A 288,358-nucleotide genomic window follows, 5' to 3' on the forward strand; every position below is an offset into this window, starting at 1 on the left:
CCCATCTGAAGCTGGGAGCCAGGACCTTCTTCCGAGTCTCCCACATGGGTGCAGGGACTTGAGCCAAGGACTTGAGCCATCCTCTGCTGCTTTCCCAGGCAATAAGCAGAGAGCTGGATCAGAACCCCCCCAAACGAAACAAAACAAGATAGTCAAAGTCAAAGGGACAGAGGGAGAAAGACTGAAAAACATGCACAATTACAAAAATCTTCCATCCCCTGAGTCCCTCCCAAATTTCTGAAAACACTGCTGCTGGGCCAAGCTGAAGGCAACTGCTGGGGGCTTAGTCCAGGTTTTTCACATGTGGGGTAGAAACAAGATTGGTATTGTAATTGCTTGCTGCCTCCCACAGGGTATACAGACAGGAAAGTGGATTGGAAACAAAGCCTGGACAGGAGCCGAGTCACTCCAGTGTGGGAACTGGGCATCACAGCAATTACTGGATTTGCACCAAGTGCTCATCTCTAGCTTTTAATGTTCAATTTTCAATTGGGGAAGTTTGTGCACTAGGTCACAAGTAAGTTGCAGCCTGAAATACCAGCATCACAGATATGCATGTGTTCCAGTACTGGCTATACAATTCTGCTATAGTACCCTGCTAATGCATTGGAAATGTAGGAGAAGATGATGGCACAAGCACTTTGTTCCCTGCCACTCAAAGAGCAGACCAGGATGGAGATAATGGGAATCCAGGCTTTGGCCTGGTACAGCTGTAACTGTTGGGACCATTTTGGGGGTGACCCAGCAGATGAATCGTCTGTGTCTCTTCATTATTCCCTGTCACCTTGCTGTCAGAGAAAGAAGGCAAATCCTGAGGAAAAAAATAACAAGCAGACACAAAGGGACACACACAGAGACAAACTACAGATGATGCAAATTGCTTATCTGCTATTTCTCCCCAAAACTTGAATCACTAGTGCTTGACCCAGCCAGAAGCCAGGGCTCATGAGCTTAATGCAGGTCTCTCTGGTCTGTGAGAGGATCATAGGTGGTAGACCCATCACCTGTTGCCACCCTCAGAGAGCTGGAATTACCAACAATGCCTGAATTCGAATCTAGGCTCTGGGGTGTGACTTTTGAGCATCCTAAAAACATCATAGTTACTGCAACAAATGCTCATCTCACAGCTTTACATTTTAAAAATAAATGTTATTTATTTCAAAGGCAACACAGTGAGCTACAGAGGGAGTGAGTGAAAGAGAGACTGATATCCTATTAACTGGATCGGTCTAAAACTCCCTGAAATAGCCAATGCTGCCAACAGTATGTTAAAGCTTAAGGTAAATCATAATACATAAAATAGTCAATTAATTAGTGAAAGAAAAACCTGGGGAATGTAACAAAATTGTGTTCCAGAAAGCTTAGCTGTTGCTTCCAACTCTAACTGCATGGTAGAGCCAGGTTTTGATTTTCAGGTGTTCTGGTTCAGATCCAGCTCCCTACTAATGTTCCTGGGAAGGCATCAGAAGGTGGCCCAAGTCCTAGGGCCCTTCCCAACCATACAGCTGATCTGAATGGAATTCTGGATTCAGCCTTTGGAAATTGTTGTATTCCTGTACTGTATGCCATTTTAGAGTGTGAGCCAGAGGAAGAAAAATGTCTTTCTTGCTCTCTCTCCTCTCATGATACTGTGCTGTCATACAAATAAAATATATTTGACAATCAGTACATAAAAAGCAGAGATCCTGAAGGGGAGAGACAGAAGGACAAGCAGACTGTCAGAAATCTCTGATCTGTTGATGCCATTGCTAAATTTCTGAGAACATTATTGCTGGGCAGGCTCAGGCAGGTTCAAGGAGTTTTATCTAGTCTCTCAGATAAAACAGAGATAGACTTGGTCTTGGTACCACCTGCTGCCTTCCACACAGTTATTCACAGAGAAGTGGAAGGGGAGCAGAGCTTGCACTTGAACTCAGAACATAAAACCTTAGGACCTTGCACCCGCATGGGAGACCCGCAGGAGGCTCCTGGCTCCTGGTTTCAGATTGGCTCAGCCCTGGCCATTGTGGCTGCTTGGGGAGTGAATCAGTGAATGGAAGATCTTCCTCTCTGTCTCTTCTCCTCTCTGTATATCTGATTTTCCAATAAAAATAAATAAATCTTTAAAAAAAGAAAAAACATCCCTAGTTCCTAGGCTCCTCCCATCTAGGCAGTAGTCCTGAATGGAGTACTGGGATCTTCATTTTAGAGTGGCCCTCATTTAGCCCTTGAGGCCTTTTGAACTGTCAGCTTTCTCTCTGTCTCTCCTTCTTTCTGTGTTACTATGTTTTCAAGAAAATAAAATATCTTTTTAAAATGCAGGAAAGGCAGAGAGAGAGTGCGTGTATGGAGGGGGGAAGGGGGCATGGTAGCGTACAGAAAGGCAAGATAGAAGTTTCCCATGTGCTGCTTGCTTCCCAAAATTTACGAAAATGCTAGTGCTTGATCAGGCTGAATTCTTGCTAGGAGCTTAATACAGGCGTCTCACATGGAGGTCAGAGACAGTGTTTGAGCTGCCATTACCTGCTGCCTCCCACTTTGTGTATGGACTAGAAACTGGAATGAGATTAGAACCTGGACTCAGACCCAGGAACTCCTCTTTGAGATGTTGGCATCAGTTCAAAAACCTGACCTGTGGCCTCAAATATGCATTTTTAAAACCTAATTTTGGAAGCATGTTGTGGCACAAGGGATTATTGGTCTGCCTGCATTGTTGGCATCTTAAATAAGAATAGTTTGCTGTCCTGACTGCTCCACTTCTTATAATAGAGTTCTGTGCTAATGTTCCTGGGTAGGCAAAGGTACTTGGGCCCCTGCCACCCAGGTGGGAAACCTGGATGGTGTTCCAAGCTCCTGGCTTGGGCTGTGCCCAACCAGGGCTGTTGGTGCCATTTGGAGAGTGAATCAGCAAATCGAAGGTGTCTCTCTTTTTCTCTCTCTTTTTAGCTATAACTCTGCCTTTCAAATAAATAAAGTAGATCTTTTTTTTTTCAAAGATTTATTCATTTTATTACAGCCAGATATACACAGAGGAGAGACAGAGAGGAAGATCTTCCGTCCGATGATTCACTCCCCAAGTGAGCCGCAATGGGCCGATGCGCGCCGATCCAAAGCCGGGAACCTGGAACCTCTTCCGGGTCTCCCACGCGGGTGCAGTGTCCCAATGCATTGGGCCGTCCTCAACTGCTTTCCCAGGCCACAAGCAGGGAGCTGGATGGGAAGTGGAGCTGCCAGGACTAGAACCGGCGCCCATATGGGATCCCGGGGCGTTCAAGGTGAGGACTTTAGCCGCTAGGCCACGCCGCCGGGCCCAATAAAGCAGATCTTTAAGACATTGAATAAAGGTACAGGGAAGCCCCACTCCACATGTGTATGCATTTGTATGCATTTCACTCCATTTATAGGGACCCTACTTGTAAATCTACACCATTCTGCTGACAACAGATGCCAGTGAGCAGAAAACTGAATCAAGTCCTGAGAGTAGAAAATGGGCAAGTGACAGAGTCAGATTAATTTTAACTTATGTGTGTATATATGTCTTTGTCTTCAGGAACAAGCTATATTGATTAAAATGTGAACAATGAGATACTTTAAAACATTAATTATAGTGGTGTACATGCATATTGATTAATTTGAGAAAGTATTTATTAAATAGTGAAATGAAAGATAACAGTTGAATTCTCTCTCTTTCTCTGTGTTTCCTCAAGTCTAGTACACCAAATCTACATTCTCAGATGATGTTCAATTCAATTCACTTGGAATCAGTCTCAGTTTTAGATAGCCCAGAAAGCAATAGATACAAAGATTGCTACTGTTTGGTGAATAACGCCAGAACACTGGCTGACATATTTGGAATATGTCAGCACTAACTCTGTCTCACTTCTGTTTCTGCAGAAGTTTTAGAGAATGTCAGAGCTACAATCATCTATATAATAACATTCATCTCCATTTTTGTTTGCCTTCTATAATAATCTATCTTACACAGAGTCCCATATGTCTTGAAGTGGTTTTGTCTACTCTGATGACAGTTCTGTTTGGCACATGAACATGAAATGAGTTCCACTTGCTGTTGATCCCAAATCAATATCATATTCAGTGATTTGCCCCTTCTCTTGTCTGTGGGTTGAGGTCTCCATACCACCCAGGTCCCTCCCAGAAGGCAGGATGTTCACTCTCCAGTGTTCCAATCCCATACAGGCTTCCTAGATCTTTCTCCACTGCCTCTCAGTCACCCTTTAACATGGCAGAATGGACATAGGTTCCCAGGTCCCGCCCAAGAGCTCATGTGCTCCCTGTCACTTCCTGCCCTGTGTGGTCCTATGCCAGTGCCACAGTGACAGTCCAGGCACAGCAAAGTTCCTTGGCATTTCATCTTATCAGTGCTTAGGAGGATAAAGACTTATTTTACATTTGTAAGGGTTTTTTTTCACATAGATTAATTTTTGTACTTAGGTTCACAGACTGGGTTTTTAAGAGCGAGTGTTGCATCATTTTTCCCCTTGCATATTTTTTGTAGAGCTGTTTCATAATGGAGCTATGCTGCTGGCGACACCGTGTGACAGAAGCATGAACTGCAGCTAGAATTTCATGAAGTGGAAGGTGGGTCGGAGAGGCAGGGTTCAATCCCTTCAGAGGAGATTTTAGGAAGTCTGAGTGGAAAGAGGGAAGTTTCTAATGTTCAGGGAGTACTGATGGCCTCTAGATAGAAAGTTCAGCCTTTTACTGTGCTGAAGACAAAACTGTATATAACAGGAACAAAGGAATCATTTTTTATTTTTATGCTTGAAACCTCTGACTATAAATACCTAGAGACCCATATAAGCCAAAAACGTATGCAGATCACTTGTGACTTTATAAACTACTTTTGTCTTTACTATAACTATATTTCCGTGTAATTTTTTTCCATTATAACATTTTAAATTATTTTATAGCAATTTTCTCACAACACATTACTGGGTATTACATCCTATGAATACCCTCAATTTTGGCAGTATCCAAGAGATGAAATATCATTTCTTTTACAAAATGTGGCACTAAAGTTCTTGCTGCTTCATATGAAACTAACACTCTAAGCATTTTAGTAATAACTATTATTAAATATAATATGTTGTTTTAAATAAGCTTATATTATTCATATAGTGATAATCTTATTTCAAAATTGTAAACTCTATAAAATTTTGTTAGCATGACATCTCAAGAAACTATTGCTGATGTGCACTTCTAATAATAAAATATGAGTTTTTTTCCACACAGTGAAAGTAATGTAAATCATTGCTATTATGAAGGAAAATAGGTCACCGTGCATCACTATCTTTACCATAACTTGTTTTAATTCTCACCTAAAAATACATCCTGTGAGTGTAACATAATCAGTATTGAAAATCTCATGTTATTCAGAGCGTTCTGCTATTTCCTCTTAGCCACAACGTGTACAAGGCATTGTGTCAGTCTGTACACTGCTAAAGGACAGAATTCACGTAGCTGTTGATCCTGATGAATCAAGTGTTCCAGGTATATAGTGAAACAAGGGAATTATGAAGCCTGGTATGATAGCTTAGTGGCTAAATCCTCACCTTACACACTCTGGGATTCCATATGGGCAATGGTTCGTGTCTTGGCTGCTCTACTTCTCATCCAGCTTCCTGCTTGTGGCCTGGGAAGGCAGTGCAGGATGGCCCAAGAAGAAGCTCCTGGCTCTGGCTTCAATTTGGCTCATCTCCAGCTGTTGTGGCCACTTGGAGAGCGAACCAGTGGCTGGAAGATCTTTCTCTGTTTCTGCTCTCTGTAGTTCTGCCTTTCCAATAAAAATAAATAACTCTTTAAAAAGAAGGGAATTACAAGGATAACAGTTCTCAAGCCAGTCCTATTAATATTCTTCACTGTGTCTTGAAGTTTAACTAAAAGGAAATATTTTTTTCTGGGCAAGTTGATGAAATTATTTAGCATTCATGTAGCAGTTTCACTATTCATATACTTCATGTGCTTCAATTTAGCTAAACAAAACTTTGGGGAGTGCCAGAACCTGTTGAATATATACAGATAAATTTTGCTGCACCATCATAGGCTACTTACGGGTTAATATCAGTCGGCTTTGATGTCAGTCCTGTTTAAAGCCTTGCCCCCTGCCTCCTACTAGCTATATGACCCTTAACCTGTTTCCTAACCTCTCTGTGCCTTCAATTTTTGATCCACAATGATTAAAACTTTGAGAGGTGTTGTGAAGATCAAATATGTTAATGCCATAGAGGCGTGATGCGGTATCTCACCTGGAATTGGCTACAGTAGCCTCAGCTCTTCTTGTTCAGTTAGGCACAGGCCACATCCTCGGGACTGAAAGTTACTTTAATTCAAGGAGCCATGATCATTGTGAAAGACTGATGATGAATATGGTATCTTCACATATTAATAAAGACCAATAAGCGATGGAGTGGGTGAGGCATCAATGTTGAGATTGAAAAACTGACAGCATTTGAAAGAGAAAGCATAAGAGCAATGATGGCAGCATCACCATTTAAAGAGAAATAATAATGACAGTAGGTGTTCTGTTTCAATCCCCAGCTCTCTCCAGACCGGTGGCATGTTTATGTGCAATTTTTTTAAATGCCACTATGTTAAAAATTATTTATTTTTATTGGAGGCAGATTTATAGAGAGAAGGAGAGACACAGGTATCTTTCATTCATTGGCTCTCTCCAAATCGCCACAAATGGTTGGAACTGAGCTGATGAAAAGCCAGGAGGCAGGACCTTCTTCCTGGTCTCCCACATGGGTTCAGGGTTGTATGTACTTGGGCCATTCTCCGCTGCTTTCCTGGGCCATAAGTATAGATCTGGATGGAAAGTGGAATAGCTGGGACAGGAATCAGTGCCCATATGGGATCCTAGCACTTGAAGGAGGAGGATTAGCCAATTGACCCATTGTACCGGGCCCCACAACTATATTTTAGAGAAATTTTTTTTTCTTGATATGCTAGAATAAGGCTATGTGACTTAATCAAAACAGAAAAGACAGGGTTTCTAAACCAAAAGGGTCACCTGAGAGTTTTGTTTTCTGAAATGATTGATTTTGACATTCCCATATTAATTTCAAAAAATTAAAATGTTTTATTTTTAGGCCACTTTTCTTTTTTAAAATAAATTTTATAATGATTACATGGTTGGTTGGGATGGGAAGGATTGAAGTTTAGGGAAAACTGGGTGAATGCATTGCTTCCATATTTGCTATTTCTCTTCTTGTTGTTTCTGGTGGAAGGGGAGAGAAAGAGGGAGAAGCCAATGATGACTTTCCACACGTCTCAGTACCCAGGAACGAGGAACCACCACCTCATATCAACCCAGAGTTTAAATAGTATTTGGAAATGGTATTGGTGTTGAACCACTTTAATGAAGAATCAAATAAATATTTATTTGTTTGAAAAGCAGAATAACAGAGAGGAAGACACACAGACACAGACACACACACATACAGAGAGAGAGAGGGAGAGAGAGAGGGAGGGAGAGAGAGAGGGAGGGAGAGAGAGAGGAATCTTCCTGAAATGGCTGCAATGGCCAGAGCTGGGCCAATCCAAATCAAAGAGCCATGAGCTTCTTTCACGTTTCCCAAGTGAGTACAGGGGCCTAAGCACTTAGATTATTTTCTGCTAGTTTTCTAGGCACACTAGCAGGGAGCTGGATAAGAAGTGGAGCAGCCATGACTTGAACCAACCAACAGGCATTCATGTGGGAGCTGGTTTCTGTTCCAGCTATTCCTCTTTTGATCCAGCTCCCTGCTTATGGTCTGGAAAAGTATCATAGGAGGGGGCAAGTCCTTGGGTCCCTGACTCTACGTAGACAACCTGGGAGAAGCTCCTGTCTTCTGCCTTCAGATTGGCTCAGCTCCGACTGTTGTGGCCATTTGTAGACTGAACCAGCAGACGAAGGATCTTTTTTTTTTTTTCTAAAGATTTATTTATTCTTATTACAAAGTCAGATATACAGAGAGGAGGAGAGACAGAGAGGAAGATCTTCCGTCTGATGATTCACTCCCCAAGTGAGTGCAACGGCTGGTGCTGTGCCGACCCGAAGCTGGGAACCAGGAACCTCTTCCGGGTCTCCCAAGTGGGTGCAGGATCCCAAGGCTTTGGGCTGTCCTTGACTGCTTTCCCAGGCCACAAACAGGGAGCTGGATGGGAAGTGGAGGTGCCGGGATTAGAACCGGCGCCCATGTGGGAACCCCAGGGCGTTCAAGGCGAGGACTTTAGCCACCAGGCCACTGTGCCGGGCCCTCCATTGAATTTTTAATTTGCTCTATTGTCTCCTTCACTTCCAATAATTCCAGCAGACGAAGGATCTTTCTGTGTCCCCTTCTTTCTATAAATACCTCCAAGTGAGGCTCAAGATGGAAATGAAACCACTCAATTGCCTTCCACAGCCTTTTGTTTCCTATGCATCCAGGTCCCGAATGCAATAGATGCATCATGGAAAGGGGGATGGTTTTGCTTGACTAGTTGGGTATATGGAATGGGAGGCAGCAATTTGTGACTTCCAGCAGCATAGAACTAACTACTGGCCTATTTATCTGGCTTCCAGCCCTAATTAGCAGCCGGATTTCCCACATCACTAGTGCTTGATTCCACACCATTTTGGTTAATGGGATCTGTTTACAGTTTCCCCATTTGTCTCTTGCATTTAGAACCTTTCTCTCTTGTCACTGTCTTCCTGCTTCATTATTCTCACTGATGCGAAATCATGAAAAAATCTGCTTCATGATAAAATTATCTTCCCTTGGTTCACATCACTTTCCAGCTACCATCTTTCCGCTTCACTCTACAGGAAAACTCCATGACAGACTTTTTAAACTCATTGACCTCCCTTGGTTTTCTATTTCTTCAAATGCCTACTCATTCTTCCAAAATTGTTTTAAATTGAGAGAGAAAGAAAGAGAAAGAGAGATTTTATCTGCTAGTTCACTCTCCAAATGACCACAAGAGCCAGCTGAAACCAGGAGACTATGTTTTCTTTTTTAAATTTTGTTTCTGAATTTTAATTTCTTAATTTTTTCCTTTCTTTATTATTATCATTATTATTATTATCATTTTATTATACGTGTTGATTAAGAATTAAAACAAGGTGGCCTGTTGCTGTAGCCTAGTGTCTAAAGTCCTTGTTTTGCCTGCTCTGGGATCACAGTTCCTGTCCTGGCTGCCCCACTTCCCATCCAGCTCCCTGCTTGTGACCTGGGAAAGCAGTCGAGGACGGCCCAAAACCTTGGGACCCTACACCTGTGTGTGAGACCCAGAAGAGCTCCTGGTTCCTGGCATCAGATCAGCTCAGCTCTGGCCGTTATGACCACTTTGGGAGTGAATTAGCAGATGGAAGATCTTTCTATATCTCCTTCTCTCTGTGAATCAGACTTTCCAACAAATAAATAAATCTTTTTAAAAAGGAAAGAAACAAAAGCTAAAAAAATTCAAACTTAATAGTTGCTCCCAGAGCAATAATTATTGAGGCCCATCTTGAAGATGCTTAAGTATGTCATACAGTAATGAATTAATTGTTCATCTGGCTGAGGAACTTAACATGGCTGAGGCATTTAACATGTGTTTGCAATAAATTTGCATTTGTGTTTCTAACTATGTAAATATTAGGCAGCAATTTTCACATATCTCTCACATAAGCATTGAAATATGCAATTGGCTAAAATATTTTCATATCTTGTTGGTAAAGTTGCTATGCACATGTGTGAATATAACTTTTTATGGAAATATGTTTTCTTTCTCTAGGGTAAATAATAAAGACTGCAATAGGAAAAGCAAGGGTAGATTTAAGATTTACCATTGTAGGAAATAGCCAAACTGCTTCCAAAGTGGTTGCAGTGCTTTTATTGTTATCAAAAGTGTATGAGATATTCATCCTCTACAACCTTGCCAGTGTTTGGTGTGTTCAGTGTCTAATTTTTATCATTCTCCTGATATATAATAGCATCTAATTATTAGTTCCATTAGCCATGGAGATGCTGAGTTCTTTTCCATGTGCTTATTATATCTATATATAAAATTTTATGTATGTATCATATATATTTCATTGAACTCATTGGCTCATTAATTTACTGAAGTATGTGGGGTTTTTTTCTGATTTTTCTGAGTTCTTCATTATTTTAGATATAAATCCCTTACTGAATATGTGATTTTTCAATATTTTCTTCCAGTCAGTATTGTCTTTTAATTTTGTCAATAATATCTTTGAAGGAGTGGAAGTTTTTAACTTTGAGGAAGTCCAATTTGTTGATGTATTTACTTATGGATTGTAGTTTTGATATTTCATTTACAAAATCTTCTAATGACTATCACAAGACTTTTCTCTAGTATTTTACACTAAAATCTTGAAATTTTTGGTCTTATGCTTACATATGTATATATGCGATCCATTTAAGTTCACTATTTAAAGATTTTCATTTATGAAAAGGGTACAAATTTTGTGTATTTCATATATACAATTTTAAGGGCGTAATGATACTTCTCACCTATGATCCTCCATTCACTCCCACACTCCCACCTTTCCTCCTCCTTTTCTGATTTTTCTTTTAACTTTTGCAATGAAATACTTTCACTGTTCTTCATAATTGAAAGTTTTACTCTCCACTAATGAGGAGTACTGGCTTCTCTGCTTAAGTTCACTTTTATATATGATTTGAAACACAGTTAATATTTGCGAATATTGATAGTTATATTTCCCAGCATATTTTGTTGAAAAAATGAAAGCCCTTCTTCACTGAATTAATTGCCTTTGCATCCTAGCGTAATAACATAATAGCTAAAGTCCTCATCTTGCACGCGCCAGGATCCCATATGGGCGCCGGTTCTAATCCCAGCAGCCCTGCTTCCCTTCCAGCTCCCTGCTTGTGGCCTGGGAAAGCAGTGGAGGATGTCCCAATGCCTTGGGACCCTGCACCTGCGTGGGAAACCCTGAAGAGGTTCCTGGCTCCTGGCTTCAGATCGGCTCAGCCCTGGCCGTTACGGCCACTTGGGGGATGGAAGATCTTCCTCTCCGTCTTTCCTCCTCTCTGCATATCTGGCTTTCTAATATAAATAAATAAATCTTTAAATTTTTTAAAGAAATGAGTTTTGCATAGATGCATGAGTTTACCTCTGTAATAATTGTTAAGTTTTTTTGATCTTGTATTTTTGTGCCTTCATTCTAATACTGCACTGTCTTGATTACTCTAGATTTATCAAGAATCTTGAAATTAGGGTGTGTTTGTCTTCTGTTGTTTGCAAAGTTCGTTTTCACATGAACTTTAAACAACTTCTTTTAAAAAATGTCTGTTGGGATTCATGTTCGGATCACAGTGACTGTGTGGATCAAATCATGGAGAATTGATATGGTATACAATCTTTGCATTTCTGTGAATTATTTCTGAATAGTTTTTCTTTCTTGCTATTATAAATGGCATTTAGAAAATCTAATTGCTAGTTGGGGCTGGCTTCATGGCTCAAAAGGCAAATCCTCCACCTTCAACCTCCGATTCCCATATAGGCACTGTGTCCCAGCTGTTCTTTTTCCAATACAGTTCCCTGGTTATGGTCTGAGAAAGCAGCACAGGATGGCCCAAAGCCTTGGGTTTCTGTACCCACGTGGGAGACCCAAAAGAACCTACTGGCTTCTGTCTTCAGAATAGCTCAGTTCTGGCCATAAGTGGTTATTTTGGGACTGAACTAGCAGATGGAAGATCTTTCCATCTCTTTCTCTCCTTATATCTGTAAATCTGTCTTTTCAATAAAAAAATAAATTTTTATATATGTATAATTGCTAATTAAGGTATTTTTCTGAACTGCTATTGATAAAATATTTTGCAATAATAAGACATATTTTTGTTGAAAACACAGGATATTCTAGGACAGAAGAGTATTTGATGCATAATATGTCTGTGTTAGCTTTCAGAGAATATTGGTGGTATTTTGAAACTGTGCATGAAATTATTCCAGAAATGATTCTACAGATCACTTCCAGAAAAAAAATCTATCATCAAAAGAACATAGTTTAGTGGCTTCTAATTTTATATGTGTGGTCAGAGTTGAATCAGCTGCATTTAGGGATTTTTTCCTTTTTAATTCCCCAACAATATATGCAATGACAGTGACAGAGCATTTATGTAGGTGGGGATGCATCTATGGATTTGTGTATGTAGGTATATGTTTCTGCAATTTCAGGAATATTTATGGTCAAGAATCTCTAACCTGATTGGAGGCAGTTGTTTCATCCACTTTCCCCCATTCTCAACACTCCCCACCCTAAATCGGTTATCTGCATGGGCATGCACCCCTCTCAACTATATAAACATCATCAAAAATAAAATGAATTTATTATTAAACAAAAGAATCTCTGAGCTTAATTGCTGTAATAGTGCCAGTCTTATTCAGTTCTTGGCATATATTAAGAGATAATTTATCAGTTGTTTGTTCTACGCTTTCCTTGGCTAGCCAGTTACCATGGTGACTTAGCAATTACTGTGGTGTTCAGCACACACTGAACATCCATTTATGATTTTGCCTGAATTGTTTATTATCATGGTATTGTTGTGTACTGTTTTTTCAATTCAAGTGTTCCATCTGAAATCTTAAATAGGCATTTGATAATATGGTAGTTTTATCTCTTCATTTATCATAGATTTTTAAAATATGTATTGGTATGAGACAGGGATTTCTGTTTATTCCTCTGTTAATATCATTATACATTTTGGTGCTCTCACAGTCTCAGAACTGGCCAGTGGAAGGCCTTTCAAGTTGATGCTAGTGTCCATTTGACACCGACTTAGGGTACCTTGAATGTGCATATTGTTCTCTGAGTCTGGATATCTGATCATGTATAGAAAGTAAATAAACGTTGTGTTATTCACAAGAGGACCTCAAAATATTTGTGGAAATTGGTCAACTACCCCAGAGAAGCGTTCCAGAAAATTTCTGGAGAAATGGAGACTCTGGATGCTCCACATCAGGTAACCTGGGTTAACATTGGGTGGCCATTCCGCATTCCTGGGTACTGAGGCTTTTGGAAGGCTGGGTGTGGCTTCCCGACTCGTGACCTTCTCCCCCCAGATAGAGAAGAAGATAAGCGAGAAGTGGAACTAGTGATTTCACTTGCTTTCCTCTAGTCCTCGACCTGTTCCACCTTACCAACTGTGTAAGCATTATCAAAAACAAGCTAAAAAATGTTTGTGGAAGTTAAAGATGCTGATTTTGATGCAAAAATGTTGAAATTTATGCAGTTTCTTCATAATATGTGTTTTCCATGAATTCTCTGAAGTCTTTTACTTAAGTTCTTTTTAGGGAAGGTTGAAAAGCTTAAATTGTTTTGTTTTGTTTCCTTTTTCTGCTTATTCAAGTGAAACATTCCAAGGGCTCTTTTGGAAGGCATATGTTTTACTGGAATAGCTCATGAGTATTTCTGAGAAGAGCAGGAGAGAGGCGGGTTACCTCTCCCCACCTTGCCGCATCTTCCATTCTTCAGCTCTTGTGTCCTGCTTGTTGGTGCTGTTGGCCCAAACCTGCTCTGAATCATTGGTTTCCACCTTCAACAGGGCATGCATCAACTGATTTCCTTTCTTTCTCCTTTTCTTTCCTTGCTATGTAGTAATTCCCTTCCCTACTTGAAGAAATGAACTTGCCATCTTGCACCAAGACTTCTTAAACAAATACATAGATTAGAATCATACATAGACAACTTGCAAACCATTGTTAGAATGCTATTCTTCTTTTAATAATATTCCTCATTGTTAATTAACTTGATTTTACATATAAAAATTAGTGAAATTTATTTTCCCATTTGATTATTACTTTATAAAGTTAGAACGTATTTGCAGTAGCATTGAAAAGAACATGTCGAGAGCAGTTTTCAAAACCAGGTACACAAATTGCTTCTCTGGGCCTGAAGTAATGGCTCAATTGGCTAATCCTCCCTTTGCAAGCACAAGGATCCCGTATGCGTGTTGGTTTGTGTCCCAGCTGTTCTTCACTTCCCACCCAGTTCCCTGTTTGTGGCCTGGGAAAGCAGTGGAGTATGCCCAAAGGTTTGGGACTCTGCTCTCACACAGGAGACCAGGGAAAAGTTCCCAGCTCCTGGCTTTGGATCAACTCAGCTCTGGCATTGCAGTCATTTGTGATATGAACCAGCAGGTGGAAGATCTTTCCCTCTTTCTCTACTTCTCTCCGTATATCTGTCTTTCCAGTAAAAATAAAATTGAAAGCAGCAGCAACAACAACAGCAAATTGTTCCTCTGGATACCTCAGGCAATGTTTTAACAAAAGATTTATTTCTTTCTATTTGGAAGGATAGATCTAGGGTGAGAAGGAGAGACAGAAAGATCTTCCATCCACTGGTTCACTCTCAAAATAGCCACAATTGGCCAGACCTCAGCCAATCTGAAGCCAAGAGCCAGGAGCTTCCTCTGGATCTACCATTTGAGTGCAGAGTCTCAAGGACATGAACCATCCTCCACTGCCGTCCCAGGCCACAAGCAAAGAGCTTGAATGTAAAAGGCACAGTAGGGAAACTAACTGGCACCCATATGAGATGCTGGCACTAGAAGTTGGAGGATCAGTTTACCTGCCGAGCTGTGGCATCAGTCCCAACCTCAGACAATTCTTACAATCACACAAGTTAGGGAAATTCTAATCTGGGACAGACATAAAAATGATTACTTGTTGGTCTGCCTAATAAACATTTTTAATACTTCATCATACACAGCATTTGTCTTAATATTATTTTATTGCTATTACCTTTATTAGTTGCTTTTAAATTTTCACTCATTTCTATGTTTTTGTTTGAAAGGGAGAGAGAGCTGAGATAATCTTACATCCATCTACTAGTTCTTTTCTCAAATGCCTGCAGCAGCTAAGGCAGGGGCCAACCAAAGCCAGGAGTTTGAAACCCATACTATCTCCAGTGTCAGTTCCAGGGACTCAAGTACTTCATCTGTCAACTATTGCTTACCAAGATGTGTGTTATCAGAAAGTTATATAAGGCAGTGGAGCTGGGATTCAAACCCAGGCACTGTGATAACAGGATGCAGGTGTTTGCAGCAGTGATTTTTTTTTTTAAAAAAGATTTTTTTATTGGAAAGTCAAATATATAAAGAGGAGGAGAGACAGAGAAGATCTTCCATCCATTGATTCACTCCTCAAGTGATGTGACGGCTGGAGTTGTGCCGATCCAAAGCCGGCAACCAGGAACTTCCTTAGATCTCCCACGCGGGTGCAGGGTCCGAAGGCTTTGCGCCTTCCTTGACTGCTTTCCCAGTCACAAGCAGGAGCTGGAAGGGAACTGGGACTGCTAGGATTAGAACCGGCACCCATATGGGATCTCAGCATGTGTGAGATGAAGACTTTAGCCACTAGGCTACCACGCTGGGCTGCCAAGCAGTGCTTTAAACCTCTGCACCAAACATCCGTCCTTCAGTTGATTAAAACCTCCACACCAATATCATAATGTAGAAAGTAGAACAGTTTATTGTGTGACTTTATTTTTCTATGTGTATTTCAAAGCACACATGTATTTTATATTTTAGTTAAATAACACAATTTGTGATTTTCTTTGCTTTTTTCACTTAAAATATGTGATTTATATGTGTATATATACACATATGTTTATGGATATATATTTACATAAAATTCTTAGTTCAAGTGACAATTATTATTTCCTAACTTAATCACTCTTTGGGCTAGATCAATATTTCAGGGTCATAAAATAATTTTTATTTCAAATAAAAATAGTTTAAAGTAAAACAAAAGCATGTGAGAGATTTTTCTTAAGTCTTAAATACAGTGTTAAAGAATATTTCCCTGGGCCCGGCGGCGTGGCCTGGTGGCTAAAGTCCTCGCCTTGAACGCCCCGGGATCCCACATGGGTGCCGGTTCTAATCCCGGCAGCTCCACTTCCCATCCAGCTCCCTGCCTGTGGCCTGGGAAAGCAGTCGAGGACGGCCCAAAGCTTTGGGACCCTGCACCCGCGTGGGAGACCCGGAAGAGGTTCCAGGTTCCCGGCATCGGATTGGCGCGCACCGGCCCATTGCGGCTCACTTGGGGAGTGAATCATGGGACGGAAGATCTTCCTCTCTGTCTCTCCTCCTCTCTGTATATCTGACTTTGTAATAAAATAAATAAATCTTTAAAAAAAATAAATAAAAAAATTTAAAAAAGAATATTTCCCTTATTAACATCCCATCACTCATATTGCCACACAAATTACATATGTATGTATGCATACATTCATACATATGTAAATAGAAGAATCTCATTCCTTTTAATGGCTTCATAGTCTTGGGGAGATTCCTTCCAGAAGACCCAGAGGCCACTGAGGGATGAGGTGACGGCGTTCTTCAGCCATAGGAGTCTCTCGGAAAAGTCTGGTGGGCAATGTCTGTTTATTGTAAAGCGAGTACAAACTTATATAAAGGGCCCGGCGGCGTGGCCTAGCGGCTAAAGTCCTCGCCTTGAACACCTCGGGATCCCATATGGGCGCCGGTTCTAATCCCGGCAGCTCCACTTCCCATCCAGCTCCCTGCCTGTGGCCTGGGAAAGCAGTCGAGGACGGCCCAAAGCTTTGGGACCCTGCACCCGCGTGAGAGACCTGGAGGAGGTTCCTGGTTCCTGGCTTCGGATCTGCGCAGCACCGGCCGTTGCAGCTCACTTGGGGAGTGAACCATCGGACGGAAGATCTTCCTCTCTGTCTCTCCTCTCTGTATATCTGACTTTGTCATAAAATAAATAAATCTTTAAAAAAAATAACTTATATAGATTAGGCAAAAGGGCAGTACCTGACAGTCCTCGCACCCAACAATGACATTCTAATTTGCTAGAAGGTACGTCTACCCATTTAGACCCTCCAGTCATGTCACACGTCATGTTCAGCATGCATGGCTAGAAGCTGTGCCTCAGGTAGGCAAAACCATGAGCCATGTCCACCAGGTAGCAGGCAGAGATCCAGGGGCAGTCTCCCACCTCATAGTTTTATCTTTTTGCCATTTTCATCTTTTTCATAGAAGCAGCCTATACTCTTGCAACACTTGGTTACCTGTGCATACTGTCCTATACCATACAACAACATTGGTATGCCCCCTCGAGAATTTTCCTTATCTGTTAAGCCTTTACTTATCTTTTCTCAGCTTACATTCACCCACGTGGGAGATCTGTAGGAGGCTCTTGGCTCCTGGCTTCGGATTGGCTCAGCACCTACCTTTGCGGTCCCTTGGGGAGTGAATCATTCCTCTCTGTCTCTTCTCCTCTCAGTATATCTGACTTTGCAATAAAAATAAATCTTTTAAAAATGAATAGAGTCTGTTTCTCCTCTTAAATCCATTAATACTTATTAGCTAGGTGCCCTGGCATTTGGTACATACACATGTATTATGGTCTTGCTTTTTCATGAATGTATACTTTGATAATTATGTGGTGTCCTTCATCTATTTTAATATTTTCACAGCAATGTCTATATTATTTTATATAAGAATGGTTGTATCAGCTCATTTTCCTCTCCATTATCTTGGAAGATATTTTTCCATCCTTTCACTTTCAGATTCTGCCTATCTTTGTTGGCGAGATGTGCCTCCAGTCTACTAATCTCTGCCCTTTGTTTGATGAGTTTAATTCATTTACATTCAGGGTTAATATGAATAGGTGGTAATACAGTCCTGTCATTTTATCAATGGGTTGTTCATTGCCTGATTTAATCTTTTGTTTTGTTTTGTTTTTCTGGGATGTTCGCCACATTTGCCTTTGGTTTTGGTGAGTGTTATTTCTTTTCTCTGTCAAGAGAACATCTTGAAGTATCATTTGTAGAGCTGGTCTGGAAGAGGCAAATTCTTTGAGCTTTTCTTTACTGTGGAAGCATTTATTTCATTTTCGAAGACAAGGAAAGCTTTGCTGGGTAAATTATTCTGGGCTGACCCTTTTTTTTCCTTCTAGAATCTGGACTATGTCACTCCATTCTTTTCTGACCTATAGAGTTTCCACTGAGAGGCCATCTGTGTGTCTGATTGAAGTTTCTCTACATGTCAATTGATTTTTTTTTTTCACATGCGCATTTAAGGATCCTTTCCTTTTGTTTAACTGAAGAGAGCTTGATTACAATCTGTCGTGGTGAAGATCACTTTTCATTAGCTTTACTGGGAGCTTACTTCTTAAACCATGTTTAGGTCTACAAAACAGATGCTTGCTTTTAGACTTAGGATCCAGATTTGAATGAATTTAGAAGTCCTATCTAATGTGCTCACGAAACTATGCCAAAGATGCAAGCCATTAACACCTATAAACTTTTACTCCATTCATACTGTAAAAACCCTTCGTTAAACCCCATATCTCTCAGATGCTTGGTGTACTAGGGGTAAATACATCTTGAATGCATCAGCATTAATTTTTATGAATGCAACTGCTGTGGTTTTTTATATGATTTGGCATATGCCCCCAAAGATTTGTATGCAGTGTGGTGATGTTGAGAAGTGGTAGAACCTTCAAGAGGCTTGGGCTAGTAGAACGTGGTTAAATTATTGGATGAATTATTCTCTGAAGAGATCAGTGTATATCTCAGTGATCCCCAGTTTCTGCACCAGAGAGTCATTTTAAAAAATAAAATAAGACTAAGTTTGATCCCTGGATCTCTCTTGCTTCCCACCTTGGCATGTGACCCCTCTCCCTCTCACAGGTTTTCCCAATATGATGTCATCTCTCATTTCAGGATGTAGCCAGGGAGCTCAACCAGAGGCTGGACAGATGGGTCCACACAGTGTTAGACATATAGACGTCAAAAATGAGTTAAATAAAGGTTTTTACCCAGCTTCACATATTTTGTTACAGCAACAGAAAGCAGACTAATATTGCCACTGATACAATGACTCCCTAGTGGGTCCTAATTTTTATCAACACTGCCTCCATGCAGTTCACTCCTATTCTCCTGTTAACATAGATTATCTTTGCCTCGTGTTCATCACAAAATAAGTGTCATACAAGAAGTCCATGAGAACAGTACTCTGCACCAACTTTCTGGTAAAACATGAGGTCTGTAGTGCTTCATAAAGTGGACTGATATGTTTCCTGTTGGGAACAAAGAGTGTCACTGTAATTGCTTTCAAAACTACCTTTGCACATCATAGCAGATGCACTCACTTTGGTATACTACTAAAAGTGACTCTCCCTTTAAATATAGTAGCAATTGAAAAATAAAAGGGAACTTTGATCATTATAACTATCAGTTATCTAAACTTTAATTTGTTTCATTTGAATTTCAATATTTTCTAGAATTTAAAAATGCTTCAAAGCCAAAGACAATTTCAATTGCTATGATCAAATTTATATCTTATTTGGTGTATAGACTTATTTCCATAATTCAAGTTTAAAATATGACACATTTTTACTGCACTGTAGTAGTATTTGTGCTAAGCCCTTTTCTGATTGGTGCCAATTGGAAAAAGCTGCTTAGCTAATGTTTCTGTCATTCTAGAGTGGAGAAGAAGGCATCTAGTGCTGTGAAACACCCTAGTAGTCAATGAGCTTTGCAGTGACTCTCAGTTAAATCTGCACTCTTCTTGGTTTGCAAAGGAAAGTTAGGGCTTAACATGTTTTCCTGAAATTCTATAATTGAATTTCCAAAATCATGCTTCTTAAAATTGTCCTTACAAACGAGAAAAATGAGAATATTTAATGTTATCTCAGGTTTCCCAATGCCCATTAGGTGAGTCAGGAAGGCTACAGAAAGACAGAATTGGTTATTTCCCTTCCCTCATCTAGAAAGAAAGGTTTAAAGTTGATCATTTCCCTTTCTTCAATTCAGTTTATGTATCTGGAAAGAAGACCTACTGAAAAAGAGTATAATTTTCTGAGTATTTATCAGAATGCTGCTTTTGTCCTCCCCTTCCTAGAAAGTAGGAGATTTCTTTCTCTTTTCTCTTTCTTTTTTCTTTCTTTCTTTCTTCCTTTCTTTCTTTCTTTCTCTTTTTTCTTTCTTTTCTTTCTTTCTTTCTTTCTTTCTTTCTTTCTTTCTTTCTTTCTTTCTTTCTTTCTTTCTTTCTTTCTTTCTTTCTTTCTTTCTCCTTCCTTCCTTCCTTCCTTCCTTCCTTCCTTCCTTCCTTCCTTCCTTCCTTCCTTCCTTCCTCCCTCTCTCCCTCCCTCCCTTTCTTCCTTGGCTCATCTAGAGTTTTTAATTCTTAATTTGAACACTTGAGTGTCTGACAGTGTGAGATTTGAAGCTGTAACTATTTGTGATTTAGAATTTTAAGTATCCCTATCTGGCATTGACTACAATGCATTTCTGCTCTTAGGGGTCTGCTGAAGCCATCTCTGATCCTCTTATTTTTTCCAAGTCTGGAGGATAAGAGTTTGCCTGTGACTTAAATTTTTGATTTTCATTTTATTGGCATGCTTTGTTGCTATTGCTGTGAAAATGAGAATGATTACTTCCAAATGGTTTACATGCCGGACTGGAAAGCAAACATTGAAAAGCACAAAACAAACAAAAAAGCAGAAATGTTAACAAGAGTAAAGCAGTATATTTTTTGGTACAAGATGTATTAAGTGAGTGATACTTCTGTTTGAGTTATACATAGATAGGAAAAAAAAAGACTGTGGAAGGTTATATTCTGATGTGTTTCCTTGACAGGTATCCCCATAAAGCAATCTGTTCATTCTTTCATTTACTGTGTATTTATGTGGTATTTATTGTGCAATAAAAACTGGTAGTCAAATTAGTACCTCAGCACTAGTGGTGGTTCCAATATTTGAATTAAGATTTGCCTAGGGCCTGGTGCGATAGCTCAACTGGCTAATCCTTCACCTCTAAGCACCAGGATCCAATATGGGTGCCGGTTCGTGTCCTGGCTAGCTCACTTCATATCCGGCTCCCTGCTTGTGACCTGGGAAAGCAATAGAGGATGGGCCAAAGCAGACGAAGCTCCTGGCTCTTGGCTTTGGATCAGCTCAGCTCTGGCTGTTGTGGCCTTTTGGGGAATGAACTAGCATATGGAATATCTTTGTCTCTGTCTCTCCTTCTATCAGTAAATCTACTTTTCCAATACAAATAAATAAATATAAAAAACAGTTTGCCTAATTTCAAAGTATATGATTCACCAAAAACCAGTTCAGACTGCCTAGGCATATCCATGTGTATGGAATCGGCATCTGCCCCTTTCTTCTTCTCTTTTGCTTTCCCACTGTCCCCCTCTCCTCTTCCTCTTTTCTTCTCTCTCCTCTAGTCCCATTTACTTACAAAACTACAGCATACATTAAGATTGTCTGTTTGGGGGCTCTTTTTTCTTTCATCTTTCCTCCTTTATACACTCATTCTATATCTCCTTTAGAACTTTTTTTTTCCTTCCTTTGATTTTATTTTATATTTTCCTTGCATGGTATTGTCCCTATTTTAATCATCATGTTGGGAGAAATATCTAATACAATGATGGATTCTCAGCAGCTGATTACACATGTCTCAGCTCTACAAATTGTGACATCATCTTGGAAACTGGAAATCAAGCTTAGTAAGAATATCTACACTGTGAAATAGGCTAACACGACAAGTAATTCACTGGATAGTAAATGATTAGACATTTACCAGGAGACAGTCATTTGGTGTACTGGTTAGGATGCCACTTGAAAATTATGCATTCAAAATTGAAGTACCTCGTTTTGAATCCATGCTCCAATTCTGATCCAGCTTTCTGCTAATTCAGATTCCTGGAAGCAACAGATGATCCCACACAGAGACCTGGATTGGCTTCAGTTTGGATGTTTGTGGATCTTTGAAGAGTGAAACAGCAGATGCAAGCATTCTTATCTGTCTCTGTGCCATTCTCCTCTTCCCTCCCTCTCTTCCATTCAGATAAATACTATAAAACTTTTATCAGTGTACCACTTCTTTGTGACAGTTAAGGTATCTGGATTTTCTGTTAGAGGATAGTTGTAAATTGTTTAAAAGCTTGTCTTTATATTTGTTCATCTGCATTTTCTTTTGGTGCTGTAAATATTTTATTTAAGAACCTAAGCTTTTATACTAACTCCTTCAGTAGATTGCAGTGATCTATAATGTGTGTGATGAATACTACATTGACTTTCACAATTTTATTTTCCATTTCTGTTAGAACCTTACTATAAATTCCTTCCCCTAACTGAAAACTAGTTTTTATTTTCCTTTTTAAAACCTGTTATAGGGCCCGCTGTGGTGGCCTAGTGGCTAGTGTCCTTGCCTTGCATGCGCTGGGATTCCTCATGGGTGCTGATTCTAATCCCGGCAGCCCCACTTCCCATCCAGCTCCCTGCTTGTGGCCTGGGAAAATAGTCAAGGAAGGCCCAAAGCTTTGGGATCCTGCACCCACCCGGGGAGTGGGGTGGGGGGAAACCTTGAAGAGGCTTCAAGCTCCTGGCTTTGAATCGGCTCAGCTCTGGCCATTGAGGCCACTTAGGGAGTGAATCAACGACAGAAGATCTTCCTCTTTGTCTCTCCTCCTCTTTGTATATCTGACTTTGCAATAAAAATGAATAAATCTTTAACAAAAAATGTAAAACCTGTTACAAAAGATTCAGTGTTCGTGCATTAACACTGTTCTGAATATAGCTGAATATGATGATCAGAACCCCTTCAGTTCATTCTGTACTATTTTGTGCTCTGTTTTTGCATCCTTCTCCTTATACCACTTTTTATCCCCAACCCGCTCTTCCATGATACATTTTTTTTAAAGATTTATTTTATTTTTATTACAAAGTCAGATATACTGAGAGGAGGAGCGATAGAGAGAGGAAGTGGAGCTGCCGGGATTAGAACCAGCAGCCATATGGGATCAAGGCGAGGACCTTAGCCACTAGGCCACGCTGCTGAGCCCCCCTGATACATTTTTAAATTTTGTTCCTGGTCTTCTACATCTGTTTTAACACCATGCCACTCAAGGGGTTTCTAAGACCCTTCTTCTGTAGGTGTATTATTATTATTATTATTATTATTATTATTATTATTTCTTCCTGGGGCAGTTTTATGACCCTGTCTTCCTGTGTTACTTCCATGTGACATCTATTGAAATATCAAATGTTCTCAAACCTTTCAGCATTATATTTAGAGAATTTCTTGCCTTATTCACAGAGATAGAAAATTATGTCCATTGGCTTTTAGATTTACCAATTTATACTTCTTCTGAAATATTCATATTACTGGTATTTGAGTACTTGAAGACCTGCACTTATATTAATCCCCTAAATCTTGTGCTTCTGAAAAAAAATGGCTCCTTTTGTGACATATTCTATGCCTTAGTGAATGAAACTGAATAATGCAATGGTTGCTTATGTCTGATGGTTCACCCTGTTGTGTCAACCCCACATTTCCTCTAGTAGAATTGAAATGTGATTTCACATTTCAGATATTTACTCAAATACAAGGATGATTGGTAATCTTACAATTTATGCCTTCATTTCCAAATTTTTTGGTATAGAAGCCACTTTTTCTAGTGGATTTTTTTTTCTAATAAACAGGCTATTTTGACACATCTGATTAAGCATAATTGTTTTCCTCAGAGCTCTGCAAAACGAAGGTGTAAGAACACCAAATGACTGGTTTAGCTTACCCGGTTATATATGTGATGTTTCTCCTTGAACTCAGCTTTAGACTTCATTTCATATAACCACCTTTTCTGTGAGAGTTTGCTAGACTTTCAGAGTCTGTAGACATAGGCCTATGTGGCATCTGATGCTGTTTTTCAAATATGTACACTTTTGCCAGTTTCTCAGTCTAAAGTTTTGCACTAACTTGTTTCTGTCATTTTGAATTTTCAGGCAACTAATTTATATTGTGTTAATTTATATAGTTTTCCTCTTATTATTATTATTATTATCATTATATGATATAGTTCAATAGGCCTTGCCATTTCACTTACCTCCTTCCCAATCTTCCCTCACTGAGTTCCCCTATATCATTACTATAGTATCGTTCTTCATAAACGGTCATATGTCCATCATGGCGAGCATGGACAATGGCAGAGATTCCAGCACCTTATTGTTAAGATATATGTAAACATTTTTATTGGGAGTCCATTTTTGTCTGGAAGTAGAGATGCATACTGCATTGTATCTTCACATCTGGATATGATAGTATCAATTATACAGTTACTATGCACCTCCTTAAATGAAAAATCACGAAACAAAATCAATAACAGGAAGGAAAAAAAGAAATTAACAATGCCATGAAGTTAAATAACATGTTCATGAATGACTAATGTGTCACTTAAGAAATGAGAAAGAAAATTAAGAGCCTTCTTGAAGAAAATGATGTTACTGTACAATCTATAAGTCATTGAAAAATTTAATGAGAAAGTGTTTTGAAGAGATGAAACTTTAAAGAAAAGTCAAAATCCGTGAGATATAGTTTCTACTGATCTATGTTGGTGAGATATGTCTATAGTTTAGAGTTGACATTATGACACAAAGGGGAATTTGAACACTGGACACATCCATTTTGATATAACAGTGCTGTGATTGTGTTTTTAAAATGGCATTATCTTTTAGGGATACATATTGTATTAGTTATCTATTACTATGTTACAAATTACTGCAAAATTCAGCAGCTTAAAACAATGCACATTTATTTCCCAATGACTCAGAAGTGTGAGTGTGGGTTATCTGTACCTCAAGGTCTTTCACAAAGCTACATTCAAGATCCTTTCTAGGGCCAGGGTCTTTTTTGAAGACACAGAAGGATCTTTTTCCAATTTCATTTTTGTGGTTTGGCAGGATTCAGTTCCCCTAAAAGCAATTGGACTGAGGATCTAATTCCCACCAGCTGTTGTCTGGAAGACTCTCTCAGTTCCTTGCTATATGGGCCTTTTTAACAAGGTAGCTACTTTCATAACAGCTAGAAGAAAACAGTGACAGGATGAGGAGAAGGAGAGACAGTGGGTGCTAAAGAGTTGAAAGTAGAAATTGCCTGCAACATCCCCTAACTTTTGCTGCCTTATGATGGGTAGCAGCAAGATCCAGTGATTTTACTTGCACTCTAATAGCAAGATAATTACATCAGGGTCTGCACAACATATCCTAGGGTAACATGAAATAAATTAAACAAGGTAAAATGTCTACATTGTGTTTAGAATCTGAGGGGTTCCTTGGCTGGGGATCTGTTGTCAGCTTGCATTTCTCTTTTGCACAAATAATTATTTTTTAAAAGAAAGATGTGATTGAATACAAATGAGAAAATCACTCAATATCCCCTAAACAATATCTACTTATAACTTCTTAGGGTACACACTTTAAACTTTTATGCATCAAACCTTAAGGTCTTTTTAGTGTTCTTATCCTGTACACTTTAATGTTCTCACAACTGAAATCAGACATTCACCTTTATCATCTTCTAGTTATCATGGCTCCTATTTAAGTACTGAGATCATAGTAAATTCATGCTAGTAGCCCTTTAACGTTAATGCACATCAGGATCACTATGGAAGCTTGGTAAAAATGAAATTTTGGCAACCATCTTAAGATTTAGCTTGAGGTTCTGCCTGTGTATGAATCCACATCTGCAAGGAAAACCTCCGTGAATAGTGGCAGATTAGTATACTTCAATTCCACAACGAAGTTAATTGTGGCTGACGGTATGTTGGAGCTTTTAATTAATCGGAATGATACTCTGCTGGTTCTGCCCTCAGACAAGACAGGGTCTCCCTAAGAAGCCGAGGAACTTGACTGGACTATAAGATGCTGGACTCTATGTTTGGTATATGCTTGCAATGGGGGAATCTCAACTGAACTTGAACTGTGGTTATGCAACAAGGTGGAGTAAGCCACCATGGGGCGAGGGTGTGGGGTGGAGGTGGGGAGAATCCCAGTACCTATGAAACTGTGTCACATAATACAATGTAATTAATGAATTAAAAAAAAACACTGGGACTTTAAAAATGAATCCAGTATTCCTTTAAGAACTGAAAGCAATCTTTTTAGGGAAATGAAGTGATACATACAAGGCTATTTAGTTATTCAAGAACTGAGCTGAGACAAACACTAAAGAGTTTTCTGACTCAGTCATCCTCTTTACTTTTATTAAGGACCTGCCTCTGGTCAGGCAGAAAGCACAGCAGAATCACAGCAGTCTGAAGGGGAATAGCGAGGTTTGTGAGACTGGTGAAACCAAATCTGAATATTTTTGAAAATATTTGAAGGAATAACCTGAAAGTGGGGTTCTAGAACTATAGGTGAGAATGGGAGAAAATATACGCACATTACACACTTGTGTGAAAGAAATGTCATCTGCAACTTACATTTTAAAAATCCCATCAATTCACCAGCCAAAATACTGAAATTCAGTAAACAAATATTTATTTGTTTCTACTGCCTTCATAATGTCATTAAAAACTTTTTCTCAAGGCTAGTGCAGAGACTTAACGGACTGATCTTGGACCTTGCAGTGCTGCCTTTCCATATGGGTGCCAGTTCGTGTCCCGAATGTTCCACTTCTGAACTGGCTCCATGCTTATGGCCTGGGAAAGCAGTGGAGGACAACCCAAGGCCTTGGGACCCTACATCCATGTGGGAGACCTGGAAAAAAGCTTCTGGCTTGAGAATGGTGCAGCTCTAGCTATTGTGGCCATTTGGGGAGAAAAGCAGTGGATGAAAGATATTTGTTCAGTGTTAATCTGCTTTTCAAATAAAAAAAAAAAATCTTAAAAAAAGTTTTTCTCAAACTACATAAAACCCATCAACCCATACACAGAAATGAGTCCCTATACTGATATTTTGGTATATTTTATTTAATTTACAGTTCCTTTGTATTAATTTTAGCAGTTTTTGTCTATTAAATATTAAGATTTTCAAAAAAAAACCAAACACAGTGACTGCTTTTTTAAACTGCTTTATTAACCTCACAATATATATATATTAACCTCACAATATATAACATCTTTCCATGCAATAGGCAAAATTCTTCCGCAAATGAAGTCTTACAGACTGGGTCAAAAATACACCATTTAATTAGAAGCTAATAAGAGGGAACCGAAGGGAATGGGTAACTTCAAAACGTTTACATCAACAATACATCACAAATGCATAAAGTTGGGAATCAGAGGTCTCCCGGTGTACTTGAGGGAAAGCATCAGGTTTCAGGGCATAAGGCAGAATTCATCATGATGGTCATGGTGAGGGGGGTCAGTGCTAACAGCCCGCAGACTATGACTCAACTGCTTCTCCCTCAGTTTCTGCATCAGGTGCCTCATCTCTTCCCCAATGCGTTCGACATTTTCTTCTCCCATTCTTGCCTGTGGCTCTCCAAGCCTATGCATCATATCCCATCTGTAGTGCACAATGGGCTGCCTAGCACGGAACCGTCTACGGTTTCCTCTAGGTGCCAGGTACTCGCCAGCTTCAAAACGGAGGGCCACCGGCTCCTCTTTATTAGCAACTGGCGCCTTTTCTGCCTTTTCCTTCTGGACAAGCTCCATGTTGGTATTTTTGAATGTCTGTTCCTCTTTGGACTCCATAGCTCCTAGGAGACAAAAGACAAGAGAAGGGAATTGATTTTGGGTTGATGGTTCAGCACCGAGGACAGAGGCACCAATTCTTCACTAACCAGAGTTCTGGGTACCAGCTTATTCTTGTTTTCCTAATTTCCGTTTTTTTCCAGCTTAAAAACCATGCGCCCTCTAGGGAACCTGGATTCCAAGTTCCCTCTCACCCCCGTTGGTCCTCTCTTCCGCCCCCTCAGGCCTACCATTTTCCCCACAGATTGCATTTCCAGATTTCTGCAGGAATCAAAATGGAAAATAGGGAATGGGGTGGGGAAGCTGGGAGGCGTCTTAGACTGGATGGGCACTCCCAACACCCCCTCCACCACCGACCCTGTGCCGCACCGACCTGGGCCTATCCTTGTCGTCTGCTCCTCCTCCTCCCGATTCTCGCCGCCGCTGCAACACTCAGCACCTCGGACCTGCGGATGGCGAGACGTGGGAGAGGGGGCTGCTGCAACCGAGCGCTCAACACCGCCCCGTCGCCCCCTTCCCCTCCTCCCTGGCCCCGCGCTCGGTCCCTCGGCCGCCCGGATGCTCCAGTCGCTCCCCCTCCCCCTTGTTCTCCCGCCGGATTCACCGTTTTCCCGCAGCGACTAGGGGGAGTTTCCTTTAGGTGGAACTTGCTCTGCTGCTCTGCCCGCCAGCACCCCAGCTGCCCTGGAACCCCCACCCCAGGGGCCACTGTGCAAACCCAGGGCTGCGGTGTGGAGAGAGCCGCGGGTGCAGCTGCGCCGCTGTGCGCCCGCGAGCGGCTACCGCCCTGGCCGCCGGGGCCCTCACCTGCTCTGCTTTCCCCGGGCCCGATGCCAGCCCGCCGTGCGCAGGACAGCGGGGAGCTGGTAGTCAGACGCGAGTGACGACTGCACCCGAGGCTGCGTCCCTCTGCAGCTCGGGGTCACGTGACGGCCGCGCGTCACCGCCGCTCGCCCCCCTCCCTGGCCCCGCTGGCCAGCCGACGGTCAACAGGATCCCCCCTCCCCGCGCACCGCCGCCCCCGCTTCCGTCCTGCCCGGGCGCCACGCACCGCCCTGTCACTCATCTGCAGCCTCTCCAATCTGAGGGCCCACAAGTGGCATCACCGCCTTGCGGTTGGAGTATGCCTTGTCCTGGTTACTAGGGAAGGTCTACACCAGCTCCCCTCCCCTCTTCCTTTTCATCCAGCATCTGCCTCCCCTGGTCTTAGCTTTGATCTTTTCTGCTGCCCAATAATTCATCCTTTAGTTTTAAAAGTCAGCATGATTCAAGAAATTGAAAATGTTTGAAAGAGCAGATTCAATCTGTAGATGTAGGTAAACAAGGCCAAAATCATTGTTTCTGTTCATCTGTACTAGAATGAAAATGATTTCCTTGAACTCCTCACACTATAATTTTTAGAGCTCTTGTTTTTCAACCAGCCCAGGTAGAAGCTCCTCTGGAACCCTTTGGTTATCATCCACCTGGATTTGAACATGCAGATTGCTGGGATCTTTATTCCTAGATTGATGATCTCTCCTCCTGATCCCCTGTAGTTTTGCCATAGGATCATGATCTGCCAGTTCATTCCTACTCCAATTATCGTTAATTCCAGAACCTGAGAACACTCTCCATTGATTCTCCAGGGTAAACGTGGAGATAAAAGGAGAAGCTCCACCCAGTCTACCACATATCCCAGGGTCCCTGATGTAGGGCATTCTCCAGGGCCACTGCTCAAGTGGTTTTGATAGTTCAACAGTTCTGAGTTGTTGCCAGTCTTTCTATGGCAAGCACGATGAAATCTCTCCAGAATCCACTGGCTGACATAGTTTACCTTAGAGTCTCCATTAGCCCATAGTTTCACTGCCAACACATGGCTGGAGTGGTTGATCCGTTTGTTCTGTCCTCCATCCTCTGTTGTGGTACCAGGTGTCCTCTGCATGTTCCATGGACTGTTATACCCTCCATGTGTAGCTGGATTTGCTGTCACTCTTCCATCTGAGCCTCCTCCTCTGAGGAGGCTCAGCTTTGACACATGCACTCCTTGGTCAGACCATGGGACATGCACTTCTCTTCATGATTGGGGTTCTGAGATCAGCAGTTCAGTTGGATGGATCCCCAAAGAACCTTCGTCTGAGGTGATCCCAGGCCTGATTCCTATGTGTGCTTGCCAGTACAGGGTCTGGCACAGCCTGTCACCCCAATCAGCTTATGCATATGTTGGTGGTTGCAATTGCTGGGTCAGTTCTGTTTCCAGCCCTATCTTCCACATGAACCAATGGGTGTTGCAGTCCAGCCTGATTCTGCCCATCTCATACCAGGCCCTCACGCAAGCCAGTGGGAGCTGCAGCCTAGTCAGAGCGACCTACAATAACCCCCCACCAGGCCTGCCCTCCTATCCTGGTTCATGTGCTTGCCAGTATGTAAAGCTTACTAGTCCAGTCTGTTCCATATCCCATTCAGCTCTCTTACATGTCAACGGATATTGAAGCCTATTTCAACCCAACCAATCCCACTATCCAGCCCACACATGTGCTGGTGGGTGCCAATTTGTCTACCCATGCCTGCACCAGTCCTGGTTCTCATGCTCACCAGTGGGAATGGTAACCCAAGAGGGATGCCCACTATTTCCCTACTGGGCCCACTCCCACTCCTGCATCCTGCACTCTCCAGGTGGTTCTGCAGTTTAACTTGGCAGAATTAGCCCCCAGTGCCAGCCTCTGCCAGCTGATGCTGCGGCAAAGCTCAACCAACCCTCACCCACTCTGATTTATGCTTGCACCAGTCGGAACAGTCAGCCCAGCCTGACTTTTCCCTGATCTAGCTCACATGAGGCCCACTAACAATTATTTTTAACTGTAGGCACAGTAAGCATATATGTTAGCTTATTTGCTACTTCAGATCAATTTTAGGGGTTCAGTTCCATGATCAGTTGTCCTCATTAATTTGGTGTCTAATGAGGGTAAAAGATAGCAATGGTGGAGAGCATTTACAGAAACGATCACACAGTAAACCAGGATGTAGTTTTATAGGTATTTTTAGTTAGTTAAGGCAGTTCCCTTTCCAGTTTACTGAATTTTTTGTTATAAATGGATGTTAGATTTCATGAAATGCTTTTTATTCATTTTAAAATTAATACATCTGGATGTAGCTTGGGGTGGTGCGGCAAATTTATACTGCTTGCTATTTGCTGAAATTCCTGGATCTGCAACATGGTGTGTGATATTTTCTCAAGGAAATTCTCAGTGGTTAGCATTTCAGATTTGTTATCTGTTCCTTTCCGTCTTTTAATCATCCTGTTATTCCTATTATATGTATTTTTATCTTTAACTGTTGCTCTATACTTCGTGGATCTCTATGCTTTGTGGATATTCTGTTCTGTTTTTATCTGTTTTCATTCTCCTCTTTTCTAGTTGGGAGGCCTATATTGTTGCATTCTCAAGATAAGAAATACTTTTCCGTGGCTTTTGAAACTTAATATGCCCATAAAATATTCTTTATTTCTGTGACAACATTAGCTTTTCTTTTACGACCTTTATGAGCATATCCATATCTAACCCAACGTGGCTCCCCCTGTCTTTAATGCTATTTGTCAATCAGAGCTCTTATGTTAGTCATTATGTTTTTTTTATGTTAGTCATTATGTTATAAAAAATACTAGTCTATGTGCATCTACAACCAACTTATTTTTGACAAATGAGTTAAAATCATTCTCTGGAGAAAGGACAATTATTTCACAAATGGTGTTGGGAAAACTGGATTTCTACACCAGAAGTATGAAACAAGATTTTCTTATCTTTCATACTACACAAAAATCAAATCACAATGAATCAAGAATTTAAATCTATGATCTGATATCATATTACTACAGGAAATCATGGGAGAAACACTGAAAGACACTGACATAGGCAATGACTCCTTAAATAATATCCCAGAAGCACATGCAGTAAAAGCAGAAATAGACAAAACGGATTTTATCAAGTTAAGAAGCATCTGTACAGCAAAGGAAACACTCAGCAAACTGAAAAGGCAGTGAACAAAATGGGAGAGAATATTTGCAAAATGAACATCTGGTGAAGAGTTAATGATAACAATATTTAAGGAGCTCAAGAAACTCAACAACACCAAAAATCCAACTAATTTGTCACAAGATAAGAACAGGCATTTCTCGAGGGATTATGGGAAAATGGCTAAAAGACACAAGAAAAATGCTCAGGATTACTAGATATCATGTACATTATGTGAATAAAAACCACAATGAGGTTTAACACCATTTAGAGCAGTTACTGTCCAAAAATAAAAAAAAAAAAACAAATGTTCATGAAGATATGTGGAATAAAGTCTCCAAACAGTTGGTGGGAACATAAACTAGTGTAGCAATTATAGAGGACAATATAGAAATTCATCAGAAATCTGAAAACAGATCAGCTGTACGATCTAGGCTTCCCACTCATAGGCATACATTCAAAAAAAAATCTGATTATGAAAACGTTATCTGTATCTTCATGTTTACTGAACCTCAGCTCATAATAACTAAGGTATGGGATCAACCCAAATGCCTATCAACAGATAATTTGGTTAAAAAAAAAGAAAAGTTCGGGCTTGGCGGCGTGGCCTAGTGGCTGAGGTCCTCGCCTTGATCCCATATGGCCGCTGGTTCTAATCCCGGCAGCTCCACTTCCTCTCTATCTCTCCTCCTCTCAGTGTATCTGACTTTGTAATAAAAATAAAATAAATTAAAAAAAAAAAAGAAAAGTTGATATGTATACACTGTAGAATACTACTCAGTCATGAAAAAGAATGAAGTCCTATCTTTTGCAATAAAATGGTTGCAACTAGTATGATTTCTCTCTGATATTGTAACAAATATATAGAGTACAAAAAATGTGATGGAAATTAGATTATTTTTATTTGATTGTTTATATATTACGTATATATATTCCTGTGGAACAGTTTTTTTTCCTGCTTTTTAGTGTAGGATTCTTTATTTAGGGTAGTATCAAGCCTGCCATTATAAAGTAAACTGCAACTATGCTATCACAAAGAATTCAAATAAAAGAAAGGAAATAGGAGATAGGGATAAAGTACCAATTCTATTCTTAGATTTTTTTTCAATGAAGTGCATGAAATCTTTTATCTTGTTTTTGACGAAAAAGTTTTAAAAATAAATGTGATAAAAGCAGCTCAAAAAGAAGTTTGCAATTCTTACATATGAATATATGTATGTAAAACTTCAAAAATATACCTTTAGTGACATGGCAACAAAGTAGAGGTAGCGAGAATTGAGGCATCATCTCAATCATTGTGATTAAGTCAGAAATTTTAAAAAATTTCTTTTGGTTGACAGACCACAGAAACATGGGTTTTAGTTGAAACCCCATATCCTATGATATAAGCATGATCTGGCATTGTGGCTTTGGTGGTCACAGAACTAGGCATCAGAGCCTATCCTGGTCTGAGTAAGAGGCCTGAAGGAATACACCACCCTTTTGAATGCTTCCCAAGTTAATTTCCAACTGCAAATTTGGAACTATTCCGATTTTGGTCATCTCCTAGGGCCAAAACAGCATCAAGATGCCAATAGGGAACATGAGACAAACCTCAACTTATGACATCATGTAGTGTTAAATTAGCATAACAGTTCACAGAATCATAACAGATAAGCAGACTTCTTAGAATTTTAGAATGAGTACTCACAAATAAAGGCAGATGATGACAATGAGCTCAAATCGGCTATTTCTTTTCTCACAAATAAACTAGAACTCACTGGAGTTATGTTGCTTCATTTTCTTAGAACAGAGAAATACAAAGTATTGTCAAAAATTATTATGAACAGTTGTATGGCAAGAAAATTTACACACAATAAGAAAGGAACAAATTCGTATAAATGTATACCTTACTCATCTGAACCATGAAAAAATAGATCTCCTTAATAGACCAATGAGGAATAGTGAAATGGAATCAATAATGAAAGTCTCTCCTAAAAGCCTGGTATCAGGTAGTTTAAATACTAAGTTCAATCACACATTTAAATATAATTCATGACAATTATTCTTAAATTCTTCCAGGAAGTAAGAGATAATTCTTCCAAACTGATTATGTAAAGCCAGCAGTATCTTGATGCATAACCTAGACAAAGATAAAAGCAAAAGGAACATAGATTCCAAAACCTTCAACAAAATATTAGAAAATTGAACCCAGCAGCACATTGGAAAGATCATCCATCGTAATCAAGTGGGATTCATCTAAGAGATACAAGAATGGATCAATGTATGCAAATGAATAATTGTAATACACTACATTAACAAAATGATGCTCATCTTTACGAGTGCATAAAAGGTATGTGACAACAGCCAACATTTCTTAATCGTTAAGAGGCTGAATAAATTAATCATAAAAGGAATATACTTCCACAGAAGAAAGGTCATATATAATAAGTCAACAGTTAATTAATTTCATATTGAATGGGGATAAGTTGAAGGCCTTCTAAGGTTTGGGACAAGAAACAATATCCAATTTCACCACTTTTATTCGATACAAAACTGAAAGATCGGGCCCGGCGGCGTGGCCTAGCGGCTAAAGTCCTCGCCTTGAAAGCCCCGGGATCCCATATGGGCGCCGGTTCTAATCCCGGCAGCTCTACTTCCCATCCAGCTCCCTGCTTGTGGCCTGGGAAAGCAGTTGAGGACGGCCCAATGCATTGGGACCCTGCACCCGCATGGGAGACCCGGAAGAGGTTCCAGGTTCCCGGCTTCAGATTGGCACGCATCGGCCCGTTGCGGCTCACTTGCGGAGTGAACCATCGGATGGAAGATCTTCCTCTCTGTCTCTCCTCCTCTGTGTATATCTGGCTGTAATAAAAATGAATAAAATCTTTAAAAAAAGAAAAAAAACCTGAAAGATCTAAGCAAGAGAAGAAATAAAGGTCATTGAAAAAAGCAAAGAGGAGTGGAGGGTCAAATTGTCACTGTAGATGACATGAATTTAGATATGTAAATCCTCAATGAGTCCATCAAAATTAAAAAGAACAAGCAAATTCAGCAAGGTTTTAGGTTGTAAAGTCAATATAAAAAATTGTTGTGCATTGAGCCTTTTGTATTGTCTCAGTGGCTAAAGCCTCAGCTTACATGCTCCCATATCGGCACCAGTTCATATTCTGGTTGTTCCACTTCCCACCCAGCTCCCTGCTTGTGGCCTGGGAAAGCAGTGGAGGACGGCCCAAAGCCTTGGCACCCTGCACCCGTGTGTGTGATATAGAGAGGAGGATCCTGGTTCCTGGCCTTTGATCAGCTTAGCTCTGGCCTTTATGACTATTTGGGGGAATGAACCAACAGATAGAAGATCTTTCTCTCTCTCTCTTTTCTCTGTAAATCTGATCTGCCCTTTCAAGAAAAATAAATTAATATTTAAAAAATCCAAAATTGTCATACACAACACAGAATTGTAATACACAGCCTTCTGGTTAGTACTATGCTAAAACTGCAGAACTAGCACTGTTCTGGACTTTATGATAATGTTGGTTGGTAGAGTATACACAAAAAATAGAGTAACTGCTGTAGACTGTGAATATTTGGGTGAACTTTTAAAAAATAAATCCAATGTATTTTGTCTTAAAATTTTGTGCAGTATGTAAAAAAAATGTTGTTATGCGCCGGTAGTGAATTATATGAAAAAGAAAATAAAGTAAGCTCATTTTTATATGTACAAAGATATATAAAATATATAAGAAGTTTTAATCTAAAATGTGAAAGATTTTTGAAAATGTAAAGTACAAAACATTGATAAAAGAAATCGAAGAAAACAAAAAAATTGAAAAACATGTTTTCATGCATCCCTATCATTGCAGTGTGTATTCTCCAAGAAATCATAGCATCAGTAAAACTTTTATCAAAATACCAATGATGTTTTTCACAAAACTAGAAATTTTTGTGGAAATACAAAAGACCCCAAATAGCCAAAATAATGGAGTAACATGTTTTCTAACATGTGTCATCTTTCAAGAGAAAGAAAGAATGACAAGAACTTAGCTAGAGATAGAAAGGCAGAGGCCAGAGAGAGCAGTTCTAAACTTACCTGGGACCAGTAACCCTTTTAATATTTTCATGTACTCCCTTTCATAATTGGAATGCGTATCTTATGCTTATCCCATCAATAGTTTTTGATAAATGACACGTTGTGCCATTAGAAATCCTAAGAGAAGTTTTGGCCCCATATGGATCGTAATTAGAGTCTTACCTAATTAAAGTGCAGGTAATTTAAATGATGAAATTTGAGCCTTTTCTCGTTGTTAATATTAGACAGGATATTTGATTTAGAGTAGATACTGGAAATCATTAGCTTTCAAAGTTGATGGAATGGGGAGAGTGCATTTTTTACATGCAATGGGTAAACATTTTCTGGGACACACAGTGTAAAGAGCTGAAAAATGGCCATCAAAATATATGTTATCCTGGAACTTCAGACTATGATGTTATTTGAAATAAGACATTTGCACATTATCATGTAGGGATCTTGAGATGACATTCTAGGTTAGGATGAACACTGCATCTGGTAATGGATTATATTGAAAAAGAAAAGGGAAAGACAAATGGCATGAGTAAAATTCTGTTAGGATGCAGACAGAAATTTAGTTATGCAGCCATGAGTCAAGAAAATCAGCAGCATCCAGAAGTTGGAAAATACTAGGAAGACTCATTCTCAGAAATTTTGGAAGGAACATGGCCCTGTTACGTTCCTTGATTTCTATTTCAGACTTCTATAACTTTGAGAAAATGAACTTATGCAGACTTAAATCGTCTAGCTTGAGGTGTTTTATTATGGCAGCTTTAAGTAACTAATACATCAAAACAGAGGTACATATCTGCACACACACGTGCAGGCATACAAATTAATGTTATTTTTTGTTAAAATAGTGATATTTAGTTTTCTAAATTAATAGCTTTTCTTAACATTTACAGTTAGGTTAGTAGCTTTTATAGCTAAATAAGTTTTCATAGATTTATCATGCATTACTCTTGCTTTTAAAAATAATTCAAGGCTAATATCAATTTCCATTCTCTACTGATTTTATCTATTGCTGATTTAATTATATGCAATTCTATATATTAAGCATATTAATTATATGTCAGTCACATATGTGGACAGCTTCTCTTCCCAGGTTTCCATATGTTCTTTAGTATTGTTTGTTCCCCCCCACCACCAATGGGTTGTTTCCACATTTAATTATTTGTACTGTTCCCTGTACTAGATTTGAGTCTCGGCTGCACTCTTTCCTAGGAATCTTTTTTCCTCTGTGGAACAGAGATAGAATCTGTCTCCAGTGCATTTTTGCAGGAACTTAACAGGCAATCACTCTTTACTATGAAAAGAAACAAACATCCTGGAAATGGAAGAGCAAATATGGAGGCAGTTTAAAAAGCTTGTGGAAATATGGAATTAAAATATAAGTTTGGAAGCAGAGCAGGCATTGTTACTCTGTGGCTTGTGAAACTGGTTTTCTGTATTAGAGCATTGGTTTAAATTCCAGCTACTCTATTTGCAATCCATCTTTCCACAATATAAGATGACTGAAGTACTTCAGTCCTTGTCTCTCATGTGGATGGAGTTTTGGGCTATAGCTCTGGCATGGCGCAGTCCAAGTACTTAGGGCATTTCAAGAATGAACTAGCAGATGGAAGAGTCTCACTCTCTAGCTCTGTCACTCTTCCTTTCAAATAAGTAAACAACAAATTTTTTTTTAAAAATCTTGGCATAATATACATATATATTATATAATATATACATATTATATAAATTATATATATATATATAATGAGTTTTTCCACAAACTTTTTGAAGTACCCACATGCACAAGACAACTGGCCCTTTGAATGGATGAAGATCAGTTCTAAAAGATAGTCTTTGGCTTCTTGGCCTCAACCAGACCTCTTGGTTCTACGACAGGCAAATATCTATGAGCACAGAAAAAACAAAGATGGAAGATGATGATGATGACACCCAGGTACTTCTTTGGGCTTTAATCTCAGGATCTTAGGTTGGTCTATTTGAAAGTCTTCGCTGGGATCTTGCGTCTTCCCTGGAATAAATAAATATGAGAGATGGAAAACTATCAGAGCCAAGGCCTTGGCTCCATGCTCAGGCCACTCTGACTTTGTTTCCTTCAGTTACTGTACCTCACCTTGTGCAGGCTGAGAAACTGAACAGCTCTGGTATAGTCCCAGTTGTTATCCTGGAGACATCTGGAGTGAGGAAAAGACAAATGGGATCAGTTAGAACCCAGTGGAGACACTCTGCAAAAGCATTCCCATTTCTTAACCTATGTAACACTAACATGCCTCCTGATTGGTCTCAACGTACACAGTAGACTGAACACTTGTAGCACAATGTGTTGTGACAAAAAATCCTAAAAGACAGATGATTCCCAATAAAGAAATAGGTTTCAAGAAATTCATAAGGTCCCATATCCTTGTTCAAAATAACCAAGTAGTTCAATATGTACTGAGAAATGTTCAGTGAGACAATGAGTGAGATAAAGAAGCAAAATCATTTAGCTGTGAAATCCCATTATTTATTCTCTCCACCCCTCTCAGCTTATATCCTTGGTAGTGCGCACTCAGCACTCACTTCTGAGACCACTCGGAGTTCATCCCAAATTGCATGGACAAAGCGCGCACCATTTCTTGCTGTGCCGGAGAGAGGATCGGCATGGAGCTAGAGCAGGGAATGGGCACTGAGGTGGAAAAGGCGCTCTGAGTTCCCTGGATGCTAGTGTTCTGCACAAACAGCTTGTCATTCACGACGCACAGACTGGAAGGCAGATGAGCTGTCAGATAACTGAATGAATGGACAATCCCACACCTCCCAACAATGCTGATACCATCGTTCAATTGCCAGTCCCTTTCCATACCATTAATCTAATTCCCTGTCATATTTCTAACCCTAGCCCTTATACTTCCTAACCAATCCCCAACAGGGTCTACCTTTGGAAAGATTGTCTATATGCTTTACTAGAATAACTTAGAGATGTGTGTGTGTGTGTGTGTACATTTAAATTCACCATTTACAACACTCCAAGGGCAAGAACAGAGTAATAATCATTTTCAGAGGAAAACACTGAGGTACAGAGGCCACATGACTTGACCAAACACTGAGTACTGCATTATGAAAGAATTCATATTTATTCCAAAGCTCATGCTCCTAACCATTAATACAAGCTTCTTGTAAAAGAATTATGCAAAGCAATCCAGAGAAACATCTGCTGAGAGTTCTTATCTTGTTGACTAGGTCGATATGATTTCAGTAATGTGCACCATTGTATTTATCTTCATGTTAGCCACCTGCAACAATACTGAAAGATCGCTGATCCTTTATATGTACAGTTACTTTCATATCTATTCCCAGAAATATCCTTACTGAAATTTATTAGTAGCCTTCTTTCCAAGATACACAGTCCCTGAAAATGTTTGTAAAAAAGCATGCCCAAAAAGTATGGCCTGTCCTTGACCTAAAAGAAATTTTCTCCCATTTAACTAAAGTATTTTGCAAACCAAGTCAATTTATGCTTAAAATTAAATGACAAATGAAAAATCTACTGTTCTAAAGTGTATAGCACTGTGGCTCTCAATAGGCTAAATACCCAACTCCAGGCCCCGGGGTCCCATGTGGGTGCCAGTTCATGTCCCAACTGCTCTACTTCCTATCCAGACTCCTGCTTGTGGCCTGGATAAGCAGAGGATGGACCCAGTCCTTGGGATCCTGCACACCTATGTGGGAGACCTGGAAGCGTCTCCTGGCTCCTGGCTTCAGACTGGCTCAGCTCCAGTCATTGCAGTTATTTAGGGAGTGAAACAGCCATTTGGATCAATCTTGCATTATTTATTTATTCTTTATCTATACAATCCTTTTTAATATTAAAAACTTTTAATTAATCAATAATTTATTTTTAAAAATTTTAATGATTTTTTAATTATTGTTTTGTGATACAGTTTATTTGGTACTAGAGTCTCTCTTCCCCCTCCCCTCCAGTCTTACAATGGATGTCTGTCATGAATATGAATTCCCAGAAATGTCTTTCTTAAAAATAATGAGTAGTTTTCTTATAACATATCCTATCTCTAAAGAAGTTTGTAACCAATTATATGCCAAAAATAATAATAAAAACTATAAGGTATTTACCCCACTTACCTAAAGCTTACTATATGGTACTTGCATTACAATGAAGGAAATGTTGCTGTCATGGAATATATGAATTTCAAGTAAATTTTGACACATCTGGAAAATTTCCAGGATTCTTTCAAAGTTGTTGGATTTGCATCGCCTAGGCCAAAGTCACTCATACTCTTCCTTGAATAAACCTTAGATTAACCTTTTTGTAGAGCCTAATTATTTTTGTCAACAGCTACTAGCCTACACAATTTGTTTTTGACTATACTGAGAATGCTCTGAGGGGCTTGACTGCCATATCTCCACACTGATATGCTCAGCAAGAAAAGGTGTTCTGGTGTAATACCCGCAACACAGCACTTACCCAAAATCACTGGTAGGGATAGTGATGAAGGTCCTAGTGAAAGCACAAACTGATCCCTGAGGCTCTCCTATTCAAAGACAACAGATAATACCCCCTTACAGCTGTGCATGCTCTACCCACTCATACAGCATTCCTACTAAGGGTCTTACACTAAAGGGGTTCAAACTGAGGTGGTTGTTTATTTGGCATCAGGACATCAAGGCAGGAAAGGGAAGTGCAGCAATATGAATTCACTACTGGGGATAGAGCTCCCATGTGACAAATATCTGATAACTTCACTTGACCCCAAGAGATGGCTGGTGAAGGCCAATTTTGCATATGAAGAAAATGAAGAGAGAAATAACCCAGGAACACAGAGCAAACACCTGAGTTGTCCTATCAAACTCCACAACCTGTATCCCTGATGCACGAATTGTGCAGGAAAGTCGGGTATGAATTTAGGATCGATGGGGATGTTCTATGAGTAGAAAAGTATGAGATGAAGACTGGGAAGAAGGGGAACAGACTATAGAAGTCCGGGTGGGTTCTAAGGGGGAGCCCAGTCCAAGGAAGGGTGCAGTCAGGATTCTGAGATGACTCGGCAGACACTCACCTCCCTTGAACACGCCTTTGACAGAAAAGCCGAGCATCATTTCCTGAAAAGGAAGAACTCAGGTACTCAAGCGCTTCCTTCATCTCCCACCCAGCCCCAACTTCCTGAGGCCTGCCACTGGGAGGATGCATGTGCTCACCGTGTGGACCCACACATCTACTGAGAAGGAGGCAAAGTCATGTTCAGTTTTAGGCAACCTGTTGAGGGTGTCCACAATGACATGGTTGGTGTGCTTCAGCAATTGCCTCCTCAGGTCTGCTCGGGAGAGGGAGAGACAATTTGTGCTTCCATACCCAGGCCCTTGGACATTACAACCATCCCTGTTCTACACCCTCACCTAAACCTCCCCATCACATGCTTACGGAGATTCTTGATATACTTCATATTCCTGTTGTTCTTGAAGTACTCACACAGGCCTTTCCTATGGGAAAGCAAAGAATACTAAGCAGTGTTCTGGCGGTAGGGGTGTTTGTAGGAGTTGATGTATACCTGCCTGGGAGGTACATTGCCCCAGACAAAGTCTGAATTGCAGTACTCACAGGACTGGGCTCACGGAGTTAATGGGGATGGTCAGGGAAAAACAGGCCTTATCATGGTAAGCACCAAGGAGACTCCGGCGATCCCCATAGTCATAGATCAGGTAATACCTGTAAGGGGAGCAATGAGATAGGCTACCTTTGTGGCTGGGTTCCAAATGAAAGATGAAAAACACCATCAGTATCTGTCCTTGAGTTGCCCAGCCTGTCCCAGGTCTCCTCTTCCTCATGATCCCAGAGGTACTTACTGCTGTAGAAATTGCAGGATCACATTCTTCAACAACTCAGATCCAAAGAAGCTTCCCTGGAACAAAAAGAATGTTCAGGAACAACCATTGTTACCCCTCTCCCTGGCACCAGCTAAAGTCTTACCTGATCTTTCCTTACCTTGCAGGATGGTAACATCTTGTGTGTTTCAGTACCATAGACAGTTGATATAGGAGGCTTTGGGTCATTCTGGGGAATGTAAGAGGGGATCAGTAATGCACAATATGGAGAGAATCCTGGGTAATTAAGTAAATAAATGGAGGGCACAGTCCAATGTGAGTTCACAGGGCAGTGGTAGACATACTTTGGAATACTGCTAGGGTTGTCATGTATATTCTTTGTGTGAAGAAACTATAGCTTATGTCAAGTTGGCACAAGAGTCTGTTCTTGGCCTATGAGCACTCACCTGTTTTAATGATCAAATCCAGAAACTTAATCCAGAAAATTAATCCAAAAGGTTTTCTGGAAAATCAGAGGCAGCATTGTTGCCAATCAGAAGCATCAATAATCAAGTAACACACTTACCAGGTTCAGTATCTTGGGGAACAATTCTAGGATAGAGCTGCCAGAAATCAAAACAAGACAAACATAAGTAAAACTAGAGAGTAGACCTGCCTCATTGGAGCAAGCACATTTACACCAGGGATGCAGCCAAGTGTGCTCCACCTAGATTCCACTGCCTCACTCAGGCGATGTCCTGAACTGCTCCCTCTGCACTGACCCAAAGGGAAAAAAATCAGTCTCTCTCTCTCTCTCTCTCTCTCTCTCTCTCTCTCTCTCTCTCTCTCTCTCTCATTTTCCCTATTCATCTTTGCCCCCCCACCTCTCCCTTTCCTACCTCTTGTGTATCTCTCACCTATACTTCCCTGAATCCCTTCTCCAGGGCCACAGGAAGTACAACTGGGAACCCAGGCTTCCTGCCCCTCACTGTCTCCATTACCTTTCTCCAAGTCCCTTCAGAAGGCTCCACAGGAAGTAGGGAATGGGATGGGAACCCTGAATTTGCTACTTTTCTGAATGTTCAGCATTCTGCCTGGCCTGAACACGACCAGCTCCTCCCCCAGGAAAGGCCCAGGAGAATGGGTCAGGGAGTGGAGTGAGGCAGGGCTCTGGTGGCATGGAGAGAGAGGCATGGTGATGATGAGAGACAGGGTGTGAAGACAGACCAGGGAGAAGTAGGGGAGTCAAGGAGAGTAGAACAAAGGAGAGGAAATAAAGGGAAGGGGAAGAGACTGGGCCATGGAGGTGAGAGTCATGGTGGGAGAGCAAGAAGTGATTCCCCTGCTGCAGCCCTCTCCTTCAGGAGTTCCTGGCCAGGTCTGAGGCCCAAGGTAGGCAGGAAACAGCCACTATTGCGCTGGAGCACCTGGAGACAGAATGAGCCTTTGTCACCTGTTTGAGCTCAGTCTTGTTGAGCATGGCCAGTGGAGCAGCCTCAGGGGCAGGAGACTTTCCTCACAATAAGGGAGGGGTCAGGCATCAGCTCAACATGAGGTGAGGGTCTGGGACCCCTCTTAGTATCACTACATGCTCTCTTCAAAATCTCCACTCAGCTGTGTCTGAGTTATTGGTGTCTTACCCGAGGAATCAGACACATCACAGGCTCCCAGGGATCCTCTGAAGGATGTGGTGAGGAGGAAAGAACACGGGCTTCCCTTTACAGGACTGCCGCTCAATATCTTCAAGCTCTTCTGCCATTGACCTTCCACTCTTGCCTTGACAAGCCCTCTCTCACTGCAGGTAGCCAGCCTCTGACACCTTGCCTCAGGGAACCTGGGTTTCTCCTGAAGGATGGCCCGCTTCCCAGCATTGTGGCAGAACAGACGGCATGATGGCAGCCACCCAGGGCCTCAGCCCTCAGTGTCAGGAAGGAAAGCTCCCATGTCGTCCCGGGACTGGTAGGGGGTTCTTTCGGGCACAATGGAAAGGGGCCCCTCTCAGAACAGGGACAGGAAGAGGTGAATCAGCTAGAAACCCTGGGCTGGAAGACCCACTTCAGTTCTATCACCAGGATCTGGGTCAAGGCTGAACTTTCTATCCCGGGTCAGAGCAGGGAGCCCTGCTTCCTGAAACACACCTATGGGAGGGTGTGCTGGAGGAGGCCAGTATAGAGAGGGAAAAAGCATATTCCCAACCAGGTGGAAAAGGGAGAAGCTCAGAAGAAGGAAAAGAGACTTCTAAGTAGAGTTGAGGGGCAGAGAGTGTGGGGCCATGGTCTTCCCAGAGGGCTGCTTCCTCCTGCAGGTGGCACTGTCAGGGGCAGCTCAAGCAATCAGGGGAAAGACAAGGGATACAACTGACCTCATGCTGCTGGACTTATCTGGGCAGGTGGCACCCTGAAGATTTCTGTTGGCACACATCTCTTCAAGTTCCAGCGCTTTCTCCTCGTCTGTCTTCCCCACAGATTTCACCTGTAATTATGGGGCGAGATCACGTGTGTGAGAAAATAAACAGGCAGTGGGCCCTGCACCCTCAGTACCCACTTCTCTGTCTCTTGTCACCATTCTGATGAGCCCCTCCTTTTCCCTCATAGGGTAATCTGAAAAACCTCACTTTATTTTTTGAGAAATTTGGTTTTCCCCTGTTTGTGGGCTTTTGTACAGTGCCAGGCAGGCCAACCAGCAGATGGGTTTGACTGTCCAAATTCAGTATCTATAATGAAAGATTAGAATGAAGTCCTCAAAACAATATTCCCAAGACAAATCCAAATTTCCAACTAATTTTATGCATCATCACCCTCAATCTCACTACCACATCAAAGCCTCACCTTGGGCATGTTCCCTTCGCAGGCTCTCAGGCAGGGAGCCTTGCACTTTCTAGCATTTGGTGCCATTTGGATTTTATGGTCCATCACATCTCCAGAAAGAATAGAAAAGTGAGTCAAAAGGCTAAGAAAGTCCCACCTGGTACACTGGTAGCATCAAACACTCTCCAAGTTATCATCCCTAAGTTTCCCTCCCAAGCAGACCACTCTGTGCTCATTTGCCCTGAACTCACTACATTCAGCCATGCCTGTTTCAGTGTTGGGTCTTTTGACATCAGCAGATTGCTCAGAAGCATCACCTTGTTTGCTCACTTCTAGCTGCAGAGTTAGAATGCACAGTTAGAGATTCAGTAGCTCTGAAGGTGAAGTGGCAAGGTCGGGGTAGTGAGGTGGGGGAAAGAGGTTGGTCTGGCTGTGGGTGCACAACTTGTCTTGAGTCTTCATTACCTTTATTTGTTCCACTTTTCCCACCTTCAGCTCCTCCTGCACAGAGCGGGGTACCTCAGAAGGAATAGCAAAGATTGATATCTGCAGAAAACACAAAGGGAGCTGAGTATGAACCAGAAACCCTGTGCTTCAAGATCAAGCAACACCTTGATCAATCAACATCTTGCCATTGTCTTGCCCTCTTTTCCTTAACCAGTCCTATTCATACCCTTGTTGCATACCCTTTCATTATCCACATCACAGATCTTCCCACTGATACTCTTCAATGCAGAAGCAACACTAGCATTCTGGACAAAGAAGTGGGCTTGCATTTTATCATAGTGAAACTACAAGAAAAGGGTAAAAGAAATGGAACATGAGGCTAGAGGCACCGCTCATATGGTCCTTCTGCATCCTATTTCTTCTCATCCACCTCTCTGTTTTCTGTTACCTCAACCGGTGTGAATGGGATACTACACTGGCTCTGAAACAAATCCAACAGCCACTTTTCATCATATTTTATTCCAAATGGAATCTAGAAGCAAAAGAATGGGGGAAGACACAGACATAATGGAATTAAAGTTCAAAATGAGACCCAAACATGTATTCTAAGACTTCATACTGAATTCCAAACATGACATTATAACATCATTATTTCTAATTTTCATGATATTACACATGGATAGTTCCTAAATACCTTTTTAAAAATTTAATTTCCTTCAACTAATCAACTTTATATTTTTAACATGAACTCACTATTGTAAAGTCCCAAGAGATCTTACTCAAGGCAAATCTGGCATGTTCTTTTTAGAGGGATCACAGATAATCTCCACTCCGCCCCCCCCCCTCCAAAATGCACACTCACAGTTTGAGCCAAAGTGAAGTATCACCATTATCTTGCTTTTACTTTATCCTTGCATTATCCCTTTCCATGATCCCTTCAGTCAGCCTGTTCTCTTTAAATCATCCTTCAAAATATGTCTAAGATGTTAATTTGTGATAATAGCAATAACAGATTACCAACTCATCTACACCCAGGAAAGTTCCTTGTACCCAAGTCCAACACAACTCCTCCTACTTTCCCTTTTCCGAACATTTGATCCATTTTGCCAGCACACTCACTGTGATCTTGAACCAGTTGTTTGAAATCCTAGTCTGTGTATTCTCCACTCTTCTCTCTGGAGGATTTTGTTCTCTCTCCATCCTAATACGAGTTTGGAATTGTTGGTAAATACCACCTCTCAGATGAGAATGATAATGATGATATGGAATGGCATAGGGAGAACTATGGGTAAGTGGAGAAAAGAAAGTATTCATATATGTTCAGAAAGTCTTCTACGCACATATGCCCCACAGATTCCAGGGCTATAATAAAATGTGCCCCATCATTAATATGATTCTATTAGGCACTTGCCAAGTTGGAGAGAAGAATGATTCATTTAACTACAGGCTTGTGCATTTTACTGATGACCACATTCCAGTCACGCTGCGTAGTCACTTACTATCGTATTTGTGGGTCCACCTGGGCCTCACTTATTGCTGGATCTTCATCTTGTTGCCGTTGGGGTGAAAGATACATGCCAGAGGGCTCAGACCAACTAGGTGATCTGCTGTGGTAAATGTTCTCCCATCTTGGTCTTCTTTGATGGGAATTGGCTTGGTTACTGTATCCTTAAATTAACAAAAATATATACCAAGTACCAGATGATGCATGGGTGCAATTGGACAACAGGGTAACATAATGTTCTATGGCACATTAAGGTAACTGTAGTTGGCAAAAATTTATATATTTCAAAGCAGCTGGTAGACGGTAGCACAATATTTTCAACATAAAGAGATGGCAGACACATTAATCACCAGAATCTGATCATTACACGCTGTATACATGTACTGAAACATCACAAAAGAATCTCGCAAACATTTATAATGACTATGTTTCATTTCAAAATTTTTTTTAAAAAGATTTATTTATTTTATTACAAAGTCAGATATACAGAGAGGAGGAGAGACAGAGAGGAAGATCTTCCATCCGATGATTCACTACCCAAGTGAGCCACAACGGCCAGTGCGCGCTGATCCAAAGCCGGGAACCAGGAACCTCCTCCGGGTCTCCCACACGGGTGCAGGGTCCCAATGCATTGGGCCGTCCTTGACTGCTTTCCCAGGCCACAAGCAGGGAGCTGGATGGGAAGTGGAGCTGCCGGGACTAGAACCGGCGCCCATATGGGATCCCGGGGCTTTCAAGGCAAGGACTTTAGCCGCTAGGCCACGCCGCCGGGCCCAATTTCAAAATGTTCTTAAAGATTTTTTTTGTAAAGGCAGATTTACAGAGAGTAGGGGAAACAGAGAGAGAAAGATTGTCCATCCTCTGATTCACTTCTCAAATGGCCACAGTGCTTGGAGCTGTACTGCTCTGAAGCCAGGAGCCAAGAACTTCCTCCAGGTCTTCCACATGAGTACAGGGTCTCAGTGCTTTAGGCCACCCCCCACTACTTTTGCAGGCCATAATCAGGGAGCTGGATCAAGAGTGGAGCAGTCAGGACATGAAGTGCAGGACACCAGTACTGCATGGTGAAGGATTAGCCAGTTGAGCCATCATATAGGCCCTTCAGTTCAAAATGTTTTAAAATGTGGAGTTGGCACTGTGGCGTAACAGTTTAAGCCATCACCTGTGAAGCTGACATCCCCTATGGATACTGGTTGGTCTTACAGTGACTAAACTTCCAATTCAGCTCCCTTGACAGCTTTGAAAAGAAGCAGAAGATGACTTAAGACCCCTGCCATTTAGATGGGAGACCAGGTTCCTTGCTCATGGCCTCACCCTGGTCATTGTAGCCGTCTGAGTTGTGAACTAGTGGATGGAAATCTGCCCCCATAACCCTCTCTTTCTCACCCTGTTTTTCAAATAAATAAATAAATCTTAAAAAAAAAAAAAAAAAACATTTTAAAATGGGCCCAGCGTAGTAGCCTAGTGGTTGAAGTCCTCGTCTTGGATGCACCAGGATCCTGTATGGGCACCAGTTCTAATCCTAGCAGCCCCACTTCCCATCCAGCTCCCTGCTTGTGACCTGGGAAAGCAGTCAAGGATGGCCCAAAGCCTTGGGACCCTGCAGCCACGGAGGCGGGGAGGGAAATCTGGAAGAGGCTCCTGGCTCCTGGCTTCGGATTGGCTCAGCTCTGGCCATTGTGGCCACTTGGGGAGTGAACAATTGAATGGAAGATCTTCCTCTCTGTATCTCCTCCTGTCTGTATATCTGCCTTTCCAATAAAAATAAATAAATCTTTAAGAAAAAAATTTAAAATGAAATGTCAAAATCTATACTATACACTATTAAGAGAAAAATATGTTTTAAAGAAAAATTGACTAATGAAGTCATAAAGATAAAATGTTAAAAAGATTCTAGGATAACAATTCTAAATTTGTGTATGTATTTTAATATGCATTCAAATATACAAAACCAAAACTGGGTTAAGAAAATGGAGAATTAGACAAATTCATAGTCACTGTGGAAAGCATTAGTACAAATTCCGAGTAACAGGTAAAACTGACAGACAAAACTCAGCTACAGAGAAGATTTAAATATGTTAGTAACAAATTTACTTATAGAAGACTACATTTGGAAGATTCCAGAATAGGTCATTTGCTGAATCATAAAGCATGCCTGAAGGAATTTCTGTAGGAGTCATCAATCTATCCTGAATGGTTGGCATGAAGATTCAAGAATATTAGTAGTTTTGCACTCCCTGTCACATCTCAATTATGAATAAAACCCGTTAATTTCTAGCAACTCTTGCCCCAGGTAACCTCCCTGTACCTCAAACCCTGGATCTGAGAATTGCGCATCATCCAGTTTTCTCTCCTCAACCAGGGGAAAATTCCACCTGAATCACACCATAACAGGAGATGTTTTCCATAAGCAATCATTACAGTCTAGGAGCCCATTTGGGCTTTATCATGTAAGGAATGGAGAACAATCAGAATGGGATCTTACCATTCCCCCTGTCATCTCAAGAGAGCTAAGCTGTGTGTCCTGTGGCATGGGGTCTCCTGAATCCCTGCTGTATATCTTAGACCTGAGGCTAAAGTCTCATGTTAACCAACTTACCCATTGCGTGTCCTGAAGACAGTGGTCTGTCACCAACGTCCGCACAGGCTCAGTTGAGGAGACTGCGTGCTCTGGAGCTGAAGGTTTGGAGAAGCTTAAGAAGCACTGCTAAGGAACCCGAGTGCAGGTTCCTAATCACTTTGTCAGCACCAGGCAAGCAAAATGGAGTTGTTACAGGAAATTGCGTCCCCAAGGACACAAGAGGAGAGTCTTTGGGAGGGTAAAGGAAATGTAACTTTTTGCTCTTACTCCTCCAAGTTTGCTACCATTCTAACACTGACAGCCCTTTGTAACTTAGCCACACCTGCAAAAGAAGCGAATTAGAAGGCTAGAAACCCAAATATGTTTTGCTACAAATATAGAGAAGGAACGTTGTGTCCCAGCATCTGTGTTGATTATATTACATTGTATTTCTTCATTCTGTCAGCAAGAAGAACTCAGAATGCCTGCTGTGATCCAGGTTCAATCCTTTTTACATTGCATATTTTCTTCAGTATTCCTCAGGGGTACTCACATTCCATGATTAACAGATACCAGAAGTCTCTGAGGTCTGAAGAGGTGTAGGGACTTGTCTGGAGTCAATGAAATGCTACCTGAAGAATTATGGGCACTGAAGTAATTACTTCATGCACAGTTTTACTAAAATATTGCAGCATGTGGTGTTTTCTTAGTTTAGGGCAAGGTGAAAGAATGCTCAAAAAATGGAATTTAACTCCAGCCCTCCCAAAGACAGAACAGAAAATCCAGACCTCGAATATGTAAAAGAAATAGACAAGATGTTTTGGATCACTGATTTATGGGAGTAGGGAAAAACCCGCACATCCCTTTCATTAAAAAAGAACAATGCAAATACATGTCTCTACAGGTTAGAGTAAAAAAAAGTTGTGGCCAAAGTATCAGCACAGAGAGATCTACAAAATACAGAAAAATGAGATGTGTTTACTTTTTGCTCTTAAATTTCCTATACCCCAAATGCTTACATATTCTCATGTGCAAATTTCTCTTTGCTCACTCAGAAGGTAGATCTCATTTACCAGGACATACCCAGAATGGATTAGAAAGAACGATTAGTTGGATTTTATATTATTTAACTGTGTTTCTGAAATTAACAAGTGCTTCTTATGTGGTATTTATTTTTAAGGAAATCCATACCAATTTTAGAAAATTAGAAAACTTCCTATAAAGCAACCCCAAATTGGTCTTACTCACATGGATTAAGCCAATCACTGACACTGGCCTGGTGGAAATGTAAGTTACTGATAAGGGCAGAGAAGGGAATCTGACAACTATTGCTCAGTTTCTGAACTACCCCAAGGAGTAAAGGCAGTGAATCTTTCAGTTCAAAGTTGGAGATGAGCAGCGTGGATCAGCTCATGTGTGGGTTTCTGGTTGGTTCATAGTGTGCATATCCTTCCTTAGATTGATAAGTAATACTGGCTGTCTTGTTTCCTTTAGAATAGCAAAAGGTGGGCACCCATCTGTCTGGGTTTATGGGTAGACTGGATATAACTTACTTTCATCAAGATATGAAGTTCCTAGAGTTTTTTTCAATTTAAATCTAGTATTAAGATGTCAGCTACAAGGGTGATTAATGAATTATAAGGTCTTCAAAAAGGAGTTCTGTTTGGGAGTTCTTCAGAGGCTAACATTGAGATGCTAGCTATGTAAGTCATAAAGACAGTTGTGCTACTTTAACTCAGTGAGTCAAGTTTTATATAGAAATTGCAAACTAAAAACGCAAAATAGGAAAGATATGGTGGCACCCGATAAATCTGCATCAAAAATTGCTAGGGGGCCCGGCATGATAGCTTAGCAGCTAAATACTCCCTTTCACATGCTGGGATCTCATATGGGCACTGAATCATGTCCTGACTGCTCCATTTCCCTTCCAGTATCCTGCTTGTGGCCTGGGAAAACAGTAGAGGATGATACAAGTCCTTGGGGTATTGCACCAGCCTAGGAGACCCAGAAGAAGCTCCTGGCCCCTGGCTTCGAATTGGCTCAGCTCCAGCTTTTACAGTCACTTGGGGAGTGAATCAGCAGATGGAAGATCTTTCTGTCTCTATCTCTTCTTCTCTCTGTAAATCTGCCTTTCCAATAAAAATAAAAATTCTTTAAAAAAATTAAAAAACAAGGTGCTAGTGTTATAAGCTCAAAAATAATTTCAAAAACATGATGAGAATCTCATCATGTACCAAAGTAAGTCCCTATCCATTGTAATGACAGACCAGTGGAACCACATGAATGGGATAGGCTCTTAGTATGGCAGCAGAGCTGAGGTAGAAGTAGAGATTTCGCTTTTATAGGACACCTGAGGTAAAATGATGGTCTTTTATGGAATAACTAGGTTGCCTGTTTTCTTCTTCAACACAGCAACTATATTCCGCATGATAGTGACTCCAATATTCAGATTATCATAGGCCTAACTTGAAATAACTGCTTTATAAACTCCTGTATAAGTGAATTTTACCCTAAAGATCTTTCCAGGGTCCTCAATCCTCAGGGTCCTGAGAGCTCATGGGTCCTGACATATAATGCTCCCTAGGATATTGCACAATTTCCATCATAACACAATATTATGGAAACTTTGTAGCACTTTCCAGGGATGGATATATGACACAATTTGATACCTTTTAGGATGCCCATATCCAATATCTATCTGAATGCCAGCGATCAAGTGTTAGCTCTTTTGATTTCAGCTTTTACTGATGCACACAGGGAGGCAGCAGCAGATGGCAAAGTAATTGACTGCCTTCATATGTATCAGAGACTTACACTAAGTTCTAAACTCCTGTTTACAGCATGGCATACACTGGCTATTGTGGACACTTTATTGTGTTTTACTCCCTTCCTTTTTCTTACCCTCTTCTCTCTTCCTTCTTTCCTTCCTCTATTTTTCTGTCTCTCTATATTTCAAAAAAAAAAAAAGAGAGAAATACTTGAAACTACCAAATTCACTTGAATACACCTTGGATAACAATTTAAATGAACAATACTAAAACAAAAAACAGGTTAAGATAAATACGTGGTTACAATTTAGATGAATCTGGGAATTTGTGAATGTGTATATGTGAGTTAGTATTCTATCTGTGAATAAACACACTCAGAAAATATCTGCTGATAGAGGCACTCTCTGCTTCAGCAAATGAAAATCATGATAGCCAGGAATTAGAAGATAATTTCACTTCATAAGTACATGCCCATTATTGTTTAAATTGTTTTAAGTCAGAAAAATTTTCAAAATAATAGTAAGGCAGGCAAGATGGTGGTATAGGGTGAGGAAAGGTTTAAAATGATGGAGAATAATTAGTGTAAAGCAGGGAGAACAGATTCAGGAAACAGGAGATGACAGGCTGATGGCAGAGAGGCACCTGGAGACCTGTGGACACGGAGAAGCAGCAAAGAGAATGGAGTGGCGTTGCAGTGAGTAGATAGCCCAGCAGTAGTCAGATGTCTGTGATCTGTAATCAGAGCTCTACTGACGACCATGTGGGAAGGGGCATTCACCAGAGGATGAGGAGGTGAACCAAAACAGAGAACTACCCATCCTGCTGATTTATTTGATCTGACCACAAGCAGACATAAGCGGCAGACAGACTTCAAGCGGCAGGTGCAGTAACAGGGTGGATTTCACACCCCAGACACACATCAGTGCCACATTGGGTGCTATTTCATGCACTATGGCAGTGGTTGTAGGGCCACAGGGACAAAAATAAGCTCCACATCTGCTAAAGCTATGAAGAAAACCAATTCTGGCTCAGCATATTGCATTGGTCCCACAGGGAAATCGATACTCACTTGGCATCCTATTGATTCCAACCAAAATAGGTCTGGGTGGACCCAGAGCTTAGGGCCAGCAGATCCAACACCTGACCAGTATCACATCAAGCATGACCTTGGACACTGTGGCAAAGGCTGAAGGACCAGAGCGAAAACAGTGAGTTGCACATGTGGTAAACCAGGAATGCAATTAATTCTGAATTAGCACACTGCATTGGTCCCACAGAGTAATCATTACTTATTTGGTATCCTGTGGGTTCCAACCGAAATAGGTCTGGGTGGCCCTCATACGTAAAGGCCAGCAGGTCCCAGCAAGACCAGGACCCAGTGATTTAGGACAGCCAGCATCTCCCTAATCTACGGCATTGCTGGAGCCAGGAGTGGGAAAAAGGCTGTTCAGACAAGAGTGTGGCCACAGCACAGGATCACAGGGTTTGAAGAGTGCTGAGCTAGGGGCTGGGACTATGGAGACAGTGGTAGAAGCCTAGCACAAGAGTCCAGACCTGAAACTCGCTGGAAGGGGGGCGGGGAGTGGCACAAGTAACTACAAATGAAGAACTGGGTAGCAAACACAATCAATAAAAGTGACCTGTAGACCAGTAGGCAATACAGCTTAGAAACCTGACCTAAGGAGAAGAATCTGCTAACTGAATGCAATGACCAAGAGCAAAAGAAGAGACAGAGGCCCAGTGAATATTACTAAAGACTTTCCTGTAAAGGGACAAAAGCCTTTGCCAATCTCAGAGTTAACTGAGGAAGACATCCAGGAAATGGGGAATATAGAATTCAGAAAACTCATTATAAAGATTTTTTTTTTTAACCAACAAAGACAAGCACATACAGGACTTCAAGGAATTTAAGGAATATGTTATAGGAAATAGCAACAATTAATCAAGGGAAAGCTGATTGTTAGAATTTAAGAATGTGGGCCTGGCACAGTAGCCTAGCGGCTAAAGTTCTCATCTTGGAACCGCCAGGATCCCATATGGGTGCCGGTTCAAATCCTGGCAGCCATGCTTTCCCTCCAGCTCCCTGCTTGTGACCTGGGAAAGCAGTTGAGGACAGCCCAAAGCCTTGGGACCCTGCACCTTAGTGGGAGACCCGGAAGAAGTTTCTGGCTCCTGGCTTCAGATTGGCTCAGCTCCAGCCATTGTGGCTGCTTGGGGAGTGAACAATTGGATGGAAGATCTTCCTCTTTGTCTCTCCTTTCTGTTTATCTGCCTTTCCAATAAAAATAAATAATAATAATAATAATAAAATAATTTAAGAATGCAATGGATCAATTTAAAAATTCAGTGGAAAGCATCAAAATAGAATGAATAGGGAGGAAGAAGAATATCAGAATTGGAAGATATTTTTGCCAAAATGGGGAAACAAAAATCTGGATATGGATCTGACTCAAGTCAAGAAGTTTTCAAGAATTGAGGGACACAACCTAAAGGTCAAATATGAGTCATGGGAATTCCAGAAGGTGCAGAAATAAAATGTGTGTTTAAAGATGCATTCAATGAAATATCAAATGAAAAGTTCATTAATATGCAGAAACAATGGGGAAATAAGACACAGAATGGGCACAGAACTCCCGATAGATTTGACCAAAAGTGATCTTTGCCATGGCACATGATAATCAAGCTCTCTTCAGTCAAACATAAGGAAAAGATCCTTAACTATTCACATAAAAAATCAATTAATATATTAGAAGAAGCTAAACAGACTCACAGCTGACCTCTCAGAGGAACTCTACAGACAGGAAGAGAATGGAGTAACATTTCTAGACTCTAAAAGGAAAAAGAAAATCATCATCCCAGAATAACTTATCCAGCAAAGCTTTCCTTTGTCTTTGAAAATGAAATAAAATTCTTCCATAGTAAAGAAAAGCTCAAAGAACTTGCCTCTTGCAGACTTGCCCTACAAATGGGGTTTAAAATGTATTCTTGACAGAGAAAAGAAACAACACCTACCAAGATCAAATGAAACGTGGAAAACATTCCAGTAAATGGACAACACAATACCAAATCAAACGATGAACAACCCATTGCTAAAATGACATGACCAAATAATCACCTATCCATATTAATCCTGAATGTAAATGGATGAAACTCATCAATCAAGCATCATGGATTAGCAGACTGGATCAAAACACAAAACCCATCTATCTGTTGCCTACAAGAGATACATCTCACCAACAGAAATAGGTTGAAATAGAAAGTGAAGGGCTGGAAACAGATGTTCCAGCCTAATAGAAAGGAAAAATGAGCTGGTTTAGCCATCCTTACATAAGATAATACAAACTTTGAAGTGAAAAACATTAAAATCAATGAGAAAGGACACCACATAATAACCAGAAGGATCTATTTAGCAGGAAGGTATCACAGTAATAAATGTATACACACCAAATGCCAGGGTACATAGCTATGTGAAACAAATATTAATGGATATAAGAGGAGAGATAGACTTCAATACAATAATGGTTGGGAACTCTAATATCCCATTCACATCAATGGACAGGACAATTGCACAGAAATTCAGCAAGGAAACAACAAAACTCAACCTGAACGATAGAGCAAATGGACTTAATTGAAATCTACAGAATCCTTCATTGTACAGATCGAGAATTTACTTTTTTTTTCCATCAGTACATCTCCAGGATTGACCACGTCATAGGTCACAAACCAAGCTTCAGCAAATTAAAAAAAAATACATCAAAATTATACCATGCATTTTCTCAGATCATCATGAAGTGAAATTGAGGACCAACATATCAAAATATCCTAGAAGACATGTTAATGACTGGAGACTGAATAATGTGCTGCTAAATGGACTACATCAAACTGAAAAGCTCCTGTAGAGCAAAGAAGATGATCAGCAAAGTGAAGAAGCAACCAACAAAATGGGAGAATATTTTTGCACACTACACAGCAGATGGTTTATATATCCTGGTAATATCCAGGTTTTACAAAGATCTTCAGAATCTCAGCGACAACAAAACAAAAAACCCTGTGAAGAAAAGGATAAAGGACACGAGCAGATATTTTTCAAAAGAACAAATTCAACTGGCTAATAGACATATGAAAAAAACATTCTCAGGCTCCCTAGATGTCAGGGAAATACAATGAAAACCACCTTGTGGTTCTACCTAACTCCAGTGGGATTGGCCTATATTCAGAACTCTACCAACAGCATCTGCTGATGTGGATGTGGGGAGAAAGGTACCCTCTTTCATTATTGGTGGGGGTGTAGGCTATTGCCATATGACCCAGCTGTCTCACATCTGGGTTTATATCCAAAGGAATTGTTTTTCGTCCACTCAATCGACAGTAGTAGTACTGAGACATTAAAATGAGTGAAATTCTACCATTTGCAGCAAAATGGTCTTGATTAGCGACCATTATGCTCAGTGAAACAAGTTAATCTTAAAAGGAAAATATCACATTTTCTGTCTGGTATAAGGCAACCTTCATGCAATATATGAGATCAATAGCCCTTTAAATACTGTTTTTGCTACATCTCAGGTGGTTTGATATTTTTGTTTTTATTTTCATTCATTCAAAAAAAGATTTTTTTCTTATTAATTTCCACATGGACTCATGAGTCATACAACAGCATCATTTGTTTTGGAAGATCTTTCATTTTCTCTTTCATTTTTTCAGCAACATTGGTCATTCAGTAGCATGTTATTTAACCTCATATTGTTGTAAATTTTCTATTTTTCTCTCTGTTGGTGATTTTGTTTTATGACTTTTTTTCTGGATATTTTGTAACTTGTAGTAGAGACTGTAACATACAAATATGAAGATACAATGCAGTGTGCATCTCTAATTTCAAATCAAAGATGGGCTCCCAATGAAACTGTTGAATAAATCTTGGCAATAGGATGCTGGGCTCTTTGCCAATGTCCATGCCTACAATGTCAGGATACACTTAAATAGAGGAGAAATGGACTTATGACTAATTGTGAGGGAGTATACTATTGTAAAAACAGGGGAGAAATTATTAAGGGGTGAGGATTTGGGGAGAGAGGAAGGGAAATCCCAGAGCCCATAGAAATATATCAAGGAATAGGAAAATGAATAAATACTTTTAAAAAAGAGAGAAAAAGTACTAATAAGGATAAAATAAATTTGCTAATGAATTGACAGAGAAATAGGCATGTGTAAGAGAGAAACAGAGCTAGGCACTAGTTAAAGGAAGGGAAAATGCATTTCACTCAATGCTACTTTGCTGGTAGTGAAAAGACACTTCAGTATAGAAGTTCTAATAAAACAAAGACAACTGTAGAAATTCAGTCAAGGGCAAAACAGAGGGTGTCAGTGGGTGGAAAACTTCTAAGAGTAAAAAAAAAAAAAAAAAAAAAAAAAAAAAAGTAAAGTAAAGGTATTCTTACCAAGTTGATTTAACAGGATTTTTGCTCAAAGCAGGTATTGATTCGCAGTATGAAGGATGAGGGCTGAGTAACTGAATCTGTTAGTAAGGATGATCAGATATCAATGTGGGGGAGGTTTCTTCAGCAAGGGTGTGGGTTAAGAATGGCATCAGACCGGCCTTGACCGATTGCCTAGCGGCTATAGTCCTTGCCTTGCATGTGCTGGGATCCTATCTCTGTCTCTTCTCTATGTGTATCTGACTTTTCATATAAATTAAATACATCTTTAAAAAAAAGAATGGCTTTAGGAGGCCAAAGATAGGATCCAAAAAGAAAACACTGATCATAAAGAGGGTCATTAGAATTTGCCTAAAGCTGATCACCAACAGTCTTTGTCACACACACACACACACACACACACACAAACACTTGGATTTTTAAGTATGTAGAAAATACAGTTTGGGGTGGAGGGCTTCTATACTTGCTCAGGCATAGGCATGTGTGTGATCTTGTCTTATATGTCTGTATTACTATGACTGAAACACAACAACCTTATTTGTACACACACTCACACACACACACATGCAAAAGGCCACAAGGGCAGCCTTCTCTGCACTTCAGAGCAGGCTTGGGCTTCCTGTATGGGGCTTAGAGATGCCGGAAGTGCTGACTAGAGGGATACAATGAGTGGGAAACTCCAGATGGCTGTGTCTAAATAATTAAGCCCAGGACCCAATGTCCTCCCTACCGCTCTTGCAGGGTCCTCATCTGAGATTCTTGAATTAGAACCCTGATGCAACCAGAAATGGAACATCTTTCTCCATTTTGTTTCTGGTTCTTTCTTACTAAAACTAGAAAACTAATTTTCAAATGAGAAAACAGATGTTTTTATTCAGAGTAGATCATGAAACAGTTGGGGGAGTGTTTTTCAACTCTGGAAAATTCCTGTTTACAGTAAATGCCTAACATGAGTATCTTAATCACCCACATTTTGTTGACTGATCCTCCCCCTCATCCCCCCTTCTCTCTTCAGTGTAGGCTGACATGCTCCTTCAGTGTGGGCTGACACGTCCCTGCAGTGTGGGCTGACACGTCCACACTGAAGAGCAGCCCGTTCAAACCCTGTACTCTCAGACCTGCAGGGCTTCCAAACTGCCTCCCAACCTGCTCTGTCATCCCCTCTCCAGGTTGCTATGGACACAGCTGCCCAGACCACTTTCCCCTGAATCAAGCTCTGAGCTCAGAGGCAGGCTGTTGCTCGGCAACCAAGGCACAGAGCCAAAGATAGCCCCTGGAAGGAACACTGAGTCCCAGGTAATGACAGTGTTATTGAAAAGCTAATAGAAATCCTATCTGCAAAACACCCTCCAAAGTAGCCCACCTCATCTTCCCTCAGTGAACCCCCACCATGTGGACCCAGCTTACCCAGCTTTTACAGATCCAACCCAGTGGGCCAAGCATTCTGTGGTCTGCACAAGCTACACCTTTGCCTCACATCTCCAGTTTGCAATCCTCCCAGGGCCTCAGGAACAGGAAGGGGTTCTAGACAAGAAATGTGTGATCGACTCACATAGGTAGCATTCTACCCTCAGGACCCCTGTGATGGAATGGTGCCAATACCCACTTTGGGAGAAAGTGCCTGCTAGTCGCTAGGCATCAGGCCTTCCTTCCTTCCTTTTGAAAAGGCAGCTTGAGTAACTCATGAGGAACACACAGAGCTGGTGTTCATCAGGCCTGGATTCTAGTGCCAGTTTATGAAAGCCTGAAAATGTTCTAAACTCCCCAGGTTGGGCCATGAGCTGTGGCATGTGCTTATGCCAATGGTTGGGAGCCCACATCCCCCATCACTGTGCCTGGGGTTGGGTCCCTGTTCCACTTGCCATCCAAATTTCTGCTAATGTGTGCCATGCGAGGCAACAGGTGATGATGAATCAATACATGAGGCAACAAGTCAATACAGATCAATACATGGGTTTGTCATCTGTGATGGAGACCTGGGTGGAAATCCTGGATGATGGCTTCATCCTGGCCCAGCCCTGACTATAATTGACATACTTCTTGTGACAAAAAAAAAAAAAGAGAGAAAAAAAAAACACCAGAAAATGTTTGAACCATAATATATGAATCATAATGTTAAAATTATTATGGTTAACTTCCTGTATATTCTAACTCCATCATTCACTGAAATGACCTGAACATTTATTTCTTGGATAACTTGGATCTGAATAATCAGGAAATTACATATGTATATATATATAACATATATAAATAAAACATTGTGTGTGTTCATGCCTGTTAAACTTTGTGCTTATTTTTGTCACATGATATATCTACAGATGATGAAAACAAGGAATCAAAGTACATTATTCATTCATTATTTTTATTTTATATAGCATATCCTACCTACCACAAGCATAATATTCAAAGTTCAGAATGTTTTTATCTGTAATACATCTTCCAGGTGTTTTCGGACACAAGTATCAATATACTCAGTATGTGTGCATTTGTATGTTGACACACAAGAACTGAGATTCCATAATTACATGTAGCATTGCCAGCTCCATATATCACTGTAGCAATTTGGGTTGAATTATGCTACCTGAAAGGTATTTCTAAATCCTAACCTACCACCACTTAATTTTGAATGTGAACTTATTCAGAAATAAATTCTCTGAGAATAGTCTGATGAGCACAATGAGTTGCTGTATTGATGCCAACTATCCCAGGAGCACGCTGAGTGAGTTAACTGGCAAAGATGCTACTATAGTATTATGATTAAAAAATCATTAGAAGATTTATTTATTTATTTAGTTAGTTAGTTAGTTAGTTAGTTAGTTATTCATTTAAAGGGAGAGTTAACGAGAAAAGAGAGAGGGGTGGGAGGGAAAGAGAAAGATTCTCCTCCATTTGCTGCTTAACTCCCCAAATGGAACTTGGAGCTAGGCCAGGCTAAAACCAGGAGCCTAGAATTGCATTCTGTTCTCCCAAGTGGGTGGAAGGGGCCCATGTACTTGGGCCATCTTCCATTGCTTTCTCAGATGCATTAGCAGGGACCTAGATTAGTAGTAGACCAGCCAGAACTGAAACTGCATGCTCATTTAGGATGCCGATGTTACAGGTGTTAGATGAATTTATTGCACCAGTGTTAATGCCAATTGATACTCATTGTGGGGAATTGAATTTGGTCTGCTTTGGTCGTATGAGCTATCAAGAAATTCAAAAGATAGAGAAGTTGTTGTGCGACATTTAACAGTAAAGGGCAATTTTTTTTCATAATAAAATCATTTTTTTATTATTAATTACATTGCATTATGTGATGCAGTTTTATAGGTACTGGGATTCCCCCAACCCCTCCCCAAACCCTTTCCCCATGGTGGATTCCTCCACCTTGTTGCATTACCACAGTTCAAGTTCAGTTGAGATTCTTATATTGCAAGCATATACCAAGCATAGAGTCCAGCATCTTGCTGTCCTGATAAGTTCAACGGCTTGTTGGGGTGACCCTGTCTGGTCTGAAGGTAGAGCCGGCAGAGTATCATCCCGATCAATTAAAAGCCCCAACATAACATCAGCAACAATTTATAATGTTATGGAATTAACTGACATAGTATTGAGTAACCAATATGTTAAAAAAAAAAAAATGCAAGTTTTTAACCACATCCTGTGACTTCTTCATTGACATTTCAATTTTAGTTTATATACAACCAGGTTCTATACACCCTAAAATGACTATAGATTACTATTCAACTGTCTCGTGTCTATTTTCATTAAAGTATTTAGCATTTTATAGCGTTGAAGCATAATTTTGCTGAACTTGGCTTTTTTCGGGTAGTCTAGACTGGCTTATAACTCTAACAAGACATATGTCAACAATTTAGGTGCAGAACAGTTTTAGGAGGGGTGTGCAGAGAAATCTTCAATACCCCAGTGAAGAGTAACTAATCTTTGAGTTCCACCCAGTAAGGTATAAGTGAATCCACGTTGACCGTTTCCTGTTTGATTCTGAGCTTTCCTTGTTGTTCTCTATCTATTCTAGATTGTTTGTTTGTTTGTTTGTTTTGAGCGGTTTCCGGAGTGACCCTGATGGTCAGAGAGGGTGGTGACCCAAAGTTTGAACCAACCGAGGACCAGAGAAAGCTCCCCTCCCTAGTCCCGAAGGAAGTTTGTTGTTCTTCTGTTTCTGCGGACTGCTCAGGGTTCTTGGCTGTTTTTAAATTCATTTTTTAAAATTTTGTTTTTATTTTTTCCACAATACATTTTTGTAGGTATAAGGATTCATACCTCTCCTTATCCTTCCTCCCTCTCCATTTTCTCCTCCCACCATTTACCCCTATATTATCACAACAGAAACTGATCATGGGTAATTATTATGGACTGATCATGCTCCCCCAGATTTCACATGTTGAATCCCTAATACTTAACTATTACATTTGGGTGTGGAGTCTTTGCTAGGTGATCAAGGTTAGATGTGACAATGATGTGACAATGAATACAGAATACACAAAAAAATGTATAGGCATGAAATGATCACTTTGGAATACGACTGTCGTTTTTAGCTCATGTTTATACTCCATTAAAGTGTGGTAAGAGGAGACTCGCAAGATGGCCGACATAGGAGGAAGACTGTGAGAGAGCTCACAGACAGAGAGGGCTAGAACGCGACAAAAGCGTAAGTGGAGCAGCATAGAACTACAGGGAGAAGAACGTGAAGTTCCCTGGACAGTGTGGAGCCAAAAAAATCCACACAACTCGAAAGAGCAACCAGGGAAAAACAAAGCAAAGGACAGGGAAGACGACTTTCTGCTCCTGACCTGCTGAGTCACCTCTGAGTGCAGACGCTGAAAGCCGCCGAACCCACCCAAAGACCGACCTGCAGACGCTGTGGCCGTGAGGACCGGCGGTGATTGGGACCCGCTGGCATCTGCTCACCCTGGTCACCAGGACTCGCCAGGACCTGCCCCGCTGCGGACACCAGGACCCTGAATCACCGGGACCCGCCGGCATCTGCCCACCCTGGTCGCCAACCCCCGGGACCTGCACCAGCCGCAGCCTCCAGGCTCCATCGCGACCCGCTCGGAGACCAGCCAAGGACGCAGCAGTCGGGAGACGCACTGGCGGCCAGGATTCCCACCAGAGGAAGAGGCAGACTGCAAGAACCTGAGGTTTGAGTGAGTTGGGTGGGGACAGTGGTGGGTTGGAGGCTTCGGGAGTTGGCCCCCCAGGGGCACGGACAGAGCCTGAACACAATTGGTCTCCCCGCCCCTCCCCCCCCAGGCTCCAGCCTCTAGAGACACAGGGCGAGTGCCTTGAGACTGCCAAAACTGTGTCTGGGAGAAAGGCAAAAGGCACACTGGATACTCCCCTGTGCCTTTGCGGTCTGGCACTCAGCTGGGCGGTGCTATCCCACAGGAACCCAAGCACGCCTCTGGGCTGGGAAGTTCCCTGCTAGCGCCGGGGCGGTCGGTTCCCTGCAAGTGCTGGGGTGGGCGGACCTGCGCAGGAGGCGTTTCCAGAGAGCACCTGGAACACCCCACGCCCTATAGTCCCTTGCTCCGAGCCCTGTGATCCAGTAAACAGGGTGCGCGCACAGAGAGTGCCTTCACTCCCCCACGCCCTGTGGTAGCATACCTGTAGGGGACGAGCTGAGAGTGCGCTTTGAATCCTCTGGGCCCTGGAAGAGGCGCCCTGAGGTCCAGTGTTCTGGAGACGCACCAAAAGTGCCTTGAAAATTCCCACACCCTGCTACTCCACGCCTGCAGACTCCGATCTCTACAGGATAGTGCTTGGAGACCCCTCAGCACACTGGTGCCTAGGTCTCTCAAAAAAGAAACACTAACACAATGGGAAGAAATACCAGAAAAGGTAATGATCCAGATGAGAGTGCCAACACCCTACCAATAAAGGATCGAAAGCCAATGTCTATTTCGGAGATGCGAGATGAAGACATAGAAGATCTACCAGACAAGGAATTCAAAAAAATAATGTTAAAATATGTCAGAGACAATGAGAAGAATTGGGAGGACTTCAAGGAATTCAAGAACCACATAGCCTCAGAAATACAACAAATGAAAAGTAAAATCCTTGACTTAGAGCACAAAATTGAGAGCCTAACCAACAGAACAAATACAGCAGAAGAGAGGATCTCTGAAACGGAAGACACACAAAACGAACACACCCAGTTCATGAAACAGCTGGAGACAAGTCTGAACAAAGCCAATAAGACCATACAAGAAATGAAAGACAACCTCAGAAAATCAAATATTAGGATTATTGGCCTTCCTGAAGGAGCGGAAAAAGAATCAGGAATGCAAATGGTGCTCGACGAAATTATACAGGAAAACTTTCAAAACACTTGGAACATGAATCCAGCTCAAATCCAGGACGGTCAGAGGACTCCCAGCAGATATGACCCAAAGCGATCTTCACCCAGACATATGGTGCTCAAGTTCCACTCCAACGAAGACAAAGAAAGAATCCTGAGACAAGTACGAAGCAGAGAAAAGATCACATACCGGGGAAAACCAATCAGGATCACGGCTGACTTTTCTGAAGAGACCTTACAAGCAAGAAGAGAATGGACAAAGATCTTCCAAATCCTGAATCAGAACAACTGTCAACCAAGACTATTGTACCCAGCAAAGATCTCATTCGTATTTGAGAACGAAATCAAATACTTCCACAGCAAAGAGAAATTAGAAGAATATGCCAGCACAAAACCAGCTCTACAAAATCTCCTTAGAAATGCACTAATTCCAGAAAAAAAGGAGGTGAATCATAAGCAAAGATGGCAAACAGGAAGGTCTCCCCACTAAAGTCCACACAAGGAAGGGCAATAACACAGATATCAACACCCACAAAAACAAGTATGGCAGGGCAAAATCACAACCTCTCAATTTTAACTCTCAACACAAATGGCCTGAACTCACCAATCAAAAGACATAGATTAACAGAATGGATTATCAAACAGCACCCAACTATCTGTTGCCTACAAGAGACACATCTAACCAGAAGAGATTCAAAGAAGCTGAAAGTGAAAGGTTGGAAACAGATATTTCATGCCAATGGACGAGAAAAAAAGGCTGGGGTAGCTGTCTTAATTTCAGATGATGTGGACTTCAATCTGACACACATCAAAAAAGACAGGGAAGGACATTATATATTGGTGAAGGGACTGATCCATCAGGAAGTAATTACTATTGTGAACATATATGCACCAAATTCAAATGCACCTAGCTACGTGAAACAATTACTCACGGACTTAAGGGGAGACATAGATATGCACACAATAATAGTGGGTGATCTTAACACCCCACTAACAACAATAGACAGATCAACAAAACAAAAACTCAACAAAGAAACAACAGAACTCATACAAACAATAGAACAACTGGACTTGGTTGACATTTATAGAATTTTTTACCCTAAGGCCACAGATTATACATTTTTTTCAGCAGTGCATGGCACCTTCTCCAGGATCGACCACATGATAGGACACAAAGCAAACCTAAATAACTTCAAAAAGATAGGAATCATACCATGTACCCTCTCAGACCACCACGGAATGAAGCTGGAAATCAGCAATTCAAAATGCCCCAGGAAATACAGAAACTCTTGGAGGCTGAACAATATGCTACTAAACGAACAATGGATCAGAGAAGAAATTAAAGATGAGATCAAAAAATTTATGGAAACCAATGAAAACTCTGACACAACATTCCAAAATTTGTGGGACACTGCCAAAGCAGTGCTACGGGGTAAACTCATCGCAATTGGAGCTCATGTCAAGGCCCAAGAGAGGCGCCAAATACAGGAACTAAACACACACCTCCAGGAACTGGAAAAACAACAGCAGAAGAGCCCCACACACAATAGGAAACAAGAAATCATCAAAACAAGGGAGGAAATCAACCAGATAGAAATAAAAAAAACCATACACAAAATCAATGAATCAAAAAGCTGGTTTTTTGAGAAGATAAACAAGATAGACACTCCACTGGCCCGACTGACAAAGAAAAAACAAGAGAAGGCAAGAATTAACAGCATCAAAGATGAAAAAGGCAACATAACAACAGACACCGCATCCATTAAGGCCATAATCAGAAATTACTACAAAGCACTGTACTCCAACAAATCAGAAGATCACCAAGAAATGGAAAAGTTCTTAGACTTCTACCACTTGCCAAAACTTAGCCCAGAGGCAACAAACGACCTGAACAAACCCATAACTGAAGTAGAGATTGAATCAGTGATTAAAGACCTCCCAACAAGGAAAAGCCCAGGCCCAGACGGCTTCACTCCAGAATTCTACAAAACATTCCGAACAGAGCTGACCCCAATCCTCTACAAACTCTTCAAAACAATAGAAAAAGAGGCAACCCTTCCAAACTCATTCTATGAAGCCAACATTACCTTAATCCCAAAACCAGACAGAGAACTAACAGAGAAGGAAAACTACAGACCTATCTCTTTGATGAACATTGATGCTAAGATTCTCAACAAAATCCTAGCCAACAGAATTCAAAAACACATCAGACAGATCATTCATCCAGATCAAGTAGGATTCATCCCTGGAATGCAGGGATGGTTCAACATTCGAAAATCTATAAATGTGATACACCACATCCAAAAACTGAAAAACAAGAATCACATGATAGTATCAATAGATGCGGAAAAAGCTTTCGACAAAATCCAACATCACTTCCTACTAAAAACCCTAACCAAGGTAGGCATAGATGGAAAAATCCACAACATAATTAAAGCAATATATGAAAAACCCAACGCCAGCATCATACTGAATGGAGAAAAGCTGGAACCCTTCCCACTGAGATCTGGAACAAGACAGGGATGTCCACTTTCTCCACTACTATTCAACATAGTCCTAGAGGTACTCGCTGAGGCCATAAGACGAGAAAAAGAAATCAGAGGAATCCAAATGGGAAACGAAGAAGTCAAGCTCTCACTATACGCAGATGATATGATTCTTTATGTAGAAGAGCCAAGAGACTCAATACAGAGACTGCTAGAACTTGTATGAGAGTTTGGTAGAGTGGCAGGGTACAAAATTAATGAACAAAAATCAACAGCCATAGTGTATGCGAACAGCCCCAAGATGGAAAAAGACTTAACCAGCAAAATACCATTCAAAATAACAGAGAAAAGTATGAAATATCTGGGAATAAATCTAACCAAAAATGTAGAAGACTTATTTGAAGAAAACTACAATCTGCTTAAAAAAGAAATTGAACAAGACCTCAAAAGATGGAGTAATATCCCATGCTCCTGGATAGGTAAAATCAATATCATTAAAATGTCTATACTGCCAAAAGCAATATATACATTCAACGCAATCCCAATCAAATTGCCCAAAATATTCTTCATGGAACTGGAAACAATGATCCAAAGGTTCATCTGGAAGCACAAAAAACCACGGATAGCTAGAACTATCCTGAAGAACAGGAAGTTAGCAGGGGGAATCACAGTTCCGGACCTCTGGACATACTATAGGGCAGTGGTTATCAAAACAGCGTGGTACTGGCACAAAGATAGAGAGGAAGATCAATGGAGCAGAATAGAAACGCCAGAAGGAAACCCACACAGATACAGCCAAATAATCTTTGACAAAAAGACAAACAACAATCCAAGCAAATGGGAAGGTCTGTTCAATAAATGCTGCTGGGACAACTGGTTGATAGCCTACAGAAACAAAAAAATAGATCCACATCTCTCACCATACACTAAGATCAGATCTAAATGGATAACAGATCTAAACCTACATCCAGAAACCTTCAAACTTTTGGAAGAAAATGTTGGAAACACACTGGAACACTTAGGGGTAGGCCCTCACTTCCTAAAAAAGACTCCAGATGCAGTAGAAATCAAGACCAAAATAAACAATTGGGACCTCATCAAACTAAGAAGCTTCTGTACAGCTAGAGAAACAATCAACAAAGTAAAAAGGCAACCCACAGAATGGGAGAAGATCTTCGCACACGACATAGGTGATAGAGGGCTAATATCCAGAATATACAAAGAGCTACAAAACAACCAAAATGTCAAAACAAACAACCCACTCAAGAAATGGGCATGGGAAATGGGCAGACACTTCACAAAGGAACAAACCCAAATGGCAAATAAACATATGAAAAAATGCTCAAGTTCCCTGGCAATAAGGGAAATCCAAATTAAAACATCAATGAGGTACCACCTAACGCCAGTAAGACTGGCCCACATGAATAAAAGCACCAACAACACTTGTTGGCGAGGTTGCGGGGAAAAGGGAACCCTACTCCACTGCTGGTGGGGCTGCAGGCTGGTACAGCCTCTATGGAAATCAGTATGGAGAATATTCAAACAACTCAAATTCAACATACCGTATGATCCAGCAATAGCACTCCTAGGAATATATCCAGAACACTTGTTCTATGAGAAACCAACATGTACTCCTATGTTCATAGCAGCACAATCAGTAATTGCAAAAACATGGAAACAACCAAACTGCCCATCAAAAGAGGATTGGATAAGAAAGCTATGGTTCATCTACTCCATGGAATACTACTCAGCTATTAAAAAAAACAAAATGCAGTTCTTTGTGGCCAAATGGGCCAAACTGGAAACCATAATGCTAAGGGAAATGAGCCAATCCCAAAAGGTTAAATACCACATGTTTGCCTTAATTTAAGATGATATGATGTTATGTATAACATGTTATGTTTTGAATGTTACATGTTGTGTATAAACTAAATTGAAGTATAGGTGAGGTGGTCACAGAAGGTGGCTGGGAACCCGCATTTACTTTTAACATATTGGTTACTCATTACTATGTCAATTAATTCCATAATGATGTAAATTTTTGCTGATGGTATGTTGGAGCTTTCAATTGACTGGGATGATACTCTGCTGGCTCTGTCATCAGACCAGAGAGGGTATACCTAAGAAGCCGTTGAACTTGACGGGACAATAAGATGCTGGACTCTATGTTTGGTATACGCTTGCAATGGGGAAATCTCAACTGAACTTGAGCTGTGGTTATGCAATAAGGTGGAGGAATCCACCATGGTGGGAGGGTTTGGGGAGGGGTGGGGAGAACCCAAGTATCTATGTAACTGTGTCACATAATACAATGTAATTACTGAAGTTAAATAATAAATAATTTAAAAAAAAAAAGTGTGGTAAGCCTACTTTTCGCTTGTTGAAATTATGATTACTGATGAATTAACTCTTTGAATATTAAGTGGATTAAGGGGTTATTAAGGGAGTGGGTAAGTCAGAAGTGCAGGAATTGTGGTTGTCTTTTTGGAGCTGTACCTATGGAATGTATAAAATCTTTTCTCTTTATATTAGTAAAAAATTAAAAAATTAAAAAGAAGTGATCATGAAGCTGAGAGTCTTAAGATGGGATTAATGCACTTCTAAGAAAATATACTAGAGAAGTTGACATGACTGCAAGCAAAGAAACCACATGTGTGCACAATGAGATGGTGGTTGCCTCCAAGCCAGGAGGAAAGCCCCCACCACAAAGTGCATATGCTAATACCCTAATAGAGACCTTCCATTCTCTGGAGCTGTGAGCAAGTTGATTTCTGTTTTGTAAGCAACATGGTAGATGGTATTTAGCTATGGCTGTCCTATACGATTAACATTTTTATACTTAGTATTCCTATTTTTTGGTATTATATTTCTTTGAAAACTAAGCACCTTAAATCAACTGTTGTTGCAACTCCCGCTTCTAATTTTTCTCTCTAAAGGTCTAAAGGTTATCAATGTTACCGCATGTTTTACTGTTTAGTACTATGCTTGGCTAAAACTGTGAGTGCTCTTTAGTCATATATAGAAGATGATGTATATTTTACTTGTGTATAGTTGTGTGTGTATGTTTACTCAGTTTTGTTCTTGCTTCTATTTATATGGATGTGTTGTCAAGGATATCTCTTGATTCTATGTTGTTTGATGGTCAATTTGGGATTGGTAGGACTGTTTCCTTTGGCAACTCCAGACAGTGAGGCTTCCATACATAGTATCTGTGTGTTTGGGGGCAATTCAGACTTTGGGGCCTTCTACATGTTCATGAAACTGTAGTTCATGTTCATATTTCAATAAGAAATATGCTTACTAGGAAAAGTATTACACCTCCCTATTAACCTACTTCAGGGATAATTTCACATAAAATTCCCCAAATGAAGACCTTTTTGAGTGTCTGTAAAAACCTCTTGTTTCTAACAGTATGCTCTTTCTATAAAACTGGGGAATGAAGTACTATTGCATGGAGAAAAGACTCCAGTTAAATATCACAGAATCAAATTGTTCTTCCAAAAATACAGTAACTTTTAAAAGCACAAATATTGTGCTTTTATGGCATCAGTACATTTTGCTATCAAAGATATACGTGGCATTACAATTGTTTGTGGGGTCAAGAATTAGTCCCCTTGATGGCTATAAGCAGAAATTCTACCCTCTATTGTATAACCAACTTTTTCCATTATTTTTTTAAAGATTTATTTATTTTATTACAGTCAGATATACAGAGAGGAGGAGAGACAGAGAGGAAGATCTTCCGTCCGATGATTCACTCCCCAAGTGAGCCACAACGGCCGGTGCGTGCCAATCCAAAGCTGGAACCAGGAACCTCTTCTGGGTCTCCCACGCAGGTGCAGGATTCCAGTGCTCTGGGCCATCCTCAACTGCCTTCCCAGGCCACAAGCAGGGAGCTGGATGGGAAGTGGAGCTGCCGGGATTAGAACCGGCACCCATATGGGATCCCGGGGCTTTCAAGGCGAGGACTTTAGCCGCTAGGCCACGCCGCTGGGCCCATCTTTTTCCATTATTGAACACTGATGTCCTGGGTTCCCCTCTGAGCCAAGCTAGAAGGAAAAGCAGTTTGTGGTCTTGGATTTGGAAGGTATATTTTTCAGTGCCATAGCTGCTGCCTACCTTATTTCTTAGTGATGTCTCAGGGTGCAAATCCAGCAGTAGTAAAATCCATGTAGCTCTAGCATCCTACTGAACAAGAGCTAATTCAAGTCCCTATTGAACTACATGTGCTGTAGAAATGGAGGATTTATTGGTAAAATGCACATATCCCCACATCTTTGAGTTCTATTAAGAAAGACTTATGACTCTGCCTACTTAACATGTTAGCTGGAGATCAAAATGTAAAATAATCAGTGCACTGAAAATTAAGACTACAACAAGAAATATTACACTGTGTACATGGTCAGATTTCATACATAACTTTATTGATTTTTTATAAATGCAAGCATTATTTCTGTAGTTCTTGAACTACATAAAATGTGACTTACTGTGCATATAAATGGAAACTGTTTTCCATTGGCAAGTATCACCATTTAAAATGGATACAATTTGCGGCTGGAGCCAAGGCACAGTAAGCTAGGCCTACGCCTGCATCTTGAGCATCTCATGTGGGTGATGGCTTGTGTCCTCTTTGATCAGCTTCCAATGCAGTTCCCTGCTTATGGCTTGGAAAATCAGTGGAGGATAGCTCATGTCCTGTGTCCCTGAAACCATGTGGGAGCCTGGAGGCAGGCTCCTCAGACAAGGTCTATCAGGCTGTGTAGAGAGTGAATCAGAAGATGGAAGATCTATCCGTTCCCTCTGTAGCTCTGCCTTTCAAATAAAAAGAAATCTTTAAAATAAATGGTTACAATTTAAAGTGGAAACAGAGTACTGCTCTGCTTTCAAGGACTCTTCCATTAGAACAACACGTCTATTTTTCTGACTGATATTAAATTAGACACAAAATTATATTATAACCAGTATCTGTTAGCTCTGGTTTTGATACTGAGGATCTGTCTAAGGGAATAGTGGATATATTTTATCATCACTGCTTTTTATATTCTCACTGAAACATTAAAACCCAAGGAAATACCAAATATTTTTCAAAATGAAATTATGCAGTAATTCTGGTAGACAGATTCTTCTGTTTAGGGTAGGTTTCTAATCTGTGTCACCCACAGGTCCTACAATTCAATTTTACTTATTGCAATTGGTAGTCGACTTTGCAGTCACTTGTGCCACTCCCTCCAGAGAGTTCCAGGTCTGAGCTCTTGTGTTAGATTTATACCATGGTCTCCGAAACTCTAGCTCCTGGTTCATCACTCTCTACCTCCTATGATCCTGCGCTGTGGCTGCACTGTGGTCTGTACAACCTTTCTTCCAGTTTGTGTTCGAGCAGGTCCCAGGATTAGGGAGACACCAGGTATCCTAAATAACTAGGTTGTTGATGATGCTGGTCCTGCCAGAACCTGCTGGCTGTTAGGTCTAAGGGCCACACAGACCTGTAGGATTCCAAAGTTGGTATTATTTTCCCTGTGTGACAAGTTCAATACTCTGAACAGAAAGTGAGTTTGCTCCTAGTTCAGCACATGCTCACTTCACTGTTGTCCCTCCAGTTTCACAGTCTTTGCCACACTGCACAAAATGATGGTTGATGTGCCACTGGTGGCATTCCGGATTTGCTGCTCATTAGGTCTTGTGTCTACCCAGATTTATTTTGGGTGGAACTTGTAGGATGTATATCAGTACAATGCACCGAGCCAGAAATGATTTAACTCTCAGCTTAGAGCATGCACAGTCCCGTTCCACTTTCTTTGCCTCCTTACACAAGATGGCATCTGATGTGGCTCAGGTGGGGGTCTGAGCTGTGAAATTCATCCTGTTCCTGCACCGCCTATTTGGGGTCTGCTGCCCTGTCTCTGCTTTTGGTCGAATCAAACAAATCAGCAGGATGGGATGATCTTTGGGTACACTTCCTGAGCTTCCCATGAACTCCTCTTCCCACCTGGCTGCTGATGGAGCTCCAGCTGCCAGTGCAGCTCAGATTGCTCCTCACTGATTGCCACTGGGGTATCTGGTCACTGCAACACCGCACCGTTTTCTCTGCTGCCTTTCTGTGTCCAACAGTCTCCAGGTGCACTTTTGCTGTCAATCTGTCCTCTCCTATTTCCTGGAATGTGTCCTCTCTGCTTCACCATGATCCTCCATCTGCTTAAATGTGTCTTTACCCTATTCTGCCATCTTGATTATTCAAATAATTTTCTATACTCAGTTAATATCCTTCTTGATCTCCTCCACCCCAGTCCTTATTCTTCACTTAATGGGGACTTTACAATGGTTGCACAACTCCATGACTTTACAAGAAAATTATCATATTCCATGCTTTTAGGCTGTGTGAATGTTACTGGAATTTGGTCTGTAATTGTACCAAATGAACCTGTTTATAATAGAATGTTGGTCCAACCTTCTGTTGTAGCAGAATAATGAATTATTTCCATACAAAGATTTGATGCATGTGTATTATATAAATATGAATTTATATAAAAAATTATGTACAGCACAGCCCTGCTCATTCTATATTCTGTATAACTGCAAGTAATGATTTCCCTCACCAGATACTATTTCAGATTGTATTTATCAGGAAAATTAACTTACATCTTATCATTACCATGGTGTGACAATGGCTTGAGAGCAGATCCACAGGATGAAATTCTAAAAGGCATCAAACCGAGTTATAATGAAAATGAGGAGCTATGATTTCCTGCCTGCCAGATTCACAAACATTCTTTTCTTTTAAAAATTTTCAAATTATTGTTTTATGATACAGTTCCATAGGCTCTGGGATTTCCTGTTCCTTTTTACCAAGTTCCCTCCCTCTCCATTAATTTCCCCTCTAGTATTACAATGGGTGATTCTTCATGAGCAGTCATAAATCATTACATCATGCCACTATTGAAGTGTTTCCCAAAATTGTGGGAATGAACAATGTTGGAGAATCCAGCATCCTAGTGTCAGGATGTAATCAACTGTCTCCCTGGGAGTCCATCTTTGGATCTGAATGCAGACAGACATATGTATAGTAGAAGTGTAGCGGAGACTGAGATGTTCAGATGTAGAGACATAGTTTAGATATGTCTCTCAGCAATCATTTTTATTTTCTCTAATGTGTGGAGGAACAAGAACTTTTTTTAATCAAACATACTGGATATAATATGTTAATATAAAGTTTGATATTCAGCTGTTTCAAAACCCAAATCTTCTATGCTTATCTTGCTTAAGGTTTTTAGCATGAAGTGGTGTTGAATTTTATCAAATATCTTCTCTGCATCCATTGAAATGATCATATGTTTTTTATTTATCAGTTTGTTGATGTGATGTATCATGTTATTGAATTGCAAATGTTAAATAATCCCTGCATGCCAGGGATGAATTGCTGCACGATTGTGGGGAGAAAGGTACCCTCCTTCACTGCTGGTGGGAGTGTAGGCTAGTACAACCACTGTAGAAGTGAGTATGGAGAATGCTTAGAGAACTGGAAATTGTCCTTCCATATGTCCCAGCTATCCCACTGCTGGGAATATATCCACAGGAAATGAAGTCAGCATATCACAAACAGATCCATAATCCTATATTTACAGCAGCACAATCTACAATAGCAAAGACATGGAAGCAGCCCAGATGCCCATCAGAAGAGGAGTGGATAAAGAAACTGTGGTGCATCTACTCCATGGAATACTACTCAGCCATTAAAAAGAATGAAATTCTACCATTTGCAACAAAATGATCCTAACTAGAGACCATTATGCTCAGTGAAATAAGTCAATCCCAAAAGGACAAATACCATATCTTTTCTCTAATATAAGGCAATCTTAATGTAAATTGTAAGATCAGTAACCATTTCAATATTGTTTTTGCTGCAACCCATGGGTTTTGATCTTTTTTTATTTCTGTTTCTTCAAAATAGTTTTTTTTCCTTATTAAATTCTTCACCGACTCATAGATCACACAGTATCATCATTTTCTCCGAGGAGCTTTTGTGTTTCTTTTTCATTTCTTCATCAACACAATGGTTATTCAGTAGCATGTTACTTAACTACATAGTGTTTATAAATTTTGTTTGACGTTATTCCTGTTGTTGATTTTGTTTTATGACTTCTCATTTAAGGGAATGCATAGTAACTGTGTAATAGAGACTATCATATCCAGATTTGAAGATACAATGCAGTTTGCATCTCTACATTCAAATCATAGATGGATTCCCAATGAAACTGTTGGACATATCTTCACAATAGGATGCTGGACTATCTGCCGTTGTCTGTACCAGCAATGTCAGGACACATTTAAATTACATAATAATGGACTTGTGACTGCTTATGAAGGACTATACTATTGTAATAATATGGGGGAAATCTATGTGGGGTTTGGGGAGGAGGGAGTAAGGGAAATCTTACAGTTATGGAATTGTATCATAAAATCAAAAATAAAATAGAAGGAAATAATAAAACTAAAATCTTAATTAATGTAGAAATTCTTACAATGGAGTTAAATATACTATTATTTGTAATAGAAAACACACTAAAAGAGCTATATTTTAGTCATGACAATGATGAAAAATTAAGAGCTCCCATAAAATAAAACAAATTTGGCTTTAAAAAATTTTTAAGATGTATTTATTTTCATTGGGCAGGCAAATTTACAGAGAGATTGAGAGACAAGAGATCTTCTATGTACTGGTTCACTCCTCAGAAGGCCACAATAGTTGGAGCTAAGCTGATCTGAAACCAGGAGCCAGGAGTTTCTTCCAGGTCTCTCATGTGGGTGCAGGATTCCAAGGCTTTGGTCCATCTTCTACTGCTTTCCCAGGCCACAGGCAAGGGGCTGGATGGGAAGTAGAGCAGAAGAGATATGTACTGGTGCCCAAAAGAAGGTTCTGGTGCTAAGGCAGAGAATTGGCAGGTTGAGCCGTCACAATGGCCTCCAAAACTGAAGTGTATTTTTAATTTGTTTGAAATACTATGTATGTACCAATATTGTGGTACAGTTGAGTTGGACCATTGCATCCCATATGAGCAGCAGTTCTATTGCCAGCTGTTCCAGTTCCCATTCAGTTCACAGCTAATAATCCTGGGAAGACAGAAGAAAATTTGGGCCCCTGTCACCTGTGTGGCAAATCTGGATGGAACTCTGGCATCATTTAGTCTACCCCAAACCTGGCCATTTCAGCAATATGGGGAATGAACCAGGGATGGAGGATCTCTTTCTTTCACTCTCCCTCTCTTTCTGTTGTTCTGCCTTCCAAATAAAATAGGTAAATATATATTTTAAATAGACTTATTTGCATGGAAAGATAACAGTAAGTGCAAATACAATATACAAACCTCAAATGGCACAGATTAATTTTTGCTAAAATTGCTATTTAACCAGCAAAAGCAAAAGTCCTTTATAATACTTTTGTTTCTCTCACATAGGTCTTTCTCAGCATAAGGAAAAGCTGCACCTCTTCTCTGGAGGCCATCTGTATCCCTGGACATTGAGAATGCCTCCTTTTCCTAGCAGACTTATAGAAAGCCATTGGGTGGATTTGGGCCACAGTGTCCTGCCACACACATCACTTCCTTCTTTATGAATACTCATTCATGTTACAGTTTACGCTTAGGAGAAAAGGCAACACAGGGAAGAAGCAGAAGACTGAATTCCTTGATGGTATGTGCACAGATTCTGTTTCCAATAAGGTTGTATTCAAGTTACAGGGGCCTAAGGCTTGGATAGATTTTATTTAGCGACCAAATTCAACCTAATTTGGTAATAAAAGCAATTGGAAATAATGAGATCGGTCTTGTGTAGACATATAAAAGCACATCTATAATGCATAAATATTTCTATAGGAGAATTTGTGGAAATATTTAATACAAATGAAAGCATTACAAACACTTCTCTTTGGACATTATGTTTGAGTATTGCTATTGTATTTCCTGTCTTTGTGTACATGTATTCTTCTCATAAATATACAAAATAATAAGGTCACCAAGAAGCAGAATCAGTATCAGCCTGGGCCGCAGGAGAGGCACCTATTTTTTTTTTTAAGATTTATTTTATTTTTATTACAAAGTCAGATATACTGAGAGGAGGAGAGATAGAGAGGGAGTGGAGCTGCCGGGATTAGAACCAGCGACCATATGGGATCAAGGTGAGGACCTTAGCCACTAGGCCACGCTGCCAAGCCCGAGGCACCTATTTTGTAAGGGAAACATCCATGAGACACAGGAAGGGAGATACAAAGCAGGCAGTCCCTTCTACAATTTTACAGGAGACATTTCCACAACTTCCAAGCAGCAATTTTTTTCACCAATATTTTCAGTCTCTGACTAACCAACTGGGAAAAATCATGCTATCTCAGTTTCATTTCTTTTACTTTTCCCTGATGAGCAGTGAGGATGAAGGCGATATCCCGAGGGGCTATGGCATACATGGGGGAGATGTATCTCCTTACCAGTCAGGCAGCTGCATTGGTGGCATTCAACGTTTGCCACTTACCAGCCCTAACCACACCACACCACAGTTTCCCTGCTTGTAATCAAGTCACAGTATCTTCTCACATGTTATAGAGGATTAAATGGGCACGAAAAAATTGCTGTAAGCATTAACCATTTTGTCATTACTTTATCTCTTTTTTTAAAAAAAAAAATTGTTTTTATTGGAAAGTTAGTAGGAGAGACAAAGAGAAAGATCTTTCATCCACTGGTTCACTCCCCATATAGCTTCAATTGCCAGAGCTGAACCAATCTGAAGTCAGGATCCAGGAGATTCTTCTGGGTCTCTCATGTGGGTGCAGGGTCTTGAGGTGTTGGACCATCCTCTACTTCTTTCCCAGGCCACAGACAGGGAGCTGAATAGGAACTGGAGCAGCCAGGACATGAACCAGTGCCCATACGGGATCCTGGTAGTTGCAAGATGAGGATTTAGCCACTAGGCTATTGCGCTGGGCCCTTGTCATTACTTGCATAGCTAAGTTGACTATTACTGGTTCTATTGATATTTTTGTGATTATAAAGGTTTCCATTAGTTGATATTTATTAATCTTTATGATTATTGAAAAAATTTACAAAACTATAATCAAGATACCATCTCATTGCTCACAACTTTTGAAAATATTCAGCTGTTAATAGCATTTACCCATGAGTATTACACTTTTAGTAGTTTGTATTTTCCTATCCTCATCTTCCATTTTTATTACAATTACAGTGTCTTGATATTGGAAGTGGAAAAAAATAGCATAAATAAAGAAATATTTCCAGTCCTACCCACAGTAAGTGGCTTAGTATATTAATGGAAACATCTCTAAGGCAAAGAAGTTAGGTACTGGGGTGACTCAGCCCTAACTTAAATTTCTATTCACATGGAATCTCCAGTGTGTCAGCTTCTGGGGAGTTATATAGACACCTAGGAGAGGAGCAAACACATGTCCTGAGTAAACCTGACATTCTGCAATCAAAACATGTCTGCATGTCCCAGATAGTGGCAAGATACACAATGAGTGCAGTATCACAGCATATTTCTCTCTAGTCCCATCCACATAAAGCCTAAGGTGACAGTAGGCTCTTTGCTTACCTAACTGCTCAGGGAAGCAGTGAAGTCAAAGGGTAGGGAATGGTTGAAAGAATACGTGAAATGGCCAGTGCTCAGTATGTCAGTTTCCAGAGGGAGAGAATCCTGATGTTGCAGCATACAGAGTTCTCGAACCAGAGTCTCATTAAACAGAGGGCTCTAGGAACAATTAAATATGTTCAAAATGCAGGCTTTTTGGCATAGTGCTTAAGACACAACTTGGAACATCCACATTCAGTATCAGAGTGCCTGAATTTGGTGGCTCTTCTTCCTGATTTCAGCTCTCTGTTGATGCACACGCTGAAAGTGGCAAACAATGGTTCAGTTACTTAGCTGGATTCCTGTCCCTTTCAGAGACACAAACTGAGTTGCTGGCTCCTAACTTTCAGTTGGTCCAATCCTGGCTGTTGAAGGGCATTTTGGCAGTGGGTATACTAGAGACTGGGCATTTCTCTCTGTGTCTCCCTCCTCCCCCACCTCCCTCTTTCTCTTTTTCCTTCCCTTTAAAATAAATCAATGATTTTTGTAAAACATCATTGAAAGACCTTTGTACAACTAGAAAATATTGAAAAGGGAAGGAAAGTATACAAACACTTAGCATTTGCAATTCAATATCAGATCAAGTTCTAAACAGGATGTATCCCTAATCCAACAAAGAGCGTTAGGAAACAGTTTGGATGCATTAAAAAAATATTCCCAGAACACTGTTCCTTTTCACTAGGATGTCCTAGATTAGTTTCTAGATGCACAGCATAGTGCTAGAAGAGTTACTGTGTGAATGGAAGGAACTTACTTCCTGACATGTGAAAAGAATGTTTCACATTTAAGATAAACTGAGATATTATTTTGACCTAGTTTATCATGAGGAAAGTTATAAGATTAGAAACCAAAAAAAAAAAAAAAAAAAAGGATTTTCATAAAGTAACAGACAAAACACCTGCTTATTCAGTTACTTCTCCCTACAGCCTAGAATTTGGAAATGAATGGGTCCCTTTCAGAAGCACCAAAAAAGAATTTATAAAGCAGACATGTGTGGTGCTAAAATGTGTCTGTATCTCTTACTTCCTCCACATAAACAAGAATACCGTATTTCACTATAACATGTACAGCTTAAAGGGAATGCACAGCTTAAAGGGAATGACTGTACCAAAATATAGCGGTTTAAAGAATTAAATATCTAAATGCTAGACACTATTTACTACGTAATAAAAAGAGGTTAATACAAAAAGAGAAGCTTCAAAGTGAGTATCAAATGGGTATGCAATGGCTTACTTCCTACCATGGGTATATGAAACTTTGTTATTTTATGCACTTTAGAAGTTTTATCTGGGTTGGTGTGATGGCTCAACTGGCTGATCCTCTGCCTGTAAGCACCAGCATCCCATTTGGGCTTTGGTTTATGTTCCAGCTACTCCACTTTCCAGCCAGTTCCCTGCTTGTGGCCTGGGAAAGCAGTAGAGGATGGTCCAAAGCCTTGGGACCCTGCACCTGTGTGGGAGATCTGGAAGAAGCTCCTGGCTTCTGGCTTCTGGCTTCAGATCAGCTCAGCTCTGGTAATTGAGGCTATTTGGGGAGTGAACTAGCGGATGAATGATCTTCCTCTCTGCTTCCCCTCTCTTTGTAAATCTGCCTTTGCAATAAAAAATAAATATATCTTTTAAAATTATGCATAACTGTTTATTACTGTAGTTTCATAGTAAATAAATTTTTGAAATTAAAAAATAAGCTTTTAAAAATGGATATAAATACTCATAAAAATAAAGGTGGTTTCAGAATGAGTCACATGACAAAGTCCATTGTAGGCTCTAAATAAAAAATACACGTATATCCAAACAGTAAGATTTCAAAATTTTGGAAGTAAGTATACACCAGGGAAATACAAAGGCAAAGAAATCAGACAGGTATATTAATATCATAGAGTGGGGAAAGAGATACATATAATTATATAAGGAGTAAAATTCAGTGAAAACAATATCTATAAATATATATATAGCTAATGAACATGACATCCATATTTTCATATACATTTATTTATTAAATTTCCACATATGAGAGAATACATGTAGTATTTGTCATTTTGTATCTGGTTTAGTTCACTCGGCACATTGATCTCCAATTCTGTCCTCTTTGTTGCAAATAAGAGGATTTCATTTTTTATAACTGGTAAATAATCCATTATGTATTTTATTATATTTTCTTGTTTGTGGTAATTATTTCTGGACATCTAAATTGATTCTGAATCTTTTCCAATGTAAATAGTGCTACAACAAGCATGATAGTTCAGGCATACCTTTAATATTCTGACTTAATCTACTTAAAATATATTTCCAGCAGTGGAATAGTTTGGTCATAAGGTGGACTTATTTTTAGTGTTTTCAGTAACTTCCATACTGTTTCCCATAATGTCTGTACTAATTTGTACCACACCAATGGTGTATTAGAGTTCTCTTTTCTCCATATCTTCTTCATTAGCATTTGTTTTATTACTTTTTGATAGTAGTCATTCTAAACTGAGTAAGATGCTAACTCCTTGTGACTTTTATTTATATTGCCCTATGGCTAGTGAGTGTGAATAATTTTAATTTGCTTGTCAGCCATTTGTATTTCTTCTTTTGAAAATGTTTATTCAGCTTCTTTGTCCATTTCTTCACTGGGTTGTTTTGCTATCCTTGAAAGTTTTGAGTTCCTCAGATTGTTACTGAAAACTTAGTCCCTGTCCCCAGAGCCAATCAAAATAATGAAGACAAGGTTTTCAGGAAAGGAAAGAACATTTAATCTGTAGACAGATAAGAGCATAAAAGACTTTCTATTCTCAAGAACTCTGCTGGATGAGGGTGTTTGGGAGTTTATAAAAGGGGCTACAGAAAGTAGGTGTTGTTATGGTGAAAACACAAAATAACTACTAATCTCTAATGTCCGGTGCCACAGTTTGTCATCACATGAATGGCCATATGCATTCCTTCTCTATTTCATCATAGTGGTCCTTGAAGTCCACATGTGGTGAGATTGGATGTCGCCTAATCAGGTTCCTGTGCTGTAGAAAAACAAAGTAATTTATGTCTTAAGGTATGGGTAGGGACCACCGAAAATATCATAGGTTTTTAATGAATTTAGCTGAGTTTCTTATCAAATTTATTTGGCAGGACAAAGAGAAACACTTACCAATAAACCTTGTAAGAGAAGTAATGGGAGGGCATGGCAGTAATTTCTAGTAGTTACTAAAATGTGACAACATATATGTAATCTAAGAGTGTAGTACTGGCTCATTAATAGAAAGAATCATGAAAAACCATAGAAAATATTACATAAACAAGGTTATATTTGCAAAATTAGAATATAATTAAGGCAGTGAAATTTAACTGCATAAAAATTACAGTAAACAATTCTGAATAATGTAAAAGCATGCCATCTAAATTTTAAAAATCACTGAAAAATATGTTGAGCTACTCTAACAAAATGTTGATACTCTTTTTTAAAAAAAACTTATTTATATGCACATGAGGGGAATAAGGGGTAGCACAAGCCTGACTCGGAAAGGAGCAAGGAAGTGTCCCTTTTTCCCAGCGTCTACTTGGCACAGTTCTGAGATCACACACACAAGTGGGGGTGGGCTGGGAAGCAGAGTAAGAGAGGACAGAGGCAAGGAGTAAGAGGCAGGGGCTTGCAGGAGTGTCAGTCGGCACCCTCCGACACAGATTCATTCAGTGTGAAGTCCCAGTAATGTACAGCACATGCTTTTTGAATTGCTCAGAAGCCATAGTTTCTGTAGGGTACTGTTTGAACTTCATCTCTCCAAAGTTCTGGTCTTCGGTAGTACCCTCCCAGACTAGCACACAGGTTGTTGGTTTTCTTCACAGCTTCTTCATCAAATTTCTCATCATTATCTTCCTTCATGTTAGATGTCTGCTCATCCCACTTTATCCACTTCAGCATAAGATGGTTTGCGTTGGTGGCATAGTGGTGAACATAGCTGCCTTCCACTTCAGCATAAGACACTTAAATTTCTTCTGGGCCTTGGAGCCCCCTTCCACTACTACCACATTGACATCATTGTGCAGTGTCACCACCCCTGTCAAGTACAGTTGCGCAGCGTTGGTCTCAGTCTTGAACTTCTTGGCTGGGTTGCTCAAATTAATTTCAAAACCCCGTATACAGATATGTATACCCCCTGTGAAGTATCTTCTTTAAGTTTTTTTTTAACTTTCTTGACCTTTTTCTGTTGTGCTAAGTTTTCAGCCAATGTTGGCTTCTTCATGTGCTTTCTGTCTTTTTGCTATCTGAGCTCTGACATGGGCTTCTACTTTTGTGGGATCTTAAACAGTTTCTGTTCCTAACATTCATGTCATATTAGAAATTCTGACACTTTGGGTTCTGAAGGTGGCATCAGGTCCCATCTTTTCCTTGCTTCTGTCTTCATTTGTCTTCTAAGTTTCTTTTGCTCCTTCTTTGTAAGATATACCCCTAGAGTACTGGTGTGTCATTGTCAGTTGGAGGATTGAGCTGGGCTGGATGTTCAACAAGATTTGTGATTTCAAAATAATCTTCACTTTTGGGATTTTCCATTGTAAGGCTGAAGACATTGGGGATGATATAAAAGTTCCACCACTTAATTTCATGGATGTCTTCTTCCTTTAGCTCCTTCCTAATAGCGATGAGAACAAGCCTAGTTGAAGTATGAATTTCGAGCTGCCTGTGAGAGCTCTGGTTGAAGCTTCTCCAGTTGAGCCTTTATGCATAATCGCTGAGCAATCTTGTCAAATTTATCTTTGTCATTGAATTTAAATGTACATCTCTGGCCCTGGGAAGGGGAAATTAAGACTTGAGGATCGAGGAAGGTATTGCATTCCATGTCTTCTAATGGCTTTTCTTTCAGGTATTATTTGAATTGTTCCCTCTTTGTGGCATGAATATTGGCTTTCAGAGTAGGCCTGCAGTGTGTTAACTCAATTTCCTTGTCTGTGGCATCCACAGTGTGAACTTGCTCATTTAGAACAAGTGTTGTTGGTTTAGTTTGATCTTTTAACTCTACTTTTGGGGGAGAAATGCCCATGGCATAGAGATTGGCCAGGCCCACCCTATTAGTATTGCCAATGAGACCTGGCTTCAGGGCCAGCTGGGCTTGGATGCAAGCTTGAAACTGAGCTGCTTCCCTTGCCTTCTCAATGGTGTCATTTATGGACGTGGTAGCCTGGGAGGGTTGAATAGTGTTGCCAGTTAAAAGTTGCTGAGGTTGGAAGGAAGAAGGAGTCTTTACTGAGGTGTAGGGTGGGTGATAAAGCTCAGCTGTTTTTTCCTTTCTTTGCTTTGCCTTGTTGCTGCCTCCATCATCTGTTTTATCTACAGCTTAGTCAGTATGCCAGGGCTTTCTGATAGAGGCCCAGGGATCAACTCGGCTCCTCTTCCACTTCTTCAAAATGCGGTATTCAACACTTCTTACTCCTTTTGTATATAAATTTTACTTCTTTTTATTATTATTATCATTTTATGATACAGTTCCATAGACCCTGGGATTTCTCTTATCCCCTCCCCAATTCCCTCCCCCTCACTGAGGGGACTGTATCATTACTAAAGTGTAGTTATTCATATACCGTCATATGCCCATCATTGTGGGAATGAACAATAGCAGAGAGTCCAGTATCCTATTGTCAAGATAATAGTAAAAAGTTTCATTGTGAGTCCGTATTTGTCTGGAAGTAGAGATGCATACTACATTGTATCCTCACATCTGGATATGTCAGTCTCCACTTCACAGTTACTGTACATCCCTTAAATGAAAAGTCACAATACAAAAACAAAAGGAAAAAAAATAAAAATTTACAATGCCATGCAATTAAATTACATGCTGCTAGATATGATAATCTCCATTACACAGTTACTATACATCCCCTTAAATGAAAAGCCACAAAACAAAATCAACAGGAAAAAAAATAAATTAACAACACCATGAAGTTAAATAGCATGCTACTGAATGATTGATGTATCGCTGAAGAAATGAAAAAGAAAATCAAGAACGTTCTTGAACAAACTGATGCTACTGTATGATCTATGAGTCATTAAAGAATTTAATCAGAAGAAAGTGTTTTGAAGAGATGAAGCTAACAAAAAAAAAATCAAAATCCATGAGATAGAGTTCCCACTGATCTTTATTGGTGCGATATCTTCTGTAGGCAACAAATAGATGGGTTTTGCTTTTTAATCCAGTCTACTAATCTATGACATTTGATTGATGAGTTTAAGACATTTATACTCAGGGTTAATACAAATAGGTGGTAATTTGATTCTGTCACTTTAGGAATGGGCTGTTCATTGATTTAGTCTTCTGTTGCTATTTTACTGGGATGTTCTTCACATTTGCCTTAGGTTTTGATGGACACTACTGCTTTTCTCTGTCAAGAGAACATCTTGAAGTATCCTTTGTAGGGCAGGTTTGGAAGAGGCATATTTTAACTTTTCTTTGCTGTGGAAGAATTTTATCTCATTTCCAATGACAAAAGAAAGCATTGCTGGATATGTTATCCTAGGACTACAATTTTTTTCTTTTAGAATCTGGAATATGTCACGCCATTCTCTTCTTGCCTGTAGAGTTTCCTGTGAGAGATCTCCTGTGAGTTTAATTGGCATTCTTTTATATGTCAATTGATTTTTTTCACGTGCACATTGAAGGATCTTTTCCTTATGTTTGGTTGAGGAGAGCTTGATAATCATGTGTCATGGTGAAGATCGCTTTTTGTCAAGATTGTTGGGAGTTCTGTGCCCCTCCTGGATCTTGCTTCCCAATTCTTTCTCTAGATTAGGGAAATTTTCCCTTTTTATTTTATTAAATACATTTGTAAACCCAGCTTCTCTTTCTGCACCTTTTAGGATTCCCATAACTCTTATATTTGGCCTTTTAATAGTGTCTTTCAATTCTTGAATACGTTTTTTGGCCTGGTCCAACTCTGCTTCCTGCTTTTTGTTTGTTTCCCCCTGGTGACAGGAAATATCTTCTAATTTTGAGACTCTTTTTTCTGCCTCCTTCATTCTATTTTGGAGGCTGTACTTTTAATTTGCTCCATTGTATTCATTTCTGACAGATCAGGTTTCATTTGATTCATTTCCAGTGTGACATATTCCTTAAATTCCTTGAATGCCTGCTCAAAGTGCTTCTCATTGTTGATAAGATTTACAACAAGTGTTTTGAATTCTGTATACCCCATTTTCTCGATGTCTTCCTCAGTTAACTCTGAGGTTGGCATAGGGTTTTGCTTCTTTGTAGGGGAGTCTTCAGTAAAATTCATTGTGCCTCTGTCTCTTCTTTTGCTCTTGGTCATTGTACTTCTGGTTATCAGAGTATTCTCCTTGAGGCACGTTTCTAAGCTGTGTCACTCACAGATGTACAGTTCTATTTTACTTATTGCAGTTGGTACACGGCTCTTTGTTTGCAGTCACTTGTAACACTCCCTCCAGTGAGTTCCAGGTATGGATTCTTATGTTAGATTTCCATCATGGTCTCCGTAGCCACAGCACCTGCCTCAACACTCTCCACCTCCCCTGATACCATGCTGAGGATGCACTGTTGTCTGTACAACCTTTCTCCCTCTTCTGGTTTGAGTCCAGGATTAGGGAGACACCAGGTGTCCTATATAGTTAGGTTGTTTTTGATGTTGATCTTGCTGGAACCTGTTGGACTTTAGGTCTGAGGGCCACATGGACCTATTTTGATCTGTATAATGCCATAGCCAGTATATTTTCCTGTGTGACCAGTGCAATACACTGAGCTGAGTGAATTCTCAATGAGCTCAGTGCATGCACAGCTCACTGTTGTCCCCTGCAGTCTTAAATTCTTTGCGCACTGTAAGAAATGATACCTGATATGCCACTACTAGAGTTCTTGATTTGCTGGTCGTCAGGTCTGAGGGCTACCCGAACCTGTCTTGGGTGGAACCTGTAGGATGTCACGTTGTTGCAGTTTGCTGAGCCAGAAATGAGTTCACTCTCAGCTTCGTGCATGCACAGTCCTGCCCCATAGCTCTTGCCTCTTTAAACAAAACGGCACCTAATTTGGCTCTAGGGGGCTGACTTGGCTTTGAAATCCACCCTGTTCCCACACTGCCTGTCTGGGACCTGCCACTCTGTCTCTGCTCCTGGTCAAATCAAACAGACCAGCAGAATGAACAGTTCTTTATCTGGGTTCACCTCTGGAGCTCCCGGCAAACACCCCTTCTCTCCTGGTTGCTGGTATAGTTCTGGCTGCAGGTGCAATTTGGATTGCCACTCGCTGAATGCCACTGGGTTATCAGTCACTGCAACACCACACTGTTGTGTCTGCTGCTTTCCTGTGCCTGTCAGTCTCCAGGTACCCCTCTGCTGTTCTGTCCTCTTCTATTTCCTGAAATGTGCCCTTTCTGCTTCACACTGGCTAATATTTCTCCGTCTGTTTAAACATGTCGTTACCCTATTCTGCCATCTTGATTCCTTTGGATTTTACTTCTGATGATTCTTTGGAGATTCCGAGTCTTCACCAAACACCTCCTTTTGTTCTCATTTTCTACCCCTGTCACTGCTAGACATAGAATGCCTAGAGTTTCTGCTTTTCCCCATAGCCTCAATTTGTTCACCATCGAAGAGTACAATAATCGAGAAAGGGTTTTAGATAGTTAGATGTCTTCTTTTTGTCCATGCCTTTCCCCACACAGTTCAACACTGCTATGGCCACTGTCTGAGAAACCCAATACACTCTTCACTGTCTTCTCTATCCAGAGTTCATCTAGCTCCCTCTTCGACAGTGCCATTGTTTGGGAAAGGAGGAACTCAATACTACACAAACTTCAGTACCTCAATATTCTTTATTTTTAAAACCTAGTAAATTTAGAGACATTTAAAACAGCACTTTCACCAAAGACATAGAAGAAATATATGATCAGTTAATAAAAAAAAACTGCAAATGTGCTCAAACTTGGCTTAAGAGACATATAATTAAACATATAATAAGATAACTTTCCTTACTATTGCAAAATATTGAAAACATTTGTCAATATATAAGTGAAAAAATACATTTTCAGACTGCTCCCAAACGTACAAACTGGTCTGTTCAACATAGTGGGCTTAATATTGACCGCAAGGATACAAGACTTCAGTGCCTGGGAACTGATAAATATTACTTGCAAGGAAGAAATGTCTTTGCATACATGATTAAATCAAGAATCTTGAAATTCAGAGATGACACTGCACTGTCCAGATGGCTCCTAAATGCAGTCCAAGTGTCTCTCTAGTAAATAGGAAGATATGTAATTGACAGAGACAGAATGGGAGAATGCAAGATGATCAAAGAGTTAAAGACTGGGGTAGTGAAGCACCAAGCCAGGGAAAACTAGAAGTTACCAAAAAGATAAGGAACGGATGCTCCCTTGCAGCCTCTGGAAAAAGCATACTCTTACTAACACTTTTCTATTTTCCGAGCTAAACGAATTTTGAACTTCAGTCATTCAAAAGCATGGAACGGAAGAATAAATTTATGTTATTTGTAGACAAAAGTTTTGTGGCAATTTATTATATTATACATTGGAACCTCACAAAACCACTATGGAGAAAAAAAATGATACCTAGCACAATTATTTATTCTCTTATGCTTTGATTCATAAATCCCATTTCCAGAATCACAAATACACACACACACACACGCACACACATATAAAGTTATGTGTAAATTAACACAAAAAGTGTAGATTCACATGACATCTCTGTGACTGGGAAATGGAAGCAAACTCATCATTGTGTCATGAAGAAATAAAACATTTCACAACTGCACAATGATTTGAATTCAGTTAAAATGGAAAGAGGAGTGATAAAAACATCTACTTGGCACAATAGAGGGATTTCCAGGGTTTAATTTTAAGTGAAAATGTCAGTGTACATGAAGATGAATAACTTGATGCTTTTTGTTAAAAAAGAGTGATACCAATATATAAATTTTACTTATATTAGAAATAAAACAGAGAGTTTCTGTTTTGGAATCCAGAAATACATATTCTTCTTCATATTTCTGCTAGGTACAGCTAAAATCTTTGGGTATTATAAGTAAAACAATAGTAAAAAGAATGTAATAGTCTATCTCTACACAAAATACAAGAAACAGGACATCTGGTAAGAAAGAAAGATTTCAGCACATGACTTCCCTGGTCCAGCCAAGCACCATGGAGCAAAACACAGCTGCACTCCCAGCATGCCAGCAAAAGCTGAGTGTGGAGCATGAATTCAACACTCACGTGACTCTAATCGGCCTTGCCTCCTATTACTTTGGAGTGATTTCGGAAAAGACAACTTGTGGAAACTGAACTTTCTTTTTTTTTTTTTTTCTTTAATATTCATTTATTCATTAATTACATTGCATTACATGACACAATTTCATAGGTACTGGGATTCCCCCCCCTTCACCCCAAACCCTTCCCCCATCATGAATTCCTTCACCTTGATGCATAACCACAGCTCAAGTTCCGTTGAGATTCCCTAATTAAAAGTTTACACCATACAGAGTCCAGCATCCCACTTGTCCAGTTCAAGTTCAACGGCCTCTTAGGGAGGCCCTCTCAGGTTTGTAGGCAGAGCCAGCAGAGCGTCACCTCGATCAATTAGAAGCTCCAACATATCATCAGCAACAGTCCAGGTATGATGAGGCTGGTGCAGAGTCCACTGATTGACATAGTCCGTCTTAGGGTTTCCCCTTGTCCAGTTTTCCGCTGCAAGCATAAAGCTGAGGTGGTTGATTCATCTACTCCATTTTCCATCTTTTTTTGATTAATGCTTTGATTCCTCCATTTTGTTCAGGGGAATCCCCCTAAAAAAAACTTTGAGGCATTCCCAGTCCAGGCTCCTACATGTACTACTAGTAAGCACAGTGCCCGCCACCGTCCATCACTCCGATCAGCTGATGGTTGTAACCCCTGGGTTGGTTCTCTTCTGAGCCCCGACCTCTATTGGAACCAATGAGTATCGCATCTCTCCCCGACTCTGCCCATCACACTCTCGTCCCTCACCTAAACCAGTGGGAGGAGTGCTGGTCGGGTGTTGCATTCCCTACTAGCACAGGCCATTTCACCTTGGCATTTTGTGTTTTGTACTGTTTTTTTTTTTTTATCGCAACCAAACCCGGCCAGGCCCCCACACAGTTTCAGCACTTGGGCTTGCCAGTGGATGACGTGAACCGACTCAGCCTGGTCTGCCCCAACCCGAGCCAAGTGTATTCCAGTGGGTCACATTCCAAAGCCTCTTCTGGGTTATTTACCTCCATGCTTCTTGCGTTTATTTGTAGAGTCAGTGTCCTGTCAGACTTCACAACCACCTGGCTGCTATGAGATAACCTCCTTTCTTCACTGGAACAGTATTGCAGAAGATTGCAGAAACCTGTGATTTAATTAAAATCTGGAGTCTCACTGTCAAATTTCCTGGTTACAATTTTTTAAATCCATTGTATAAGGAAAGAAGGGAATATCATTATGTTCTTAGAATTATATCTACAAATTACATTAAATCTGTAAAACCTAATTAAAATTGTTAAAAGAAAAAAAGAAAAATCCATTTTTTTATCCAAAATCTGGAATATCTTCCTTAAAAATTTTTAATTACTAGGTGCCAGAAACATCTTAAACTGAATCACTAAAGACAATTGAAGATGTCATACTTGTTGGAATTACTTAGCAAGTATTTTTAAAAGTTATCTTAAAAATTAATGTACTCGGGGCGGCAAGATTGTGCAATTGACTAAACCTCAGCCTACAACCACTGACATCCCATATGAATCCCAATTCATATCCTGGCTGCTCCACTTCCCAACCAGCTTATGGCCCAGAAAAGCAGTGGAGGATGGCTCAAGTCCTTGGTACCCTGCACCCACATGGGAGACCTGGAAGAAATTCCTGACTATTGGTTTCAGAGCGACTCAGCTCCAGCCATTGTGCCCATTTGGAAAGTGGGCACCAGCAGAAGGAAGATCTTTCTGCCTCTCCGTCTCTCTGTAAATATGACTTTCCAATAGAAATAAATACACCTTTAAAAGAGAAAAAAGAAAGTGAATGTACTTTCGTCTAGCATGAATGCTCATGAAAGCGTAGCTCAACAGAGAAGGACGCTGAGGAGCAGATGGCTTTCATGACTTGTCTTTCCCCAGCCACAACAGCAAGCAGCAGATACCAAATCCTGATTCTCAAATACAGTACCATTCTCCAGGGTAAACAGCCAATAGTAGGTAGATTACATTGTTTCACTTCATTCACGGTAGAGGCAGAATTTGTTCTTACTGAAGTTTGTTTTACTTGAACACTCAGAATCTGAATTTGCCTGCCCTGTGCAGAATGCATCTGCTAAAACTACCATCTGTGAACTTATGGAATGCCTTGTCCACTGTCACGGTACAGTGCTTTTGATCAAGGAACTTACCTCACAGCAAATTAAATGTGAAATGTCAATGTGCTGGCTGGCTTGGTAAGCCAACACCTGGGGGCTGGCATTGTGACACAGTAAGTCACAATTTTAAGTCACAGAATAAGTCTCCGTTTTTAATGCCAACATCTCATATCTGAGTGCAACAAATGTAAGTACTTGTTGCTCTACTTCTGATTTAGCTCCCTGGTAATGCAACTGGGAAGGCAGCTTTATTACAGATTATTCGGAAACGTATGAGACTCTAAAACATGTCAGAAGAACTCAGAAATCAAGTGGAAGTAGCTTCCAGTAGGCAAACATGGGACACTAAGTATAAAATAAGACTACAATGGGTTAAAAGACATGGCACATACATCTATGAAGTCCAGATGAGTTTCTAAAGAAGAAACAAAACAAACTGGTCAGTTTTGGAAGATCCTTGGAAAACAAATCACTATTATGTAAAGTTAAAATACTACAAAATAGGTAAACATTCACTCTATCTTTCCATAAATAATCCTGTTCTCAACATAACCTAATGAATGATGAAAGGTTTTTATCATAAAAGATTCTAGCTAATTAATAAGGAAGGAACTATTGGATCATAACATAAAATCTTTTGAAAACCTTAAGGAAGTGCAGTTCTGGTAATGATCTGTGAAGAATGTAAGAAGCATGAGGGTGAACGACATATGAAATTTTCGTGGGTAATGAAGGTGCCAACACCTGAACCCAGCAATGAGTCTCAACAGAGACAGTAAGACATGTTGTGACACCTGTAGCAACACCAAAGGAAGAACAGGTCTCTGACACTGGATTAGCTTATCTGCAGCAGTGCTGGGACACCTCCCCACTCCCTCAATACTAAAGCCAACCAGACTCCTGACAACAGGATATGCTTTGTTCTCACTACCTGGGCAGAGTTCCTCCAGTGGCCTGCCTCCCAGCCTACTTTCTCTAATTACTTCCTCAGGTGGCCTAAGAGTGAAGCTGTTTGCTTTCACATAAAGGCCCTGCAGTCATTTCCGCTGTGCAGGACCAGACTGCCTCATGGTTGCCGTGGAAACCTGACGTTGTGAGAAGCTTGTTGACCAGGATGGCATTTCCTGCCTTTTCTGTTGTTGTTTTAAAACATTTCAAATAATACAGGAAGGCATAAAGGGTTCAATTAGGATACAGCAATGTAAAATTTTTAACATTTTGCTGTGTTCAATTCATATGTCAAATAATGTATAAACATATACATACTACTATATTTCTTGGAAAAGGAATATTAACATCACATCATGTGGAATGTGTGACAAGGATCATAAAATGAGGAAAGAAGTTTAATTCATAATATATACCTATGAACCAAATAATGTGGCATCGTGAGTCTGGTTGGCTTTAGTATTGAGGGAGTGGGGAGGTGTCCCAGCACTGCTGCAGATAAGCTAATCCAGTGTCAGAGACCTGTACTTCCTTTGGTGTTGCTACAGGTGTCACAACATGTCTTACTGTCTCTGCTGAGACTCATTGCTGGGTTCAGGTGTTGGCATCTTCATCGGCCCGTTAGAAAATGAACCCATTTAAAGTCAGATTTACTTATTAATGTATTTACGAAATATAGGTAGTTCTCATAACCAAAATGTAATTTTAGTCCTTGGTGAGAGTGCATTCATTGCCATGCTAGGGACAGAATCAGTGGGATAAACCGTGAGAAATGAAAGAGGAGTGTTAATAAGGGATGTACAAAACACTTCGTTGTAGCTTTGCCTTTTAAAATATCTAATTGTTGTTTGAAGTGCAGAGTTACAGAGAAGGAGAGACAGAGGGGGTATTTTTCATTTACTGTTTCACTCCCCATAACAGTTGAGACCAGGAGCCAGCGGGTTCATCTGGGTTTCAGAGTCTAAACATTTAAGCTGTGTGTGTGCAGAGTCTAAACATTTGATTCTGTGTGTTTTCAGAGTCTAAACATTTGAGCTGTTCTCTGTTGCTTGCCCAGGCATATTAACAAGGAAGTGAATTGGAAGTGGGATTAGCCAGGATTTGAACTGCTGCTCTTCTGAGATGTTGGCAAAAAAACAGGCAGAGGTTTAAGCTGGTATGCCACAACACTAGTCCCTCTAATGTTTTACTTTATGAGAGAAGACAGAGACACAAAGAAAGCATGGTATATGGAGAGAAGTCCAAGGAAGATGTATATACATATTTAAGTCTTCAATCTCTTGAAATTGGAAAATATTCAAAGTTGATATTAAGACTTTATATCTTGAATTTAACTCTTGTACTTAGCCAGATACTAATTATCTGGTTCATTATCCTTTTGTTTCCACTCATTACCCTTTTATTTCCACATTAGAGCAAATGAGACACCTCCCACTACTAATCATTTATCAGTACTGATAGCTACTGATAAATGTAGAGATGGTTAATTCAGTGTCAGTGAATGCTGGTAATGTTTGGATTTTGACCTTTCCACTGGCATCAGGTTGCTGATATGGTGTGATGTGGCCACAGTGCATGAACCAAGGACCCAGCACTGAAAACTGCATTGAACAGTGCAGGTGCAGTCCCTGGGGACACTGCCCTGGCTTCTCTATGGATCATGGAGCTCACCAGGTGAGTTCACACTTACACAGAGAGATACAGGTATATAAACACACACACGTGTACACACAGACCTGTGATCCCAGTCCTGGGGTTTGGATTTGGGTTTGTTCACAGGTGAGAGGGTAAACAGACGTTATGAGATTAGGAAATATCCAACAATGTGGATACCTTCCCATCTTTCAAACTTTGCATCCAGGGCCCATCACTGAGGTATTTGCCTCCCTCATCCAGCACGTGTGCTCCCATCAAGGAAATGGAGAGAAATGGTGCCCTCAGTACCTGCCTTTGTCCTGGGCTCAGACAGGCCCTCCTGCTGTATCGCCACATAGAAAGGAACAGGGGAAGCCCCATTGCATGCCCTGTGCTCTGCCCAGGTTCCTCACTTAGGCCTGGAACCGCTCTGTCAGGCTGTGAGTTCAGTCCCACTTCACAGATGACTTGGCTCAGGCTCACAGCACCTTGGTCTCCCATGCAGGCAGGTGGATGCAGAAGTGGAATGAGGTTTATCCTCCACCCTCTCCAGAGGCCCCTGAGTGGTTTTCCTTTGAGAAGAAGAGGCTTGAGATGTGCTCAGAGGATTCCCTGCTAGCGTGGCCCCATCCCTCCCCGCACAGCTCTCTGGGTGATGGATGATGGAGGAGGAGCATGCCTACGAGCTGGGTTCCTAATGATCTAAATTTCCTGGGGCTTCTCCATCACCCCGGGACATTCAGTTTTTAAAATATGATCTGTGAGAATAAAATAATCTGTAAATATGTTATCACACATTGATAGGAAAACAAAAGAAAGGAAGGAAAGAGGAGAAAGGGACAGTGAGAGGAAAGGGGGGAAGAAGGGAAGTGTCATTGCATCCCTCGAGTTAAGTCTATGAGATCCATGAAATCTGTTGTTCTCTGTGTATCAATAAACTCAAAAGCTACAGTCAAGAAAGTATGACCTATAAGGTATTTTAGTACCAAAATATGAAAAAATAAAAAATTCCGAATTAAAGCTTAATACCAAGGTTTGTATGAAAACTTTGGAGAAAACATTAGAAAACTATACCTCAGATAGTTGGATAAATTCTATGATTTGCAAAATACAATTAAAAAAATTGACACGTTTTCAAGCTAGAACGTAAACATACTCAAAGAATAAACATGTTAAATAGGTCAAAATTATAAAATCTAATGAAATTCAAGTATGTACATGCTTGAGAATTTACGCTAGGTAGAAAAGACATTTTTGCATTTACATAATATTTTCAAAGATTTTAAAAAGAGAAGACAAATTCTTAAGGAATATTAGTATGATAATTATATTCTTTAAAACATTGTGAGTGTGTGTGTGTGTGTGTGTGCGCGCGCCATCACCTACTGGGACCCATCCAGGGTTGGAGTCAGGGCAGGGAGAGATACAGATTAATTTCCAATCCACAAATATGCAGTTATGTCTTGTTTGAATGTTTATATTCGCGAAAAAGTATGTAGATAAAGTATTTAAAAGAGAAAATACTTGAGAATTGATTGAAAGAATAAGCTACTCGGACTGGTGGCATAATAGGTTAATCTACCACCTGTGGCAGCAGCATCTCTTATGGGTGCCAGTCGTAGTCCCCACTGCTCTACTCAGATCAACTCCAGGACTGTGGCCTGGGAAAGCAGCAGAGGAAAGCCCAAAACCCTGGGCCCCTGCACCCAGGTGGGAGGCCAAAAAATGCTCCTGCCTGCTGGATTTGGATCTGCTCAGCTTGGTCTATTACAGGCATTTGGGAAATAAACCAGCAGATAGAAGATTTTTCTCTGTGTGTCTTTCTCCCTACTCTCCACTCAGCGTGACTGGGGCTGGAGCAGGACACAAAGCAAGTCATGAAAAATGAGTTGACTGTGTTTCTATCTCCTCTGTCTCAACCTCAAGTACTGGACACAGCTGCAGCCTTGTGGATGCCTCGGGCCACGCCTGGACCTCCAATCTTCCCTTTAGAGATCCTGCAGAAATGTTTATTTATTCACAATCCAGAAAATGGTGAGATACAGGATATCTCTTCAGGTATATGTAAAATCCCAGAAATATACGGTTGATCCATTGAGTCAAGTTTGCAAACACCATGGGCCCCTCCCCTGAGCTGTGATCCTGGCTCTGGCTACCAGCTAGCATCACAGTAATTTCCATGTTCACTTAAAACAAAAGATAAATTAAGAAATGAAACACATGTTGCAAGACATAACAAATAGTCTTGACGGGTCTATTTGCTGTGATGCCTGTTCTGCTGAGAAAATTCCTATGCACAGTACACGGTACTCTTTGCTGTTGATCCTAATCTAAAACGCGTTCATTGCGTTATTTCTTCTCTCCTTATGGAGACTGAGGTGTCCACTAGAGAGTGTTGGCGCCTAGAGAGCAGGGGTGCACCCTGTTATCTTTGCAGGATTCACAGACCTTCTCCCATCTGCCCTCAGTCGTGTCCCCGCAGGACACCGTGGACACAGCTTCCCTGACCCAAGAGTGCCCCCATCTTTCTGCCCACACTGCCATATGGCTGCCTGCAACAGCCAAACACGATAGAGCTCTCTGTTGTAGCGTATGGAAGACTTGGAACACAGGTTTTACGGTTGTTCTTACACCTGTCGTCCACGTCCAACCCGCCCCCGCCCCTTTCCCTGCACCATAAGAGTAAAGAATCTGGAACTGGGCTTTCAGGGAAGCATTTATTCTCTCCCAGGTGTCATTTGGAGAAGTATGACAACAGTGGTTTCTTGGTGCCATCTGGCAACACACGTCTGAACTGCAGTTTGAGCGTCACTGAGTTGGATGGTAGAAAGTAGATACACTCAGAATACAGTCTACTGAATTGGTGGTATTTAGGAAAAAGGGTTCCGCTTCTCTATATGCTATATGAGTGCAGGTACTCTTACGCTATGAGAACTCTGGATAAACTGGCAGCAACCTGCATAAGCATAAGTGACGGAGTAAAGATTAATCTGTGCCATTTATGTTCATTGTACCCATTTTCTCACGATCACATTTCTAGGTAAATGTATATGGTAACATTTTAATTACTTTACAAAATTTCATTTTTTATTATATTGACCCAGCGCTTCACTGTATAGAGGCCCTAAAGTTTACAAGTATTTTGCTTCTACTCAAATGATTTACTATTTATAGGCCAATTATCAAATTTCTCATTATAAAAATATTATACATAACATAATTGTTCATATTCCAGAAATTCCCTAGTAAGCATTTCTTTACAGTAAGATCCTTGATGTGTCATTTCAAAACTCTGGAAATTAAAACATTATGTAATAACACAATGAAATTTCTTCACTATCTAGATTTAAAAATTAAAACAAAAACTAAATTTTTTATTTAAAAAAAATTACAAGGATGGAGGCAGGTGCCCTAGAATACTAGACTAAGTTTCAGGCTTACCATGGTGGTGGGTTCAAATCCCAGCTGTTCCTCGTCCCATTCAGCTCTCTGCTAATAGTCTGGGAAAGCAGCAGAGGACGGCCCAAAGCCTTTAGACCCTTCATCCATGTGGGAGACCCAGAAAAAGCTCCTGGTTCCTGGGTTTGGGTCAATCAAGCTCCATTGCAGCCATTTGGGAAGAGAGCCAGTGTATAGAATCTCTCTTTCTCTCTCTCTCTGAGCTAAGCAGCTTCTTTTAAAATAAAGCTCCCAGCTCATATTTTACAACAGCAGCAAAAAAATGGATTAGTACAAAGACGAGCTTATTTGTCTAGTTCTGAATGCAGCACACAAATATATTCTCCTGGTTAAATGAGCTGGAGAACTCTATGTGCGTTGCCTTTAAATTAATGCATGCAAGTGATAACCCAAGGTATGTCTATTTTAAGGTGAATATTTATTTAGATAACCTATTTCTAAATATACAGTTCATTTAATGGTATGCACATTGAGAAGCAGGTTGGAGCCAGTCCTTCCTTAATGCCTGCTCAGTAATGCCTGCTCAGTAATGTAACTGGGAATTTCAACAAAGCTTTTCTCACTGTGTCCTGAAGCCCATTAGTGCTCTGAATGTCCTAATATCATTCAGTGTTTACATTCCAGGTTACACAGAATATTCCTTGTAATGTTTGCCCAACAAGCTATATTCTTTTTAAGTCAGTACGTTATTAAAGCTTGTTTGAAGGGGGCAAATACTTGCAAATCACATGGAACTAATAATGATCATGACACATAATGCATCCTTAGTAAGCAGTATGCAGAGAGGGTGTCATGGTGCTGTTGCAGAATTCCACAAAATGTCCCCAGAATGATTCTCACCTGCTGTGCTTGTGTCACAGTGAAGTCTGTCCCATGTGTGATGGAGTTAGTGGTTTGTTTGTAACAAAATATATAGGAACAGGAGGCAACAGTGAGTGTGCAAGAGATTCAGGGTGCTTTTATTTTATGAACATATTTCTACATTCAAATGATGTAAATGAAAAAAATTAGTAAGAAATAAGTTTGAAAACACAAAATACTTCTAAATATTCTTCTCATGATATTTTGCTTGGAGAAAATGCAAATACCAATTCACAGAGAAAAAAACTGATCATGATTTTTACAATGGATGTGTGAGTGTGAGTTTATGGGCTGAAACTTGCCAATACCCTGTGCTTCTGTGTCTCAAACTGTCATCTTGAATCTTCACAGGCTTTGGAGCCATGCTGGCTCAGATTTAGGCTATTTCCGATCTCCTCCTAATGGCAAGATGTGAAAGCATTGCATAGTATCTCTGAGGTTGCCTTTCCTCACTTGAAAATGGAAATAATTATGCCTATCTCAGGTCATTTTTGTAAGAGGGAAAAGAGCAGGATGTCTCAATTGTCAAGCCAGTATTTAGTACATATGTTGCTCACCAGATGTTAGCCCCTTCTTCTCCAGTACCAAACCTCTTTTAGTGTGTTCTCTTGGCATGATCTAAACAATTCCTTTGACAATCAACCACAAATGTTCATTGGAAAGGAAATACACATGTTTTCTTTCTTTTTTTTAAAAAGAAAGATTTCTTTATTTTCATTGGAAAGGTGAATTATAGAGAAGGACAGATAGAAAGAACTTCCATCCAGTTGTTCACTCCCCAAATGATAACAATGGCAGGAGCTAAGCTGATCTGAAACCAGGAGCTAGGAGATGGATGGGAAGCGAGGCAGCTGGAACATGAACTGGTGTCTATATGGGATGCCTGCCCTGCAGGCAGAGGGTCAGATTGTGACGGCACCGTACCAGTCCCCCAAACAGTCCCTTTTAATGCATTTGTCTTTCTGTATCAACCACTTTCTGGCCAGAACATGACATTTTTATGCTACATATGTAAATGTAATCTGTTTAGTATCACAAGCTTTTGGAAGGCCATGAACCAGTGTCAAATCTCCTCCCTCACCACTGCCCCCACTTAAAAGAACCAGTTTTCAGTTCTTCATCTGTGATATTGCTTCTTTTGCCATTGTATGGTCTATGGTGATGAGAGGACAAGTTTAAACTTCATTCTTTCCCAGGATGCAGAATACTTGGCTTCTGCCTGGCTGCCCTTGGTGGTCTCTATAAGGGTCTTGTGCTGGCCTACTGTGCATCACAGTAAGGGACCAGTGGGAAATGCTGTAAGAAAACATGTGGGCAGCTTGAAATGGAACTTCAGTGCATGTGTTCCTTTGCTCATCTTTCTCTTCCCTTCCAGAAAAGTGATAACTGTTACTTAAACACTAAGACTGTAGCCAAGACCATCTTGAAACGTAGCAGTGAACACAGAACACATCCACACAGATAATGAGTAGAACTTTGGGTCCATTCCCGTGATGTGTGATGAGTTGGCAGAGCAATGGAGGGAACTGGGAAGACAATTATGCAATCATTTCTTTGAGATTTTACATCCCCTTATGGGACATCGCAGACTTATATTGGAAAAGCATTTTCTCCACTGAGTCCCACAAGAGGATAAAGTGCAGATGAAGAGTCAGCCAGCAGGAGTCACAGCCATTCACCCACTGCCTGCTACAGGACCTTGAACTGGTATTTCACTTGCACCACCAGCTTCTTCAAAACAAGGGAACCTGGTAAGAGTGTACCCACAAGACAATGACACTACAAATTTGCAGAACTACAAGTTACTGAAGCTGTGGTGTAGTAAGTTGATCTTTTGCCTATGGTAATGGCATCCCATGTGGGTGCCAGTTCATGTCCTATCTGCTTCACTTCTTTTTTTAAATTCTGTAACATTATGCACCATTTCAACATGTTTTTTAAAAAATAAATGAGCACGTTGTGTGCAAATATTATCTTTTTTTACTGTAGTCATTTATTTCTGCACTGTAGGCATCATACTATTCAGCATATAGATTTTCCTTTTTAAAAATTTCTTGTATTATTGATGATGTTTACATAATTGATCAGGGTGGGAAGGATGCAGGTCTAGGGAAAAGTGGGTGAAATCATTATTTCCAAATTTGGTATTTCTTGTTGTTTCTCTGGTAAGGGGAGTGCTAAACGGGGAAGTCACACCGGGCTTTCCAAATGGCCCAGGGTTGGGGAACTCAATGTCAATCTGGGGTCCTGGTGTGTTCATGTTCCAAGCGTTCTGCCCAAGTTGTTTGGATTGTTCTGAAATTCTATCCATCTCACCAATCCAAGGGTGAGGAACACCTTCCAATGCCCACTGGCTGAAATAGTCGACCTTAGAGTTTTCAGTCACTCAAATACTTGATGTCATTGTCCGGCTAGGGTAGTTGTCCTCCTTCCTCTACTATAGATGCAGATGTCCTCTGCAGGCCCCACTGGGCTGCCATATCCTCCAAATGCATAGGGGCCAGCCATTCACTGCTACGTCTTTTCCACTGAGGAGGCCCAGCTAGGACACATGAACTCCACAATTCAGATCACTAATCTTGGACATGAGATCTCAGGCCCCCACATGCCCCCACCTGTGCCATCACCAAACCCCTGAAAGCCCATGCACCAAGTCCCCAATAAGCACACCCCTGGGTGGCCAGTGCGATAACCCAGTGCCATTGGCACACTGTAGCATCCAACAAGGGCCCTGTAGGGCACCCTGCACCTGAAGCTCACAGACCCAGCACCCACCATGCAGGTGGGTCCAGGGACCTGGGCCAGGTGAACCTGGCCCTGTTGAAACCTCAAGGCTCCCACTGTGCCAGCAGGCCCAGGGACCAGGCTAGGCAACCTGGGTCCCGTTGGACTCTGCCCCAAGGGCGTATGGACACAGCACCCACCATGTGCAGGTGTGCCCAAGGATGCATGCCAGGTGACCTGGGCTCCCCTGGAACTCCTGGCTCCAGGGCTCATGAACCTGACACCTACCTCACAGGCAGGCCCAGGAACCTGGACCAGGGGATCGAGCCCTGGCAGAACCCTCACTCCAGGGTTTCACGAATCTGGCACCCACCTTGCCATTAGACCCAAGGACAAGGGCCTCGTTGGATCCCTCACCCCTAGGGCTCACAGACCCAGCACACACTGCTTCCAGACTGGCATAGTTCACCTCACCTTGGCATCCACCAGTGACTGCTACCAGTTCTAGCTCCTGCTGATGGGTACTACAGCCTAGCGCTGCACAGCCAGTTCCCCTTCCACCCCCCTGCTGGTCGTGGCCCTAATGTGAACTTTATGGCCTGATCCAGCCTGTCCTGCACCCCATCCTCGTTCACACTTGTTTACCTTTGGTTGATATGGTAGATATCACTTCATATAAAATTATATGTAAGTGTATGTATACAAATATGTATATAAAATATGTGCATAGATATGTTCATACAATGTGCTTCCAGGCATTACGTGTCTAAGAATAAAATGGTTTAATCAACATATGAATTAAGTTAGGTTGAAATTGCAAAATTGTGCTTTCAAACAGGTGGTAACTAGCAGTTAGTGAAAATTCACATTTATACATCACACTCCTGATCAGAAAAAGAAAAAAAAAAACAGCGTATGATATTGTGGTATAGAATACAATGTGTGCATGCATGTGTACACACACACATATGAATGCAGAGAAAGAGAGAGACCTTCCAACTGCTGGCTCATTCTCCAAAAGGCTACAAAAGCTGGGTCTGGGCCAGGCTGATGCCAGGAGCCCAGAACTCTATCCGGTTTCCCATACTGATGGCAGCAACCAAGAACTGGATCTTCCACTACTTTCCCAAGCGCATTAGCAGGGAGCTGGAGCAGAAACAGAGAGGCCAGGTCTTGAACCCACACTCACATGGGATGCCTGCATCACAATCAGAATCTTAACCCATTGTGCCAAAACACCAAACCCAGTGTTTCTTTCTTTTTAAAGCGTGAATATTGGGCATGTAGTAGGGGATAGCAGTTCTCTTCCCATCTTGCTTTTATCTCTTATTTTTTAAAAAGGGGAAGATGAAGATAAAGATTATTTGTGCATTAGCTGAAAATGTTGCCTCCTAGGGGGAATACTTGAAAATATAATAACCTCAAAGTAGATACAAACTCATTACATATCCACATGAGTTTCTGTTGTAGTTTGCTGTGATAGAAGGATCCACCTTATGAAGTCCCAGAGAAAGTGTGTTGTCACATTGTTTTCATTTCATGGAATAATTCTCCAGTAGCATCTAGCAAAGAGGAAGAATATCTCCTTTTTTCTATTTGATAGAATTTTCTATTTTTTTAATTTCTAGGTTAACATTAGAGAAGTTTGTTAACTTCAAGCCTCAGGCTCATGTGCTGATAAGGAGATAAATGTGATTTTGAGTTGGCTGGATGAATAGTTGTGACACAGAAGTTCTCATCATGAAGTCACCTTGGGATATTACTTCCATTTCACCAGCCTTTTCTATTAAACAAGTTGGAAGTATTGAATCCTCCAAACAACTCAGGAATGCCAGAACATCAGGACAAAAGTTTTCATCATCATTTTACCTTTTGTGTACCAAATATTCATTTGATGCTTTGCTTATCAAGTGAATATATCAGTAATTAGATGAAGGACGACCAACTTAGAAAATTTAATAAGAATTTAAGCATGTTAAAGCCAAATTGTATTCCCTTTTTTCCTAACTCTGAAGGCATGTATACCTCAAATAGACATCTGTTGAATACATTGTATTCCTCATCATCTCTAATGCCTGAATCTGAAATATATCTATCTTGTAGATACTGATTTCTTACTTATTCTGCATTTGAATCAGAAATAAATTCCATATTAACATTACTTCTGATTATTCTCATATTTATAAGCTATCATTAAAATAGAATACTTTTCAAAAATCTTAGCAGCTTATTAATTTTGTTGGATGAAGGACAACCATATTTTTATGCCATAACTGCAAAGCCAATTACTACTGAGTAAAGAATGCCAACTATAAAGACCAGTCCAATGATTTTTTTTCATTTTGATTGACCTACTTCTGGTTGACTTATTTCATCACTTGTCCATTTAGAAACTTTGTAGATTAAATGTTAGGTATATATATTAAATATCCAATATCATAAAAGATGACAGAAAACTTCCCTGTGTTCCATAAACAAGATTTTCCTAGTTCTTGTAAAATATTGTATGTACTATATGGGTACAGCACTTATTGATTTAGTCCATACATTGTCCATCCAGGTGTGTGGGTTTTTTTTTTTTTTTGGTTTTTTGGTTTTAGTTTGAGAAAATTCATCTGGGCTGTCAATGAAGACTTATAGTTTGATGTATAATCAACAAGAGTCTACAGCACCACTGTCACTGTTTGTTTATCCTATCATTCAGCTAATAATTGTGTCTTCCTCTGTCTGATTTCTTCTCTTTGCGAGGATGGAAAGTAACTTAGAAAAATCTCCTGTGCTCAATAGAAGTTGCATTTAAAAATATAGATTATGTCCATGGTTGGATTGTACCTAGGCAAGTGTTATGCTGCTTGGAGAAGAACAGTTAATAGCTGGTGGGCATCCTAGGCCTGATTAATGCTAAATTCAAATTAATTATACCAGTGTGCCAGCAGAGTTGCTTATTCTAGCTTTTTAAAGATACATTTGGGGAAGACACCAGTAGGACAGCAGACAGGGTTTGGGGACCCACAGCTGAGCATGTGTAGGCCTCAGGCAGCAGACTAGGGCCTCAGGCCAGCACAACACACCCCCAGAGGACCATGTTTTTGGTTCTTCAGGTTCATGGGCATGGCGGAATGTGGATTGTTCAGGGAAGGGGGAATTGGGATCTATGGGAGGGAGCACAGCTGAGGTAGAATATGATAGATGAGTACCAACTTCTGGGGAACTTCCACCAACGAGGCTATTGCTCTTGCAGGTAAATCAGGGGGCTGTGACCAGGTGATTTGGAGAAGGGTAACCAAATGACCTTTCAGGGTTAAACCAATACACCCACCCACATGGGAGATCTAAGCTGGGTTTATTGATATTAACCACCATTTACCGGCACACACAAAGTCATGCCTGGGGGGCCTGCTTGGCAGGGCTTAACGACAGTATCCACCAGTGAGTATCAGGGCAAGGAGTGGCCCATGTCAGGTTGGGCCATGACACTAACCAGCATGCAAGTGAACCAGGTCTGGTAGCACATTCTATGAAGGATTTGTGAGCTCGCTCCTGTGGCAATACCATACCAGCTGGTTTGCTAGAGGGCTGGGGCCTAGGTATGATTATGGAACCCCCAATACTCATGGGTTGGGTACAGGCTGGGCTGGTACATGCATAGGCACAACCAAGAATTGATTGTGGGGGTGGGCTGGAGCTGCAATATCTACCAGTACATACAAAAGCCAAGACCAACGGGTGGAAGGCAAAAGGAGGGAAGGTTGGAGACTGTGCCAGGTAAGGGCCTAGCACCTGCTGGGATATATGAGATCTGTTTCTGGGAGTGAGTGTAATGAAGGAACTAGAGGAACTTCCCTGAAGGTCTGTTGCTCCCGCTGGCAAGCACAGTCAGGGATGAGTATTAGGCCAGGCACAAATGCTTTACTTGTCCGCAGGTGTGTGGAGTGGTTCTGGAGATGGGGGGTGGCAAACCTGGCAGAGATCTATAGTACCAGAGGACAGTAAGCTGGAGAAAGCATACCCTGGGAAGAGAGGCAAGACCTTCAGCAAGTGAAAACTGCCAACAGCCCCAGGGAAGATACTGCCCTTCCCAGAGAACGGCCCAGGAATAGCACACAAGAAAGGGAGAGTGACAGGGCCCAGGCTGATGACATCAAAGGGACTCAGAATGAGGCTCCCTGCGCGAGAGGCGGGCCCACAAGCCCCACCCAACTCCCCGGAGGCGGGAGGGGCGAGGCCGCTGGCGGTGACAGAGACCTGACGTCACTGCCACTCTCAGTCTCCTCTGTCTCGCGTCAGGAGCGGCAGTCCTCGGCCTGTTTCCAGGGACTACCTAGCCCCGTGGCGCCTAGGCTTGCGGGCCGGGATCCTCAGCGGAGAGGAGCAGGCGGGAGGCGAGGAGGTACGGGGCCCGAGCGGGATTCCCGGGACTGGCGTGGGAGAGCGACCCGGGGTGGGGGCCGTCTGCGCCCCCGGGGGGCGACTGCGGGGTGGGGGCCGTCTGCGCCACGGCCCCGCGGGTGGGCTCCGGCCGCGGGCGGCCTTGGATGGGCTGAAATGGGCCCCTCAGGAGAGGCGGTGCCGAGGCTGCTGTCCCCGGGGACACCTGCCATCGCCAGCTTTCCGACGCGCGCTGCGCGCCTCGCCGCCTCCAGGTGGTAGGCGATTGCGCGGCGGCTGAGGGACCGAGACATGGGGCCAAGGAGGCCGAGGGACCGAGGCGCGCGGCCCTGGTGGCCGAGGGACCGAGCGCGGGGCCAGGGAGGCGGGGAAGGGGGCGGCGGGGCGGTGTTGAGCGCTCGGTTGCAGCAGCCCCCTCTCCCACGTCTCGCCATCCGCAGGTCTGAGGAGCTGAGTGTTGCAGCGGCGGCGAGAATCAGGAGGAGGAGGAGACGACAAGGATAGGCCCAGGTCGGTGCGGCACACGGTTGGGGATGAGGAGCGTGCTGAAAGCCCGTCAGGACGCAGACCCCTCCACCGACCCGTGCCTCCCGATCCCGCCGCATTCCCCCCATTTTGCTCTTCCCGTAGTCCTCCATTTTTGTGCCTGCTCAAGCCTGGTCTGCAGGGAAAATGGTGGTCTTTAGGGAGGGAGGGGCTCCCACTGGGGGACTCCCTGAAGGACTCACCAGGCCTCTCAGGTGCCAAACCCGAGGGTTGCCAGGGGCCTTTGAAAGCCAGGCTTCTGAATCTGTGAAGGTGCATAGTAGGGCCCCTGTCCTCGGTGCTGATTCAATGCCTTCTCTGGTTTGCTTTTTTCTTTTCTTTTCTTTTCTTCTCTTTTCTTTTCTTTTCTTTTCTTTTCTTTTCTTTTCTTTTCTTTCCTTTCCTTTCCTTTCCTTTCCTTTTCTTTCTGTTTTGTTTTATTTTGGCCTTTTTTTTGTCTTCTAGGAGAAATGGAATCCAAAGCAGAGTACGCAGCAAAAAATCTCAACGTGGAAAATGCTGAGGAGGGAAACGAAGGAAGGGAGAATGCCCCTGTGCAGTATGTAGATGAGTCCCTTCATTTGGGAGGAAGTGAAGGCCAGAACTCGGGAGGAAGTGTCAGGTGGAGACGAGTTAGGCGTCTTGCCCCTATAATTCGATGGGCCATACCTAATCGGCATGTTGCTCACCATGAATTTGGAGATGATGTAGAGAGATTAGTAGAACAAATGATGGAGATCAAGAAAAAGTCTAGGCAACTGCAGGTAAATAATTTACGTTTCCAAACTCCTGAACCTGACAATCATTATGACTTTTGCCTTATACCTTGAACCCTTAAGATTTCCTTGAGTTGATAATGTGGCCACGGATTTACAAGCTTGTATTTTTCTGATTGATTTTTTTCCTTAATCATTACTGTGTTTTCACTAAAGTGTTTCTAGTTGAATATTGTTTTTGCTTCAGTCTGAATTTTTGTCAGCATAGCAATTGTATCTGTTTTGTGAAAAATACTCTTTCATTAGTTTGAACTGAATAAAATAGTTGAAAGAAAGAAAGAATTCTGTATTCTGTCATCTTACTCTTCTGCCCAGTTTTATTTTTTTTCTTAATTTACCAGTTTTCTCCCAGCTACCTGCACTCGAAACCTGAGTTACCTTTGACAAATTTTTTCTTGCCCCACGCCAATCATTAAGAAATGATCATAGCGATAGCTCAACATTTTGCATGATTTTCAGATTGTACACCCTATTTTTTTTTAAGAACATGAATTTATTTTTGTAAAACTCTTTGTGACAGGACAATTTGAGAATGTAAGATCTGTGGCATACATTCTCCACACCCACAACAGAATTTACAATTGTATTTTTAATTTACATTTAAGCAAGCTCTCAAGTATGACATACACCAAAGTCTGAGTGCCACTAATAGAGCTTTCTATATACATATCTGAATATACCATGTGTCATACTTCGTATAAACAGTAACAGAAGGATGATTTGCTTGCATTTGTTATGTGCATCATAAAAAAGGAAAAGTGTAAGACCTTAAAATATACTGCTCATAAGAATAGTAGGGATAGTGGCAAACTGCTGGAGAGCATGTGCTATGCAGGGGCACCCATGCCTGAAAATGACATTCAACCTAAGGGACTTATAATTCATTGCCCATGTCAACACTTTCACATCAGAATCTCATTTTATCTTCACCATGACATAAGATCCACATTGCTATCCACCTCCAGCTTGCACCTTTACAAATAAGTACACTGGGAATTATGATAGACAGGCCCAGGTGCCCCAAGGCAGCTGTGCACACCTTTGGGTAAGAGCCCTGTGAGTTCAGTGCCCCATAGCTGCAGCACAGCAAACTAAGGAGAGGCAGAAGAGTATGTGGATGGGAATTACTGAGGGATATTTGAAGTCTATAAAAGTAACTAAGGTCTTCCACCAAAAAAACCATTGTACCTGCAGCTGAGTGAGAGTGCCAGGATAGGTGATGGATCAGATAAGGGGGTCCCCTAGGGTTTCCCAAATCTAAGATACTACACACACTGACACATAAGAAAGCTACACCTGGGGGCAAGCCAGATGAGAATACTTGGAGTATCTCCTGGAGGCACATGAGGACAGGAATATGAGTGGGCTGGGCCAGACAACAGCACTGATCGGCACATGAAATCCAGGGCTAGGGAAGGACTCAACCAGGCCACAGCAGCTGTAAACACTTGCAGTTATTATATTAGGGGGTCAGACTGGTAGGAGTTATGGAGAGTCAACCTGATCAGGCCAAGGCATATGCCAAGGAGTGTGGGAGTCAGGTTATGGGGCAAATCAAGACAAGCCACTACACCCATTGGTTTTTGCGAGGAATGGGGCAGAGGTGAGCCTGATCTAGCCAGGTCTGAGGCAGGGGTCTATAGGGGTCACCCCCATTTAGGCAGCTGCACCTGCTGATACATGAAAGAGCCTGGCTGGCAGCTGACCAGATCATACTACAGCATCTGCCACATACTTGAGAGCCAGGATTGGAGGCTGGCGGAGCCAGGTGCAAGACCTTCCGTGGAAGATCTGTGTCTGAGGACCAGCCTGGTAGGGTGCTAGGTTGTCTTGACCAGCCCAAGGCACCCACCAGAAAGTTAGGTCTGGGTACAGCCTGGGTTGGGCCACTGCTCCCACTGGTACATTCAAGGGCCAAGGGTGATGGTGGCACTGGTCAATCTATAGCATTCACAGGTGTACACAGGACCAATCTTTAGGGAATGGCCCGGCAAGGGCTCAAGAGGGTTCCCTGAATTGGCCACTGCATCAGCTGCTGTGTGTGAGTGACAGAGCTGGGGGAAACTGGGTTAGACCACTGCTCATAGGCAGTTGAAATAACTAGGGCTGGAGACAAGCCTAGTAGGATTTCTGGAGGAGACTTCCAACCAGGCCACTACATATACAGATATGTAAGGGAGATAGGGCTGGTAATGGTCCAAACTAAGCTGCAGTACCCACCTGAACATGAAAGAACCGGGGCTGAGGGCAGGCCTGTAGGATGTTCTCCTTGGGAATGAGCTCCCTAACTAAAATGAGTGCCTTAGCCAGACAGGTTCCCAAATCTCAGGGAACATTCCATAGACGTGATTAGGCCACAGAACGCATGTTGCGAGACTATGCCACCATTGTTGCTGACTCCCATGAAAGGATGAAGAAGATACCCAATTGAGCATGAAAGACAAGACAACTGGCTCCTCTAATCCAACAGAAGACCTCAATTACCTCTTTAAAGGGTGGAAAGAAAAGTAAGAAGCACAAAATTTCAGGCTAAGTTCTATAGAAAGCACCCAGACCTGTGGACATTCTAAAGCTCACATGGACAACTAACAGTCCTTAGAATTTATACAGAGAGAACAATAAAGAGCCCCAATAAGAACAAATAAAATATGCCATATATTATATAACGAGGGCAACAACATCTTAGAGCAATTAAGATGATGCAGGACACAGTCATAGCCACTGAAGGGAAAGGACTCCAGCCAGCAATAAGGATCCACTAGATGAGAGTCACACTCAGGATAACTACAAAGCAGGCTTAGGGCCACAGGTGGGAGAGTGTACCTCTTATTCCTCCCCTGCTCTATGTCAGTCTTACTCATCTATCTAGCTACTCAAGTTATATCCCCAAGCACATTCCCCACCCCCTACCTGCCCCACCAAGGGCCCTGAGGCAGCACCAAGAGACCATCTTCGCCCTCTGGCACTAATGTAGTCTGACAATAAATGTGCACCCTCTTCTTCCACCCCCACAGTCACATGAGGAAAGGCAGAAACATTACTCTCAACAACCCTCCACTCTCCCCCATCCCTCTCCATCCCAAGCAGTGGCCCACAGGAGTCAACAATCCCTTCACCTTTGAATATTTTAAAAATAAAATAAAATTAAAAAAAAACAAACAGCAACAACAACAAAAAAATGAAGACACTGGAATTCAGGAATGCTACGTACCCAATACACTCCCTGCTGGATATCCTGTAGGAATGGAGGAATCTGGCCTAAACTATTTCCTGTTAGGTCTTGTCATCCTAGAAAACAATATTGGACAATTGTAATGCATGACAAGCTGAGGAATGTCAAAAATCCAGAAAGTATGAAGCACTGGACTCAGAACTCCAACCACATGAAAATGACAGGATCACGGAGTGCATGTGTCAGAACTGGGTCTCCACAGTTGCTGAGGCCTGTGTTTTGGCTGGCATGCCCAGATGCTTAGGGAGAATATGACAACCAGTTCATTGAGGGCTGCAGAGGACGTCTAGTACCATGGAGAGCAGAACAAATTAGACAGCTCTCCCAGTCAAGATTTGACAATGAATATCTGGTTGAATCGAGACTCTAAGGTTGGTTGTGTCAGCCAATGAACCTTGGAATGATTTCCTAAACCTTGGAGCAATGAAATCAACAACATCACAAAACTATCAAAACCGTTTTAAGCAGTATCCTCAGAACATGTTCCACATTGGCTACCCTAGGATGACATTAGGTGACTGTCTCCTATTCCCGGGTATTGCTGCAGTTGGGCTGCTGGGTGTGTCCTTCTGCCCTTCTCTCCCCACTTTCTCCAGATACAGGAAGAGAAAAGGAGATTGGAGGGAGTTGTCTCACCCCCTTTCCCCCATTCCCCCTTCCCCACATAATTGGTAGTCCATATTCCACATGGACATGCATCCCTCTCAATTATGTAAACATCATCAAGAATAAATTGAATTATAATTTTAAAAAGCAACATTTTAAAAAAAAATAAATAAAGTAAATGTGTTAGGAAAAAGAATGAACTACTATGTAGTCTAGCAATCCCATTCATGGCAATATACATAAGAGTATAAACATATATTCCTGCAAATTGTGCATAAAGATTCATAATTGCACTATTCATTTATGTTCAAAAAATAGCAATAGCCCAAATGTCAATCAGCTTATGAACCAGTAAACAAAATGTAGGGTTTCCATACAATGAATTCTATAGTAATGAAAAGAATTGGGCTTCTGACACATATTACAACACAAATGGAAATGTTGAAAATATGTTAAATAGTCTAAGCCAGACACAAAATGCTATGTATTATTTATGTATATGGAATATCCAGTATAGACAAATCTGTTAAGACAGAGGATAGATCAGTAGTAGCTAGTGGCTGAGGGTTTTAGAAATGAGAGGTTTCTGGAATAATAAAAATATTTTGGAGTTGGGAACTGATATTGGTTGTACAGTCTTGTAAGTTTACTCAAAAGCATTCTACTACAAACTTTTAGAAGAGTGAGCTTTATTTATGAGTTGTATCTTCATTCCTTTTGTTTTTAAAATGATTTAATTATTTGAAAGTCAGAACTACAGAAAGAAGCTGAGGTATCTTCCATCAACTGATTAATTCCCCAAGTGATTGCAATGGCCAGAGCTTGGCAGGTCCAAAGCCAGGAGCCAGAAGCTTCTTCCATGTCTTCCATGTGGGTTCAGGGGCCCAAGCACTTAGGCCATCCTTTGCTGCTTTTCTAGGCCATTAGCAGAGAGCTGGACGAGAAGTGGGATAGGTAGGACTCAAAATGCCACCCATATGGGATGTTGGGGCTGCAGATGAAGGCTTAACCTGTTATGCCATGGCGTAGGCCCCAAATTATATCATCTTGAAACTGTTATTAAAAACAACTTGTAGGACCTGGCATGGTAGCCTGGTGACTGAAGTCCTTGCCTTGCAAGTGCCAGGATCCCGTATGGGCAATGGTTCTAATCCTGGCAGACTCCGCTTCCCATCCAATTCCCTGCTTGTGGCCTGGGAAAGCAGTATAGGACGGTCCAAAGCCTTGGGACCCTGAATCCACGTGGGAGACCAGGAGAAAGCTCCTGGCTCCTGGCTTCAGATTGGCTCAGTTCCGGTTGTTGCGGCCACTTTGGCAGTGAATCATTGTATGGAAGATCTTCCTCTCTGTCTCTTCTCCTCTCTATATATCTGACTTTCCAATAAAAATTAAAAAAAATAAATGTAAAACAAAACAAAAAAAACTTGTGAAGCCAGGATCATGGTGTATCAGGTAACGTGCCACCAGCAATGCTACCAGCCCACATGAGCACCGGTTTGAGTCTGTGTTGCTTCTCTTCAGATCCGGCTCCCTCTTAATGTGTCTCGGAAAGCAGCAGAGAATGTCCCAAATACTTGGGTTACTGTCACCCGCGTGGCTGATCAAATGGAGTTCTGGGATCCTGGCTTCAGCCTGACTCAATCCTGACTGTTCTGGCTATTTGGCAAATGAACCAGCAGATGGAAGATTCTCGCTCTGTCTCTAGATAAAATCAAAGAAAGAAAGAAAGAAAGAAAGAGAAAGAAAGAAAGAAAGAAAGAAAGAAAGAAAGAAAGAAAGAAAGAAAGAAAGAAAGACCTTGCTATTACAAAAGCGAATATCAATATGTCAGACCATGTAGTATTTTTTTAAATAAAAAATGGTTTAATTATCCTGCAATCATACAAAAATATAGAATAAGTAGCATGGAAAGCATAGACACATGCACATGCAGGCTTAAGAAGTCTTTTAGGACCTTGAAGCCTTTTGACCAGCACAGTAGAAAAGATGGAGTAGTGAATGACTTGCCCAGATCAATGTGGAGGACATTGCAGCCCAGGGGGCCCTGCAGAAGACATCTGCTACCATAACAGTGGAAGGAGAACAGAACAAATTGGACATCCACCCCAGCCCAATGATGACAGCAAATATCTGTGCAAATGGAGACTCTAAGGTGGACTATTTCAGCTAATGGACATTGAAAATGTTGGATATAGCTTGACAATTGGATGTTAGACTGTACCAGCAATGTCAGGACACACTTAAATAACAGACTGATGGACTTGTGACTGCTTATGAATGACTACACTATTATAATAACATGGGGAAAATCAGTTGGGGAGTGGGAACTTGGGGAGAGGGTAGGGAAATCCCAGATCCTATGAAATTGTACAATAAAATTAAAAATATTTTTTTTTTTAAAAAAAGAAAGGGTTCTCTCATCCTTGGATTGGCAAAACTGACAACATTTCAGAACTATCGGAACCACTATCTGGGCAGAACCCTTGGAGCGTAGGCCACATCAGGACCCTGGGTCAATATTGGGTGGCTGTTCCCTACCCCCGGGTATAGGGTCAGGTGGGAAGCTGGGTGTGGCTTCTCCCCTTGTCTTTCCTCCCCCTCCCCCCCGCCACCCTGCCTAGACACAGGAAAAACAAATAGAAAACCTGGACACAATGATCACTCCCATTTTTCCCTAACCTCAATCCTTCCCACCATGATCAATTGTGTAAAATGATGAAAGTATTCCATCAAATAAAAAAGAAAAACCATGTCAATAAACAAAGTGTCTTGTTTTACATCTTACTGACCTGGGAACTGAGCAATTAGTGTGGTTCCGATAATAATATTTCTCAATCCAAAGTGGAAGCATTTCACTCCCAACAACCCTTACTATTAAGAGGCATTGTTGAATAGTTTCCCACTTCTGTGTGACAAAGCAAATATAGATTTATAGGTACCATACAACAAAAGTTTGTGATAACATATTTTATCATCTGAAAATTAGAAATATTAGCTAGAATCCCAGAGCTCTTATCTACTAAGTGTTATCCTAAAAAGCTTCTATCTCAGTTGATAGTCCTATCTATAGAGACCAATGATATGTTAATTTGTCTATGGAGTTTTGGAAAACACTAGCACTGTACTTACTTCCTCACAGGGTATTTGAACTGACTTATAGTTTCAATAATTTTTTATCCCCTCAAATGTCTTTTGTGGTATGGAAGCTACGTAAAGACAACACAAATCATTATTTAAGTCATCTGTAAGGCTCGCCAGCATCATCTGCTATCCCCTTTGGAATTTTACAATAGTTGACATTAATTGTCTTGGGATATTAAGTAAAAATGAGACTGCACTAAGGCTGTATTTCAATTATAAAAATATAAATATTTTAGAAGCTTATAATTGATTTGGCATGTGAACTATCTGCTTTTTAAATTTCAGTATCTCCTCTACCTACCTACTAACATGATGGGGTTTTATTTTAGTTATGGATTTGGAGAATATGAATGTTTCTGTCAGCATTGCAGGAGGAATTGAGAACAATTGGTTCCTCTTCAGCCAAATTGCTAGACATCTTCAAAAAATCATTCTTATCCATATATAGAAGAGACTCAACTGATAAAACCAGTTTCTATAGAGAGAATTGATATGTGATAGATGGATAGGTACATACATCCATACATATAGAGAAATTTACTGGAGAATTGGTCCACATGACTTTGGCAGCTGAAAATCCCATGGCACATTGTCTGCACGATGGAGACTCTGGGATGCTAGTTGTGCAGCTCAGTTAGAGTCCAAATTTCTTAGAACCAAACAATCTGTGGGTATAACTCAGAGTCTGAGTATCAGTAAGTATGGCCACTGGTTTAAGTCCATGAATCCAAAGACTAGCAAGCCTAAAGGTGTGATATCCAAGGCAGGAGTTAAGTGTATCCCAAATTTCAGAATGAGACATCAACTGGCCTTCTTAGTTTCTTCTTTTCAGTTCCCCCAGCTAGTTGAATGTGCCTGTCCAGACTGAGACTGGGTCTTCCCACCTAGTCCATTCAGACTTACATGCTAATATCATTTATATTTACCCTTTCAGATGCACCAAAAATAATGTTTTTTCAGGTTTCTAAGTATTTCTTATCTTGTAATCCAGTAATATTTCAAAATCAGGATATTCTGAGTCCATCCATTGCTCCCTTCCTTATCTTGATTTTGCCTTTCTCTTATATCCTCTTATATCATTTATATTATATCATATTATATTATAATATAATATATTAGATAGTCCCATTTACATACACCAATGATATGTAAATTTGTCTATGGATTTTTGGGAAAGACTACCAGTATACTTCTTTACATGGCATTTGAACTGACTTACGGTTTCAACAAGAACATTGTTCTGGTTATCTTCTGCTTTAAGGCAGAATGTGATCATACAGCGTCTTAACAACAATCTTTTACCATTCCTGTCACTGATGTACAGCGTGTGGGGTTTAACATCTCCTCAGAAAGTTAGGTGTTAGGAACAAAACTGATGTCTAGTCTCATTCTGCTTTATTGGCTTCTGTAATATTTATTTTTGTGTTTTGAAAATATCAGAATGTTGAAACTTACTAGCTGCTGACTAGTCCAAAAATATACCTTCTTTCTTATCACATGATGTTACAAACATGGACTTTACAGACGCTTCAGTTTTTTTCTCAGCTTAAATGGGCAGTTAGAGGCAATCTTACAGAGCATATCCTCAGTTGAACATGATAATGATATTATATATTTATTCTGAACAGTTTCACAACATATAGCTATATTAACCTTTGAAATTAAACCAAATATAATTTATATTTTAGTTTAGTAATATGTTCACACAGTTCAGTCATAAAGCAAAATAATGGCTGTAATCTGCAGTTGGGATAATAGTAAGTGGCACTTCCACAACAGGAAAAGGGAGGAACAATAAATCAGAGATTGTGTATATTTAATGAGATAGGTCCAGTAAGAAACACTATTAAGGATAACAGGATATAAGCACTAAAGAAGTTACGAATAACAAAGAGGAAAAAACTAGAATGAATTCTGTGGGTATTGTATTGGAGATAGGTACCAGAGTGCACTCACAGTTTTTTAACATGCATAGATATAAAAATATGAATGTAAATGTGTGAATGTGTATATGTTTGACTATCTGTATCTTTGTATGTAACATACACAAAAATATTGCCTAATTACTTCTAAGAAGAACATCAGCATACTTAGTGTCCATAGCCTGCTTTCTGATGGCACTTACACAATAAAAGGAAAAAGAGTCCTCAGAGAAATAGATGGGATAGGAAGAAAATACATTTCATTGGAATGTAATGTGAAAAACATCCATTGCTGTGAAAAAGTAATGTGTTAGAGAAATGATGGGGCAAGCAGAAGGACAAGGAAAGATCAACAAGGCTGCTACAAGCCAAATAAGGAACAATATGAGCATTAAAATAAGCAAAAATAGAATATAATACAAACAATTAAATCAATAAAGGCAAAATAGGAATCTGAATTTTAAACAATACATAAATACAAAATAGACATTTGCATATTCTCAAAATATTGCTTCATAACGCACTTATTAATTACCTAGGAAAAATCAGTACCGAAATGTCCTGGAAGTTATATAAGTCATCACATAAATTGATACTATGCTTGATGGAATAGAAAATGAATACTACAGCACCATTTTTATGACATTTCTGCTGAAGATGCATAATCTGAATGAGTATGAAAACAAAAATAAGAAAAATTAAGAGATATTGTAGAAAATAACTAGGCTATGGACCAGGTGGGATTCATCCCTGGCATGCAGGATTTGTTCAACTTTCACAAATCAATAAATGTGTTACATCACATCAATCAAATAAAAATAAAAACCATGGTCATCTCAATAGATGCAGAGAAGGCATTTGATAAAATCAACACCACTTAATGCTGAAAACCCTAAGCAAGATTGACATAGAAGGAACACTCTACAACACAATCAAAGCAATTTACAAAAAAAAAAAAATATGCCAGCATCATACTAAATGGGGAAAGATTGGAAGGCTTTCCTATTAAAATCTGGAACTAGACCGGGATGTCCACTATCACCACTACCCTTCAATATAGTATTAGAAGTCCTTGCCAGAACTACTAGGCAAGAAAAAGAAATTAAAGGAATACAAATTGGAAATGAGGAACTGAAATTATCTCTGTTTACAGATCACATGATTCTCTACATAGGAGAACAAATGACTCAATCAAGAGACTAGTGGAATTCATAAGAGACTTTGGCAGGGTAGCAGGATACAAAATTAAAGGACACAAATCAATGGCACTAGTGTACACAAATAATTCATTGGCTGAGAAATTGTAAGTACAGTCCCCTTTAAAATAGAGGAGAGGAATCTAAATACATAGTAATTAAGCTAACTAAATGTGTGGAAGACCTCTATGACGAAACTACAAAACTTTAAAAAAGGAAATAGAATATATTGGAAAAAATGGAGAACTTACCTTGTATTTTGATACTTGTAGTTGATTATGCAGTAAAATCACTGAACTTTCAGAAATATATAGTAAGGATGCTCGAAGTTGCATTTGTTTTCAACTGTTGTGTAACTTATTAACACAAATTCAGCAGCTTAAAACAATGCTCACTGATTACTTCATAGTTCTACATAAGTTATTCATCACCACAAAAAAAAAGCTTAAGAAATTATAGTGCAATTCTGATTCCAAATAGCAATGGAATGAATATACCCCAACATTTTCTAGCACTGACACAGGCCTGAAAAGTAGATACAGTGTGTGGAGCACTATTTGAGGTGTGTAAAAAAGTATTAGATGGCAAGGAAGAAGATTTAAACTTGAAACATCATCAAACATGTAGATTTACACAACACATTTTCATAACATAATATTAAAATGTTTGATATACAACCCAGAATTATTCAACATATAACAAAACACAAAAATCCCTAAAAGCAGGGCTAGCATTTGGTGTAGTGGTTAAGGCGCCACATGGGATGTCCATATCCCTTATCCTGGTTTTAGTTTTCACTGCTTCTGATGTCAGCTTCCTGGTAATGTATACCCCAGAAGGCAGCAGTTGATGGCTTAAGGACTTAGGCCACCACTGCTCATGTGGAAAATGTATCCTATGTTCCAAGCTCCTAAATTGGCATATGAGGATGGAGTTTTTGGTTTCTTGGCTGCAGCTTGACTCACCTTGACTGTTGTATTTGAGAAATAAACTCATGGGTAAAAGATCTTAATTCGACTCTGTTTCTCTGCCTTTCAAAAAATAATAATTAGAGAAATAAAAATTCAAATCTCAAAAGGTACAGTAAAAGGAAATCAATAGACACTAGTGATAAGATGATACTGAATCCCTGATTGGAGTTTCCAAAGGGCAGCGACATCCAGCTGAGTTGTCAGGGATATTTGTAATTTGATGGCTGTGCATTGCTTGCACCTGCTAGCCTCACACTAGGCTCTTGTCAGTTGGTTCTTATTTCTCTCATTAGACCCCATCTCCATGTACCTGTTTAAGCACAACCCTAACTTTCTTATGGAGCATGAGCTCTTTGTTAAGCCCTGCCAATTGGTTGCTGTTTCAAAAGGGATAAGATCTACACAGAGGGACTTAACCATATCTTGGCTCCTGGCCACATGGGGGCCTCACTGTATTGACTAACAGAATCCTTATCCTCTACCTTGCAGACAGCATAATTGGATGCAATCTCCATCCTTGATCCACTCACCACTGACATTTGACTTCGGAGACCAAGCTCCGAATACATGGGACTTTTTGAGGCACACAATATATGATACAACCATAACAGACCCATGTTGCCCCCAGAGTATCTCTCTTTCTCCCTCCCACACACACAGACACACACACACCCCAATACAGATAAATGTATTCTTAATTAGTAATTTAGTTTTTGCCCTCAAGCCTTCAATGAGAAGTAAAAGTATAACCTCTTTCCCAATCTATCATAAAAGATCATGGCCTATAACCCTGTAACAAAAGACAGGTTTACAAGAGAAAAAATAGGGGGTTGGCATTGCGACCCCAGCAGGTTAAGCTGCCACTTATTGTCCCGACCTGCAGGACACGACGCTCAAACCCTGAGGGTGGACTGGGAATGCCGGGCTGCTGGCCCAAGAAACACACGGACACTCGTACTTGGTGGAAAAGAGTGCCTCTCTCTTTATTTTTACTCCTCATATATATACCTTCTTCTCTAGGGGAGGGGGAAAAGGGAGGGGCTTCCTGGGAGTAATTATCTTCACTGAAGCAGGGAAGGAACTAATCAGCTATATTGAAACAGGGGAGGAACTAATTATCTGAACAGGAACAAGGGTGGAGGTTGTATTCTGCTTGCTCTACAGAGGATGTTTTGGCCTAATATCCTGCTTGCTGTAGCCCTGCCTGCAGGCTTTTGCAATGCAACAGGCTGTCAGGTAGGCCAAGTCTAAGGCCCATAAGTCTTTGGCTCCTAACAACTTATGACACGAGCATTGCCTGATCCACGACCAGGAGACCAGGATGGAGTTAGAGGCTCCTGGATTCAGCTTGGTAGAGGCCTGGCTATTGCAGCCATTTTGGGGGAATTAACCTGTGAATGGGAGATCCCCCGATCCCCATCACTGTCAAATGCTACTGACTGTCAAATGAACAAATACAGAGATTTTTGAAGAAAAAAAGAAACACATAAAAGGAGACCCCAAAATGCAGTATGAAATATTTATTTTCATGTATATATTCAACAAAGCATGAACAGGTATGTGGAAATATGATTGGATAGGGCCCGGCATGGTAGCCTAGTGACTAATGTCCTCGTCTTTCATGCACCAGAATCCCATGAGGGTACCGGTTCTAATCCTGGCTGGCCTCGCTTTCCATCTAGCTCCCTGCTTGTGGCCTGGGAAAGCAGTCGAGGACAGCCCAGAACCTTGGGATCCTGCACCCGTGTGGGAGACCTGGAGGAGGCTCCAGTCTCCTGGCTTTGGATCAGTGCAGATCCAGTCATTGCAGCTACATGGGGAGTAAATCAAGTCGGAAGATCTTACTTTCTGTCTCTCTTCCTCTCTGTATATCTGACTTTCCCATAAAAATAAAATGAGTCTTCAAAAAAAAGAAATATGCTTAGACAAAAATGCTAAGAACCAATGCAAATTGCTGAATGGGGAAATCCCAGAAGGTTTGTCTATTCCTATACTTATCTGTGTAGAATTATTTCCATCCAATACAGGACAAAATCCTTTATGGAATGAAGATCTTTTGAGCTATTTTCAGGCAAATAATTTCTTTATAGCCACTTCTAATTCAAAAATGCTATGGAATATTATGGTAGCACTTCAAGGGTTTATGACTTGGTCTGTGGGAAAAGAGGGTCTTGTTTCTATAGCCTGACTTGGGAAAGGGGCAATCTAGTTTCTGTTGCTTACTTTGGGGAAAAAGTGGAACTTGAGACAGAAGGAAACTTCACTTCAGAGGACTTTACTTTGGGTATTATTTTCTAAGTCCTAAAACCTTCATATAATTTCTACATTGATGAAGTTAGCTGGACAATTCAGTACAACTCCTATAAAAGAACAGTATTAAATGTTGGTTCATCTTTACATTTTAAATATTTATTAATTATACAAAAATCATACCTGTGAATTGCCAGAGTCCAGCTCCAGCTGAGTTTGGAGCTCAAGAAGGGTGCATGAAATAGGCGTAGAAAGAAGGAGAGACAGACCACTACAATTCCAAGATCATTGTGGACCATGCGAAAAAGCTGTCCGCTTTATTTATACAGAAACAGTCACAAGCTCTGGCACAGACCTTTTACGTCATGGTGTTGCATCCATGTGGCCCTAAGCAGTACAATTACAAAGTTTCCTTTAGGGGCAGTTTGACATAGCTTCGGGGGGGAGGGCACAATTTACAACTTCTTGAGAGATGAATGAGGAAGGATTACACATTCCTTATTTATCTCGGCTTGCCAGTCCCCACCTGCTCTCCTCAAGTCTGGGCTCTAACCTTGGTGCTGCCTGTGACAACCAGACCCCTACCTTGAATTATGTATGGGTTAAAAGGTCTGGGGCCTTGGTTTATGGGGACTGGGGTCATTGACATTAGTTGGCCATTAGGCCTGCAAGGTCACTCTTTCGGGTCCCAGTAACAGGATAGCCTTTTGGGTCCCAGTAGCTATATTTTCTGTCATGGCAGTTTCAGCCCATACTCTCACTTTCATTAATTTGTAAAATTCTTATCAAGCCATTTCCCAGAAAGCATGCTAAATGTCTGAGCCAGATTTCATGGCAATGGGTAGGCACACAATAAGGTGTCTAGAAACAGCATGGGCTTAATTGTACTCCTGTGCACAGTTAAAGGCCCAGTCACCAAGACATTATCAATAACATTAACTCTCAAGCTCACGTTGGTTGCAAAAGCCATCTCACAGGGGCAAATAATGCCTCAATAGATTACAAAATTCTTAGTGGGGTGGTTGAGTGTCCATGTGAAAAGGGCTGAACCTGTGTCAAGGTGGTCAGAGAGAGATCTGCCAGGCCCTGCCAAACAGCTGGAAGCTCCCCAGGCCCTGCCAAGCAGGGAGCTGTTCTCTTCACACCTTAGTGTTATTCACACCTACTGCATGGACCCCAGCAGTAAATCATACTAAGACACATAGATATCCAAAAGTACCATTTATGAAGTACTCGTTATGTTCTAGGTGCATTAACTGAATATAAGCTTTTAACTCACTAAAGCCCCTTAATTCCCCAAATTCCTTTGAGGTTCATGGTATTACTGTCCCAGTTTCACAGATACATAAAACTGTAGTCTAAATAATTTGCTAAATCCACCTAGCTAGTAAGTGTAGAGCTGAATTTGAATGCAGATATGTTTGACACTACCAATTTGGTCACAGCCAGTGAGCTACGTTGTTACCACTCACAAGTATCAGCATCTTTCAGAATTCTTTCACAGATTTTTTTTCTGTCTTGAAATGTTTGTATTGTGTTCTGTTGCTGCTGTAACAAATGATCACAAATAGTGGCTTAAAAGAACAGGAATTGCAATTTATTATTTTTAGCTCTGGGGGTCAGAACTCTCAAACGAATCTTGAAAAACTAAACTCAGGAAGTTGACTAGACTGGTTCCTTTTGAAAGCTTCAATAGAGATTCTGTTCTTTTCTTCTTTCAACTTTTGGTATGCGTTTTCTTGTGGTTCCATCACTATAATTTCTTCTTCCCTTACCATAAAGCTTTTTATTTATTCTTATTTGCCCAAAAGGCACTCTCACTCACATAGCATTTGAGAGAGAGAGAGAGAGAGCTCATGTATAGTTTACTTTCTAAATTCCCACAACAGTTAAAGCTAGGCAGGGCTAAAGGCAGGAACCAAGATCTCCATCCATGTCTTCCAATATGGGTTATAGGAAACCAAGCACTTGGGCCATCATCTACTGCCATTTGATTCATTAACAAGTTTGATCAGAAGTGGAATAGTCAGGACTCAAAGCAGGCACTTAGGCATGGGATAGAGCATTGACTTCCATTCTTCCTATATTTTCAAGCAAACTGATACTCTCTCTAATTTGCATATTTATGACCTGTGCCTTTCCCTAAGGGCCAGGGCAATTAACGGGAACTCAGTGCTGGGTAACTGAAGAAGGAGGCGGAGGGGAGGGAGATGGGGAGTAGGAAGGGGAGGGGAGGGACAGGAACTGAAGGAACAGGAAGTCATCAGCAGAAATAGTCTACATCAGTTGTTGTCAAATAAATCATGTGTATTTTAGTCTTAACCCATTTAAACTTGATATTGTCTTTGCATTTCCTGGGTTACTAAAAAATCACATTGGTCATTTATAAGACTCTGAAATGAGAAAATGGCTATGTCAATAGATTTCTGACTAAAACCTGTTTCTCCTTGTTTTTCTTTTTTTTTTCATATTGCCCCCACTTTACATTGTGAAACTCTAAGATTAAGGCCTATATTAGCTAAAAGTGACAGTTATGTGTCTATGCAGGGTCATGTCCTTATGATTTGATAATGTCTACCTTGATCCAAATGATCACTTCCAGCAAGCAGTTGAACATACAGTGTCAGCAGAAAAGTCAGGAATGGATAAATGTATTTTGACTAGAACAATTTGAAACATATAGCTTTTGTAAACATTTGTCAAATGAGTAAATATATTTAAAAATGTGAACCTTTTTGTAAAGATTCATTTATTCTTAATGGAAAGGCAAATCTATGGGAAAAGATGCAGAGAGAAAGATCTTCCATCCACTGGTTCACTCCCCAATCGGCCCAAACGGCTGGAGCTAAACTGATCCAAGGCCAAGAGCAAGAAGCCTCCTCTGGGTCTCTTACTTGGGTACAGGGTCCCGAGACTTTGTACCATCCTCTACTGCTTTCTCAGGCCACAAGCAGGGACCTGGAATGGAAGTGGAACAGTCGGGATACTAACTGGTGCCCACATGAGATCCTGGTGAATGCAAGGCGAGTACTTTAGCCACAAGTCTACAGCACTCTGCCCTAAAAATGTGAATTTAAGAGCCTGTAGTAGTGGTGTGCTCTTTAAGCACCGTGATTGTCGTGGAGCTGGTGGCTGAGTACGTCGGGGAAGACGGGGAACTGAGGAGGCTACAGGTTCCTTGTGCTGATGCCGACCCCCTCGAGGACCTGGTGTCCAGTGTGGCATGGATAAGGGAGTGGGTCACAAGGCCACAGATGGTGGTGATGAACATGGTACAGAAGATGAAAATGACACTCATAACAGAACTAGTTCAGGTGGACACTCTGCAAAATGGCCAAAACTGTCATCATCCTTATCCTAACAGTAGTTTTTATGATATGTTAAAAGTTATTCCATTCTTGTCATTACTGATATTTAAGGAAGATGTGGCCTCTGACAGGGAAAAGTGTTTATTTTGTTTCCCAGGATAATTTTGCCAAACAGAAACTTGCTACTGAAGAAAGATAGAATAGGTTGTTTAGAAATGAAGTTTGTTTTCAAATGTATGAAATCCAGGTTATGGAAATAAAATAGAACACTAAATTGAAGCTGTGAAATTCTAATAGGATACTTAATAGTACATAAAAATTCTCTAAGATGATAATTGAAGTTTTGTTTTCTCTTTTTAAAACAATCGTTAAGTTGGGATGTCTGCATCTTTTAGCTAATGTGAAAAGAACAGGTCATGCATGATCCATGAACAGTAACACTTTAAGCAACTGATGCGAACCAAATGATAAAAATTGTATGTTAGATGGTATAATGTCAGTTGTTTATAAGTAGAAGAACCATAAGGGATAGAAATATTGACGTGAAAGAAGAGTCCTTGAGAGAGACTGATAGAAATCTTGAATTCACAGCTGTGCCCGATGTCAAGCCACCCTGGGGTGACCCACTCACTCGATGGCATGGACTGCTGTTCTTGAGGGTCTTATACCTTGAGAGGCTGAAGGCATGTGTTTTTTGTATTCTGTTATGTTACACCTACAAGTACAAATAAAAGGCCCTACGTAACAATCTGTGTTGATAATAACATGGGTGTTTCCTTTTCTCCTGTAGCCATACTTTGCTTTTTTAAAATAAATTATTATATCATTTTAAATACATATCTTTAGGCACCAAAAAAGTAACTATAGGTTACCCAGAAAGAGCCTTCAGTAAATGCAGTTGAGGATTTAGTCTAATATTTCTTCTATAGCTGTCAATTTTGAAGCAGAATTTACCATTTTATTTTTACAAAATTGGTATAACTTTATAGGAGGATATTAAGAGAGCAGTAATAAAATGCTAGTGTGTGGCAAAAGAAAGCATAAGTATAGCATAAATACAGTTGTACAAGGATGATAAGGGCATGGCATAGACACTGACACTTCTCAGCCAGAACTCGCAGTGATGCAACAGTCACGTTGCCTTCTCACAAGGAAGACCAAAAATAAAAATGAAGACATAGATGATGCAACAGTCTCGACATCATCGGAAAAGGTGTCTTCACCTTTATGAGCTTTTTCAAATTGTGAAAGCTCCACATACTCAACTAGAAACATTTTTTTTCCAACATTTTAATGTTTACCATTAACCTGTATTTTTTTTTTTTTATTGTTATTGGAAAGCCGGATATACAGAGAGGAGGAGAGACAGAGAGGAAGATCTTCCATCCGATGTTTCACTCCCCAAATGAGCTGCAACGGGCCGGTACGTGCCGATCCGATGCCGGGACCAGGAACCTGTTCCGGGTCTCCCACGTGGGTGCAGGGTCCCAAAGCTTTGGGCCGTCCTCGACTGCTTTCCCAGGCCACAAGCAGGGAGTTGGATGGGAAGTGGAGCTGCCGGGATTAGAACCGGCGCCCGTATGGGATCCCGGGGCTTTCAAGGCGAGGACTTTAGCCGCTAGGCCACGCCGCCGGGCCCAACCTGTATGTTTTTTAATAACAAAGTTTTCATGAAACAATTGTCATAAACAGCTTTCCATGTCAATTATACATTTCTACATCACATTTTCTAATTCATTACAGTGAGATTTTCTTCATGATTTCACAGTTTCTGGCAGTTGACTAAACACATTAGAAATGTGAATGAGATGTTTCTAAGCATGCAGAAAGAGAAGTTGGGATTAAAGGTGTATTCAATGAAATAATTAGGGAAAATTTCCCTAATCCAGAGAAAGAATTGGAAAACAACCTCTGGGAGGGGAGGTGGGCACAGAATTCCTGAAAGGCTTGATCAAAAGAAAGAATCTTAGAATTAGAAGATTATTTCCTGTCACCAGGGGGAAACAAACAACAACCTAGAAGCAGCTGGGACAAGCTAAAAAAGTATTCAAGAACTGAAACACGCCGTGAAGTTCCAAATATAAGAGTTATGAGACTCCCAGAAATTGCAGAAAGAGAAGTTGGGATTAAAGGTGTATTCAATGAAATAATTAGGGAAAATTTCCCTAATCCAGAGAAAGAATTGGGAAACAACCTCTGGGAGGGGAGGCGGGCACAGAATTCCCGAAAGGCTTGATCAAAAGTGATCTTCTCCAAGACACATGATCATCAAGCTCTCTTCCACCAAACATAAGGAAAAGATCCTTAAATGTGCACGTGAAAAAATCAACTGACATATAAAGGAATGCCAACTAAACTCACAGGAGACCTCTCACAGGAAACTCTACAGGCCAGAAGAGAATGGAGCAACATATTCCAGATTCTAAAAGCAAAAAATTTGTCGGCCCAGGATAACGTACACAGCAAAGCTTTCCTTTGTCTTTTAAAATGAAATAAATTTTTCCACAGGCAAGAAAAGTGAAAAGAATATGCCTCTTCCAAACCTGCCCTACAAATGATACTTAAAGATGTTCTCTTGACAGAGAAGAGGAAAAGCACCTACCAAAACCAAAGGCAAATGCAAAGAACATCCCAGTGAAATAACAACAGAGGACTAAATCGATGAACAACCCATTGCTAACATGGCAGGACCAAATTACCACCTGTTTGTATTAACCCTCAGTGTAAATGGCTTAAAATCATCAATCAAACGTCATAGATTAGTAGACTGGATTAAAAAAGAAAACCCATGTTTTTGTTGCCTCCAGGAGACATATCTCACCAACAAAGATCAGCAGAAAGTAAATCTTATGGATTTTGATTTTTTTTTAGTTTCATCTCTTCAAAACTCTTTCTCATTAAATTCTTTAATGACTCATGGATCATACAGTCGCATCATTTTCTTCAAGAAGGTTCTTGATTTTCTTTTTCATTTCTTCAGTGACACATCAGTCACTCAGCAGCATATTATTTAACTTCATGGTGTTGTTAATTTCTTTTTTCTTGCTGTTATTGATTATGTCCTGTGGCTTTTCATTTAAGGGGATGTATAGTAACTGTATAATTGAGACTAACATATCCAGATGTGAAGATACAATGCAGTATGCATCTCTACTTCCAGACGAAAATGGACTCCCAATATAAATGCTTACATATATCTTGACAATAGGATGCTGGACTCTCTGCCGTTGTCCATGCCCACAATGATGGACATATGACTGTGTATGAAGAACTATACTATAGTAATGATATAGGAGAACTCAGTGAGGGGGGAGGGATTTCAGGAGGGGTTAAGGGAAATCCCAGTGCTTATGGAGCTGTATCATAAAATGATATTAATAAAAAGAAGCAAGATTTAAAGTAATAAATTAAAAAAGGAAAGAAAATCGTTGTCACATCAATTCACAGCATGGCTCCCGTAGCACCTATGTGGTAGACAGGACTCACAGTGCATGTGGGTGTTTGGACAGGAGATGACACCCTGTTTTTCTGCGTGTACTTGCCAGCTCTGATTACCTGGAATGTTCTGTAAACTGGGTCTGGGCTGACTCAGACACCAGATGCACAACACCAGGCAGGCACATACTACAGAACCCAGCAACAGGCCAAAACACACCCGAAGCCCCCTGGGCTCTGAACACGGTATGCCGGAGAAGGCAGGGTGAGTCCTATCTGCTGCATAATGCCATTTTGGGTGCAGCTGTTTTGGGAGCTGCTTCCCTGGACTCACAGAAGGGTCTACCTCTTCTACTTCGACCCCAAGTCACCTGGTCTGACCCAGTCAGGACATTCACGTGCTCCAAGACTTGCCCAACCAATGTGTCTAGGAAGCTTGGGGGTTCATCCCTTCCTCCCGTGCAAAGCGGTCTCCAGAAGAGGAGGGGAAAGACAGGGAGAGACAAAGCGCTGTGTCCCGCTTCGGATGGACTCTGGCCATCCTCCCTCCCTGAGGTGTGTGTGTCCAGGTCAGCCCAGCCAGCAGCCTAGCAGGGTCCGGTGTCTGCTGCAGGCTAAGGGTGAGTTCTTCTACATCCTGCCTGAACACCAGAGAGATAGATTCAGTCTGCCGTGCGAATGTGCCACTCTCCCCTGTACCTTATCACACGCCAGTCAGAATTTCAGGCTGCAATAACCTTGAAGCATGGCCTGGATACATGAAGTACTCCCAAAATGATAGTGAAAAATTAAAAACAAATAAAATGTGAAACAAAACAAGGTCAAGGGCATGTGGTTCGCTGGCTCATTGTTTTCTGGGCTGATTACAGGAAAGACAAAGATTTAGAATTTTTTTTATCTAACTCTGAAGGAAAGAATGTATTGCTGAATACAGTAAAAAATGCATCTTGTATTACATTTCTTCTTTTTGAAAAAATTTTTCTTTCTTAACTTCGTTTGTATTTTACATATAAAATATTCATCAATCTTTTCCATTAAAAATACATGTTTCTGCAGGTCTTCTATTTCCAAAATGTAAGTAAGCAGTTGCCAATATTTCTTTCTAATTATCTTATGTTTCTCATACATAATTCAAAGCATACGGTGGTCCTCATGCTTCAGTTTGCCTTATTAAATACCAACAAAAGCTTATTAGCTATATATCTTTTACAGCCTCTCTCTAGTGTGTCTATGGCTCTTATGTGGGGCTCAGAAATCAGTATTTTCAAAACACAGGTGAATCTGATGCAAGCCGTTCTGTGAAATACTGTAATAAAACATTTGAAGTATACTCACTTCCTTGGTCTGCTTCTTTTTGTAACAGCTTATCATATCCCAAGAGGAGCAAAATCTTCACAGAGGTTCCATGGTGTAGTGGTTATCACATCTGCTTTACACGCAGAGGGTCCTGGGTTCAAGCCCCAGTGGAACCATAACTGGAGGTTGAGTTTTTTATGTTTTTTTTTTGTATGATCAACCCTCAAATGAGTTTTTAACATTCTCAACCCTTGAACAAGTGAGCTAAAATAAATAGACTTGTAGATTATTTATTCAATAACAATTTGTACATATCTACTGACTCTTTAGTAATAATTGGTTCTTCATTTAAAAATAAATATTAAAACACAGTATCACTGTGTGTCAAACATAAGTATTTCAGGATGCCAAGAGGAAGAATTACTGTTAAATAGGGAAGATAAAAGCCCTAACATTTAAATAGAATCCAATCTATCCCACTCATTTAAGTACTCGCATAGCATTCTTAATTCCTTGTCAAGTGTGTGTGTTTTCTTTTCACATTTTAGCAGGGGGATAGGAAGGTGTGGACACGGCTCAGATTTGTTCCTGTGTCAACTTTTGTCATTTTCACATGCCCCCAAGACTTCTGAACCAGAAATGCTTCTTACAGGAGCTCTGAGGGAGAGAACATCTCGCAAGAGGACAAACCCTCACTCCCTAGACTTAGGGCAGCAACTCTGACTAGACTGTGATGGCTTTCACTCCTATGTGTGCCCCAGTCCAGCTCCCACACATCATCTCTGACTTCTCTGGGGACAGAGGGTCCTGTGACTGCAAACAGAAGGGGCTATTCTGCTAAAGACTGCACCAGACATGTGACCAAGCCATCTTAGGGTGGTTCCACCTATAGTGTCACCATATGGAAGAGAGGGACTTTTGAACAGAGTAGGAATTAAACTCACTGAGAGCCCTAGAATACTCAGCAGGGTCTTGGCACTCAACTAATCAAACGCAGTGGTGGCAGGAGTGGGAGTGGGCAACAGAGGATCCAGTGGAAAATGTGGCAGTGCCCATCAGGCACAGCAGAAACCAGAAAACAGATGAGGGCTCAGCAGCAGAGTACTGTCCTGGACATCCCCATCCTTGCTATGAGACTTGCTCTTGAGCATAGTTCAACTCATGCCAGGACCTCCCTCAAGTAATTGATGACTCTGCAGCAATTTAAGATTCTATGCTTTGGGGCAGGAACAAAGCCCACCAAACCCAGCTCTGTTATTGCCTCTTGCCTTCCCCACAGCAACTCAAGGAAGCCAATATTTTCCCAGTGAAAAGACCAAGTCTTAAGCATGTATATTTGTAATAAATGCCAGTTTTATTCCTCTGGAGAAGAGATCCAGAAGTAAATTGAGGTTTACATTTCCTTTTTTATAATTCTTTCAAGAGATTAGGTTGCCCCTATTGCCCATATAAGCTGGTTGCAAAATTACCTGACTCTTACATATATGTATAAAAAATCCCTAATACTTGTTTGTGTTTTTGATATAGGGATTCATTAAAAAATACACATAAGCAAAAAGCAAAATAAAACACGTCACACAGAAACAAGTAAAGTTTTGAAAATATGTTTGTGTGTATACACACACCATTTGGAATTTCATCCTGTATGTGTGAGTAGATACTTAAATATTTCTGTAGTGTTATGTTTTACTTTACAATATGTAATAAATGTGTTTCCATGCATATTTGTAGAAATTCCCAATTGGAAAATAGGCTGGAAGTTGGATCAAAATCCAATGAGATGCTGGTAACAGGAAGATTATATAAAACAAAATGCCACCAGATGACTAAAAGTAAAATGAATATTAAAGATACATATGAAAATGCTAACAGAAGGAAAGCAGGGGCCAGATTTCAGTATCAGACAGAAAAAAAAAAAAAGAATTCAAGGCCTAAAGCACACAGGATAAGGACGACTGCGTGAATGTCTTTGCTTCCAATGCATCATCACAAACTTGTTTCTTACTCTTCTTATCTCTTCCCTAAGCCTTTCCAACTCATCTACCCCTCTTATGATTTCTTCAGGGTCCAAATGCCGGATGGGAGTGTTCTCTTTAAATCTGGGGCCAGGCTGAGTTGGTCCTCCTCCCAGGTTTCCTTCTGCCTCCAGGCTTACTTCTTGGGCAGGTTCAGGATTATTTTCTGCCTCCCGTGGAACTTCTGGGGCAGGGCCAACTTCTTCGGCCTTTGGCATGTTCTGTGGTTTTCCTTCATTTTCTTCACAAGACTTTTGCATGTTGTTTCTCTATTATTTCCTTTTTGAATAAATTAATCCTGGAAATCGAAGAAAACAACATGACTTGGTGCCAGGCAAAGAGACAAGCTACGGGAGTGTTCCCAGATTTTCAGCAGCAGCTCCCTAACGGTCCACTAGAGGTTAACTCCTCAGGCTCAGAACTCCCTGACTCCACCCCTCCTCCACCCCTTCGCTCCCCCTAGCACTCCAGCTCCATCTTGTCTCCTCCAGATCCAGCCCACCATTTTCCCAGCAGGCCCTGCTCCAAACCTCTCCCGGCACTGAAAAGGGAGCAGCACAGAAGCAGTTAACCCTTCCTCCGCCTGTGGTCTGTAACATACCGCCCTTTGGAGCTTGTCCCAAGCTGTCTTATCCTCCAGCCTTTTACCTGAGAAGGATGCTCCTGAGTCTAATCTCCGCCCCCCACCCCCGCTGGGTCTTTAGCCTCTCCCCCTCCCCACCCCCGCCACCTCCCTTTCCTTTGAGTCTGAACCGGCCTTAGGCGAGGCACTTACTCTGAAAAAGGGGAGGCTGCAGCGCCCTTGGCGCCAAGTACATTTCCACCCTCACCCAAAGGGAGCGGAAGTGTTTGCACCCTTACACTGACCTGCACGAGTCCAGCAGACTTTCCTTCCGTTCCCCTCACCTTGATGCCTGTTGGCGCCCAAAGACTGACAGTCCTGCAAGCAGACACAAGTGCTAAGTGAAGAGGCCAGTACTAGGATCAAGGCTCCCTTTCAGGATTCTCGGCCTGGTGGATCTAAAGTTTCCTACATCCCCATCCTCTCGCTCCTTTTATGGCAACCCCGCCCTCTTCTTCCCCACTGTTTCCCAGCCGGCAGATTTTGCCAATCTTGTTTCCACGACCCCCTCCGTTCTGCAATTAGCTACCCTTCTCCCTCTCCACCCGCTGCCCCCAAACAATCACAAATCTGCAGAGAAAACGGGTATTTCATAGAACAGTTACTTTAGGGAAAGCACAGCCACAGCCGAGCCGCCTGGCTCACTTTCCGCTCTCTGCCAAATCTACCCAAGTCTCTAGGTCAGAGCCCACTTTTAGACTGACCTGAAAGGATCCTGAGCACTTTCCTCCGGCTCCAGCAATAGGGAGCTGTTATAGGGAAACAGGCCCTGGACTATAAGGACTTCTGCACACGTCGACTCCTGGTCACGTGAGCACCGCGTCATCAATGAGCTTTACTCCTCTATGACCCCTCCCATCACCACTGCCACCCGCCCACCGCATTTCCTCCACTTGATGCTGTCAATCTTTTCTCTTATTTGCCAATCAGAGACAATGAAACTGGTATCCTAACCTCGGAGTATCTGCCTGGCTCAGATTACCAGAGAAGATCCAGGTTTTAGGGATGATAAACAGTTTCTTCTCTTTTGCACAATCATCTTTCTCTCTCCAGCTCCCAGTCGGCCCATCTCCCCTTCTTCAAGCCCCAAAGTCCACCAGTTCCCCTGAAACACACACAGCCTTAAAACGGAGAAAGTAGATGGATGGATGGAAGAAGGGAAAGGTTGGAAAATAATGTAAGGATAAGAGTGCGTGATTTTACTATTCCTGTTGGATAATTTTTTATTGTGCTCCAAGTTTTAAACAATTGTATACTTTTAAAGAACGCTGTTTCTAAAAAGGGTGCCTTGTAAGCAATATTTAGCATGACAGAAGTAAAAATAATGTAATTTTTAAGAAATTATAAAAGTTTTTTAGGGACTACAAATGAATGACAATATTTACAGCATACAGGCTTGTTAAGATTTATTTTTAAGAAAATCTTGAGACACATTTAGAAATTATTGGCTTCTGAACATATCTTTGGAAAGAGGCCAGGCTTTCCTTTTTTTTTGTCGTTGTTATTATTATCATTTTATGATACAGTTCCGTAACCCTTGGGATTTCCCTTGCCTGCTCCCCAAATCAACTCCCACCTCTAACTCACTGAGTTCCCCTATATTATTACAATAGTATAGCTCTTCATACACAGTCACATGTCCATCATTGCGGGCATGGACAATGGCAGAGAATCCAGCATCCTATTGTCAAGATATATTTAACAATTTTATTGGGGGTCCATCTTTGATCTGCAAGTAGCCAGCTCCTGGCTCACCACTCTCCACCTCCTTTGATCCTGTGCTGAGGCTGTACTGTTGCCTGCACAACCTTTCTCCCACTTCTGGTTGGAACAGGTGCCAGGATTAGGGAGACATCAAGTGTCCTATATAGCTAGGTTGTTGGTGGTATTGATGGTTGTTAAGTGTGAGGGCCACACAGACCTATTTTGTGTCATAAGATGCCAATGTTGTCATTACTTTCAATGTGGACCAGTGCAATGCACTGAGCTCAGTGAGTTTGCTCTCAGCTCAGTGCATGCACAGCTCACTGTTGTCCCTATGGTCTCAAAACCTACAAAATTTACAAAATCGCACCTGATGTGCCACTCATGGAGTTCTTGATCTGTTTCCGTTAGGTCTTGGTGCTACCCAGACCTATCTTGGGTGGAACCTGTAGGATGCCACGTTGTTGCAATGCACTGAGCCAGAAATGAGTTCACTCCCATCTTAGTGCATGCACAGTCGTGTCCCATAGCCTTTGCTACCTACACAAAATGGTAGGTAGGCTCTCCAAACCTGTGTCTGTGAGTCTCCAGGTTCCCCTCTGCTGTGGATCTGTCCTCTCCTATTTCCTGGGGTGTACTGTCTCTGCTTCACCCTGACTGATGTTTCACTATCTGTTTAAACGTGTCCCTACCCTATTCTTCCATCCTGATTCTCCCAGGTTTTCTCCTGTGAGCAATTGTGTACAACTGCTCCACTATTCTGGCTGAATTCAAGTTTCAAATATTGAATGTCTCACCTTTTCATTGATGAGTGCTGGAGGCTTCCACTTGGATTTCAAAAGGAGGGTTCAGTCTTCCTCCCCTCCAGTCTTCTGTAGGATCCAGTGCTTTGTAATCAGTGTAATCTACAAGCTTGCTTTCCACTAAGTGATTTTTTTTTTCTGGAACTAAAGGAAATATGGTCGTAGGGAATATTTTGCTATTGTGAGAAAAATACATTTGTGGAGAAGTAACTCTTTAATGAAACATTCAGAAAGGAGAGTTTTCTATATTTCAGTATTAAATATGAGTGTTTTTTCCCATCAGGTGGAATTTTCATTCATTCATGGCACTTTTGAGATATTCTGGTATCTTCCTTTGTATTCCATTAAAATAAAACAGCTACCGGGCCTGGCACAATGGCTTAGTGGCTGAAGTCCTCATCTTGAACATGCTGGGATCCCATATGCATGCCAGTTGTAATCCCAGCAGCCCTGCTTCTCTTCCAGCTCCCTGCTTGTGGCCTGAGAAAGCAGTTGAGGACGGGCCAAAGCCTTGGGACCCTGCACTTGTGTGGGAGACCTGAAGGAGGTTCCTGGCTCCTGGCTTCGGATTGGCACAGCTCTGACCGTTGCAGTCACTTGGGGAGTGGATCATCAGACAGAAGATCTTCCTCTCTATCTCTCCTCCTCTCTATATATCTAGCTTTGCAATAAAATAAATAAATCTTAAAAAAAAAAAAACAGCTACCAGTGTCACAGTTATCACGATCATTGCTGTAAAAATCTATTAGGTTAAATTAAAAAGTGATGTCTCTACAACCCAGATCTACTAGTACATGCTAGTACATGCAGATGTGGTGCAACCTGGAATGGCAATCTGGCAGGTGAAGCCAGCTGGAGTATTAAGAGAAGGAGTTGGGACTGTCTGTCATCTAAGGGGATCGCAATAGCTTGCCTCAGTTAACAACAGAGTTCAGCAGGGAGACGAAGGATTTGAAAAAAATAGTTTTAATGCTTTAATGGTTTATAATTTATATTTAAGCATGAAGAATTTATTTTATGGCTGATGCATACATTTTTCCATTGTTTGTAGGGGGAGCTTTTAATACAAATATGGCTAGGAAGTGACAAAGATTGAATAATTGCCTCCAAGCAGGTGTTTCTACTCAGACGTTACCATTTGGTGGGGAACAACTCTAATCTTAAAGTAAAATACAATAGTAAAATAGCACGATTGATGGATCGATGGTGTGTGTGTATGTAGTTCCATAAATTTGTTTCACATCCACAACAGTTAGAATACAGTTCAATCACCCTGAAAACCTCCCTTATGCTGCTTTCCTTTTGTAGAAATATCCTATCCCCCTTCCCGAAATCCTGACAAATAGTGATTGGTTTTCATTCCCATGCTTTTGAGTTTTCCCCACAGAATATTATATCAGTGATTTAACTGAGTATGTAACATTTTGAGACTGATTTCTTTCCTTTATCATAACATTCTATATATCCATTTGTTTCAAGTTCAGTAGGTTATTCTCTTTTGCATATTCCATTACTTGGTTATTCCACAATCTGTTTATCTACTCAGCTGCTGAAGGACATTTGAGTTATTCCCAGTTTGGAATCATTTTAAAGAGAGCTGCTATAAACATTTAATGCACACGTTTAGGTCCTTATTGTTTCAGCTTGCCTCCAGCACATCTCTTGTACTTGCCAATCCACTTCATAAGATACTGTGAATTTTGAACTTGATTCTTCACTACTTTCAAGTGTCATTCTCCTGTTTAGTGGTCCTGAGCGGCAATCCCACCACAATTAAGATAAATCCCACACTCCTCACCACTACATTTCCCTTCATCATAACTGAGCCTCAGGACACGCATTCATAGCCTTCTCATCGATTGTTCTCTGCTCATCTGAAACAAGCTTGTGTTTTTGGTATATCACTAGATGGTCAAAGTGCTTGGGCTACTGTTAACAAAATAGGTGTCCCAGATGGAGTTCATAGATCCTGGTTTCATCCTTGTTCAGTCCTAGCTACTGGGGCCATATGAAGAGTGAATATTTAATAGAATGAAATGAACTAATGTTAATGATATCCAAGTTTTCAAGTTGTTAGGTTTTAGTATCCACAAAATTCATCACGGATATCCACAAAATCATCATAGAAATAAAAGACAATATAGATTATCTCATATGTTTTCTTCTATGAATGCTATTGTTTTACATACAGATTATGACATATTTAAATTATTTGGGGGTAGGATATTCAATATGGGGTTAAGGTCCATTTTGTTGCAGATGGATTTCTGCTTGTTCTATTATCTCTTGTTGAAAAGGACAGTCTTTCCCTATTACATTATCTTTGTGCATTAGTCACACATCAGTAGACTACAATTACTTTGGTTTACTTTTGAGATTTCTGATTTGTTCCATTGATCTTTGCACTGATTATTTCCCTGTTGTCACACTGTCTTGGTTAATGTGGACCTGAAATTTAATAGTGTATGTCCTGTAACTTAACCCTTAATTATTAAGAATGTTTGGTTGTTCTATATTCTTTGTGTTTCTAAAAAAAAGTGGAAGACAGAGCAACAGAGAGAGGAGAGGAAGAGAGCCTATCTTCATTTTCTACCGCATGGGTGCAGGGCTCAAGAACTTGTACTGTTCCAGGACTGTTACCAAGGAGGTGGATTGGAAGTGGAGCAGCCAGGACTCAAACCAGTGCCCATATAGGATGCTGGCACCACAGGCAGCTGCTTTACTTGTTATGCCATAGCATCAACACCCATCTGTATGATTTTTACTTGTTTTTCCTTCATTATTGATTGGGAATTCAGAATTTTATCAAATAAGAGTGGTGGGATTGCAAAGGAAGAAGAACGTTCATTTAGATATGGCATGATATATATACATGATACATTATATATATAAAACAATGAAGAGCATGCCAGATGTATTGGTCTACAGATTCAATGCAAGCCTTATCAGAATCTCGGCTGACTGTTTCCTTAGAGCTCAACAAGTTGATTTTAAAGTTAACATGTAATTACAAAAAAACCTCCAGATATTCAAAACAGTATTCAGAATAAAATGAAGTTGGAGCTGCTTAATTTCAAAGCTTACTACAAAGGATAATAATCAAAATAGAGAGGCACCTGGCCAAAGAATGACATTGACTTTTTTTTTATTACATTGCATTATGTGACACAGTTTCATAGGCTCTGGGATTCCCCCAACCGCTCCCCATTCCCTCCCCCCATGAGGATTCCTCCATCTTGTTGTAGTATTACAGTACAAATTAAGCCAAGATTCTTTCGTTGCAAACATACACCAAATATAGAGTCCAGCATCTTATTGTCCAGATAAATTCAACAGTTTCTTGGGGAGACCATCTCTGGTCTGAAGGTAGAGCTGGCAGAATATCATCCCGATCAATCAGAAGCCCCAGCACAATATCAACAACAATTTACAGCATTATGGAATTAATTGCCATGGTATTGAGTAATCAATATGTTAAAACTATGCAAGTTTTCATCCACATCCTGTGACTACTTCATTGACACTTCAATTTTTGTTTGTACACAGAACCGGCTGCTATACACCTTAAATTGGCTATAGGGTACTATTCAGCTGTCTCGCATCTGTTTTGATTTTAGTATTTAGCAGTTTATTGTGTTGACGCATAATTTTGCTGAACTTGGCAGATTTTAGGATAGTCTAAACTGGTTTATACGTCTAACAAGGCATTTGTCAACAGTTGAGGTGCTAGAACAGTTTTAGGAGGGGTGTGCAGAGAAATCTTCGCTACCCTATTGAGGAGTAACTAATCTTTGTGTCTTACCCAGTAAGGTATATGCGCATCCACGCTGACCGTTTCCTGTTTGGTTCTAAGCTTTCCTTGTATTTCTCTGACTAAACATTGACTATAAAGGGATATATTTTAAGCTACAGATCAATTGGTAATGGTGGTTAATAGTATAAATTCTGCCCAACTTTAAGCACAAGTTGATTTTCCTTTTATCTAAACATTAAGTTTCTTTCAGGTAGTGGTTTGTAGACAACTGAACACTTCATCTATTACAGTGAATTCCCACCAATTTTGTCAGTTTTTGCTTTGTGTATTTTGTTATTCTATCATTAGATTCATAATTGTATAACACTGCTTTGTTTTTCCAACTGATTGATCATTTGAACATTATAAAATGTTATTCTTTGGCCAGTGTTGTGTCTTATGGATAAAACCACAGCTTGCAATGCTGACATCTCATATGGGTATCAGTTCTTTTCCCAGTTGCTTCAGTTTCAAAAAGTCTTCCTATTAATGACCTGGGAAACCAGCAGAGGATGACCCAAAGCTTTAGGTCCCTGCACTGCTGTGGGAGAACTGGAAGAAGCTCCAGTCTCCTGGCTTCATCTGGTTCAGCTCTGGCCTTTGCTGCATTCTTGGGAGTGAACAACCAATGGAAAATCTCCCTTTCTGACTCTCCCTCTCTCTCTCTCTGTAACTCTTTGAAATAAATAAATCTTTTAAAAACCATTATTCTTTTAAAATATATTTAACTTATGGGAAAGGAGTTTTACAAAGAAAAGGAGAGACAGAGAGAAAGATCTTTCTTCACGGTTCACTCCCTAAATGGCCGCAATGCCCAGTGCCGATGGCTTTTGTCCATCCTCTACTGCTATCCCAGGCCACAAGCAGGAAACTGAATGGGAAGTCAAGCAGTGGGACATGATGTGGCACCCATATGGGATGCCAGCGCTTTGAAGTGAAGGATTAATCAGGCCTCAAAAACATTTTTGTCTTTTGTAATGGTTTGAAACCTGTATGTTGTGTGATAACAACAGCTACTTTAGATTTTCTTTCAAATTGCTTCTTATTGTCTGAAAGATAGAGTTAGAGCGAGATTGACAGAGAGAGATCTTTCATCTTCTGGTTCATACCCCGAATGCTGGCAATGGCCAGAGATGGGCTGGTCCAAAGTTGGGAGCCAGGAACTTCTTCTGTGTCTCCCACATAGATACAGGGGCTTAAGGATTTGGGTCATCTTCTGATCAGCTTTCTTTTTGACATTTTTCTTGACATACTTTTTAAAAGTTCTTTTATTTAAATGCATTTGTATCTTTGAATGTAAAACATGTTCATAAACATCATGCATGGATATTTCAAAAAATTTCATGAAAAGTTTAGGGGGTCAGCATGATAGCTCAACTAGCTCATCCTTACACAAGTTTCTTTGCTAACAGTGTTTATTTTTTAGTACTTTGAGAATGATAGCCGACTTACTTTTTTTTCTGGCACCTATTGTATTGTTGAGAAGTTAGTTGTTAGCCTTATTTGGATTCACTAGAAAGTGATGAGTCTTTTTGCCTGCAGCTGTTTTCAACATTTTCTCCTTGTGTTTGGCATTCAATATTTTTGCTATGATGTGCACGTGGGTCTCTTTGTCTTTATCTTATTTGAAAACCACTTGTTTTTCACTAAATTTAAGAGACTCTCAAACAATATCTTTTTGAATTTTTGATTTTGTAATTTCTTCTTTTTGTATTCCCCTTAGTTGTGATTACCAGTATTCCACAATTTTCTGAGTCTCCATTCATTTTTTTAAACATTTATTTTATTCATTTACTGAAAAGACAAAGTGACACAAAGAGAGTGAGAGACAGGGAAAAGTCTTCCATATGTTGCTTTATTTCCAAATGACCGCAATGGCCATATCTGGACAAAGTTGAAGCCTGGGGCCAAGAACTCTATCCTGCTCTTCCACATAGGTGGCAGGGAACCAAGTATCTGGGTCATTATCTTCTTCATACTCAGGTACACTAGCAGGGAGCTGGATCCAAAGCAGAGCAACTGGATTTCTAAATGGCATTATTATATGGGATGCCAGCATTGCAGACAGTGGTTTAACTCCATTTTCCTCAACATGTCCTTTTTTTGTTTTTATTTATTCTTTTCTGACTTCTGATTGCTGAAAAACTCACTACTTCTTCCTCCAGTTAGCTCAAATCCACTGTTGAACACTTCTAATTTTTCTGAGGACTACAAGAATTCATGGCAACAAAGTTAAAATATAACTTAAGTGCATTTTTAAATCCCATGCCTTTTTTTGCAATTTTTATTTTGCATGAACATTTGTAAGGTTCCTTAAAATTTTCAGAATTTCCATTTGGCTATTTTTCAACTGATCTCTGCAGATGTTCTGTTATTGTCATCATGCCTGACTTTCTTTCTTCTTCAAACTTTTTATTTAATTTACTTGAAAGAGTTACAGAGAAAGAAGGAGGGAGAGAGTTACCCCATACAATAATTCACCACCCAACTGGATTTAATGGCCAGAACTGAGCTGATCCAAAGACAGGAGCCTCTACCAAGTCTCCCACATGGGTGAAGGGTACCAACACCTTGAGCCATTCTCTGCTGCTTTCCTCTGACTAAAAGCAGGGAGCTAAATCGGAAGTCAAGGAGAATCAAGATGGTGGAATAGGGAAAGGACATGTTTAAGCACACAGAGAAGCATTAGCCAGTATGAATCAGAGAGGGCACATTCCAGGAAATAGGAGAGGACAGAAGAACAGAGGGGTACTTGTAGACTCACAAACACAAGAAAGCAGCAGATACAATGGTGTGGTGTTGCAGTGGCTTATAACCCAGTGGCATTCAGCCAGTGGAGATGTGAATTGCAGCAGCAGCTGGAACTCCACCATCAACCAGGTGGCAAGGGATGTTCACCAAGAACTCAGGGATGTTCACCGAGAACCCAGACAAATAACTGCCACTCCTCTTGGTCTGTTTGATTTGACCAGGAGCAGAGACAGAGAGGCAGAGACAGTGTGGGAATAGGGTGGATTTCACAACCCAGACTGCCTCTTAGAGCAATATCTGGCACCATTTTGTTTAAGAAGGCAAAGGCTATGGACAGTACTGTACATACACTGAGCTGGGAGTGAACTCATTTCTGGCTCAGTGCATTGCAACAACGTGGCATCCTACAGGTTCCACCCAAGATAGGTCTGGGTAGCACCAAGACCTAACGGAAACAGATCAAGAACTCCATGAGTGGCACATCAGGTGCGATTTTGTAAATTTTGTAGGTTTTGAGACCATAGGGACAACAGTGAGCTGTGCATGCACTGAGCTGAGAGCAAACTCACTGAGCTCAGTGCATTGCACTGGTCCCACATTGAAAGTAATGACAACATTGGCATCTTATGACACAAAATAGGTCTGTGTGGCCCTCACACTTAACAACCATCAATACCACCAACAACCTAGCTATATAGGACACTTGATGTCTCCCTAATCCTGGCACCTGTTCCAACCGGAAGTGGGAGAAAGGTTGTGCAGGCAACAGTACAGCCTCAGCACAGGATCAAAGGAGGTGGAGAGTGGTGAGCCAGGAGCTGGGGCTACCAAGACTCTGGTGGAAATCTAACATAAGAATCCATACCTGGAACTCTCTGGAGGGAGTGGCACAAGTGAATACAAACAAAGAGTTATGTACTAACAGCAGTAAGTAAAATTGAGCTGCAAACCTGTGGGTGACAGAGCTTAGAAACCTGCCACGAAGAGAAGTACAATGACCAAGAGCAAAAGTGGAGACAGAGGCACGTTGAATATTACTGCAGACTCCTTGCAAAGTAGCAAAAGCTTTTGCCAACCTCAGAGTTAACTGAGGAAGACATCGAGAAAATGGGGGATACAGAATTCAAAACACTTGTTATAAAGCTTCTTATCAACGATGAAAAGCATGTCAAGCAGGCAGGCATTCAAGAAATTTAAGGAACATGTCACACTGCAAATAGCAGCAATGAATCAAATGAAAGCTGATATATAAGAAATGAAGAATAGAGTGCAGCAATTAAAGGTACAGTGGAGAGTCTCCAAAAAAGAATAAAGGAGGCAGAAGAAAGAATCTTAGAATTAGAAGATTATTTCCTGTCACCAGGGGGAAACAAACAACAACCTAGAAGCAGCTGGGACAAGCTAAAAAAGTATTCAAGAACTGAAACACGCCATGAAGTTCCAAATATAAGAGTTATGAGACTCCCAGAAATTGCAGAAAGAGAAGTTGGGATTAAAGATGTATTCAATGAAATAATTAGGGAAAATTTCCCTAATCCAGAGAAAGAATTGGGAAACAACCTCTGGGAGGGGAGGCGGGCACAGAATTCCCGAAAGGCTTGATCAAAAGTGATCTTCTCCAAGACACATGATCATCAAGCTCTCTTCCACCAAACATAAGGAAAAGATCCTTAAATGTGCACGTGAAAAAATCAACTGACATATAAAGGAATGCCAACTAAACTCACAGGAGACCTCTCACAGGAAACTCTACAGGCCAGAAGAGAATGGAGCAACATATTCCAGATTCTAAAAGCAAAAAAATTGTCAGCCCAGGATAATGTACACAGCAAAGCTTTCCTTTGTCTTTTAAAATGAAATAAAATTTTCCACAGGCAAGAAAAGTGAAAAGAATATGACTTTCCAAACCTGCCCTACAAATGATACTTAAAGATGTTCTCTTGACAGAGAAGAGGAAAAGCACCTACCAAAACCAAAGGCAAATGCGAAGAACATCCCAGTGAAATAACAACAGAGGACTAAATCGATGAACAACCCATTGCTAAAATGACGGGCTCAAATTACCAATTTATGTTAGCCCTGAATGTAAATGGCTTAAAATCATCAGTCGAACGTCATAGATTAGTAGAAAGGATTAAAAAAATCTATTTGTTGCCTCCAGGAGACATATCTCACCAACAAAGATCAGCAGAAAGTATATCTTACGGATTATGTTTTTTTTTTTTAGTTTCATCTCTTCAAAACTCTTATTAAATTCTTCTCTGACTCATAGATCATACAGTAGCATCATTTTCTTCAAGAAGGTTCTTGATTTTCTTTTTCATTTCTTCAGTGACACATCAGTCACTCAGTAGCATATTATTTAACTTCATGGTGTTGTTAATTTCTTTTTTCTTGCTGTTATTGATTATGTTTCTGTGGTTTTTCATTTAAAGTGCTGTATAGTAACTGTGTAATTGAGACTACCATATCCAGATGTGAAGATACAATGCTGTATGCATCTCTTCTTCCAGACCAAACATGGACTCCCAATGAAAATGTTTACTGTATCTTGACACTTGGATGCTGGACTCTCTGCCATTGTCTATACCCGCAATGATGGATATATGACTGTGTATGAAGAACTATACTATAGTAATGATATAGGAGAACTCAGTGAGGCAGGAGGGGTTTGGGAAGGGCCTAATGAACTGTATCATAAAATGATAATAATAATAAAAAGAAGTAAAATTAACAACAAAAAAGAAAACTAAAAAAAAAAATGGAAGTTGAGCAACAGGTACTAGAACTAACACCCATATGGGATGTCAGTGCTATAAGTGAATGAATAGCCTATTGCGTCATGGTCTCAGCCCCTGTTTCCACTGCTTTATTCTTGGGTTTTTTTCTTTTCTTTTTATTTTTAATATTTGGACATGTTTATTTCGGTTGCTTTGAAGACTTTTTGGGTTAAATTCAACACGGATCACTTTGGCAGATAATTTCTATAATCTGCACTTACCCCTGAAACAGTCAATTTATTTTTTTTACAATCTTGTTTTTGAACATCTGTTTCCCTGGACACACATGGTTGCTAAGCTCTGGTAATTGTTAGTTGATTATTCTATTGCTTTTCACAATGCACTAAGGCAGAGAGTGCTCCACAGATTTATGGAATTATATCTGACTCCACAGCACCTGCTGTCTCACAGAGACCAGTTCTGGACAAGAGCTGGGTTGAGATTCTTGGGGGTCATCCTGACCATAGTGCAGCACCAGCTGGTGCACACAAGGCTAGGTGTAGGGGTGGGCTGGGGTGGGCTGCTATGCCCACTGGCATATCAATCTGTAAGCTGGATCTGGGGTCAATTCAGCTGAGGCCCTTAAGAATTGACCTGATGTGTCTGCTCTACCTGATCCCCAATCTCAGGAAACATCTCCTGTATATCTGATCTAGCCACAAAACACCTGTTATGGGACTGGGCCACCCCTGTTGCTGACTCTGTGTGAGCAAAGACAACATAGCAGGATTCACACAAAAGACATGACTGCCAATCTTTCTTATTCAAAAGAGAGCCTTGAGTGCCTCATCAAAAGATGGAAAGAGGAGCAAGTAGAACAATGCTATAGGTCAAATGCTCCACCAAGCATCTAAGGCTATGGACATACTGAATCATACACAGTTAGCAAGTATAGGAAGTGGTATCTCATACCTGGCACAACAAAGCAAACACCATCTCTGAACAATCAATATTACTGAAGTAACGGCTTCAGGACATTCCTCCCCCATCAAAGTTCCTGAGACAAATCAGGCAAACACCTCTGCCCCCTGGTGCTGATATAATCTGGCAGCAATCAACAGTGCAATATATTCTCCTCCACTTCTATAGTAATAGGAGGGAGGGTGGGGTCTTTCCCCTTACCCATGTTTTCCCATCCCACGCAAAGACCTGATTTGCTCCACAATCCCCTCACCAATATGACAACATGTAAAATGAGTTGCAAAACAAACAAACAAACAAACATGCTCTTGGGACTGGCATCGTGGCTTAGCAAGTTAAGCCACTGCTTGCAGTATTCGCATCTCATATGAACACTGGTTCAAGTTCCAGTCCTGCCTACTTCACTTCCATTCAGCTCCCTGCTAATGTGCCTGGGAAAGCAGCAGAAGATGGCCCAAGTGCCTTGGCCCCTGTTATCCACATGGGAGACCTGGATGAATTTCCAAGCTCTTGGCTTTAGCCTACCCAGCCCAGCTGTTGTGATCATTTAGAAAGGGAGCCAAAAAGTGAAAGATTTTTGTCTCTCCCCCTCTGTGTAAGTCTGTGTTTCAAATGAATAAAGAAATGAGCATTTTAAAAAACAAATATGCTCTTATTTAAAGAGAGAGAGAGAAAGGTTTGAAATGATTGTGAAACCTGCCTTCCAACCTCACCCCCACCTTCTAGCCCCAAGCAGAAATTTTGATCCAAAGTTCTGTAGTTAAGGACAAGGGAAAATGACATAGTTCTGCTTGAGTGACTCTTGCTTCAGAAATTGGACATTTGGGTAGGAGTGGGCGTTACTTTGTGTCTTTGATGTCTTCTGCCCTTAGATCTTCTGCCTTCAGATCTCCCAGGCCACAGGGGCCCCAGGAGTCTTAGCATTCTTTCTAATGAGTACAGGCTGGGTAGAAAGGAGGCTTTACCTCTCAGCTGCTCTTCCCCAGAACCTAGCTTCTGCAATAGATGGCTCCAGGCAGGCAACAAGTTCCATCTCCCGTGGGAACATTTTGGGACCTTGGAAGTGGAAGTTGAGGGGAGAGAGGACTATGTGCCTGGCTGTACCCTTCTGGAGAGCTTCTATCATGCTGACCTTGGAGGGAGGAAAGTAGGGGAAAATTTTGGCTTAAATGCCTCATAGTGTCATTGTTCTTATTAAATTTTAGATTTTGTTGAAGTAATGTTCTTTTGCTGCATGTCTTTAGGACCATTTCCAAGGACTTTTAAGTTGTTGGGTTTTTAAATAAAAAATAACTTTACCTCTTTCACTGGGGAGTGGATTCTCAGAGCTCCTCATTTTGCCATGACAAAAGTCAGACATCGGCCATGGTTATTTTGACTTCTCCACTTGATATTCTAAGATCCCTTTCTGATCCTTGCCTTTCTCCTCAGAATGTCGTATTTTCCTGTCTTTTGCAACTCTCTTACTGTTTACGTGAAAGCTGGATGTTTATGAGGCAATAATCACAATAATTACGGAAACTGATTTTATCCTTGGAAGTCCCCCTGTTTTTTCCTCTACTGACTTTTCAGCATGGATATTTGTTTTAATCTAGTCAGGAGTTACGTGGACTTTGGTGTTTCCATTACATTTTGTTGCTGGTTCTTTCTACTTGGCTTTTCATTTTTCTTTGTGCTGCATCCCAGAAAGTATCTGTCTCTAACTGTACTCCACTGGTATTTTCACTCAGGGTTTGCTAGCATAATGGTGCAAGCAGGAAGGGCATTGATCAGTGGGGTGACCAGATCATCATCTTAGCAGAAATTCATTGCTTAGATCTTGATGGTGTAAACTTCGCATATGTTCATGCCCTTCCCCCAGGGACAAAACTGACCCTAGCGTGGATATCTGACCCCTTCCCTTCATACGCTTTTGTTTCTTCTGTTTCTGAAGTTTCTACGAGCAACTTCAACATACAAATTTGTATTTTCTCCATATTAAGACCTTTGCGTACTAGAGAGCTAGATCTGGTTGTGTTTATTGCAGGGACTGTAATTTCCCTTTCTTTGTGAAAACTAGCAGACCTACTTCTCAAGGTTCTCATTGATATTCCCTGGGAACAGTCCCAGGGATGTTTCTTGAGTGCAGCCTGAAAGAAAGGGCAAGACAATTTATCTCTGGAGCCCTCAGGGACTTCAACTACTCTCATGCTAGCCTGCAGTCAGTCTTTAGGAATCCATTAATAATTTCTAATTCAATCTTCGTAGTGGCTGCCAAGGTTTTTGATAGTATCCTAGGTAGATACATACTTAAGTATTGTTTCCTCTCTTTTGTTTGTTTCTACATATTGAGATAATTGTTTGCCTATAACCTCAATTATCTGATGGCTTTAAGAAAATCCATTATTGGCAATTTATCCTATTTTTCCCTTTTCTCTGAGTGTGTGACCTTTTCAACTTTCAATTTGAAGTTAAAGCTGGATTTATTTATTTATTTAGCAACCTAAGTATTATACTCAACTTAAGAGTCCCTTTGGTGTGTTGGAGCAGATATTTCTCATACGGTCATGCTTAGCAATATTGACCATTGCCAATTGGCTCAAGACAGATGGGTTCTGATATTCAAGTAAATCCAGGCCCAAAGTACAAGAGACACCAGGGTAGCAGAGCTTGCAGTCCTGCAAATTAAGAAAAAGCATGGTTTCACCTTTCGAAACACACAACTCTCACACAGCTGAAGCTCTTCATTTTGGGAATTAATGCAGTCAGGTAAAATATCTTTTTAAGGCACTGAAAGTGGAAAAATTAATGCCATTATGAGGCTTGTTCTTTAGATATGTCATTTGAGAAAACATTATCACTTTTTTGACATTCTAAAGAACTGGTTGGACAAAGTGTAGATGAAATTTAAACCCTTGTTTTTAGGAAAGCACACTGACTGGGATTATTGCATCAGAGCCAGATAAGCCTAGGTCCCAATCCTGGGACCTTACCTCCACTGGTATGTGATATTGCATAAGTAACTTAACCTCTTTGAGCCTAGGTTCAGTCACCAGAAATGAAAACATCTCTCTCACAGCTGCTAGCCAAACTTAAAAGAACCAGAAATATGAAAAAATGGACTGTGAACTGTGGTGATTTATGTCACTTCTTAAGCTATATTGTGGAAAAATGAATTTGAAATCTCCACACACTCTTTTCCTCTTTCATAGTGATATCACAGTTAATCTGGCTCCCTGAAAGGCTATGGAGAATAGAGCTTCTCCCAAACATTCAAGAAGCTTGAAAAATAAACCTTTGGTTTGTTAAGTCACTGGGGTTTTGGCATTGCTAACTGCCTCAGCAGAAATTTGACTTAACACTACAGACAGATAATCCCCAGAGTTGGGCAACAGAGTGATTAGATGTTTGTTAAGTTACACATATTAAGTGGTAAAGCTATGTGGGGGTGGACTGGGGAGCAGGAAATACATAGTGGAGATTCCTGTGGAAAGAGTTACTGTATTATCATATCAGGAAGTTAATGGATAATGAATGAGACTAACAAGTCAAGAAATAATAATTGAAAATCATATATATGGTAAGAGATATGTATCCAGAGTGAAATAGAGAAAACAAACTCAATTTTTAAATGAGCAAAAGATTTAGATACACATTTCTCTAAAGAAGATATCCAAATGACCAACAAGCATATAAAAACACACACACTGCATGTCATTAATCATTAAGAAACTATATATTATAATCATAAGATTCCACTTCACACCCACTAAAATGGCTCTAAACAAAGAGAATAATAACAAGTAATGGGGAGAGTATGGAAAATTGGAAAATCCATTTCTGGAGACAGGGGATAGGAGTTGTTAAATGCCACAATTTCTAAGGATAAATAGTTTGGCTACTCCTCAAAAAGTTAAAGAGTTATCATATAACTCAGCAGCTCCACTCCTAAATACATACATGTCCAAGATAATTGAAAGCACTTTAATACACAAAAACCTGTACAAAAAGATGTTTATGCTAGCACTGACATATGCTATGAGGTAAGCTTTGAAAAACAGTATGACAAATGAAGGAAGTCAGACACAAAATGCCACATGATATATATTTCTATTCGTATGAACTGTTCAGAACAGGCAATTCAATGGAGAGAGAAACCATGTCATTGCTTTCTAGCTTCTTAAGGCCTGGAGGAACAGCCACTGTTAGTTGCTAATTAGTGTGGGTGTTCTTTTCAGGATGATGAAAGCATCCTGGAAGTAGATAGTAGTGAGCTTTTCACAACTATGCTAATCTACTAAAAACCACTGAACTATACGTTTTAAGAGGCTGAATTTTATGATATACAATTACATTTCAAAGAAGTTTTTTAAGGAAAATAGCAACATGTACATATTTAGAAGCATGGAATTCAGTATTAGAAAGAAACAAAATTCTTTAGGATAATTGCCTTTGGTGAGTGGGAAATTGGAATGGCCAGACAGACTTCAGCTTCTAGAATTAAATTATTTCACAGATTGAATTTTAAAATGCATGTACACATTGAAAAAAGTCAAAATGAGGTAAAAGAATTTGCCACAAATTGGTCCCAGCTGGAAATCACTATGCTTAGTAGAGTAAGCCAGTCCAAAAAGAAAAAATATCACATGTTGTCTGTAATATAAGATAACAAATATGAAAATTACTATATATATGTAAGTATATATTATGTGTGTGTGTGCGTGTGTGTGTGTAGACACACATATATAAATGTACTATAAAACACAGACTGGTATACTTGGAAGTAAAAGTATTATACAGTGTGTATCTGTCATCCAAAATAAAAGTAGGCCTTCCAGTGAAACTTATAAACACATCTTTGCATTATGATGTTAGCTTTTCTATCTTATCCAATCAGAAAGTAAAACTTGGAACTTGCACATGGGGGAAAGTATTTGGAGGGGAAAAAACGGAGGGGGGAAAGTGAGAGGAGGGAGGGAGGAAGAATAGGGGAGAGATGAACACCTAAGCCCATAAAACTGTATTGTAGAAAATAATTGATTTTTAAATGAGGGACATATGCGATAGTTCAATGGATAAATCATCACCTTGCACAAACCAGGATAACATATGGGCCATAGATTCATGTCTCAGTTGCTCTACTCCCCATCTCAAGTTCCCTGCTTTTGGCCTGGGAAAGCAGTAGAGGATGGTCCTAAGCCTTGGAACCCTGCACCCACTTGGAAGACCCTGAAGAAGTTCCTGGCTCCTGGTTTCAGACTGGCTCAGCTCCAGCCTTTGTGGCCAGTTGTGGAGTGAACCAGTGCATGGAAAATATTTCTTTCCCCAAGCCTCAGCTGCTCCTGCCTCCACTCATCCTTACTTTGTTGCCAACACTGGGTTATTCTAATCTTTCCTATGTCACTGTTACTACATGCAGGAGAGTAGAGGCTCCAGCACTCAGAAGGTGCTATTTCTTTTCTTTGTATAAAGAACATCGTTAGAGATGAGAAGATGGCCAATTGGGGAAGGCAAGTGTAGCTGAGTGTGCGGAGAGTTTTGGGACAAAAATAGGTGGAGCAAAGTTGCAGCTGCCAGGCCAGGAGGATAAATGCAGTGAATTACGGGAAAGCACTTAAAGCCTGGTGAGTTTCAAACCAGTACAGGGAGAATGCCAGCAGAAGCCTCCACAAACAAACAGTGGGAGAAAAAAAAATAGACTAAAGCACTGGTGAAGACAAACCTGAGGAGAAACCCACAGATGCCCTATGGAACATACTTCTGCCCTTGATAAGGAGGGCATGCCATTGGGGAACAAGCAATTGGGGAGGAGCATCTTGGGTATGAAGCATCTGAGAGAGGAACATACAGAGAGAATTCTCTGAGAGGGACTGTTTCAGTCAGAGGAACTCTCAGAAAGGAGCTTTCCCTAAGCAGGGTCACCATTGGTGTCCCTGCACCTCAGTAGCCTCCCTGACCCTGGGCAGCTCAAAAAGCACCAGCAAAACACCACAGACTGAAGGCCCAAGGGGCACACACATTACCAACAGAATGAGAAATCCCAAAAAACTGAAATGCCATGGGTAATGGCAACAGAAAAACAGGAAGGACACAAATGAGAAAGTTAATGCTACCCTCAAAAAGATTATTTCAATCTTAGAGGTGCAGAATGAAAAGACATTGACAATCTCCCAGACAGTGAATACAAAAAAATCATCACAGAACTCTTCAAAGACAATGAGAAATGATAATAAGAATTCAGGCAATTGAAGAATATATCACTACAGAGACAGAATCCATAAAACAAGTCCAAACGCAAATACTTGAGCTAAAGAACAAAATAGAAAACCTCAACAACAGAATGAATGCTGCAGAAGAAAGAATGTTAGAGTTGTAAGATAATCAAATCAAGAATACACAATTTATTAAACATACGGAACAGAATCTAAGTAAAGCCAAGGAATCTATACAAGAAATGAATGACACCATCAAAAAATTGAATAATGAAATTGTAGGAATTCCTGAAGACTTGCAAAGAAAGTGGGATTACAGAAAGTATTCACTGAAATTATAAAAGACAACTTCCCAAACATTGAAAACATAAGGGGAAACCAAACACAGGAAGGGCAGAGAACGCCAAACAGATTTGATCCAAAAAGACCCTCACCCAGAAACATTGTTGTCAAACTCCTCTCAACTAAACATAAAGAAAGAATACTGAACCAAGCATGAAAAAGGGATTAGATAACATATAGAGAAAAGCTAATCAAAATCACTGCCAACTTCTCAGACGAGACCCTTCATGCAAGAAGAAAATGGAGGAACATTTTTTCAGATTCTAAAAGAGAAAAACTGTCAACCCAGGATAACATATTTAGAAAAGCTCTCATTTGTGCTTGAAAATTAAATGAAATAGTTTCACAGTAAAAAGAAATTGGAAGAATAAGCCAAAACTAAGGCAGCCCTAGAAACGTTACTCAGAAATGAACTGAAGTCAGAAAGAAAGGAAGTTAATTATAATCAACGATGGCAAAGGAGAAAATCTTCCCATTAAAGCCTACAGAAAAAAAAACAAAGTTAAATAGAGACCCCAACACACACACACACACACACTCACACCACCATTAACAACAACAAAAACAAAAGTAATTGGCAATCTGTCAATATTAATTCTGAACATAAATGTTTTAAATTATCAAAGACATAGATTAACAGAATAGATCAAACAGCAGTACCACCCATCTACCTTTGCCTGCAAGACACACATCTAAACAACGAAGATACAAGGAAGCTGAGAGAGAAAGGATGGAAAAGAACATTTCATTCCAATGAAATAGAAAAAGAGCCAGTGTAGCCATTCTACTATCAGGAGACATAGACTTCACTGTGAAAACATTAAATGAGATGGAGAGGGACATTATGTGATGATTAAGGGAGCCATCTACGAAGAAAAAAATAACAATAAATGTATACATGCCAAATACAAGAGCACTGAACTATATGAAACAATTATTGATGAACCTAAGGGGAGAGATAGGTATCAATAAAGTAATAGTGCAGGATCTCAAGACCCCATTAACATCAACAAACAGATCAAAGATGCAAAAACTCAGCAAAGAAACAACAGATCTAACACAGACAATAGAACAAATGGATTTAATAAATATATACAGAACTTTCCCATCCCGCTGAAACTGAATACACATTTTTTTCATTTGTATATGGAATGTTCTCCAGGATCAACCACATGATATGTCACAAAAGAAGCCCCATCAACTTAAACAAATTGGAAATCATTCCATGCATCTTCTTAAACCACCAAGGAATGAAACTAGAGATGGATAAATCAAAATATCCCAGGAAATTTGTAAACTCTTGGAGGCTAACAACATGCTACTGAACAAACAATGGGTCAGAGAAAAAATTAAAGAAGAAATCTAAAAATTCCTTGAAGCAAATGAAAACTCAAACAAAGCATACCAAAACCTGTGGTACACTGCCAAGACCATGTTAAGTGGTAACCTAATCACAGATGGTGCCTGCATTAGGAAACAAGAAAGACACCATGTAAGTGAGCTAAGTATACACCTGAAGGAGGTAGAAAAACAATAGCAAAATAATACAAGAATAACAGAAAAAAATAATCAAAATAAGAGAAGAAATAAAGCAAATAAAGGTCAAAAAACAATATACAATAAATGAATAAAAGATTTGGTTCTTCAAGAAAGTAAACAGTATAGACACCCCACTTGCCCAACTGACAGAAGAAAAATGGGACAAGAATTAATAGTATCAATGATGAAAAAAGGGAGCATAACAACAGATATCTCAGCCATGCAGAGAATAATCAGAAACTACTACAAGCAACTATACGCCAACACATCAGAAGACTTTCAAGAAATGGATAGAGATTTCTAGACACATACCATGTACCTAAACTGAGTCATGAAGCAGCAGAAAATCTAAATAAACCTATAATATAAACAGAGATTATATCCTATAATATCAGTAATTAAATCCCTCCCAACAAAGAAAAGTCTATGCACAGATGGCTTCACTGCTGAATTCTACAATCGTTCCAAGATTTCTGAGCCCCAATTCTTCATCAACTATTCAAAACAATAGAAAGGGAGACAATCCTTCTGAACTCTTTTTGTGAGGTCAACATCACCTTAACACCAAAACGAAACAGAGACACAACATAGAAAGGAAGCTATAGACCGATATTCCAGATGAATATCAATGCTAAAATCTTCAACAAAATACTAGCCAACAGAATACAATACATCAGAGAGATCACTCACCCAGACCAGAACATACTCACATCTATAAATATGATACGCCACATCAAGAAACTGAAGAACAAAAATGATATGATAGTCTCTATATATGCAGAGAAAGCATTTGATAAAATTCAACACTCCTTCATGCTAAAAGCAGTAAGCAAGATAGACATTGAAGGGGCACTACACAACATAATCAAAGCAATTTGTGAAAACTCCAATGCAAGCATCATACTGAATGAGGAAAGACTGGAAGCTTTCCCACAAAGGTCTGAAACGAGGCAAGGATGTCCATTATAGCTACTGCTATTTAATATAGTACTGGAAGAACTCGCAAGAGCTATTAGATAAGAAAATGAATACAACAGAGAACTCTAGAATAACTGTAACAATAAAACCAACAAACCAGTCCAGAAATGTGCAGAAGAAGTGAGAAGCTGCTTTCGAAAGGAACAAATCCAAATGTCTAACAAACATATAAAAAAATACTCAAGATTCCTAGCAATAGGGGAAATTCAAATAAAAACAAGACTGAGGTTCCACCTAACTCTATTGAGAATACCTCACATACAGAGAAGTACCAACAACACCTGTTGGCGAAGATGTGGGAAAAAAGGATCCCTACCCCAATGCTAATGGGATTGCAGGCTGGTACAGCCACTATGGAAGTTGTTATGGAGAATATCAGGTAACTGAATATTCACCTATTCTATGACCCAGCAATTCTACTCCTGGGACTGTATCCATAGGACTTGATACATGAGAAAATAACTTGTACCCCCATATCCATTGAAGCACAATCAACAATTGCAAATTCATAGAAACAACCTAAATGCCCACTGACAGAGGACTGGATGATGAAACTGGTTCATCTACTCTATGTAATACTAATCAGTTATTTAAAAAAATGAAATTCTGTCATTCGCAGCCAAATTGGCCCAATTGAAGACTAGTATGCTATGGAAAATGAGCCAATTCCTAAACGACAGATATATGTTTGCTCTAATATAAGATAACTTCCATCAAAAAATACAACTGCCCCCCCAAAATCCAGGAGAACAAACGCACATAGAACCCCACAAACGAAGAATATAATGGAGAGCAGACTGCAAAGAACCAAGGAAAATAAACGGAAGATATTTCTACTAAGAAATGAAGATTGACTCCTAATGTAGTTTCTAGGTATACCTAGACAACAAAAATTACAATCCTTACTACTGACCATGCTAATAATATCATGACCCATATAATAAGAGCAAAAAGCTGGAGTCATTTCTCTTTCATCTCTCGTTTTAAGTGATGATACTCAATGCTAACATGTCTGGGGGTTGTGTTGCTCATCTTCTTACAGAATGGCCATTTCTTGTTTCAATTTGCAAGTTTTGTGGTGTCAAATCTAATTATTTTTGTTATGAACTTCACCTTTTTGCACTTCCTAGTTATTGTATCTTTTTCAATAACTTCTTGTGATTCATTAATTGATCATCCACAAGAGACGGTTTAACTGTTTGTAAACACCTGAGATTCTAATTGTAGCTTTCAACACTGTTTTTGTTACATCTTAGCACCACATGGGTCATGCAGTAGCATCAATTTCTACAAGAAGGCTTTTTATTTTCTTTTTAATACTCTGGCGACACATTGGTATTTTTGTATGATGTTCGCTAACTTCAAGTTGGTGAAAGTTTACTCTTTTTTCCCTGTTGTGGACTATACTTTCTGGCTCTGTATTTAAAGGGATGTATAATACAAGTGTAGCAAATACTGACATATCCAGATGTGGAGACACAGGGCAGTATGCCTCTCTGCATCCAGACTAAAGATGGACTCCCAGTGAAACTGTTGAATAAATCCTGACAATAGGATGCTGGGCTTTATGACATTGTCCATGTTGGAAAACACCTCAACAGCAGAATGAAGGACTTATGACCGTTCATGGAGGACAACCCATTGTAATACTAGAGGGCAAATCAATAGGTAGGGGTAAGGACTTGGGGTGGGGGATGGAAAATCCCAGAACCTACGAACTATGTCATGAAATAATAATAATAATAACAAAATAAATAAAAATTTAAAAGGTATATGTTTCTGTCTCCCTTCTATCTGTAAATCTGATCTGCTTTTCCAATAAAAATTTTAATTTTTAAAAATTAAGCAAAATGATAAGCACACATACACACGTGTGTGTGCACATTGTAGAAATAAATCACTGTGATACACTGGGTCTGAGACTGGAGCCTGGCTTCTTCATTTTCACCAAGATAGGTGGTTTTTTTTTTTTAAAGATTTATTCATTTTATTACAGTCAGATATACACAGAGGAGGAGAGACAGAGAGGAAGATCTTCCGTCCGATGATTCACTCCCCAAGTGAACCGCAACGGGCCGGTGCACGCCGATCCGATGCTGGGAACCAGGAACCTCTTCCGGGTCTCCCACGTGGGTGCAGGGTCCCAATGCATTGGGCCGTTCTCAACTGCTTTCCCAGGCCACAAGCAGGGAGCTGGATGGGAACTGGAGCTGCCGGGATTAGAACCGGCGCCCATATGGGATCCCGGGGCTTTCAAGGCGAGGACTTTAGCCGCTAGGCCATGCCGCCGGGCCCAAGATAGGTGGTTTTGATGCAGGTGATTTGCTAGGAGGTAGCAAACTTTGACAAGCACTAGTATATCCAATGGTAGAATCATTTAGTGATGAATTGTGGTATAATCTCTTCTGTGTTCTTTTTGAAGTGATAAGTTTCTTATGCTGAGGAATAAAATCCCATGCTCAAGGTTATGTATTCAGTCATAGGACTGGGCCTAGAACTGAGGCCTTGTGACTCAACAACCAATGTGTGTATTTTTAAGTCATCTATTACATCCTGTGGGATACCAAAATGAGTAAGACAAATCTTTTCCTTTAAAACCAGTAAGCTGAGGCAATTAGAATGTTTGACAAATATGTAAGATTTGTAAAACACTTTTCCACGTTTCATATCAGAGTTACCATAACTTTAAAAAAAGCAAGAAGTGGGACAGTCTTCATAATCCAGCAGGCAAAATAGTAGGAACTCAATTTATCATGGACTCCAGAAAAAGGAAACGGACTTTATTACCTTGAGGACTCTGCCCCACCAAAACAGCTTGAGGAAAGGACCCAAAGAGGGGATACAATGCCCAGCAGATATGGTGGTGCCCCTATTTTGGAAAGTGAACTTTAGCTCATCTTCCCGGACTTCTTGGGCATATGTGAAATCTCCCTCAACCATCCCTCAAGTGTTTGAGCCAGTATTGCTAGCTTTGGGACAAGGGTAGGAGCCAGCCCAGTGATCTGCTTCCTACTTGTGGAGGGTAAGCTTTATATTGCTTTCTTATTTTGTTTGTCTTCTATTATTTCCTTAATGATGAAAGTACCCTGTGTTTTAGGGGGAAACATATAAATGAGAGAAAAACAATAACCCTTTTCAGTCGCACCACACAGAGAAACCACTGGTCTTGAGTCTACTCCGTTGCTTAGTTTTTCCTGTACATGAATGCATTAGCCAAATATTGCTGTTTTTTATTTCAAAAATAAGCTGAGGTTGTATTTGAGGTTTCAAAAACTTTTTTTTTATTATGGTGTTACAATGTGTCATAAATATTTCCTCCATGCGCATGGGTGGGAATCTTCTACCAAAAGAGCACTATAGTTGGGTCAAAAGTGTGGTGGTTAACAACAGTGACACCTAAAGACAAGTATAAGCGTGTAAGGTTAAAGCAAGAGCCCTGGCAAACGCCGCCCAGGGAAGGCAGGGCCGGCAAGACTCACACATTACATAAATCAGAATTCAAGGCAAAAGCATTAAACATAGGGAACATCTTCGAAGTCTTTCTGGCCTCTCCCTCCTCCCCGCATGCCCCGCAAGCCTCGCTGGCCCCGTTGGCCCCGTGGAGCAAATGGGTCTTGAATCTCTGTTGGCATCCAGTGGAAACCGCCCATTTTCTGCTTTTTCCGCAGCTCCTCCTGCGCCCTGGACACGTCGGCGCACTCGCTCAGCATCTCCTCGCTGCTGGTATGCCGGTCCTGGAAGTCCTCCTGGCACTCCCTGGGGGAGTCGTCCGTGCCCCGGTCCGTTTTCCGTTTGGCTTTGCGGGGCACGTAGTCTTCGGCCGGGCGCTTCTCAGCGGCGCGCCGCTCGCTCTCGGGCGGCGCCGCGGGGGCTGCGGGCTGGCCCTGGGTAGGGGGCTGGCCCGCCCCGGACGCCCGGCCCTGCTTCTCAGGCTGGCCCTCCTGGACTGCTCGGCCCTCAGCGCCCGGTGCGCCCTCGTCCCCTAGCTGTCTCTCGCCCTTGCCCTTCCCCATTTTCAGCTTTTCCTCCTCTGCATTTCCTTCATCTTCGGTACTTTCTTCGTCTTCCAAAATTTCCTCATTTTCTAGATTTTCTTTGTTTCCTGGCTTTCCTTCCTTTTCTTTGTAGAACTTTTCCATACTGAGTTTATCCCTCCTTTGCCTGCCCTAGGAAACAGAAGACAGGATACTAAGGGCTTAAAGGGATAGGACAGAGATACCTCTAATACTTGTTGCTGATTTAGGATTCTGCCACCCTATCCCATCTTCTAGCTGCGCACTCACCCTTACATTACTTCTTTCACACTCCTTTCACACCTGTCCACATGAGAAACTTGCACAGGTACTTGTCGTTAACATTAAAGGGGAGAATTATGTATGAACATTAATGCTGAGAATTATGTATGAACCTACGGGTCCCTAACTTGGCTCTGATGTTGGCTGAATCAAGTTTAACTGGGCATCCCTTGCAGGAATCCTGCGTGATTTTCTTTTCTCTTTAGCCCTCAACCAGAAGACTCCAGAAGAATATCATGGCAGATTTTTACATGTCAAGGCTACTCATATCCCCAAGGGTCACCACAGATGCCACATCTCTCTCTCTCTTTGTCTCCTCTCTCATCTCTCCTCCCAGGCCCAAAATATGTGATTCCCTCAGGGTCCTGATAGTGGCCATTTATCCTGAACCAGCAATAGGGATGATTGGAGGGGAGATCTCCAGGAATGACCTCTCAACTTCTGCTCTAGTTTAAATCATTCTTTTCCCCCAGGGTCCTGCAGCAGTTACCTTCTCCCACTGGCCCGCACTGATACTGGAAATGCTGGCTTTTCTGGTCTGGGCTGCTGTCCCCAACCACAGAACTGAAGGCCTGCACAGAGACAAGTGGGGAAGAGGGATTGAGAAAGTGAGTAACTGGCAGCCAGGACACTGACTCTTCTTAGATTCCATTTATGAAAACTTTGTCAACTCCTGCCACTCCATTGTCTATTCCTTTGCTTTCTCTGATTTTCCTTGTATAGCTTTTCTATCAAAGAAAGAGCATTTCTAGCACGTTTCTAAATTACCCCCCCCACACACACACACAGGAATTCCCATCTCACATCCCCATGCATTAATTTGAGTGGATTTTGGAACAGTGGTGTTCAAAAAGAAGACACTGTGGCTCTCAGGTCTGTGTTTCTGATCCCCCTCCCAGGAACAACCAGCACAAAATTCACCACTGCTTTGAAACTGCTCATGGCAGGTAGGACAGAAATGCCCTGAACACTCCTGCCACCCCCTCTCTTTCCACATCACAGAAAGCCCACATTCTTCTGTAACACAAGATAGAAATTATTTCCAAATTCTAAACATTTTTGTCCATGCTATGTCCACTCAGCCTTCCCCCCCACCTCTCTCCACTCTTTTCCTGCAGTACCTGGTGCTCTGACCCACCTGCTCCTGCCAAGCCCACCATTTCCAGCTCTAAGTGGACAGAAAGAAGACACATAGAAAACTTAGGCCTGATCCCTTTGCAGGATCCATCCTTCATATTCTGGGGTGACTGTTTCAGTTTCCACCGCCTTAAGAAGAATCCAACCATTTCCTTTTGGTCCCTTCACCTGCCCCCCTCCCCCAAATTGTTGTCTGATTGCTCCTTTAGTAGGGGATCTTGTTAGTGCCCATTCTAAACCTGTGACCCAGCTGGAGTCCTCACTCCCATGCTCCTCCCCCACAGCCCTCCATTTACTGCACCACAGGAGTTCGCTTCAGGGAAAGGAGAGAATCCAATCACGCACTCACTCTGATCTTTGCCTTCTGTCACTCCGACCCCAGGGGTCCGCAGGCGGCAATGGATTTGGAGCCCTCCCAGAGATGGCGCTGTCTGTGTGTGTGTGTGTGTGTGTGTGTGTGTGTGTGTGTGTGTGTTCTGCCAGAAGCCTACACTTCTCCAGGGAAATAAGAGATGGTACTTACACTTCTCCACCGCTCACACAATTTTCTGCGCCAAAATGAATGAAGCTTGGAGGTGGGGGGAGGGGCAGTATTCCGAAAGCAGACCGGAATCTGTAGCTCCTGGTAGTACCATCCCTACAGCAGGGACCCCGGTCTCATACCAACCTGCAATGGTAACTGCACGATCTGTCCCTCAGTTTGAAGTCTGCCTTCCTCCGCGGAAACGGAGCTGCTACCTGGAGGAGAGGGACTTTTGCACATGTCGGCTCCTGATCACGTGGGGGAGGACGTCACCAGTGGGCTCAGATCCTTAGTTCCCCTCCAGCGGCAGAAAGTGCGTCAGGAGCCGGTCCCCAACATCCCCTTCTTCTGTCCCCTCGCCCTGACATTCCCCTGAGTGCAGTCTTATGGCTCACTTTGTCCTTGCTAATGGCAGAAGATGCGTGTAGCCCCCTTATCTCTGTAATGTGTATTTCTGTTTTTTGTTTGTTTTGTTTGTTTGTTTGTTTTTTGTTTGTTTTTTGTTTGTTTTTTTTGCAATTATCAGGGAGGGACTGCAGCTCCTCCGAGGACTACCAGCCGCTGAGAAGAACTCTCCGGAATATTTTCCCTTCTTTTTCCCCAGCGTAACCATTTCTATCTAATTTTCCACTCTGCCGCTTTTGTTCATTTTAACGTTGGCCAGACCTTCACAATATGAGTGCAAGGTGGATTGTCAAATAGGAAAGTGAGCAACTGAAATAAATGTTCTTCAGGTTTATGTTCCTCCCTTCAGCATGGGAATTTCACATGACCACAAAATTAAGTAGGGCTTTTTCACTTACAAGAAAGTATGTAAAGCAGAAAAGAAATCTGATGAGATTCCAACATTTTTTTCTACTCAGAAAGGAGCCAAATTCAAGTTTACAACATCAATTTTCAATTTGCCACATAGAAAATATGTATTTTTAAAATTTTCATCAATTATTCTGTCATGTCTATTTTATTTTTAAAGACACAGTTTTAATGTTTTCTCAAAGAACTGCTGAGTGATCAGTAGACTGGCTGGATTCTGATGGTTGATACAAAGTCAGTTTTGAATATTTGGCCCATGGTTGTTTTCCTTCAGAAACTTAGCTTTGGACAGAGAGAAGAACTGTTTCGCACAAACCACTGCAAGTGTGAAGGATGCAGAAATGATCCCATTCTCTCTAGTCTATGGAGTGCACCTCCCCCACCAATATTCCAGAACCTCTAATCCCCTGTATTCAGTCACATGGCTCTGTTCTTCACTCCACAAACCTATAGGTACAGGTAACTAAGGGAGTAACCTGAATGAATCCGTTTGACTGCTTTCTTGCTCCCTCCTTGGCATTCCCAAAGGTTAAGTCCCCACAACAGATCACGGAGCAGTGTTCCTTCCACTGGCAGAACAATCTTTCTAGATCCCTGAAGCTGAGGGTTTCCAAGCAGCCTGCTTGATAGCAGAGGAAGCTGTTAGACCAGAATGATCTCTGCCTTATTCCTTGTGCCTTAGCAGAGGCCTCCATTGCCCCTGTCTGCTGTCTCTCATTTTAGTCCAGCTGTGTGCCCTACTGGGTCCCTCAACTCTGTGGTCTTCATCTCCCAGGCACCTAGAAGGAGTCTAGCCATGCACAAAGTGCCACCTCCAGTTGGCCCACTCCTAAGGAATGCTGATGTGCTAATGTTAATGATTTACCTAGGCCGAGTGTTTTCAACTGATGAATATCCTTGGGCCACCTGCCTTGGTATGTTAGGCTGCATATGTTTAAAAAGTAGTATAGTGTTTGAGGCCAGCACCATGGTTCAAAAGCCTAATCCTCCACCTACAAGACCTAGCATCCTGTATGGGCACCAGTTCATGTCCCCTGGGAAAGCAGTAGAAGATGGCCCCAATCCTTGGGATCCTGCACATCTGTATGGGAGACCTAGGAAAGGCTCCTGCTTTTGGATCAACTCAGCTCCGGTCATTGCAACCATTTGGGGAGCAAATTAGCAGGTGGAAGATCTTTCTGTCTCCTTTTCTCTGTAAGTCTGCCTTTGAAATAAAAATAAATGAATCTTTAAAAAAAGAGAAAGGGGTGTAGCTATATACACTTTCGTGGAAGCTGATCATTGTCAATACATAAGTAGGCTAGTAAAAATGAGCAAGTAGGAATTATGAGGTGGAAATAGATGAAAAGGAGAACCAGCAGCTACTTGGGAATGAGAGGGCAAGTGGACTAGCCAAACAGCAGCTGAGCCTTGTTAAAGGCAGCTTGCCTTCTCCTTGGGTACAGGGAGTACTACCCTATGGATTCTCTGAAATCATGAGCAAAATTGTATGTAGGTTTGTGTGTGTGGCAGGAGGGTTGGATAGGATATATAAGTTTTACTGGATGTATATTGGCTGCGAATAAGGTCCACTGCCCATAGATGTTCAATGGGATATGTAGTAAATAAGATGAGGACCAGTGGCTCAAATAACATTCTTTTGAATGTAGAGGTCTGTTTTTGTTTTTGTGAAAGAGCAGTTCCTTGTTTTAAGGATAAATCCACAGAACATAAAACACAACAATTTAAAGTTGTGCAGTTAAGTGGCATACAGTATATTCAAGATGTTCAACTGTTGCTGTTTTGTACTTCAAAGAGAGCTCAATAAATTCAAAAGAAACCTCATACTCACTAAGTAGTATTCACAATCCCATCTCCACCTCAATTCCTAACAATCATTAATCTTTCTGTCTTTAGATTTACTTATTCTTGATATTTCATATAAACAACATTTTCAAATATGTGACACTTTGTATCTGGCTTTTTTCTTCTTAAATTTTTATTTATGGCTTGCCATACAGTATTTTTCTTTTCTTTTTTTTTAATTTGAAAGTTAGATTTTACAAAGAGAAGGAGAGAGATGGCTGTAATGGCAGGAGCTAAGCTGATCTGAAACCAAGAGCCAGGAGGTTCTTCTGGCTTTCCCACATGGATGTGAGGGAGCTGAAGACTTGAGCCATCATCTGCTGATTTCCCAGGTTGTAAGCAGAGAACCGGATCAGACGTGGAACAGTTGGGATGCAAACTGACACCTATATGGAATAATGGCACTGAATGTGGAGAATTAATCCGCTACGCCACTGCACCAGCCCCAATGCTTGACTTGTTTCATTTAGTATATTTTCAAGGTTCTTTCACATTGTAGCATGTACAATGTTTGGTTTCCTTTTATAAGTGAATAATACTTAATTGCATGCACATATCCCATTTTCTTATCCATTCACTTGCTACTGGATATATGAGTTGTTTCTTCCATTAGACTGCTGTGAATAATGGTGCAATATACATTCATGTTTAAGTTTCTGTGCAGATGTATCTGTTTACTTCTCTTGGATATAGACATAGGATCAGAATTGCTACATCACGTGATATTTCTGTGTTTAAACTTTTGAGAAATCACAAAATCATATTCCAACACAGCAGCTGTGACAGTTTGCATTCTTACCAGAGAGGTAGAAGAGTTCTAATTTCACCATAACCTTACAAAACATTAATTTCTATTTTTTTATATTTACCATTCTAGTGAGTGAGAAGTAGTTTTGATTTACATTTTACTAATGAGTAATGATGCTGAGCATCTTTTCATGTGCTTCATGGATATTTATATATTGTATTTGGAGAACTATGTACTCTCATTATTTGGCCATTTTAGAATTTGTTTTTTTGTATTTTTGTTGTTTCATTATAAAATCCTTTATATATTCTGGACAATAACCTTTTTTTAAAAGGTAAATACTCTTTTTTATTAACTTGGACAATAATTTGGACCATAGTAATCAGGACAATAATCTTTTATGCATACTTAAAAACATTCTAATCTTTTAAAATAAGTTAATATTTAATATTTTATATTAAATTATTTGACTCAATTTAATATTAGAACATGTTTTTAAATTTTAAAAATCTTTTAAATCTTTTTTAATATTCTCAGCAATATCTTTAAAAATTTTTTTAATAATCTTTTTCATTAATCTAGACAATAAACTGGACTTTTAATAGTCTGGATAATAGTCTTTAAAAAAAAGCTAGGAAAATGCACGACATGGTTTACTGAAAAATTATGATACTGCACAGGGGATATGTAAGAAAGCTCATCATCAAAGAAATCCCATAGTAAACTTAAAAAAAAAAAGCTAAAAAGGGGAAGTGAATTTGTCCATGCTTTTGTAGACAAAGATTCAATCCATTGGGAATTTCAGAGAAATCAGTAGGGTTTTTCTCACCCTGAGGACTGCTAACTTCTGCAGTGGCAGGTACCAGTATAGAAAGCAAAACCTGGAAGATACAGTAATATTCAAGGAAGAGGATGGAGTGAGCACAGGGATCAAGTTCCTCCCCACTAAGCTCATTAGCTTTGTGATTATAAAGAAGAATTTGCCTTAAAATCATTCCCTAATAATCTAAAGGGAATATATGAAAGGTTATATCATGTATATATCATTTCAAATGAGACGTGAAGAAAGCTTACCAATTTACTTCCTATTGTCCATAGAGTAGTCCTAACACTTGCGTATCTTTATCTTACTAATATTTCTTTTAAAAAATCCTGCCTCATTGTTATGTTACAGAATTATTTCTTTAAAAAGATTTATTTTATGTGAAAGGTAAAGTTACACAAAGAGAAAGAAAAGTAGAGATCTTCCACCTTCTAGTTCACTCCTTGAATGGCCACAATGGCCCAAGCTGTTCTGATGCCAGCAGCCCCATCCAGGTCTCCAATGTGGTTGCAGGGTCCCAACGCTTTGGGTCAACCTCTACTTCTTTCCCAAGCCACAAGCAGGGAGCTTATCAGAAGTGGAGCATCTGGGACATGAACCATGAACCAGTATCAATATGGGATGCTGACATTGCAGGCTGAGGCTTAGCCTATAATGCTATGACACTGGCCTCTGTAAATATTTCTAAATGAATCCCAGAGGTAAGCTTAAACTAAGATTTTATCACAACTGTTTACAGTTTTCATATTACTTTAAAAAATAAAATCTTTCCTATAGGTTGATTTTTACAAATAATATTTATTTATTACTGAAAAGGCAGATTTACAGAGAGAGAAAGACTTTTCATCCTCTGATTCAACTCACCCCACCCCCTAAAACAGCCAAAATGGCTGGAGCTGAGCCTAGAACCAGGAACTCCCTTCCAGTTCTTCCATGTGCGTAGAGGGTCTCAAGACGTCGGGCCATCCTCCACTGATTTCCCAGACCATAAACAGGGAGCTGGATGGGAAGTGGAGCAGCAGGGACATGAACCGGTGCCCATATGGGATGCTGGTACCTATAGACAGAGGATTAGCCAGTTGAGTCATCACACCCATCCACCTACAGGCTGATTTTTTAATGTTTTTTTTAAATCTTATTTGAAACAATTACACAGAGAGATTGAAATATTCCACACACTGGTCCATTCCCCAAAATGGCCACAATGTCCCAGATCAGCCAGGTCAATGTCAGGAGTCTGGAGCTGGGAGCTTCATCTGGGTCTCCTGCATGGTTACAGGGGCAGAAACATTTGGACTGTCCTTTGCTGATTTCCCAAGGTCATTAGCAGGGAGCTGGATCAGAGGTGGGGCAGTCAGGACAACAATTAGCATCCATGTGAGATATCGGTGTGGCAGGTGGAAGCTTAACCCACATGCCAGGTGGTCAAACTCTTTTATTAATGTGCTCAGTTTTTTTTCTTTTTGGAAAGCAAAAATCCCTCAAATTCTACCACAAAGAGATACACTGTGAACATGAGTGTGAATGCTCCTATAGAACTGAAGTGAAAAACAACACAGATTGCTTTTTAAATTGCTTTATTGAGTGCACATCTTTCCATGCAATAGGAAAAACTCCCCTGCTGACAGAAACTTACAAACTGGGTCAAAAGCACAATATTCACTTAGAAGTTGGTATGAGAAGACCCACAAGAAATATGTAACTTCAAAAGGTTTACAATACATAGTGCTGACACAAATACGTAAGTTTGCAAAGCAGGGGGCGCTGTCAGGTTTCAGGGCATAAGGCAGAATTCATCATGATGGTCATGGTGAGGGGGGTCAGTGCTAACAGCCCGCAGACTATGACTCAACTGCTTCTCCCTCAGCTTCTGCATCAGGTGCCTCATCTCCTCCCCAATGCGTTCGACATTTTCTTCTCCCATTCTTGCCTGCTGCCCCCCAAACCTATGCATCATGGCCGATCTATAGTGCACATGGGGCTGCCTAGCAAGAAAACGTCTACGGCTTCCTCTAGGCGCCAGGTATTCGCCAGCTTCAAAGGGGAGAGCCAAGGGCTCCCTTTTATCTGCATCTCGATCCTTTTCATCTTTTCCATCGTTTCCCTTGTCGGCATTTTCCACGTTGGGATTTTTTATTGCTTGTTCCTTTTTGGACTCCATTTCTCCTAGAGGACAATAAATAAATAAATCAACAAATAAACGAATAAATAAATAAATAAATAAAATTTTTAAAAAAAGAAAGAAAGCAAACCAGAGAAGGCATTGAATCAGCACCGAGGACAGGGGCCCTACTATGCACCTTCACAGATTCAGAAGCCTGGCTTTCAAAGGCCCCTGGCAACCCTCGGGTTTGGCACCTGAGAGGCCTGGTGAGTCCTTCAGGGAGTCCCCCAGTGGGAGCCCCTCCCTCCCTAAAGACCACCATTTTCCCTGCAGACCAGGCTTGAGCAGGCACAAAAATGGAGGACGACGGGAAGGGCAAAATGGGGGGAATGTGGCGGGATCGGGAGGCACGGGTCGGTGGAGGGGTCTGCGTCCTGACGGGCTTTCAGCACGCCCCTCATCCCCAACCGTGTGCCGCACCGACCTGGGCCTATCCTTGTCGTCTCCTCCTCCTCCTGATTCTCGCCGCCGCTGCAACACTCAGCACCTCGGACCTGCGGATGGCGAGACGTGGGAGAGGGGGCTGCTGCAACCGAGCGCTCAACACCGCCCCGCCGCCCCCATCCCCGCCTCCCTGGCCCCGCGCCTCAGCCCCTGGGGCACCTGTCCCCATGTCTCGGTCCCTCGGCCTCCCTGGCGCCGCCACACTGACCGCGCGCCTCGGTCCTTCAGCCACCACCAGGGTTGCGCGCCTCGGTCCCGCGGCGCCCAGACCCCGCCGCCCTGGACCTGCGCCTCGGTCCCTTGGCCACCAGGGTCGCGCGCCTGGGTTCCTCGGCGCCTTGGCCCCATGTCTCGGTCCCTCGGCCTCCCTGGTCCCGCCACCCCCATCCCCGCCGCCCTGGCCGCGCGACTCGGCCCTTCAGCCACCAAGGTTGCGCGCCTCGGTCCCGCGGCTCCCTGACCCCGCCGTCCCATTCCATGGCGCCCTGGCCGTGCGCCTCGCTCCCTCGTCACCAGGGTCGCGCGACTCTGTCCCACGGTCACCTGGCCCCATGTCTCGGTCCCTCGGCCTCCCTGGCCCCGCCGCCCCCATCCCCGCCGCCGTGGCCCTGCGCTTCGGCCCTTTGGCCAACTGGGTCGCGTGCCTCGCTCCCTCGGCCACCTGGGCCGCCCTGGCCCAGCGCCTCGGTCCCTCGGCCACCAGGGTCGCGTGCCTCGCTCCCTCGGCCACCTGGGCCGCCCTGGCCCCGCGCCTCGGTCCCTGGGCCAACTGGCCCAGCGCCTCACCCCTTAGCCACCTGGGTCGCGCGCTTCGGCCCCTCGGCCACCTGGGTTGCTTGACTCGCTCCCTCGGCCACCAGGGCCGCGCGCCTCGGTCCCTCGGCCTCCTTGGCCCCATGTCTCGGTCCCTCAGCCGCCGCGCAATCGCCTACCACCTGGAGGCGGCGAGGCGCGCAGCGCGCGTCGGAAAGCTGGCGATGGCAGGTGTCCCCGGGGACAGCAGCCTCGGCACCGCCTCTCCTGAGGGGCCCATTTCAGCCCATCCAAGGCCGCCCGCGGCCGGAACCCACCCGCGGGGCCGTGGCGCAGACGGCCCCCACCCCGCAGTCGCCCCCCGGGGCGCAGACGGCCCCCACCCCGGGTCGCTCTCCCACGCCAGTCCCGGGAATCCCGCTCGGGCCCCGTACCTCCTCGCCTCCCGCCTGCTCCTCTCCGCTGAGGATCCCGGCCCGCAAGCCTAGGCGCCACGGGGCTAGGTAGTCCCTGGAAACAGGCCGAGGACTGCCGCTCCTGACGCGAGACAGAGGAGACTGAGAGTGGCAGTGACGTCAGGTCTCTGTCACCGCCAGCGGCCTCGCCCCTCCCGCCTCCGGGGAGTTGGGTGGGGCTTGTGGGCCCGCCTCTCGCGCAGGGAGCCTCATTCTGAGTCCCTTTGATGTCATCAGCCTGGGCCCTGTCACTCTCCCTTTCTTGTGTGCTATTCCTGGGCCGTTCTCTGGGAAGGGCAGTATCTTCCCTGGGGCTGTTGGCAGTTTTCACTTGCTGAAGGTCTTGCCTCTCTTCCCAGGGTATGCTTTCTCCAGCTTACTGTCCTCTGGTACTATAGATCTCTCTGTATGAATATGCAGAGAGATGAATATGAATATATACTCTGTATGAATACGAATAGTTAGGCTGGCATTGTGATGCAGCTGATTGGGCCACCACCTGCTACACAGTTCCAGACTGAACTGGCTGCTCCGTTTCTTATCCAGCCCCCCGCCCCCAGCTAATGTACCTGGGATCCTGGCAAATCAGGACGGAAGACCTGGAGGAAGTTCCTGGCTTCAGCTGTATCCGGTCCTGGCTATTGTGGCCCTCTGGGAAGTGAATCTAGCAGATGGAGGATCTATCGCTTTCTTTCTACGTCTCTGCCTTTCATGTGGTTGCTTATAACTAAAAAGAGAAAAAATCAAAATAAAATGTGGTAGATGAGAAAAGTTATGAAATGAGCCCGATAGTAGATCTTTTTATGTTTAACACCACTCTATATTGTTCTTTTGTACTAAATTTAAAAACCTACACCTTCTTTAAAAAGTAAAATTTTTAAAAGCTTTTTTTTATTTGAAAATCAGGATTAAGTAGGAAAAATGTCCCAAGCACCTGTCTCTTCTAGTAAGTCATTATATAAATATAGACTCTACAGGCAGCTGCTTTTTTAGAACTTGGAAAAGGGCAGGGCAGCTGATGGCTCCTCTCTTGAGGGCTTCCCAGGCACAAGAAGCCCTTCCATGAGGTGAGCCAAAGAATGTGTAGTTCGCTAAAGTTTTGCTGAATTTTCAGAAGCAAAAATAAGAAAATGCCAAACACTTCTGACCCAGATAGGTTTGTGCTTGCAGACTGAATGATCATATATTTCAGAAATCATAAGAAAGCTACAATAAACTATTTGGGAATTGAATATACGAATGTTATACTTACATAATAAATACACAAAACTCAATTCTATTCCTGTATGCTCATAATGGACAGTTGGGAATGGAAATGTGAAAATATAGCATTTTTGGTAGCTTGCAAAATCCACTTAGGAAAAAAATTAGTATACAGTAAACTGATACATGAAAACCACAAGCACCACTGAATGAAACTAAAGAACAAAACAAACTTGAAGACATGATCCTGATCATGAAATTCAATATTGCTGATACTAAGACTTTCCAAATCCCAAATCCTAGAATGCATCTTAGTGTAAATTGACAAATCTGTTCCCAAATTTGTATGAAAATGTAGATCTGTGATACATAAAATAATTTTGGAAAAAAATCATACCAAAATCTTGGCCTTATACTTTATGTTTCAACAATTCAGATGTAGTAATAAGGGTCATGTACTAGTAAGTAAATATAAGATTATAAATCACTGGACTGGAGTCCAGAAACAAATTCACATATAATTGCATTTTTTTTACAAAGATGTTAAGGAAATTTAAAGGGGGAATGTATTGTCATTTAGACAAATGGAAATCCTTATATTAAAATGTAACTGTGGCTTTACTTCATACCACAAAAAACACTTCAAAGTGGATCATAGGCTTCAATGAGAAAACTCCACAAATTACAAGACTTGCAGAATAAAATATATAGAAAAGTTTAAAGTTATAAAGAAGATAATTATTCCTTGGGACACAAAAGAAAAAAATTAGAAATTGGACTTATCAAAATTAAAATAATCTGTCCTTTAAACAATAGGGTTAAGAAAATGAAGTGGGAAGCTCATAGAGAATATTTACAATATGTGTGTTTCTCTAAAGAGAAAAAGAACTTATATCTAGAATGTATATAAACATTTTTTAAAACTTAAAAGAAGGCAAATCCGGCAATAAAATATAACCAAATCAAAAAATATTAACAGGGGTCACCATTTTTGAACAGTGAGTTAGACCACAACCTGTTATGCAAACAACAAGGATTTTGCCATTTAGCAAGGATTTGAGTCCCAGCTGCTCCACTTCCAATCTAGCTTCCTAATAATGTGCCTGGGAAATCAGGGGAGGTTGGTTTAAGTGCTTGAGCCCCTGCTGTCCATGTGGAAGATCCAGATGAAGTTCCTAGATCTCCCCTGGCTAGTCAGGGAGTGAACAAGAAGATAAGATCTAACAAGTGGATAAGATCTCTTGCTTGCTAACCCAACCTTTCAAATAAATAAGTCTTTACTTTTTTTGAATAAGAATTTCACATAAATATCTGCACAAAGATTATAAATAAGCTCATGAAAAATGCTCAACCTCATTAATCATATAGACCTAAATATAGGCAGTAGTAAATCATTAACCCTAAAAAAATTATCATACTATTAGTGGGCATATAATTTGATCTTGTTTTTTCTAGAGGACAATGTGCTAGTACAAGTTACAATTCTTAGAAATATTCACAGCATCAATGTAGCTACTTCACTTTTCACATAGGTAATCAAGTATATGCATATACCATCACGAATAAACTATAACTGAGACATTACAGTATGCGTCTCTACTTCTGAACAAATGTAGTACTCATGTAAATATGCCTGTACATTTTTATAACAGATTTTTCTACCTTTCCCTATACCTACCATGACATGATACATTTAAATAGCAGAAAGTTAACTTTGTAACTGCTACTAAGAGACTATGCTAGTGTGACAACTGTGAGAGAAAAGGATGGGAGGGGGGAAAATAGGGAGGGAGGAAGGAGAGGGGAAGAAAAAACCCTATGCCTATCAATGAAAAATAAATGGTAAATGATAAATATACTTGAATAATGAAAAACAGAAAGAAAATGTTTTGGAGCCAGCATGAGAATTTAGTAAGCGAATCTTCCACCTGCAGCACTAGCATCCCATATGGGTGCCAGTTCTAGTCCTGGCCGATCTGCTACTGCTGCTGCTGCTGCTGCTGCTGCTGCTGCTTCTTCTTCTTCTTCTTCTTCTCCTCCTCCTCCTCCTCCTCCTCCTCCTTCTTCTTCTTCCTCTTCTTCTTCTTCTTCTTCTTCTGCTTTTAACCTGGTTTGTTCTCATCTTTCTTTTAAAATTTTTATTATTTCATTTAATGACACAGTTTCATAGGCTCTGGGATTCCCCCTAACCCCTCCCCAAACCCTCCCCACCGCAATGATTTCCTCCATGTTATTACAGTAGTACAGCTCAGAAACAGTCATAATTCCATCATTGTGGGCACAGACCATGCAGAGAGTCCAGCATCTTATTATCAAGATAAATTCAACAGCTTCATTGGGAGACCATCTTTGGTCTGAAAGTAGAGATGGCAGAATATCATCCTCTCAATTGAAAAGCCACAACACAAATTCAACAACAGGAAGAAACATGGAAATTTACAACATCATGAAGCTAACTAACATGCTACTGAATGACCAATCTGTTAGAAAATGCAAGTGCTTAACCACATTCTGTAACTACTTAATTGGCATCTCAATTTCATTTTATACATAACCAACTGCTGTAAACCTTAAAATGGTTGTAGGGTACTATTCAGTTGTCTTGTGTCTTTTTTTTCATATTTATATTTAGCAGCTTATAGATTCAAGTGAGATTTTACTGAACTTCATGAATTTTAGGATAATCCAAACAGGCTTATAACTCTAACAAGCCATATATATTTTTTTAAAATATATTTATTTATTTTTATTGGAAAGGCAGATATACAAAGAAGAGACAGAGGGGAAGATCTTCCGTCCAATAATTTACTGCCCAAGTGACTGCAACAGCCAGAGCTGAGCCAACCCGAAGTCAGGAGCCTCCTCCAGGTCTCCCACAAAGGTGCAGGGTCCCAAAGATTCCGGCTGTCCTTGGCCACAAGCAGGGAGCTGGATGGGAAGCGGGGCTGCTGGGATTAGATCAGGCACCCATATGGGATCCCAGCGCATTCAAGTCAAGGACTTTAGCTGTTATGCTATCGCACCAGGCTCATAACAAGCCATGTATTAATGATTGAGGAGAATAGCTTTAAGAGGGGTGTGCAGAGAAATCTTCAATAACTTAGTTAGTGAGGAGTAACTGATCTTTGTGTCCTACCTAGTGAGGTATATAAGAGTCCAAGCTGACTTTTTCTTATCTGTTCTAAGCTTTCCTCATTGGTTTCTCTGTCTATCTGATCTAATTTTGGGGACTCCGGAGAGACCCTGATGGTCATTGCAAGAGAGGATGGGGAGCCAAAGTTGGAACTAAGTAAGTACCAGAGAAAGCTCCTCTCCTGGGGAAGTTTACTGCTCCTCTGTTTCTGAGGACCACCCAGGGCTCCTGGCTATTGCTCTGGTGTCATTAGACCCTGTGAGGAGGGTTCTGGGCTTCTTCCATCCTGTTTGGAAGCTGATCCATTTCTGATCCAGCTCCCTGACTATGGACTGGGAAAGCAGTGGAGGATGACTCAAGCTCTATGGCATTTGTACCCAAGTGGGAGAGCTGGAAGAAGTTCCTGGTTTATGGCTTTGGATCTACCTAGCTCTAGCCATCTCCTTCTGTCTTTCCTTCTCTCTCTGTAAATCTTCCTATCAGATAATAAATTAAATCTTTTTGAAAAAATAAAATGTTAATATGATTTATTTTTTAAAAATGTAAAATGAATTAGAAATAACATGTCATGGTCACAGGTAAGCATTGTGATTTAGTAGTCTTCCACATCCCAAATTGGAATGCCTGTGTCAAGTACTGGCTTCTTTGCTTCTGATCCAGCTTCTGCTATTGTGAACCCTAGGATGTGTATCAGTGGTGGTTTAAGTACTTGGGTCCTTGCTTCCTGCATGGGAGACCAAATGGAGTTCCAGGCTCCTAGCCTGCCCTGGCCTAATCCTGGTTATTATTTTAATTTAGCAGGTGAAACAGTGTATGGAATTGCTCTCTCTCCCTCCCTCCATATTTTGTGTGCACTGACACACATGAGTATTCTCTTTCATATAAATAAATATTGTTTCAAAAAACCTTTTAGGGCCCAGCGGCGTGGCCTAGTGGCTAAAGTCCTCGCCTTGAATGCGCCGGGATCCCATATGGGCGCCGGTTCTAATCCCGGCAGCTCCACTTCCCATCCAGCTCCCTGCTTGTGGCCTGGGAAAGCAGTCGAGGACGGCCCAAAGCTTTGGGACCCTGCACCTGCGTGGGAGACCTGGAAGAGGTTCCTGGTTCTCGGCTTCGGATCGGCACAGCACCGGCCGTTGCGGTCACTTGGGGAGTGAATCATCGGATGGAAGCTCTTTCTCTGTCTCTCCTCCTCTCTGTATATCTGACTTTGTAATCAAATAAATAAATCTAAAAAAAAAAACCCTTTTAAAAAAGTATCAGCATGTTCAATGGAATTCTAATAACTAATGCATATATATTTATAAACATTTGATGTAATAGATAAAAATGTAATCTGTCTTTATTTCAGAATATACCAATAGAATCAGATAATATGATGATTTGCATCCCTAAAACACCAGAAATAAAACTAGGAAAACCATGTAAAATCTATGTCATGTATTTATTTTAATCTCATTTTTCCACATTGAGAAAAAAGTGATGTCACATTCTGATGATTAATTCCTATCACTTCCATCACAAGTATACTCAGGATGCAATATAAGCTACTTTAATGAAAAGATTCAAAAAAAATTGATGGCTCAAACAAGGGAGAATTTCATTTCTCAAACAAAGGCATATTTCTCTCACACAAATTAGCCCACAGGTAAAAAGGGAGTTTTAGATGAGAAACTTGTCTACACTATTAGCTCAAGCATCTACTTTGTTGCTCTGCCACTTGCTAGATTGTCCTTTGTTTTGTTGTTGTTTGTTTGTTTTAGAATATATCGGTTTTTAAAAATGTATCTATATGAAACCAAAGCTAGAGAGAGAGAGAGAGAGAGAGACTTTGCATACATTGATTCACTCTCTAGATAGCCCAGAGATGGGTCAGTACGGAGCCAAGAGCCAGGAGCTTCTTCCAGGTCTTTCATGTAGATGCAGTGTCCCAAGCTCATATCAGATGTTGGTGCTGCCTCTTCCCACTATACCACAGAACCAGTCCCTAGGTTGTTCTTACAGTACAGCTGAGTTTTAGAACACAGCAAGGTAGAAAACGTGAAAAGCAAACAATTCCCTTTTAAAGAAATAACAGAGTTTATACACTCCAAATCTGCTCACGTTTCATTGAAATGCATTTGCAGATATACTACAAGGGATGCTGAGGAATGCTAGTCTCTAGTTGAGAAACCAAGAGCTCATCTAAACCTTAGGAGAGAGAAGTTTCTTCACTTACAGGAAAATTGCTGAAACTTATACTAAGAACAATTAGTGTTCTGGAATAAAAGGAGTGACACATTTTAAAAATCAGTCTAATTTTGGAAAAGTAATCAAGAACACATCCACACACAACTCCGAATAGTATAATACATAGATTTTTCTCTATGTCTAAGAAAAATTTGTTGCATATTAATGTTACAAATTGAACTGGATCTCAGGGCTGGTGCTTCCTGCACAGTGAATTAAGTCACCACTGGCAGTACCAGCATTCCATGTGGGTGGCCAGTTCGAGTCCCAGCTGCTCCACTTCTGATTCAGTTTCCTGCTAATGTGCCTGTGAAAGCAGTGGAAAACGGCCCAGGCTCCTGCATGAAAGATCTCATTCTCTCTTATTTGGTCAGAGGCTAAAACATGCTTGGGGTTGCTAGTATTCTACATCAGAATACATGGATTTCCGTATCAGCCAGCACACAATAATCTTGCAAAAAAAAATGAGGCTGAAATCTGGGAGCTGAATGACTTAATACAAGATTTAAGATAGCAGTAGAGAGAATCAGAGATAACACAAGATATAAAATAAGATAGTGAGGACCAGGGGACTCACTATTAGGCGAGCGAGTGAGTGAGCCACTCTCAGACACCAGTTTTCTTAGGTTTCTTCCAATATATCATTACAAAGATCTGAGGGTCTTGTAAAAACAGGAAAAGTAGAGATCACAGAGACATAGTAACATAATTAACAGTCTTGTTTTACCCATTGTTACTGGGCAGTTGGTCCACCTTCCTCAGATTAGTTCATCTTTGTAAGTGTTCATGGCAACCAGTCAAGATGCAGGTCTTCCATATGTCTATCTCTGAACTTATCAGGTAATGATCAGTTCAGAATGAGGGAGTTCTTGCACACCTGATATGGTTGCCAAGGCTAACCACTGTAAGGAAAGAGTAGTTATCTATTTTTAATACAGATTTTCTAGCTGAATATTTAATAAATGAATGTGTGCAACATTTTAAACAAATGTACTTCTGATATATTTTTGAATTTCCAGAATAATTTTCTACCCCAGACTATACTTACTGTAAGTCAAATGTATACATGAGCATAATATATAACATTTTGTTTGAAATTAAGCCCTTTTCATGACTGAAATGTTTATTATTATTATTGTTCATGATATGGTTCCACAAGCACAGAAATTCCCTCCTCCCCTCTGCATTCCTTCCTCCACTGCTTACTCCATAGTATTACAATAGTATAGTCCTTTATCAACAGTCACAAGTCCAATATTCTGCTAATTAAGTGTATCATGGCATTGTAGGCATAGACAATGATAGAAAGTGTAGCATCCTATTGTCAAAGTACATTTAACAGTTTCCTTGGGAGTCCTGCTTTTATTCACGAGCAGAGACACATATTGCAATCTATCTTCACTTCTTGGTATGCTCCTCTTCATTATACAGATTATACAGTTCATCTATGAGGAGATATATATATATATTTATATTTATATTTATATTTATATTTATATTTATATTTATATTTATATTTATATTTATATTTATATTTATAGCTAATTATTTTGTATATTGCATAAAAGTTGCCATATATTAGAAAGAATATATTTGTCCTTTTGGGGTTGACTTGTTTCACTGAGCATAATGATCTCTAGTTGAGACCATTTTGTTGCAAATGGTAAAATTTCATTCTTTTTCATGGCTGAGTAAAATGTGCACCACAGTCTTTTTATCTATTCCTCTTTTGATAGACATCTGGATTGTTTTCATGCCATTGCTATGTGGATTGTGCTGCTCCAAATGCACGTTTACAGATCACTTTCTCATCTACAGATAGATTTCATTTGCTTTGCATATATTCCCAGTAGTGGGATCATTGGGACATACCATAGATTTGTTTTCAGTTCTCTTAGCACTCTCTATACTGACTTCCATAGTTGCTTCACTAGCATACATTTCCACCAACAGTGGAATATGGTATCTTACTCCCCAAATTCATGCTAGCAGGTGTTAGTAGATTTCTGAATGTAGACTAGTTTCACTGAAGTTAAGTAGAATCTCAATATGGCTTGTATTTGTATTTTCCTAATAGCCAGGGTACCTGAGCATTTTTTGTCTATTAGCCATTTGCATTTATTTATATTCCTGTTCATTTCCTTTGCCTATTTCTTCACAGGATTGTTTTGCTGTCATTGAGTTTTTGAAGTTCTTTGTAAATCCTGGGTATTAGGCCCCTATCTGTTATACAGTGTACAAAGATTTTCTCCCATTCTGTTGGTTTTCTTTGGTGATCATTTCTTTTGCTGTATGGAAGCTTCTTAGTTTAATGTAGCTTCATTTGTTTATTTTGGCTTTGACTACCTGTGCTTTTGGTGACTTTTCTAAGAAGTCTTTACAAACGCCTGTATCTTGCTTATTATTATGTTTTTCTCAAATAGTTTGATGGTTTCTTGGTGCAGATTTACGTCCTCGATCCATTTAGAGTGGATTTTTAGATAAGTTGGGAGGTGGGGGTTGGCTTCTGACTTCTGCAGGCTATTATCCAATTGTTCCAGTGTTTGTAGAAGAGACCAGGCTTTTCCCCTGGATTATTTTCAGTCCCCATGTCAAATAGTTGGCTGTACATATGTGCATTCACTTCTGGGGTTTCTATTCTGTTCCATCGATCTTCTCAATTTCTGTAGCAATACCAGATTGTTTTGATGACCACTTCCCTGTAGTATGGCTTGAGGTCTGGACTTGTGATTCCTCCAGCTAGATTTTTGTTCTTCAGGATAGCTTTGGCTACTCATGGTCTCTTGTGTTTCTACATGAATTTTTGTATCATTTCTATTTCTGAGAAGAATGGTGTTGGGATTTCAATTGGGATTGCCTTGAATCTGTATATTACTTTCTGTAACATGGACATTTTGATGGTGTTGATCCTGCCAATCCAGGAACATGACAAATTTCACCATCTTTCATTGTCTTCTTTTATTTCTTTTAAAAATGATTTGTAATTCTCATCATGAGGTCTTTAACTCTTTGGTTAGATTTATTCTAAGGTGTTTAAGAGTTTTTTCTGCTATTTTCAAGGGGACTCTATACTTACAAGTTTTCTCAGCCATGGAGTTGTTTGTGTATACCAGGGTCATTGATTTATGTTCACTAATTTTGCATCCTGATACCCTGCCAAATAAACTTATCTTTTCAAATTTCACACAAACTTTAATATATATATTATACATAATATATAATATCTATATATCATATATTATGTATAATATATAATGTTTTATATATATATATATATATATATATATATATATATATATATCTGAGAGAAACAGTCATCAGTCATAGAGGGAACTCACAATTATGGGTTTATTCCCTAAATGCCTACAACAGTCAGGGCTGGGCTAGTCTGAAGTCAGAAACCAGGAACTCAATCAAGATCTCCCTTGTGAGGGGTAGAAGCTCCATCATTTGGACTATCACTTGCTGTCTCCCACACTGCAACTTGGCAGAAAGCTGGAACCAACAAACACTCAAACCCAAGGTACCCTGACATGGAAATGCAAGTGTTCCAAGCAATATCTTAACCACTAGGTCAAAGCCCACCTGTCCACAAATGTTTTGAACTGTGCTTTTACTCCCAAGCATTTCCAGTCTCAGGGTCTTCACATATACTGTTGCCACTACCTAAAAAACCCTCATCCACGCTACTTTTGCCTGAACATCAATAAATGTTTGTTCTCCATGTACCTGCTCTTACCATGCCCTGAACTTGCCCTTTATAGCGTTCACGTAAATGATCATCTTTATGTGACAGGTTTAGGCTACCTCACCCACTACCGAACTTGATCAAGGCTGCAGTCGTACTGTTGTTTGCTCATCATTACATCCTCTGCACTTTGCACTTAATAGACACTCAGCACTGTTTCTAAGCAATTGCCTTCTCTTAGAACCTTATTGGCCTGACAGTCCACACTGCCTTTTAGCTTTTACTCTAAATGACCTCGTGAAGGGGTATTTGATATATCCGGGTAGCAGATACTTGTCACTAATGTAGTTCGCTTTTCAGAGACTCCGTCATCTTCACTCAAAACACATAGGAAATACTGGGCACTCTGGAAAGCCCCAGAATAACTACTGACTCTTTAGTGAACATATGAATGAAAGTGGATAAAGAAAATAGGAGAGAACAATAAAGGCGTATTGAAACAGTCTTCATTCTAGAACCTGGATTAGTTCCCAGGCGTGTCACTAATCAGCTATGTAACCTTGGACATCTTACTGAAGCTCATCTGACAGGAGGGGGAGAAATTAGAGATAGGGACATCAGAGCATGGTGTGCCCTAATATTTCAAAAGTAAGATGATAAGGGTTTAAACCAGAAAAGTGACAGATTCAGCTGTTACAGTGTAGAAAGACAGGGCCTTGCTGGCTATGGAAGGCAGGAGAATCAGACAATACTCTGAGATTTCAATACAGTATTACCAGAAAATTAATAAGGCAGGTAGGTTAATTAATATTAAAGCTACAACACCTAATTCAAAGATGAACATAAAATACTAACAGAGGGCTAAGAAAAGATTTAAGAAAAATATATATCCACATACATATGTGTGTATGTATATGTATATATACACATATGTGTATGCAAACACATGTGTATACACATATATACACATGTAACTATTAGTATTTATACATACATATATGTATACACACATTTTTAAAAACTCATAATGCATGTGTAGAGACAATATAAAAGGCTTGGGACCCTTAAACCCGTATGGAAGACCTTGGTGGAGTTTTAGGCTAATGACTTTAGCCTGAGCAAGCTCTGGCTGACTAACTCACTCGCTCTCTCTCTCCTTTCAGAAAAGAAAAAAAAAAGAAAATAGGTAAGTAAACTTAAAAAAAAAAACCTGAATTTCAGAAAGTATAAAGAGTGAAGTTTACTAGGTTGTTGCTGGAGACCTCTAAAACACAATGGTTCACATAATGCAAAATAATTAACAATAAAAAAAAAAAAAAAACACACAATGGTTCAGCACATTAAAATTATAGGCCTTTGTTCCACAGCATTAAGCATCAATGGCTGACAATGTACAAAAAAAAAAAGAATTATGAGTGCCTCTTCATAAAATAAGGCAGGAATGTCTCTGATCCAAAGAGATAAAAAAAACCCTAATCATATCTCTAGATGTCTTTTGTCAGTTTCCACAAAACAGTGTCAGGTTGACCTACCATAATGCAGAAAGTCAGCAAAATCCAGTCTGTAGGAAACTCTGCAAATCAAACAGCCAAAGTTCTGTTGCAAATAACTGTAAGAAAAAAGAAAAAGATGAAGTGAAAACTAGTAGGTAAGTAGAAAATGTAAATAAATATGAAATTTAACATAGGACAATACTGGGAGAAAGCATTTGGTACAGTAGGGATGACACCACTTGAGATGCTTGCCTCCCCTGTTGTAGTGCTTCAGTCGAAGTCTAGAGCAGACTCTTGGCTCCAACTTCATACTAATGCCCACCCTGTGAGGTAGTGGTGATGATTTGAGTTCACGTATCCCTGACATCCATGTGGGAGACCCAGGTGCAGCTGCCGGCTCCTGGCTTCAGACCCTTCCACCTCTAGCCTTTGCAGACATTTGGAGAGTGAATTAGCAGATGGAAGATCTCTCTCTCTTTCTCTACCCCTTATTTTCAACTTTGCCTTTCAAATTAATACATCTCTATAAAAAATTAAAATACCCTATCATTTGGATAGTTCAGATATTTAACTAGTTTTATAGTTCTTTTCCTTCAATTGCATATAATCATTCAAGTTTTCATTCAGTTTTAACTCAGTCAATGCCAACCTGGAATAAACCACTACAAAGTTATGACAATAGTGTGATATCTATTTAGTCTAAAGTGGTTTGGCTGTTTTACAGAAGTATTTGGATTACCTTGTTTTGATAACTTTTACTGAATAGCTATTAAAGATACAATTTATATATAGTGAATTGTGCACATATGGAGAATAAATTTCAGAGAACCAGTGTTCTGGCATGGTGGGTTAAGCCAACACCTGCAATGCTGGCATCCCATATTAGAGCACCTGTTGTAGTCCCAACTACTCAGCCTCTGATCTGGCTCCCTACTAATGTGCCTGGGAAAACGGTCAATGACAGCCCAAGTAATTGGGTCCTTGCTACCCATGTGGGAGACCAGGATGAAGTTCCAGGCCTTGAATTCAGCCTGGCCAAACCCATCTTTTGCAGCTATTCAGGGAATGAGCAAGCGGATGGGTGATCTCTCTCCCTCTGTCTTTCCATCTCTATGTGACTCTGCCTTTCAAATAAATGTGGGATGGGGGGTGGGAAATTTCAAGTGACAAGCATTGGCTAGCATGTCTAACATAATCACTATTGCAGTTAAGATGTGAAACAGTTCCATTATTTAGAAAATCATGCCACTTTACCATCCGTACCCCAACAAACATTCTGAGAAACAGTAATCTGACTCCTGTCAGTACAGATATCTGTTTACAATTACTGTGTAAACAAATTCAGATTATATCTACTGTTCTGTGCCTGGTTTCATTCATGTTACCATCAGCATAAGTAGCTAGTTCCCATTTAGTATTTCACTGTATGTGTTTAGTTACCTATTACTGCCTAACAAATGATCTCAACAATTGGTAATTTAAAACAAATATTTATCATTATATTACCTGTAGGTCAAGAAATGACATGCAGTTTAGCTATCCCAAGGTCTCTCACAAGGATAAAATTAAGGAAGGTGTTTAAAAAAGGCCCCAGGGTCCGGCGTGGTAGCCTAGAGGCTAAAGTCCACCTTGCACACGCCGGGATCTCACATGGGCAATGGTTCCAGTCCTGTTGGCCCTGCTTCCCATTCAGCTCCCTGCCTGTGGCCTGGGAAAGCAGTCAAGGACGGCCCAAAGCCTTGGGACCCTGCACCCACGCAGTAAGAGGCTTCGGGTTCCTGGCTTCAAAATTGGCTCAGCTCCGGCTGTTGAGGCCACTTGGGGGAGTGAATCAGCGGATGGAAGATCTTCCTCTCTGTCTCTCCCCCTCTCTGTATATCTGATTTTCCAATAAAAATAAATAAATCTTTAAAAAAAATTAAAAAAGGCTCCAGTCTCATCTTAAGGCTCAACTGTTGGAGAATCTACTTCCTAACCACAAGGCTGTTGGCAGAGTGTAGTTCCTAGTGGGCTTTTGCAATAAGGGCCTAATTGCTTTTTCTGGCTTTTCACTTCCTGCTGTATTATTTCCAATAGCAGTGCAAGCCTACCACACTTGCACCCGCTACCCCAGGTCTCATGTGTGCTGGTGGGTGCTGCAGCCCAGTCTGGTTTGGTCCATCTCACCTTGGCATATCCTGACAGGTGCTGTACCCTGGACTGGCCCGGTCTGCCCCAGTTCCAGCTCATGTCCAGTTCCAGGTTGCACAAATGATCTTAAAACATTGAGCTTGCAGCCCACAAGTTTGCTAAAAACTTATTCTAACAGCAAGAATTTTCTTCAATAAAAAATGGTGCTATCTACAAGTAAAGTACAGTGTTGAAAAGAAACAGTGAGAGTAACACATTTCCTTTATTCTCAGTAATGGTGGAGAGAGAACTCTAATATTTTCTTTTTACAATTTATTTTATTTTCATGTGGTTTATATAGTTGAGAAGGATGTATGCCTATGTGGACCACTGATTAAGGTGGGGAGGGTCAAGGCATGGGGGAAGTGGATGAGATAAATGCTTCCATTTCTTCCCCCTCCTTTATCTAGGGTGATGACAGTGAGAAGGGAAGAGGCCCCTCACAACAGCCAAATCACATCAGTGCCTGATGATGGGTGCCAGCCACTTCATGTCATCCTAGGATCCTCAATGTCAAGAAGACTGAGGAACTCTAATATTTCACCAGTAATTTTATTACTTGCAGATTTATGGTGAATTTCCTTTATCACTGGGGATTTTTGCTGAGAATATTTTTTAAATTATGAACTTTTTCAAATATTTTATAATCTATTATAGTAAAAGTATCTTTTATTCTGATCATTACTAGAGTACATTACTCCATTTTGGAATGCTAAATCATCTTTGCATTTCTCAGATAAACTTCACTTGATCTTATCCTTTTCATATACTGATGGATATTGTATGCTAGAATTTTGGTGAGGATTTTCCTTCTTATACCTACACTATTTTTTTCTTGTAATAGCTTTGCCAGGCTTGGGTGCAAGGATTATTCTGGGCTCTTAAAAAGATTTGTAGGGACTGACTCCTTCTTACACCAGCATTCCATGTGAGCACCAGTTTGCATCCCAGCTTGTTCACTTCCAATTCAGATCCCTGTTAATGCATCTCAGAGGCAGAGAATATGGCACAAGTATTTGGGCCCTTAATACACAGTGGGGATCGCTTCTCAGCCTTTTGGCTAAGATCAAGTATAATACACAGTGGGAGACCTGGATGGAGTTCCTCCTTTCTGACTTTGGCCTGGCCTAGCCCTGGTGGCTTTGGGGAGTGAACAAGCCAATAGCTCTCTCCATTTCTCTCTTCCTCTCTTTGTATTAAACAAAAAAGTAAATTTTTAAACAGCACCAACTGTGTACTCTAAATTCTAAGACATTTTGTGTAATGTTGGTGTTATTTTTATAAATAATTCATAAAATTCAGCAGTATAATCACCATAGAAAATTATATTTATATGAATATATTTTATGTAGAACTAGTCAGTTTCAAGGGTTTCTTTTTCCTTAAATTAAAATGTTTCAATTTTCAAGGAATTTGCCTGACGTTAACTTTTGAAATGGTTGAGTACAACTTGTTCCCCCTCTGATATGCAAGATGGAGTTTAATCTCCAAATATTCAGAGTGAAAACTTAATCTAACTTTGATGTTTCAAAGTGGGATGGAGACTCTCCTCCTCCTGGATAGCTGAATACTGTGACTTTTTTTTAAAAAAACTGAAATCAAAGGATACATGCACATACTCCCAATGTCTTTGTCACTTGCTGCCCTTGAGACTACCAGCAAGAGTGCTCGCTTTGGCAGCACATATACTAAAATTGGAATGATACAGAGAAGATTAGCATGGCCCCTGCACAAGGGAGACTACCAGCAAGAAAGCCATTGCCAGATGTAGACTCTTGATCTTTGACCTGGAAAACCATGAGCCAAAATACACATCTTTTCTTTAAAAATCACCAAATACCTACAACAACAAAACAGGCTAACACAATTTTATGGGGAAAAGTCTCTCATAACAAAAAGAAGCATTTTAATTTATATTAATTATTACTAATTATTTTGGCAACATCCCTTATTTATATCCCGATTTTCATATTTCTGTGTCTCTGTTTTATTGTGCACTCACGAAAATTGTATGGGTCTCATTAACATTTTGTAAGAACTAACATTGGCTTTAGTTTTTAAACAAATATTTTCATTTTGCATAGATTTCTATCACTAATGTTATTTCTTTCTGTTTAATTCATATTTTTAACTTATTGTTCTCCACAATACAATTCTGCAAATAATATTTCTTTTTCTCTAGCATTATAGATGGACATTTATATAAGCAATTTAAAATTTTTCATTTTTCCCAATATAAACATTTAAAATTACAAATCTCCCCCAAGCACTGTTTTAGTTGCATCACCAAAATATTTTTAATTTGTTATTTATCTTTTAACCCATTTAAATTTAAATGTGCTTTAAATAGTATTTAATAGTGCTACATAGGTTTTAAGTGATTGTCCCCAGGTAATACTCACTGCTAACATGATTGAGGGGTTGTGTTGCTCATCTTCTTAGAGAATGGCCCTTTCTTGTTTCAATTTGCAGTTCTGTAGTGTCAAATACAATAATTTTTGCTGTGAATTTTACCTTTTCATACTTCCAAATTATTTTGTATCTACTTCTATAAGTTCTTGTGATTCATTAATTTATCATCCATGAGACAGTTTGACTGTAAACATCTGAGGTTGTAAATGTCACTTTCAACACTGTTTTTGCTACATAAAATAGGTAATGATGTTCCAGTTTTAACTGTAATTTTGCCAGAGCCACATGGATCATGCAGTAGCATCAATTTCTTTTTAAAGATTTATTCATTTTATTGCAGCCAGATATACACAGAGGAGAGACAGAGAGGAAGATCCTCCGTCCAATGATTCACTCCCCAAGTGAGCCACAATGGGCTGGTGCGCGCCAATCTGAAGCAGGGAACCTGGAACCTCTTCCGGGTCTCCCACGCGGGTGCAGGGTCCCAAGGCTTTGGGCCGTCCTGGACTGCTTTCCCAGGCCACAAGCAGGGAGCTGGATGGAAAGTGGAGCTGCCGGGATTAGAACCGGCGTTCATATGGGATCCCGGGGCTTTCAAGGCGAGGACTTTAGCCGCTAGGCCACGCCGCCGGGCCCAGTAGTATCAATTTCTACAAGAATGTTTTTGAATTGATTTTTAATCACTCTTAACAATGCATTGATATTTTTGTAGCATGTTTCTTAACTTCATGTTGATAAAATTTATCTTTTCCTCTGTTGTGGACTGTGTTCATTGACTCTGTATTTAAATGGATGTATAATACAAGTGTAGCAGAGACTGATACGTTCAGATGTGGAGACACAGTGCAGTAAGTCATCCAGATGAAAGACAGACACCCAGTGAAACAGCTGAAACTGTCCTAACAGTAAGATGCTAGACTCTCCAACATTGTCCATGTTCACAGTGTCACGAAATACCTCAATAAAAGCATGATGTTCTTGGGCCCAGCACGACAGCATAGTAGTTAAAGTCCTCGCCTTGCACTCCCGGGACCTCATATGGTCACCGGTTCTAATCCCAGCTGGCCCCGCTTCCCATCCAGCTCCCTGCTTGTGGCCTAGGAAAGCAGTTGAGCGTGGCCCAAAGCCTTGGGACCCTGCACCCGCGTGGGAGACCCAGAGGAGGCTTCTGGCTCCTGGCTTCGGACTGACTCAGCTCCAGCTGTTGCAGTCATTTGGGGAGTGAATCAGCGGATGGAAGATCTTCCTCTCTGTCTCTCCTCCTCTCTGTATATCTGCCTTTCAATAAAAATGAATAAATATTTTAAAAAGCATGATGGTCCTATGACTGTTCATGAAGGACCACCCATTGTAATGCTTGAGGAGAAATCAGTGTGAGGGATAGAGGGCCTGGCGCGGTAGCATAGTGGCTAAAGCCCACACCATGCAAGCACCAGGATCCCATATGGGTGCCAGTTTGTATCTCAGCTGTTCCACTTCCCATATAGTTCCTTGCTTGTGACCTGGAAAAGCAGTTCCCCAAGTTCCCCTACTAAGCCTGTTCCTAGCACTAGATGTCATGGATGCCAGTGGGGGCAAGGGCCATGCTTGGCATGGTCTGCCCTCAGTCCTAGCCTTTGCATGTGCCAGCAGGTGCCACAGCCTGATTCAGCTGAGCCTTCTCCCAGCCCCAGCTCCCGTGAGTGCCAGGTGTATTCCTGTCAGGTGAGTTCTGTACTCCAGCCTGTCTTGGCCTATCACAACCCCCAGCTCTCACACAAAGTGGCAGGTGCTGTATTCCCACAGAGGTGAGTCCACAAGTCCCTTACCTAATCTGCCCACAGGCCTGGTTCTCTCACATTCTGGTGTGTGGTGTGACCCATGCTGATGTGGCCCACCTGCTGCTCCAACACTCTTGGTCCGATTTTGCTTCCTAGCCCAGTGAGGCATGTCCCCACCTCCAGCTTTCACATGTGTCAACGGGTGGCAAGCAATACTGTTTATTTAGCCCAGTCTAGGTCTGTCATGTGAACAGGTGCGTTGGCCTGACCCAGACATCATGCCCTCAGGTTTTCCCCCTGTAAACCACTCCATCTCAGCTCTCTCACACACATGCAGTGGCCTGGTCTGTTAAAGACCTAAAAAGTCCTTCCTTTCCTCTGAGACATGCCCTCAGCCTCTGCCATGGCAATGCATGCCTAGGTCCCTTACCCAGGACAATCTGCAGTGCCCCCACCTGGCAGCCAGGATGGCATGCCCTGGTCTGGAGTTCCCCACTTGAGAGAGAGAGAGAGAGAGAGAGAGAGAGAGAGAGAGAGATCCACAAAGGTTAATTGGCTCACTTGATTATGGCAGCTGAGTCCCAAGACAGATTGTGTGTAGGCTGGATACCCTGCAAAACTAGTCACAGAACTCAGTCCAAAATCAAGGGCCTCAAAGCCAGGGAAGCTGAAAGCAAGGGAAATGCTTCTGTATGGCCTGGAGTTCAAAGACCAGCATCTGATTTCTTAGGAGGGAGTAGAGTATGTCCCAACTCTCAGAGAAACCAAATCATCTTCTGTGTTTATTCTCCCACCAGTTGATGGTGTCCTTCCGCTTTGAGGCCAATTCTTCCCACCTGGTCCACTCACTCAGACTCTAATGCTAATCCTGTTTGGAAACACCCACACTACCACAATTGAAGTAACACTTTTTGTAGGTTTATAGGTGTTTTTAAGGTGACACCTAAAATTAAACATTACCGTTACAGTAATCAAAATGATGTGGTGCAGTCATAAAACAAATGTATGGACAAGTGAAACAGAATAGAAAGCCCAGAAATAAACTGATAAATCTAAGGTCAATTGATTTTTGACAATAATGCCAAGAACATAGTATGGTAAAATATGTATAGACACTTATTTCATATTATATACAAAAATCAACTCGAAATAAAAGAATAAAAAGCAAGTGCATATATTCTCAAACTAATAGGATAAACGTCATCGGAAAGACAACCAGAAGCCCTGAGCAGTCTGCAGAAACAGAAGAACAATAAACGTCCTTCGGGACCAGGGAGGAGAGCTTTCTCTGGTCCGAGCCTGGCTCCACCTCTGGACCCCCGCCCTCCCTCGCAATGACCATCGGGATCGCTCCGAAAACCCCTCATAGCAAACAAACAATCATACAAACTAAAAAAACCTAAAATAGATAAACAACAAAAAGTAGAGCTTGGAATCTGACAGGAAAGAGCTGGCGTGGATTGGCTCATGCCTCGCTGGGTGGGACACAAAGATTAGTCACTCCTCACCATGGTGTTGAGGATTTTCCTGCACACACCCCCCCAAAAAAATGTTCTGCACCTTAATTGTCGACAAATGTCTTGTTAGAGTTACAAGCCAGTTTAGATTATCCTAAAATCTGCCAAGATCAGCAAATCATACTTCAACACAACAAATGGCTAAATACTAAAATGAAATAGACACGAGACTGCTTAATAGTACCCTGTAGCCATTTTAAGGTATATAGCAGCCAGTCCTGTATATAGACTAAAATTGAAATGTCAATGAGCTAATCATAGGATGTGGTTAAGAACTTGCATTTTTTCTTTAACATACTGGTTACTCAAAACCATGTCAATTCCATAATATTGCAAATTGTTGTTGATGTTATATTGGGACTCTTAATTGACTGGGATGATATTCTACCAGCTCTAACTTCGGACCAGAAATGGTCTCCCCAAGAAACTGTTCAACCCATCTGGACAATAAGTAGCTGGACTCTATGCTTGGTATTCATTTGCAAGGAAAGAATCTTGATTGAATTTGAACTGTAATACTGCATCAAGGTGGAGGAATCCACCAGGGGGGAGGGGAGGGGGAGGGGTGGGAGGATTCCCAGAGCCTATGAAACTGTCACGTGAGGCAAAATAATTAATAAAAAAAAACTAATAGGATAAAGTATGAGAGAACAGTTCTATGGCATTGACCCAGGAAATAATTTAAAATTTTTTTTTGTTTTTTCATTTATTCCAGGAAATGATTTTATGGATGTAAATCCAAAAGCACAGGCTTCAAAAGCGAAACAGGTATGTAGGATTACAGCCAAGTAAAAAGTTTCTAATAGCAAAAATATAAATAAACTGAATGAAGAATTAAATTATATAATAAGAGAAATATTTGCAAACCATAATCTATAAGGGGTTAAAATATAAATACATAAAGTTCAAAAACCCTTCAATAGTAAAAAAAAAAAATCCAATTTAAAAAAACAGACACTCCAGCGGCAGCATGATGGACTTGGGAAAATTCACAAAAGACACCCATTGTGAAACAGAAGGGGAGGGAACGGAGCGGGGGTGGGGGGGAGAAGGGAGACCCCAGCGGCAAATAAACTGTATCAAAAACAATTTTAAAAAAAATACAGACAAAAGGTAGGTGTTCGGCATAGCAGCAATAAGCTCTTGTCCCAATCAGATTATTTGAGTGCAATGGCCAAGTCTGGCTCCTGACTCCAAATCCTGTCAGTCCAGAGCCTGAGAGGTCAGACTCAAGTAACTGGGTTGCTGCCACCCACATGGGAGACCTGGCATTAGCCTGATCCAGAAACATCAATTGTAGGCATTTGGTAAGCGAACAATCAGATGCCTCTCTCTCTATCTCTCTCAACTAATAAATATTTTTAAAAATAGACAAAGGACTGAATTGACAGTTCTCAAAATAGAAAATAGAAAATATACAAATGGCCAATGGCCACATTAAAAAAAATATTCCACATAAGTAATGATTAGTGAACTGCAAATTAACACAGTAATGAGAGATCACTTCACACCTGTTAAAATGCCTATCGTTAAAAAGGCAAAAGATTTTAACAAGTGTTGGGAGTATATGGAGAAAGGAATTCCTTGAACTCTGTTGGCATAGTTCAGTACAGTCATTGTGAAAAAACATAGAAGTTCCTCAAGAAATAAAATACAACTAACATATGATCCAGCAATCCCACTTCTGGCACTTCTGGGTGAATGAAATTAGTATTTCAAAGAGATACCTATATTCCCATGCTCAATATTCATGAGAACAAACCTGTATCTACTAACAAATAAATGAATGCAGAAAATGTGGTATATATACACAACAGAATATTATTATTCAATATTACAAACATGAAAAAACTATTTGTGACAATATTGATGAAGCTGGTGGGCATTTAAATGAAATATACATGCACAGAAATACCATAGGATCTCACTTACATGTAGGATATAAACATTGGAACTCATAGAAGCAGAAATGAAATAAAATAAAATGATGATTACCAAAGTTTGAGGACAGTGTATTGGGAGATGGTGACAGGTTTAATACTTTCAGTTAGATGGCAAGAATAATTTCAAAAGAAATATTTTACAACATGGTGACTATAGATGCATAGGATTTGTATTCATATTTTAAATCCATTTATTTATTTGAAGGAAAGGATACACAGAGAGGGAGAGACAGAGAGATCTTTCATCCTCTGGTTCACCTCCCCAAATAGTCACAATAGCTGGAGCTGGGCCGTTCTGAAACCAGGAGCTTCCTCATGGTCTTATGCTGCCTTTTCCAGGTACATAAGCAGGGAGCTGCATGGGAAGTAGAGCAACAGGGACTGAAACCAACACCCATGTGAGATACTGGCACCATAGGTGATGGCTTTACCCACTGCACCATGGTGCTGGCCACAGGACTGGTATTGTTGAAAACTGCCAAGAAAATATGTTTTAGTGTTTTCATCACAAAATGCTAACTATATGAGTTAATGTGTGTGTTAATTAGTTTGCCTTAATTATGCTACAATGTATGTATACTTAAGAACATCGTGTTGCACACAATCCATATAAACAATTTTTAGCTGTCAATTAAAAAGTTACAAAGAAAATTTGCTCTTCACTACTAAATGTGTGACTATCAAGAAGTTGCTTGTTCTCTGAACTCCTTAGTTTCCTTATAACAGTATTCTGAGTATCAATAAATATTGATTATATATATATCACTTAAGAGGGTCCCTATTCCTTAAGAAACATTATGAAAGTATTTGGTGCTGCTGGGATTCTTGCTGTTATAATTATAACACTAAACTCGCCCACAAAATCTTCCACTCCCACCTGTCTCCTTATAACAACTTGTAGGAGAAAAATAATTGTGTTCTAGGTAGAACTGGCTTACATGCTTTTATCTTTTTAAAAGATTCATTGTGTTTCTAATGTATTGTGAAGGCAGAATTACAAAAAGGAACATACAGAAAGAAAGAAAGGGAGATAGCTTCTATCTGTTGGTTCACTTCCCGAATGTCTGCAGCAGCCAGGGTTGGGTCAGGCCAACACCAGGAGTCAAGCGTTTCTTCTGAGTCTCTCACATGCGGGGACCCAAGCATTTGGGCTGTCTTCAGCTCCTTTCATGGGCACATTAGCACGGAGCTGGATTGGAAGTTGAGCAGCCAGGTTTCAAACAAGTATCATGTAAAATACTAGTATCACACAGAGCAGTTTAATATACTATGCCACATTGTGACCCCTCCGATGCCTTTTTAAAGTTTTTGTGAAAGTAACCCCAAATTCTGGAGGATTTCTTTGCGGGAGGGTGCATGCACAGTGTCTCTCTGATCTCATCTATGAATCCCAAGAGTCAATAATACTAGGCACACAAATCAAATGTAACTCAATATTTCATTTTTGGTTGCCTTTGCATGTTTTTATATGGCAGTCTTTTTTTGAAACCAAGAGGTACTCTGAAATGCCCAGAAGATCAATTGAAGATGTCTTTATCTAGTAGAACTGCTGGAGGATGAAGTGAAACAATGCAAGACAGAAATATAATCACGTCTGCTGTCTGGAATAATCATTGTGTGGTAATGCAACAAGAATAAGGCAAAAAGATAACAAAATTCTGTTTTAGTAGTCCAGGAGTTGATGGCTGCCTGCAGTGGATATCAGTGGAACCTGAGTGCAAACTTAGATTTGCAAAATCCTTAAGGTCCATAGGAGGTAATCATTGGAGCCTGGTCATTTATTGGCGCACAGGGAACTTGTCAATCATGTAGTAAACACACTGCCATTTAGTTAGAACAACTCTGTGATATATTTGCAACCATTATTTACATTTCATAGACAAGGCACAGAGAAGATTTAGTATCCAAACTTTACATCCAAGGTCATACCACAGAGAGTATATTAAAATCAAGTGAGGGTCTGTCCAGTGCCACGCTTCTCACTAAGATGTTAAGTTTTTTGACATTTGGATTCTTCCAGTCATTTGATAATTGTTAGTACAATACGTGCATGAAACACTGTTCACAAAGAATTTAGAAATTCTCCACCCTCCACCTACCAAACAACTCTTTTGCATCTACCACAATTAGTCATTCCTTAGGAACTATAATAACAATGTTAACTTTTTATAAAGACTTCTTTTGAAACATGCAGTTTTACTCTGTGATAATTTGCATAAAATGATTAGTAAATACATTCATGATGAATCAGAATTTTCACAAAAACATTTTTTTAAAGATTTATTTATTTTTTTATTGGAAAGGCAGATATATAGAGAGGAGGAGAGGCAGAGAAAAAAAAATCTTCCATTCACTGGTTCACTCCCCAAGTGACCACAACGGCCAGAACTGTGCTGATCCAAAGCCAGGAGCTTCCTCCGGGTCTCCCACTCGGGTGCAGGGTGCCAAGGTTTTGGGCCATCCTCCACTGCTTTCCCAGGCCACAAGCAAGGAGCTGGATGGGAAGTGGAGCTGCCGAGATTAGAACCGGCGCCCATATGGGATCCCGGCACATTCAAGACAGGGACTCTAGCTGCTAGGCTACTGCGCTGGGCTCTCATAAAAACAGTTTTAAAAACTAGATTTTCTGCATTTTTTAAGGTAACAAATCCATTTTAGATGATTCCCCAAATCCTTGCCATCAAAAAGCTTGGCATGATGGGTGACTTAATTTACCATTTTCCATTGGTGCTATAAGTAACTCCTAATTCCACAGTATGGCTTCATGTGGTGTAGCAAAACGTAAATAGAAAGCAGATGTCTGAAAGAAATGAAAACCTACATGATTATGAGTGAGGGTGCTGAGAAAAGCTGGAATATTTGGGATGGTATGTTGAAGGGAATGAAAGAATATGGGCATGATGCAAACTTGGAGGGAACAAGCATGATACTGAGAGCAAACTAAAAAAAACAAGGTGCGACTGACTTTTTGAGACTTGAAATTCAGGAGCAAGGGACTCTGGGAGTGCAGCTTCAGGGTGTTCCTAATGAAAGAATCTCACATGTGTGAGAGCCCCTTCAAAGGGTAGGTTCCAGCTGTCCTGTGCATTTTAAACTTCCAAGAATGTATCTCCCCGAAGGGACTAAATATACATTATGACTTCAGCAATGGAAACAGGTTGCTAGGTCTTTTTATCCTCCCATCTTGAATGGTTTTGCAAATGTACACATTTTAATCGTATTTTTCATTATTAAAGGCATAGTTAATTTATGGGAAATTGGAGAGGGAAGGAAATTATCAAGACAAAGGTGAAAAACACAAGCCAAGCAATTGCATTCTTTCCTAACTCACCCTAATCTCTCCCATTTGGTTTCAAGGAATGGCGGCTGTCAGTGGTTGAGGGAAGGTCTGCTGAAGGAAAGCTCTCCATTTTTCCTGTCTTACAGCCCAGAAAAAAAAAAGACTAGCAATCCTTTTCTACATAACTATGAAAAAAGTAATAAGAGACACTGTAACTGTGCAAAGATGTTGCCCCTCCCTGGTAATCAGAGAAAGGCAAATACTGCCAGGGAGAAGGGGCCACTTTTGACCTCTGGAATTAGCAATGACAAACATGAGTGACAGGGCCTGGTGTGCTGGGGGGTGGGAGGTGGGGAAGCCTGTCCACTTCTGAGGCCCCGGCTGGTGGAAGGGAGAAGTAAGGACCAGAGTTGGAGGATGACATCATCCTCACGTGACCAAGAGCTGAGGTGAACCCAAGTCCTTATATTCCTGGCTGTTTCTTCCCTCGGTATCCAGCTCCTCAGCACCCCACAGACCGGCTTGCTTGTGCCAAGGCAAGAAAGGTAGATTTCTAAGGGAGCTGCGGGGAGCCCTGGGACAGTAGTGACTGAACTCAGTGACTGCTCCCTCAAAATTCGTGGAAGAGACTTCAAATGTTGGAGGGGGGAAACGTAGGGGATCTGTGGAAATCAACTGAGGGCTATCCAGAGATTTGGTGATCGTTCAGAAATAATCAGTTTCTCTCACCTGGCAAGCTTTCTCTGGACTCTTCTTCCTCTCTTCAGTTCCTTGAAGACAGTGCTAGGCCTGGGGTGTGAGCTAGAGGGTGGAGAAAGCTGGAATCCTGAAATGGGCACCAGAAAAACGTAGAGACAATTTGAAAAGAGTTCGCCTCAGTGCCTCCGGGTTTGGGTGGTGTGGGGGCAGCATCTAGAACCGGCCTGAGCCTGGAAGGTGGGGGCAGAAATCGTGGAGGAAGAAAACTAGGAAGCAGGAAATGTGTGGTGAAGACAGATTTTTTTTTTCATGAGATTATGTTGTCTTCTTGTTTCTGGAACCTCTTGATGGGTAGGACACTCTCTCCTCCCTGTCTTCTTTCCCTCTACTTGCAGGTCCAACAGCCTGTATTCTCAAGGTGAGCAGATCAGGAAACTACCTCCCTTCACCGCCGCAGGTCAGCATGAGGGAGGCACTTAGACGGAGATTTCTAAGGTTGGGAATCGGCAAGGGAGAAGGGTGGGTACAATGTGTGGCTTTGCTGTCCACCTCCGCGCCTGCTCCTGGTCTCCCGCCAGCTAGAGAGGCTGTTAGCCTCTCTCTCTGAGGGAAATGGTAGGTTGCCTGCGTGCGCGAGGTGGGGGGGCGGTGGAGCAGATGCGGAATGAGTTGAAGTAAGGAAACAGCTGGACGTTCAGTCTCGGAGGGCTTGACCCAAGGAGAAACTGACAACCCAGATTTCCAAGTAACTAACCTCTCTCTCTCTACCTTTCTTCCTGGATGGACTAAAACCGGAAAGGGCATCATGGAAAAGCCTTCCAAAGAAAATGAAGGGAAACCCAAGGGCAGCATGCCACAGACAGAGGAAGAACGCCCCTACGGAGCATGTGAACAGCAGCGGATAGAAGGGAATTTTAGACAGAGACTGCTTCAGTCTCTCGAAGATTTTAAGGAGGATATAGATTACAGGCATTTGAAGCACGAAGAAGTGACAAGAGAAGTAGATGAGATGGAAAGGTGCCTGGAAGAAATAAGAAGTCTGAGAAAGAAATTCAGGGCTCTGCATTTTAACCATAGGCATTCACGGGACCGTCCTTATCCCATTTAATGCATTTTCCCCTGAATTCAGTCACTTTCTGTTATTAACATTGCCACTGCTTTCTTTTGATCTGCATTTTCTTGCTAGACACCTGATATAATTTTATTCTGATCTTTCGATACTGTTTAGATTTCCATATGACTTGTCAACCTCTTGTCTTCTGACCCCGGCTCTATTCATTTAAGCTGTAGTCACATTCATTTGCATGGAGAGATGCTCACTGTGTAGTGTAAAGTGAGAATAACATATACCATATATACATATAGTATGTGTGTAAATACATGCCATATATGTATATTTATATGACACATTGCAAAACAAAAAGGATTATTATACACCCGTGATTAACAATGAATCTGTGTAACTGGTATTTTATTTCTTTTTTGTCTATCTGCATCTTCTCAATTTCAAAAAAAATAAATATGCTTGTATGTATATATTACCTGTATCCAAAAAAAAGCTAAAATAGAGCCAACAAAAGAATTTGTCACTTTTTGGAACGCAGTGAAACAATAAACTCTTAATAACAGAAATATAAGAAAAAAATGTACATTTCAAATTGCCTCTGGATCTCTTAGAGGAATAAACTGATAATTATTATAAGATAAGCATGTTTACAACTCAATCTTTTTTCATGGGGAAGATATGTGACTCAGAGGGCTGCTATGGAAGAAGAAAACAGTTAATTTTGAGCTATATTTCATGGCATCTTATCCCCACCTTGCATATGGAAACCCAAGATGCTTTGGTGTGACTCACTCCATGCTCAGGAACAAGAGGTGGGGACTTCCATGCCAATTCTCAGCTGCTGAGCCCTTCCCTGTCTCCTCTCTGGGACCCTGCTCTACCTGATGGGCACTGCTTCTGTTTCTGTTGGGTCCTTTGCTTCCATGGCCCCTGGCCCTCCACCACCTCCCGTTGAGGTCTCCAGTGCCAAGACCACACCCACTTGGTTGAACCCCACTCTGTTCAAAAGTCCCTCTCTTCCATATGGTGACACTATAATAGGTGGAACCACCTTAGGATGGCTTGGTCACATGTCTGGTGCAGTCTTTAGCAGAATAGCCCCTTCTGTTTGCAGTCACAGGACCCTCTGTCCCCAGAGAAGTCAGAGATGATGTGTGGGAGCTGGACTGGGGCACACATAGGAGTGAAAGCCATCACAGTCTAGTCAGAGTTGCTGCCCTAAGTCTAGGGAGTGAGGGTTTGTCCTCTTGCGAGATGTTACCAGCCTTACTAGTTCAGAAGTCTTTCAAGGGATGACAAAATTGCGAAAAGGTGACACAGGAACAGATGTAAGGGAATAATTTCCTGGTATTCATCTGCTCCCTTCCTGTAGCATACATAAAAATGTAAGACTAAATTATATGTTTTATATATACAAAGATTAAATTGTGTATGTATATATGTATGGTTGTATATGTAAAACTATACATACATATATACTTGTATACTTTCCCACATCTATGCTCTATAAGCATATATATATTTATGTATATAAATTAAGATCAATATATGTGTGTGCACACACACATATGTATATATGTAAATATATCAAGCATTATTCCATAACTGGACATTTTACATTTTGCATTTCAAAGTAAAGGCTGCTGTATTTTCTCATTGTATTCTATTATTATAATGAAATTCACATACAGTGAATAGTCAATAAATGTTTACTTAGAATTCTAGTGCCTAGATGTACTTCAGATAACTTAAAATTGGCAATAACTCTAGAATCTTCAACTTACATTACAAAGGACACCTACAAGAAAGGGATTATCTCCTAAATTCCATCTATAAAAGTATTATAATATTGTATAACTGATGTCTCTCAAAACTAATTTCCTCAGTCAGAGTTGTGGCACATCATATTAAGCCACTAGAGTACTGGCTCAAGTCCCAGCTACTCCACCTTTAATCCAGCTCCGTGCTAATGGACTTGGGAAAGCAATAAAAGATGATCAAGTTCTTGGGTCCCTGCATTCACATGAGGTCTCCTGGATTCAGTCTGCAGTCTGTCCCAGTCCCAGCCACTGAAGCCACTTGGGAAGAGAACTAGAGAATGGAAAAATTCTCTCTGTCTCTGTAACTCTGCTTTTCAAACCAATAAAATGATTCTTCAAAAAAAGTCATTCTGGGGCCAGCATTCTAGTGTACCAGGTAAAGTCACCGCCTGTAACACTGCTGATCCCATGTCAACATGGATTGGTGTCCTGGCCACTCCATTTCCAAACCAGTTCCATGCTAGTGGCCTAGGAAAAGTAACAGAAGATGGCCTGACTGCTTGGGCCCTTGATCCCACATGAGAGCTCTGGGTTGGGCTTCTTACTCCTAGCTCTGATTCGATTGACACCTGGCTGCTGCAGTCACTTGGTAAGTTAACTAACAGATGGACAACCCGTGTGTGTGTGTGTGTGTGTGTGTTCCTCACTGTAACTTTTTCAAATAAATAAATGAAAAATAAATCTTTTTTTAAAAAGTCATCTAATCTGGAGCACTTACTAGAAATCAAGTATCTGACACCCATCTCATACACACAATACACTCTTACAAACACACTGAATTATTGGGTATTTCATCCTGTAATTTCTGCTTTTATGAACTCCTAGCCTGCACTTCTGCCTCATAAACTCTCACCATAGACTCCGCTTCTGTTGAATTGTGCAGATAGCTTCCTTACAATCAAAGAGTGTATTAATCTGTAATTTGTAATTTTAGGGTCACCTAAAAGTAAAAAATCGTGGTTATTATAGCATAGAAATTCTGAAAATTATATAAATAGGGCAGTCATCCAACACACCTATACTGAGAATAAAATTACTCAGTCTTACTAAGACGCAAAAAGATAAACTGTTAAAATGAAAAGGTATTAATACCCATTTAGATGTAGGAAACAAATGTCCACTCACAGCATTCAACTCTACTAGGGGTGTAGTCATTCTCAAAGTGATACTGAAAAGCTGCTACATGTCTATTTGTGCATTGATTCACAGTGTATTATGAAATCTGTGTATTTATAGGTTGTATACTTTCTGACCTGAGAATTCTACTGCATGGAATTTGTCCTAAGGCAATGATCGTGGTGATGAACAGATATTTAGTTATAAGTATATTTATTTAAAGATTTCACATATTTGCAAATTATTTAACCTGAGAATGAAGCAATTCCCAGCTGTTGGCAACTGTCTTGATTGCTTTATGCCTAAGCAAGTGTTACACTGCTAGGAGAAAAGCAGCAGTAGCTGGTGAGCATTCTGGGTCCAGCTAATATCAAATTTGTGTTAATTATACCAGTGTGCCAGCATAGTTGCTTATTCCTTTTACTTTTTTATATTTTATTCTTAAAGGTGTATAGGGAAAGCAAGGAACACCAGGTTAAGACACTCATCCCAGCCCCCAGGTGGGTGTCTGCAGATTGCCCAGGGAAGAGGGTCTGGAGACAAATAGGAGTGGGAAATATGCTGAGAGCATATTTGAAAGATAAGGACTAGTTTCCATGGACCAGGCCTGCATTTGCAGGTAGGCGAAGGAGTTGAGATGGAGTGATCTAGAGGGGAGGAACTAGAGGGCATGTCTGGATCAGACCAAGCCACTCACCCACATGGTAGACCTGAACTGGGCTAAATAGCATCTACCACTGCCCACCACCTCATATGACAGCTGGGGATGGAGGACTTGCTTGGTTGGGCTAAGCTGCATTACCTACCAGTCAGTGTCAGGGCAAGGGGTGAGCCCTATAGGACTGGGCCACAGCACCCACCAGAATATGAAAGAACCATATCTGGGAGTGGATTCTATAGGGGACTTGTGGGCTTGCCTCTGTGGGACTGCAGCACCTACCAGTTTGTGTGAGAGCTGGGGGTGGTGACAGGCCAAGCCAGACTAGATCGCAGAACTCACCTGATACTCCAGGAGTCAGGGCTGGGAAGAAGCTGGGCTGGATGAGGCTATAGCACCTGCCAGAACATGCAAAGGCTAAGATTGAGTTCAAACCATGGCAAGCAGGGCTGCACCCACTGGCACATTTGAAATCCAGGTATGGAAGTGATCCTGGTAGAGGAATTTGGGGAGCTCCCCTACTAGGCTGAAGCTGCTTCTGGTAAGCAAGAGAGCTGGGGCTGGAAGCAGGCCAGATCAGGCTGGGCAGCACCCATTAGCATACACGTAGGCCAGGTCTGGGAGCAGGTTGGGCAGGGCCAGTCCATAACACACACTGGCATGAGCCAGGACAGAGTGTGGGTCAGGCCCAGTTAGACTGCAATACCCACCATTTCACATGAGGACTGGTGTTGAGAGTGGGTCAGGCTTGGCTAGGCTGCTGCACCCAGTGGCGAGAGTTAGACTGAGGGTGGGCTGGGCTGAGCCAGGCTACAGCACCTGCTGCTGAATGCCAAGACTGGGGTCAGGCCATCTCAGACTTGGCCACAATACTCACAAGATCCAGGACTGGGAGTGGGCCTTGTAGCAACACCTCTAAAACTTCCCTGCTGAACTGCTGCTTCCATAGGGAAGCATGATAGGTATGACTGGGGACAAGCCTGGCTGGACTATGCTGCTGGACTATGCTGCTGCACCTGCTGGCATGCATAAGAGCCAGAGTGGATGCAGGACATCTGGGCTAAGCTGCAGAACTCACTGGCAAGTGCCTGGACTGGGTACAAGTTATGTCAGGATGGACCACAGTAACCCCTGCAAGCACAAAATCCAGGGGTGAGACTGAACCTAGTAGAGAACTGTAGATGCTCTCCTGCTGGGCTGCGGCTCTCGCTGACAAGCAGGAGAGTCAAGGCTGAGGGCAAGCCAAGCATTTGCTAGTCTCAGCCCCGAGCAACCATTAGAATTCCTGTCTCTAGAGATTTGCCTATCCTGGACTTATCATACGAATGCAACCGTAAAGTGTGGTCTTTTGTGACTGGCTTCTTTCACACACAGGAAAACATTTTTAAGGTTCATCCATAACATAGTATATATTAATGTTTTCTCCTTTTCTACTGTAAAAGATCATTCCACTCTATAGCTGATCTACATTTTATGTGCCCATTTATCAGTTTTTGGATATTTATGTTGTTAGCACTTCTTAGTAATTAAGGATGATTTTGTTATAAGGATTTGTGTATAAATTTCGCATGAGGGTAAATTTTCATTTATCCGATGCAGACTTCTGAGAGTAGAATTACTGATTCATATGATAATTCTAAGTTTAACCAGTTAAGAAACTGCCGGTCTATTTTCTAAAGTGATTGAAGCATTTTGAACTGTCACCAGCAATGTTATAGGGGTGTCTATCTCTCCATGTGTTTGGCAGCGCCTTTATGATATCTAACTTTTCCATTCTAGCCATCTTGATGGAGGTGAAGCCATATTTCAGTGGAGTCTTAGTATGTATTTCCCTGATGGCTGTGTTTTTGAGCATCTTTGCAAGTGCTTGGTGCCAATTTGAAAGTTTTTTTTTTTTGAGAAATGTCTATCCAAATCTTTTACCAATTTACAATTTGGGTTATTTTACTTTGCATTCTTGAATGGCAGTAGTTTATCATATATTTCAGATACAAATCCCTATCATTTATACATTTTCTGCAAAAAATGTCTCCCCTTCAGAGAGTTTTCTAGTTACATTCTGATTGTGCCTTCTGAGTCACAAAATGTCTTAATTTTGATGATGTGCTATTTACCATTTTTAACTCATCTACTGTTTTTGCCTTACCTGTCATGCCTAAAAATCAATCGTCTAGTTCAAGGTCAAAGTGTTATACCTGTGCTTCTACTAGGTGTTACAGAAATACGTAAAGCTATAATTTCAGCTTTTGCATTTAGGTTTTTAAGCCATTTGAGCTATTTTTAAAAGATTTACTTATTTATTTGAAAAGCAGAGCTACACAGAGAGAGAAACAGAGAAGTCTTTCATCTGCTGGTCCACTTGCCAAATGGACAGCATAGCCAGGATCTAAGCTATGCTGAAGCCAGGGGTCTGGAACTCCATCCAAATCTCCCACATGGGTGGCAGGGGCCTAAACATTTGGGCTCTCTTCACACAAATTAGCACTCATATGGAATATCAGTTTCAAACTTTTAATCTGATGTACCACAGTGCCTGCCCCCTTTTTCAGCTCATTTTTATACACGGTATAAGATAAGGATTCACCTTCATTCTTTAGTTTATCCAATCTTTGTTGAAAAGAATATTTTTTTAAGATTTATTTTATTTTGTTGGAAACTCAGATATACAGAGAGGAAAATCTTGCATCTGCTGATTCACTCTCCAAGTGGCTGTAATAGCTGGAGCTGAACCAATACAAAGCTAGGAGCCAGGAACTTCTTCCGGATCTCCCAGGTGGATGCAGGATCCCATCCTTGAATGCTTTCCCAGGCCACAAACAGGGAGCTGGATGGGAAGTGGGGCCTGCTGAGACAAGAACTGGTGCCCATATGAGATCCCAGTGCGTGCAAGGAGAGGACTTTTAGCCACTAGGCTACTGCGCCCGGATCCAAAGGACTGCTTTTCTCCATTAGGTGATCTCGGCCTCATTGTCAAAATTCAGTTGACCATGGAGGTATAGGCTTATTTCAGTACCATGAATCTTTCTATCTGAGTTTATATTAGAATCATTCTATATTGATTATTACAGCTTTGGAATGAATTTTTAGATCAAAAAAGTGTCATTTCTCACATCTCTGTCTTCTTTTTCAAGAATCTGGATTATTTTGAGTCCCTGGTGCCTCCATATGAATTGTATAATCAACTTGTTAATTTATGCAAATGTTAGCTAGATCTTAATTGAAATTTCTTTGGAATTTATTTTAAAGTATTTTGTAGTGCTAAGAGTATGTATGTTTGTATTTTTGTCAAATTTATTCCAAAGCACTTTATTATTTTTGATGCTTTTTGAATGCACATTTTCTTAACTTTATATTTGATTTGCTTATTGACACTGAATAGAAGTACAGTTAGGTGTGGACGTGAAGGCTAGCAGTTAAGATACCCACATTCCAAACTGAAGTGCCTGGATTCAATTCCCAGCTCTAGTTACTGACTTCCTCGCCAATTCAGACTCTGGAACACAACAATTGATGGCTCAATTAGTTGCAATCCTACTTCACCTTGGGCAGCACCAACTATTGTGGGCATTTGATTAATGAACAAGTAGATGAAAAGTGCCTCCCTTTCTCTTTGTCTCTCCAATAATTAAATATGAAATTTCTAAAACGAAATATAATTGAAGAAGATGTTGTAGTCCATAGGGTTAAGCTGCTGCTTGAAATGCTGGCATCCCATATCAAAATGCCAGATAGAGTGTCAGGTACTCTTCTTCCAAGCCTGTTGGAAATTCACAAATGGCAATCCAAACACTCTAGTTTTTGTTATCCACGTGGTAGATATAGATGAAGTTTATGGTTTCTGGTTTCATTCAGTCTCATTCAGCCCCTGCCATCATACACATTTGAGAAATGAACCAATAAATACAAGATCCTGATATCTCTCTGTCCCTCACCCATCCACTCTCCACTTCAGACAAATAAATCTCTAAGAAAAGACATACCTTTGATTTTTATTCCTTTTACTATAAAATAAAAACTCAGCCTTACTGTATGTAAAACAAATGGTCACTACTTACTCAGATTTACATTAATAAGTGAGCACAGGGGCAAGTACCCTGGTACAGTAAGTTAAGCTGCCACCTGCAATGCCAGCGTCTTATAGCAGAGCACTTGTTCAAGTCCCGACTGCCCCATTTCCAACACAGCTCTCCACTAAGGCATCTGGGGAAACAACAGAAGATAGTTTAAGCTCTTGGACCCCTGCAAGGGTCATTGCAGCCATTTGAGTGGTTTTTCTCTCTTCCTCTCTGTCACTCTGGTTTTCAAGTACATAAAATAAATCTTCTCTTCTTTAAAGTGAGCACAAATAATGTAAAGCAATCAACAATGAGTTAGTGTTTAAGGAAGAACAAAACTAAGATTTCAATCACAGGTTCGATATCAAAAAAAGTAAAATAAAAATAACAGATTTTTAGACTTATCAACTCCATAGCTTTTGTTTCTGTTTTTTTTTAATATTTGTTTACTTATTTGAAAGAGTTGCAATAAAATAATGGGGAACAAGGAGAGAAAGAGAGGCACACAGACACAGAAGTATTGTCTTATCTGCTGGTTCATTTCCCAGATGGCTGTAATGGCCAAGGATGAACCAGGCTGATGCCAGGAGTCAGGAATTTTTTTCAGGTCTCCCATGCGAGTGGCAGGAGTCCAAGCACTTAGGCCAGCTTCTGTTGCTTTATCCCAAGCACACCAGCAATGAGCAAGATCAAAAGTGGAGCAGCTATGACTCAACCCAGCAACCATACGAGATGCCAGTGGTCAATGGTTTACCCACTACTCCCCAGTGCTGGCCTCCTACACAAATTTCTTTAATTGGAAAAAAAAAAAAAACCTTAGATACATAGATAGTTTTGGATATATAACAGAAAGCTATCCATTTGAGCCTTTTTTCCATGTGTAATAACCAACAGCATTAATGACATCCACAATGCTGTGAAATCATCACCATTATCTATTTGCAAAAATTTCTCATCAATGCAAACAGAAACTATACTTATAAGCATTATACCCCCATACCCCCTTTGCTCCATTTCTCATTAAGGTAATGACTTTCAAAGGGGGACATTATTCTGTATTGTTATATTACAATGGGAATTTTGAAGATGAATGTGGGAAAGTCAGAGAAGGAGATGTGACCACAGATGCAGAGGTAAGAGTGATGCACAGACTTGAGACAAGCAGTGCTATCAGCATCTAGAAGCTAGAAAAGTCAAGAAATTGGGTTCTTCCCTAGAGCTTTGAAAAGCAGCATGGCCTTGCTGCATTGTGATTTTACCTCATTGAGACCAATTTTGGAATTTCAGGTTCCAGAACCATAAGCATAATAAATTAGTGTGATTTTTTTAAAGACATAAATTCATAAAGGTCTCCATGATCCAACAATAACCACAATGGATTGTCTTATACTGTGTCATCACTGAGCCTGCATTAATCTTGTGGGTGAGCCTTCTTACCCTATTTTACAGATGTAAAGCTGGACTCAGTAACCTTGCCATGACCTGAATTTACCTGGAAAGTCACTCCAGGATACCCTGAGGCTGGACATCCCACTTCTTGGTGCAGTCATGGCCCCACCTCACGCTGCCTCAGAAGACAGCAGGGCACTGAATCGTAAAGCCAGACCAAACCGAACTGGGTCTGAATTCCTTCATCTTTCTACACACCAAAATTTAGCACACACTGCAAGGCACCCCACCCTCAGCCAAGATCAAACTGAAGGCTGAACCCTAGTCTTCCCTTCAGGCCACACTTGTCTGTACTTCAGGGGGACAGGCATTTGGCAGAGCAGTTAGATCACCAACTAGGACACACATGTCCCAATATCGGACTGTGATACTTAAATTTTGGCTCCAGCTTCTGAATCCAGCTCCCTGTTAATGCACACCCTGGGAAGTAGTAGAGGATGACCCAAGAGTTTGGGTCCCTGCTACCCAAGTGGAAGACCCAGGTGCAATTCCTATCACCTGGCTTTGGCCTAGTCCAGTCCTGGTTGTTGCATCCATCTGAGGAGAGTACCAGAGGACAGATTTCTTTCTCCCTCAAATAAAAAATGAAAATGAAATTTAAAAAATTGTACATGTCGTTAGAGTCCACTGGTTGCCATAGCAATGTGAGGCTACTATGGTAACTGTGATGCACCAGATCATCCTCTACTCTGGAAATGTACCAACTTGGCCTTTTGTCCCTTTGCTTTTTACTCAGAGAAAACACCTTGATGTGTTAGGTCACCTGCTGAGAAAAAATATTAATTAGAGGAATTAGAGGAACCAGCAGATGGAAGATTATCTGTGTATGCATTGTGTGTATCTTTACATTTCATAAATGCTAAAAATTTAAAATGTAGTTTTTCCAGTTATTACATGTCTATTTCCAGACTATATTCTACTATATTATGTATATTTGATTCACTTGAGTATTGTAAGTGCTCCAACATTATTCTTTCTTTTCATAATTATTTTTTTGCTGTTCCAAGTTCTTTTAATTTCTCAGTAAGTTTGAGAATCTGTTATCCTGTTTCTATAAAAAGCTTGCTGAGATTTAAAAAAAAATTTTATTGACTGAATGCATTGATCAATTCAGTAACAATTGAAATAGTAATTGAATCTTTTACATCATCATAGGAATTAAAGATGCATTTGCATTTGTCTTCTTTGATTTCCTTCAATAATATTTTATAGTTTTCATGGTATACTTTTTTATTTTTCTTTTCTCAAGATGTGTTTATTTTTGTTGGAATGACAGATAAGGAGAGACAAAGATCTTCCATGGGCTGGTTCACTCCCCAAGCAGCCACAGTGACTGGAGCTGAGCTGATCCAAAGCCAGGAGCTGGGAACTTCTTCTGGGTCTCCCAAGTGGGTGCTGGGTCCCAAGGCTTTTGGTCATTCTCTTCTGCTTTCCTAGGTCATAAGTAGGGAGATGGATGGGAAGTGGAGCACTGGAATACAAACCGGTGCCCATATGGGATTTCAGAGCTTACAAGGTGAGGAATGAGTCAGTGAGCCATTTTACTGGGTCCTTAATTTTTTTTCTTTAGTAACTAGTATTTTTTTGGTTGTGTGAAGAAGTACACAGACATTTCAACCAGTAACCAATTCTTATGTACATACTGTAAATCTAAAAACCACATGTTGTGTGATTCTTTTTCACACATGTCCAGCTTCAAATTTGCAGATAAAATTTCCTTAAGAAAACATCAAGTATATTCTGGAGATTAGCCCTCTATCACCTACGTAGTGCGCGAAGATCTTCTCCCATTCTGTGGGTTGCTTTTTTACTTTGTTGATTATGTCCCTTGCTGTACAGAAGCTTCTTAGTTTGATGAGGTCCCATTTGTTTATTCTGGTCTTGATTTCTATTGCTTTTGGTGTCCTTCTTAGGAAGTCGGGACCTACCCCTAGATCTTGCAGAGTATTTCCAACATTTTCTTCCAGAAGTTTGAAGGTTTCTGGATGTAGGTTTAGATCTGTTATCCATTTAGATTTGATCTTAGTGTATGGTGAGAGATGTGGGTCTTTTTGTTTTGCAGGCTATTACCCAGTTGTCCCAACAGCATTTATTGAACAGACCTTCCCATTTGCCTGGGTTGTCGTTTGTCTTTTTGTCAAAGATTATTTGGCTGTATCTGTGTGGGTTCCCTTCTGGTGTTTCTATTCTGCTCCATTGATCTTCCTCTCTATCTTTGTGCCAAATGTCAAAACAAACAAGCCACTCAAGAAATGGGCATGGGAAATGGGCAAACACTTCACAAAGGAACAAACCCAAATGGCAAATAAACATATGAAAAAATGCTCAAGTTCCCTGGCAATAAGGGAAATCCAAATTAAAACATCAATGAGGTACCACCTAACGCCAGTAAGACTGGCCCACATGAATAAAAGCACCAACAACACTTGTTGGCGAGGTTGCGGGGAAAAGGGAACCCTACTCCACTGCTGGTGGGGCTGCAGGCTGGTACAGCCTCTATGGAAATCAGTATGGAGAACATTCAAACAACTCAAATTCAACATCCCGTATGATTCAGCAATAGCACTCCTAGGAATATATCCAGAACACTTGTTTTATGAGAAATCAACATGCACTCCTATGTTCATAGCAGCACAATCAGTAATTGCAAAAACATGGAAGCAGCCAAAATGCCCATCAACAGAGAATTGGATAAGAAAGCTATGGTTCATCTACTCCATGGAATACTACTCAGCTATTAAAAAAAACCAAAATGCAGTTCTTTGTGGCCAAATGGGCCAAACTGGAAACCATAATGCTAAGGGAAATGAGCCAATCCCAAAAGGTTAAATACCACATGTTTGCCTTAATTTAAGATGATATGATGTTATGTATAACATGCTATGTTATGTATGTTATATGGTGTGTATAAACTAAAAATGAAATGTCAATGAGGTGGTCACAGAAGGTGGTTAAGAACTCGCATTTACTTTTAACATATTGGTTACTCATTACTATGTCAATTAATTCCATAATGATGTAAATTTTTGCTGATGGTATATTGGAGCTTTTAATTGACTGGGATGATACTCTGCTGGCTCTGTCTTCAGACCAGAGAGGGTATACCTAAGAAGCCGTTGAACTTGACTGGACAATAAGATGCTGGACTCTATGTTTGGTATATGCTTGCAATGGGGGAATCTCAACTGAACTTGAACTGTGGTTATGCAACAAGGTGGAGGAATCCACCATGGTGGGAGGGTTTGGGGAGGGGTGGGGAGAACCCAAATACCTATGAAACTGTGTCACATAATACAATGTAATTAATGAATTAAAAATTTAAAAAAGAAAACATCAAGTATCAGTATCCTCAAATGTTACTGATAAACTGTTACTTGAATCCCATCAATTCACAACTCAATATCATGTATAGTACATGCTCAAATTTTCCACCTTGCACCACAGATTAGCCAATTTATTATGTAAATCAGATTATTACAACAAAAGATATGATGGAGCCCCAGTGCTATAGTGGCTAAGATCATCGCCTTGCACGCACTGAGATCCAATATGGGTGCTGGTTTCATGTCCCAGTGCCCCTGCTTCCTATGCAGCTCCCTGCTTGTGGCCTGGGCAAGCAGTTGAGGACAGCCCAAAGCTTTGGGACCCTGTACCCGTGTGGGAGACCCAGAAGAGGCTCCTGGCTCCTGGCTTTGGATTGGCTCAACTCCAGCCATTGCGGCTGCTTGGGGTGAATAAGCAGACAGATCTTCCTCTCTGTCTCTCCTCCTCTCTGTATATCTGACTTTTCTTTTTTTCTTTTTTTTATTTACTTTTATTTGGAAAGTCAGATATACAGAGAGGAGGAGAGACAAAGAGGAAGATCTTCTGTCCAATGGTTCACTCCCCAAGTGAGCCGCAATGGCCGGTGCTGCGCCGATCCGAAGCCAGGAACCAGGAACCTCTTCCAAGTTTCCCATGCGGGTGCAGGGTCCTAAGGCTTTGGGCCGTCCTCGACTGCTTTCCCAGGCCACAAACAGGGAGCTGGATGGGAAGTGGAGCTGCCGGGATCAGAACCAGCGCCCATATGGGATCCTGGCGCGTTCAAGGTGAGGACTTTAGCCACTTGGCCACTCCGTTGGGCCCTGTATATCTGACTTTTCAATAAAAATAAATAAATCTGGGCCCAGCGGCGTGTTCTAGTGGTGGTACTATTGCCCTGCCTGGCTTGGGCTGTCTCCAGTCTTGGCTCTCATGCTCATCATCCTTATAGGGAGTTCACCAAGTTCTCCTATCAGACCACCTCCAAGTCATAGATCTTTCCAGATCTCCTCATGCACATCAGTGGGTACATGGCCCAGCATGACACAGCTCACCTCCAGTCCTGGCATTTACAGTGGGTACTGTGGCCCTTCCCAACCATCCTATACCCATTCTGGCTCTCATGGGTGGAACCTGCAGCACAGCCTGCTTGGTCCCCTCCCAAACCAGCCTTCATGTGCACTCATGGGTGCCACAACCTAGCTCAGACTATCCCACATCCACTCTGGCTGTTGCAAATGCCAACAGGTGCTGGAGCCCAGTCTGGTATGCCCCTGGACTCAGTCCACATACATGCTGAGGGATACTACAGCCATGTTCAACTCAGTCAGGCCCAGGTCTTCATGCTTACCAGTTGGACTGCAGCATAGCAGGAAAGTCCCCGTAGTTCACTTACCCAGGCTGCTCCAGCCTAGATCTTGTACATGCTGGTGATTGCTCTGACCCAGCCTGGCATCCTCTGCCCCCAATCTCAGCACTGGCCAATGGATGCTGCAGCCTAGCTTGGCCTGCCCTGCCCCCATCCCTGGTACTCATGTGAAACAGCAGGGGTAGTAGCCTAGCCCAGTGCAGACCACACCCTGTTCTGGCGCTCATGCATGCCAGTGGGTGATGCAACTTGGCTTGACCCTGCTCGGCGTATTTCCCTAAGTCAGCCCAAACACATGTTGATGAGTGGTGCAGCCTTGCCTGAAAGGGTCCACTCCCAAATCCAGCTCTTGTGCTCACCAGCAGGAGCTACTGGTGCCAGTGGTTGTTAGGCCCCTGCCCATCATATTCCCCCCCCCAGTCCCAGCCTTTATATGTGTTGGCAGGTGCTGCAGCTCAGACTACTCCAAGACTAAATTCTCAGGTACACCAGTTCAGGCTGTTCTCAATCCTAGTTCCCACAAGTGCTGGTTAGTTCTGTGGTCATGACCACTCATGACCCTTGAAGGAAACAATAGTCTTTGGATGTGTCACTTGCAAAAGAAAAGCAACATAATCTTAATATTACATTTCAGAAAATATGTAACAGGCCCAGCGCGATAGCATAGTGGTTAAGGTCCACAACCTGAACGCACCTGGAGCCCATATGTTCGTCGGTTCTAATCCCGGCTGACCTGCTTCCCATCCAGCTCCCTTCCTGTGGCCTGGGAAAGCAGCCGCAGATTGGCTCAGCTCCAGTCGTTGCAGCCGCTTGGGGAGTGAACCATCAGATGGAAGATCTTCCTCTCTGTCTCTCCTCCTCTCTGTATATCTGACTTTCCAAATAAAAATAAATCGTTAAAAAAATATGTAGCTCCCTAGCAGTTCCAACCATTGTTTTAATGCATTTATAATTTCCTTTATGGGGAGATTCATGGTCCTGATTCGGGAGCTTGGTTGGGGTGTGTGTGTGTGTGTATAAAATGACCTGTACAAAGATGCTCCATAAAGGTCATGAACAACTGGAATTAGAAGTCAATGCATATTGGGTCCTGCATGGTGGTTCAAAGGATAAATCCTCACCTTGCAAGCACCAGGATTCCATATGGTCACCAGTTCATCTCTTGGCTGCTTCACCTCCCATCCAGCTTCCTGCTGATGGCCTGGAAAAGCAGCAGAGGATAGCCCAAAGCCTTGTGAACCTGCATCAACGTGAGAGACCTGGAAGAAGCTCCTGGCTCCTGTCTTTGGATCAGCTCAGCTACAGCCATTGTGGCCATCTTGGGAGTGATCCAATGGATGGAAGATCTTTCTCTCTGTCTCTCTTTCTCTCCATAAACTTGATCTGCCTTCCCAATAAATAAATAAATAAATAAATAAATAAATAAATCTTTTAAAAAGTTAATGCATATTTTCCACAAATTTTTGAACCCCCGCTGTATTACATACATAATTATTAAAAGTAGCACATTCTACAATGTTTCTCACAGAAAACTTTAAATGAGTATGTAAGATAAGCCATAGCATTTGACCCAATGGTTGAGATGGGTTAAGACACCTGCATCTCATACCAAAATGTTTGGGTTCTCTCCCTGGCTGCATTCCTGATGCTCGGAGATAGCAATGATAACTCAAGTGGTTGGGTTGCTGCCACCTACAATAGAAACCTTGAATGAGTTCTTGAGGTGTGGTTTCAACCAAGGCCTATTGCAGGCAACTGTGGAGTGAACCAGTGAAATGAGCATTCTCTGTCCCTCTGCTTCATAAATCAATGATTTTAATATAAAAATTTAGACGCAAGTACAAAAAAAGTTTAATTGTTACATATTAGATACACTATAATTGTGAAGTAATTAATAAACTGTAGTTAAATGCATAACTACGCTATTAATCAGCTACTATATGAGGCACTAGGTTAGACATAGCTTCAGCTTAGAACCAGACAGGAAACGGTCAGCGGGGATGCACTTATACCTCACTGGGTGGGACACAAAGATTAGTTACTCCTAACTGGGGTATGGAAGATTTCTCTGCACACCCCTCCTAAACATGCTCACCTAAACTGTTGACATATATCCTGTTAGAATTATAGAGTTAGACCAGCGAAATCATGCTTCAATGCTATAAACTGCTAAAGAATAAAATTAAAATAGGCATGAGACAGCTGAATAGCAATCTAAGCCATTTTAAGGTGTATAGAATACGGTTGAATGTAAACCAAAATTGAAATGTCTATGAAGAAGTCACAGGTTGTGGTTGAGAACCTGCATTTTCCTATTAACATATTGGTTAATCAATACCATGTCAATTAATGCCATAATGTTGTAAATGGTTGGAAATATTATGTTGGGACTTTTAATTGGGATGATACTCTGTCGGCTCTACCTTCAGACCAGAGATGGTCTCACCAAGAAACCATTGAACTTACCAGGACAATAAGATGCTGGACTTTATGCTTGGTAAATACCTCTAATGAAAGAATGTCAACTGAATTTGAACTATGGAAATGCAACAAGGTGGAGCAATCCACCGTGGGGGGAGGGTTTTGGGAGGGGCGGGGGGGATTCCAGTGCATAAAAAAATGTATCACATAATGCAATGTAATTAGTTTTTAAAAAAAGGAAATGCAATAAAAATATATGTTAAAAAAAGACATAGCTTCAGGATAATTAAGACAAAACCATTGTTATAAAAGGGCACAAGCTTGCATACAGATAAGGCATAATTTATTCAATATGCTCAGTACTATAAACTGATATTAATAAATTCATGGTAATCATTAATTTAATAAGATATTTAGAAAGGTAAAAATAACAATGATTTTATTGATTATTGCAGTCTAATTTTTGGAATATTCTATTTTGGAAATATTTTCATTGCAAAAAATGTAGGTAAAGGTAATTTTTTAAGATTTATTTTTTTATTAGAAAGTCAGATATACTGAGAGGACAGACAGAGAGGAAGATCTTCTGTCCAATAATTCACTCCCCAAGTGGCTGCAACAGCCAGAGCTGAGCCCATCCAAAGCCAGGAGCCAGGAGCGTTCTCCAGGTCTCTCATGCTGGTGCAGGGTCCCAAAGGCTTCGGAAGATCTTTGACTGCCTTCCCAGACCACAAGCAGAGAGCTGGGTGGGAAGTAGGGCCGCTGGAACACGAACCAGTGCCTATATGGGATCTCAGCACATGCAAGGCGAGGACCCTAGTACTAGGCTACCTTGCCAGGCCCAGGTAAAGGTGATTTTGATTGCAATATTTATAATTGCCTATGTTGTCAACATTCCTATGTATAATTATTTCATGAAATGTCAAAGCATCAGTTGCTGCTCCAGGGTATTCCAGGAGTAACAATGGCTGGGTGTTGGTTAGAAAGTCTCTCAAGTGTCCACATATTTAACATTTTCCCTGGGTGACAAATAAGGAGTTTGTGTTTTTTTGAAATGTGAAAATACATAATGTGGGATTTTGGGTTTTTTGTTTGTTTGTTTTATTTTTGTTTTTTTACTTTTTTAAATACAGATTTGGATGAGAGTTTCTTTATTTGTTCTTTTGGAAATTTAGTACTGCCTGGACAAATAGTTGCTTGCTTTAGGCCACATAATTACGAAGTCTGTAACAAACCTCATTGAGCTGGGTTTCTGATTCTACCGATCAATCACAAGTATTAATTTAATATTGATAATATTAAGACCCTGAATTTGCAACTCAATTCTAGAATATTTTGTACACAATCATTGTCTGGAGAAGAGCACCATTTCTGTATCCTTTTATAATGTCAAATGTTTCAATAACAATTTTTATGAATCTGGGTTTCATGTTTTTGGTGTGGAAGCAAAAGAAAATGGCAAATGCTCCCCCTCCCCCAAATAATCTGCATGTCTTTTAAGCTAGTGGGCAGGCCTCCCAGGAGCCTTTTCTGAGAAAACCCATACCCAAGAGATACACAAGCAAAAAATAAAGCCATCAGTCTGTTTGCTGGGAGGGTTTGTAATAACACACCCTGTCCAAACAGGTGAGGTACCTAGATGCACCTCCTCAGCCAGGCCCCACAGTACTATTTTGTCATGTGTTCTTTAAAGAGGAAGACACAAAAATAATCCCAAAATGAACTGCTATAAACTTAAGAAGCTTGCGCATTGCACTCAATGCATAACTATAATTTGCCAGGCTTTTAGAGCGGTCCAAGGAGGATTTTGCTCAGCAGGTCCTGCAGAGCAATCAATGAGGTTAAGTTAGCTTGAAATCTCCAGCACATTTTTAACAGGAACTAAACCAGGAAACAGCAGCAGGTAATGCATGTAACATTATGTCAGAAAGCAGAGGCGCAAAACTGCAAAGAATGCTTTCTGGGTGAGCATTCCTCCCTCCGAAGTCCTCCCTACGTATCTGATGGGAGGGAGCCTGTTAAAACACTGAAGAGTTGAACAGTTTCATTCCTCATCTGTTCCACTTAGCATCCCTGTGAAATAACCTTTGTACCTCACTTCACAGAAGAGAAAATCAACGCTTTAAAGCGAGGGTTTAAGGCCGGGCACCATGGCCCAATGCCTATAACCTCACCTTGCACCTTTCAAATGCCGGGATACCACAGGGGCACTGGTTCCTGTCCTGGCAGCCCCACTTCCCATCTGGCTCCCTGTTTGTGGCCTGAGAAAGCAGTGGAGGATGGCCTAAAACCTTGGGACCCTGCACCAGTGTGGGAGACCCAGAAGAAGCTTCTGGCTCCTGGCTTTGGTTGGGCTTAGCTCTAGCCGTTGCAGCCACTTTGGAAGTAGCACAGTAGATGTAAGATCTTTTCCTCCTTCTCTCTGTAACTCTGAGCTGCCTTCCAAAAATATTTTTTAAAATAAAATAAATAAATATTTTTTAAAAGGGAGGGTATTCATTTAAGACTGGGAATTGCAACAGTTTATTCTTCTTTCGGTTTCTTAAGCCAGTAATTGTTCAATATATTCAGACTTGTTGAAAAGTCATTTTCATTGCTTCTCAAACTCCAGATAATCAGAGGAAAATAAAGGCATGTATCATCTTACCACACACAAATGTATCTCAATTAACATTTTGGTGTATTTCATTTCATATTTTGACTCATGTTTTATACTAGTCTATACTTTTTAACAAGACAATAATGGATTGATTGCTTTATTAACTTTATTAACTTTACATTTTTTTCCATGCAAATGGATGAACCTCTACTGCTGACAGAAACTTAAATCTGGGTGCAGATGCAGGCTGGAAACACAAGACCCACTTGACACATGGAAATAACATAAGGTTCACAGCAAATGGATCCATAAAGGCATATCGAGAGAATGCAAGGAAAAGATCATTGGAAATCACAGTATTAATCTCATGGAAAATGGCAGAAGTCAAGGCATAAGGCAAAATTCATCATGATGGTCATGGTGATTGGAGAGTTCCCCCATAAGGATACGCAGACAATTCCTCAGCTGCAACTCCCTTAGTTTTCTCCGGATTTCTCTTATCTCCTCCATGAACATTTCCATATCATCTCCATCTCCACCCATCCCATCATTGCCCTGCCTATTGGGTACGGCCCATCGAAAATTAGGGGCAAGTCGGCGAGCCTGTCCCCGCCGGTTATTTCCTGCAGGTTGGTGGCCTTCACCTCCTCCCAAAGGGCGATCTTCTCCATTCTGCATGGGTGGCTCCATTTCTTCGTTTACCTAGTGGATATTTGCCATGGTAAATGTATTGTTATTATTTTCTCTGGATGTATTTCTTTGGGTACAAGTAAAGGGTAAGGAGAGAGACTGATGCGTGGACTCAGAGACCTGGTGTCACAGGTTTGGTGTTTTTCCCCCCACCTTACAAGCCTCCAGCGTCCTCTGGGGGGCCTTCGATTGGAGCCCCTCCCTCTGCCTCTCTCCTCACTGCCTCCTGACACCCTCCCCTGGCAAAGCCCACCATTTTTATTTCCCCAGGATTCTTTCCCGGAGCTCAGCAAGGATCAAAATGGAGGACGGGGGCAGGGCTGGGGGAGGGGGCTCGGGTCGGTGGAGGGGTCTGCGTCCTGACGGGCTTTCAGCACGCTCCTCATCCCCGACCGTGTGCTGCACCGACCTGGGCCTATCCTTGTCGTCTGCTCCTCCTCCTCCCGATTCTCGCCGCCGCTGCAACACTCAGCACCTCGGACCTGCGGATGGCGAGACGTGGGAGAGGGGGCTGCTGCAACCGAGCGCTCAACACCGCCCCGTCGCGCCCTTCCCCTCCTCCCTGGCCCCGCGCCTCGGTCCCTCGGCCGCCCGGATGCTCCAGTCGCTCCCCTTCTCCCGTGTTCTCCCGCCGGATTCACCGTTTTCCCGCAGCGACTAGGGGGAGTTTCCTTTAGGTGGAACTTGCTCTGCTGCTCTGCCCGCCAGCACCCCAGCTGCCCTGGAACCCCCACCCCAGGGGCCACTGTGCAAACCCAGGGCTGCGGTGTGGAGAGAGCCGCGGGTGCAGCTGCGCCGCTGTGCGCCCGCGAGCGGCTACCGCCCTGGCCGCCGGGGCCCTCACCTGCTCTGCTTTCCCCGGGCCCGATGCCAGCCCGCCGTGCGCAGGACAGCGGGGAGCTGGTAGTCAGACGCGAGTGACGACTGCACCCGAGGCTGCGTCCCTCTGCAGCTCGGGGTCACGTGACGGCCGCGCGTCACCGCCGCTCGCCCCCGGACTCTGGCGGCCAGTATAATTGAGTTCCCCGCCCCCAGCAGGCTCAAGCACACGCATCCCTTACACCCTCGTCCCCGAAATACACACAAGGCCCAACTGTACACGGTGCCCCGGTGCACACCGGCTTGTCACTCATCTCTGTCTTCTCCAATCTGAGGGACTACAAGTGGCATTATCGCCTTACGCTTGGAGTTCTCCAGCCTCTGGTTACTAGGGAAGATTATCTTGTATCACTGGCTTCACCATCCTGTGGCTGCCTTGGCTTTGGTCTTTTCTTGCTTTCCCCCCCTTTCTTCTTGGCTTCTCAGTTTCCCCTGTATGTTCTCTTCCCACCTTGTGTTTGTACAGTCACCAATGCTCACCATAGTCCCTTAAGTTATACCTTTCTAATGGCTGAGGTGAAGAGGCAGGAAGGAACTTGCCAGAAAGGGAGGTGTACAGAGGGAAAGGACTGTATGTGCTTTTCTTTATTTCCCTTTCTGGAAAACAAAACAAAACAAAACAAAAAACTCAACATGCCGCAGGAACTTTGAAATAACAAATGTTCATTTTGGGGGAAAAAAAAAATGCTGGGGCCTGGCGCCCTGGCCTACTGGCTAAAGTCCTCTCCTAACACGCAGAGGGATCTCATATGGCCTGCGATTCATGTCCTGAATTTTCCATTTCCCATCCAGCTCCCTGCTTGTGGCCTGGGAAAGCAGTGGAAAACGGCCCAAAGCCTTTGGGAGCCTGAACCTGGCGTGGGAGACCCGGAAGAAGCTCCTGGCTTTGGATGGGTTCAGCTCCAGGCATTGCAGCCACTTGGACAGTGAAACAGTTCAAGTGAAACAGACAGAAGATCTTCCTCTCCGTCTCTTCTCTTCACTGTAATATCTGACTTTCAAATAAATAAATAAATAAATAAATAAACCTTTCTAAAAATGCTTCATTCTGCAGTGAAAAAAGCTTCTTTTTTAATGTGGACCTGTACCACACAAAAAATATTTTCGCTGGACTCTACACAACATTAACATCACTTTTGAAGCATACCATACCTAGCCTGCTACAAAATTGTGTTTAAAAAAAGGAGGGTCTCTACCTGAATGCAGTTGATGTTTGCAAAGTAATCTGTCAAGTAAATCCTCAGCGAGAGCTCTCGTTGACAGAATTTGGACATTTTGTGTAACAGTTTCGATACCCCAGACATCAGACTAAAAGAGCCTTTATAGTCCCTGCTTTCCTTTCCAAACTTTCCAAACCACCCCAACAAATATTTTTCTTGTAAGCAGCTCAGAAGTTAAGTCTCTAGTATGCAGAAATTAGACTCAAAACCATGTACTTTTTGATGTGTTTAAAAATGTTAGAAATAAACATAGGTTGTGCGTCAGTAACTAAACTTGAAACTAAAATTCATCCTGAGTACATCTATTCATTTAAGTTGAAATAATTTTCTGAACAATGATCACAGATAGAAAGAGATGCCATAAAGAAAGTGGTTTGCTATAAAAATTATTTAGTAGCTATTAGGTATGATAAAAGAAACAGAAATCATCACATACTGCAGGAAGGCACTAAACCAAATGTACTAGTGCCTCCAGTTTTGGCCCTATGCTGTGTTATTTAATACCTTACCCTGCTAAACTATTTGGGACACTGAATAAAGGAAGAGCAAGCACTTAATACATAGATAGCCTAAAGTTTGAGAATCATGTATTAATGTAAAATTACATAGATACGCTTTTAGAGATAAAATGACGTATTAATTGATATGCCTGAAAGTTCACACTGGGGATGGTAGTTGACACAACCATTTAAGTTATCAGTTGGGACAGCTGTGTCCCATACAGGAGTGTCTGGGTTCAAGCCTTAACTCTGAACCCAATTCTATCTTCTTACTAATGCACACTCTGGGAGGCAAAGACGATGGTTCAAGTACTTGGATCCCTTCCATCCATCTGGGAGACCCAGATGGAATTCTGGGTTCCTGGTTTCAGTTTGGCCTAGCCCCACATGTAGCTGGCATTTGAGGCATTAAATCAGTGCAAGAACTCTCTCTCTCTCTCTCTCTCTCTCTCTCTCTCTTTCTCTCTCCCTCTCTGCCCCCAATTGCTCTGCCTTTCTTATAATAAAGAATATGAGGTGGTGTGATGAGCTGTGACAAGCGTAGCATAGGGTAATGTTTTTGACAGGTTTCATTATTGTGTTTATCACAGTTACGGGTGGTATGATGGGCATGGCAGTGAGGCCTGTTGAGAATGTTGTTTGTGTGCAACCTAACCCCTTGAAGTGTGAAAGATTTGTATGACAGATATGTGGAATATTAGTTAACATAACACAAGGTTAACTTGTGTATAACTTCTCCCCCTTAGAGTAAGTAGCAATATTTAGTGACATGTCAGGACTTGTCTGTAACATGTTAGGACTTAGAACTTGTTTGTGAAATATTCAGGATGATATGTAGCAAAAGTCCATGTTCACAACCCCTCTCTCAGTAGTCTGTAAGGAGGCAATACTAGAGGCTAAAGGCCAACCAATCAGCAACAAGTGCTGGAGACTGAGCTCAGAAAATAGATATAAAAACAGACTCAACTGGACAAATTGCCCTCAACTAGCTCATAGAGGATAAGACTCTCTCAGGTGCTCTGAGCTTGAGCTGAAGAGAAAGCACAACACTGTTCTAACAACACCTTTGCCTCAGAAAAGATTGCCTCTGTTTCTCTTTAATGCTCCATCCAGGGAACATAGAGTAAGTAAGAGCAACGGATTCGGGATATGTCCTCCATCCTGAAACTAAGAGGTTCAGGAGGCCTTCAGATACAGGAATACAAAGATTCAGGATCGGGTGTGTGTGAATTGGAGACTTCAAACTTAGAATTTCAGTTAGTTTACGGCATGAATAGAAAATAAAACATTCAAGGCGTGATCATGTCTCTTAACTGCCTGAAGGCAATAGAACCCCTCATGACAGGTGATTTCAGAAAGTTTGTGAAAATGGAATTGGAATGTATTTTGCCAAAAATTGTAATCCATGCCATTTTTATTAACTTTTTGAAGACTCCATGTGAAGGAAATCATGCCTGCTCCATTTGTCCTATAAGCCTTGTTCATTATGAATTTGATATCAAGGAGAGTGGAGACTGGAGCTGATGAAATTTTAAGGATGTCATTTTTAAGCATTTGGATCATTTAAAAAATTTTAAATTAAAAAGTCCAGCCTGAAATAAAGAGCTGAGAAACTAAGACGTCTGACTTGGGAAAGCAACAGATATTCATCATCTATTGGAGAGCTGAGGGAGATTGTTTTATTTTAGAAACTGCAGCTGATATGTGAAGATGCTATTTCCTATTGCAAAGATTTGCCTTCTGTAGTAATCTGAACTGATGAACTGAACAGGACCATGTATGGGTCAAGAGAGCTCCTAACCTTCTAGATTCAGCACTGAGTATCATTCTACTGAGGAACCTCAGCGTTTCTGCTTTTGTCATTTCTGATTTGCTTGCTTGGCTGGGGAGCTGTGTGAACTCCAGGCCTGATAGTCTATATGACACTGACAGGTCACTTAGGCAGAGCAATCCTCAGGAAGGAGGCCCCGGGTGTGCTTTTTAGATAAGACTTGCTATTTTTTTTTTTAAGATTTTATGTTTATTACAAAGTCAGATATACAGAGAGAGGAGGAGAGACAGAGAGGAAGTTCTTTCATCCAATGGTTCACTCCCCAGGTGAGCCGCAACGGGCCGATGCGTGCTGATCCGAAGATGGGAACCAGGAACCTCTTCGGGTCTCCCACGCGGGTGCAGGGTCCCAATGCATTGGGTCGTCCTCGACTGCTTTCCCAGGCCACAAGCAGGGAGTTGGATGGGAAGTGGAGCTGCCGGGATTAGAACCGGCATCCATATGGGATCCTGGGGCGTTCAAGGCGAGGACTTTAGCCGCTAGGCCACGCCTCCGGGCCAGAGACTTGCTATTTTTTTAAAAAAAGATTTATTGGGCCCGGCGGCGTGTCCTAGCTGTGGCTGCAAGACAAAGAACCCAGCAGAGAAAAGAAGTTGTACCACAGAAGACAGCAAAGTTTTGACACACCCAACACAAAGAAGCTGTGGCTGTAGCATTGAGAGCTGCCAGGCTGCAAAAGAACTGTGACCCTGACAGCTATAATACTGCAGCACAGTAAAAGCTGAAAGGGTATAACAAGGGCAGCTGTAACACTGAGCTAAGAGACTGTAACAGCTGCAACAGGAAGAGCTATAGCATGGGAGCTCTGCAGCCTTTGAAAAATCCTGGTAAAAGGAATCCCTCAGGGACAAGACGCATACCACTATTGCTACTCCTACCACACAGACTCCTGCTTTTCTGCAACACTGTGACCTGTGAATATGCTGTTACTTGGAAATAGCGACTTTCCAGGTGGAGTCAAGTCAGGATGATGTCTTCTGAGATGGCCATGAACCAATATGACCAGTTTCCTTAATTTTTTTAAAAAGAAGAAAATAGAGGCAGGGATTAGAGTGATGCCATTTTGAACGAAATAATGACAAAAAATGACAGCTATCACTAGAAACGAGGAAAAGGCAAAGAAAGAGCCTGCCTAGAGCCTCAGATGAAGCATGAATCTTTTGACACATTGGTTTTGGATTTCTAGTCCATAGAGTTATTAGTTAACAAAATCATGTGGTTTTTAGCCACCTAGATTTTTCTACTTGGCTGCAGCAGCCTTAGGAAGTCAATGAATGGGAAAAAAAGTTAACATCCATTCTGTTTAAGGAGCTCTTACAAATTGGTAAGAATAAACATACCAGTAGAACAATTAGCAAAGAATATGAATAAAACCTATCAACAGTTTTAAGTAACTAATAATACTTGAGCCATCTACCATGTGTCAAGCCCTAATGATTTACCAGAAAACAGCAGATATTGGCCTGTTATTAAAGACCTTCCAGTGTGAGTACAGACAAGCTAGTAATCAGATAAATAAGATAACTTCAGATTCTTAACTGTGTTTAGAAGAAAATCTGAAGGTGGGGCCCAGAGTCATGCTCCATTGACTAATCCTCCACCTCCAAGTGCTAGAAATCCCGTATGGGTGCCAGTTTGTATCTCGGCTGTTCCACTTCCTAATCAGCTCCCTGCTTCTGACTTGAGAAAGCAGTGGAGGATGACTCAAGTCGTCGGGACCCTTCACACTCATATGAGACACCTGAAAGTGGCTTCTGGCTCCTGGCTTTGAATTGGATTAGCTCTAGCCATTGCAGTCATTTGGGAGCTAGCCAGTGGCTGGAAGATCTTTCACTCTGTCTCTCCTTCTCTCTGTAAATCAGACCTACCTTTTCAATAAAATAAATAAATAAACCCTCAAAAAAAGAAAATGTAGAGTGACAGGGTAAAAGCAGTAAAGGGTACATAAGCTAGTTTATATTCAGCAGCATAGGAGGAAATGACTTTCGAATGAATATATGGATTATGAGAAAGAAGGCCCACTTACATACTAGGGAAAGAGCATTTTACGTAGAAGATTTAGCAAGTATAAAGGACCAGAGGTGGTATGTAACTTAGCTCTTTTGAGGAATAGAAACAAAGCTGTTGAGACTACAGCATAATGAACCAAGCCAGGACTAGTAGATCAGGTTAGACAAGGGCAATATCATGTAGGAATATCTTTTAGTTCATTGTAAACAATTTAACTTTTATTGTAAATCTTAGTGGAATCTATTGGAGAGTTTCAGGCAAGGGATTAAGAGGATATGAATTATTTTCATAAGCAAGTATAAAATAAAAGTGAAACTGAAAATTGGTAGTACATAGTGTTGGCAAGTACCTAAGCAATTATGCGCTATCATACATGACTGCTGAGAGTTGAAATGGTGTAATTTTGACAAAACATTATTTTTGAATTTTGTATCATTTAAAGGCAGTTCTGGGTCCAAGAAAGACTGTGAATGATTATTTCACATAAGCAGCACGTTAAAATCATCACCTATTGGATACTTTTTGTTTGAATGATTCAAAGGAAATTTTTCACTTGCTTGACCAGAAAAAAATAGTTTTTTAATCCATGCTCTGAAGTCAGTGTCCTTTGGAACACACCTAACACATTTCATGTGCATGTATTTTTACCCCAGAAAACAGCCATAAGGATATCTTGGATTTCCTATGAATATGAAGCATTGAGACTAATCTCTGCTGGGAAAAACTCACAAAATATGAGTTAGTACCTTTTATTTTCAATAGAATGTAAATACAGTGTTGGAATGAATAGAGTATTTCATACTTCTAGCCCCTAACAGGACCCTAGTACCCAATGAACTCTGTTAGTTCAGATGTTTCAACTTACACAACCACAGTTAAAATGTATGTGAGAGAAGATAAACAGGCAAGAATGTGGTTGAGCAATAGTCCCTACAAAGTAGAAAGCCTCTGCTTTCCTCTCGCTAATTGTCATGAAGCAATTCAGGCTTATGGTTGCAGAATATTCCTCTTTTTTTCCAAAGAGATATTCTAAAAACTTGTGTGTGGAATTTTTTTTTCTGGAAATGTTCATAACCTGTTAATTCAGAACTCTTCATTCCTTTTTTTCTCATTTCCCCAACTTTATTTGTTGATCTAGTAATACATTGACTTCAAACCCTTTCAGTTATTTATTGACAGCTAACATTCCACTTCAAAATTCCCTTTTGGACCTATGCTGAGTACACACACACACACACACACACACACACACACACAGACAAACACACAGATTCTGAGTCAGAGATGCAGAAAGTGCTCTCAGAGAATTGCCCTTTTTTGTTCCACAATATCTGAGGCAAGGATGACTTCATTTAGGATAACTCTACAACTGATAGGTGAACCAAACAGGTAGGTGCTGGAGCAGCTTAGACTGAGATGGCTGGCTTTCACGGGACTGTCACCTAGAGGGTCAACATGTGACATATCCAGCAGGGCTGTCTTCAAAAGACAAATGTTCCTGGACTTCAAAAGCAAATGTTCAGAGAAACTAAGATAAAAGCCATATGGTCTTTTATGACCTAGCCTTGAAGGCCATACATAGTTTTAGTTCTACTGTACACTATTGGTTGAAAGTGTGATAAGATCTCTCCCCAGATTCTAGAAGAAGGAATATAGATAACATTCTTGATGGGAGAAATTTCAAGAATTTGCACTCATGCTTTAAAGCCATCACACAATTATAGTTATGTGCCTCTTACCACCCATTGTTTACCCTCCAGTAAGACAAAGTTAGTTCATTAGTGATACTTGTTTGATCATAACAGGCACAAATTAAATTTTAATTGGAACCTAAATGAAATTTCCATAGCTTAGACTTACTCATATTTTTTTCATAAGAATTTCTAAGAGGGCCTGGTGTAATAGCCTAGTGGCTAAATCCTCACCTTTGATGAGCCGGGATGCCATGTGGCCACCAATTCGTGTCCCGGCTGCTCCATCTCTCATCCAGCTCCCTGCTGTGGCCTAGGAAAGCAGTAAAGAATTGCCCAAAGCCTTGGGACTCTGCACCCACCTAGGAGACCCAGAAGAAGCTCTTGGCTCCTGGCTTTGGATCTGCTCAGGTCTGGCTATTGTGGCTGCTTGGAGAGTGATCCAGTGGATGAAATATCTTCATCTCTGTCTCTCTTTCTCCCTATAGCTCTTTCAAGTAATATGAATAAATCTTTAAAAGCAAAAGAAAAAAGCACTTCTATAAATGCTGATATGTGCAAAATGTTGTCATGTATGTATATTTATTATTGCATTTTATTGTTTCAAGAATCCTAAGAAGTAGGCACTGATATTATCCTGCATTTTACAAATAAAATAATTTCAGGAAAGCAAGACTCAGAAACGAATATTAAGTGGTAGAGTAGGAATTCAAACTTGTAATCTAGTTCCTAAGTCAGTGTTTTTGACTACTACCTATCACCAAGTCACAAATGTGTGTCTAGATCATTCTTTTAAAATTTATTTATTTATTTATTTATTTATTTATTTATTTAAAGGTGAGAATTACAGAGATAGGAGGAAAGACAGATCTTTCATCCCCCTGATCCACTCCCCAAATAGCTGCAATGGCCAGAGCTGGACTGGTCCAAAAACTAGGAACCAAAAGCTTCTCCCAGGTCTCCCATATGGGTGCAAAGGCCCAAAAATTTAAGCCATCCTCCATTGCTCTCCCAACTCATTTGAAAGAACCAATTAAAAGTAGAGCACTCAGGACTGGAAATGAACTCAAGCCCATGTGGGATGCCAGGATCACAGGCAGTGGATTGGTAAATCTGCCATAATACCAACCCCTCTTTTTTTAAAAAACTCATTCGATTTGGGGGGGAGGGGATGTGATAGTTTATTGTGAAGATCCTTAAATATATATATCAAAATATGAGAATAAATTGCACAAAATATGCTCATTAAATAAATATGGAGATTAAATCAAAACAAGGGAGAAGTGCTCTTTTTTGCAACTCCAGAAACATTTCATTTTCCTAAAGGTTTTGATACTTTCACAAAAGGAGAAAATCATGGCAACTTAAACTGCCTCTTAATCATGCAAATCTGCAAAGCAAACAAATTTTTTTGTTCATCCCAAGAACTCAGTTTTGATCTTCAAATTGTACCCTGTTTCTTTAAAAGATAAGATACTAGAAACTCAATAGGCTTTGGTGGTCTTTCCTTTGCAAGCACAGCAATTCCCTGTAACAAGATAGGCACAATTGTCTGATACATGTAGGCATGAGTTGGCAAAAACTGCAGATCCACCCTCTGTGACTCTTCAGTATTAACCTTCTCATTTTCTCCTATTCTTTCCATGTTGTCTGTGAAGCCATACTCAGAATGAGGATTCTCTGCAACCTATGTCTCTCCCTCCAGCATCTGCTCAGGCTCCATGGTGGCTGCTTGGGTTCCAATCAGTGCCGAAGCTGTTCATTTCTTAGCAGGTCTGCACAGCTCCAACCAACTCCCAGCGTGAACCTGACATTTGTTTTTTATATTATATGAGTTCTGTCCTTTGCTAGACACTGCTTCCCCATATCCATCTCTCAATCTCAGTATCACAGTTAGGAGATACAATTTCTAGGATACAGTTCTTTGCAATTAATCAAAATACAAGAAATGCACATTCAATTCAGTTAATAGTTATGAAATGTTTACTATGCTCCATGTAACTCTTTAGGGATTTAAAAGAAAATGAGGTGGATGTGGCCTTCATATTCTCATGGATCCCATTATTTAGTGAGAAGAAAGCTGAAACTGAGCATGGTAAGTGCTGAACAGAGTATTCGGAGCACAGAGTAACAGCATCTGAGTTGCCAGTGAAAGCAAACAATGCCTGAGAGACTGATCTATGGCATGAGAGCAAGAATGCTGCAGAATGCTCTCCAGCAAGGCTGGTCAAGATTAGAAAGCTAGCAACCAATCATTTCAAGCATTTGGAAATGGTCTTAAGGGACTATGTCAACGGAGTAACATTTATTTAAGACGATCTGTGAAACATCATAGGAAAGATGAACATGGCATTAGTACCTTGGCTTCTCCAACTCTGTTCCCCACTTAGGGAGGCTTGAACTGTACTCCTAATTGGCAGTGAAGAACACAGAAAACCCTCTGTTTGCAGCTTCCAGTTAAAAGCTTTCCTCATGGAAATAGCAGGTTGGGACCATTGAATTTTGGATGAGGAGAACGCATTCGACAGGTAGGGACTCTCATCTTCTATCTAGCCACTCTGATGGGTAGAGGCTTATTAAATTTATCCATAAACCCAACTCACATATATGCCAATGGATGCTACAGCCCAGCCTGGCCTTGCCAACATCAGAGGTGGTGGCTTAAACTGAAGTGCCACAATGTTGGCCTCATGGACATGGTATAGATGAAAACTCCAGGGCCCTAAGCATCCTTTCCCTGGGCTTGGAAGATGTTGCTCCAAAAAATGAGAAGTTAGTTCAAAGTACCTTACGTTGCTGTTCACTTCTCCACTGAGATATCAAGTCCTAAAGCAAGTGTGTCATTCGCAGAGAAGAATGCTTTTGTTCTTACTTACAGATCCAGAACCCTGGGTCAGAGATTCTTGCCTGGAAAGAGAAATATCTTGTAATACCTTCCACTACAACCTACTTCATTTTGCAATGGAAGTTCAAACCAAGCATGCACCTAAAGCATTGGATATTGTGGTGGAGGCAATTGGGAAGTGATTCACGGATTTGTTGAACTGCTGTCTGGCTAGACTGATGGAGAGCCAGAGAAGGAGAAGGCTGGGAATAGTCCTCCTGGAGTCAAACATATATCAAACAATGACCTTGGAAACAGTCACTTTGGGGCCTATATTTAATTTAATTGATATTAAGAGCAATCACTGGCCATTATTGCAAATAGTAGACCAAACACCCAGCAATCAGTTAAGCCTAAGGTCTGAGAATGGTTAGAAAAATTGGCTAAGAATGCTCTTTCAAAAAAATGTCATCTTAAAGTGACTGCAGGCATACCAAAAGACTTACCTCCTGTGGAGGGACAGCAGAGATTTTAGTGCTAGAGGGAGGGGAGTGAATATCACTAAAATCATCTAACCAATCACAAAAGAAATAAGTAGGCAAATAACAATATTGTGATACTAAGGGGGTTTTTCATATTATCTAAAACATCTAGTTTCCAGAGACATTACAGATATGCAAAGAAATAGAAAGCAACGACCCTCACTCTGGAAAATAAGAGCAGACAACATAAATCGCCTGTGACAATGACCAGGTTGGAAAAAGCTTCAAACCAGCCGTTATAAATGCTTCAAGAACTAAAGGAAACATGGTTAAAGAAGTATAGAAAGGTGTAATGACAACATTGCATCAAGTAGAAAGATCAATGAAGACATATATTTTTAAGAAAAGAATCACATGGGAATTCTGGAATTGAAAAGCCAATATTGAAGCCAAAAAATGAGAACTGACAGAAGAATTAATGAGCTTGAATACAGATTCATAATTATGCAATCCAAAATATAGACAGAAAAAAAGCTGAAAAACAGCATGGGAGGGGGGCTGCATTTATTGTGGTACAGCAATGCAGTTACTAATCCAGGTTGTTCACAATCAAGCCAGCTCCCAGCTAATGCTCCTGAGAAGACACCCAGTGTTTGAGCCCCTGTAACTCTTTTGGGAGACCTGGATGGAATTTTGTCTTCAGTCTGGCATAGCGCAGGCCTTTGAGACCACTGAGGGAGTGAAAAAAAAAACTTTAAAAATGTGATCAGAACCTCAGAGAATTGTGTGATATCATGAAGTAAGTCATTATACATGTAAAGAAATTAACAAAATGAAGAGAGAAAGGAGATGTAAAAAATTCAAGTAAATAACAGCTAAAAATATCCCAAGTGTAACAATAACAGAAACTGGAACTAACTCATCAAGGAAGATCAATAAACTTTAAATTTGATAATCACAAAATATTCACAAATTCATTATAGTGAAAATGATGGGGAATCAAAATGAGAAAACCAAGGACATATCAAGAGCTAAATGACTCTTCACATTTATAGAAACCCCAAAATATTGATACCTGGTTCCTTAGCAAAACATAAGCAATAGGATAGTAGAATATCTAATGAAAGTGCTCAAAGAAGAAAACTGTCAAACAAGAATCTTGTATTAGTGAAAGCAAGGGGTTGCTGTTTGCTGCAACATTTATGATGCTGCAAGGGATGCCCACATTCCATTCAGGAGTGCTGGGTTTGAGTTCTGACTGTGGTTCCAGTTCCAGGTTACTATTAATGCACTTCTGAGAGGTGGCAGTCAATACTCAAGTGCTTGAGCCCTTGCCACCCACCATGGAGTTCCTGGTTCCTGGCTTCAGTCTGGCCCAGCCCTGGCTATGACTACTGCAACCATTTGGTGAGTGAATCAGCAGACAGAAGATCTCTCTCTCTCTCTCTCTCTCTCTCTCTCTCTCTCTCTCTCTGACTTTTATACAAACAAATGAATCGTTAAAATGAAATATCTGTATATTTTTTGAAATCACCTCCCCCTACCATTAGACTTTTCTGCTTTCACTTTAAATTATCTATATCTGGAGTACTAATATCTCAGAAAAAGACTGTCACAAACAATATTTTATGTTAGTTCTTATCTTCTCCATTATAAAAGGTTTTCATCCATGTAGCAAAGCATTGTAAACTACCACCTGTGATGCCAACATCCAAAAAGAGCAATGATTCAAGTCTCAGCTGCTCTGCTTCCAATCCAGCTTCCTGGTAATGTACCTGTGGAGTCAATGGAAGATTGCCCGAGCATTTGGTCCCCTGCCCTCACATGGGAGATTTGGATGGAGTACCTAGCTCCTGTTTTTGACTTGGCCCAGCCCGGGTCATTGAGGTCACTTGGAGAGTGAACAAGCAGACAGAAGCGCTCTATCTCTCCATAGCTGCTTCTGAAGTAAATAAATAACTTTTTGCAAAGCTTTCGTCAAGACCCTTGTGAAAAAGAAAAGGGGAAAGTAAGTTCAGTGTTTCTAACTACAAAGAAGACAATTGTCCTCTCCACAATGTGTGTGTCTAGGGCAGTCCAACTGGGGTCTTGTACCTGCCTCAGTTGAGACAGAGAAAAAGCAGCTCCAGCAGGTCTGGTCCTTGCTGTAGCCTGAGGGTGATCTCTTCCATTTCCTGCCTGGGTGCAAGGGAAGGTGGATTTACCCTGTCTTGAGAAATGCATAGTAATCCCTGAAACTTCTACAACATTCCATCCAAAATTCCAGACAGACCAACACGTATGAGCCTGTTGAAACCTTTAGCAATAGTATAAAGATATGAATTCCCCCAAAAGCATATCATAGAGGAAAACATTTATATGGCACAGTTTTAGCCATGTATGCATTTGTAAATATGTAAACACTGGGATGCAGATGTAGGTACACAATAAATGGCACTTTCATATATTTACACCCAGAAATAAGAGTATCCTCAAATCTAGCCTGTTTATCACTTTAAAACTTAGAAAGCCTAGAGGTATCTGTTGAATAGATAGGGAGGGTCGGCCACCAGTCTTTTGGGAGAAATCACTCACCCTAAGGAAATGGGAATCAGGAAAACAAAATTATCATCTTCAGACACAGGGTAATGATTCTGACTAAGGAATAGTGTGTTTCTGACATCTTGTCCATCCCCATCATGTCTAGTGATTGCCAAGATGTCTCTGAAACATTGTGGCACTGAATATGTTTTTAAATTAAAGAGATGAGCAGGCGCAGGGAATGGATTCATTGGGAGGCTGTGGGCACCTTTCTGATGGGCTGCAACTCCCACTGGTGAGCATGAGAACCAGGACTGGGGGTAGGCCTGGCTGGACAGGCAGTGGCAACCACTGGCATGAGTGTGGGCCTGAGGGTGGAGTTGGTTTGGTTGAGTTAAGCCTCAGTACCCAATAACCTGTATGAAAGCTGAATGGGATGTGGGACAGACCTGGCAGGCACAGGAACCAGAGCTGGGTGCTGGTCCAGTGGGGGTTACTCAGGATCGGTCTGACTGGGCTGCAGCTCCTAATAGTGTACATGAGGGCCAAGCGTGTGGTGGGCAGGGTTGCACTGGGTCACAGCACCCACTGGTTTGCAGAGGAAGGAGGGCAGAACAAATTGATCAACTACCCCAGCAAAACTTGACAGCAAATTTATGGGCAAATGGAGACTCTGAGGTGGACTATGTCAGCCAAATGACCTTGGAAGGATTTGTCATCCTTGGAGCTGCGATACCTACAGCATTTCAGAACTATCAAAACAACTTGAGCGGAACCCTCAGAACATGCTGCACTTCAGGGACCCTGGGATGACATCAGGAAATGGGTAGGCTTGGCATGGCTTCTCCCATTGTATCCCCCCCTCCCCAGATACATGAAGAAGAAAAAGAAAATGTGTAAACAATGGTCTTGCCCACCTTTCCCTGAACCTTGACCCTTCCCACCCTGATCAACCATGTAAACACCATCAAAAACAAAATTTAAAAATAAATTTAAAAAAGAGATAAACAATATCCGCATTTCTATAGAGGTCAGTATGGGAAATCAGCCCACAGGGTGTGCTAGTTTGTTTACAGAATTAGGTGCAGGACCTGGTAGAAGGGAAAGAAAATCCAGAATGCATGTTTTATCAATGGCAAGGGGTGGGTGGTAGGTAGGCACTGTTGGAAAGAAATATTTTTTAAAAAGTGCCTATCTGATTGTTTTCTGAACTTGTTCTCAAGCACAAATGAGAACACTTTGATTCACTCTCCAAAATAGCTGAAATGGATCTCTTGTGAGTTAAAGCCCTCCTGGGTAAATGGGGACAAAACCCTGTCAAGCAGTCAGAAGAACTACTTTAATTGGCCCCTGCAAGATCTCTGTGTGATGACAATCTTGATTTTACACATAAGAAAAGATGTGCACTTATTCTAGTCAAGTTCACACTGGCTTTTAAAATTTTGCCAACGAAAAAAATTTTTGTGAATGAGTATCTCCCCCAACACTTTGGAAATAAACACTCGCTTATTGTTGTAAGGCCTTTATTACTATTTTTAGCAATGATAATGCAGATTCATTTTAGGAAAATGAAAAATACAAACAAGCAGAAGAAAAAAATCTGAATCTCACCATTAAGATATTGTACTTTGCTTTTCTTTTGCAAGTTTTTGTGTGCATACATGTGATTTACAAGTATACTCTTCAAAAATATGATATTTGTATATGACTTAGCAACCTTCTCCATCTTGTTTTTTATCAGGAACTTTGTTTTTTACAAATGAGTAAAGCTCATGTATTAAAAGAGATGTACAAACTGTTTCAAAATGTGATAAACAATGAAATGCAGATAACAAGAGGTGCATCTAAAAATCACTAAGAGCAACAAGTTAAAAGTAGGAAGATGGCCAAAGATATATCAGGAAAATGCTAGCAAAAAGGAAAGCAGTATGGCAATGTTAACCTCAGATAAGAATCCAGGTAAACTACATTAAATAGGGATAAGGATGGTTCCGATTAACCTTCCAACGCATCACTACAAGTTTGTTTCTTACTCTTCTTATCTCATCTACTTCATCCACCTCTCTAAACATATCCTCACGGCTCAGATGCCTGTTGTGTATGTCTTCTTTAAATTCCTGGAGAGATTGAATCAATCTTTCTCTGAAACTTTCCTCGGCTTTTTCCAGCTCCACAGGCTCTTCCTCATCTGGCTTTTCCTCGGGCTTTGGCTCTTCCTCAAGCTTTGGTTCGCTCTCACTTTCTGGGTTTCCTTCCATTTTTTGGCAGGGCTTCATCTTGTTTTTCTCTGTCTTTCTTCTTTCCTTTCCTATCTTCCTTTCTTTTTCTTGCTGATTTCGAGAGCAGTTACTTCTAGGAAGCAAGCAGGGAGAAGGTCAAAGGCTAAGGGAGTGGGCAGGAGCTCTGGAGAGAGGTCTCAGAATTTGCTCCTCTGGATTGGGAGTTGTCACCAAGTATTTTGCAAGTAAGAAACCTCCTCCCTCCCCCCGCTCAGCCACCAGGGCCTCCCAATCCCCGCCTCACTTGCCTCCTCTTTCCACCTCCTCACCTCTCTCTTCTCCCACCCGCCTGGCCTCCAGGCCCTCCCCCAACCGTTTCTCCCCCACAGAGTCCTCCCAGAACCAACAAGCAAAAGAGCGGCCCGCCATGGGAAGGGGTGGGGGGAGAGGGAGAAAACAGTGGGGCCTGCAATCTCGGTCCCGTTTCTGCCCACTCCCACCCCCAAAGTCTCTCACTTACCGAGTACTGGTCGGCTCAGTTCCTTCCTTCTCCTTCCTTGGTCTCGGACAGCTCAGAGAACAACAGACCTGCAGACAAACCAGATACAAGAGGAGACGATGGGGGTGGGGCAGGCGCTCGCTTGGCAGATCGGCTGCGAGAGACTGGACACGCGCCGCCGCTTTCCCAGTCCAGGATCTCGGTGCAAAGTTTGGCATCTATTGTTTCCATTAATTCTCTGCCTCCAGCGCGGTGTAAGTTAGCTAGTCTTTCGTATTAGGCAGGGAGTGGAAAAAGGCAGACTGTTTGCAAACTCTCGCACACTGAGACAGGATTTGGGAAAAAGACCGGGTGTTAGGAAAGGCTGGTGAGATGCTAGTCTCCTGGGCCTTCTTCCGGGACCCCCTGGGTTGTTTCCCCGGGGTCATCATTTCTCATAACTAGGCGTTAGAGAAGAGGGCGGCAGAGGTGGATAGGAAACTTGACTAGGACTCGCGGAAGTCGAGGTCCCACCCTAGAACTCCCCCCGGCAACATCCACAGGGACACCAACCTGCAAAATCCCGCCAAACTGACTCCTTTTTCCGCTGGCCTCCAACACCGCTGCCTGCACTGCAGAAGGAAGCTGGTACCCAGACGGGAACAAGGACTGGACTAGTAGCACTTCTGCACACGTCGACTCCTGGTCACATGAGAGCTACGTCACCAGTGAGCTCGCGTCCCCAATTTCCACTCCCACCAAAAGCGCGGCAGAAACGGGCCCGCCCTCCTCTCCCTCCCGCCGCCCCCTCTGCCTCCAACCAGTCCTCTCCCTTTCCCTCCTCTTGCATTTGGTCCTGTCAGTCTTTTCTGTTGCCTCTCCCAAAGAGGAAAATGTGATGTGCCATTCTCTGGTGACCAGAAACCGGCTACGTCTTTTTTCGGAAAATGCTGAACTTTTCTAATTCTTTCAACAACTGTCTCTCGCTGTCTTCCGCTCCAGAATAACTAACCACTCCATTCATTGTCCCTCCCCAGCCTCCATTTCATCTGCAGTCTGCTACTTAGCTAGCTGTCCCGGAAAGGAGAGGGGTGGGCAGAGGGAGGAGAAGGGCACACTTGTTCCAGAAGCAAGATTTTTTCAGTGCATTTTTTAACTTCATTTTGAATACTTCTGTATTCTTTTCTTAAAGCAACTTTTACCTTTTTCTATTGACAATAGACAAAGAGTGGCCCGGCGTGAAAAATATTTCTTTCTGTCGCTACTTCACTCTATAAATCTGACTTTCCAATGAAAATAAATAAATATTTTTAAAAATTCTTCCAGATATAGCTCATTTATTTAAAAAAGAGAATTTATATAAAAAAAACACAAAATTATTTACAAGCGCTTGCAAGAGTATCTAGTATATACTAATCGCTTTAAAAAGTATTGGCTATTATAATTTCTATTGTGATTTTATTTGGAAAAAAAAGATTTTAAAGGAGGAAAGGGATTCAAAATGAATCAACATCAGGTTTGGTGGAGCATGCCCACATCAGGAACCTGGGATGAGTGGGAGACTGGGTTGGGCTTCTCCCTTTATCTCCCCCTTTACACCAGAGATAGGAAAAAAAAAAACGTGGAAATAATAGTCTTACCCACTTTCCTGTAGCCCTTGAACCTTTTTGTCCTAATTAACTATGTAAAGAATGTCAAAAATAAAGAAAAAATGAAATAAATTTAAAAAAGCAAAGTCAGGTTTGGCAATAGATCCCTTGTATTGTTGCCAGAAAGGCGTGTTGCTTGAAGATTCATCAACTGATAAAATGTGAGGTACACATTATGAGCTTCAGTTGTCTCATCTGAAAGTAGGGATTAATGACATACAACTCACAGAACTGATTTTTTGGGAAGCCTAAATGGTAACAAGGATGTAAAGCATTCAGTTTCTACAAAGTCTTCAACAGATATTGGCTAGCTTTCAACCTCATCTTGGTCTTGAGTAATAGTCACACATTTGTCACAAAAGTTGCATATTTCTTACAGGTACTATTTAAAATATAGCAGAGGAGATACAACCATGTGTTTTGCTTGAAATGCCAGTGACCCTTGTGAAGGAGAATAAAGAGTTGAATGGATCATATGGAAAGGGACACAACTCTTACCTCATGTCCTTATAATTCACTTGCTTTTCTATCCTCTGATTGTATCTTCTGGAAGCATGTGTGTTTAAGCCCTAGGAAATTCAGTATGTAATAGTTTGGGTCTACTGGACAGAACACTCGTATGAAAGACTGGTTTCTCCAGACCTGTCCTTCTGAAAGTGGATCACAATGCTTGCAGCTTCATACTTAGGCCAAGAGCTAGGGGTAGAATATTCACCCTTAAATGCTAAGCCTTCTTCAGGCTCTTTGAACAAAGGTTAAGTGGCAGCAAAGCTATTAGGCCTTGACCTGGATTCACAGGAAGGGCAGGAGCTAACTGGAGGAAGGGAAAAAGGGAGACGTCTTAACTGAATACAAGTCCCAGTAACTTTTTATTAGTCATTCTGTCCTGTCTTATGCTTTCTTCCTTCCCTGCTGCATCTGCTCCTAGGGTGGATACTTAACCCTATTTGCAATGGCTTTGCTATTCAAGCAAGTTTAGAAGAAGCACATTATGACACACTTTGCTCTATCACAAGGTCTTCCTCACTCATTTTCAAATAATGGAGTCTGACTCTCTCCCCGCCCTACCCAATTTGTTTTAATATTGTTTATTTGAGAGGCAGGCTTACAAAGAAAGATGTGGACAGGTAGACCTTCCATCCACTGGTTCACTTCCACAAATGACCACTAAAACTGGGACTCAGCCAGGCTGGAGTCAGGTGCTTCATCCGCGCTTATCACATGAGTAGCTGGGTCCCAAACATTTATACTATGTTCTGCTGGTTTCCCAGGCGCCTTTAGCAGGGAGCTGGATTGGAAGTGGGACAGCTAGGACTCGGACCAACACCCATAATAGGATGCTGGCATTACAGGCTGACTTAACTTACTATGTATGCTACAGTGTGAGCACGTGAATCTGTCTTCCTGAAAAGTAGTAGATATTCATATATGAGATTTGCAGGTACTTATCTATAAGAATGTTTAATGATAGTCATAATTATTTTTTAAAAAGATTTATTTATTTTTATTACAAAGTCAGATATACAGAGAGAGGAGGAGAGACAGAGAGGAAGATCTTCCGTCCGATGATTCACTCCCCAAGTGAGCCACAACAGGCAGGCGCACCAATCCGAAGCCGGGAACCTGGAACCTCTTCCCGGTCTCCCGCACGGGTGCAGTGTCCCAATGCATTGGGCCATCCTCAACTGCTTTCCCAGGCCACAAGCAGGGAGCTGGATGGGAAGTGGAGCTGCTGGGATTAGAACCGGCTCCCATATGGGATCCTGGGGTGTTCAAGGCGAGGACTTTAGCCGCTAGGCCATGCCGCTGGGCCCAATAGTCATAATTATTTACTACACCAAAACTTATAGATCTAATTTTCTACCATAGATAGGAACATACAATGAGAAGCCCCAAGTGTAATGCAACAGTGGAAGGGCAAAAGGCAATGGAACATTGTAGATCATAGGAGCCCTGTAGCCCAAGCAGGCACATATGCATGTGCAGATTCTCACATCCCCAGAATCCTCCTGGATAATTTTGCTAGACGATGAACAAGGCAAAATACCATAATTCTATTAAGACAATTCAACTTGCATCAATAGTATGTATATAAGATTTAGAAAAACAAGATGGCTAGTTAGGATATTCAGTACAATTAAAATAGGAGCAAGTAAGATGCAAATCAAATGTCTTAGAACAGGAAACAAGTTAAATGGATCAAGTGTTTTGTATTTCACATTCCAACAACCACAATTCATATGTTGAAGCTTAATTCCCCAAGAGATCATTAAAGCTGAACCTTTATGAATGGGATTAGTGCCCTTGTGAGAAGAGACAGGAGAGAGTTTGCCATCTTATATTCTGTCCTCTGTGCTATGATGATATAACACTAAGGTCACCATCTGTAAGCCACCACCAGGCACTGGATCTGCTGGTACCTGGATATTAGACTTTTCAGCCTCCAGAATTATGTGTGATAAATGTCTAAGCCACTAGTCTATGATAATTGATAATAGTAGCCCCAATTGACTAAGACAGACATTTAGAGTTATTTAAATTTTCTTGAGAATAGAATTAAAACTATTTGGGGAAATGAAATTAAAATCTGTGCATAGAGGAAATAAAAAATTGATGGAAAATGCATATTATCCAAATTTTGCTTGGATTCCAGTTTTTGGCACTGAAACAACTTCATTTAATTTCATTTTGTCAGTCTTTGGAAATAACTTCGTATGAGATTAGGAAACATAAAGTACTACTTATACTTAAGAGTTGTGAAAAGTTACTTGCACTTATGAGCCCTGTAAGAATACAAAATAGTACAAGAAATTTGGAAGTCACTTTATCAAATATCCAGCTTTAAACAATATGTGCTTTCTGACATACCAATTACTCTTCTAGGGATTTATTGTACAGGAATTCTCTCATGGTCATATTTGTAGTTCTGGAAAAACATTTTTAAAAATGCGGGGGAAAACCCAAATGTTTCTAAAAAGGGGATTAAATTCAGCAAGATTTGATCATTCATATATGCAAATGAAGATGTTATGAACGATTCCTAAAGGAAATGACACTTAAGGCAAAACTTCAGGGGACTGAAGTTAGGGTGCAGTCTGTCACCTTAACAGAAATTGTAGTCATCATCATTACCATGATGAGTTTTTCTATACCTTGAAACCTGAAGTTTTCACCCAGGTTAATTCTTTTCAATCCTGCTTTCTCTCTGCCTTTTCTTAATGCAACTTCGTTAAGTCTAACCTTTCAAACCCCTTAGTGTTGCTAAATTCTACTTGAATATTGCATTCTGACCAAAGAAATTACTCTCTTTCAGCAGAAGTGTTTCATCCAGTGGGATAGTAAAAATGAGCATTGTGTATTTTAAAATAAAAAGAGTTACAAAGCAGTGTGCAAATTTGTCACCACTTTATATTAAGTCATGTATATTTATGCATGACATGTATTAATGGCATCTTAAGACATTTCTACTAAAACACATCCATGCAAGAAAAAATTATGAATGAATTTTATTTTTCCTCTTTGATAATTATATTTCTCCAGATTAGTATGCATTACTTGTATCTTCAAATATAGCATAGCATAAAAACACTTCCAGTATTTAAAAAAAATGTGTCATTCAACAAAACATTAAAGTAAGTTTAAAGCTGATTTTTTGAATTTCTCATTTAGCCATTACAATGCTAGTACCTGTTACCATGGTGCTGCTTTAATGGGTCAATCTTGCCATCTGTGAAAAGGCAGAGTTTTTTGCCTCTCTGGACTGCTAAGTGGATCACATGAGGCACTGAATGTGTAAACTATGTTCTTCTTATGTTTATTTAGTTATTTTTAAGCCAGCAGAAAGCAATAAATCTCAGGTAAAGCATTAATCTTAACTCATGACAGAATTAATTTTGGGTCTTAGGTCTCATTGGGATGTCCAGGCAGATAACTGAGTAAGTCTGCAGGGCTAGAGGGGTATGAGCTAGAAATTTGGAACTAAAATTCCTCATCCCTACCACTGTACTGACTCTTGTAGAAGTAGAGATGAGCTAGAGAGCACATGGAGACTGAGAAAAGAGAATAGACTTGTGATATTTAGAGCTGCAATGTGGCTCAGACTGTAGGACTCCAACTACTGAATCCTGTCAGGGTTAGTTTAGTCAAAAAACCACAACTGAAGTGCAGTTATAAAATATTCAGTTGGATATAAGAACAGAGGTAATATGCATGCAGGAAAATTTTGAATGTAATATAGTGTAAAGCACATCTATAAGAAATCGAGTATCACTTTTAAATATCAGGATTATGGACTGTAAGACAATAAACATTTGGCTAAACAGGTACAGTTAATCTGCAGGATAGGCTAATAATTCTTCATCAATAGCAGTCTAATGGCATAGAACAAAAAATTTTTAAAAATTAGAAGATCAGTAGAAAACTACATAATCATGGTGAGAAAGAATTATATAAGTTTTATGGTAACTAATACTTAACTTTTCTGGTAACAGTATAATCTCAAAAATATCAGTAATTATCTAAAAGATGTTAACAAGCTAATACGATATTTGACTTCATGGATACATGTAGAACGCAACAAACATGAACTACTGAAAAAAGTCCCTTTAAAATGGACCTGGACTATTTTCTAATGTTGATATACACATAAGCTTTGTCAAAAAGAAGATGAATGAATTTCAAAGGATAAAAATCTCTAAGAATATTTTTGCAGTCTTCACAGAGATTACTAGAGAGTTCCAAAATGTTTAAGAATTCAGCAATTTGTCCCAAATAAGTCATTGGCAAAACCCAAAATCACAATGGAAACTGGGTAAAGTTTTGAAAATAATGACACTGGCTATGTGACACATAGACACTTAGGGTAAGAAACTAAAGCTGTCTTTTAAAACTACGTTGAGTCAACTGACCTGTTGCAGGAGTTCTGCCTGCTGCAGGAGGGGTTCTGATGAGCACCAAGATGTCAAGGCAGTCAATAAGAACAATAAGCAAAATTGGAAATAAAAAACAAATCTTCCACAATTTCATGGCCTCTTACTCCAAACCAGAGATCATATAAATTTTTTGTCCTATGGGCTCAGGGAGGAGAGTGCCTAGGAGTGGAGAGATATTGAGTCAAAGTGCAGAAAAGTATCTCTACCAGGGCTGTATTTTCTCTTGTTCCTTTTCTAAGCCCTCACCAGAAACTGCTTTGTGGAACTATGACATTTCAGAAAAGTCATTCAAGTAATTGAGTCACAATGTCATTTGCCTTTGAAAATGAATACATCTATTTGGCACCATTAGTGTATAATGTAAGACTGCTAACAATTTTATTGCGACACTAGCTTCTGTTTTATTTGCCAATCTGATGATTTTGCCAGATTTGCCTCATTGCATCATCTCAGAAGGTCATTAATATATAATCTGACTCTTCTCCTTTAGCATTGACAGACTGAGCAAATAAAATACAGGTTGCTCAGTAGTACTGAAATAAAACTAAATTGCATGACATTTTCGGAGGCTCAGAATAGAGTGTATATAATAATAGATGTATATATGCACATAAATGTAGGTATATATATATGCATACATATATATATTCTGATATATACACACACATACAAGAAGAGAGAAAAAGGTGGACAGCATGAAATTTGTGGGGATACTTCAAAAAGTTCGTGGAAATGGAAATAAAAGTTTCTTTGGTGCGAAACTTTTAATCCATGTGTAAATTTTTACAATATATATTTCCATGGCCATTTTAAATTCCCTGGTTACTTTCAAGAATTAGTTCACATGCCATGGAGACTAGAATTCCAGAATCTGTATGGCGGACTTGCATAGCAGACAACAAGGAGATTGAAATGTTCTAACTCTAGCCTGAAACCTGGTTTTTAATCAGATACTTTCTTGCTCAGGGAGGTCAGCCTTTTGTTCTATTCAGAATTCCAATTTGTTGGATGAAGCCTATGTACCTTTTAGAGTACAAACTGTTTTAATCAAAGTTCCTTGTTCTCAAAAGCTAATCTCATCAAAAGAACACCTTGAGCACCGTTAAAGGAATATCCAGAATAATGTTGATGAGCTCTATGTGAGCACTGTGGCCCACTCATCGTGACATAATGTTAACCACCACACATCCACTAAAAAATTGCTCATTGTTCAAATTTAGATTTCACTGTGCATCATCTTATGTTTGCTGGCTACTCTGACATGAAGGGCTCCGTGACCTAGGCAACAGCTTCCACTAAGCTCCTGGCAGACACCAACTCCACTTCTCATCCCTATAAATGAACTCCCTTAGTCATCTGAGTGCAGTGCAACCTTCAGATGATGGCAGACCCAGGTGACAGACAACATATGGAAAAAAAGGCACCTAGCTTTGCCAAGTCAAAGCACAGTTTGCTGGAAGAAAATAAATGGCTATTGACTTGCAATATTGGTTTAATAGAAAACAATGTATCTGGGATGAACTTTCCCCTCTTTTATTTGATATGCTATTGGCTAGCAAAAATATACTACTATCCTTGAAGGTTTGGTGGGACTTTGTTACAATTTTGATGACACTTTGTACTGGTTAGTGTGTACATACAGATTTCTGAATAATTATTCAAGTTGCTCTTAAAGGAATTTCCACTGTAAATTATCATAATATATAATTATTGTTTTTTTTTTTAAAAAGATACATTTTATTGGAAAGGCAGATATACAGAATGGAGGAGAGACAGAGAAAAAAAAAATCTTCCATTCACTGGTTCACTCCCCAAGTGGCCACAATGGCCGGAGCTGAGCCAATCCAAAAGCTAGGAGCTTTCTCTAGGTCTGCCACAGGGGTCAGGGTCTCAAGGCTTTGGGCAGTCCTTGACTGACTTCCCAGGCCACAAGCAGGGAGCTGGATGGGAAGTGGAGCATCCAGGACACGAACTGGGGTCCATATGGGATCCTGGGGCGTGCAAAGTGAGGACTTTAGCCACGAGGCTACCACACAGGGCCCATGCTTAATTTATGATTTTGAACCCTCTCAAAGGAGTAAGAAGTTAATTCCATAAGATGAGCCCTTTGGTCAGGGGAGGTTAGGAAAAAAGAGTGCGCTGTCACTAAGGTTTCCGTGAGGAAAGTCTCAGAGGTTCACTTAGCTGACTCTGCCATCAGATTAAGGGGAATTTATCACTTTTAGAGTTGTTTCTCAAGAAAGATGGCCTGAAACACTTGCTGCTGCTATAGGAAAAGTCATTGACAAATAAGTCACTTTCTTTATTCAAGCACAAACAATGCTCCTTCATTAATAGCAGAGAAATTGGAATGGTAGTCCTTGGTCTATGTGACTCTGTGAATGTAGCAATGTGAGTGGATAGAGCTGCCCAGTTCATTAATAGGAAGCCCACGTGCCAGTAAATATAATCTGTGCTATCTAATATCACTTTTCTCTTTTTTAAAAAAAATTATTAACTTCTTTTATTTGAAGATAAGAGAAGCAAATAAGAGACGGAGATATAAAAAGAGATGTTCTATCTGTTGGTTTTACTTTTCAAATGCACACAACCACCATGGCTATGCCAGGGAAGAGCTAGGGGCTGAGAACTCGATCCAGTGTGGGAGGCAGAGACCCGCAGGATTATAACTACTTAAGCTATCACCTGCTTCCTCCAAGAATGTACATTATCAGGAATGCTAGAAGTAGGATCAGAGCCAGGACTTTCACCCAGGCACTGTGATATGGGAAACAGGCTTTCCATGTGCCCACCAATGTCACTTTTATATGAAATACAGTCCATGTATTTCTCTTCTGCCATATTTCATAGTTGACTTAGAAGCTCAGACTTGGAGCATGAGAGTATATGGGGTGAGGGGTGAACTTTTTAAACCTAAACATTTTGGAACAAGGCCATAGGAATATTTGGGGAGCCAATAAGGCAGTGAGCTGTAGGCCTAAGATTAGAACACCTCTTAGGGCAAAGCAGAACAAGTACCTCTGCAGGGAAGCTGATTGCCAAGGTTTAGATGGGAACACCCTGGGCTAAACCATATTTTTGTTCTTCCAAAATGACTATTTAGAACTATTGCTGCCACAGAGAAAGAGTAAGTATGCAGAGAAACTAGATGGGTTTCCGTCATGATAGCCCTTCTCATTCAAAAAAAATATCAGGAATGGAGGATTGGGGGCTGATATTGTGGCACATCAAATGAAGCCACTACTTGTAACACCAGCATTCCATCTGGCTGCCAGTTCTTGTCCCAAGAGCTCCCTGCTAATGCAACTGGGAAAGCCGAAATGCTTGGATCCCTGCAGCTCATGTGGGAGACCCAGCTCATATGGGAAGCTCCTGGTTTTGGCCTAACCAAGTCCTGGCCTTTGGTACCATTTGGGGAGTGAAACACAGAAAGATTAATCTCTCCCACTTCCAATCCCTTACTCTGTCTTTCAGATAAAGAAATCAATATAAAAGAAAACAATTCCTTCAGATAAACAGAAACATGGTTGACTTGTGACCAAGTTTCTGTCTACTAAATGTCTATGTTATTTCTAGTCCTGGCTCTCTGAAGGGACTCAGGCCACTTAAATGACATTTTTAGTGTTTCCAGACGGTTCAGCCATGTGGTTATGGACAGTCTCTCCATGTTCGGCTACAGATGAGAGTACGTGCTTAGCACGGTGTGTGATTTTCCATAGCCTCCCTCAGAGGACTTTGTCCATCTCCAAGCGCCCTAGGACAGCTCCCTGGCTCTCTGCATACTGAAAATCTTCTGCTATTGTAGATTGTAAAGCGAAGAAAATTTCTGCCTACAGGAACACACTTTGTTCCACAAAATTGGGCATAGTTCTTTCAACTTGCTGCATTACCAGTATAGTACCCCGAATTAACAAGCTTTCTGTGTTGGCGGCCTGAAGAGTGAAGGTGTTATGCTAGCAAAGAAATTTTAGGGATCTAAGGGGAAGTCTGTGCGGAGGCGTTTCCGGTTTGGAGTAACAAGTGGTACAATGCTGTTGCCATAGAAACCTGACGTCATTGAGGAGACCAAGGCGACCTTGTTGACTTTTTAATGGAGATTTCGGTGGCCTGGTGAGAATAACAAGGTTGTGTCTTCTGATGTTGGAGTCAGCTGAGCGTGGGTGGGCTCAGAAGTAGGAACTGAAGCTCCCTGGAATGTGGGAATGAATAATCCCCTTTGGGACTCAGTATCTGGCCATCTCATGAGGGAGAGGGAGGTGGGGGCCCTGTCCCCATGGGAATGGGGTGTCCCACAGCTACTTTCCATGCTGTGTGGGGCGCTAGAGTACAGGATAGGAAACAGCTCTGAGCCCAGCTTGCCCTCTGTAGAATGGGATAAGAAAGCTCATCTGCAGGATTGTTGTGTCATCACTGATGACACCTGTATGAGTCCAGTCCGTGTACTGTGGTTATTGGTAGATACCTGTGTGAGTTCACACCTGAAAAAACAAAAACTATTAATTTGTTTTGCTACAGGGCTTTGCTTCTTTTTCTTTCTTTCTTTCTTTCTCTCTTCTTTTTTTTTTTTTTTTTTTTGAAAGACAGATCTATAGAGAAAAGGAGAGACACAGAGGAAAATTTTCCATCCACTGGTTGACTCTCCAAACGGTCCCAGTGACTGGAGCTGAGCTGATCTGAAGCCAAGAGCCAGAAGCTTCTTCAAGGTCTCCCATGTGGGTGCAGGGTCCCAAGGCTTTGGGCCATCCTCCAATGCTTTTGCAGGCCACAAGCAAGGAGTTAGATTGGAAGTGGAGCGCCCAGGATAGGAACCCGCACTTGTATGAGATCCTGGCATTTGCAGGGTGGAGGATTAGCCAATTGAGCCATTGATCTAGCCCCTAAGGTGGGTTTCAATTGGGCTAAAACCATGTTTGAATGAGACTATGCTCCTTCTCAAAGCTCTAGGGAAGAATACATTTTCTAGCAGCTAGAGGCTGCTGGAATTTCTTGGCTTATGTCTGTGTACTATTCTTACCTCTGTATATGTGGTCACCGCTCCTCTGACTCTCCTATCTCCCTCTTCCTTTCATAAAATAGCTTTGTAATTATAGTGGATTCACCTAGGTTATCCAGAATAATCTCCCCAATCACAAGATCATTAACCCAATCGTATATATGAAGGCTGTTTTAGCCTGTGATACGTTCACATGTTCCAGAAATTACAGCATGGATATATTGAGAGGTCCATTATTCAGCCAAGCACACTCAGAAGTCAGCTACCTTGCTGACTGGCCTCAACTTTCCTCCCAGGGTCTGTTCTCCACCCCTCTCAGTTCCCAGAGACTGCTCTTTACAGACAACCTCAATCCAGTTCCTTTTCCCTTCTGGCTTCTAATTGAATCTGGACAACAGGAAGCACTGACTGGAAAATGAGTAACTGGGATATGTGTCCTCATTGCCAGATTCCTTGGTCCTGGGTTGTAGGTTAATAATAGTTCTGTAAAAGTCTCAGACCATCTCTCTCTCTCTCTCTCTCTCTCTCTCTCTCTCTCTCTTTCCTTGCATCCCTCCTTTTTTCTTTGTTAATTTAGAAGACAGGAAAACAGAGTCCCATCCACTGGCTTACTTTCAAACAGTGGCCCAGGCTGAACCAGGCCAGACCAGCAGCTAGGAACCCAGGCCAGGTTTCCCACAAGCATGGCTGGGACCCAACTGCAAAATCTGTATTAGCAAGAACCTAGAATCCAGAGCCACAGTCAAGACTCAAACTCAGGTACTCTCAAATGAGATGCTGGCATACCTTGTGGATCTTACCCATTATACCAAACACTCACTCCTATTCCTTATTCCTTTTAGAATGTGTTGCTAAGCAATACATGAGGAAAGGAGACAAAAAAGATCTTAGTAAAACAGTCATTCTACCTTCTTATTCTTATAATCAGTACTCAATTGTATCTGTCATTGGTCTGATCCAGGGTTTAGTGTGTCGACAGGCACATAGTTAAGTAAGGCATAGCAATTACAGGCTTCTCTCTCAGAGCAGCTATTCATGTGGGTGACTGAGCTCATATCAGGTATATAAAAGACATAGGTTCTGAGAGTGTGGGTTGTGATTAGCTGATGAAACTTTTGTTCCAGCTTTGATGGTCAGTTGTCCTCAGGAGACTCCTAAAACTTGCATACCTGGAAGTAAAGCAGTATATGACACCTGTATAGAGTGAACTCATACAACTATAGAGAAGCGTATGTGTGGTATAGCTCCTGTGAGATGCACAAAATAGTTTAGATCTAGCAAAGCTACTTTGAGCTCATTTTTGGAGAAAGATTTAGCAAGTGCATTCCATTCTCACATCAGCCATATGCTTTGTAACAGCTCTTGAGGCTCATTTAACAATGCCTTTCTTTTCCACAAAGAAATGAATTGCTCATTTGTGGAAGAAATTTGATGTTTAATATGTATTTGTAATGAATTTACATACTTTTCTGACTGTTTAAGCAGTGATCACTGATGCTTATCTCTCAGATGTTGGAATGTGCTGTTGATTGGAAAACCTTCCTAGCAATGAGATCATAATGTACATTTTTTATTGCCACATTTTTATCCATCCTACAATGGTATCTTTAAGAGGCAGAGAATTTATTAAGTTTTATTAGAAATGTCAAAATGTAGCTGGTAAACCACCTGCAATGCTGGCACCCCATATGGTAAACTGATTCTTGTCCTGGCAGCTCTCCTTCCAATTCAGCTTCCTGCTAATGGCATGGGGAAAGCAGGAGAGGATGGCCCAAACATTCCGGCCCATGCATCCATGTAGGACATCTGGATGAAGGTCCTGGCTCCTGGCTTTAGCCTGTCCGAGCACTGGCTATTGCAGCACTTGGAGAGTGAAACAGCAGATGGAAGACCTCTTTTTGTCTCTCTCTCTCTCTCTGCAACTGCCAAAATGTTAAGTATAACAATTCAATATTTTATTTTACAGATTCAGCTTGTAAATTTTCTTACAAAAAAAGTTAAGATCTTTTTATTGAGATTGCACTGAATCGTTGGTTCAGTTTGTGGACAATAGACATCTTAGCCATATTGGGTCTTCCAACCCGTCAAAATGGTGTGTATTTCCATTTATTTAGTCTTCTTTGGTGTTTCTCAGCAATATTTTATAGTGTTCAGTGTATGATGTTGCACATAGGTGGACAGAATATCCCTAAATATATCATATTTCTTAGTATCATTGCAAATGGCAGTATTTTAAATTATTATTTCAAAATATTTTATTTTTACTGAGCTTAGAGCAAGCAAGTACTTAACAGAAGAATCCTTTAGGTTAAACACTCAGTAATCTAGGTTGGAAAAGTGCTTGATACTTAACATGGATTTGCCTGTGTTTCCATGTCAGCATTTAAATGTAATTAGGAACTTGTTGCAACTATATAGGAAAATGTCCTAGAGTCATTTTTCGCAGACAGCCTGTAAAAAAATCCATCACTAAAATGGTTTTGTAGCTTTCAACAGTATGTGATATGGTCAGAAATGAATCTATTGGATTGTAGGTTTTTACTTCTTTTTCCTCCAACAAACCATTTTGATAAGTTCATGGGATTTGATGTGGCAAAAAAAAAAAAAATGCCTGAATGTGCATATTTCTGCCAGGAATGGTAGCCGTGTGGGATACTTGAGATTAATTGCTGTACATTTTATTAGTCCTATTCAGTTCCTAGCATATATTAGGAACAAGATCAGGATGGTGAATGTTTGCTTTTCCCCAGCTTTCCTTGGCCAGCTTGGTTACCATGGTAACTGATTGCTATGGGATTTGGTGCTCACTGAGGAAGATCTATTTGTTTATCTTACCTGAACCATTTGTGGCTATGGTAGCTGTCAAGTGTTGCTTTTCTAATGGATTTATTCCCTCCTGAACTATTACTTACAGGCATATGGGATTTTCATTTTTTCCTTATTAATTTATTTATTAATTCATCCATGTATATCCATCAATATGAGTCAGATCCTGTTTTTTTCTGCAAGTGCAACCTTTTGTATTATGATTATATGTCTTGATGCTCAAATGATTCCAGTGTTGTCCAGTGAAAAGAACTTCAGGTTAGTCTGAATATCCATTTGACACCTTGTTAGAATATCTAGTGTGTGTATTTTATTTTCTGAGTTTATCTCCCCATTTACAGGAAGGAAGAAATTGCACTGAGAGCAGTTTTGAGAATTTTAAGAGAAAAATTCTTAAATAACAATTTATTGTGTTTTTTGTTATTATAACACTTTATTTGTCTTCTTTATAGTTTCCATTATTGCTTAAGAATGTCCTCATTTTGAGGTTTTATAATCTTCTATTTAAAAATATTTTTATAATTTTATTTGTAGTCGAAATCATATTTGGATATAGATGTAGATCTATTCCTGAATTTTCTAATCTGTCTTTTTTTAAATTCATGAACGACTTCTGATATCATTTCATTATGACTATTGTGTTTTAAGGCATCAAGTAGGCACTCAGCAAGTGTCATTTTTCTATTCCAATTTTGTTTTCTTTATTCTGTCAATGTAATGTCTCTGACATTAACATATTAGCATAAGCAAAGAAAGCACTTGGCAATGTAACACCAAGAAAGGATACATTCACCTTTACATTATGTGTCAATGTCATTGCTACATGCACAGTTTCTAGTTGCTGATGGGCAAGATATCACAACTCCATCTCCATTTCTTGTGTTTTCTGATGCACTCACTCCCCTCTGTTTAGGCGCTCATTTATCCCCTTACTCTGCTTTCCAGTATCACATCAGACAACAGTGTGGACTCTAGGTCCCAGAGTCAGATGCTCAGACAAGACCCAAGTGTATTGAGGAGTCTCTAGACAGGCACTGAAACAAGAGTGAAGAGATAAGTCTCAGTCTTGGGGACACTGTAGACAAGTTACTTCCCTTCTGCCAGACTCATCAGTACAACAGGGTAACAATCGTGAGTTATCCTAACCACCAGGATTACTCTGGAGATTAAATATGATTGCATATGGGAAAGTGATCTGTTATCTAAGGTAAAACAAAAGGACCATGCATTTTTGAATAATTGCATTAACAAGGGTGCTCTGATTTCTCAGTAGTCTCCATGGGAGTCAGTAAATGGATTGTATTCAAACACAAGCAATTTGGTCATGATTGTTCGAAGTGTGGTCTGTGATGATTATCAAAATCATTAGGAGATGCTTCTTAAAATAGCAAGCTGCCTGCCACCTGCATCCCATATGGGTGTAAGTTTGAATCCTGGATGCTCCACTTCCAATCCAGCTCTCTGTTTATGCACCTGGAAAGGCACCAAAAAAAAATGGCCCAAGTATTTGAGCCCCTGTCACCCACATGGGAGACTTGGATGAAGCTTCTGATCCTAGTTTCAGATCAATCTAGCTCTGGCTGTAGAAGCTATTAGGAGTGTGAACCAGCACATGAAAGATCTCTCTGTTTCTCACTCTCTCTCTCATTCTCTTTCTCTCTTGTTAACTCTACCTTTCAAATAAATAAAATAAGTCTTTAAAATACATGAATTTTGAGAAGATACAGTCAGAAAATAGAATAATCTGTTTGAAAAGCACCACTGTAGATTTGAAATAAGATTTTCTTATAGTTTGCAATCTTTTAATGCCTAATATCTTTGTAGGAACCTGCACTCAGCTTTAAATATCTGTATCCTCTCTGGTGTATCAAACAGGTAATAATTACTTCAGTTAAGTAATATTTATTCAGTGATTTACATAGGAGGCTGTGATATAGGCACTGAGGAAATAGCACAGAGAGCAAGAGGCAACAACCTTCGAGTATCATTCCAGTTTGGGAAGACTGGTTATAAGCAGGCAAGGAAGATAGTAAACAGGGTAATTTCCTATGAGGATTGGTGCACTGAAGAAAATAAATATATAAAAATGTAGTGGAAAATGACTCTAAAGGAGTGAGTGCTAGTGAGGAATTGAGTTTGTCATTAAATTTAATTTGTTAAAGGGTTATGTTTTTAAAGTCAAAATTGGCACACATAACTAGTGATTGCTGTATTGGACAGCAATAGCTCTTTTCATTCTCTGCACCTTTATTTATTGTTATTTTTTTACTTACTCCTGGAGGTCACTCCATAGCACTCCTGCATAATATTTCTAGGCTATAGATTATTTTAAATTACTCAGTCATTCCCTTTACTGGAGATCATTTGTCATATCCCTATTTGCTCACCTTTATGAAATGTTTTGCCAGAAATGTCCTTGTGCATATATGTCTTTTTGCATTGTTTCTTTGGCATAGTATTGTTGGATGGAGAGAGGTTATAACCTTGTGAAATTGAGGCACCTGGTAATCTGAACCTCCATTTGCTTGCATAGTGCAAAAAAAAAATGGGATACAACATATTTTTGACTCTACCTTACACAGAGAGGAAAAGGAAAAGAGGAAGAAAAGGTGAAGAAGCCAGATTGCTGGTTCCAAGACTAAAGACCAATATAATTGTATCAGATAATATCAGATTCCCTCCACAGGGCTTGTTTCAGGTGACATAGCCTCCAGCAGTGCAAGAGAATGCTTTTTTACTCATAGATTCTAGAACAAAAAAAGCTGAGATGAGATGGAGAAATCTGTGAAATCCATTTCCCTAAGTCAAAAGAATCATATGTTCAGACTACTGTCTTAGTCCTGTGATTTTCTTTGAGAATTTGGTCTTTCTTCCTGTTTATGCCCTGTGGCTCTAGATTCAGTTCCCCAGGGTAGGACAGGTGATCTTGCATGAAGCAGAAACATCATGTTACCTCCGATAGACCCTTTCAATGAATCAATGAATAGAAAGGACCACGTTTTTAGGAATCAGGCAGACTCAAAGCAAGTTCTGGAACATACCATTCTGACATAGTGAAAACATGACAAAACTTGAGACTGAAACCACACAAGAGTTATCTCACCTTTTCCTCTCTCTTTGAAGTAGTCAGAAACACATTTGAGCACATTCCTTTGCATTATGCAAGCAAATGGAAGATCAGGTTGCCAGGTGCCTCAATTTCACAAGGTTGCAACCTCTCTCCGCCTAACAGTATTATTTTGTGTTTAGATTCTGGATTTCCAGGACATAGGAGAAAGTTGAACCAAGCATATTTAGAATGTAGTTTCTTTGAATCATTCATAGTGGATGGGCACTTATATCCATGTGAGCAAATTCATTTATGAGCAGATCTAGAAATCGAAAGAGAGAGAACATGGGGTACAGACATGGAATTAAACTGACAGTGCTTGGCACATGATAACCCCCCAATATTTGTTAATAACTTAATGATACAGTTGAAGAAGAAACAGGAAATGCAACTATGTCCTCTAAGATTAAAAGAAGTTTCAAAAAATATGTTAAGAGAATTGGAATCATACAGTGATTATTTCGTTATCTACTTTGAGGAAATATATCATATTTGTATTTAAAAAGTATACATTTTAGAGCCCAGCTGAAGTCCTCACCTGGCTCATGCCAGGATCCGTATGGACACCGGTTCTAAACCCGGCAGCCCCGCTTTCCATTCAGCTCCCTGCTTGTGGTCTGGGAAAACAGTCAAGGATGGCCCAAAGCCTTGGGACCCTGACCCACGTGGGAGACCCAGAAAAGGCTCTGGACTCTTGGCTTTAGATTGGCAAAGCTCCAGCTGTTACAGCTGCTTGGGGGAATGAATCAATGGATGGAAGATCTTCCTCTCTGTCTCTCCTTGTATATGTATGTCTGACTTTCCAATAAAAATAAAAATAAAATCATACACACACACACACACACATTTTAAATGGGATAAAATAATCTATTGAAAATTTAGTAAAAAGCTACCTGATGATCAGTATGAGGATTGCAGTAGTGAAAAAAAGTGAACTAGGATTTGTCAAGAAGTAGATTTGGAGAATTTGAGGGAAATGCATATGTTCAATTATATAAGCCAAAATTTCCTGGAATTTTCTATACCTTGTCTGATGTTCATGCTATATTCAAGCAAATCCTGGGATATTCAATCACTATGTCTGAAGTCCAGACTATGGGAACCAAATAGAAATCTGAACAACTTAGTATGTGAATAATTTGATGTAAACAAGATTGAGACATAGAAATGCAAACTCACACAGACATATACAGAAAGATTTTTTTAAAAAAGATTTATTTATTTTTATTGGAAAGTCAGACATACAGAAAAGAAGAGAGACAGGGAGTAAGATCTTCTGTCTGCTGTCTGCTCCAAATGCCTGCACCAGCCAGGGTTGAGCTGATCCGAAGCCAGGAGCCAGGAGTCTCTTCTGGGTCTCCTACGCGCGTGCAGCATCCCAAGGCTTTGGGCCATCTTTGACTGCTTTCCAAGGCCCAAGCAGGAAGCTGGATGGGAAGTGGAACAGCCAGAACACGAACCGGCACCCATATGGGATCCTGACATATCCAAGGCGAGGATTTAGCAACTAGGCTACCACGCCGGGCCCAGAAAGATTATTAATTATTTTGATTTTTTACCAATGAAACACTAAATTCTGAAAATGTTACTGAAGCAATGATTGCATTAACACAATATTACAATCAATTCACAGTTATTTTATGTTTTCTTTTAAGATTTATTTATTTATTATTATTGGAAATTCAGACACACAGAGAAGAGGAAGGGAAAGAGGAAAATCTTCCATTTGGTGATTTACTCCCCAAATGGCCACAACAGCCAGAGCTGAGCTGATCAGAAGCCAGGATGCAGGACTCTCTTCTGGGTCTCCCACGTAGGTGCAGGGTCCCAAAGCTTTGGGCCATCATCCTTGAATGCTTTCCCAGTCCACAAGCAGGGAGCTGGATGGGAAATAGGGCTGCTGGAATTAGAACTGGCACAATCAACAATTTCAAAAACATGGAAACAACCTAGATGTTCATGGAAGGAGGACTGGATAAAGAAACTGCGGTACATCTACTTTGTGGAATAATACTCAGCTATTAAAAAAGAATGGAATTTTACTGTTTGCAAGCAAATGGTCCCAGTTGGAGACCATTACGTTCAGTGAAACCAGCCAATCCCAAAAAGATTGGTTATTATCAAGGTTATTACAAAGCATTCAGGTATAATAGCTGGATGTAAGAGATGCATAGATTGGATGCAGAGTACAAGAGGGGAGCAGAGCTTCCATACCTTTTCCAGGAATATTAGCTTTTACAGGGATATGCAGCACGTTCACTTGCTCAGCTTTCAGGAAGCTGTCTGAATTTGAGCTTTTTGAGTTTTTAATGGAGGTTTGTTATGAAGGGGAAATTCATTAAATCATTGCTCTATGGTGATCAACTCAGTCAGCCACACTCTCTTCCAAATGATTTTGAAATAGAACTGAAAGTTTCAACCCTGTAATTACAGGATTGATAAATCTGGCAACAAGCCCCATCCCGAGGCTATCCAGGAGCTCACTGAGAGATGCCTCTTTAGAACAAAGGGGGCTGTTATTACCCAAGAGACTCTAAGGAATTTAAGAGCCCTGTGTCAGGTGCTGTTATCTATCCTTCAGGCCAGGAATTTCAAGTGTTAGAACTGGTGAGTCAAGAACTGGGTGGGGACAGAGTCCAACATACATACTTTTTACTACACTACAACATCCAAAATGCTGCTATATTCCACCACTCAGAACCAGAGCCTATGAAGGTCAGGAGAACAAGGGAGTTACAGCTCATGTCCTCCCAGTGGTCCAGTGGTTCCCCACATACATTACGTAGTTATTTCTCCAATCTCAAAAGGCATAATTGAAACAGATTCATTCATTCATCAGCTGGCAGAAAACTATCTGGTTGTCTGACCTGTGGAGCAAAGATTCTTACAAAGAGAGATGCCAAATGGAAGTCGTTAATACTCTTCTTATCCAGAGGATGAGAAAATAAAATGTAATACTGCACTCTTTGAGGGGTTACTGAGTTTAGTGTCAAGATCCATTAAGGAACCAAAAAGATGAAGGAATGGTGGCTCCCACAACATTCCCTTGAAATGTAACTGTTTGACTTACAAGAGGCAGTTTGTTGTTTCAATGACAGTTTGTTGACTTGAACAACAGTGGTGAATTCTACAAAGCATAACCAAGTGGTTATGCCAATTGAAGTTGCTGTGGAAAATTAATGCATCTGGTAGCTGGTAGGGTTGAGCTGACAAATGCATTTTTCTGCATACCTGTCAATAAGGATGACCAGTGTCAGTTTGCTTTCAGTTGGTAAAGTAAGCAATATGCCTTCACAGTTCCACCCCAGGGGCATATCAGTTTATGAGCTCCAGGCCCTAATTGGGTTTGTGGGGAGTTTTTCTTGCCTTTACCACCTGCAAGTTATCACAGTGATTTATTCCGTTGATGGCATTGTGCTAAGTGGACCTAGTAAGTAAGAGGTTAACAACATGTTGCTAAGGCAACTGCTTATGAGAGGATTGGAAATAAATTTTACACGCATTCAAGTGCTTTCTACCTCAAGGCTCAAATATGTAACGTGTGTTGGTATCTTTCCTGTACATTTAAGTATACGTTATGTCTGGCCCCTCCTGTTACATATTCATCATCAAGTGGGTCTCTTTTGTTTTGGGAGCAACATGTTCATTTGTTTGGGCTAGCCTTGCCCATTTACTGACTGACCCAAGAATCTGATAGCTTTGACTGGAACTCAGAACAAGAGAAGGCTCCGCCAGTCCAGACTATTATGCAAACTCATCTACCACTTGGGTATTATGATCTAATATATCTAAGGGTACTTTAAATATCAGTGACAGATGCTGATTTTGCTTGGAGTCTTTGGCAACCCACTATAGGTGAATGACAGTATACCCCTTACACTTTGGAGCAAAGCTCTGCTTTCCCCATGGATAATTCCTCTCCTTTTGGGAAATAACTACTACTGGGCCTAAGCAGAATAACTTAATCATAGGTAATCAAGTTTCCATGTGGTCTAAGGTGCCCACCATGAACTAGGTTTTGTATGTCCTATCTAGCCTTAGGGGTGGAAATACATAGTACTTCCTCATCAAAAAGAAATTGCATATCATGAGATTGGGTTCCTACTAGTTCTGAAGACACAGGTAATTTACATTAATGTGGCCCAAATGATCCTGGTCCCCACTTTAACTACGCTACTTTCCATTTATATGTATGATTTGAAATTATTTATGGATAATTTATCATCTCACACTAATTTATTGGTTTACACATTTTATTTCTGTATGTATAGATTTATGAATATTTATTATATAGGCCAGTTGCTGTGTTAAATGGATACGTCTAGAAGAATGTCCATTGTTAGGCTCTTCTGTAATGTGGAACATGCATTTTGACTCAAACATGAGGAATCTAGGGCCAGCATTGTAGCTCATTAGGTTAAGTTGTTCTTTTTTTAGTCAGCATTCTTTATTAGAGGGCTGGTTCAAGTCCCAGCTACTCTACTTCAGATCCAGATTCTACTAATGCTCTTAAGAAGAACAGAAGGAAACTTTAGTACTTGAGCCTGTGACAAAAATGTAGGAGACCAGGATGGATTTTCTGGCTTCTGGCTTTGGACTAGCCCAGATCTGTGATTGTAACATTTGAGGAATGAACCAGCAGATGGGACATGTTCTACCAGTCCGATTTTAGATAGTGAGAGCATTGCAATATACGCCTTATCTATAACCAAACAAGTGCATTTTCTCTTGAGAAAGGAAAGCTTTGTCTCCATTAAAATGTCCATTTGAACACTCCTGATTTATAAATATGACAAAAATGTGGCTGTAGACTTTCTTAAGACTCATTTCAAAGTAGGGCTGAGGTTAAAAAAAAGCAAAACAACAACAAGCAAACAAGCAAGCAAGCAAAAAAAAAATATCAGAATTGTTTAGAGTGAAGTGCAAATTGAATTGCAGGAAAGTACTGGGGGATAGCTTGATTTTGCAAAATTCTTTTTAGGAATTTCGATGCAAGGAGATGGTATACAAAGAATGCCAATAGGGCTGTAGAGAATCGTTCAGGCATTAAATTACGTTTTATAATTACCAATGGTAAGAGATATAATGTGTTTGAAATATTAATGTGAATGAGCCATCTCTTTCAGATCTGAATTTATGACAAGATAGATACTTTGCTCCCTTGATCCATTCTGGAGAAAACTAAACTTAACCAATGGTATAGAACTTGGCTTTAATGTTTGTCAGCTGTGTCAGTGGTTTGACAGATGGATCGACAGGTGATGGATTAAATATGTGCTGCTAAATCACATGTTTTTATCTTGACTTAGCAGGAAAGTAAGATATATTTGATGTCAGTGTGGCATGCAGTGAAGAATCACACAGTCTGCATATGCATAGAGTACTGGTCTCTGTCTTTCTGTTTAGTAGCTAGCTGGCCCCTAGCCACATTACTTAATCTTTGTCCATCATCGTTTTTCCAGCTACAGTATGATTTAGAGATTGAATCCTGTAATTCACAGGAAAATTGTGCAAGTTATGTAAGCTAAATAAAAGCATTCCAAAGAGGTGAGTTTCCATGTCTCTCAGGAATCAGGACTCTTGCTCTTCTCTGAGACTTTTAAGTTCCAGCTACCTACAGGGCTCTGAAACCTCCCTTTTACATTAAAAATAGGTTTAGGTTTCCACTTGCATTTCATTGGCAAATGTGTTTTCCAAATGTTTCTTCAGCATGTGTATCACTCTTCACATGATTTCTTGTGTATAAAACTGTATTAGTTATTTACTCCTGTACAATGAATTACCCCAAACTTCCATCACTTAAAACAACAAACATACAGGAATGCAGGTGTCTCAATTAGTGTACTGCATCAGATGCCTGCCTCCATGCTCAACTGGGAGAGGATCCAATTCCAGGATTATCCATGTGGCTGCTGGCATATCTCAGGGTCTCACTAGTTCTTGCTCACATGAGTAGATCACAACATGCAGACTGGCTTACCTTACAGCTAGCATGGAAACGTGCCCACCAAGGTACCCCCAGCTTTTTGTAATCTAATGTCAGAAATGACATCCTTTTTGTTCCTACATATTTTATTTATTGATAGTAAGTCACTAATTCGAGATAACACAGTGGAATGAACTACACAAGGGCAGAAATACCAGGAGGGAAGAGTCATTGGAAACAATCATAGAGGCTACCTACCAGATGTTTATATTTTTCACCCTGCATAAATCTGTTTCAAAAAATTCCTGGGAGGCTGGCTGGTATTTGGAACAGTGGTAAAGTAACCACTTAGGGTGCCCACATCCCAGGTTGGCGTGCCTGGATTCTAGCCCTCTCTCTGCTTCCAATTCAGCTCTATGCTTTGCTCATTCTGATAGGCAGCAGATGATGGCTCAAGTACTTGGGTCACTGCCACTCATAAGAGAGACCCAGATTGGGTTTTGGGCTCCAGGCTTTGGCCTGACCCAGCTCCTGCTGTTTCAGACATTTGGGAAATGAATCAGTACATGGGAGCACACATATTCTCTCCCTTTCAAATCAAATAAATAAACGTTTTTCAAACTTGGGATCTTAGATGGTGAGAGAGGAGTGGGGAGAGAACCTGTATGCACTTGGATGTGTGTGGTTTAATTTGCATATTGCTAAAGCTTCTGGGATTCTGTGTCATGAAGTGCTGCTGAGCTTAATTCCTGTGTGCTGTGTCAGTTCTATCGAGTTCCTAGTACACACTATGAACAAGAAGGTTGGAGTTGGCATTGTGGTGCAGTGGGTTAAGAACAGGAGGGTTATTTTTTTTCTCCAGCTCTCCTTAGACAGCATGGTTACCATGGTGCTCAGTCACTGCCGTGTAATTCGGTGCAGACTGAGCTTCCATTTACCATTTTTGCTGGAGTCACTTATTAGTATGATAGTTGTGGAATGTGACCGTTAGACTTCTCATTTCCCTTGTAAAATTGTTACTTGGCAGAGTTTTCTTATCTACATACATATGTATGTGTGCAGTTGTTTATATCCGCGTGACTCAGAGATTCACATTTTTCTCAAAGGATTCCATATTTAAAGCTTGGTTAGGATGTGTCTTTCAACAGGCTTCTTTGAGCTTATTATTTTTGGATCGGGGAAAGGTGATTGCTGCCCTTAAGTATCAGATAAAGATGAGGGCGGAAGTTCTCCCCACAGCCTTCTTTTCACCATCTGCTGTGATAGGTTCTTTTTTGCCAGGTGGGGGTGAAGGTCATTGTTCTCTGCAGGGTCTTATACCACTTCAGCCAGTGGATAGGGTCCTCATTACAGGCAGGGGGAAATGCAATTGTCTGCTCTGCACTTGCATGGATTAGGGGTATTACTGTCATTTTCTATGTTTGGGCAATTGTTGTACAAAAGCTTTCTGCATTATTAGGCTGCCCCTTTTCTGACTCATTGGCAAGTATAACAGCTTTTTCATGGAGGCTATTTTTCTGTGAACTGCTTGATAGCATTTGCTTCTCTAGCCTGAGTCTGAAGTAATACAGGCAAAGCACCCCTAGTCCCAAAATCTTAAGTCCAAAATGTTCCAAGATCCAAAACTTCTTGAGTACTGACATAATGCCACAAGAGGGGAATTCCACACCTGACCTCATTTATAGGTCATAGTCAAATTGCAGGTGTATTTAAAAGTTGCACAAAATTACACTTAGTCTTTGTAGGTAAGATGTGTATAAACAGAAATGAGCTTTAGTTTTAGACTTAGTCTCATCCCCAAGATATCTCATTGTTTTTATTTAATATTTCAATACATGAAAAAAAAATATAAAATCAGAAACACGTCTGGGGGACAAGCATTTCAGATAAAGGATACTCAACAAGTAGTAAAACAAAAACTTTATTATTGTGTCATATATTGGGTTCCAATGCTCCTAGATGACTTCTCCATCACTTTCTGCTATTCATAGTATACTTTAAAAAAAAGGTTTATTCGAGCCAGCACTGTGGGACAATAGGTTAAGCCTCCAATAGATTAAGCCTTGGTTTGCGACACCACCAGCACTCCTGGTGTTCAAGTTCTGGTGGCTCCACTTCCAATCCAGCTCTCTGATAATAATCTGGGAAGGCAGCTTAAGATGGCCCAAATTGTTTGGCTCCTTCACCCATACAGGAGACCCCCAGAAAAGGGTCTTGACTCCTGGCTTTGGACCAGCCCAGCTCTGGCTGTGGCAGCCATTTGGAGAGTGAACCTTGGAAGATTTTCTCTCTCCCTCTCTCTCTCTCTCTCTCTTTCTCTTTCATTTTCTCTATGTAACTCTGCCTTTCAAATAATAAAAATAAAATAGTCTGGCACAGTGGCATAATAAGCTAATCCTTTAGTTGTGATGCCAGCATCCTATATGGGTGCTGGTTTATGTCCTAACGGCTACACTCGGATCTAGCTCCTTGCCTATGATCAGGGAAAGCAGTGGAAGATGGCTCAAGTCCTTGAGCCCCTGCGCCTGTGTGGGAAACCTGGAAGAGACTCCTGGTTCCCAGATTTGGACCAAGCCAGCTCTGGTCATGGCATCCATTTGGAGAGTGAACCAGCAGATGGAAAATCTCTCTGCCTCTGTTTCTGTAATTCTGCCATTCAAATAAAAGTAAAATATTTAAAAACAAAGTAAAGTGAATCTTTAAAAATATTTTTTATTCATGTATTTACTTATTTATTGGATAGACAGAGTTAAAGACAGAGAGAGCTCTTCCATGATGATTTGCCACTCAGCAGTTGGGGCTGGGCTAGGCCAGAGCCAGAGCCAGGAACTTCATCTACGTCTCCTATACAGGGCAGGGGCCCACTTACTTGGATTATGGTCTGCTGCTTCCCTGGGCACATTATGTGGGAGCTTGATCAGAAGTGGAGCAACTGGGACTTGAATCAGCATCCCACATGGATGCTGGTGTTGCAGGTGTTGTCTTAACACATTATAACACAGTGCCAGCCCTTCGAACTATCTTTATATCTGTTTTACATAGAATTATTAGGGTTTTAACTATAGTTATAAAATAATGAGAAATACATGTGTTGTGTCTTATCACAGAGCAATGAATTTTTCCCATCATTTTTAATATAGGGAAAATGTGTATATTTGCATTTTGTCATTTCTTAAACAATGATATGTCACATCTTTGTATACCTTGCCTTTCTCATTTAACAATATACCTGGGAATACACCCATAACTCTGTAAGAAGATATTCATTTTTCTTCCTTAGAGCCCTGTAAGAGACTTCTCATTGTACAATATTGTGTGGTTGGCATAGTTTATCACCATGTTGATGGGATTTTTGTTTTTTTATTTTTGTAATAAAAAACACCACAATGAATAAATGTATATCTGTGTATATACATTTATATATATTTATATATATAGAATATATATATTCTATCTGTGTGCTTATAGGTGTGCATATGTATGTATATATGTATGTGTGTGTATATACATATCTGTGAGCTTATGTCTATGCATCTGTCACCATTTAGTATTGTTAGCAGCATAAACACACACATTTATTTACATAAATTGGAGTACTGAGTTATAGGATAAGAACATAGAAACTTTTTTTAAAAAAAAAGATACCTCTGTATTGGTAATATTAATTTCCTATGGATCCTGCGACAAATTACCACAAAATTACTTGTCCAAAGCAAGACAATTTTTTTTTCTCAAAGCCAGAATTCTGCAACGAGATTGAGCGGCCCCCTCAGGATGTAAGCAGGGCCCCGCTGCTCTGGAGGTTCAAAGGGAGAAGCTGTGCCAGGGTCTCTCCAGCTTCCAATGGCTGCCCGCAGTTCTTGGCGCATCACTAACCTCTGTCTGCATTGTGTTCTCTTCTTGTATATATATATTCTCTCTCTCTCTCCCTCCCTCTCTCTCTCTCTCTCTTTCTCTCTCTCTGTTTCCCTCCTTGTCCCTGTGAGGACACAAATGAATGTTTAAGGGACCAACCCAGAAAATCCAAAATAAACTCTCTATTTCAGACTCTTAACATAATCCCATCTGCAAAGACCTAGTCTCATGTAAAGTTAGATTTACAAATTCTAGGCCTTATAGACTGATGTATTTAGGGACTGTTATTAAGCCTGTTACAGTGATCCTTTTGAAACCCAAGGAGCAGGGCTTATGTACATATGTTTTCCACATCCTCACAAACTTAGCATACTGATTAAATCTATGGATCCTCACCAATCTAATATTGAGAAATTGCACTGCAGCTTTGCACGTTTTGGTAAAAGCAAGTTGGTGCTACTTTTTAAAAAAATGTGCTTAGTTTTTGAAAGTCAGAATAGAGAGAGGGAGAAACAGAGAAATTTCCATCTGCTGTTTACTTCACAAATGCCCACAACAGCCAAAGCTGGGCCACATGGGTGGCAGAGACCAAGCAATCAAGCCTTCATCAGCTGCATCCCAGGGCGGGCATTAGCAGGAAGCTGGAAACAGAAGTAGAGACAGAATTCAAACACAGGCCCTCTGATAAAGAACAGGTGTCTCAGGCAGCACCTTGATCACTGAACCAAATTTCCACCTCAGGGTTTATCTCAATTTGAACAGCCCTCTATGACCTTTTACAGAGATAGAAAATCCAAACCTTTTTGAGAGGTTAGATGTAAACTTTTCCTCAGTGTTTTTTTTTTTTTTTAATTGGCTATCATGTTTTGGAACTGGGAATATTCTTTTTTATTATTATTTTGTAGTCAAATAGGTCAATATTTTCCATATGTGTCTGTATTTGAGTCATAGGAAGGTTTTCTTCACTTTCAGTTTGTAAATATTAACAGGCCTGGGTTCTCTTTGGCAGCTCTAGAGGATAGTTTGCTACTTACCTTTTATAGCTTTCAGATTCTTCTAAAAATTATAGCGTGTTTCTGTTGCTACATTTAAATCTATGCCATTTGTAGTTTATTCTCATTTAAAATGTTACAATTATTTTGTTTGTAGCCAATGCTATTGTATTGGGCTCAGCCTCCACCAGCAGTACCAGTATCCCTTATGGACACTGATGGGAATCCCGGGAGGTTCCATTTCCCATCCAGCTGTCTGCTAATGACCTGGGAAGGCAGCAGAAGATGACTGAAGGCCTTGGGCCCCTGCACCCACATAGGAGACAGGGAAGGAGCTCCTGGCTCCTGGCTCCGGACTTCAAACAGGCTCAGCTCCAACTGCTGTGGCCATTTGAGGAATGGACCAGCAAATGGAAGATATCTCTGCTTTTCTTTCTTTCTATAACTCTACCTTTCAAATAAACATACATACATACATACATAAATAAATAAATATTATTTAAAAACCTGTTTATTATTTTTTCAACAACGATGTAGGCATCATGATACCATTTATCTCTACTCATCTGAAATGCTTCCTTATTTATATTCTTAGTTTCCTAATATAATTAATCATAAGTCAATACTCCCTATTCTGTTGAACCAGTCAAATCATGAGCCAATGTTACACTCTTGTATTATACAAACTTTACTACATATTTTACTGTCTGGGAGGACTAGCTGCCAAGCCTTCCTGTCGTCAGTCATTAGTTTTCAGGGATTTTCTGGCTATACTCACTGCTTGTTCTGCCAAATAAGATGGAAAATCAACTTGTCTACTTTTATTTTAAAATATTTATTTTTATTAGGATTGCATGAAATTAATAATATACTTAGGGGAAACTGGCATATATACACTGTTGAATCTTACTAAAGAATAACATATTTTACCGCTTACTGAATGCTAGATTTTCATTTTATAAATGCTTGGACCTTACTTCTTAAGTTTATACCCATTTTTTCTCTTCATTTGCACCTTTACTTTTGCATATTTGAAGGCATTATTGTTATTTTCAAGAAATGATAATGTTTTTAAGGACTTTTTAAATTGGCAGAAAAATTGTATATGTGTATGGTGTGCAACATATTATTTAGAAATATGCATTCAGGGCCTAGTGCGATAGCATAGTGGTTAAGGTCCTCGCCTTGCATGCCCAGGATCCCATATGGGCGCCGGTTCTAATCCCGGCAGCCCCACTTCTCATCCAGCTCCCTACTTGTGGCCTGGGAAAGCAGTTGAGGATGGCCCTAGGCCTTGGGACCCTGCATCTGTGTGGGAGATCCCGAGGAGGTTCCAGGTTCCTGGCTTCGGATCGGCGCAGCACCAGCCGTTGCAGCTCACTTGGGGAGTGAATCATCGGACGGAAGATCTTCCTCTCTGTCTCTCCTCCTCTCTGTATATCTGACTTTCAAATAAAAATAAATAAATCTTAAAAAAAGAAATATGCACTCATGCTGGAATGGCTAAGTTGAGCTAACAGGCATTATTTCATATACCTGTCTTTTTATGATGAAACACTTAAAATCTACTCTTTTAGAAATTTTCAAACATGATTGTTTTTAACTGTTAATTATCATGTTCTAAAATACATTTCTTGAGTTTATTATCCTTATTTAACTGAATACTCCTTCGCCAACATCTCCCTAACCTCCCAGCTCAGCCCCTAATGACCACCATTGTGTGTGTCATCTGTTTCTCTAAGACTGAGTTTTTACATTCCACATATGTAACTTTTCTTTCTGCTTCTGAATTGCTTAACTTTACATAATGTCCTCCAGGCTTATCCATGCTATTGCAGATGCCAGGATTTTCTTCTTTTTGGGCTCGAATAGCATTTCACTGTGTGTATAATACAGTATTTTCTTTATCACTCATCTAAGGTTATGATTATTTATCTTGGCTATTATGAATAATGAATAATGTCAGGAACATTAATATGATGGTATTTCTTTGTCATTCTTATTTTTTATTTTGGATATATACCAAGTACTACTACTTGGTTGTATCTCTAGTGATAATTATATTTTTAATTTGTTAAAGGCAGTCTTTTTTTTAAAGATTTATTTATTTTTATTACAAAGTCAGATATACAGAGAGGAGGAGAGACAGAGAGGAAGATCTTCCGTCCGATGATTCACTCCCCAAGTGAGCCACAACAGCCGGTGCTGCGCCGATCCGAAGCCGGGAACCAGGAACCTACTCCAGGTCTCCCACGCGGGTGCAGGGTCCCAAGGCTTTGGGCCGTCCTCAATTGCTTTCCCAGGCCACAAGCAGAGAGCCGGATGGAAGTGGAGCTGCCGGGATTAGAACCGGCACCCATATAGGATCCTGGCGCGTTCAAGGCGAGGACTTTAGCCGCTAGGCCACGCCGCTGGGCCCTGAAAGCAATATTATACTCTTCTCTACAATCAATGTGCTGATTTAAGCTCTCAAAACACTTTAAAGAGATTCCCTTCTGCCCAAAACTTCTCCAACACTTATCTTTTGTCTTTCTGGTAACAGGCATTCTAGCAGGTATGTGATATTTCATTGCAATCTTAATAGTCATTTCCCTGGTGATAGTGATTTTTGAGCATTTTTTTCATGTAACATTAGCCATTTTATGTTTTCTTTTGAAACTTAATATTTTATTCATTAGTTTTGAGGTATACAACTTTAATTTATAGCCAAGAACTTAGTGACCCACTAAATTCAACTAGTGAAAAGTTCAGCAGAAAAACAGGTAAATAATAATCAGATGAAAAGATGTGCAACATCACTCATAAGTTTTAAAGTAGTTACAGAATAATTAAAGCAATAGTAATACATATACTTAATCTTTTTATGACAAAAAATTTAAGCAAAGTTTGACAAAACATTGCATTTAAAACAAAATGTATATATGCAAGGTATTTCTTCTCTCTCTTTTTGATTTTCTAGATTTTAGCACCCAAATAAAAGATATATATTTTCTTTTCAGAAATGTCTATTCATATTTGTTACACATTTGTTAACATATTTGTTAACATATTTATTAATTAGCTTATTTGTTTTCTTCCTATTGGGCTAATTTCCTTACACATAAAGAATACTTCAAAATGAAAAATGAAAATAATGGATTTCTATTTTGGGGCATCAAAATAAAATTAACTCCTCTCTTCCACACTGTGGCTTATTGGGTTAAGCCAGTGTTTGCAATGCCAGCATCTCATGTCAGAGTGCTGATTGAGTACCAGCTACTCTATTTCTGATCCAGCTATCATATAATGGGACTGGAAAGGCAGCAGAAGATGGCCCAAGTACACGGGCCCCTGAAACCCATGTGAGACACTGAAATGAAGTTCCTAGCTCCTGACCTCAGCCTGGTCCAGATCATCTGGGGAGTAAATCAGCAATTAGAAGATATTCTGTCTGCCTGCTTCTCTCTCTCTCTCTCTCTCTCAATTCACTCCTCCCTCTCTTTCTTCCTTCCCTCCTTCCCTCTCTCCCTGTACCTTTACCTGTCCTGCTCTCCATGTCATTCTGCCTTTCAACTAAATATTTTTTAAACATTTGTTTATTTTTAATTGAAAGTCAGAATTACAAAGAAGAGAGAGAGTGAGAGAGAGAGAGAGAGACAGAATTATCTATCCATTGGCTCACTCCATAAATGGTTGTAGTAAACAAAGCTGGGCTGATCTGAAGCGAGGAGACAAGAGCTTCTTTCAGGTCTCCCACATAAATGCAGGGGCCCAAGGACTTGGTCCATCCTGTGATGATTTCCTAAGTCCACAATCTGGGAGCTGGTTAAATGGAACAACTGGGACACAAACCGGTGCCCATATGTGATCCTGGTGCTGCAGGTGGAGAAGCCAGCCCCACTAAGTAAACAAATCTTAAAAAAAAAAAATAACTATCCTTTCCTTCCATTTTCCACAAAAAGTGTTCTTGTGTTTGGGATATTAAAATCTTTGTCAGATGTGTGACTTGCAAAGATCCTCTCCCATTCTTTGGGCTTTTGCTTCACCCTGCTGACTGTTTCCATGGCAGTGCTAAAGCTTTTTAGTTTAATGTCATCTCATTTGTCTGCTGTTCTTTTATTTTTGTTGCATGGGCTTTGGAGTTTATACTGTAATTTAAAAAAACGATTGTCCAGACCAGTGTTTTGGAGATTTCTTATGTTTTTCTGAATTGATTTCATAGTTCAGATCCTTCATATAAATCCTTATTCTACTTCTAATTGATATTTGTATATGAGGGATTTCCCAAGTGTTTTATTACTTTGTTACTTTTTAAGATTTATTTATTTTTATTGGAAAGGCAGGTTTACAGAGGGAAGGAGAGACAGAAAGATCTTCTGTTTGTTGATTCACTCCAAGTGACCGCAACGGCTGGAGATGAGACGATCCGAAACCAGGAACTTCTTCTTGGTCTCCCATTCAGGCTCAGGGTCCCAAGGCTTTGGGCCGTCCTTGACTGCTTTCCCAGGCCACAAGCAAGGAGCTGGATGGGAAGTGGAGCTGCCGGGACACGAACCAGCACCCATATGGGATCCTGGTACATGCAAGGCAAGTACTTTAGCCAGTAGGCTACTGCGCTGGACCTTCCAAATATTTTATTATGAAAAACAAACAAACAATAAAGAACTGTGCATGTTTTTCAAAAACTGCACCAAAACTACCTTGTACTAAGCTATCCTAATATGTCCTTAAAAATTCGGTTTAAGGTAGTAAGAAAGATGAGTCCTCAGTTTAAAAAGAGGTATTTTCAAAGCAACATAAATTACGTTAAAATTGAAGCAATAAGAAATGTCAGATTTATGGAGAAACTTTGGTAGAAGAATTGTGCAGCCACTGATGCTTTGTGAAAAGCTTGTTTGTTGGGACTAGCATTGTGGTACAGTGAGTTAGGCTGCTACCTATGACAAGAGAATCCCATGTGAGTGCCAGGTTTAGTTCTGTCTGTTCCATTTCCTACCAAATTCCCTCCGAATGCACCTAGGAAAGCAGCAGAAAGTATTCGGGCCCACACCACTCACATGGGAGATACTGATGGAGTTTTAGGCTCCTTTTGGCTTGGCCAAACTATTGCCCTAACTATTGCAGGTATTTAGGAAGAGAACCAATGCATGGAAGATTAGTCTCACTGTGTCTCTCTCCCACACACACACACCCACTCTGCTTTTTATGTAGGTAGGTTGATCTTTAAAAAAGCAAAAGCTTGTGAGTTCAATGCATCCAAAAAATCAGCAGTTTACAAACTGAAAACTTTTTTTTAAAAAAAGGATGAGGCAATGTTGAAGATGAAAGCCACTGTGTTATACCATCCATATCATCCTGGGAGGAAATACTAATCTTGTTTGTGCCCTGATTAAAGAGAAGTAATTAATATGAGATAAAATGGCAAACAAGATAGACATGTCAATTGGCTCCTCTTGCAAAATTTGAGCAAATTTTCTGCTCAGTGAGTACCAAAACTATTGCAATCGGCAGAGAGGAATAGTTTTCAGTGGAATTTTTAATGAGCTGGAACAAGATCCTAAAGTATTTCTTTGAAGAACCATATCAGAAGATAATAACATGGCTGTACCTGCATGATCCTGAAGGTAGAGCACAATCAAAGCAATGGCTATCAAGTGTTCTGATCAAAGCGAAAGTGGACCAACTAACATCAAAGGAAATGGTAAACACTTTGGGAGATACTCAAGGCACTGTGCTTGTTGACTTTCTGGAAGGCCAAAGAATGATCACATAAAACAGTGTTTTACTGAGAAAGCTGAATAAATCTTTAACAGTTAAGTGCCTGATAAAGCTTCACCGAAGTCTTTTTCCATCGTAAAAATGCTCCTGCTCAATCCTGTCATCAAACAGAAGAATCTTTGGGAAAGTTTCAAAAGGGGGTCTTTGGAATTCATGTCACAGTCCTGATTTTGCTTCTTCAGGCTTCTTTTTGTTCCCTAATCTTAAAAAAAAAAATCCTTAAAAGGCACTCATTTTTTTTTCATTTAACAATATGAAAAAAAAAACCCTTACTGACATGATTAAATGCCAAGGTCATACAGTGCTTTACAAATGGACTAAATGGTTGGTATCACTTGCAAAAGTATCTTGAATTTGGTGGGTTTTTGTTGAGAAACACAGATTCATACATTTGTGCTTTTTTCCCCTCTTTTTATTCACAAACTCATTGAAGTCCCTTTGCATGTTCCAAACCTTATCCTCTCTGAGCTCTATTTGGGAAAAACGTCTGTGTAGACATAATCAAGATAAGGATACCAATCATCCTGAAATTAGAGTGATCCTTAAATGCAATGACAGGTGTCCATATAATAGAATGGAGAGGGAATTCTGACATACACACAAGAAAGCAATGGGAAGATGAATGTAGAAGTTGAGGTTCTATTGCCAAAAACCAAGGATTCAGGAATCACCATAAGCTGTAATAAATAAATAAATAAATAAATAAATAAATAAATAAATAAATAAATAAATAATGATTCTTCCCTAGAATATGTGCAGGTAGCACAACTCTGCCAACACTTTGGTTTTGTATAATAATGCCTTGATTTGATATCTCTGAATCATGCAATAACAATTTTCTATTCCTTAGTCCCACAAAGTCTGTGATAATTTGCTATGGTGGTTCTCAAATGTCAGCAATTTGGGACTCATAAGTCTTTATCCTATTTGACTATGGCTACAGTAATGCTAATGCCAGCATATAAAATAAACAATTGCAATCTAAAACTGCCTTTGTACTATATTGCTTTATATATGGTGTAATTCAGTGCTCAGAGCACCTTGATTAGACAGACACACTGGCCTAATTCCCATTTTATAGATTAAAAGCTGAGAGAGAGTGAGAATAAAGACTTTGCTCAGGAGTGCACAATTAGAGTGGGGTATCTTGAATTTGTCACCTTTCATCATGCTCCAGAGCCTGGGAAACTGTAACACTTGCTGTTAAGAGATAGATGCAGTGCACATAGCCATGTGGATTGAACATGTTTACACAGTCTACACAACCATGAAGTCATTAGCAATAATGTTTATTATGTTAACATTTATGCATAAATACAGACCTAGTGAAAAGAAGGTAGATTGTGCTGCTGGTGAGAGCACTTTCACTGCAGGCCTGAGGATGGAAGCCATCAATGCGAAGGAAAGAATATTAGTAGGGAATATGAAAACTGATTTTTAGAATTTTTACTTTGAAAGGAGAGAGAGAGAGAGAAGAAAGAGATCGCAGACAAGCAGTAGGAAATCTTGGTACTGTGGCTGAATGGATGATGAGGAGTTCAGGAAGGATATTTTAAAGTTCTTCATTTCCTTGGAAGTTTATCTCTTTATTTATCCTAATGTAAAATTTTTTGCTAAGACATATTTGGAAGGTGAAATGGCAGAGAGAGAGAGAGAGAGAGAGAGAGAGAGAGAGAGAGAGAATCCTTCATTTGCTGAATCACCCCTTAAATGGCTGTAAAGGCCAGACATGGACCTGGCCAAAGCCAAGAGGCAGTAACTCCGTCCAGATCTTCCACATGGGTGATGGGTGCCCAAGTTCTTGGATCATCTTCTGCTGCCTTCTCAAGCACACTAACAAGGAGCTAGATCAGAAGCAGAGTAGCCAGGACTCAAGTCAGTGCTTCCGTATGGGATGACTGCTTCATAGGAGTGTCCCAGCTACAGCCACTTTTTTATTGCTAAATTTTTATCTCATTTATTTGAAAGTAATAGACACACAGAAGGCATTTCTAATAAAAATAAGTAAAGCTGAGAGTCAGCAGGTGGCTGAAATCTGGTGTGATGTTGCTTGATAATGCATGATTTAAGGACTCTTCTTCACCAGTGACAGCATGAGAATCCAGATTTGTCTCATAAATATACTAAGGTACAGAACAATCCAGTAGCAGCCATTAAGGCAATCACCACAGTTTGTTTCTCTGATGCCACTTACCTACCAGTGAAATCATAAGTTGGGTTTCCAGACACATCTCATTTCTCAGGGTGGGCCCTGGATTTGGGTCTGCTCAGAGCTGTGATAGAAAGCAGCCCTTAACAGATTATGAAACATCCAGTAATGCAGAGATCTTTCTGTATTTAAAACTCTGAACTACCTTTCTGCACTACCTAGCAAGGGATTCATATAATGTGGATCTTAATTCTGGGTGTAATTTAAAGGGAAGCTGTCACAATGTCTGAAGTCCTTGATGTTTTGCAAGTAAAGGAGGAGGCTTTCCTCAATTCCCTTGAAGCATGAACCCACCTAGGTAGCACCAGCCTTGACTTCTAGAAAGTATGATGGCCTGCATCATCATGAATCTGCAGAGGACCTGAGAGAAGCTTCTGTTGGTGACTCATGCCATCGTTGTCATTGAAAACCCTGCTGATATCAGTGTCCCATCCTTTAGGAGCAGTAGCCAGAGGGCTAGGCTGGAGTTTGCTGTTGCCTCTGGTGCCACTCCCATTGCTCGCCATGTGCTGCCTGGGACCATCATTAACCAGATGGGAGTACCTTTCTGGAAGCTGCACATTCTGGTGGTTACTGATCCAAGGGCTGTCCATCAGCCTCTCACAGAGGCAGCTCCCGTGCACCTGTTTTCCATTGCTCTGTGTAACACAGCCTCTCCTCTGCACTATGTGGATGTAGTCATCCATGCAGCATCAAGAACTCTTAGTGAATCTGATGTGGTGGAGGCTGGCCCAGGAAGTTCTGCACATGTGTGGTAGCATCTCCTGTGAGCAACTATGGCAGGTCAGGTCGGGTCTTGCCTTCTACAGAAGACACTGTAAAGGAAGAGCAGGAAGCAGCGGTGAAAGCTGTGACCAAGGAGGACTTTCAGCGTGAACGGATGGCCCAGCTCCTAAGTTCATAGCTACTCAGCCTGAGTTTGCAGACGAGTTGGGAGGCATGGAAGTGGGTTTAGTGCCTCTTCAGCAGTTTCTCCCCGAGAATTGGAATCCTCAGTCCACCCCCGCCACCACCACCACCACTGCTACTTTGTGGGTAAGAACAAGCACTAAGTGGCCTCCAACTATACTTCATAATCTCTAAACCAATACAAAAAATGAATCTAATGGAAAAGGAACAGCAATTTCTTAACGGGGTGGGGAGACAACTTTGCACTCAGCACATCGAGATACTTTATTACCTTACTCAGTACATAAGCTTCTATTAGATAAACGGGGAGAAATGACACCCCCAGTGCTTCACCTTCCTGCCTGCTGTGTCCTCACAATTAAAAGAACAAGGAAGGCCTACTCCATGCCCCATGCTCTGCCCAGGTTCCTTACTTGGCCTTGAGACAGCTCTGTTAGACTGTGAGATCAGTCCCATTTCACAGATGACCCAGATGAAGCTCACAGCTCCCTGGTCTCCCATGGAGGCAGGTGGATGCAGGTGTGGAATGAGGTTCATCTCTCGCCCTCCACAGAGGCCCCTGAGTGGCCTGCCTTTGAGAAGATGCTTCCAGGCTTGAGACATTCTAGAGGACTCGGCCCTGCACGGCCTCCCTGCACAGCCCTTCTTGGTCACGGCTCATGGAGGAGGTGCCATTCCTGTCAGCAGCCAATTCTGAACTATTCTAAAGTTTTTCTCATTTTGTCTTTGTGCCTCCTGGGCTCTGAATGATATATTCTCTCTAGGGGTTACCACTGGAAGTTCCCAAGGGAATATTCAGCATTGTTGAAGTTGAAAAACACGTTTTAAAGTAAAAAATGAATATTAATTTATTTGAAACCCAGAGAAAATAGTTTCAAACCATTTCTCCTGTATAGGGTTAGCAACCATAGTTTCTGAAATAAACTAAGAGACAATTAAATTGGAAAATAATTTGTAATGAAAAAATATATACAGAATACATGAGGGCTCTTTGGCAAGTTTATGAAACTTGCATATCATAAAAAATAACTACACATGGGGGCCTGGTGCTATGGCGTAGCACGCTGATCCTCTGTAGTATTGGCATGCCATGTAAGCACCAGTTCATGTCCTGGCTGCTGCACTTCTGATCCAGCTCTCTGCTTATGGCCTGGGAAAGGGGCAGAGGATGGCTTAAGGCCTTTGACCCCTGCACTCATGAGGGAGATCCAGATCTAGGTTTCAGATTGGTACATTTTCAGCCATTGTGGCCATTTGGGGATAAGCCAGGGGATGGGTGATCTCGCTCTATCCTTTTTTTTTTTTTTTTTTTTTTTTTTTTGCCTTCCTTCTGTAACTCTGCCTTTCAGATAAAAATAAGTAAATCTTTAAAAAAAAAACTACACATAGATTTTAGAAATCTGTGCACCAAAATAAACGTACCCTTAAGTAAATTTTCCGAAGCACCCTCATATATGTGAATAGTTAAAATGTTAAAATATACGGAAACCACAAGGACTAGTACAATTCTAATGTAAAACCTCTGGAGATTATTTAATGGAAAGAACAAGAACATGAGTGTTGTGATTGCACCTTTGGAAAAGATGCTGTGTGTGTGTGTGCATGCGCGCACGCATGTGTTTACATGAAGAACCATGTCTGGAAAATATGCACCATTACATTGACAAGATACATTTAAGTCAGATGGTAGCAGATGGGCACATTAATTTAGAATCACAATTGTGGTTTTAGATACTGTTTGAAATTTTGTATTAAGATAGTTTTAATTTAAAAAAATGCTTAAACTGAATGTACTTGTGATCAGACTGACAAAAGTGGCATATGCATGTAGTCTTGACTTTGTAAAAGAATTCTTTCTATTCAGTTTCATGGGGGAAGCAAAGCAAACTTAAAGCCTGTGTTTACTGTGTGTGTGAGTGTGTAGCTCCTCTTAGCTCTTCTGCCTCAAATACTCCTATAACTCACAGCTGTAGCTTATCTACAGTTCCCAAGAGGACCAGTGTCCTATCTTCGGTTTACATAACCCAGAAAATGTGCTTTTCTATGTCCTGGAAAAATTATGACTCTACAGGGATTGCTGCAGATATGTGAAAAATTTCTGAAAACTGATCTCATTCATTTCCTGACTTCCCCCTCTCATTTCTCTGCGCTCAACGCCTGTCTACTCTCAAAGCCACAGTGTGGATATGGCCACAAGGGGACTTCACATCTTTCTTCATTTTTTTTTTTTTGAAATGAAAAGGAATACATTTTGTCAAGAGTAACAAATACCCTGAAATGGCTTGCTTTCTGATACTGAGTCTAAAATATACACTCTTATAAATTAAATAAGATCCATTTGTTGTTGACTGTGAATATGTATCACATTTGTTTCTCTTTATTGCCATTGTCTAATATTGCCTTTATCCATTCGCTCCTCAGTGTAGGTTGAGAAGTCCATAATGTGGAAGAGTCCTTCCTGGAGACCAGGGCATTCACCTTCTGTTACTGACCCCTGCAAGGCTTTCCAGCCCTCTCCCACTCGCTCTCAGTCATCCCCTCTCCAGCAGGCCAGATGCCTCTCTAGTGTTCCCATCCCTTCCAGATTACCTGCATCCTACTCCGAGCTGTTCTGCAGCCACTTACAAAGTAGATTACCAAGGCGGACAAGAGCTACTGCGTACTTCAGCATGTAGATGATGCCTGAGAACCCAGAATATTTGTTTTTTACAGTGTTCTTTTAAATCTTTCGGTGGCTTCAGAAAGTGTTGGGATTGTTCTACACATACAAGCATTAGCTGGGTTTTGAGGGAGGACATTGTGGTTTTTCACACTGCAGATACTTAACTATGGAGTGTGACAGCGTTGGTATGCTGGTGCCACCTTGTGACAGTAACGTGAACTGCAGTTGGATCATGGCTGAACAAGAAAGGGGAAAGGAGGGACTGTGGCCCATGCTCACATTACAGTTTTCTGAAGTCTGTGAAGACAAGAAGGAATCCCCACTGTTCCCGACATTTACAGACTCTAGACCAAGTGCAGATTCATATTATGTGCAAATGAAAGTTCTATATGACAGAAATAAAAGCATAACTAATTTTTATAATTTGAGACTTCAGGATGAATAACTGTAGATCTCCTTTACTCAAGATGAGTTAGGTTAGCTGTGGTGTTTGTAACCTACCCTTACCCTTCCCATGTAAATATATTTCAGTGTAAATATATTTATGTTGTAAATCTGAAATTCCTTTTCAGTCAAGTATTAGAGGATTTGTTGGTGGTGGTGGTGGTAGTTTGTTGTTTGGGCTTCTTTTGTTTTGTTTTACATTAACCAGGTGTTTTCCTTTATGGATTATCCTTCCTCCCCAAATAAATTTCATAGGTTTCCATGTAGTGAAAAACAGAATTCCTTTATTTTTTATTATGACTCCTTCATCCATATACAAGTATATATGTCTTTGTAAATACATCTTGATACATTCCTGAAAGTATTTTCTTGAGACCATGAAATCTGTAAAATTTTCTAGTAGTATAACACATTCAGAATACTGTTATTGATGTGCACTAGCAATAATACAGACTGTGTGGTTTCTCCACACAAGAGAAATAATGTGAATCATTGCTTAACTGACGAGCAACAAGCCATCTCTCAGCTTTTGCAATTGTCTTCTTTGTTGTTCATTTGTGTTGCCTGATTCGAATTATAGCCACTCAGTGTGGCTTACTAGGTTTTCACAGCCTTGTGGCCTACACTGTTCTGATATCCCACCGCGAGTAGATGAACACATCTTTTCAGAGTCTGTACAGTGCCAAGGCCATGGTTCTCTGTGAAGCTCATGTGGCTGTTTGCACAGTTTGTTAAACGTGTCCTGTTTGAATCTAGGAAACTGTCTCTCTTTTTAAGATGTATTTATTTTTATTGGAAAGTCAGATACACAGAGAGGAGGAGAGACAGAGAGGAAGATCTTCCATCCATTGATTCACTCCCCAAGCAGGTGCAACAACCGGAGCATTTTCTGGGTCTCCCATGTGAGTGCAGGGTCCCAAGACATTGGGCCACCCTCGACTGTTTTCCCAGGCCACAGCAGGGAACTGGATGGGAAGTAGGGCTGCTGGGATTGGAACTGGTGTCCATATGGGATCCTGGTGCGTGCAAGTTGAAGACTTTAGCCGCTGGACTAATGCACCAGGCCCTAGGAAACTCTCTTGGGAGAGTTGTAGAATAATGATAATGGAACTAGATCAGGATATGCATGCCTGTATTATGAATAGAAGTGTGTGTGTGTGTGTGTGTGTGTGTGTGTGTGTGAGAGAGAGAGAGAGAGAGAGAGAGAGAGAGAGAGAGAGAGAGAGGGAGAGAGAGAGAAAGAGAAATGGCTGACAATCACAATTCCTTCTGTTTTTTGTTGTTGCTGTTGTTTTGTTTTTGTTTTTGTTTTTTGCCCCTTTATGGCTTTCTTTGTGCCTTTCTAAATTTAGACCTCAAACTGAAGGAAGGGAAATCTCATGATGACCATCCTTGTAACCAAGGTCCTTGTCCACATCCATTATTACTATGTCCTGAAGATAAAACTCTAAAAGGGAAATTTATGCTGCAAATGGTATGGCTGGAAAGCTGGTATCGATTTAGCCTCTCGGAAATGAAGTCATGTGAGACTGGAGATGAATGAAGATGGTAGTGATGGTGACATCTTATCATATTGACATTCTCTGGACTCCATCATGGAATCACTCCTAAACCACTGTCTCAGTAGGAATATTTGGGACTTATCAGGCATAAATCAACTCAAGATAGTAGGAGTGGGGCCTTGTGCAATGGTTCAACGGCTAAATCCTCACCTGGAAAGTGTCAAGATCCCATATAGATGGTGGTTTGTGTCCCGTCTGCTCCACTTCCCATACGGTTCTTTGCTCATGGGCTGGGAAAACATTAGAGGATGACCCAAAGCCTTGGGACTCTGCACCTATGTGGGAGATCTGGAAGAAGTTTCTGGCTCCTGGCTTCAGGTTAGCTCAGCTCTGGCTGTTGCAGCCTCTTTGGTAGTGAACCAGCAGAAGCAAACTCTTTCTTTCTGTCTCTCTTTCTCTTCATAAATCTGATCTTTATTTGTGAAAAAGATCTTTTTAAAAAAGATAATAGGAGTGTGTATAGGGTGTGTGTGTATGGGGCACAGGTGGGGGGGAGGTCAATGTTTGCAGAAACACAGAACCTGGGAAGCTTTTCAGCACATGACTGAACTCACATCAGTTACTTGAAGGGGGTAGGTTCTGAGAATCTTGGTGGCCATGGCTGCTAACGTGTCAGCTCCAGATTAGAGGGGCAACCATCCTCAGGAGACTCCACAAACTCCCATCCCAGGCTAGGATATGGCACCTGACTGAAATGAGTTCATAGAATTGAAAAAAAAAAAACAGAAGAAAGAAAGAAAAAAAACAAAAATAAAACTCATGCTGTGTTGTTAGGACCTGGGGTCTCATGAGTGAAGAGATTTAGAGATGGAATTCCATCCCCTCAGCTGCAACATGCTATATGGGGCTTGAAGGTTCACTGTAGAGATTCCCACTTGTCTGAAAGCAGTAAATTCTCCTACTTAAGGAAAAAAGTTAATGTTTTATGGTATTTTCAATAAGTTTCTGCATTTTCTGACTGTTGAGAAAAATAGCAGTAAAGCCCATAAGCACCATCAAAGGAGTGCGATAGAAACTTCTAGAAGGCATTGTGCCACTGTATTATGGATTCTTCCCTGGTAGTCACATATTTTTTTTGGTAGTCACACAATTATCCATCCTGTAGTGACAATCTGGAGATTTCAAGTGTATCAAGTGTTATTGTAAAATGAGTTAAAATATTTTTATAATTAATTTATGCTGTATTTTGCCCAATTATTAATATGATCACATTCTCTTAAATAACCCAGTATTCTTTTTTGATTTATTTATTTGTACTTGAAAGGCAGATTTTACAGAGAGAAAAGGAGAGAGAGAGAGGTCTTCCATCTGCTGGTTCACTATGGCTGGATCTGAGCTGATCCAAAGCCCTGAGCCAGAAGCTTGTTTCTGGGTCTCCCATGTGGGTATCGGAGTTTAAAGTATTGGACCATCCTCTGTTGCCCTCCTAGGCAATAAGCAGGGAGCTAAACTGAAAGTACGTCATCTGGGGCATCAACTGACACTCATATGGAGTGCCTCCACCACCTGGCAGGTGGAGGATTAGCCTGTTACGTCCCCATGCCACCACCAATAACCAACTATTCTTAAAACCTTTATGAGGGCCCGGCAGCGTGGCCTAGCGGCTAAAGTCCTCACTTTGAATGCGCCGAGATCCCATATGGGCGCCGGTTCTAATTCTAGCAGCCCCGCTTCCCATCCAGCTCCCTGCTTGTGGCCTGGGAAAGCAGTCGAGGACGTGCCAAGGCCTTGGGACACTGCACCCGTGTGGGAGACCTGGAAGAAGTTCATTTAGTAGCATGTTATTTAACTTTATGGTGTTCTTAATTTCTTTTTTATTCCTGTTGTTGATTTTGTTTTGTGGCTTTTCGTTTAAGGGGATGTATAGTAGCTGTGTAATGGAGACTGTCATATCTAGTAACATGATATTTAACTTCATGGCATTGTAATTTTTTATTTTTTCTATTATTGATTTTGTATTATGACTTTTCATTTGAGGGGATGTACAGTAGCTGTGAAATGGAGACTAACATATCCAGATGTGAGGATACAATGTAGTATGCATTTCTACTTCCAGACAAAGATGAACTTCCAATGAAACAGTTTACTGTATCTTGACAATAGGATGCTGGACTCTCTGCCATTGTCCATGCCCACAATGATGGACATATGACTGTGTATGAAGAACTATACTTTAGTAATGATATGGAGGAACTAGGTGGGTTGGGGGGAAATTGGGGTTGGGATAATGGAAATACCAGGAGCCTATGGAACTGCATCATAAAATGATGATGATGATGATAATAATAATAATAATAATAATAAAATGTAAAATGAAAAAGACCATACTTGTGGAATGTTCCTTTTGATTAAGATAATTGCATCAGTAATATGGAAAAGTACATGAGTATTTCAAATGCTTTATTGAGATATGATTCATCTGTGATATTTTGGATGTATTTAGCTGTTTGCTTTAGTAAGTTTTTTCTTTATGCATTAGTAAAATCAATGCTATCGTCAAGGTAATAAGCATATCTATCACCCCATCATCATTTTCCTGCCCCTTTGCAGTCTTCTCGCATAACTAGTTCCCTCCAGGCCCCATGTTCCTTCTGCTCCTTCTCTTTTACAGACAACCACTAATTTGCATTTCCTAAAATTTTATAAATGAAGTTATATACTGTGAATCCTTTTGTGACGTCTTGCATCTAGCCTATTTATTATTTATTCATACCATTGCATTCGTGAACAATTCTTTCTAAGTTGCTAAGTGGTATTACATTATGCTGATAAGTAACAATCAGTGTTAGCCATCCACTTTTTCATGGGCAAGTAGGCGATTTTCTGTTTGGGGAACTTTTTTAAATTAATTTTTTTTTTTAATTTTGAATTCGATAGAGTCTGTGATCCCTCCTCCTAATTCCCATGCCCCGACTGATTTTCCCCATATTATTACAAAGGTATAGTCCTTCATAAGGAGTTATATTTCCATCAGTCTGTTTTGGGCCACTTCTAAATGAGGCTGCCATAATACTGTGTAAAAACCTTCACCTTCACATGGACATACGGTTTGCTTTTCTCTAAATAGCAGGTTTACAGTGGTTGACTCATAGGATAGATGTGAGATTTACATTGCAAGAAACTGCCAAGCTGCTGTCAAAGTGCTTGTATGATTTTTCACTTCAGTAAGTATTGTATGAGAACATCAACCTCCACAACATTACCATTGCTTGATATGGTCAACTTGTGTAATTCAATTCATTTTTCAGGAGAGTAGGAGAGGTTAGTGGCATCTCATGGTAGTTTGAATTTATATTTCCCTGACAATTAATGATATTGAGGATCTTTTCATGTGATTATGTACAATTTGTACTTCTGCTTTGATGAACTATCTGTTCCAATCATTTTTCTACATATTAATTGGAATGTCTAGTTGGCTCATATTGAGTGTTGTGAGATATTCTATCTTCTGGATATAAACCTTTGGCCAGATATGATGTATGAATATATTTCCTACTTACCTTTCTTCTATTTCTCCACCCTCAAGTGTCATCGTTGGAGAAGATAGTAATTTTAAGGAAGCACAATTTACAAATTTGTTTACTTATGGTTTGAATGTGGTGTAATACATAAGAAATATTTGCCGGGGATGGGCATTGTGGCATAGTGCCAATCACTGCCTACAGTGCAGACATCCCATCTAGGCACCAGTTAAAGTCTCAGCTGCTCCACTTCTGATCCAGTTCCCTGCTAATGCACCTGGTGAGTCAGTGGAGGATGGCCCAAGTCTTTATGCCCCTGCACCCACGCTGAGACTTGGAAGAAACTGCAGGCTCCCAGCTTCAGTCTAGCACAATTCTGACTATTGTGAACACTTGGGGAGTAAACCAGTGGATGGAAGAATTTTCTCTCTACCTCGTTTTCTCTATGTAAGTGTGCCTTTCCAATAAAAATAAATACAAATCTTTCAAACAGAAAATGTTTACCTAACCCAAAAGTCACAAGAATTTCCCCCTATGTTTTCTTCTACAAGTTTTTACACGTTTAGACTTTCATATGTAGCTCTCATATTCTCCATGAGTTGACTTTTACAAATGGAGAATATATATGTACACATTTATATCCCAAAACACTCTGAGATTAGTTTATTTCTGGCATATGGGCATCTAAAAGTTCTAGTATTATTTGTAAAAAGAGAGAGAGAGAGAGAGAGAGAGAGAGAGAGAGAGAGAGAGAGAGAGACAAAGAAAAGAAAAAGAAAAGACTGCCCTGTCTCTACTGGATTGCATAGTAGGTAAAACTACCACCTCTGGCATTGGCATCCCATATGGGCTCCAGTTTGTGTCCCAGCTGTTCCACTTTCAGTCCAGCTACCTGCTGATGGCCTGAAAGCAGCAGAGGATGACACAGGTGATTGAGAGATCCACATGAAGTTCCTGGCTTCTGCCTGGCCCATATCTGGCCATTGTAACCATCTGGGGAATGAATCAGAAGATGGGAGAATGGTCTCTCTCTGTCTCTCCCTCCCTATAAATAACTCTGATTTTATAAATAAATAAATCTTTGAAAAAAGGATTTTTCCCTTATCTAGTAAATTTGCATTTGTATTTGAATGTTAGAATAGTCCTTTAATTTCTTTTACAACTTTGATATCAATTTTACTGAGCTTGCAGTGAATCTATTGATAAAATCAGCGAGACTTGGCATTTTGATAATATTGAGTCTTCTAACCCATCATCAGGCTATTTCCCCTTCCAAATAGGTCTTTTTTAGTTCTCTCAGAAAGGCTGTACAGGTGTTGCAAATGTGTGTATGGATTATCCATAATATTTCAAAAATTTGATGTTGAACAGCATAATTCTAAAATGTAATTTTCAATGGTTATACTGTCTACAAATTGACAGCAGCAGGCTATTTTACAATAACTGTTGAAGAATTATCTTGATTAAAGCACAACCAAAGTTAAGTTGCATTTGCATGGTATACTTCCATAAAAGCATTAGGGGATCATTGTCAGCATATTCAAGCTAGAAATAAACATGTTCCAATAGTCAAATCTACAGGTAACTTTGGAAGAATCAGTCCACATAATAACATGACTTAGGGGCTTTCAACTTTATATGTGTAGTTAGAAATGAATCTGTTGATATGTGTGGCTCTGTTTCACTGAGCAGTGAATCCACTGTAAAGAATTCTCAGAATCTTAAATGGTAAGAGAGGGAGAAAGAGCATTTCTCTCCATAAGTTTGTATATATGCATATGTATATTCATTTGTATATCATTGAAACTTCCAGGAATGTCTATTTTGAGGAATACTTCAGGTTGATTACTGTGATTATGTCAGTCCTTCTAAATGCGTAGCATACGTTGAAAAGGGGATTAAACTGACTGCTGTGCTTTTTCCTCACCTTTCCTAGGCCAGCATGGTTACCATGGTGACTCAAATTGCTGTGAAATTGGAGGTACACTGAGCTTCCATTTATGCTTCTCACTTGAATCACTTAATCCAGTGTTGTGTGCTGTTTTTCCAATGCTGCTGTTTCTTCTAAAGTGATTAGCATTCTCTGATTTATTTTTTTAGTCACACATATATTGTTTATTTATAGCAGTATGACTCAGATAGTCCAATTTCTTTCAAATGACTAAATTCCACTATTATCATTATTAAAAATTTATGTTAAATTATCCTAGAATTGGTTGGTGAAAGTCCCTTCCAGTGGGTCTCAGGATGGAGTGTCTCATGCCTGGATCCCAGACGCCAGCCATCACGTGCATGTGGTGAGCCATCCCCGAGGGCTGCTCCCTTCAGGGTGAGTACACCAAGTGGGGAGGTCTCTGTGACTGGGCAGGTCCGGGGCCCACCTGCCACCCTCATTGGGTAGTGAATGGGATTGGGGAGGGGCGTGACCTTGGGCCTGGGAGTTTAAAATTCCAGCAGCCTCCTGGCTGCTGGTGGGTCTCAAGACAGGGCGTCTCATGCCTGGATCCCAGATGCCAGCCACCACATACACGTGGTGAGCTGTCCCCAGGCTGCCAGTGCGCCATTTGGTGCCAGGCTCAGCCTACTGGTGGCCCAGCCAGGCAGCTCTGGGGTTTTGGTTCTTTGAATCGCTGCTTGGGTAGCTCCAGGTTGAACCCACTGAGCTTCTAGGACGTGAATCAATCGTAAAGATTACCAATGACAGTAACGCTTCCTTCGAAAAACTTGTAATCACTGAACAATGCTGACCCCAAATACCTGGCCATGTAAAAGTTATGGCTTGGGGCTTGTCTGCAGAATCATATCCTGTTACCTGACATGATGATGGATCAGGAGAAGGGTCACATTAAACATGGTCGTTACATTAACTAGCACTCAAGAACCATATCCGGGGTAGATTCTGTGAGGGATGTGTGGGCCAAACCCTGTGGAAATTCTAGCCCCACTGGTTAGCTCAAGGGTTGGGGTGGTGATGGACTAAGGTAGGTGTGACCATCAATCACAGGTAAAGGAACCCACAATAGTCTGGACTGGGCGAGGCAGCAGCACCCAAATGTGCATCCTGACAAGGGTGTGGGGTGAGCTGGACTGCAACTTTCACCAGTTCATACAAGGCCAAATGGGAGGCCAGACTACACCGGGCACTTGCCTAAACCCAATGGCATGTGTGAGAACTGGGTCTGGGAGTGGAGTAAGTGGAGGATCTTGGGAGGCGAGTCATAGCTCTCGCTCGTGAACATGTGGTCCAGACCTGGGGGTCGGACAAGTTGGGCAAAGTAGCTCCAACAGCTGGGGAATGTGTCAATTGGTAATGGAACAGGGTGGACCAGGCAGGACTGAGCAAACCTTAGCCCACAAGCGAAACTAGAGACCAGGATGGAACACAGGTCATGCCGAGTTAGCATCTTGCACCTACTGGCCTGCATGTGCCAGGAACGCTAAGCCACAGTGTCTAAGGCAGAGGTAGGGACAGGTGAGGGGCTCTGCCAAGCTGAGTCAGAGCAACCACGGGCAGGCGCGTGATCTACGGCTGGAAACAGGCCCAATTGGGGAGGCAAGGGGACAACCCTAGCTGGGTTGAGGTTCCCACCAAGGGGCAGGTGGCCTGAAATGGGGGCTGCGTTCTGATTAGGAAGCGGTTGTAGTCTCCCTTGGCACAAGTGTGGACTGGGATTGGATGCATCGAGCCGGGTCAGACTCCAACACCCTCTGGTGTCCTGGAGGACCAGGGTAGATGTGGGATGGACTAGGCTGGGTCTCAACCCCTACTGAGCCATGTGTGAGCTGTATGTGGGTATGGACGAGTCATGGCTGGGCTGAAACATCCGCAAGGACCAGAATGGGGTGAAAGCCAGCCAGGAAAAGCCACTGTTCCTGCTAGGACAGGAGGTGAACTGAGTAGGGCTGGCTCATGGACCCCCTGGTATGCACAAAATCTGGCATTGGGAGGGGTTCTGATGGAGGAGCCTGGGCAATTCCTCTGGCAGGACACAGTCCCTGCAGGTAAGCACAAGAAGCATGATAGGAAACAGCCCAGAATAGGCCATGGAAAGTTTCCCACTGGCACACATTCAGCATGGGTCAGGGGCAGACCAGGCTGAATCAGTTCATGTCATCCACTGGCGAATCCGAACACCAGAACAGAGTGTGGGTTGAGCCGGGTTTGGTCGCGACAAAACCAGTACACATTATGGAATGCCAGGGCGTGGTTCCCTGTACTGGATGTGACCGCAGCACCCAACCAGCACACGTGAGAACCAGGAAGGGAGAGGGCAGAGCCGGCAGGGGAATAAGGGGTGGTTCCCTTGCTGGACAGCTACTCCCACTGGAGAGCTTGGGCTGGGATGGGGACAGACCAGACTAAGCAAGGCTGCAACACCTGTGTGCTGCATGTGGACCAGATCAGGGAAAAGCCAGGCTGGGCTGATTATTCCTGTGGGTGCAAGCATAAATTAGAGTGAGTGAGGGATGTTTGGGCTTAGCCACAGCATCAGCTGGCAGAAGCTGGCACTGGGGTCTAATTCTGTCAAGTCAAACCACAGAACTACCTGGAGCGTGCATAAACCGGGACTGAGAGAGACCTGGGAGGGAAAAAGTGGGCTCCTCCCTCTTGGGTTACCACTTCCACAGAAGGGTAAGAAAACTAGGACAGCAGCTGGGGTGGCTAGACAGATACCCAACAGCATCTGTGTGGGCTGCATAGTGGAGCTGGTTAGATGGAACAAAGCTTTAATACCTATTGACAAGTACAAGAGCCAAATGGGATGGGGGACAGACTGGTCTACTGCTACACATACTGGCAAACCAGGGTAGGGGACGGGCCTGGCGGGGGTTATTGTGGGTCACTCCAACTAGGCTGCAGCTCCCACTGGTTTATGCAAGGGCCAAGTATGTGCTGGGCAGAACCAGGCTGGACTGCAACACCCATTGGTTCCAGTGCAACTCGGGACCAAAAACAGAACCAACCCAGCGATCGCAACCACCAGCTGATCAGGGCGATGGACTGTGGCGGGCCCTGTACTTGCTAATACATACAAGAATCTGGTCTGAGAACACCTCAGACAAAGTTTCTTTGGAGATCACCCCAATCGAACTGCTGGACTCAGAACCCTAACCAAGAAAAGACAGAAGACAGAACAGGTCAATCAACCATCTCAGCTATATGTTGGCAGCGAAATACAGGGCAAACGGAGACTCTATGATGGACTGTGTCAATCACTGGATTCTTCAAAGACCTCATCGTGCATGGAGTGGCAAGATTGGCAGCGATTCATAACTGGTGAACTATCAAAACCACTTGAGCAAGAACTTCGGAGCATGCCCTACATCCAGGACCTGGGGTGGGGTGGGAAATTGAGTGGGCCTTCTCCCTTAATAACCCCCCTTTAAACATGAAGGAAACAACATGGAAATAAGTCTTACCCACTTTCCTGTAACCCTTGAACCTTTTTTACCCTAATAACTATGTAAAGATTGTCAAAAATATTAAAAAAAATACATAAAAAAGAAAGTCCCTTTCAATTCACCTCACTAACCATTTGACACATCCTTTCCTTAGACCTTCTTGGGAATGTATTTCACTCTCTGGTCCCGTCTTTCCATCTGTAGAAGCATTGAATGATGCCCACCTCAAAGCATGACTTTAAGGATTTTAAGAAAAATGGCTGGAAATGACAACCTATGGCGTGTGGTATGTAGCAGGCCCACAACAAATGTGATTCCCTTACTCCAGTGTCTGTATTCTGTCAATGCCTTACCATAACAGCATGGTTGCAGAGAGACTAGTTGGAAATGGAACACCATGTAAGGATAAACTCACATTTCCATAATGTCTGAATTTCAATGTTACTACTATGAGCAGGAGGTCATTGCAGGGGAGCCAGGGAAGCACAAAAGCATTATTGCACATCTCCAAGTGGAGAAGTGCAAGCCATGACCCACTCTTGTTTACATTTAATGTGCTTTTTCATCCTCTTACTTCTGTCTCTATTTCATCACCTTTCTTACCCCCTTACTTTGTCTTCTAGTGTCATATCAGACAAGGGTTTGGATTTTGCACCCCCAGAACTGAGAGCCCATAGAGAAGAACCAAGTGTTTTGCTGAATCGGAGGTTCAGGGAAAGGGAGTGAAGAAATCTGAGTTTCATTGTGGGATATTTTAGGTAAATGCCTTGCTTTCCAATGGCCTCATCTACAAAGCAGAATCCTTCTGTATTGGTCAGCTTTTTGCTACTACAATGAAATAGCTGAAACAACTCACTTTATGAAGAGAAAAGGTTATTGAGCTCACTATTTTAGAAGTTCAGGTCTGAGTCATGGTATCCCTCCCCATTGCTTTAAGCTCTGGTGAGTGTGGAGGATGATAATGGTGAATTATGTGTGTAAAAAAAAGTGAAGTGGTGAGCCAGGCAACGGATCAATTTGATTGGCCCCAACTTAGTCTTTTGTAATAATCATGAGAACACAAGAGGTTACATGAGAACTTCTTTCCCAAGATCTATTGCCAATGATTTAAAGATCTCCCATTAGACATACTGCCCAAACATCATAATTGAATTATGCTTTCACCCTTTACATACCACTGAATTATGACTTTGCAGTTGAAAACTGTGTATGAATTCAGTTCAAATTATATCCAAACTATAGAGCCTCCCAACCACCAAGAATACTCTGGAGACTGAGAGCCCATATGGGAAAGGAGGGAGGACTAGTGCATTTTTAGAGAACTGCATTAATAGAGACACCCCAGATGTCCCAGAATTTTCCATGGAAGACAATAAGCAACACATATTGAAATGTGAGCTATTTAGGTCAGCATTTTTCCAAGTGTGGTTCATGGACCACTTTGAAACCAAACCCCTATAATGTAAAACAGAACCCAGCCTCCTGTCTGTCTCCTGTAGCACCTGCTGTCCTTGCCTATTTGTTATCAAAAGGAATTCACTGATTTAAGAGTGTGATCCAGCTAACCTTATGAAGTTCTAATCTCTGGACTCAATGAATCATTTGCTTCTGCAATAGAAGAGGACTTCAATGGCCAGTGTTGCCCTGGAATGATTTGGGTAGGGGAATTCCAGGACTGGGCAGAATGTAACTGTCACATTCATGTAACTCCCAGAACAACTGGAGCCCACCTGCCCATCAAATTCCCTAAAGAGTACAACATCACTAACCAATCAAAGCTAGGTCACAAGCTCCACTGACCAACCAGCAACTTGAATATAAACTGGCTCCAATTTTAACTTATAGGGACCTTCACCCCTAACTCCTTGGAGAGCCCTGGAATTAAGTGACAGTGGCCAGGCTCCGTGCTCTGTGCTTTGCAACAAATACGTACTAATAAATAAATGAATCCATCACCCAGTGATTGACTTTCTGCATGTCAGGGGAGTCGAACTAGTTTGGGAGCTCTACACCAATGCCTCAAATTAGTTTGGGCTATTTTAGGCAACAACTTACTAAGAATTGTCAAGGAGTACTTGCTAAAATAGCAGTATTTTGGTCGACTCTGAGTCTGCTGAATCACAGCAACAGAGGGTCAGAGAAAAATGTTTACTTTTTTAGTCATTTTTCCAGTTGGTCTTGGTGTTCCTCCACATTTGAAAAGTACTGCTGTGGACTTATAACAAAGTTGTTATATTTTGATTCATTTAATGTTTGGTGTTATTGTTCGTTACTCCTGCCACTCAGCTTTAAATATGTGTCTTCTGTGTTGTATCAAACAGGTAACAATTTTCTTCAATTAATTCGTATTTTAAAGATTTATTTTTATTTGAAAGGCAGAGTTACAGAGAAAGAAGAGACAGAGTGAGATATTTCCATTTCTTGACTCACTCCCTAAATGGCTGCAATGGCCTGGGATGGTTCAAAGTAGAACAGCTGGGAAATAAACCGGTGCCCATATGGGATGCTAGCACCATCCATGGAGGCTTAATCCACTATGCCACGACATCAACTCCTCAATTAATATTTATTCAACAACTTATATAAGAGATTCTGATCCAGACTCTGGGGAAACAGAGAACAAGACAGACAGGGCCCCTGGAGTATCATTTCAGTTTGGGAAGACTAGCGATAAGCAGACAAGGAAATAAGCAGTTTAATTTCCTTTGGAGATTGGCGCTTTGAAGGAAATAAACACATACGGTGGAAAATTACTCGAAGAAGGATTATTATAGAATGGAACTGTTACTAAGATTTTCTCAGAAAGTGATACTTCAGTGTCCCTGTGTGAGCTGTGGCACCAGTAGACCCAGGAGCAAAGGAATAGCTGGCATAGCTGGAGCCTGACAGACATGGTACCCACATATGGGAGGCCAAGTGTTAGGGCAGAAGGGAGCCACGGGCATGAGCCTAGGTCATGATTCTGAGTGGGGAGGGTTAGAGTGTCAGAATGGCATGGTCTGACTCAGCTGTCGGAAGGAGACTCTGGCTGCTGTGTGCGAGTGGACAGGAGAGGACAAGGCTGTGAGGGAACATTGGAAAAAGGCAGGGGAGGGAGGAGAGTGAAATAGGTCCCTGCAACGGTGAGCAGAGGGAAGGTTACCTCTGACTAGACTATCCTGGAAAGGCAGGCAAGCCCTGCAGTGGCTGTGTGGGGTTGTAAAGACAGAATCTGGGACGATCCCTGGGCTTTTGGTTTGGCCTTGTGGGAATCTGGTGCTGCTGTTCTCTGAGCTCGATTTTTCCCTACACTCGGAGGTATTCTCGGATTAATTCAGCTTACAGCGGTTGTAGTAAAAAATTAGTGATTGGCAAAAAAGCATCCGGGGCGAGGAGCACTCCCAGCGAGGCGCGCATTTGAGGAGGTGCGGATCTCAGGAGCAGGTGCTGCCCAGGAAGCAGAAGCTAGAGCCTTTCGTGCCAGTGAAAACAGGATCGCGGTTTAGAGACACGGTGAACACTGTGTTGTCGGGAGCGAACTCACTGTTGCTTTCTCCCTGAGCATCATGGCAGCGCTCACCTTGGGCTACTTTGTAACCACCGCCTTCAAAGACAGGTACATACTGCAGCTGCAGGTTTCCCACATCCTGCTAAAAAAAACATAGAAGACTTCACTGGACCCAGACGAAAAGTGACCTGGGACTTATTACATTCCATATAACTGCCGATCTGGAGAAGACATTTGACTGGAACGTCAAGCAATTGTTTCTCTATTTATCAGCAGAATACTACACAAAATACAATGCTGTGAATCAAGTGGTCCTCTGGGGCAAGATTGTCCTGAGAGGTGACAATCCAAAGCTGCAGGTGAAAGATATAAAAACGAAGTATTTTTTCTTTGACGACAGAAATGGTCTCAAGGGAAACCCGAATGTCACTTTGACCCTATCTTGGAATGTTGTGCCGATTGCTGGGATTCTCGCTCTTGTGACAGGATCAGGACATGTGTCTGTCTCATGTCCAGATGCATATGACATAATGAAGACTTACTAAATTATTCTGAATTTTAAACAACAGAGTTTTTAAAATAAATTTATTTATTAATTATGTTGTATTATGTGACACAGTTTTATAGGTACTGGGATTCTCTCCACCCCCTCCCCAAACCCTCCCACCATGGTGGATTCCTCCACCTTGTTGCATTACCACAGTTCAGGTTCAGTTGAGATTCCCCCATTGCAAGCATATACCAAACATAGAGTCCATCATCTTATTGTCCAGTCAAGTTCAACGGCTTCTTAGGGAGACCTTCTCTGGTCTGAAGGTAGAGCCAGTAGAGTATCATCCAGATCAATTAAAAGCTCCAACATACCATCAGCAACAATTTATAACGTTATGGAAGTAATTGACATAGTATTGAGTAACCAATATGTTAAAAATACATATGCTTGTATATTTCTAATCAGGGTAAATGTGTTTATGTTTTCAAGCATTTAATATGTGTTATGGTGAAATCATTTAAAATCCTTTTCTTCTTGATTATTTTTATAACAGAAAAATATATAGTACATTAACTGTTTTGACCCTAATGTGAGTAGAACCCCAGGGCTTCTTATTTTTGTGTAGCCAAATAACCTAGTACCTATCAATTAGACTGTCTTTAACCTCTCTCTCCACTAACCTTCCCCAGAGTCTATAAAGAACCATTATAGTTTAATTTCTGTGATGTGCCCTGATTATTGATGATCCCTTCCCAAACCCTCAGCAGATACTCTCTTGTGGATAGAAGTAGTCCTTGTGTTTGAAAGGCATCAAATTATTAAGCTGTAGTATGGACATCAGAAAATAGATCAATGTAGCAGTGACAGTGTAGGGGAAAGTGTTTCTTCTTAATTCCATCAAAACTAGGCGTTACCAGCTTTTGTCTTTTTATTTCACTCTTATCTACTCATTTTCCAGATTTTTGTTCCATTAGACTAGATTCCTTAATGGGCCTTTAAACTTCCATATCCAGAAGTACTGCATCTAGATTTGCTAGATTGAGCAAATAAAATATAAAATACCCAATCAGATGCAAACAACCAAATGGTATTTCATGCCACAACAGAAAGTGAAAACTTTTACATGTATGGAACTGCATTTATTTCAGCAGGCTCACATGATTATGGAGGCCAGATGTCAACATCTGCAATGTAGGCTTGTATACTAGAGTACTGGGAAAATCTAATATGACATTTCATGTCTAAAAGTTATCTACACCATCCTTTCCAGCTAGAAGAGATGAGACTTTTATTATATACATGCTATTGCCTGACTGCAAGGCCCAGCCACATTCTAGAGCAGAAATCTACTTCTCTCAAAGACCACTCTTAAATGTTAATGTCATCACAAAGCACACAGAAACAATTAGAATCATGCTTAACAAGATCATCTAGGCATCATGGCACATCCAAGTGGACACCTAAAATTCATTGCCATGCCATGAGGACAGGTGTTTGGTGCAGTGATAAAGACATGGCCTCTCTCTTCCATAGCCCATGTCACAGTGGCTGGGTTTGAGTTCTAGTGCTGGCTCTGATTCCAACTTTCTGCTAGTGCATGCTGTGATCCAGCAGCTGATGCCTCAAATTCTTGGATACCTATCACCCATGTGAGAGATGTGAATTGATTCTGGGCTCCTGGGTTCAGCCTGGCCCAACTCCAGCTGAAGTAGGCATTTGGATAGTGAACAAATGAATGAGAAAATTTCCTCTACCTTTACTTCTCCTCTGACTGCCTTTCAAATAAGATGAAAATAAATACAAGACAGCTGAGTTCCAGGGTTGGAGGACAGGATGGGGCTGATCAGTGTGTCTCCCCTTACCCTCCCCAATAGGAAGTGGTCCCGGCTCTGGAGAGGAGGAGTGTGTAGTGCGTGAGGCTGCGTGTGTTTGGGCCTGGATGACCCTCCCCATGGTAGAAAATAGCCAGAGTGAGGAATGCAAATTCCGCAGGAGAAGCTAACATATGCATTCACTAGATGTCTGCCTGCAAAATATCTGTTCTGGTCTTGTAGGCCTGCCTCTCAGGAGTAACTGTGAAGTCCCTTAAATCACTGCTTTTGAGTTCCCAGGTCATTTAACCACCTGATTAGGGACAATCTTTCATTGTGCAGCCACAGAGGGAAACTGCTTAGTATGGGATGTGGTTCTCCATGACCCCCTTTGAGGGCTGATCTCATCACCTAGAGACCTAGGTCAGCTACACCCACCCACCTCCCATCCCCCTGGTTTCTGCGAGGGTTGATGTTCTCCAAGGTGGATGTTAAGCTGCCAGACCATAAGGATGTGCTGATACAATGTCTCCAAGCCCTAGGATGTAGTTGCATCCTCTGCTGGGTCAGCTGTGTCAGGTGTGGGTTCAGGGAAAGAACAGGTACACAGAATCTGAGGAGGTGTTTCTGGTGTGGAGTAGCAGCCTCCTCATTGTGGCTGTTGTGGAAGCCTGATGATATCATGGCAACATCAGAGTATGTGCTGATGTATTAATGGGGCCCCATGAAGCTTAGTCGGAAGAACAGGCTACTGGAAAAAGGTATTTAAACACACCGGCGCTATCAGTCTGACAGTGGTGGGGAGTGTAGCTATCAGGGGTGTACGGAGAAAAGACAGTCTGAGATTCACATCCGTTCTGTCCCTTTTGGGACTTGAGGCTGCTGTTCTGTGAAGGAGAGGGGAGTGAGCCATGCTGAACCCAGGGAGAGGGTCTCTTGTGACTGGGTGTCTTGAAGTGACTTTGTAGGTCACATTAAAGTATGTGAGGATGAACAGGAAATCTCAGACCCCACCTTACCTCTGCAACATGGGGGTATGAAGACACACCTTCAGGGTGGCTGCAGGTATTTGTGGGAACAGCTGTAAGTAGTGCCCAATGAAGCCTGTGCCTTCCATGGTGTGGAATTAGGCACCTGTTGATACGTTCCTCCTAGCACTCTGAGAGTGGAATAGACATTCTTCAGTTATGGCCACGTTTTACCCATCCTACAGCTGGGAATTGTTAGGGTGCCAGGAATTTCTCAAGGATGTGACAATGGTCAGGTACAATGCTTAAGTGTGTTCAGCAGTGGTTATTATCAAGTACTTGGCCCTACCACCGTGGTATCCAGCTGTGTCCCCTAAAATTATCCTGAAGCCAAAATACCATCTAAGCATTTCCTGGGACAGCGTTTTCAGTTGGGGAGTACCCAGTGTGTCCTCACCTCATCCTGTCCAGTCTCCAGGCAGTGCAGCCTCCATCGCTGTGCATTAGCCTCTTGTCTGCGACATTTGAAGTCTGTGCAGTCAGAGATGTGTTTGTTTGGTTTTCAGTGACGTTGCTTTGGCTTTCTTCCCTCTCAACATTTGTGTGAGTTTTCCATTTGGGGACAGATATCCACAGGCTTTGTTTTTCCTTGCTGAGCAGGATTCCTCTGTGTCAGCCTAGTACCATTTGTTTCCTCCATTTGCCTGTGGAGGATGTTGTGGCTGGTTTCCCACTTGGGGATCCGTCGAAGAAGCTGCTATGGACAGTGTTGTACTCATGTTGATTTGGCATAGACATGGGCTTCCTTCCCTCAGGATAATGACTGGCAGTGAGATAGCTGGATCACATAGTAGCCCCGCGAGTATCATGGGGAGACTCTGGCCAGTAGTTTCCCGGGTGATTGTTTCATTTTTCACGGCCCCTGCAGTGTGTGTGAATTTCATCCCACACGAATCTGGTAGTGCTTGGATGGCCAGGTTCTTTTTATTTTTTTCTCTTATTTATTTATTAACTTGAAAGGCAGAGTTACAGGAAGAGAGAGTGCGAGCGTGCAAGGGCGAGTGCTGACAACCACTGATCCACTCCCCAAGTGGCTGCAAGGGCCGCACTTGGGCCCATCAGAAGCCAGGAGGCAGGAGCTTCTTCCTCCCCCAACCAGGCAGTGCTTGGAGTTGTCAGTTGCTTTTTTCCAAATTTTGCTCTTGGTGCCAAAAGGTCAATATAACTCATTGCCATTTTATCTTTACCTAACGGTTAATGATGCTAAGCAACTTTTGTATTGTATTTGATATTTGCATCTTTTAATTCCTGATGTTCAGTCTGTCTCTTTTAAAAAAAAAGATTTATTTATTTTTTATTGGAAAATTGATTCCATTTGAAAATTCATTCCCCGAGTAGCTGCAATGGTCAGAGCTGAGCCATCCAAAGCCAGGATCCGAGAGTTTCTTCTGAGTCTCACATGTGGGTGCAGGGTCCCAAGGCTTTGAGCCATCCTTGAATGCTTTCCCTGGCCACAAGCAGGGAGCTGGATGGGAACTGAGGCTGCCAGGACACAAACCAGCGCCCATATAGGATCCCAGCACATGCAAGGCGAGGACTTTAGCCACTAGGCTAGTGCACCAGGCCCTAGTCTGTCACTTTTTTTTTTAAATCAGGTGTAATTATTTCATGGGCAGAGTGATAGTGGTATGAGGAAATTTAGAAAGAGAAGGAAATCTCCCATCTGCTGTTGGCTCCACAAGCAACCACAAGAGCCAGGACTTTGCCAGGAAGAAGCCAGAACCCAGGACTCACTCTACTCTGATCTCCCAAATACAATGCGTTGCAAGGGGCCACGTCCTTGAGCCACCTTCTGCTGGTTTTCATATGCAGTCATATTCAGGGTGCTGGATTGAAGGCAGGCACCCAAGTGGCTTAACACCAGCAGCCACATCTCTGGCCTGAGCACATTTCTTGATGACTTTTTTGAAAATAAGATTTATTTCTTCATTTGGACGTCAAGATACAGAGACAGACAGAGAGAGAAAGATCTTCAATGCCCTGGTTCACTCCCCATGCGGCTGCTATAGTTTAGGCTGGACCCAGCCTAATGCGAGCACTTGGACCACCTTCAGGGTCTCCCTTGTGGGTGGCCGGGGCCCACACTGGCACTGACTTATGTTCTGGCACACGCTTAATTGGGAAAGTGATGGGAAGTAGATTTTCAGGAGTCAAGTACCTGCTCTCATGCAATACTGTCCTCATAGGAGGTGACTTAAGCGATGGTGTCACAATGCCAGCTTGTCTTCATGACTTCTGGGAGGTTCTCCCCTGCTGCAGTTTGAAATCAATCCTCTGGAACCTGATGTAAAAGTATTTCCTCCCTCCGTCACCTTGGCGGCATGAACTCTCCAGCAAAGCTAGCATCCTATGTGGGTACAGTTCAAGTCCTACTGCTCTGCTTCTGTTCCAACACCCTGCTAAGGCAGCTGAGACAGCAGCAGAAGTCAGCTCCAGGCTTTGCACTTACCTAGGAGATCAGGAGGATGTTCCTGAGCCCTGGTGAGGACTGGTCCAGCTCTGGCAAAAGCAGCCACTTGGGAAGTAAAACATTGGATGGAAAATATTTCCCTCTCTCTCCTCTCTCTGTGTATCTGCCTTTCAAATAAAAGTAAGTCCAAAAATTAAAAAGCAGCGACTCTACCTGTTGTTCAGATGGAATAAAGCCAAGTCTCAAATCCCCACTCTATGGCAGGTCTCTGTACCTGCCAGACACTCAACCATTCTGTCCCCCCTAAAATAAAGTCTTTATCTAGTCACCTTCTTTGACTCCTAGAACCCTAAAACTTGGCATAATAAACCATGCTCTCCTTCTCTGTCTCCCTCCCTTCCCTTCTGCTACAGGCTTGCCTCTGCCTTTTCAAGCATCCATCAAGCTTAGCAAGAAGAGAACCACAATAAAATGTAACATGGTCCACTCCGTTAGTCCACAGTGGAACAGGAATGGTACATCACCACCTTCCCTGCCTCCAGTCCCACTGGGTACTTGTTTCACCAGAGAACAAACAGGACAGAGGGACGGGTGTAGCCAAGGCTCTGGTTATACGAACAACAATTAGATAACTGCTTCCCTCTAGTTCTGGCCCTGAATAGAGTGAGGCCGACCAAACAGCATGCCAAGCAAGTGGCAGAAACACAGGGAAATGTGATCAACCCACACACTTGAACACACACACCATGATCAGTCTACACAGGACTGTGATTATCCCCAGAACATGTGCTGACACATTCTATGGGGACACATGTACAGCAGCGCCATTAATTGTGCAATGCACTGTGCCTTTAGCAGTGCATAGAGTGTGAAAAGTCACCACCATGATATAGGGAGGATGTGTGAAAAGTCATCACCATGATATAGTGAGGATGACAGCAAACAAAGCAATCTGAATTATACAGGGCTGCAAAACGTGTCACATCTATAGAATGAAATTATAAAAAGCAGTAAAAATGAATGCCAGTGGAAGCAGTGATGAGAGAGAATTTGT

General features: G+C 41.0%; 9 protein-coding genes, 3 non-coding genes and 4 pseudogenes across 18 annotated transcripts; 7 read left to right on the forward strand and 9 right to left on the reverse strand.

The window, feature by feature from the left end:
• Positions 1-26,864: 26,864 nt before the first annotated feature.
• Positions 26,865-211,638, reverse strand: LOC101520270 (protein BEX1). 4 transcript variants are annotated; one of them, XM_058658913.1, is made up of 3 exons: positions 211,375-211,397; positions 163,437-163,506; positions 26,865-27,445 (listed from the first exon to the last, which is right to left on the reverse strand). In XM_058658913.1, the coding sequence occupies exon 3, from the start codon at positions 27,438-27,440 to the stop codon at positions 27,063-27,065; it is 378 nt and encodes a 125-aa protein (XP_058514896.1). In that variant the 5' UTR covers positions 27,441-27,445; positions 163,437-163,506; positions 211,375-211,397; the 3' UTR covers positions 26,865-27,062. The 4 variants fall into 4 exon arrangements, with proteins under 4 accessions (XP_058514896.1, XP_004590207.2, XP_058514897.1 ...); XM_004590150.3 differs by lacking the exons at positions 163,437-163,506; positions 211,375-211,397 and adding exons at positions 27,814-27,886; positions 28,248-28,389; XM_058658914.1 differs by lacking the exons at positions 163,437-163,506; positions 211,375-211,397 and adding exons at positions 27,814-27,886; positions 28,045-28,237.
• LOC118760553 (small nucleolar RNA SNORA81) lies at positions 34,873-35,050 on the forward strand. Its single transcript, XR_004996856.1, has one exon. It is a non-coding gene; the product is annotated as a small nucleolar RNA SNORA81 (small nucleolar RNA).
• Positions 37,222-48,851, reverse strand: NXF3 (nuclear RNA export factor 3). Its single transcript, XM_058658909.1, has 21 exons — positions 48,637-48,851; positions 46,033-46,201; positions 45,653-45,815; positions 44,982-45,065; positions 44,773-44,877; positions 44,552-44,632; positions 44,338-44,422; positions 44,108-44,196; positions 43,894-43,992; positions 43,642-43,751; positions 41,866-41,902; positions 41,461-41,529; positions 41,322-41,377; positions 41,077-41,184; positions 40,900-40,958; positions 40,677-40,792; positions 40,538-40,580; positions 39,946-40,012; positions 38,043-38,225; positions 37,597-37,657; positions 37,222-37,494 (listed from the first exon to the last, which is right to left on the reverse strand). The coding sequence occupies exons 1-21, from the start codon at positions 48,638-48,640 to the stop codon at positions 37,459-37,461; spliced, it is 1,824 nt and encodes a 607-aa protein (XP_058514892.1). The 5' UTR covers positions 48,641-48,851; the 3' UTR covers positions 37,222-37,458.
• On the reverse strand, positions 80,846-85,944 carry LOC101521245 (U4/U6 small nuclear ribonucleoprotein Prp3-like; annotated as a pseudogene).
• Positions 103,436-105,141, forward strand: BEX4 (brain expressed X-linked 4). Its single transcript, XM_004590151.3, has 3 exons — positions 103,436-103,568; positions 104,008-104,077; positions 104,558-105,141. Exon 3 carries the CDS (start codon positions 104,563-104,565, stop codon positions 104,920-104,922), a length of 360 nt encoding a protein of 119 aa, XP_004590208.1. The 5' UTR covers positions 103,436-103,568; positions 104,008-104,077; positions 104,558-104,562; the 3' UTR covers positions 104,923-105,141.
• On the forward strand, positions 126,329-126,401 carry TRNAV-UAC (transfer RNA valine (anticodon UAC)). Its single transcript has one exon. It is a non-coding gene; the product is annotated as a tRNA-Val (tRNA).
• On the reverse strand, positions 127,559-129,701 carry TCEAL8 (transcription elongation factor A like 8). Its single transcript, XM_012928388.2, has 3 exons — positions 129,567-129,701; positions 129,108-129,180; positions 127,559-128,538 (listed from the first exon to the last, which is right to left on the reverse strand). Exon 3 carries the CDS (start codon positions 128,498-128,500, stop codon positions 128,150-128,152), a length of 351 nt encoding a protein of 116 aa, XP_012783842.1. The 5' UTR covers positions 128,501-128,538; positions 129,108-129,180; positions 129,567-129,701; the 3' UTR covers positions 127,559-128,149.
• On the reverse strand, positions 153,945-156,900 carry TCEAL5 (transcription elongation factor A like 5). The gene is made up of 3 exons (XM_058658911.1): positions 156,764-156,900; positions 155,450-155,531; positions 153,945-154,830 (listed from the first exon to the last, which is right to left on the reverse strand). Exon 3 carries the CDS (start codon positions 154,801-154,803, stop codon positions 154,177-154,179), a length of 627 nt encoding a protein of 208 aa, XP_058514894.1. The 5' UTR covers positions 154,804-154,830; positions 155,450-155,531; positions 156,764-156,900; the 3' UTR covers positions 153,945-154,176.
• On the reverse strand, positions 162,411-211,555 carry LOC101521002 (protein BEX2). 2 transcript variants are annotated; one of them, XM_058658917.1, is made up of 3 exons: positions 211,375-211,555; positions 163,437-163,506; positions 162,411-163,014 (listed from the first exon to the last, which is right to left on the reverse strand). In XM_058658917.1, exon 3 carries the CDS (start codon positions 163,007-163,009, stop codon positions 162,623-162,625), a length of 387 nt encoding a protein of 128 aa, XP_058514900.1. In that variant the 5' UTR covers positions 163,010-163,014; positions 163,437-163,506; positions 211,375-211,555; the 3' UTR covers positions 162,411-162,622. The 2 variants fall into 2 exon arrangements, with proteins under 2 accessions (XP_058514900.1, XP_058514901.1); XM_058658918.1 differs by lacking the exon at positions 211,375-211,555 and adding an exon at positions 164,644-164,783.
• LOC118760523 (U6 spliceosomal RNA) lies at positions 180,244-180,349 on the forward strand. The gene has a single exon (XR_004996831.2). It is a non-coding gene; the product is annotated as a U6 spliceosomal RNA (small nuclear RNA).
• On the forward strand, positions 190,996-191,443 carry TCEAL7 (transcription elongation factor A like 7). Its single transcript, XM_004590154.2, has one exon. It carries the CDS (start codon positions 190,996-190,998, stop codon positions 191,296-191,298), a length of 303 nt encoding a protein of 100 aa, XP_004590211.2. The 3' UTR covers positions 191,299-191,443.
• On the reverse strand, positions 210,192-211,702 carry BEX3 (brain expressed X-linked 3). 2 transcript variants are annotated; one of them, XM_004600039.3, is made up of 3 exons: positions 211,578-211,702; positions 211,143-211,215; positions 210,192-210,745 (listed from the first exon to the last, which is right to left on the reverse strand). In XM_004600039.3, the coding sequence occupies exon 3, from the start codon at positions 210,731-210,733 to the stop codon at positions 210,428-210,430; it is 306 nt and encodes a 101-aa protein (XP_004600096.2). In that variant the 5' UTR covers positions 210,734-210,745; positions 211,143-211,215; positions 211,578-211,702; the 3' UTR covers positions 210,192-210,427. The 2 variants fall into 2 exon arrangements, with proteins under 2 accessions (XP_004600096.2, XP_058514899.1); XM_058658916.1 differs by lacking the exon at positions 211,578-211,702 and adding an exon at positions 211,375-211,442.
• Positions 211,703-220,286: 8,584 nt separating this feature from the next.
• LOC101521729 (protein dpy-30 homolog) lies at positions 220,287-220,587 on the reverse strand (annotated as a pseudogene).
• Positions 220,588-226,435: 5,848 nt separating this feature from the next.
• TCEAL9 (transcription elongation factor A like 9) lies at positions 226,436-228,098 on the reverse strand. 2 transcript variants are annotated; one of them, XM_012928402.2, is made up of 3 exons: positions 227,961-228,098; positions 227,430-227,497; positions 226,436-227,042 (listed from the first exon to the last, which is right to left on the reverse strand). In XM_012928402.2, exon 3 carries the CDS (start codon positions 226,964-226,966, stop codon positions 226,655-226,657), a length of 312 nt encoding a protein of 103 aa, XP_012783856.1. In that variant the 5' UTR covers positions 226,967-227,042; positions 227,430-227,497; positions 227,961-228,098; the 3' UTR covers positions 226,436-226,654. The 2 variants fall into 2 exon arrangements, with proteins under 2 accessions (XP_012783856.1, XP_058514898.1); XM_058658915.1 differs by having other exon boundaries at positions 226,436-227,020; positions 227,426-227,497.
• A 35,758-nt stretch (positions 228,099-263,856) lies between these two features.
• LOC105942104 (small ribosomal subunit protein uS2-like) lies at positions 263,857-264,717 on the forward strand (annotated as a pseudogene).
• A 2,654-nt stretch (positions 264,718-267,371) lies between these two features.
• LOC101521976 (signal peptidase complex subunit 3-like) lies at positions 267,372-282,107 on the forward strand (annotated as a pseudogene).
• The last annotated feature ends 6,251 nt before the right edge of the window (positions 282,108-288,358 follow it).

Source organism: Ochotona princeps, chromosome X, assembly GCF_030435755.1.
Source record: "Ochotona princeps isolate mOchPri1 chromosome X, mOchPri1.hap1, whole genome shotgun sequence".
In the NCBI taxonomy this organism is placed as follows: Eukaryota; Metazoa; Chordata; class Mammalia; order Lagomorpha; family Ochotonidae; genus Ochotona; species Ochotona princeps.

What these genes read in the sequence shown, in the direction of transcription:
- BEX3 (XM_004600039.3), bottom strand. Translation starts at nt 210,733, where the DNA reads ATGGAGCCACCCATGCAGAATGGAGAAGATCGCCCTTTGGGAGGAGGT.
- LOC101520270 (XM_058658913.1), bottom strand. Translation starts at nt 27,440, where the DNA reads ATGGAGTCCAAAGAGGAACAGACATTCAAAAATACCAACATGGAGCTT.
- TCEAL5 (XM_058658911.1), bottom strand. Translation starts at nt 154,803, where the DNA reads ATGGAAAAGTTCTACAAAGAAAAGGAAGGAAAGCCAGGAAACAAAGAA.
- BEX4 (XM_004590151.3), top strand. Translation starts at nt 104,563, where the DNA reads ATGGAATCCAAAGCAGAGTACGCAGCAAAAAATCTCAACGTGGAAAAT.
- NXF3 (XM_058658909.1), bottom strand. An exon ending in GAAAAGTGGAACAAATAAAG is followed by an intron (nt 44,423 to 44,551) that starts GTAATGAAGACT and finishes CTAACTCTGCAG; the next exon opens with CTAGAAGTGAGCAAACAAGG. An exon ending in TCCCCAAGATACTGAACCTG is followed by an intron (nt 41,530 to 41,865) that starts GTAAGTGTGTTA and finishes TACATTCCCCAG; the next exon opens with AATGACCCAAAGCCTCCTAT.
- TCEAL8 (XM_012928388.2), bottom strand. Translation starts at nt 128,500, where the DNA reads ATGCAAAAGTCTTGTGAAGAAAATGAAGGAAAACCACAGAACATGCCA.
- LOC101521002 (XM_058658917.1), bottom strand. Translation starts at nt 163,009, where the DNA reads ATGGAGTCCAAAAAGGAACAAGCAATAAAAAATCCCAACGTGGAAAAT.
- TCEAL7 (XM_004590154.2), top strand. Translation starts at nt 190,996, where the DNA reads ATGGAAAAGCCTTCCAAAGAAAATGAAGGGAAACCCAAGGGCAGCATG.
- TCEAL9 (XM_012928402.2), bottom strand. Translation starts at nt 226,966, where the DNA reads ATGAAGCCCTGCCAAAAAATGGAAGGAAACCCAGAAAGTGAGAGCGAA.